Genomic DNA, 284,364 nt, shown 5'->3' with positions numbered 1-284,364 from the left:
AAGGGAATAAGTAGAGGGATGCATTTTTGATAAAGTTTGATCCGAGGACAGAGGTCTACGAGGACAGAGGTCCACGAGAACAGAGGTCCACGAGGGCAGAGGTCCACGAGGGCAGAGGTCCACGAGGGCAGAGGTCCACGAGGGCAGAGGTCCACGAGGACAGAGGTCCACGAGGACAGAGGTCCACGAGGGCAGAGGTCCACGAGGGCAGAGGTCCACGAGGGCAGAGGTCCACGAGGGCAGAGGTCCACGAGGGCAGAGGTCCACGAGGGCAGAGGTCCACGAGGGCAGAGGTCCACGAGGGCAGATGTCCACGAGGACAGAGGTCCACGAGGGCAGAGGTCCACGAGGGCAGAGGTCCACGAGGGCAGAGGTCCACGAGGGCAGAGGTCCACGAGGGCAGAGGTCCACGAGGGCAGATGTCCACGAGGACAGAGGTCCACGAGGGCAGAGGTCCACGCACTGTGGACTTGGAACACCATGGAGGAAGACAAATTTCTACCTCCATGGGTAACACTAAAGTGCGTGCGGTCTGCTCGATGTTTTCCCTCCAATTAGTTACAAAGCTCTTCAATGCACAATACTCCAGCGCCCTCATCAGTCGTTGTATTAGGTAACCATAGTTGTAGTATACTGCCTGATTTCTTTTTAAGGATTACCTTTTTAAATTGATTTTAAAAGAAACAAGATTCCCGATTAAAAGCGCTACGACAGTGGCAATTTTGATGTACAGAAAGACAAAAAAAAAACAATTGCGGTCGGGGGGCGTGGCAAAGACACATGCTGTACTCTAAAATATAACAATTAACCAATAACAAAACGCCTTCAAAAAAAGCTCGACGATTTTTATTCTCTAGTTGTTTGCGCTTGAACACTTCCTCAATCTTCACCAAATTTTATTCGCACTTGAATGTGAAATTAAAGCCATTATACCCTTTCGGTACAGAAAAAAAAAAGTTCACAGGTTTACAAATAATTTTCAGGGTTTACAGAAGGTAATGGTGAAAGACTTCTCTTGAAATATTGTTCCATGAAATGCTTTACTTTTTGAGAAAACATTAAAACAATATAATACGGATATATTTAAAACACATGTCATGACACGGCGAAATGCGCGGAAACAAGAATGGGTTTTCCCTTTATTTTCTCCCGACTCCGATGACCAATTGAACCTAAATTCTCACAGGTTTGTTATTTTATATATTAGTTGTGATACACGAAGTGTGGGACTTGGACAATACTGTTTACCGAAAGTGTATAATGGCTTTAAGGAGGGAGCCAAGAAATGGCTACTTCTGGGAGGAAGTGGATGCACAGAGTTTCTTCAACGGGCCATAGTTATATAGTAATGCCTTTATCTTTATAATAATTATAATATTTTTGGTCGAAACACAATTTTTTGAGATGCCCTTAGGAAAGGTGCATCTAACACCTCTGTTTTTAATGTATGAAAAGACTGCCCAAGAACATGAATACAAACTTTAAAAACTTAAGAAAATAGTGACAAACACCCCAAAATAACTTATTCTTAGAACTGTTTTTTTTTTCTTATCCTCAATAAATTTATTTACTAATGAAAATGGTTATATGGTTATATCTGATTATACTCCTCATGCTTTTAAGCTTTTATGGTGATTAACATTAATATAAATATAATTTATACAATAGGGCGCATTCCTCAGATAAAAATAAATATAGATATTTAGGCTCTGTAATTGGCCCCCAATCCTTTTCTTTGTACACTCATCCAGTTGCAAATATAATCAAGTGCTACAAAAATGTTATGTTTCACTTTTATGCAGATGACACGCAATTGTACATTTCGTTTGACCCTCGTAATCAATGTGAAGTTAATGATGCCCTGTCTTCCCTTTCCAACTATATTCTGAGCATAAAGAAGTGGATGGCAAATAACATGCTTCAGTTAAATGAAACTAAAACAGAGTTCTTCATTGCTGCGAGTCCCTGTTTCACCGACTTACTATCTTCTGTGACACTTAAGGTTGGCTCTGAAGTAATTCTTCCGGCTTCAACAACAAAGAACCTCGGTGTTGTATTCGACCAATCAATGCGCATGTCAAACCAGGTTTCTTCTATATCCAGTGCTGTCAATGTTCACCTTCGCAATTTGTCTCGCATAAGATCTTTCCTCACTCAATCTGCCTGCCAGGACGCAGTAAGAGCAATTGTCACATCAAGGATCGACTACGCCAACTCTCTGCTTGCGTGTCTCTCCTCCAAAGACACTAAACGGCTTCAACGTCTACAAAACCGGGCTGCAAAGCTCATTTTCCAGGCCAAGAAATATGACCACGTCTCCACTTATCCGTGAACTTCATTGGCTCTGTATTTCAAAACGCATCCAGTTCAAACTTCTCACAATTGTTTTTAAATGTATCACCTACACAGATGCTCCGCTGTATCTCAAAGAACTCATTAATCCGTATGTTCCAACTAGAGAAGGACTGCGATCTGCCACAGATAACAGAGTTCTGATCATCCCCCATTCTCGCACTTCATCTGGTGACCGGGGTTTCTCTGCTGCAGGGCCTACTTTGTGGAACCGACTACCCTACAATATACGCCATTCATCTTCATTAGCATGCCTTCAGAAAAGCTCTCAAAACCTATTTATATGACTCTTAATTTTGTTGTATGTTTATCTTGTTTTTTTCTTTTTTTCTTTCTTTCTGTGTAAAGCAGTGTGATACATTTTTTGTAAGAGCGCTTCATAAATGCCTTTGTAGTATAGTATAGTATAGTATAGATATTACAGTTTGCGGATTGAAAACACTGAATAAATAAATAATTCAATATACTTTAAGCAGATAAATAAATAAATTACTAAATATTGACTTGTAGTAGGTTGCATAACGAGTTTTGAAGCTTTTTGAGACATGGGCCCATTTCACGAAGCTTTAAGCAGACAAAATACTGCTAGGCAAAATTCTTTGCTAAGCAAAATAACGAGTGGGGCATCAGCTGCAACAATGTAAACATTTGTGTTGTTGACTGGTATAAACACTTTCTGATAACCAATATTGTTATGTGCTTAGCAAGTTTTTATGCTTATAGGCTTTATGAATTTGGGCCATGGTCTTAAATTGAGCGTCAGCAGCTAGTGCCCCAAGCCAAGTCTAAAGCCAAAATGCTTTAAAAATTAATAAATATAAAGCCGTTTAGTTAAGATGGAGTACATTAGCTTTGAATCCTTTAAGTTGAGTATTGGAGTCCGACCTGAACACCACAGTAATCATGTTACTTTTGGATCGGTAGTTGAACCTCTTTTTGGTCCCGCAGTTTACAGATTTACTTTGTAGGTTGGCCGAGTCAGTAATCTGTTTGAGAAAGAAATGAAGTAATATTATGATGTCAGGCAATTATTCAGAGAAAGATAGATAATAGACTAGTGTACAAAGGCATTATTAATAATAATAATAATAATAATAATAATAATAATAATAATAATAATAATAATAATAAATAGTTCTTATATAGCTCATTTTTACAATAACATATCCATGCGCTTTACATTAATGCCCTGTTCATTTGGCTAATAACATTCCTTTAATCTTTCTCAGCTCCCTCGGGAGTATACAGCCCGGAGCTGCCGTCGCGCTCCAAAGGTTTTTTCACATATCCTTTCAACCTCTGCCCTCGCAGGTAACCCCTGGGTGAAGAAAAGCAATTACAGTAAAGCATCTTGCTCAAGGACATGAGTGTCATGACTGGAATTTGAACCCACACCCGAAAGGTAAAACCACGAGGACTTTAATTCCATGTTCCAAACCACTCAGCCATGACAACCTTTTGAAAGATGACTTTGAAGATGCCAGAAGTGTTTTACTAAACTTTACATTCCATCTGAAGAATAAAGCAATAATGATCATAAAGTGTCATGACCGGGACTCGAACTCATACTCTGCTGATCAAAAACACCTTGTCTCAAGTCAAATATGCTTGAACGCTCGACCGTGACAAAGCACAATATAATAAATATATAAATTATAGTTGAATTTCTTACCGAAACAGAATCAGTCAAGCACGAGGGCTCTGCACCATCCAAGACAAACTTTTTAAACTTGAGTTTAATCGTCTTTCCTGGCGCAGCAACGATGGTGGTTGTACACATCTGATTTGCTCCGTACGGATTGGGCCAATTCGGACTCGTGATTGAACCTTTGGCTTTCGTCATCACCCGGTCACAAGCTGTTTTGAAAAAAATATCAAAATGTGTCACTAGAAAAACATTTTCTGTCCCACCCACAAACATCTTGAACTAGAAACTGCTGTTTTTGACAACCCAATCTGCTTGATATTTCTCTTGAATTTGTTTCAAAAGTCTGTGTTCTTTTAGAAGGAAGAGTACCTTTGGTAAATTCTCCAAATATTAATGACCCTAAAAACTTACTTGTATAAAGCACTGCAGCTGTTGATAATGTACACCATTTGTAAAAAACAATTATCTTCAAAGGAATGTAAACTTAGGGAGGGATTCAACAATATTTCAATTTTGAGAAATGTTTCTGAATGAAACGTTTCTCAGATTGTGTATCTCAATTGTGGATGATTCTTCCTGCGCGGACATAACTGCTCCAGTCCAGAGGTGGATTTTACAAAGAGTTGATACAAGTCTTATATCAAGTTAGGACGGGTTACTAGAAGTCCTAACTGAGGACTAGTCTTAAGTTTTTAAAAACTCCTAAAGAGTCCTCGGATCTTTGAGAAATCCACATCAGGTTTTTGTCAATATCTTTAAAATGCTACCACCTTTTGAAATGTACATGTCTACATTCATATAGGATTCAAGCAGCTCCAAAAACCCAAGGTTTACTTTGCCTTCAAAGATAAAGATAAGATTTACTCACGATTAGGCTGAGTGGTAGCATCTGTCAAGCTGTATGTGAGATGGTAACCACCAAATAAACTAGAATCCATAAGATTATGCTCAATACTGAGAATGTTAGTTGGTATCGTAAACAGACGATTGGCGATCCGTCCGCAAAGTCTCTGCTCGCTCCTTCCAAACTTTAAAATAAAACTCTCTGTTAAAAAAAAAAAATAACCAAAGATTTAATGATGTCTCCTAGAATAGTTAAATAAAAAATGAGTGTGTCTCAATAAATAGGAAAATTAAAAACTTTTACAAGGCGCTTTTAAAAATGGATTTGTTAATTTGAAATAGGTCTGTATGTCTTGTAATAACAATTTGAGACACCCTTTAGATAAAGCGCTATATACAATTTAGGAAGTAGCTATAAACTTGTGAGTTCAACCATATGTAAATCTCTTTTGAGAGTAGTGTTGGCTCATTTGGGAAGGCTAACTGGAAAACTGTATACTGGTTGTATACTCCGATCCCCCTATAGGGGAAAGATTAAAAAGGAAAGCTATTGGCCCAGTGACTGGGGCACTAATGTAAAGCACATTGAAACGATTATTGTGAAATGCACATGAGTTATCATTATTATTAACTGTTAGGGGGAGTTGGCACATTATAAATACTTTACCTTTGTTGCAGTCAACAGAAAGTTGTATGATTTTCAGTTCAATCATTTTCCCTGGGGCTACTGCAATGATCTGGGTACAGGTTGATTTAGAAGTCGTTCTACCGAGTGTGTCGATAATACCCGAGGATTTCACAGACAGTCCATTGCAGTCTTGATCTGTTAAAAAATGAATGTTTTAAGAAATATCATAAATATATTCAAAACAAAATTGTTGTCCTATACTAAGACACATTTTCCTTTGGACTTGAGAACAGAGCATACAGTTTTGATCACACATTGGTATTGGGTAAATGGCAACTTTGGAACAAGTTGAAGGTGGAATAATATTTGAAGATAATTTTTTTAAAGGTTAAAGTTGAATCTTGATTATGCCAATTTAATGCTGAATTGCAATAGTTCTGTCTGACATTTCATAATTCAACTTTCAGACAATAAGCAAAAGCAGTTCCAGCATGTAAGTCTTAAGACCATTCCCTACCCCCTTTGAGGGAAGGTCACAGGTTTTCAAGGATACATTTTGTTGTGTCTGTTTTTTTTTTTTTTTTTTTTTTTTTTTCTGGTTTTACTGCGCCTTGAACACCCAGCAGGGTGGATACATGCGCATTACAAGTCTTATTATTATTATTAATTATTAGGTCTTGGTCTTGGTCTTAGTCTCAGTCTCAGTCTGAACAAATCAATGTCTTAAAGGGCTCAGTTTTGGCCTAAAAACCTTTTTAGGCAATATTATCTTAAATAATTGTTTTTGTAGAGTTGTTTCTACTTTTTCACTGGCTGGTCAAGATTTTGTAAACTGCCTTGTAGAATTTTTTGTATTGTCTTTTTAAACCGTTTTCTTCAGAAACCCTCTGTATTGTAATGTTGTATTTTGGAAATTGTTTTTTACCTTTGTATCTAGCGCTTTGAGGCCTTATTTGGCAATTTGGCGCTTTATAAATTAATATCTTTTTATTATTATTATTATTATATTATGTCTTGGTCTTGGTTTAAGATTTCAAGGCCACAACTTACTCTTGGTCTGGGACTGGCTGCAGATTTAAAAATTTTGTTTGGAAAGATAACCCCCAAAAAGTTTTGAACTTAATTTAGGATTTCCTTTCAAAACCTGATGAGTATTTGACAAAAAATTGTTGAAATGAACTGAACTTTTGACAGCTTTGTTTGCATAGGAAAGCACACAATCCAGAGCCATGCAATCTTTTGTGGATTCTTTTGTTTTGTTTTAGAACTGGCTTGACACAGTTAGCTGCAGGATTTGTTTAGCGGGGATCAGGGCGGAACAGAAGAGTCAGGGAAGGGTCAAGGGGAATTGGGGGGGGGGGGTTGGAAGTAAGGGGAGGGAAAAGTACTAATAAATCATCGCTCAGGACAAAAGTCTTTAGTGCACTGGATTATGGATTTCATAAAATTGATTTTGTATATATTTTGGAGCTTCTGGTATATGGAGTTTATTGATCAAGAAAGGTCTCCAAAGTAGTTGTTGGCAACAAAAATCATTAAGTTTCTGAAAATAACTTGTGTATTTTTATCCATTTATTCAAACTTATAGAAATGTTTCACTTAACAACCTCTTGATTATAACGACAATGAAATTGCAATTAACAACCTTCTGTTATCACCACGCCGACGAAATAGTATCATAATCTTAACATAAGTAAATTCGTTTGCTCTAAAAAATATAAAAAATTAACATGGCGGGTTTGTGTTCAAAGAAGTGCCTGCATCATTTCCCTGTGGTGCTTTTTCTTTTAAGTAAATTTACCTCCCTAAAAAATTTCTATAATTGCTTCAATTTATTTCCAAGAATACAAAGGTACTAGAGATGTCGAAAAAAATATTTTAAAATATCTTCGACAACAATTTATTGAAACTGTTTTGACAGCGTTACATGTTCATCTGCAGTCTTTGGTCTTTTTCTAGAGCTATTATTTGCAATGCATGGACCTGTTTAAATCTTAAGCCAAAATGTCGCTTTTGTTCTTTGCTATTTTTCAGAATTTTATTGTGATACTAAAAGACATTTAAAGTTAAATCAACAATTATTGAAAGCCAACTCTCTGGAACCAGTTACCACTGACCAAAAGATCCTCACCAACAGTAGATACAATTTCAAACCTATTTATTCTAGTGTATGCACATTGCTAATGTATACACAAGTTGCTATTATGATTATTATTTGACCATAAGTGGCATTATTTAAAAAGAATAATTAGTTATCAGCTCATCCAGATTAACGTTCCAGTCAATATATTTTATCATTTAACTAGAAAATAAATAAATAAATTAAGTATTACTCAGTTTAGTGCAATGATAGCTCAAAACCAGCTTTTCAATAATTTAAGTTCGATAATTTGAAAGCCCACAGAATTTAAGATTTTGGAATCCTGTGCTCGGTGACAGCAGACTTACCAGGAACATTGTCAGTGTTTGCATAGTTCAGATCAAGCGCACATTTCCCAGAGCACTTGGATAACCTGTTAAGTCTGCTGCCACCCAAAGATCACAAAAGTCTCCCATTTGTTGTGAGGATTTTGAAGTCCTCAAATGATCAAGAATGTAGAAACAAGAGTGACAATGATGATAATCTTATTTAAGTAGAGAAGGCTGGCTGCTGCTCTGTCCTCAGGTGGAAGAGTCGCCCCAGCCAGTCCATCATTGCCCTCAGGTTTATGGAATGGGGTTGTAAACTGAGGAGGCATACCTATTGAGGGGCAATCCTGCACAGTGCAAGACTCCTGTATCAATGGTTTGTTGGAATCTTCACACATCCCGGGGGCCTCGATGCCGTCCCGTATACAGCTTGCCATCCTGACACGAGTTCCTTGCCCACAAGTTTCAGAACACTGCAATGAGAAGAAGTTCAAGTTTGAAGATGTTTGTGAAGAAGAAGGAAAATATTGCTGAGATATTATTGGTTCTTGAAGGCACTGGACACGTTTGGCAAATGTCAAAGACCAGTATTCCCACCTGGTGAATCCCAACGTATGCAGAAAATAACAAACCTGTGAACATTTTGGCTCAATTGGTCATAGAAGTCGCAATAGAATAATGAGAACAAAAAACACCCTTGTTGCACAACTTTGATGCATAATAAAACACTTCAGCTGAAGCTGAAGTAAGTTTTTATGCTAACAATTGTTTTGAGAAATTACCAATAGTGTCCGGTACCTTAAAAGGGGTGTTTGAATGAGAGTGCTCAAAATAATCAGTGACATACACACTCTACATAAAGTTGTTTTTTTTTTTTTGACAAAAATGCTTCAAAATTCCACTGGTTTACTTACCGGGAACCATTGACTCGTCTCCCATTGCGCTGGTATCTCAGCGAGGCAAGCATCTACATTGCATGGTTGGCGTGTACTAGGCTTGGGCTGAGGGCAGAGGCTTTTCTCTGCAGTCACCGTTCTCCTATCAGCAGTCATGAGACGACAGGTCACTGATCTAGTCTGCCTACCGCCTCCACAGGTCCTTGAGCATTCACTGAAAGATGAAGTCGTCCATCTGTGTGTCGAGAAAACAAAATAAGGTTGCACTACAAACGTAAAGTCAATCTAAATATACTTATTGAATTGGAGAGATAAAATGATTTGTTTTTTGCCCTACACAGATGTACGAGAAGCCCTGTAATGGCCAACTCAGTCTGACAAATAAACAAAAACAGTTTTTAATTATTACTTTACAAAAATTAAGTAAGAAACTACAAGGGAAATCTGAATAAAGTTTTGAATAACTTTGGATTAAACAAAGAACAACTAACTAGAGTGTGATGTGAACCTGCAACCTCCGGATTAATGTACTGGCACTCAACCAACTGAACAATTTAATCCTAAGGTTCCTCCTGCAGCCAATTTCAAAAAACGCTAGGATTAATCCTATCTAACTTAGGATGGTTTCAATGCGTCCTGTGCTTTTGGATACAGAACTTCCTAAGTCCTAAGATTAATCTTAAGTTATGAAGAGTTTGGTGAAATCGAAAGCTGGTCCCCCTATTTTATCAATATCTTTGTTCAGGTGCAAACTTGAGTCAAATCTTGTTTGTTCAGAACAAAAATCTTGGAACCTTTATTCAGGAAAATCAGAATAACTCACTGGTACAATTCCTGAGCTCCACTCGGTTGGTAATACTGGTAGCGTATATCCGGTCTGACATTCACTCCAGCAGCGTAGTTTACATTAGGGTCTAGTACTAGATAAGCATCTACAACGATCTCTCCATCTGTTGGTCCAGTAATGGTCATCTCTTCTACTCCGTTTCTCCTAGTGTAGATAACGACAGCGTTTCCTGCACTGTATCGTCCACTGGATGGAGCGTATCTACCATTGCCTTCTACGACATACTCATTACTGTACTTCAAAGCTGGAGGGAGAAAAAGTTTCCCCATACCAGTTTTAATTTTATTTTATCTTGTGTTAACTTTAAAAAGAAATTGTGTATGTGTGTGCATTTTTTACGAGAAATGTTATTACAATTAAGACAGAAATATAGTTCAAACAATTTTGTCTAACAGAGAAAATAATTGTGAAAAAGTATTTAAAAGTGCTTGGTTCAAAATAAAAACTTCTAGGAAAAACCTGGCAGCAAAGGGTTGGAATTGAAAGTGCATAAAACTGCAGTAATCATGTATTAAAGGGTGAGTTGGGTCCTCACCAAATAAAATAAAATCAAAATGATTTTAAGTAAAAAATTCTGTACCCAAGTAGGAGTATCGGTTGTTGAGGTTGGATAGCTGTACTCTGGTTGAACCAGAAGGCAAAGTCAAAACACGATTGAAACCTGCCAATGAAAAGATATCAAATCATTAAAATAATATCAAAATGTTATTATAATTCGTTATTCAAATTGTTTTCGCATTATTAGTACCAATATTTATTTGCTTATGGGTCTGTTTCTTGTAAAGCGCTGTGGTACCCTGTGCGAGTGCACTATAAATGCCTACAGGTTCAGCCATTTAAATCCAATAATAACGTTTTTTTTTTAAACTACCAAAGGGGTCACTGTTTTATACAGTAAACCACTGTGATTCATAAACCTGCTGTGTATACAGAACCATATAATTGAACCTACGACTTCCAGGTTAATGTCCCAGCACTCTACCAACTGAGCTATCTATTTACAGGTTTAAAAAGCTCTCATAAATTAATGCTAAGATGGCTTCATCATTAGGTATATTAAAAGATCAGGCAAGTCTTGAGTGCCTATATTCTACATTTCTGTAACCACTTTGGTCCATTTATGATGCTGTAACATGAGATGGAAACAAACTCATGCACTTTAATGGGTCCCAATATTCGCATACACGATAGACTTGCACATTCTACTACTAAATCTAATCTCAGAACATTAAGTAAAGATTTAGTTCTCACCTATACTATCACCACCTGTGTAGCTATTGGAGACCAGGGTGCATTTGGACCCATCACCGTTGCACCAGCCGCAGTTGTCAAACACTGCGTCTGAGCCTTCTCGCCCGTCACACCCAAAAGTCTACACGGACAGAAAGAAATCCAGTTAAGTATATGATCAATATTGAGTTTGTGGAGTCGTTGAAATGGCAGCGCTGTCCACGGGGCTCCATTGCGCCTCCAAAAAAGAGAGAAATAATCCACAAGCACCCTGGTGGAATTTGAAATGTTGCTTACAAATTTTCTGCTAAGCAAAAAGAAGCTGGATACCAGTTCAATATTGTACATTTGACATTTGGCTTTTAACCTTGTTCTGTTAGCTTGCATATTTTTTGCTCAGCTACTTTTTGTGCTGATATATGGGAATGTGATAAATTTCTCGATTTGTGCAATTCATAATCATAGACGTTTAACCAATGAGAGAGATCATTTGTTGTCAGCATGGCGTTTGTATCCATGTGGGAGTTTGCAGAGTTTCCTTGACAGGCTGATCATCTTTAGCAAATGTTTTTTTGTTTTTGTTTTTTTAAAGCTGGCCTTCGCTCTAGCAGCAAGATCAAACTCTGTGATTCTATTTACCCTGCATGTTCCTCCAAGGCACAGCTCAAGTTTATCAGCATCAGCTTCCTCACCATGCCAGCATCGTGTTCCATCAATAAACTGAAATGGCTCCCTACCGTTGATTATTCTGTCTTCGCTCAGGCATTTATGCTCACATAGCTCATCCCCTAGAAAGAAAATGTTATAAACATCCCATTGAAATGAAAATTGTTATACTTGGGTTTGGCCATGTCCAAATTAACTGCTTAAAGCTATGGTTTGTGTAGAGTAGCATCATCATTCATTGAAGTAGAGTTAGGAATTCTGGAAAAGGTATGTTTAGTTTTGCACATGATGTTTCATTTCCGAGTTCAATTGGGAGTCTGTCCAAAATGATTGGCCCGATTCTCCAACAATCATCACAGGCATTTGATCAAATTCGATACAAACAATATCCACACAAAATAAACAACAATAATAGTAAAAGTTGCTTTAGCTGAATTACCTGTCAGACCGTTGGTGTATCCTGTTAGCCAGTTGTAGAGGACTCCATTTAACGGCGTGTCACTCGTTGCTTTACACTGTTCATCTCTGAATTCATCTTGGGATGTTTCACAAGGCTGTATGCAAAATAAAATGAATAATAAATGGGAAAATAGCTCTAGTAAATTTGTCTTTGTTTAACCCAAAAATCAAAGTCAAGAAACTTCCATTTGATGAGCCCCAAAATCAAACATCACTGCTTATTTAGATTGCCACAATAAAAATAGGCCGAAGCCACACAGTGTCCAAATAAAAAGCCCTGACAATAAACCTGAATAGCTTCAATTTGAACACTCACTGGTAGTAAAGTTCATACCATTGCCAATTCTCCAGAAACATTTTGTATGACAATTTGTCAAAATTCATAACAAAGATTGCCACAAGGATCACAACTTCCTTTTCACCCTTTTTTAATTAAAATTTGCTTTAAATAAAATATTGATCAAGTAATAAACTTGTATTTTTCGTGGCCTACAGCTCGGGCCTTTATCACGGCAATGACCATGCCGGTTTTAAACGGTAGGTTAAGATCTCGTTGATACCCTTTTATTCCCTTATTTAATCAAATTGTCTTTGTTCAACCCAAAATTAGTTAAAATAAAAGACAGAGAGTTTTAGGGGCCTACCTGGTTTTCACAAACTTCAAAATCTTCACTGTTTCCTTCACAGCTCCTTCCACCATTTGAGGGTCTGTTGAAGGGAGACAAGACAAAAGAAAATAACATTTTGAGCAAGCGATTTGACATCAGAAACTTTAGAAAATTTAGAAACATGTTCCTGTATGCAGTTTGTATTATAATGCACAATGAATGATCACTTCAATGACAACTTTCATTTTAGTTCCAGTTTATTTTATCAATGTCAACGAGGTCAAAACAAAAAACTATCTGAGTAGGCCTACAATAGCCGAATGAGAAGTGATTTTGTCGTCAAAAATCACCTCTGAAATAAAATCTTTGTTCAGAAATATCCTACCAAACCAGATCCATAGATCCACTGATTCTGTTTTTGGTCTTACCTTGGGTTATTGCAGTAGCGAATCTTACGTAGCCTTACGCCCCCACCGCATGTACGTGAGCATGGTTTGAATATAGCTTGCCAGTCTGACCACTGACCATCCACTGCTCCTTGTAAGGCCACTCTCTGGACACACTTACCATCAATACACCACTGCAATATAAGAATCAATAACCCAAATCTTAGTTTCATATGAAATTTGAGTCTCATCTCAATTTGAAGATTACAGAGCGCTGATTTGTACAAAATGGAGCACTCAGGCTGAAATGTGTTGTGCACTGTACAAACAAAATCCCAATAACAAAGAACATTCTTAACTTTAAATAAGTGCCAATCACTGCCCCCCCCCCCCCAAAGTAAATGACTCTCTGGAAAGCTCCCTGCACCATTTTATTCCTCTTTCCCTAAAACAATAGACTTACCTTATCAGTCCCACATTCTGTTCCTTCCATTACTGGAGTTCCTGAGGACCTCCATGCTCTGCCTGAATCTGCACATGCCAGCACTGAGCAAACAACCTAATCGAGGAAAAATATTACTTTACTTTTTGGAAGAGTGAATTTATTTCCCATCCTCTAGAACTCAGTACTGCCATCTACAGCCAACCAGTTAAATTTGCAACAAATTTTGAGGAGGGGGGAGGGTGTTCACGTTCAAGTGAAATTGACAAAATGCAGTGAACTCTTTAGAGACCATTCATTTCTGAATAATCATCACCATATGTACATACATTCTAATTCTGATGGTTTTTTTAACACTGTATTCCAGTAAAAAGTGTCTGAAAAAATACTATAAAGTAGAAATTTGATTTGGTGAAAGTTTATTTTGATGACATACCTTTCCGTTTACTGGGTATATGAACCCTTCAACATCAATGGTGAACCTACATTGGTCAGCATAGCTGTAGATGGTACCTGGAAGCTCATTGGTGGATATAGGACTACCTGCTGGTTCATCGTTCAAACAACTACTCACTGGGTTTCTGGTCAATAAAAGGGGAAACACTTTCAGTAATAAAATGGGCAGAATTTTCAGCAGTGTACCTTTTCATTGCCATTAGTTTTAGGAGTGATTACAAAATGTTAACCTCCTCTTTGCATGTAGGTACTACGTACAGTTTCAAGGTTAAAAACAAGTGTAAAATGTCACAAGTTCGCTAAGGATTGTTTGCGCTTAGTTTGATATTACACTTACCTTAAGAATTTCTGTATGTTGGTTTGGCTGCACATTGACCAAGAGAAAGCATTCTCCCCTGATGACCTTATAGCTGACATGATGTTAATGCTATCTGGACATCCATATGAACTGTCGTGATTCAAGTTCAGTCTAACAATAAACAATATTTTCAGTCAAAATTAAACAAAAGTGGATGAAAACGCATCTGCTACTTAATAATCTTTGTGAAAATTGGGATGGACTTTTAAAAGTGAGGACAAAGTTTATTTTAACAAAATTACATTTTCTAGTCAGCTCATTCCTTTCAAAATAAGAATGACAAATTCATGAAAACAGTTTACTAAAATAAATGCCATCAACCAAATTGGTTTACATGCTACCATTGTGCCAATTTTAATACTCACGTGTGGCCAGTCTCATGTGCAATGGTCAAAGCTGATCCCAACCCATCATCCTGATTGATTGAACACTGGCGAGTATGGTGGCAGGTGCCTCCAACTGGTGCCCTGCCCAGAAGTGAATTGGAACCATCCGTTGGGTTGATCAGATCATATCTAAACATTGAAACAAAGGTGTAAAATGTAAAAGTAAGGTGTTGAACTTTCTAAGTTTGATTCCTGTGATGTGAGGCATCTTGATAAAAAAAAACTTTCAATAGCTTTATTTTCCAAAAACAAAATTAATCACTCTGAGATAAGACTACAGAGCTACCAATACTTGCATCTTGCAATCAGGAAGATTTGGTATAACAATCAGAAAGATGTTTAGATTTACATTCAACATAACAGGGACAAAGTTTCCATAATCAGGGAGATTTTCATAGTTGTTCCTTAGAACATGAAAAGATTGGTTTATTCTTAGGGAACTTTCTGCAGAATCCCAGGGAGATTATGATAAGAAAAAGATAAGTGTGTAACATTATGCCAAGGTACTCAAGTATCATACCTTGTTATGAGCATAGCATTATCCCAATGATCAGGGTCAGCATCATCGACTGTGTTCCTTCTTGCTTGCCATTGACAGAAGTCATCCAAGAGATCATGGCCATTGTTGGTGACAGTGAAAGTGTAGTCCGTCGGAAACTGATCAGATGCCTATGGTAAAATAAAGTAGGAAATATAATCAATACCAGGGTTTGAATTCAGAAGAAAAATCGACTTCAAGGTATGTAGCTCAAAATGTTTACTGGACCAGAATATAAAATATAAACAAACGCTTGACTCCTGAAAGACATGCGAAAGAAGATGGATAAATCTCTGATTTGTCTTTTGGGGTATTATTTACAAACGGGTGTCCTTACATATACCAACAAAAGAATCAAAATTTACATCAATTTAAAGTAACACTTGTTTCTTCGAAAAACAATGACATTGGATTTATTTTAACATCCTGTGATTTTTCCCTGCAGTATCTATGTGAAAACACCCCTGGTGTCAAATTTGTTACCCCAGTTCAATTGCAGTGTATACAGCTTAAATATAATAAAAAGTGTTTAAACTTGCTTACCGTGCCTACTTCATCGCTCTCCAGAACATAAAACTTAACCAGATGAAGATGAATATTGGCATCGAGGCTTGGATCAACAAATCGACGAGCAACCTGTGGGTAAAATCATTCAGGTATGACATCAACTGAAATGAGGAAATATCACTTAATGTTTGACTTAAATAATAAACTTATTCATTTATCTGTACAGAGATTTGATTTCATCATGGGGAAGAAATTATAGATTATGGTTTCATCAAGCAAATTCAGCATTGATGTTAAAAATAAAAACAACCTCATGAAGTCATTGAAAACCATTCAACCCCAAACTATTTCACACAGATGTATCAACTACAACTTAAGAAAGATAGTAAAAGTGCCAAGCTCATTAACACACCTCAGCACCCGCCCCGCGCCCCTCCCTGCCCTCTCATTTGGGGAACCCCCGAACCAGGCCTCAAGTGACGTCATTGATGCATGCCGAGCGAAGGGTCAATGACTGATTCTCAAGAGAACACTTGCCTAACAAATTAAATTGTCACATTTCGAAGAATATGTCCAAATATTGTTTAAATATCAAATAATTGTGTTGTCCGGAAACTCACAATATTCAAAATGCTAGTGACGTAGGTGTCCAGATCATCGTTTCCGTGATATTTGCGCATTTCGTTGTCCACGGTGACCATCAGTTCCATGAATTTCTGGCCAGATTGTAGAGAAGGTGGCAATATCTTGCCGTCGAGGGCAGCAATCATTTCTTCATCTACGGTCAAACCTGTCTCGGGGTCTCTCTCCGCTGTTTTCATTGGACAATAAATTAAAATACAAATTACATGTACATGTAAACAAGTTTTAAACGACGGTAAAAAAAAAGCTTGTTGACAAAAAAAAAGCGATGTCCCGCCTAAACCTCCAAGGCCCAAAGCATGACAAAAGCGCACACAGTTCAATTTAACTCAATTAAATTCAATTAATCTATTATAATTGATTGTGATGTCCATAAAATTGACGGAGTAGACACTATAAGGCAGACCCACGGCAGAAACAATGGTTTCAAAAAGGGACTGTTTTCACTAGGTGGAACGAAGACTAAAATCTAATCCCAGTTTGATTCTAACTTACGTGGCGGAGGGCTACAGAACCTGGCTGCCGCATCACTACCGTCATCCACAGACCGTCTGTACACGATGTGAGGGTCAACCGCATCTCTTCTTCTTCGTCTATATTGTTCCGCGTGGTCATTGCGTAGTGGCTTCACAAAAAGGTCGTGCTGGTCATAACTGAACATTCCAGTCTGTTTCCGAAAGGGGAACACAAAATCATGAATGAATGTATGTGTCATTAAATAAACCACCAAGTCCAGTGTCACATTTGTTTTTAAGGAAGTTCTCGTTTAAAACAACATTTATGCTCGTTCGCTTGTTTGAAAGCCATTGGACACGTTCGGTACAGAAAAAAGGTCACAGATTTACAAATAACTTACAGGGTTTACAGAAGGTAATGGTGACAGACTTCTCTTGAAATATTATACCATGAAATGCTTTACTTTTTGAGAAAACATTAAAACAATATCAATTCTCGATATCGAGAATTACGGATTTATTTTAAACACAATGTCATGACACGGGAAACGTGCGGAAACAAGGGTGGGTTGTCCGTTATTTTCTCCCGACTCCGATGACCGATTGAGCCTAAATTTTCACACAGGTTTGTTATTTTATATAGAAGTTGTTATAAACAAACTGCTCAACAACTTAAAAGAGCTAAAGTATGAGAGCTTGCTTTACAATTAGCCTACAACAACATTTTCAAAACGATGTTGTTTCCAACTGGAATATACAAAAATCAGACAAAATTTCATCATTGAAACATACTGATTCTCCAGAAGCAACAAACTTGGTCCAATTTCATAGAAAGCACGAAAAGTAAGAAAAACTAAAAACATGCTCAATAAATCTGTGACTGGTATCTGCTAAGCATACTATTGTAAAGCATTCTGCTAATAGATCTATGAAATTTGGCACAGCAGAGTCCAAAAGTGAACTACTTACCAAACCATTGCATTTACTGAGTGCAATGGATGAGCTGTTGTGAGACACCATTTTCCCGAAGTAGTGGCAGTCACCTCGTACAACCTTGCTGTCCACAACGGACCCGTTACGTCCAAGGGTTTCCATCCGCAATCCGTCCCGGACGAGCCAGTCGTTCTTGTGGAGGCGAAGGTGGAATTTTTCCCGGAAGGCTGTGAAGTGAATGTCGTGATGATTGTTGTGGGATGCCGAACGAAGTGGGAGCTTGCCCAGGGTGGACTCTGGCTGGTCCCATATGTCAATAATGTCGTAGTTGTGTCCTTTAGAAAAATAACCAATTTACAATTAGTTTGGGTTCCTTCCTGTTTGTTTTGGGTATTGTTTTCGGAAAGCATTAAACCTTTAAAGAATCGGTAAAGTTATGCAGCATGCATAATGTGTGTATTAAACTGCTCACAAAAAGTAAGGAAACTTTTTTCAATCAAGAATATTTTTATTATGTATTATTCGCTTTGTATTAAGTTATATATCAATGCAAAGCTGAAGTGTTCCTCTTTAAAATGATACCACATTTGCAAAGATGGCATGTTGCTGGACTTGGCCACATGAGTAAGAAAGAGACAGAGTCACAAATCAAATGTGCCAAAATTAGCAATTTTGTGTTGCTGTATGAACAAACAATAACTGACACTGTAATTCAAGCAAGCAAGGCAACTTTACTGATCTTAATCCACTTTATTTGAGACAAGAAGTTCAAGTAACGAGTCTTGCAAATACCAAAACAAGGTGTTTTTCATGAGACGGTGTAGTGTTTGTGGTGTTCTCACTGGTGCAAATCTTTGTGTAAACCATTCATGGTTCTAAAGCTTGACCGGTTTGATTATTGATCATTACCTATTGACTGTTTAGTACAGATAATGGTAATTTTGGCACATTTGATTTGTGACTTTGCCTCATTGTCATTCATGTAGCCAATTTCATCAACATGTCATCATTGCAAATGTGGTATCATTTTAAAGAGGAACACCTCAGCTTTGCATTGATATATAACTTAATACAAACAGAGTAAAAATGATAATAATATTCTTGATTGAAAAAAATTTCCTAACTTTTTGTGAGCAGTTTATTTCCTTTAAACCGACCACTTAAAGAATCGGTAAAGTTATGCAGCTTGCAATTTGTATAAGAATTTGCGGTTTTGTAGCTAAGGATAATTTGTAAAAGCAGTTTAACGATGCCCTTATGATTCAATTCAACCTAATTCAGGCTAACATGTAACACTTAATAAAAATGCTTTGTGTTTTTGTATTTTTTCCATTTTATCAAATTTGTTCATTTTCGTCAATATTAGCGCCTTGTGCAAATAAGATACACAATTTTACATGAGTTTACTTTAAGAGTCTCTAACGGTGGTTTTATAGCTATCAACGTTATTATTGTCTATAAAGTAACTCGAGGATTGTGCTCAGATTAAGATTAAAGTATTTTGTTAACCTTTTCTTGCTCCAGAAACCACTCCTCCAAAATAGCTTCTTATTTCATTATGAGTCAGATCATTCTCGTCCTGAATCAAGACGAATGGGGAGGAAGAAAAATCAACGGTCAAATTCACAATCAGTGTCTTAAAATTAAAGTTCGTAGAATATGGTACACGAAAACTCCTTTTTTTCGTTGGGAAAAAGTTTCAGCGATTCCTTGAAGGGGAATGTTTTCTCTGAATGTGGAGGACCCCGGTCTATATATAGAAGTCTGCTATTGAGACCTTTTATTTTCCCTTTTTTGTTTTGCTGTCTCCAATAAGGTACCGAAAGTGAGAGCTTGTGGTTAAAACAAAAATTCACAATCACACCACAGATGATGGAGAACCACTATACATATGCGAGATAGTTCATTGATCCTCAAATACCATCTGATGACTCGATAGGCACAGATTAGGGACACACCTGGAATTATGGACAAGTCGTTAAATCGGCCCCACGCGCTGAGATAGTGCTCTCGCGAGATCACTGCTCTCGCGCGAACTGATGGCTCCCCGATTTCGACTCCTCCTAGGACACACCTGGCATTTATTGCCAAACCATGAAATCACACTGATTTCTCTGAAAAGTTCATTTCAAAACCACTTGTGTTTGTAAATATAGGACAAGTACCATTAACATATCTGTGCGATACACGATGGGTGACCATGACCCGTGACCTGTTTCAATTTTATTGTTTGTTGCAATGAATAGGCCTGCCATTTATAGGCAATTTGCCGCCCATTTTGTTTAACTTTTTGATTTTCTTTTGTTGAAACTGTGTGGATTGTTATAGCGGAATCGTTTCAGAACAATGCACATGTATCTGACAAATTAATTTTAGGCTCACGGCTGTTCTTTTTTGCGTGTATGACAAGAGTTTTCGAATGCACACATTACGCGATAGGCGTGTCCTTCTAATATGGGTACCCGCCAAGCGTGACACCATACTTTAGAAAATTAACGGAGCAAAAACTATTGCTTTTCGTCCCGGATAATTCAAACTAAATGCATACCATTAATTAATTTGAGCCAACGACTTGTATCGAGATTAGCTGGGACTAATGACTTAATCAATGTATCGGGAATAGCTAGGACTAATGACTTAATCAATGTATCGAGATTAGCTGGGACTCATAAACTAACCCCAAAAGGGGGTAGCTGGGACTCATAAACTAACCCCAAAAGGGGGTAGCTGGGACTCATAAACTAACCCCAAAAGGGCGTAGCTGGGACTCATAAACTAACCCCAAAAGGGCGTAGCTGGGACTCATAAACTAACCCCAAAAGGGCGTAGCTGTGACCCATAAACTAACCCCAAAAGGGCGTAGCTGGGACTCATAAACTAACCCCAAAAGGGGGTAGCTGGGACTCATAAACTAACCCCAAAAGGGGGTAGCTGGGACTCATAAACTAACCCCAAAAGGGCGTAGCTGGGACTCATAAACTAACCCCAAAAGGGCGTAGCTGGGACTCATAAACTAACCCCAAAAGGGGGTAGCTGGGACTCATAAACTAACCCCAAAAGGGCGTAGCTGGGACTCATAAACTAACCCCAAAAGGGGGTAGCTGGGACTCATAAACTAACCCCAAAAGGGGGTAGCTGGGACTCATAAACTAACCCCAAAAGGGCGTAGCTGGGACTCATAAACTAACCCCAAAAGGGCGTAGCTGGGACTCATAAACTAACCCCAAAAGGGGGTAGCTGGGACTCATAAACTAACCCCAAAAGGGCGTAGCTGGGACTCATAAACTAACCCCAAAAGGGGGTAGCTGGGACTCATAAACTAACCCCAAAAGGGCGTAGCTGGGACTCATAAACTAACCCCAAAAGGGGGTAGCTGGGACTCATAAACTAACCCCAAAAGGGGGTAGCTGGGACTCATAAACTAACCCCAAAAGGGCGTAGCTGGGACTCATAAACTAACCCCAAAAGGGGGTAGCTGGGACTCATAAACTAACCCCAAAAGGGGGTAGCTGGGACTCATAAACTAACCCCAAAAGGGGGTAGCTGGGACTCATAAACTAACCCCAAAAGGGCGGGGAGCCAGAAAAAGGCAAGTTGCACCCTGTATACCCAGCACGTTGAAGAGATTGTTGACCTATTACAACGGTATTTATCTACGTTTGGCAGCAGTTAAAACTAAATAATAGCAAAACATCAAATGTGATTTTTCTCTCAAAGGATCGAAAATCTTTGTGGTAGAATCTTTCAGATTTAGTAACAATCAATTCAGAATATATTTTAAAAAGCATTGCTTTAGAACACTTATCAATCCATGATATAGCGCCAAATCAACGAAAACGTACGAAAGGCGCTAAAGACTGTTACATAATATTAATTATTACAATACACTTTATTAAAAAGCGATGCTTACCAATTCATCAATTAAAAAGCGATGCTTACCAATTAAAGAATGCGAATTGCTAACCAACAAACTTTTGACATAAATAGGTATTTGCATCCTATGAACTTATTTAACAGAAATTGTAAAACTTTTTTAAGTGGTCTCGGCCTGAAATGTACGTAAACGTTGTGTAATGCGATGACAACAACAAACTTACCGAAATATACAACGAGCTTGCTTTTCCCGCCAAAACAGCAACCGTTACCAGCAAAAAGGTCGCCACCCAGTTTAAAATCATTTTGAAAAATAACATAAAACCATGTGAATATCTAGAGTAAGTATTTATGTAGTCTCTGCGGGTGATGGGTGATGTTGATCGCATGCAAAGCAGATGTTTGTAATAGTCTCGCCTGAAAAGTTGAGCCTTTAAATACTATGCGGAACCCACGGGTTGTAAATACAATGTAAAAACCGGTGCCTGTTTAGTGACGTCATTGTTTGTACTATTTTGCGGCTAGATTTCTAACTAAGTGACTCGTCCTAAACCAGGACGTGGTGTAGGGGTGTACACAGTCATTAATTACGTCAGACTTGAAAGTATAAATCGTTGCCTTATAAAGTACTGTGCTCGAAAACAACCGCCGGTGATAGGCGGTTAAAGGGTAGAAACTAAACATGAATGGATTCTGACATGAATTTACTACCATCAGCTATCCAAAATGTTTTGCATGTTACATTTAATTAGTGTCAGTGCATTGGCCGTTTTCTGTTAAAATTAGCTTATTTATTAGAAAAAAAATGTACTTTCGTTCTCTAACAACATTTATTTTTGCAGATATCGGTCACTACCTTTGTTCACACCAATGAGAGTGTATGATCTCGAACCGGTTTTGTAAACTCTATCTTTTTAACAGTTTGTTTTGCCAGATACCGACACAGTTTTCATTATTCCATATTCAGCGTACTGCCACCTAAAGTCTGGCCTTTCTTCAAAAGAAATACATTCATTTTTATTGCATTACATTTAGTTTCATTTCTCTTTTGATTGTATTAATTATGATATCAGTAAACTATGTTGGAAGTGTTCCAAACAATCCAAATCGCCTCTGACCACAACTATACTCAGTATGTCTTAATCCAAAACATAGCCGTGTTTGGTGATTTCCGGTAATCCAGCAGTTCACATTACCAGTTAGTCACCATGCAACTAATTCCGGCTGATATATAACTATCACAATTAACAGATCCCCGGTTCAGCGGTGCTCCCGTGATACCAGAAACCCAACACCATACAAATCGTTTTGCCATAAATCAATCAAAACTATCACCTGTTGACGTCACCTCACAGCTATCACAATAATGGGGTAATAAACTGTCACTATAAACCTGTTGGAATTAAGTGTTTTGTGTGGATTGGTTCGTATGCACTTCTTGCGTTAAATTTAAGAAACGGGCAACGTTCTCGACTTACCGAAACTTGTACAGGCAAATTGGTGCTCGTGTGAGCCCCACTGGTTTTGATTCTGAAATCAACCAGCGCGTATGTATAGGCTTTTTATGTTGGGTAATCACTCTTAAAATTGAATGGAAATAAAACTTGGTTGGAAGGCCCTTATCAAATTAAGTTACCCCGAAAATTTGAATCTGAGAAGCGTAACTGACAGTAACGTCTCTCAGCTGTATTCCCATTGTTGGAGATTATTCTTCTTGCGTGGACATAGTCGCTTTTGAATTGATTTTGTTCACTATAGTGTATAGGATTAAAACAATCAAACGGTTCATATAGAAAAGCAAATTGCAGCTTGGGAGTTTTTCACGATCCGAGGAGGTGGCTTGGCATAGGTTGGAAAGGTGGGAGAGGGTTAGGTGCTCGTCTTCAGTGCAACCAGTTAGTCTTAGGCCAGAAACGTCAGTGATCACTGCGTCTTGGGCCAAGACTACCAACCAGTCTGCTTCAATGGACTCACTTCCCATCATTCAGTCCATTCCGGGAAGAGTGCAACCAGTTAGTCTTGGGCCAAGACTACCAACCAGTCTGCTTCAATGGACTCACTTCCCATCATTCAGTCCATTCCGGGAAGAGTGCAACCAGTTAGTCTTGGGCCAAGACTACCAACCAGTCTGCTTCAATGGACTCACTTCCCATCATTCAGTCCATTCCAGGAAGAGTGCAACCAGTTAGTCTTGGGCCAAGACTACCAACCAGTCTGCTTCAATGGACTCACTTCCCATCATTCAGTCCATTCCAGGAAGAGTGCAACCAACACTAGTCAATAGGAAGTTATGAGCCCTGTCATTGGTGAGCTTGTAATTAGCAGAATGTTTTTCCATGGTTTCAGGTTACTAACCGGCAAATTGAAATACAACACTTTGCAATTCGGATTGGTTTATTTTCAATTACATATTATTAGAAAACAAAATTTTGGGCAGGCCAAAAAAACAATAGCATAGTTTTGGTTCTGGAAAAAGTGGTGTAGCGACTTCGGTGAGGAGGGTACTGGCCTAGCACTTCACATCTCAGTAGAACATTGGAAGAAGATGTAAGATCTGAATCATGGGTCACTCTGAGTAATACATTAAGCTGTAGGCCCCCCGGCCCCCCCCCCCCTCCCATCATAGCAGTCGATGGACAAACATGGTAGGCCTAAGTGTTCTCAATCAATTTAAACAACTTTTCAAACGAGCCCTTATGAATAGGTAAATCTTCGTTTTTGTTGATTTCACAGAAGAGTGGAAGTAGGCCCACACAGTCACCCATTCCCGGTAGAGGCTGGATGAAAGGACATTGTCTCCGTTTCCGCTATCCGGACTCATACGCACTCTGTGGATAACACATCCTCTACACCGGATACTGTCATCACTCGCCATGGAAGGAAGACCACACCATCATACATCCATGGTCCTCCGCTAGCTGTTGTGCACACAGAAGGCAGAACAGATTCTCTGTGGATATTTCTGATAATTTCCCATCATCATTGCCGATTTGATGTTGTGCTGACACCAGTCCCAAGTTCTGTTGTCACAATGAGTCCAAGCTCAGCCGCAAGTAGTAGAGACCAAGAAACTTGAGTAAAACATTTTTGGGGGGTGTGGCACAAAATAGGTATGCATCATTTTGTTATGCGGGGCACTGCTGGTCAAGTTTCCGTTTTTCTTTTCCCCCATTTGAGCGCCATTGTTTGCCATTCACTACTTTTTATAAGATAATCCGAAGTAGGTGTATACAAAAAAACAAAAAACTAAAAAAATACATTGTCTGCGTAATATAACTATCATATCAAAAGTCGAGGATTTCAATTGGGCCCAGCAGGCTAATTGGACCGGGTGCTAGAAAACCTGTGACGATTGTTCTTGTTTGCAAATAGTAGGGCCTATTAGCTGTTGTAAACTGATTTTAAAATGAATTATGATATTAATGCAACAAGTAACAGAAGGTGTTGCCATTTAGCTTTTGAGAAATCTCTGCTAGGGTCGAAAAGTTAGGCCAAAGCGCCCAGACATAGCTGAACTACACAGCGCCCTCTCTTGACACCAGAAAAACACCAGAAGGATGCTCCCATTCCATCCCCAGTCAAAACAACAGCAGCACGTTACATTTTCTTCCTGCTGCAAGCTGCTAATGCCAGGTGGTCGTCTGCCTCCATTGTTGCAGGGTATGCCTCCATTGTTGCAGGCTTGAAGTGAACAACATGGGTGACGATATGCAAAGGGTAAGGTTTGACATCGTAAACAAACATATGTCAGTTGGTTACTTGTTTTTACTGTTGCCGTACTCCGTGGTATCTGGAGCTGAATTGAGCTCCCATTTTTTTTTACAAACACTTTGTTCTCTATTATGACTATGGTTTGGTTTAAATTACTTCAATTTAAAGAGGTTGTAAGAAAATCTGGGCACGGCAGCTCTTAACAATACGTATGTTATAGATGTTAGTACGTATGTTTTTCTATAATAATAGTCTACACTCTAGTCTCTAGTGCACATACAACACAATTTACAATGGCTTAATCCATTGTTCACAGAGCAAATGTTAGAGAGGTGAACATTATTATTAATGTCATTAATTGGGTACACACCTGACACACACAGGCGACGAGGGGAGGGGGAGGGGGCGTAGCCCATTTATACTGTCTGGGGTTGATTTCACAAAGAATTAAGACTTGTCTTATCTTGACTTGGGACGAGCATGGGACGAGTTACTCAACTAGGACTAGTCCTAACTCTTTATGAAATCCAGACCTGGCCATAAGGTCATGAAGGTTGAACTTAGTGCCAATCGCCCCCCGCAAGGGGCAAATGGCGGGGGGGGGGGGGGGGGGGGGGGCTGCGAAGTATAATTATTTGGTTTGGCACTCAACTATGGGGCTATATCCAATGGATGGGAGACTTTTGAGATGCTGGTGGCAGCAGACATAACGAACCTCTTTCGAGACACTGGTGGGAGCAGACATAACGAACCTCTTTCGAGACGCTGGTGGCAGCAGACATAACGAACCTCTTTCGAGACACTGGTGGCAGCAGACATAACAAACCTCTTTTGAGACACTGGTGGGAGCAGACATGACGAACCTCTTTCGAGACGCTGGTGGCAGCAGACATAACGAACCTCTTTCGAGACACTGGTGGGAGCAGACATAACGAACCTGTTTCGAGACGCTGGTGGCAGCAGACATAACTAACCTCTTTCGAGACACTGGTGGCAGCAGACATAACGAACCTCTTTTGAGACACTGGTGGGAGCAGACATTACGAACCTCTTTCGAGACGCTGGTGGCAGCAGACATAACGAACCTCTTTCGAGACACTGGTGGGAGCAGACATAACGAACCTCTTTCGAGACACTGGTGGGAGCAGACATAACGAACCTGTTTCGAGACGCTGGTGGCAGCAGACATAACGAACCTCTTTTGAGACACTGGTGGCAGCAGACATAACAAACCTCTTTTGAGACACTGGTGGGAGCAGACATTACGAACCTCTTTCGAGACGCTGGTGGCAGCAGACATAACGAACCTCTTTCGAGACACTGGTGGGAGCAGACATAACGAACCTGTTTCGAGACGCTGGTGGCAGCAGACATAGCGAACCTCTTTCGAGACACTGGTGGCAGCAGACATAACAAACCTCTTTTGAGACACTGGTGGGAGCAGACATTACGAACCTCTTTCGAGACACTGGTGGCAGCAGACATAACAAACCTCTTTTGAGACACTGGTGGGAGCAGACATTACGAACCTCTTTCGAGACGCTGGTGGCAGCAGACATAACGAACCTCTTTCGAGACACTGGTGGGAGCAGACATAACGAACCTCTTTCGAGAGGGAAAAACCTGCCCCTGCTCCCCCAACGCACACACACACTGGAAGGCAATAACGCCCCCAAAAAAAAAAAAAAAAAAAAAAACAAGATTCTCAGGAGTATTGTCAAGTGCGCAACTATGGGATGGCAGTAGGGTTAGAATTCACTCAGTTTTGTTGGGGAATTTTTTCTTTGGAAATGGTTCTGTGCAGGAGTGACATTTCATTTTGGAGAGGGAAAGGCAACTTTAATTTTACAAAGACTTTTGTTGGTGATTCTGAAAATCTATGGGGAAGTTTTGAAGGGGCTCTGGTGCCCAGACCAGTTCAATGTGGCCCTTTTGCAATTCCAGGTCTGTCTGTAGTGTTGGCCCTGTATTCAACTTGAAGCCTAATTCTTGGTTTTTTTATTTTCTTTCTCTCAGATTTTTTACATACCTGAAGAAAAGTTGCTGGATAAACATTCCAATATTCCTCAAGCACAAGCAGAGACACAAGTGAGTCTAGGTAGGGGAAAGCCAGGTCAAATTGACAGGTGGGAATTTACCCAGAGAATGAGAATTTACCCATTCCCAAGGGATATTGAATTTATCCCTGGGGCTGTCAATGTTTTCTTTGGCAGAGTAGGAAATTTACTTTAAATGTAAAGTCCAAAGACATGTCATCAGTGAAGACCGGTTCTGGTTTCACATATTGTGTATGTTAAACAAATTTCCCTAGCATCTCAATTGGTGAGTAGCATTTCAGAAACTTGCTTAATAGCTTATGTACAGGGCTTGAGTTTTACACTGGAACAGTGGCCTGGAACAATGGCCTGAGGCCAGTGGTTTCAGTGGCAGGCCAGTAAACTCATGGCGGACAAGTCTGGTGGTCTTGTTTTTCCAATTCAATAGCTTTGTCTCAAAAGAAAGAATGATGTCAAAAGAACCATCTGCCTTTCTACTTTTAGGACCTAGAAGTTGCCATCAAAGACTTTAAAACTCTGGCCTTTTCCGGCTTTGGCTACAGCTATGGCTGTTTCTGAGGGTGTTGCTAAGGATGTGTATACTGAGGCAGTGATCCAGCCAGAGCTGTAGCCGTAGCCGCCAATTCAGATACAGCCTTTCCTCAATACTTGCTCCTCTGACTTATGACAACAGTTATTGCTTGTAAGTTTATTTAACACGCTTTTCCTGTTTGGTTCAACTGTTGTAGATTGCATCAATATGCAAAGCTATAAGACATGAGTCTAATAACTCGGTAACTGTGCAACATGACAACAGTTATTGCTTGTAAGTTTATTTAACACGCTTTTCCTGTTTGGTTCAACTGTTGTAGATTGCATCAATATGCAAAGCTATAAGACATGAGTCTAATAACTCGGTAACTGTGCAACATGACATGCAGGCCAATAGGACTGTACGATTCACCATTCAGGGCCAGATGGATCGCATACAGGTTGCAATGGGTATTCTGGAAAGACGACTTACAAAGGTTTGTGTGCTTTGTGTTTTCTTAAAATGTTTGATTGACTATGTTGGTGAGTTAAAGACTAAAAGGGGAGGGGAGGAGGATTATCTGCTCAGATGTTCTTGAAAGGAAACGGTAAAGTTTCCTTAAGAAAAGGGCTGCTAAAGTGGGGGAATTAGCAAAACATTGTATGTCTGAATCCAAGGTTTAGGAGAATTTTATTTGAAAATACACAAGACTTTCACGATCTGTTTTAAATGCCAACCCTGACACTCTCTCTTTGGATATGTATCTGTAAACTTTTAATTTTTATTATGGTCGTCTATTGTTGCTTTGCCACTCTTGTATGTATTGTTTTCACAGGGAAGACAAATGTCATGTTTTTTTTCAATTTTTAATCTAATAGGAACGTCGACAAGATCAGTTGACTCTACCCCAGAATGTTGTCGCCCTAACCATTGACAACCTGCGTGCCCATAACCAAGCCACAACAAAACAAAGACAGTTTGCTTGCGGGCCTTGCCAGAACATCTGGTGGCGGAAAGTCTTTGTCTACAAACCAGTGTCAAGGTTGGTTTGGATTATTATTATTATTATTATTATGCATTTAGGTACGCTATTCATAGTAAAACCATATCACAGCGTTTACAATAGAAAGAGCAATATATTAAACATTATACAAACAAAACAACATTAGAAAATCAATTAGGAAAGAGGTATGTTTTGAGAATCTTCTTAAACACATTCACTGATATAGCAGATTTAATAAAGGAGGGAAGTTCATTCCACTCTTTAGCTGCTGTAACAGTGAATGTACGATCTCCCGCCTTACTACCAGTCATGGGAAAAGTAAAGCATTGGAGCGAAGATTTGTATGCAAAGGTCGATACAACTCAAGACATTCATTAAGGTCTATTTACTGTTAAATGTTCAGTGTGTGGTTGGATTAAGGTTTATTACTAATAAATGTTCAGTGTGTGGTTGGAGCTGTAGTAAAGTATATTTTGAGGATGTGTGAGTACTGTGTTTGATTAAGGTTTATTACTAATAAATGTTCAGTGTGTGGTTGGAGCTGTAGTAAAGTATATTTTGAGGATGTGTGAGTACTGTGTTTGATTTACCAGTACAAGACACTAGAAGAACAAGGACATGTTCATGAGTATGACAATCAGTTTCGGCAAGTACAAACATATCCATTTGTAGCAAAAAGAGGAGCAAAGAATTAAGGTAAGGTATCCAGAAAAAGCGGGAAAAGTCAACAAAAGTTACCAATTTATAAACAATTGTGTGGCTAAGAACCAATAAGTTGAATCTATCTTAATTTGTGTATTGTAGGTGCAATCGCTGCCACGTTCGCTACGACCCTGTGCCGCTTGAACAGATGTATGGCTGGGGGAGGTTTTCATGTCCGCAGTGCAAAAATGTCTTCTGGGGACGAGCCCAATACGGAGTCGCTTCTGTTTGCTACGGATGCCAGACTATGGTAAGTAAAGAGTGATATTTTAAAATCATGGTGGTGGGAGGAGGGGGGGGGGTTGAGGGAGGGACTGCTATGTTGTTGCAGATGACAAGAGTCCAAACTTAGCACATTCAAACATAACTATAGAAAAGGTCACGGGGCAGTATTGTAACTGTTCCCCTCATTTTGTCTTACTGATTATTCTCCGATTGCTTTCTTTAGGTCCTGCCTGATGCTGATTCTATAGGGATGAGTCGACCCGGCAATCGTAGGTTCACCGGGAACATCCATGCCTGCGCTGCCTGTAACAACGGCGCCATACGTCCATGCCCTGCCTACAACCGCGTGTTGTATCCAAGCACGCCCCATGTAAGCACAGGTTCCACTGCATCTACGTTCCTGACTCAGCAGAGTCATGACTACAGGGATCCAATGAATTAGGAATGGCTAGCTGTCACCATCGTCAAAATGTCAGCTGAGGTCAGTCTTGATGGTCAGTCTTGATGGTCAGTCTTGATGGTCAGTCTTGATGGTCAGTCTTTGGTATTTTGAACTGTTTGATTGTATTAATTCTATACAAATGTAGATGCATACAATAGAATTTACCTGTGAAAATTTCATTTCGTAAAATTGTACTTTTGGGGGGATAGGGCCATAACTCTGTAACTAGAAGAATAGTTCCTAATAGGAATACACAATCTATAAAAACTAGAAGAATAGTTCCTAATAGGAATACACAATCTATAAAAACTAGAAGAATAGTTCCTAATAGGAATACACAATCTATAAAAACTAGAAGAATAGTTCCTAATAGGAATACACAATCTATAAAAACTAGAAGAATAGTTCCTAATAGGAATACACAATCTATAAAGCCTGTTGTGGTAAACCATGTACAAACAACTTTGCATCTTACATGTGTTGTGTGCATTGTCCATGGCAGAAGGGTCCATGCTCCCTTTACAAGCCATGCTTGCAGTATTTTTAGAGTTGTGCATTTACATTTGTTTAGTTTGCTTGTTATTTCTTATGTTAGGGATGGAGTTTAAAGACACTGGACACTATTGGTAATTGTTAAAGACCAGTCTTCTCACTTGGTGTATCTCAACATAAGCATAAAATAGCAAACCTGTGAAAACTTGAGCTCAATTGTTCAACACAGTTGCCAGATAATAATGAAAGAAAAACACCCTTGTCTCACAAAGTTGTTTGCTTTCAGGTGCTTGATTTCAAGACCTCAAAATCTAATTCAAGGAAAATTACATATTTCTTGAAAACTACATTACTTCAGAGGGAGCTGTTTCTCACAATGTTTTATACTATCAACAGCTCCCTATTACTCTTGACCAAGTGAGGTTTTATGCTAATAATTATTTTGAGTAATTACCAATAGTGTGCACTGCCTTTAAATGCTGACCTAATGTTTTTTTAACCTTGAGCCTCATAAAATAGTCGGGCCGTACAATATTATGTGTGTTATCACACACTGAATTCTTTTGTGGTGTTTGTTGAAGTCCTGATGCAAACACTGAAATTATGCAGTTGATGTGGTTGGTTATCAATGGTTATGTTAAAGGGGTATTATTGTTTTGTCACAGCGACATTTGTGCCACAATCTTGCGGCCAAATCAGATTTATTTGATCACTATTTTTGAGATCCTCTAGGCTACATTTTGGGTTTATGATGAAGTGCGTTTTTATCTGTTTAAAGATGCTATGTCAGAATTTTGGCCCCAAACATTAAAAAATAGATTTTTTTGAGTGAATGGTATTTCAAAGAGTATCACCCGCTCTAACGAAACAAAGTTTAACTTTTACTTTTAATGGTCAGGAACCATGACGTTTGTTATAAAACACATAAGAATTGGTCACATGATATATTGTCGGGATCCCGACAAAAACTAATTTTGAGCACTTTATTTCACTGCTACTAATAATTGGCGGAGCTTGTAACTTTCTCGGCCAAAAATCTGACATAGCATCTTTAATATATCAGAGCCTTCGCTTTTTTGCAGCTGACATGTCATTGTAGTTTTGCTTAAACTAAAAATAAAGAAAAAACAAGTATAAAAAGAGAGAGAGAGAGAAAAACATTGTTTATTTTGCTTGACACAATCTTTTATGGCAGAATGCCTTTCTAGTTTTGTTTCACTCATCCAGAGACTTACTATTCATTTTAGTTTTTAGTTAATTTTAAAGTTCACATGTTGTTTATAAAGGCAAAGTATACCTTTGTTTTATGAAACCCTTTGATTATTTTAATCCTATATAAATGCAAACTTAAACATTAAAACTTCCTTTTCAAAAGGTCAAATTGTTTAGATATCGCCAAAAATCCAGAGCAAATGTCCACGCAGCAAGAAAAATCCCTTATAGGAACACACAGTTCTCAGATTCAATTTTTTGGGGAATAAAAACTGATAGCTTTTTACAATACATTGTTATATGGAAGTGAAATGTTTTTCAAAATGCTTTATTTTTGTGAAAGCTACGTAGGCCTCTAACCATAAGTATTGCCATTAATTGTAAGAGTGATTATCAAACATATAGGCCTAACTTGCCCTTTACGTTCTCATTTTCAACTCATTTATTTCAAGCCTTTAGTGGAATTTCAAACAAACCATTTTTACTTATTAAGAAAATTTAATCATGTAATCCTTATATTTGCTGAAATATTTATTTTGCGTAGATTTTAGATCCTTTTATATTTCTGAAATATGAATGTGGAAATTGTTTGATTTTCTATTATATCAACATTACTCCAAGCTCTAAGTTATTCAACAGCTCATTTTTTAATGTAAATAGTATATGTAGATGTCTTCATACAATTTAAATGATATATAAATTAAAAGTAATTAAAGTCATTAAATGTCTTTATTTAAAATTATAGAAGAATAAACCTGTCTTTCAGAACTTTGCTTTGATCCCAGGAATGAGAAATCTATGGCATTTATCTGAATTCAGACTTTTTGTGTCTGTATGAAAATCTGATGTTATTTCTCCAATAATTATGAAGTAATTGTTTGATCTACTTCTCTAGTTCTGAGGATACTGTTCCTAAAAAGCTCCTAGGAATCTATAAATCCAGGGGTTGACAAAAAGGTGGAAATGCCATCAATTCATGGTAACATATGAAATGTTGATGGTAGTTTGGGACCGTTTTGTCAGCAATGACTCACCCCTGGAGCTTAAACATAGAATGAGAAAGGGCCAAGATCATGGCCCAGTTTCATGGCTCTGCTTACCGCCCAAATTTGTGCTTGTGATCACCATTCTTCGCTAACTGGGCAAACACAGAATTTCTGCGTCAGCTGTGTAAGCGAAGAATGCCTTGTAGCGTGAAGTACACTCTCACAAGTGAAAATTTGGCGTCAGCGCGAAATTCCTCGTTCCGTAAGCGCCAATTATTTTATTTACGGTAAGCAGAGCAATGAAAGTTGGCCTAGAGCAACTTGGGATGCAGGTTTAGGCTATCTATTGGTGTTATTCCAGACCTTAAAAGATACATTCTATAAACTGTCTAACAGTTGAACAAATTGCAAGTTTAAAATTAACCCTTTAAACATTAAACAACAAAAAATGATTTATTTTATGTAGGAAATTTTATTTGGTAATGTATTCTTGTACCTTTTTGTGTGTCTAAATCATGTAAGTAATGAAGGTGATTATTTGACAGTCTGTTAATTTTTAATTTGAAATGTTCTATCATTATTTTGATTTGACCATTGTTCTCTTTGCGGTAATACCATTCATGCAGCTCAAGTAAAATTTAAAATAACCATCGATGTGATGTATTTAAGTGGATGTTTAGGTGTTGGATTTTTGTATACATTTTGAAAGCAGTAAAATCATGACATTTTCATTTAGTTTTGTTTTTTATATGGGCCAAGTAATGCGCAAATATCCACCCATCTGGGTGTACTGTTAAAGGCGTAGAACATGTACTTCACTGTATGCTATCTTGATTTGTGAATGATAGGAAAGTGCGCAGCCACAATCATGGCTACACTTTTTGTTACAAAGACACAAAATGTACACCAGATAAATATTGAGTAACTCTTTGCAGATCTTGTTTTCTACAAAATGAAGCAATTTATATTCATCATTGACACAGCAATTATTAATTGATATATTAGTAATAGCGTCGAGATAACTGCTCAATGGTTTTCTAAATGTTCTTCATAAAATGGATATGAATAATGCTTACCCATGATTGTGGCTGTGCACATAAGTATTTGATGTCTTTGCTCAATACATCATGTCTGCAAATTGTTGCTTAATCTTAGTGATATAAATATTACATTATTAGGTTTTACCTATACTTTGATTTCGGGGTGCAAAAATATTTTATCTTAATTTCACAAAGAGCTTGGTTTGATTTTAAGATCTTAAGATTTGTATACTGCTTTTTTAAGGCTGTGTCAGAATGTCCAGTTGGGACTGCATCTTGAACACCATGGTAACATGTATTAAAGCTTAGGCAGCAGCCCTTGGAAACAACTGCAAAGTCAGATTGCCAAGACGGTCCCCATTTTTAATTACAGCTTTACTGAAAAAGAAATGTAAAAACAACAGGAAGCTTTGCCGAGTTGGTGGAAAAAACAAACAAAAGGTTAAAACTTATCATTGTTCGTAGTGAATCTTCAAAATAGGAACACGTTGCCTTGGATCGGACGAGTTGGTCTATAAAATGCATGTTATGAAATGCATGGTTAGAAAGATGTTTTAAAAGTAGAATATAACGATCCACACAAATATCACTAAAAACTGCACAATTTTCCTTTTACGTCACGAACTAACACGGTCGGCCATTTATGGGAGTTGACTCCCATAAATGGCCGACAATGTTAGTCGACGAGGTACAAAGAAAACCACGCAATTTCAAGGCATACTTCTGTAGATCATTGTATTCTACTTTTACAACATCTTTCTACCCATATGCATTTTATAACTAACGGTTTGAGAACACATTTTAAAGACCAACTTGACCGATCCAAGGCAACGTGTTCCTTTGAATAAACTTACACAGATTGCAACCAGGCCCCAATTTCATAGAGCTGCCCAACAGCAAAAAGTAGTCAGTCTCCTGACGATGACTAGAGCAAGTTAGTCGAAACGTTGAGACCAATTTCAGAACTGACTCCGCGGCAGTACAGTTAATTACGATCCAATAAGCTAAAGTAGTAGTCCAGTCTAATTTCTATACCATCCGCCCTGGTAATAGTTAAAAAGCAGGACAGTTCTTTTCAGAACTGAGAAGTCTCCCGAACCTCCGATTATCTACTCCACGGCAGTAGAATAAAGCAAGACAGTTCCCTAAGAACAACTCTACCTGGCAAGTAGATACACACATGGTGTTACCGCAAACCAAATATACAACAAAAATTAAGGTTAACAGAATAAAGTTACTAGCCAAAATACCATGCCACATGTGCAATATGTGACTGGTATCCTGCTAATTTTTGCTTAGCAGAAAATGTTGAGCATTGTTTTCTGCTAAGCAGCTTTATGAAATTGGATCCAGTTGCATCATCTTACATTCCGTAGGTCTATTTGCCAATGTAGCTTAAAATATATATTATTTTCTTAACATATTTATTTCGTAAAAAATGATAGTGTCCTTCAGTGTTTTAGCTGTTAAATGCTTATCAAAAATGCTTAGCGCTGTTAATGTAAGGAGCCTTGCATAATGATGATTTTCAGATGAATAAATGACAAACATTTGAACGGTCTTTTGCTGGTGATTTTCTTTCTCAGTTTTTGGTGTCCATGTTAATACTTGTTCAAACCAACACACACACAAACCAACACACACACAAACCAACACACACACACACAAACGCAAACCAACACACACCCACACAAACACCAATACATGTGTACACTGCAGATTGAGGACATACTTTTCATACTATCCAATGGAGGACATTGCCAAAAGTCGAATGGTACCTATCGATGTGAGGACATAACACATGAATCCTTTTTCTTGCGGCTCACTAATGTGAATGTGTATACTGGCCTTCTAGGAAATGTTTTTGGGGGTGGTACACGATTTTCTTGTTCTTTGGGGGAGGGGGGGGGGGGCAAGCCAAAGGTCTAGACTAATCATTTGGCTGTGCCTACAGAGTCACTCTAGGTTATGACTGTACTTTGGTGGTGCATGAGACCTTAAATTTGTTTAAGTGTCATCGTGTTTCTACAAAAGTCCTTAATGTTTTTCCAAGTTCTGGTCTGCAATGCCACAGGACAGGACGATTCAATGTCACGTTTTCCTGGAATCTTCTTCAGCAAAATGAATCTCTGCAAGCCCTCAGCTACGTCTTTCTTTTCCTGGGCAGTCCAGGGGCGTCGCTTGAATTGTCGACGCTTGACTTGTCGAGCTTTTGGAGCTGGATCCGTTTGGGTTGGTGGCCTTCCTACAACACAAAGGAAAGAAGAGGTAAATTAGTAAACATAATCAAATGGGGCGTATACATACCCTAAATCAGTTCATTTTACCAATGTGCCGGTACCTGCCGGAAATGCCTGACAAGAAGCAGCCATCTTGTTTCATCCTACCGTACAAAATGAATTGCCGAGATGGGCTAATCTAGACTAATCACTTGGCTGTGCCTACAGAGTGACTCTAGGTTATGACTGTACTTTGATGGTGCATGACACCTTAAATTTGTTGACAGCAAACGGAGTCTGGCATCTTATCGCATTTTGGTCTGGGGGGGGGGGGGGGTAAATAGGGAATAGGACCAGCATATGCAAGAGACCTACAAGAGATACATGTATAGGTAGTCACAAATATTAGAAACTTACTGGCATCAACACTGTCCTCCAAAGCTGGGTCACACGAGTCACCTGAATCACTGCTGTCCTCATCGCTGGTGAAGCCTTCTGCAATAAAAAGAAATTAAACTTCTACAGTTAGCTTTGATTGCTTTCTGGCACACAAATAACAATGTGGGCCAATCCGTTGGGTTGGGTGTGTGGGGTTTGGGGTGTACAGTGAATGAGGTTCAAAGGGGGGGAGGGGGGGGTTAGGTGATGACGGCCACGTACAGGCCGAGTTATCAGGCCCCAAAAACAAAGAGCAATTGTTACATTTATGTATGCTTGCTTTTTGGCGTACACACCTAAACATGTTGGCCAATCCATTGGGGGGGGGGGGTGGAAGGGGGGAGGTTGTACAGTGAATGAATGTTATTTGGGGGGGGGGTACCACAGTTTGAATTAAATTGGAAAGACAAGTTAAAAACGGGTTTGTTTACCTCCAGTAACATGCAACTCCTCCAAAGATTTGCCATGTTGCGAAACTAAGTTGCCTCCAAGCTGAGGAAAAGTCTAGACTGTTTGGTAACCCTCTGGACAGTGTCTGGCAACTGGTAGTACTCACGATGGACCCGCAAATCATGACCCATGAAGTCTGCAAGTGTTTCAAGCTGATGTTCATTCAAGGCCAGAATTTGTGAAACAGTCGCTACATGTTTACGAAGCTTTGTAGACCGCATGCTACCAGCATTCTCAAGGCCCGCCTCATTTGCATATGCTCGTAGACAGTCGCTTCCTCGTATATGACCTGAGCCTCCGTAACAACTTCGTGCGAATAAGAATATATTGTCTTGTGCCACTCCAGCTGCATTTCTATTTGCGACCAGAGCCTTCAACCACGCCATCACATCAGTACCAAGAAGCACAGGAACAGTTCTGCCCCTCTTACCAACTATTTCAATGACTTGGAACATTTTACAGAGGTGCCGTTCAAGATCAGTCATCACGCAATCACCATTCACAATGGCTGCACTACTGCGCTTGTGAAAATCTTCCAGTTTCATTTTGGATACTTCCCCCTGTCGTCTGCGGTTGAAGATAATGAGATGGCACAGTGTGACTTCATTCAATTTCTTCCAAGCTGGTGTAATTTCATGGCCCTTAGCAGAGTGTAGGAGCTGCACTTCCCTGTTGCCAGTTTCATGAAGGAACGATGAGATTTTCACCACATCTGCATTTGTGGGGAGATCAGCACGTTTGTTGCGCTTTCCTTGGTACAGTGTTCTGTGGGCATGGGTTGACACAAGTTCTGGCCACTTAATTTCACATAACTGCCTAAACTGTTCGGCCTGTTCCTCTTTTTGCCTAAGATTAAACTCTAAAGCACTTGCTTGCAGTATGAGTGCACATCTCTTGATGGAATGTCCAATCTTGAGTGCTAGAGATGGAACGTGATACATCTGTTTTCCTTCACTGAAGCCGGCGACATCATGAACAGCCTTGACGATATCATTCAGATGGCGGGGATGCACGAATACTTCCAGTGATGCATTTGGTTGGTGGGTGTTTTTTCTCAGTTGTATAACAAGACGACCAAATTCTCGTAGTTTGTTCCGAATGTAGCCATGTTGTGTAACATCGTGGCCAAGTCTGAGGTATTCACGTTTGGCAACTTCCAGAATCAAAGAATCATTCTTGACAATCCGACCAACATTGTCTCTCCTCATAGAACTAAGAACCTTGTTCAACTGGAAAGATACACCAGCAGGGGGTGGTTTTAACAAATCACTATTGTTAGCTACTCGCCCCCTAACACGACCTATCCTACTGCTACCATCAGTCTGTGCAGGGAGTGCAGGCTTAAGTGGGCACTGATGACGCCAAAGATCAAGACGCACGTAATAGCCATAACAATGTATGCATGGTCCATATGCGTGTGGAGATGCTTCATGATTTGGTCTGTATACTATAATAAGGACACCCTTTCCCTCTCTAAGGACTTGGCAATTGTGTCTGTGATTACCAATATTGCGGATGAATAACAGAAGTTTCTTGCGGGCAGTAAAGTCCGTCTCCGATGCTATCTCTACAACTTCCCTCTCCTCTTTGTGACGCGACTCAAGATGACGGGGTAACTTGGCCTGAGGCTCATCACAGTAAAAGCAATAGTGTTTTTTGTCCCATTTCCTTTGTCCACCGACATTATCGGTCTGCATGACTGTTACGGCACACTTCTCACTAGAATCATTTGTTTCACATCCTACAGCTTCATTGCTTTGGTGAAGCTCAGCAGTTTCTAAAATAGCTTGTGGGTCATCGTCATTCCAGGAACTGGTGTTGGGGTTGACAGAACTTGAAGGATCAGACTGAAAAACAGCTTGTGGGTCATCGTCATCCCAGGAACTGGTGTTGGGGTTGACAGACCTTGAAGGATCAGACTGAAAAATAGCTTGTGGGTCATCGTCATCCCTGCAATTGGTGTTGGGGTTTACAGACCTTGAAGTATCACACTGAAAATCTGATGTTTGATGGGCCAGCTAGCAAGGAAAAGATAAATGACATAATTAACACCACTGAGAAATGAAAAGAGTTTGAAACCGTTTGTTATGAAATGCATATGGTTAGAACGATGTTTTACAAGTAGAATATAATGATCCACACAAGTATCACTACAAATTGCACGGTTTTCATTTCACGTCGCGAACGAACACGGTCGGCCATTTATGGGAGTCCAAGTTTTGACTCCCATAAATGGTCGACCGTGTTTGTCGCTGAGGTAAAACGAAAACCACGCAATTTCATGGCCTATTTGTGTTGATCATTGTATTCTACTTCTACAACATCTTTCTAACCATATCGATTTTATAACAAACGGTTACGGGACTCTGTTACATTTAGAGAGGACATTTTATTGCCTCAACACGTCGTAAACCTTGGAAAAACGTCTCAATTGTACAGAACATAATATACTATGAAGAAACATAGCATGTTATTAAATTCATATCGATGCAATTAATACATGACATCATCATTTACTCACCTGGTGCTCAAATAAGGAGCGTGTGATGCCATCCTCATTGTAACGCACACAGTACTTGATAAGTGACTTCCCTGAAAAATGAAAGGCAAAGGGTTTATTAATTTCATTTGGGGGGGGGGGGAGGGTGGGGGAAACATACAACTTTGTGCCATCTTTAAAACGTGCTCTTCACGTGATGTGGATCACAATAAGGGTGTGGAACTGTAATTTCGTGTGTCCACAGTACAAAAGTAATGATACTTGTTTAAATACCTTTGGTTATGGAGGTGATTACAGCTGGATACCATGACGAGTCTGGAGGCCACAGTGCCATTACGCTGTCCCCTTCTTCATACTAGAAAGAAGACATACAAATTATGTAACATATCGATCGGTTTAGTGGAACATGTCATAAGGGTCGCACTAAATACCGACAACTCACGACCCCTCACGACGTAAAAAGGTCAACTCGTACCCAAAATGTTGTACCCGAGTCAACTCGTACCCGAGTCAACTCGTACCCGAGTCAACTCGTACCCGAGTCAACTCGTACCCGAGTCAACTCGTACCCGAGTCAACTCGTACCCGAGTCAACTCGTACCCGAGTCAACTCGTACCCGAGTCAACTCGTACCCGAGTCAACTCGTACCCGAGTCAACTCGTACCCGAGTCAACTCGTACCCGAGTCAACTCGTACCCGAGTCAACTCGTACCCGAGTCAACTCGTACCGTATAACGTACAATGTATGCCGAAACGGAGAATTCCCGTGCGGCGTGATTTTATATAAGCGATAGTAAACCGTGTTCTACTTTAGTACTTGCTTCATAACATAATGTCGTTTTTAATAATGTTAGATGTTCCTCTCGTTTCTGCTGAAAATCATTCAGATCCACTTTTTTAAGCAAACAAACATGTTTGATGTTCATCTCTTTTCTTAAAGACATAGCTATAGACATAGGCCTAAAAATATACGTTTCGTGTCATGAGATGTGTTTAAAACAAATCCATTATTTAACTTGTGGAATTCCAACTGGGGTACGTATTATTAGGGGGTTAATTCTGAATCACATGCATAAACTTAAATTGGTAATGTCCTAAATCATTTAACTATGTGTTTGTTGACAAGTGTAAGGAATCGTTAACTGGTCAAACGACTGTATATAGTGATGTAGTCAGTACAGTAAGGATTACATGGAAATTTATTTACACTCAGATCACTCACCATTTCTTGTCTTCTCTCGAGAGCTGCCATGGGTCGAATGCTTGTCTCTAGGGTCCTGGTGGATGCAATGCACTCAATGTTTATGATGCGTCCCCATGACACCTGCAACCAGCCACGCTACCCGACTCAAATCGAATAAGCTAACCGTCATGCATAAATGAGTTCAGGATTAGAAATGGCCGCCTCTACTACCTACAAGAAGGAAACTTCATATCAACAGAGGGCGATGTAACCATCCAAGAGTGCTTATCGGCAACAGAATGGTGTTAACTCACACATACTCCTCTCGTAAATGACGTAAACCGAGGATTAGTCCCAAAAGCTTAGATATCTCAGTGGCGTCCAAACTGGCTATAATGCTGCATTTATCACAATTTTTCAAAGCGAGGACGTCCTCGCTGTGCTAAAAGTCCTCGATGTGCGAGTGTGTATTCACACAGAAGACCTCGCTTCCCGGCGATGACAAGTAAACACACACACAAACCAACACACACAAACCTGACTCAACAAATTAATTAATCTTTTATTATTTTTATCATTTATTTGGCTTTTTGTTTTTTATAAAAAAGATGAAGAAATACATTATTATTAAATATACAGACAATGCATTCTGTATTTGTAATGTGAAGATGTTATATAAAAGCCACAAACTCTTCTTTAAAAATTAAAGTCATTACACAGGGTTTTTGTTGGCCGTTAGTTGGTAACATTTAAAGTAAAATTGTGTTTCGCAAGTTTAAAGTCACAAACAAATACGTCAACACAAAACCTAGGCCAGCATGTTGGCCAAGGCCAAACTCGCACCTCTTTGATCACCACACTAAATCTGATGCGCATCCAAAGTGAACAAATACATTTATCGTTGCTGTATCTGTATCCGTACTCTTGTGAAACCTCTCTGTTGATAACATAATCAGTGGGATACATTACAGACGACTTCAAGACACTGGACACTACTGGTAATTGTCAAAGACCAGTCTTCTCACTTGGTGTATCTCAACATATGCATAAAATAACAAACCTGTGAACATTTGAGCTCAATTGGTCATCACAATTGCGAGATAACTATGAAAGAAAAAACACCCTTGTCACACGAAGTTGTGTGCTTTCAGATGCTTGATTTCGAGACCTCATATTCTAAATCTGAGGTCTCGAAATCAAATTCGTGGAAAATTACTTCTTTCTCGAAAACTACATCACTTCAGAGGGAGCCGTTTCTCACAATGTTTTATACTACCAACCTCTCCCCATTACTCGTAATCAAGAAAGGTTTTATGCTAATAATTATTGTGAGTAATTACCAATAGTGTCCACTGCTTTTAAAGACAAAGTAAACCTTTGGTTTTTGGAACCGTTCAATGTAGATTGATACAACAATTCATTTCAAAAGGTGGTAGTGTTTGTTGAAATAGCGCTCAAAATCTGGAATGGTTATGACCACGCAGCAGGAATAATCTGTTATTGGAATGCGCCTTGAACACCCAGCAGGGTGGATATGTGCGTATTACAAGTCTTATTATTATTATTATTACACAACCCAGATTGAACATGTTTCAAATCCCTGTCTGTAAAACCACATTCCTTTCAAAGGGAATTGTTTCTTTAAAAAAACAGCTGCATTGCTTCTTACTAAGTAAGTCCTTATAGTTTTTAATTTTTGGAGTAATTGCCAAAGGTATACCCTCCCGTTGAATAGAAGCCCACCCTCTCCATAATATTTCTGTTAGTTTTTAGATTTCCTGGTTGTAGAATGTTGGGGGCCACAGAAACAGAACCTGAAAAAGGCTTAAGCCTTGTTCATACTTCATGCGAATGCGAAGCGAATTTGACATGAATTTGACATCACCACCCTCTTTTCGCAGCGATATTCGCAAGTGAGTAGAGCAGAGTTGAACTGCTGCGAATTATTCGTTGCGAATTTGTGACGTCAATATTCGCTTCGCATTCGCAGGAAGTATGAACCAGGCTTTAGTCCAATATTTTCATATATAGATGGATTGCACACAGCGTCATTGACCACCGTCTTTGATGAAACGTGCACGAGTAAAAGGCTATCATTAGCTGAGAGTTGTGTGCAACGCAGGCACGTTCCCATTGTTTGTCATAAAATATGGTGGCTGATGACGCTATGTGTAATCCATCTATTCACATACCCATTTTTAGATGGTGTGGAATATTTCAGGTTTCCCGTTTCCACAGCTAAGACTCAATCTAATATTTCAAAGTCTTGGTCGAAGGTCACGACGACTTAAAAAAAAAGAAATTTGGTTGATGGAACTATAAATAGGGCAGAGCCAAAGATTCAGAGAATATCGTTGGTCTTTATGTTTGAGTGGAACATCAGTACCAAGTATCAAAAATAGTTTATCACTATACCATATCTATGCCTTTCCACGATACATCACACAAAATATTTCAAACAGACCTCAGTCTAAGAATTTCCAAATTATAAGTAGACATTTACTGACAGAGCATTTTGAACTAGATTGGTCTACAGAAGATTTTCATTTGAAAAAAAACCACCCCAGAAAATAAGATTTTTTTTGGTGCATCATCTATGAATGGTTCAAGAAACAAAACTGCATACTTCATAGTTTGCTATAGATTTTTAGATTCTTAGTTGAAAATACAGAATAAGGAAGTTTTTGTTGTATCAAGAGTATAAAAGGCAATTTTCTTACTTTGTGCGCATACAATGTTAAGTAGATGCCAAAGAATCGGTGTTGGTGGATACAGAATAAGAACGTTCAAGTTTAGTTTACCAACTGCTATTGCATTAAAAGTTTGCATCAGACATGAAGAAAACAGCAAAGAAAACAAAAGGTTTTTACAGATTACTTTAGGTGGTAAAAAGGCAAGTGGGAAAAAATGCAGTACCTAATGCTGTTAAATAAATAAATGTGTTTTGGAAAATGACAAGTGTTGGACGTCTTTCAAGAAGAGAGGGAGCTCATGGTCATAGGTGGCATTCAACATTCTACACAACGAGAGGGGGGGGGGGGGGCATACATTTTAGCCGACCTGGATAGGAAGCAAAGGAATGGAAACAGAGCCAGAAAATACCACTCTATAAACTGTACTTCCAACACAGTGACTGCCATGTGACAGGGGCGGGGGGGGGGGGGGGGGGGTGTAGAGAGCACTGCAACAGCTGGCTCGGAGGGACTAGGCAAGTACATGAATGTGGATAAGAACTTTGATTAAGATAATTTGTTTGATACAGATATCTCTTTTCTGTACAGTAATTTGTGTGGTAATATCTGCGACGATGTTTAGCAAAACTAACGTCACCAATCCAGTTTTTTTTTCATACTCGGGATTTTGTCACGGCTACCGGCTACTGACTACCCCTCATGGGACTCTCCTTCACACATGTCAATCTTATTTAAAATATCCAATCAGAAAGCAGTGAACACCATGTGAGGGTTTGTCCTTTTCTCAAACAAAAGGGCAGAAGAAGAAGAATTTGTTATGTTTAGAGATTGTATAGCAGTGGTGTCAACATCTTAAAAAACATAAATCAACTATTTCTCAACTGTTAAAAACTCCCGTTGTAACAATCGCAGGAAAACCTGAAGGAATCAGAGATGAAATTTTGCGAACCGACCAGAAACATGTTTCAACTTCAGTCATAATTCAATTGTTTTTGTGAATTTAGTTTGTCAACAACAGACAGGTCTGCGTTGACGTCATCATGCCGCCATCAACTGCTCTCACACAAACAATAAGAGTGGGGGGGGGGGTGTCAAAGAAAAGGGTGCAGAAATAATAACTTCCTAAAAAAAAAACTATTTTAACTGACTGTACAAACCAAGTGTTTTAAGCACTGTATGTATACACCATTCACCCTACACATAACTCGTCTTATCAACGAGGCACTTATGGATTGGAAATTGTAAACAAAAAATCATTTTCAGAACGAAAACAAAAGAAATTCACGTTGTTAATAAATCAATATACAGATTAATGTCTGTGCTAGAAATTTGTATATATAATAATATATTATAACCCTTCTGATAAATTCGATGTGACAGTTCCATGCATTTCTATATAAAGGAACCCACAGTATTTGTCTAAATCACAATGTTGGAAAAACTGCATTATGTTTATGTACAGACAGCATTCTCAATGCGAACCTGAAACATCACATCGTCACATTGTCACATCGTCACATCGTCACATCGTCTAACCGACAATCAACAGCTGAGGTATCGCTATTTATACAACATTTATACAAAAACAAAACTGTACAATTTGATTCACCTCAATTCCGTAATAGGAACTATCAATGTACATGGAATTCCATCAAGTTTTATTGTTTTTTATTCACAACAAAATTGATTCTTTTCTTTTCCCTAAAAAAAAATATCAAGCAATCAAATTTAGGATAACTTTTCAAAATAGCCCTGCGATTGGTTGAATGTTGTTTATGTGACAGATAGCAAGGCCCTGTTTCATAGAGCTGCTTAAGCACAAAAAGTTGCTCAGCAAAAAATATTTATAATGTACTTACTAGAATAAGGTTACCAGGCAAAAAACCATGTCACTTGTACAATTTGTGACTGGTATCCACTCATTTCTGCTTAGCAGATAATTGTAAATCAAAATTTCCTACTGAAGCAGCTCTATGAAATTCAGCCCAGGTGTTAAAACTTATCCGTTTCAAACTAATGTTGATGGTGTAAATCTATTGTTGTAAAGTGTATATTTTTTAGCCCGCCACTGGTTCTTCCAAGCCAAAGGAAACTGTGAAAATGTGACTCATGAATAATAGAGATGATTGCACCGTGGCTGATGGGAGTTGTCATCTTGCAACTTTAGTGCAGTATCTATGATGTCATTACTGAGTAATGCTGATCTCCTGATGTGGAGTAGAACTTTCTGACACTGACACTGGTAACCAACATCTGTTATTATTGTTGGTGGACACCAGTGATCTTGTTGTTAGCCACTGTTGCTTTTACACTGCAGTACAGACTGGTAACCGGTGACAAGAGACTGGTTGCAAGTCTTGATGTAATCCACTAAAGCAACGATTTAGCTAGTAAACTGTGCTCAGCTGGTAAACCACACATTTAACTGGTAAAACGTGTTTAGCTGGTAAACTGTGTGTAGCTGGAAAACCGTGTTCAGCTGGTAGACGGTGTTCAGCTGGTAAACTGTGTTTAGATGGTAAACTGTGTTTAGCCGGTAAACTGTGCGTAGCTGGAAAACCTTGTCCAGCTGGTAAACTGTGTTTAGCTGGTAAACTGTGTTTAGCTGGTAAACTGTGTAGAGATGGTAAACTGTGTGTAGCTAGTAAGAGTCAACACGACAGGTAGATGCAATCACTCACAATGCTGTAAAGCTAAACTGCATCGACGACACTCGCAGAAAATCCTTTGTAAAAATAAACTATATCCAAAGTTTTGAGTTTCCCATCTCCTCACAGTACTTTTTCAAGTATAAATCAAAGGCTGAATTGCTGGAGGTCAAAGTCACGGAATGTATTAAACGTCCGCGGACAATCTCAACAACAAATAAAGTAGATGTGTGGAGGTAAGTTCGGCAAGTTCCAGGAAGCACAACACCAGGGCTCTTAAAACAAATCTGAGTCAACTGATTCCACACATCTACTTCCAAGACATGTTGCTTGCTCTCCTTGACTGACTCCAAGGGTGGGGGTAGGGGGGTTGAAGGATCTCTTGTTTACATTTTAGTCGACCGAGAAATTGTTCACAAAATCGTGCCTGAGCAACTCGTGAGCCCAGGGCCTCTCCTGGGCATCTCTGATTAACGTGAGTCTCAGGAACTCGCGAGAGATGTCTGAGACTGTGCTGGGGAGCTGAGGAATTGTGGGTTGCGTTGCGATTTTAAAGATGGCGGCCATGGCTTCATAGTCTGCCCAGGGTGGCTTCGTCGTCAGCATCTCTACGACTGTGCAGCCGACACTCCTACAAGAATAAACACATTTCAGTCATAGTAACTTGGAAATTTGAATTTCAAAGTAAAACAAGTTTAAACTAAAATGTTACAAAGCTCTCCAAACAATGATAAGACTATTTAAAGGGCCCAAGAGTTGACAGTCTGGCACGCATTTGAACATTGGGACCCATAAAAGTAGACCAGCCGTCGATTTCACCAAACTCTTCCTAACTTAGGATTAATCTTAGGACTTAATAAAGTTCCGTATCCAAAGACGTAGGACGCATTGAACACATCCTAAGTTAGGACGGGTCTCTCGTCCTAACTCCAGATAGGATTAATCCTAGCGTTTCGTTAAATCGGCTGCTGTACTTCTTTCAACCACAAAATTTGATTACAAAGCTGTCCAATGGTGATTAGAAAATGTAAACATCCCAAAATTCTACAGCTATCAACTCACCATACATCAGCCTTCCTGCCATATCCGACTCCGTTTATGACTTCCGGACTCATCCAGTACGGTGTACCCGTTACTGATTTGATTCCAGTCACGAAACTCGCTATCGTTTGTAACCGCCGGGATGCACCAAAATCAGCCAGCTTCACGTTCCCTGAACCTGCCCTCAAGATATTCGCACCTGGTGTGAGAGAGAGTCAAATGTTTAACACAAAACCAGTCCATGCGTGGTGAGAGTGAGTTATTTATTAAATTGGTTTCTTAAATTTATGCATACCTGCAGTAAACTATTATTAATCGATTTATTTCATAATAAATAGTAATATTAATAATAAAATAGTATTTAAATAGCACCTTATGCTAGGCGTCAAATCGCTTCACACAAAATAAAAATACATTTGCGTAAAAAGCAACACGTACATGTAATACAGAAGTACAGTTACAAACAACATAGAATAAAGATGATTATTCAAACTTAACAAATATGCGAAAAATATAAAATATTCATACAAGTAAAAACATGAAAGAATGTAAAATATGGCAACCAATAGGTTGAATTGCACTGTACAGTAACACATTAATAAGGGCTATTTAAAATGGAGTCAAGATAGATATTTGACAGACAAAACTTGACCAAGGAGACCCAAAACAAGTTATGCATAAACATTACACTCTACGCTATCAATATTCATTAAGATAAACAAGTTATGCATAAACATTACACTGTACGCTATCAATATTCATTAAGATAAACAAAACAAAAACATGGCAGTCCAAACATTTCCAAAACGATGCACACTTGAAGTTATGTAATCATCATCAGAAAAACAAATATAAATGTGGGAAAAAAAGACAATTAATTGGAGCGACAATGGTATGAGACTTTCAGATGCTCGATGACAATGGCTAGATCAATTGTTTACCAACAAAATGTAATGGTACTCATGAAGATGCAGTTATGTAAACAAGTGAACCAGTACAATAAATTGCATTGTAAAAGCATGACAGACAAATAAGAAAGAATCACTTAAACTTAACATGGAAATGTACTGATTGAAAAGCTCATTTCAAATAAGTTTAATATTGGGAGAATTAAAGCAATAATGAGGAAGGTTATCTTAAGCACAAATACAAGTTCCCTGAAAATGACAATCAAACAAGAAAATGATATTGGAAAATTAAACAGTTGCAAATATTGTGATAATTGTAAAGAAATGCTGACCTGTACTAGAGTAGGGCAGATTTCAAATTTGTCACCATAATTCAAAACAGGGGTCAATCAGGTACAATATATCAACCATACAATATTGCTTATCACTGAAATATCTAGCTAAGCAGAAAAAGGTCACCAGCCAAAATACAATGCAAATCAAAATAGTTGTGAATGGTGCCCTGTAATTTGTCCTGCTTTGTAAATTCGTTAAGCAACATTTCTGCTTGACGAAGTTGTACTCTCAACATAATAATTGACCTGGTTTAAGGTGAGTTTCTTATTTAAAATGAGCGTCTTCCACACTCAAGGACCGAGTAGCTTACCTTTAATATCTCTATGTACAATATGGCTTATGTGAAGATACGCAACACCTTCAAGGATTTGACGAGTGTATTTTCTCACAACATTCTCTGTGAGCGCACCATAACTCCTCAGCTCATCTTTTACAGAGCCCTACGATTTAACAGACAAAAAGAAATAATTATACTTGACTTTTTAAAAACACTTTTTGTAACATCATCAACTTTATATGTACTTTTAGCTCCCATATTTGTGTATATGAAATGAGTAAGGACAACAGAACGAAGCCTGACATGAGCAAACCTAAAAATGGTTATATACATATATATACTTTTTTTTTTTGGGGGGGGGGGGTTTGATAAAGATGATAGGGTTCAGTGTAATGAAGCCAAACACTATTCTTTCTTAACACTGCACAATCACCAAATGCACAAGACTGTCCATTCTTCACAGCTTACAGTTAAATTTCTACTTAAAGGGTTAAAACCGCTAAGCCAACTTAGCATATAAATGGCATTCACAAAAGACTCTACTCAGCAAATAACGATTGTCCTGATTTGCCTAATCTGGACATTGACAATAATATAAGTAACGGATGACTTGTTTATTTCTAAGTTGGCGAGGGTGGTTGGGCTTTGTTTATGTGAATACGGCAATCCTCTTTAAACATAGTATTTGAAGAAACGCTTCTTACATTATTTCTTCATACACAGTAACAAATTGAAGGCCATTTCAAGGCCAGAGAAGTACAATACACATATGAAAGCCTACACTTGTAATGTTGTCATGTTTTCTAAAACAGAATTATTGGCCAATGTAATTTAAAATGCTGTCCAATCCTGTCAAGGTGTGACGCACTATGGGTGCAGATCTTGATGCTTAAAGGGGCACAGCAATTTTTCTACGAGGAAATTTTTGTATTGGTACTTTGCAAAGGGGACCACAACAAAAGCACAGGGCACCACAGCAAATGTCGTGGGTTATTTCGAGGGCTGTGGGTGATTCACATTAGAGAGTGCCCTCTATAGTTTCCTTCGGAGAGCTAAGGTAATCAGAATTATTCCAAGAGGGAAGTTACTATAAACGAGGAGACGGTGTACATTACTCACCCCAGGCATGAGCTCCATGAATATCGATAAGACCTGCTTATCCTCAGAGCAACCAAAGTACTGCACTATTCTATCGTGGTGAAGATTCCTCAGCAATTCTATCTCAGATTTCAGGGCTTTTACTTCCTGTAGATGGAAGAAACAAATTGAGGAAGAGAGAGAGAGAGAGAGAAGACATTACTTACTAAGACCAGTCCATTCCTTTCCACACTTGTATACAAATTGAGGTAATAATAATAATAAGAGACATTACTATCACATAGTGCAGGAGCCTCTATGAGCATCACAAAAACATAAAACAGTGACTTGAAATACATGAACGGTTTTCTTACAAAAATGTAGATTCAAACAGATGAGTCTTTTAAAAGTCCCTTGAAAATCTGAAGGGAGTCAGCTTGGCAAATATGAACAGGTACATGTAGGTTGTTCAAAAAAACGAACGTGCAAAGGAAATTGAAGGCTCTTTTTACCATGGAAAATGTGGAAAAAAGTAGTTTGCATCAGTAGGGATTTTCCAGCAGAACGATGAGAGTGAGGTACAAGTCACTGCTTCTCGCAATGTATGTATTCTCGCAATGTATGTAACTTCCTATCTAGTACCAGCAGTTCATACTAGTCACTCAGCATCAGGTTTATAATCAGAGAAAAGCTTGCCCCTGATCAAGGGGGACATTTACAATAAACTCACCTTTCTTGCTTCGTTATTTGAATTATCTGTCGGGACCTGTTTGACAGCCAACTCCCTCCCTGTGTCTGCATCATAGCAAAGGTAAACGACCCCAAATGCCCCTTGACCTAGAATCTTGCCTTTCCGCCAGTTGACTGGCGCTCTGGGAGCTGTGAATGAAAAGAAGGTCAAAGGTCAATCATACATCAACAACAATGACTTCAAAAACAAACAATCTCGCTGCTTTGAAGAAGTTAAAGCTAAAGCATTATGTGGAGACTTCCTTGCAATGATTCTTATTGATTTAAAACAAACGTTCAACCCAATCCTTTTTGGACTTTTACTGGCTAAAAACAAAATCAACACAAAAGGCAGCAGGCCTTGAAATAACCCTAGGCAACCACAGCAATTGCCATGGTGCCCAATGCTTTTGTGGTGCCCTATGCAAGATTGCTGTACAAATACGATGCCCTTTACTAGAGGGCAATTGCTGTTGCCCTTCAGACCTGAGACAGGCATATCAAAGTTTACTTCACCAAGGTGTCAATGTGAATCAAACTGACAAATATTGTCCACAACAATTTTGACAACAATACGTTGTGATGCAATTTTTGGCTCCCCTTTAATACATGCACAAACAACAAAGCGAACAACCTTAAGAGAGCTAGAAATAAAATCACAAACTATTGACCCCTTTCATCGCGTCACATGCGGCGACTGATGCCACGCTCACCATGTTGGTGGTCAATAGGCTTACGTGTAAACCCAGCGTCGACTAAAAATGCGCACTTCACTGAATAACACACGTTGACATTTACCACCAAAATGGCGCATCCAAGATTATTCTGATGATGACGTCAGGTGAAATGGGTCAATAGTTAGATGAGCAGAAAGATAACAAATGATATACAAGCAAGTGATATTTAAAGCTTTGCATGGCGCGCATCACAAGACAAAACAATTTATTTTTTAAGGAACTGACGGGACCAGACACCAAAGCCAGGGTTAGATTATTTTGCCCCAAACCAGAATTCCACATACACATCATTGTCTCACATTTAGCACCCTCCTTGATGCTCATCTCCTGCAGCGATTTGATGGAGTGCTCCAGCTCACTGTCCCTCCTCCTCCGACTGTCGATGGTATCGTAGTCTGCGCCGATCCCACTGCTGCTACTACTCTTGCTTAGGGAATGCTCACTGCCGTGCGGGCTGTAGTCATCCCGGTTCATCATGGAAGGACTAAGCTGGGGTCTCCGTGACCGACTTGGGAATGTCTTACGTCCTGTTAGACAGGAGAGGAGAAAAGATAATTGATGTTTTAGTGCAACACACACACACACACACACACAGAATACTTTAGTCCAGCGCTATGAATTGCAGGGCTTGACATTCAACTTACGACAGGGCTGAAACTGTATACACATTTTATAACAGTTTCCTCTTTGTTTGATTGGTCTGGCGATAAAGCCTTGTCAATTGTCAGGATGTTACGTCTAAGAGGTTTAGAGATTCTCGTCATTTAAAAAAGGAATCTGAAAATGTTGACCTAATCTCTCAACGCTATGATAACAATTTCACTTTTTCAAGAAAATCTGAAAGTGCAGAGGGATCAATAAAACATCCTGAAGTGAGGGAAATTCCCAACAGATCACAGGCCTGTGACTATTATGTGGTTGTCAAAGTTTGGAGCAGAACTTACCATCATCGTACTCATTCTGTGTGTTCTTCATGCTATACCGCGTTGGGAAGGTTCCTCCTTTTCCTGACCTCTCTGAATATTGTGAATCTACACGGCAAGAAAGAAATCACAATTTAACATTATATAATGATCCCCTGGGTGCTACTTCCCAGGTTGCAGTTGATCGTATACTTGGGTGTAATACAGTTGATCGTATACTTGGGTGTGATACAGTTGATCGTATACTTGGTTGTGATACAGTTGATCGTATACTTGGTTGTGATCCTTGGCTACAAGGCAGTTAGTAGTTAAATGTCTTCTGATTGGCACCCCAAACAAAGATATTGACGAAATAGGGAGACCATCAATATAGGGCTAGATAGCTCAGTTGGTAGAGAGCACCGGCACATTAATCTGGAGGTACATGTAGTTGGTTTAAATTCCATCATAGTCAATTTGTTCTTTGGTCAACCCCAAATTGTTTAAAATTTACCCAGTCAGTTTCCCTTGCGGTTGATTATTTGATTACCAAATGAATTCAACTTTCCATAGAACTTTGTTTTACTAACTTGCATCATTATAGGGCAGTTTTCAATAATGTGTCAATGCGCTTTGCATTAATACTCTGGTCAGTCATTCAACAAATAACATTCATGTAAACACAAACTGGAACACTGTCTGCAACTATTTCAGCAGCTCTACTAATTCTGTATAATACCTTTCAATTTCATCCAACACTTTTGCATAGCAAAATATTTTGACTAATTCTGTATAATACCTTTCAGCGAACAATTTCATCCAGCACTTTTGCAAAGCAAAATATTTTGACTGCACAATTTTTCTCCACATTAATTGATAATATTGAGTAGCAAATGATGGTTGGAGTAGCAACTGATACACTTTGCATAGCATTTTACTCTGCTATACAATGTACAAGGGGAAGGTGTTCACTGCCTTTAAACCAAACATGGAGCCAATGACCATAAGTCAACTTACTTGTAAACTCCTCATAACTATTTGTACTCTGAGCTCTGAACATTCTTCCACTATTACTGTAGGAAAGAGAGAGGAGAGGAGGGAAGATAAAAACAAGTCTAGATTTAGGAGAAGCTTCCTGACCCCCTCCTAAAAACATCAAACCACCCTTCCCAACAGAGCTACAGTTAATTAACATCTAGAATTAATCAAATGAAAGTGTTAATTAGTCAATCCTGTTTATCCAAGATGAAAGCTGGTTACCAGCCAACCCTTCACTGATACCAAACCAATGTGTGAAAAAAAGGCACAGGTCACCAATCACCAAAAATTCTTTTTTAAAACTGATCACCCAAATCGTCTGACATCATTAAGAACAATAATCTTGTTTGCACCGGGGGTCATTGTCCCTGTATATTACACAGTGAGGTAGCAGTTTTTAGGCAACGCTGCGTTGATGCTTTGTATGTGCAATTTGAATCCCGAAACGGCAAGTATGGACACAGTAGCTGGATGTAACATTAGTGCAAGGAGTCAATTAAAAAATCCTTTAATAGTAGATCATAAAATACTGATGTAGCATGTTTAAAAGTAGGTTCATAGATTGGTAAATAATCCAAAGAATTATGAGCATAAAAACCCTACTTGCTGAGAAGCACTGCAGCTGTTTTTGGTATAAACTATCTTGAGAAAAAAGTTTGGATACTTTTTCAGGCCAAAACATTTCAAACTGAGAAACAATTCATGCATCAATTGTTTCTCAAATTTCTGAGAGTTACTGTTCAATTGCGAATGTTGCCGCTAGAGACGCGGATGTACCCGATGTCACCTCCACTATCGTGGTTGGATTCCATATTCAAGTAAAAATACAGTATAAAGTAGACATTGTATTCAGCAGTAACTTTGACATGTGACTTTTACTGTTTGATAACTTTGAATATAAATCAGCTTTACGTTGACAAAAAACAATCTATGACCAAATCTTTAACACACCTGTAAGGCACATTTATTGCTGTGAAGGATTTTGAACCACCAGTAATTTGACCCCAGAGGTCAATGTGTGCGTGTGAATTTCAACGATTCTAACGCTATTTCCACATAAAGTGTTACAGGAAATGAGCCAATGAAAACAAGAACCATGCAGAGCCAATCTGACAGGTCAAGTCCATAACAGTTTAATAGCAATAATGAGCTTGCAAAAACAAAATTCCAAGTGTGTAAAACAAAAAATATTGAAATATGTACTTTATGCATCATTTTAGGTTTAAAAAAAAACAGTAAAAAATCATCAAAAATACAAACTAAGCGCTGAAAAAAAAAATCAATCCTTATGTCCTTAGGTCCATAATTTACAAACAAATGTGCTTTCTTAAAATACAAAAATTTCATCAAAATCAGCACAATTCCTACATGATTTTTATTTGAATAACTGGGTTACATGTCAAACTCACCTTCCTAACGATTGGCTGCCACCATAAAACGCCTTATCTAGCGACTGATGGCTACCGTTGGGACTGTTGATGATCACATGATCTTGTTGCTATGGAAATGAGAAATGGGATGAAGAAATTAGGCCCAGCGCTTAGAGGATAAACGGTGGAGACATTGTAATTCCTGCTCGGAACTGTTGTTAATTTCCAAATTGGACAGATTAGACATAAACATGGGGTTTAATAATATCCAAGTGCATTCAGAAGGTATCCGAGGAAGAGAGGCAATTATTGGGCACATTCTGGGTGAGGAATCAACTTGTAAAGGGGGGAAGAGCTTCAGTACTGTTACTTTGTAGCTGTGAAGAAATACTGTATCACTGTTTTATTGAGCTTCTATTCTCTGTTAAGGACATTGACACCTTTTCACACTACCTACCTTTGATCCATGTAATTGACTACCCATGTAAAAAACTCTTCTACGGATTAAACCTGACCATCAGATTCACACTGCAATATCTAACACACTACCTACCTTTGATCCATGTAATTGACTACCCATGTAAATACTCTTCTACGGATTAAACCTGACCATGAGATTCACACTGCAATATCTAACCAGAACCCACTGAGAAGTTAACCCAGTATCATACTAACACCAAGATTGGTGGGCTTTCCATAGTCCTGGGCAGGGTTAATTTTTACCAGCATTAAGCCTGTTTTGGATTCGTTAACTTTTTCCTGCACACAGAGATTTTCCGGATTAAATTTTTACATTTTCTCAAAAACACACGCACATGCACTGTTTGTTGTTTGGGCTGTCTAAGGAGATTGTTAAGAAGCTCTGTTATGTTCTGAAAGAGGAAGCCCAAACATAATATACTAATCTATAAACCACTGTTGCCCTCCCTTTAAATTGATTAGGTTTTGACTTCTTATCTCGCTATGACCGCAAGGTTGTGTTTCAGGACTTCACGCTTTCAGAGAAATAAAAAAGTTTGACATCTGCAAGGCTGTCAGGAAAGCCTGCCTGCCAACTTTCCAGCCATCTAAATATGACTTACGCCCCTTAATTGCACTTGGAAGTGATTTCTACCCCCTTCCCTACCCCTTCACAAGTTGGTTTGGAGATTTCTTATCGATGACAAATGATCAATCTGATGTGGATTTAGAGAAGACACCTCTTAATCTTAACAATTGGAAACATCTTTATGGAGACGGGTCAGGTTACGTTTTGACTTCCCTCATTTGCACTTTTTGCTGGCCCATATCTGATGCAGCATCTTTCCTGTTTTGCCAGCGCCACTTAAATTAGTTTATCGGAAAGTAACAGTGGTGGGATTATAAACCCGTCCAGTCACTGATTAATGAGCCCAGATTAAACTTAGGAATTAGATGAATTGCTCAGGATTGGTTTGCCTGACCAATTATTCAGTAAAAAGGATTGTTAAGGAACACATCGTGTGTCTCACTGTCATATCATTAACATTCTACACATTTCTCACAGTCCGGTACCAAGAAACATGATTGCGATTACAGTGGAAAAGATTAACATTGCACGCTGTGCCTGTCTATTCTGAGCTGGGGGGGGGGGGGGGAGAGAGACATGATACGACTTTGAACTCAAAGTAACTCTTACTTCTTCCCATAATGAGGCTGACAGGGAATTAGGCTGGCCCCTTTTGAAGAACCCATTGTGTTCTTGTACGCACAGGATGTCTAAACCATTTTAGGATAAACGTCCAACAACTAAGTGCTGGTTGAAGCCCGGAGTGGATCATAACAAAAACTTTAACAGTAAATTTGCACACGTGTACAAACATCTTCTCAGAGCCCAACACTTCTAAAAAAAAAAAAAAATGTTCTTACATGGTTGTACCAGCAAGTTACTATTAGTTATTTGTTTATAACATCTTACACCTATCAAGTTTACACCAGTAAACTTGCACGTACAAATTTCTTCTCAGAAACAACACTTCTCCCAAAAGAGTTTGTTGTACCAGCAAGTTACTATTATTTGTTCATATCTTACACGTACCTCTGACTCTGGTTCTGGGATAAACCTGCCCTCCCCATACGTTGAATTTCTCATGATATTTTGCATGGACTCAGTGGGTATATAGCCAGGGGGTGGGGAAGGGGTGTCACGTGTCGGCATCTCAACCGGTGTTGAATGTCGCTTAGATTGGCTCGGTAGCTTCGGCTGAGACTGTGATTGTGGAATGGATTGTGACCGTAGTGTTGCAGGCTTGTGTGTAGAGTCGCTGCGAATCTGTTGGTACGAAACATAAAAGCGTGAATAAAAAGCGTGACAACACATCAAACGTCACTTTAACACTTGTCTGGACATGGATACCATACAATCACAAAGGGATTTTTCCTTCACATACATTGTTATTATACAAAGTCGGCATCCCATTAAAGTGATCCTTCTGCTGTTGCTTCCCAAGGTGTATGGTAAACGTGAATATCACTGGCTAGTTACAGGTTGAATTGCTTCTGACTGGTACTACCAAACGAATATAGGGAGACCTCCATCATTAAGGCTAGGTAGCTCAGCTAGTAGAGTACCAGCCATTAATCTAGGGGTTGCAGGTTCAAATCCTGCTCTAGTCAATTTGTTTATATTCAACCCAAAGTTATTTTAGAAATTAGAAGTACAAAGAAAGGCATTGTTTACTTACAGCCGTATCATAGAGATCACCACCACCTGAAATGCTATCGTGGTACGCTATCGTCCCAGCGGATTTAGAATGACCCAGGCCAGGGGCTGATGACCCTGTTCCCGTTGTCGAGGATGGCGTTGACGCTGTTGCTGTGCTAGTATCCGATTGTAACGGCGTTAGATAGACGCGGAGGCTCTTGGCGTTGGGGTTGTGGTCCATTAACGCCACGGCCTGGTTAAGGTTAGTCTGGCTCTTGATTGGTACAACAATCTGGTGTCATTGGAAGAAGGGAGGGAACCAGACAACAATTGTTATTGAAATCATAACATTAAACTTTACAGTAGTAGTGAATGATTATTATTAATTTAATACCACTGTGCAACATTAGTTAGCGTTTGTGTGAAGTTTATTCCTGAAACCTTTTGAGAAAAACTCAAGAAATAATTCTTTAAAATAACAACATTTTATGTTTGTGTTTCTCCCAATTAATGTTAACCATACAATAATAAACTTGCAATGTATATATATTTTATGTTTGTGTTTCTCCCAATTAATGTTAACCATACAATAATAAACTTGCAATGCATATATCAGCAGAAAAAGATTTCACTATCATTGCATCTGAATGCCACATAAAAATATCAGTTGTCACTCATTACTTGCAAACTAAATATTTATAAGCATTCAATGTGCACATATCAGTCCAAAAACCCAAAACAACTTTTGAATGAAAAAGTGTTTGCCCCAGGGACTCACATTTGAGTTGACATCGTTGGTTGTGTAGTGCATGTCTACTGGCAATCCATAGGCTGTTCTGGCTTTAGTCAGTAGGTCATTATAGTTGAGGGGTCGGGGAACTTGCAATATCCTACAGAGGGAGGGATGTGGAAGAGAGGTAAGAAAAACAAAGACAGGAGAAGTTATTCATTGTAGGGGGAGAGGGGGAGAGGGGGAGACGTTAAGGCAGGTGTAATGTCTCCAAAAACATCCTTGTTGTTGCTGGGCTCTCTCCTTAAAAGTACCCGGTTGAATGGTTTGATAATTGGTCACCTAGACGCCTGTCAAATGGCTTCCACTTTGGGCCAATCGTAGTGACAGATTGACTACACTGACGCCACATGCAGAATAGTTACACTATCTTAAGGAATTACTCTCAACATTCTAACAGATGTTGTATTAACTTAATAAATGAAGTTTCTATGAAACACAGCCAAATACTCACGTAATTTTCGTTTACGTTTCGACTAGTTTCACTAGTCATCCTCAGAATGACAAATGATGTATTGTAGCAGTTTGGTACTGTTTCTAGTTTCTAAGGCTAATTACCAACCCTAACAAACTAAAACAACAACAAACACACAAACTGGGCCCAATATCATGGCTCTGCTTTCTGTGTATTCTGTGCTTCTAGATTACAGGCCAAGTCTATGCTAACTGTGTAAGCGAATAATGGCTAGCAATGTAGAGTACAGACGCACACGCACAAGCAAATTTTGCTGGATATGCTGATGTAAGTGCAGAATTCCCTGCATCAATAAGCGCTGATTCTTTGCTTACAGCAAGCAAAGCAATGAAATAAGAACGTGTTATCAAAACAAAACGAGGTTTAAAAAGAACAACAATTTCCAAACTGACAAGTAGAGTACATGACCAACTTCATTCTGTTTATGTAACCTAAAAGATAACATACATGCACACTATTACAATGTCATCCAAAATAAATAAAAAGTACATCCACACTGGCTACTTATAAAAGAAGCTGACAATTTGTATTCTGAATAGGAGACATTATCGTTGAACTTCTGGAGTTAACCGTCAATTGAAGCTTGGAAAACAACACGTAGAGTAGTTGCTAGAAGTTTTAACCACTTGATGAGAATCTTGTCCATAATCAATACAGATTTATTTTAGATTATATTAGCAAAGTTATTGAGCATATAATGGAAATGTTACTACATACCTCCTCTCCCCTTGGTACTCAAACTTGACTCGAACCTCATTCTGTGAAAGGAAAGGAAAATATAACCAGTTAAGATATAGAGCCATCAATCATGTGACAAAGACCACAGACTGATGTTTAAAAACGCGCTCACACCGAGAAACAGCTGTAGGGAAAGTTTCCTATAACGAGGGACAGGGGAAAGTGGAAAAACATGTCCAGGTGGGCGCCAAAAGTTCATCATGGAACAAACTTGTCGCTGAAGGATTGGGCACTTACAACATTTAGAAATTCCACTGCAACGATTGATCAACTGGAATGGAGAACAATACTGGAAGATCCCCAAATTACGATCCGAGGAAGGGGGACAAAAATAAAATAAAAACCAACAAAGTCGCAGTGTGGGTAAACAGACGAAAGTAAAACACGGATTCACACAACCCACACAGCTTAACCAATTTTCTATTAGTGCTGACGAACTTCAGTGACAGAGGTTTACCGTGTGGTTGTGGCGAGTTCCTGAGTTGAGAAACGCTAGAGCAGCACACTGGGGGAAGGAAGAGCTTAATTGCTCAGGGTCTCTAGCGAGTTTTTCCAAACGTCCTGATAGCAGGATCCTGTGTGAACTGAGACGCTTCCTCCAATTTAGCTTACCGACAAGTACGTGGAAACTCTGCTCCGAAGGCTCGGGGGGACCGAGTCAAAGGCAAAACAGAACTTCTGGATTTAGAAATAGTCTTTTTGAGAACTTTATTTTTTAAAAGGATTGTGTTCAACTCATTGGATTGGTCATACTGAAAATGCAGTTTGCTCTTTAAAAATATAACTGCAAAATAACTGAATCGAGGAAGTTTCCAAAACAAAAAAGACTCAAAAAAAATAAATTTGAACATCAATTTCATAAAGTCCCATGAAACTTGAATGCCAACAGGGTATGTTACTTTGCAAAATCGGAAGCGTCTTCAACTAGTTGGAATATTACCCACTTTACATACCTGTATCATTATGTTGTTTAGCAAACTTTCAATAAAAATAAATACATCCCATGATTGGTTTCTTTGTTTGTAACAAATTCAAAACTTTTTTATAAAGATTTTGTTAACATTATAACAAACTGTCGATCTGTTTTTGCTTTGTATTTATTGCTTCCCAGTTTTCTAAGCTTGGTTAGCAAAAACATGGACTTACTGTGATGTTGCAATAGAAAGGTCTATATGTTCTAACAGTACCGGACCGGTGACAGACAGTTTACTTTATTGATCGAGAGAAAGGCATACTTGACGCCCTTCAGGCACACTTCATGCCCTTCAGAGCAGCTAGAAATTTTATGGAGAGCTTTGAACAATACCCAAAGCCAAAGTGCTAAGCTTACTACGGAAGCAGCTAAGGGTGATCCCATTTGGACCTTTGGGGGGGGGGGGGGCTCCACAAACGATGGGGAGACAAACAAAGCAGAAGGGTGAATGAACATCACTGGTATTTATTTTCACAGGTTGTCTCTGTTCAGAATCGGAAGCTTGAAAAGATGCTGAACAATATTGGTTATAAGTATTTGCAAGGTTAATCCATAACATGTTCAGTGACCAGCCCTCAGGACTAGTCAGCTTTCATTTTACTAGCCAGCAGGACCACTTCAGGCAGGATTTGGTAAAAAGGTGTCCAAGTTTACTGGAAACTTAAAAACCGGGCGTCCAAATTGTTCACTTAACAATACATGCAAATGTATTGGAAGTGAACAAAAACAGGGAGTCAAAACATTCCATAAGACACACAGACCATGGAGGTAGAATTCTACCTCCATGCACAGACACATAGTCCTTTCTACCTCCATGCACAGACACATAGTCCTTTCTACCTCCATGCACAGACACATAGTCCTTTCTACCTCCATGCACAGACACACAGTCCTTTCTACCTCCATGCACAGACACATAGTCCTTTCTACCTCCATGTACAGACACATAGTCCTGTGGTGTGGTGTTGTAAAGTGCGTTTGACTAGCGGACCAGTGTTAACATGGTTAAGCATGTTTAAGGGAGATTATCAATTTGACTCTTCATGGTACAGAGAAAAAAGAGCAAGTAACCCAGTAGCCAGACCCCCTCTATTATAAAGTCTCAAAGCAACAATGGCAGATGAAACCTCAAACATGCCATCAAATTTCAACTCTGCTCCTACAGGAAATCTCAACAAAGCAATCAATTTAACAGAATAAAAGCATTAGAAAGCTGATGGAGAAGGGGTTTTACTCAAAGTGATTTGGGTTCTATGACAGTTGCAAGATAATTGACTCTTGGAAAGTAGCTTGGAAAATTTATTGAGTATAAACGCTGACCTACATGGTAGGCTTTTATAAACTTGTTGAGCTAGTTAGTGTAAACAGCTTTACTGGGGTTTTCTGAGAGACCACAACACAGAAATCAGTTTAAAGAAAGGAAAACAATTCAGTTTAAATCCATGCCTGGATCAAGGCCATCCTCACTTCACATCCAACACAAACAAAAATAATAATCCTACAAAATAAATAAAATGTCATTCCTTTAAGGTGATGCCTTTCATGCTACTACTCCTAAAACTTGTTGCGATTCCTGGCAACACAGCAGTAAAGGTTGAATAAAAAAAAGGTGTTGACAAAATAGGGAAATGGCAAACATTACGGCTAGACCACCGGCGCGTTACTCCGAAAGACACAGGTTCAAATCCCCCCACAGAAAAAAACCCCCACAAACTCAAAAGAAAGGGAGGATGTGGAGAAGTGCTTGATTTTCAGTGTTGACAAATGTGTCTACCTGTTGGAACTAAGGATTTAAACAAAAGTGATCTATTCGTGTGACAGAACGATGCATACGGTACTCCTTCCACTTTCATTTACAAAACCAAAGGGCATGCTGCTGAAAAAAAAAAGTCAAAACAAGTCCTCAATTTACGGGGTCAGCAAACATGATGTGTGTGCCTACAGTGCAACCTGGCAGTATGCGTGCGAGCAGGCTGCTATAATCACCAATAAAAATGTATACCACCTGATACAGTTAGGCACCTTTGTGATGCTATGATTCACAAGATATACATTATACAATTGTACCTAATGTACAACCCTAGCTACCTGTAGCCAGCCTCAAGCCACCCCCCCCCCCCCCCCCCCAGGGCAATGTGCTTGACATAATTGGCTTTCTGAAACTACTTCCATGGGCTGAACATAGAGTTAAGGGGACCACTTATACTAGGATTTAGCCTAACTACGATTGCAAAAAGAAACTTTACAAATCCCTAACACGTTGTACTACAACAGAGACTACAGCAAAGTGCGGACAACAAACCAGTAACAACAACAACAACAACACAACATCAGACCATAAATTCACCAGTTGCTAACAACTATCAAGGATAGCCCCTCAATCTACAAAGATAACAGGGTTCCTAGGTTTTGAGAAGTTGGCTCAATAAACCGTCTATCCAGTCCAGTTGCCTGTCTGTTTGCATAGCTGTACTGTACATCCCGACCAACAATGAGCGGCATCTTCTAAGCAGTGTGTTTAAGACAAACATTCCCTATAGCCTATGGACCCTCCTGTAGGCTAGTCCACTGCAGGAATACAAAGCCCTCTGAAATAATGACTTAGGAATTCCAATTGTAAGGCGCTTATTTCTAACTGCATGCCACTGACTGACAAAAAGCTGTATTACTTTACAACCAGCCAGCAACCTTATTTTAAAACTTTTCTGACAAAGAAATGATAACATTATTTTGTGGCTATGGCAACATTTTAAAGCATGTTTTTGTGAATAAAATCAGATGATATAAAGAATTACCAGATAAACACTCAAGTGTCCTCAGGAGAAGCCACATCTGTTCAGTATGCTTACTCATCATTCTGTACTGTGAACAACCATCTCTCTCCCCACTACACCACCATTCCTAGGAATTACTTAACGTTAAAACATGACTTTGCAATTTGAAGGAAACAAAAAATGGTCACAAGACAGTTCCTTTGGTGTATATTTAGCCCCTGATATATTTAACTGATCTACGTAGGATGTCTTTTCATAGCAGTCCAGTTTGCTAAGAATGTTACTTTCTATACTTCTATTACTAAACAATAATAGTGTCAAACGTTGCGAATAGTAAGGCAGATGATGGGATAGTGTCTTTGATGATACAAGCATGGAATTTGGAGCAAAGACATTTGCCCCAAAATGAAAAGGAGAAAAAAAACGAAAACAAAAATCCTCAGGGAGGCAGGCCTGGAATGACATCTTTAAAAGGGCAAGGCCATTGTCACTTTGTAAAGGGCACTTCCATTGGAAAATCTTAAAGTCAGAGGGAACTTCTTGAAGGAGCACCAAGACCAAGACCAGGGCCGCTGTGTAATTCCAGGCCTGGGGAGGCAACACAGGTCATTGCCTTGGTGCCCTTGAAATGCTCCTGGGGAGGCAACACAGGTCATTGCCTTGGTGCCCTTGAAATGCTCCTGGGGAGGCAACACAGGTCATTGCCTTGGTGCCTTTCAAGTGCTCCAGTAGAAAATTACAAATTCCTCATAGGGTGCCCTTTACCAAAGAGAAAATGCCCAAGTGGTGTCCTTGCCCTTTTAAAAATGAAGCATACAGGCCTGATTCATATGTCCATGTGATCCATGTATCCCTAACAAAAATAGTGCATGTATGGTTAAAAACCATCTGTCATGCTGCACGTATAATAATCCACGTACTATCACTATGTAGTAAAACATTAAGTTGGATAATTGCATTTGACTTGATTAGCATTGAGTGGCTTGAGATGTCTTCAAGACATTGTAGTCAAAGACCTCAAGGTTTAAGATGGAAGTACATGCCGATAATCTCTTGATTTGATTTGATTTTAGATCATGTAATTAGATTGGGATACAAGTAACAGCCTGACTGACCCAATCCTTGGAGAAACGTGTACACCTCATTTTCAATGTTGATTTTATACTTTTTTTCAAAGCAAATAACCTTTCCAGACGTTGTCATGGTTGTAGAGTTTGGCCAAACAAATCATCATAATAAATACATTTGTTTAACTTGTTGATTGTTTTTGTAATTTATTATGTTTTTACAACGTAAAATCACACTATTTTTGTACACATAGAAAGTGTTATCTAACTTGAGATTCTGAGTCCTGGGATCATAGACTATCAATCGGGCCAGTCTGATGATAGAACTTAAATGGTTTCATCTGTCTGTGCTATAAATGGAATGAATAATTAAGAAAGGTGTTTTCAGTCGACTGGCTGCAGAACCAGCAGGCCATCAGAGGGTTTAATTCAGATTGCAAGGTTACAAATAATGTTTGAATACATGTATAGTTTCCATTGCCTATTGTTAATAAGAGCTACCCCAGTCCACTCAGTATCTGACTTGGAAACCCTTATGTCACTCCGGATAATAATGTGAAGTCAAGAAGAACAAGATAACCCATAAAAAAAAATGAAGCACCATTGGACACCTTTATAAGCTCAATAGCAGTGTATGCCGCAACAAAAACAGTGCCGCCTCATTCCAGAGGTATCAATTGGGGTGACATAGAGGCAGATATATCCATGGTTCGACTGATAACAGTGAGAGCTTGAGTGGCAACAGGTAATACAAAGCAGAACACAGCTTGATTTGGCCTCGATGTATAAGACAGGGAAACAAATTCCAGGAAGGGATGTCCAAGGAATCCAACACCTTTAAAGAAGAGAGTGTTTTCCTTTGTAAACAATTACTTAGTAGAAAAGAAATATGAAACCAATTTCACAAAGGTTTCCAAAACAGAAAATATCACTTAAACAAGTTTAGTAGCTGGGTCTCATTTAGCAGGGGAGCCAGCAAAGACAAACGTCCAGACAACAGCAGCTCTTTTCAGAACAAATGCTCCTCTCACATTATCTAAGTAGAATAAAGCATTCACCCGTGGTCTCGTCCTCAAATTGTATCCCACTTGAATCACTGGTACTGCTCCAACCACTAGTGTCTACCCATCGCATCTTTTGTCGACCCACGGAACGATGGCATCCCAAAAAGAGATTCCTACATGGTTGTACCCCCAAGTGTACTAGTAATATAGTTACTTCCTTATGCTTTTTTACTCTTTGGGCAAAATAAAATTCAATTTAAAGAGAGCTAGGTAGTATGTTAGTACTTACGGTCTGTGTGCTGCTGGTCTTGACTGGTTTATGTCTGGTACTGGACTCCTTCAAGGCTTGAACAAGCTCACTCGTGATTTCTTGAATCACTTCTTCTTTACCCTTGTCCGCTAAAAAAAGGGATAAAGGAGAGAAAAGGGAATATTTAGATGCCGAGATTGAATATAAATATTTACACATTTCATGACTCAGTCAGGTTTGTCACTAGAGCTAAAACGCACAAATTTCAACAACCAAGATAAACAACAAGAAGTAAAAATTCTAAAGACCTTTTTTCCAATTTAGCGTCCTTTCACCAACTTAAAAAAATTTGGTCTAGAATGCTCCTGTGTTGAACAACCCTCGTATGAACCCTGGCATAAGTATGTACAGGTAACTTTTGTCCATAACTCAACGAATACTACCTTTTAGTACAAATGTATATATACATTGTAATCAAACATACATGTGTAGTTTGCAAATCAATGATCATGAAAGTCTTGTGCGTTTTTGAACTCATTTGATTTGACAATTTGGTGGAATTAATAAATGTGTGTAGTTCCTGGGCATGTTTGAAAAACAGTCTCCCAGAAAGAATTCCCCATGATAACTACATACGTAGACGACAATACTTATTCAAGTCATTGTGACATCAGATCTTGGCTAAGGGGATTCAAACCCACAACCTTTTTACCATTGGACCACAGTAACTATACTTGTTCTATACTTGGTCTGTCAGTCTGTTAAATTTTACAAACAAATCGCAGAAAGTTGGCCTTACCAACTTGAAGTTATTGGCAGCCTATATGAGTTCACAAAAGTGGATACATTGTCGAGGAATAAGTTTCACTAGCCATGTGTGTTTGCATCCAACCTTCTTTACTGATGCTGTTGTTGTGATATTGCCATACAACTTATTTTCGGTATCATTAGCCATCTTTAATTAGAGCACATTCTCATTCTAGGGGAACACCATTCCACCTAGGGCCAAGTTCCTGCAAGGACTATCATTGATCATAATTGACTAAATTTGCCCGCACTCTGTTTAGTCAACGATAGTTGGTCTACGCTAGTCGACTTTTTGGAACCAACCTACGGGGCACGGTTACCAACAGCCATGTTCATAGCACAGTGCAGAGTGGGCCAGTTATAACAAAATGATAGCATGCGTTAAGTTACCGGTCGCCCTGAGATGACATAACAAGAGTTGTTCACACTTCAGCCTCTGTACACATACCCTGCGTATGTCACTGAACAACCACTCATTAACTACTGATCCTTGCGCGAACTTGACCCTGGTATCCAAAGGTTACCTAAAAAGTGCATCACTAGAAAGGACTGCTGCCCTTACTAAACCCCATGTATCAAGAAACCCAACAATGCTGAACTGTTTGGAATCAGCTATTTTGAACAGTCCAAATCCAGACTAAAGAAATTCTGTCCACCTCCTAGAAGGGGAAAGTTTACTAGTCTTGAAACGTATTTGAGTTTAACACACCAACATAATAAAGGGATTCATTCCTGGTTTGGACTGTCACTCCATTAGTCTCTTTGCCCATGTATTATCATTCCTGGTTTGGACTGTCACTCCATTAGTCTCTTTGTCCATGTATTATCATTTCCCCGGGTTAAGTACCAGACTAATCTCCATCTTGCTTGATAAGTGTATTGCTATGTTACCATTGTTACCCACAACCAACCACTTGAAGGGTTGGTGGTGACTCTGTAAACAGTCAACATTTTTCACCAAGGACCGCAACTTTCTTAAGGAGCCCTGCAGTCAAGCCTCTCATCATGCTGGACCAAATCTGCTTAAAACCTCTTCACAATTATGCTTACCAGAAACGGGTTACCGGCCAAAATAACATGTGATGTGTATAACTTCCCTGCTGGTTTCTTGCTTTTTTTGTGTTCAGCAGGAATTTGTTGAGCAATGTTTTCTGCTTTTGTAAGCAGCTCTATGAAATAGTGCCCTGGTTCTCAAAGCACAATTTTATAGTGCAGCTTACGCCAAAACATTTGCTTAAAATTTTCCTGTCAATCAAAAATACTAGTCACAGAAAATACGTGTTACATTTTTAGCTGGTAACTGTATTCTGGTATGCACACATATTAAGTGCTTAATTCCTGTTTGTGCTTATCGGCTCTACAAAATTGCCCCTTGTAAAGTTGTTTGGTAGAATTTTATTTCAGCTTCTTGCGTGTCAGTAACACACTATTGTCGCATGAGCTTTTCCGTTTTCCGTAACTGCAACAAGGTCTAGTAATAAACTTACATAAGGAAAACATTTGTTTTTTACCCTTAAACTGTATAGTTGGAACCAGTACCATTTGAATAGTCCTGTAAAAATTCCACAGGCATATTACTCAAGTCTGATTCTAACCCAGGACCTTTCCCATTCTAGAGCAGATGTCCATAAGGTTGCATCTTTGCATTAGCGTGAGATAAGACCTTGCTACATGAGATTACAGTCACATTTCCGGGTTGTTCTAAAACCCCCTCGACCCACGACCCGACCCCTCGACGTCCGCCCCGTGTTCGAAGAATGTCCCAATTCCGAATTCATAAAATGGCGCTTTACGGCCGAGAATTAAGTCCCCGATTTAGAATTCACAGTGTGTGATCCGCAACGCAACTTCCTTCCACGACTAGACTTGATTTCAAGTCTGAGACTGCGGTTACATTTATCTGCATCAGCCACACAGAATTGGGAGTATTTACTCTCCGCTTCCGCACGTCACGTACACACCGATTGGGGACCCCAAACACGTCCGTGTGGCCATTTGGTCGGTCGCGTCTACAACCTTGAGCTCTGCTTAGAGCAACTAGTAGCCATGGAGGAATAGTACACAGGACGGGAGCGATCGGTCGGAAATGGGTCTGCGTGGGCCGTAATCGTATTCGGGCGGTACACGCAGGTTTCCAGTTGGGATAATAATCTCGGATCGGCGAAGAGATACACGTGGAAATACCGCGGTTTTTTATTTGTACATCACTATTGCCACAGGCCCGATCTCAGCAGCCAATCACGCGAAGTTTGCTTCGTGCATACTACGTGTATCGTACGCTGTGTTGTTGTGATGTGCGAGGCACGGTAGTCGACGTCAGCATACAAAATTGGGTGCGTGATTGGCTGAGGTTGTGAACTGTGGGAATTTCGGTGTACAGAAAAAAAGATTGCACAAAAGTCGAGGTCGTGGGTCGTGGGGGTCGAGGGGGTTTAAGAACAACCCCACATTTCCCCCCAAACTGAGTTATGACCTAGTTGTACTGAGCAAAGACCTGTGTGATCCACATTGACTGGTAGAAGACGGGCATCAACAGCCAGAACAAGTGGCAAACTATCCACATTGACTGGTAGAAGACGGGCATCAACAGCCAGAACAAGTGGCAAACTATCCACATTGACTGGTAGAAGACGGGCATCAACAGCCAGAACAAGTGGCAAACTATCCACATTGACTGGTAGAAGACGGGCATCAACAGCCAGAACAAGCAGCAAACTACCCACATTGACTGGTAGAAGACGGGCATCAACAGCCAGAACAAGTGGCAAACTATCCACATTGACTGGTAGAAGATGGGCATCAACAGCCAGAACAAGTAGCAAACTACATGCAGCCACCACTGCTCATGTTGTGTGGGTGACAACACCTTATTTTTGTTTTTGCAAATTATCTGAAACTGAATTCTCTAGAAAATACAATATTGCATCCGGCTTTCAAACTTGTTGCCTCAGTAACCCAATGTTGACAACAACATAAATGTAGGCAACATTAAAAGACACAAATACCACACATACCGAACACCCCCAGAAGAGTGGGTTTTCTGAGATTTTGTTTCCAAGTTTTGCCGGCTGGCACAGGCACCCACCAGAGATGTCAAAGGTCACCACCCAGTTAAGACTTCAAAACTGAAACTCTTAAATCAAAAGCTCCGTGTTGAAAAGCATTTTAGATCTTTCTGTTTAAAAACATGAACTATTGGTTGCATTCCTGTGAGTTTCTACTCCAATTTCATGTCCCAGCTACATGTAGGGATGTACTGATTGGAAAGGCAAAATAAGCAAGACAGTATTTTTCAAATCGTAGTACATGTAGTCTCCTGAATTCAAAAATCTACTCCTTGGCAGTACAATGCACAACAAATCTACGCAGCAAAGAAACACATGGTGTGACTGCAAACTGATCTACATTGATATCTCACAATGCCATGGTGTGACTGCAAACTGATTTACATTGATATCTCACAATGCCATGGTGTGACTGCAAACTGATCTACATTGATATCTCACAATGCCATGGTGTGACTGCAAACTGATCTACATTGATATCTCACAATGCCAAGCCTCAAAACACATCAAAGTTTTAAAAACTCATTCTACAAATAATATTTGAAATGAAAGCAAGGACACTTGGTCTGGACATGGCCTACTGATGTGCCAATTATGTCTGTCATTATGGCTTCAATAAACTAACTTTACAGTTGGTTAAAGTGAAACTTGCTATACCCTGTTTTGTTTTAATTTGTTCACGTATAAGTCATAAATTCCATTTAATCTTTAGGAAATGAAACATTTTCCTTAGCTTCCTTGAATGAAGTTGAAAAGCAAAAGTTCTTTGCCACCTTTCTTGCTGTAAATGAACAGCTGTTTTGTTTTTATGTGTTTTTGTGTTTTGAATGATTCTTCCATCAGGATATTTTTAAAGAGAAAGTTTAATGGACACAAAAGCAAGGAACAAGGACATGGAGACCCCTTGAAATTTGAAAGGAGCCGCGCCCAGTTTCATAGAGCTGCTGAAGCACAAAAAGTTTAAGCAATGTTGCTTACAAGAATAAGGTCACAAGCCAAAATACCATGCAACGTGTATAATCTGCAACTGTAAAGCCAAGTTCTGTGATGTGAGTTTTCAAGTTAAAATTTGTATTGGCTTCATCCTACTGCAAAACGAAATTGGATTGCTACTGAATAAAGAAAATAAATTAAGACCATTGGAGTTGTCTAGTCTTGAGTTTACTGGTCTGACACTCAAATCACTGGCCTCTGGCCAGTGGTCCAGTGTAAAACTCCAAGCCTTGGCTCCTTCTGAAAGGTATCAGGCCAACATAGACAGAAACTATTGCTGAAGTGTCTTTAACTACGTCAGGCTACTTGCACCAATTTAACGTGAACGTGTTTATCTGAAGGCTAACATCAACCTCACACACACAAATAAAAATCCCAGATTAATTTTTCATTCTTCAATACAGCATTTCAACAATCAGTTATTTATTTGTTGTTACACTTTTTAACCTTGCTAGTAACAGTGGAGTTGGTTTACGAGGTATATATACATGGACATTCTATTGTTCGGCCCTTCAGTGGAAAACACTCTACAGGCTTTTGGAGACATTCCAGTCCTACTGTTGCCCCAAGGTAAATTAGCGAAAAAATATCTTTTGATAAATCCAGGGGAAAATCTGAACAATAGGTAATCATGCTTTTTATAAAAAGGGGTTATGTGAAATAAATATTCTGCACTATGCTCAATTCATTCCACTAATCCTTTACACACAATAGCAAGGCCATTTCCATTTCGCAATTGGCCCTTTTCCATTGCACAATCTTGGAGTCTATGGGAAACTTTTGATGTGGCACCAAGACCAAGATCAGGGGCAACATACACCATGGCTTGAGTTTAATTCCAGGCCTGCAGTATATACAACTAAGACAACTAATTCTTTCCAGGCTGCTCGTCCAATTAAGAATAGTTTTTTTCCTCTTTTATTTCTTCTCTTTCTCTTATACAAGCCCCCTCTCCAGCACTCTTAATGTTTTGCTATTAACTATTTTTTTCAAACCCGACATGAGTGTAAAAACCAATATATTGGCTGGGTGCTGGTGTAAATAGAAAACTAATTGCATATAACCTTAGAAAATGTAACATGCCAAAAGTACAGATTTTAAAAGGTGGGTGCACCAAGACGCCTATAGGTGGGAGCACTTGTTCCAGGCCTGAAAAACATATTGAAAACAACAACCCATGCAGGTTTCAGCTTTAAAAATGTATTCTACTGTAATGTAAGCATGAGGTGGGATGGGAAGGGGGGGGGGGGTTGGAACTAACAAATCAATATTTGATATCTTATCTTCCATTCCACATGAACTATGATGAAGAACCACTTACAAATTCCTTCTACATCAATCGGATCGCCTTCCCAGTCCGTCTCCGATGATAAAATTCCAGTCTTTCCTTTCAGAGCAAAATCCGGACGCAAATCCATTGATAAAATTCCTTGATCATGAGAGAGCAGCATGCCAATAGTTCTATGACACCACGCCTTCTGAGGTTAGTATCCTTACTGCGTGTCCGACCATGAAGGAGTGGTGTGACCACGAGACTAAAGCTTCATCTTTAACGTCTGAAGGCCACTCCTTCTGAGATTCTGGATGATGGGGTTTTGCAGTAGCAGTAGCTGAGAGGGTCAAGCGGTGTAGCACAAGGGGTTAACAAGAAGAACCATCTACCGTAAGTCAGATTCTACCTCCATGGTCGATGTATCCAAGGCATTAACCCTCAAAAGATGCCCACTCCTTACTTTCTAGCTGACACTCTTCTTGGAAATATAGTTTCCCTGAGCCTAAATACACGTGCCCAACTCATGCTTCATTCTATCCCTTGATGTAAATAAGGAGTCGCTAATTCCACCTCAGCTGATCAACAGCATTATCCGACTACTACACATCTAATTAGAGTCTGCATAGACTAGGAGGCGATCCAGAGAGTGAAGTATACCCACCAGCAATCTCAGAGCTTTACTACCTTACCACTGGTTCCTTACCTAGCGAGGTAAAATAGTGCAGACCAGAGACACTGGTTCCTTACCTAGCGAGGTAGAATAGTGCAGACCAGAGACACTTGTTAAAGACTATTCCATTATATAGTGGGGGGTCTTTTGATCAAGTTGTGTACAAAAGGCTTATTGTTGCTCAGCTCATCTGTGGCTGGCCTACCTACAAAGATATTGTATTGAGCCACAGACTCCCTTGATACTGTGCAAGATTGTGGTTAGACCAAAATAAACTGAGGGAAATATTAAGTATCAAAGTCACAGAGGTTTTTTTTTCACAAATGGGGGACAGGATTGCAGCAGTAACAATAATTATGTGGGAAGATGCAATATAAAAATGAATAAAAATAAAAAAGCGGGCTCAGACTGAATTTTTTTTACTGGTTTACAATTTTGTTTAATCACCTTAAAAATTTCCACTATATATTGGAGGAAAAAAGTAATCTATTTTCTCTTGTTTATTTGATTGAAATACAATAGTGATCAAATTTGTTCAGCCTTCCAAACGAACTCTGCTAGGGTCAAAACGTCAGGACATTAACTATTTTCTGCACTCATTCTGTGCTTGTGTGAGCAGTTTGCAACAGCTAATTATATTTTCTCATAAAAGTAATTTTAAGTATAAGTCTGCATGTCCACTTACATGTTTCAGGTACTTCACAGAAATTAACATCATAGCGATCACAAGTGGTCCCCTTCAGTGTAGTTCTTATCTGATGATGATTCTGTACAAGCGGCTATGGCTGTATGGGTTTACATGCAATGAAGCACCAAGGCTGCCCTCGGCAACACTCACAGCCACAGCCGAAAGCCGAAAGCCGCAGCTGATTTGCTCAGCGGCATGCTAAGTGTGGTCTAAAGTGCAGTATCACTCTGTACCTGTGGCTGTGACTGTGTGTGGGAGTAGATAGCTGAACGTTTCAACTTCCGCTATTGTGGGATACTGCAGTCTATCAAGTACATGTACATGAATGCGGTAGGGTCGACTTTTAAACAACAGGGGGTGAAGTTCACGATAATCTCCACTAGATTACATGTCTTGTATTTCGGATATTTTACTGGACCACAAATAGTTTTAGACTTGAAAAGCTTCAGTAGGACTAAGAATCAGAATCAGAAATAACAATATAAAATAATATGTTTGAAAAAACACGAGAGTGCTGGAGGTGTTTGGTTGAGAGAGAGAGAGATTACTTGGGCAAGGGCTTAGATAACTTGACTATTGCCAAGTGGTCCAGTGGCTTAGATAACTTGACTATTGCCCAGTGGTCCAGTGGCTTAGATAACTTGACTATTGCCCAGTGGTCTAGTGGCTTAGATAACTTGACTATTGCCCAGTGGTCCAGTGGCTTAGATAACTTGACTATTGCCCAGTGGTTTAGATAACTTGACTATTGCCCAGTGGTCCAGTGGCTTAGATAACTTGACTATTGCCCAGTGGTCCAGTGGCTTAGATAACTTGACTATTGCCCAGTGGTCCAGTGGCTTAGATAACTTGACTCTTGTCCAGAAGTCCAATGGGTATTTTAAGCCCAGTTAAGTGGACCCCCTATCTCACAATCTTTGTTACCAGACATTTTCTGCTTTTATGCTGAATCGTTCATCGTTCTATTGTGTGTTTTTGTACTTTGCAATTCCTGCATGAAACACTTTTCTCCCTCTGCTGGACTCATCAGTGATGAGGTGGTTCTAATCCCCTAACATGAGATTAGTGGAAAGGATAATCTCTTCACCAGGGAACTATTATTGGAAAAGGTCACAAAGATAAGCCATAAATCATTCAAAAGCTTTTTTTTTATGAACTGGAAAACTATAATGTATACGGGTATCCAACAAATCTCTTGTATTTTCAGCATTCACAAAAGGACATCACAGAGATTTTAATATCTCAAACTGGCCTTGAGGAGAGTCTTGGAGATTCACATATTTTGTCAAACTTTTGTTTTTGTTTTTATCATCGAGGGCATTTTAGACAAACTTAGCTTGTGAAAGTTAAGCTCAAATAGTTTGGGGGGGGGGGGGTTGATACAAAAACTAATTTTAAAAATGAACTAATTTTTGAAAGTCTTTACAGCATAACTAAAGGCAAAAATATTTCACAGACGCTTCCGACCACCTGTGGCCCTGGTTACACCTTAAAATTATGTCCAAATCTGTGCACATTTATATTTTCAATCTTACCAATGTTGAGCACAGCTTTTAAGAATGTTTCCCTACCACCAGTTGTTTCACAGATCCAACCATTCACGATTTTGATGCTTTAAAATACTTACATCTGAAGTTTTTCTGAAATTGCAGTTGTGGTTGGTTTACATTCTATGTTGATGTCACTTTGAATACATGCAAACTTCAAATACATGCAAACTTCAAATACATGCAAACTTCAAGAACTTACCCTTTAACAGTAATTGGTTGTTTATTCGATGGTAAAACATTTCAACTGTCAACAGATAGTCGTATGCTGAATCTCTCTAGACTGGTTGGACAACAACCACAGCCAGCTCTTCAAGTCACAAATGGCATATGAAACAGGGTCACTACCAATTAACCTCTCGTCTTCACCAAATTACCTCCACAAATGGGATCTTCATTCACAAATAAACACAATCCAACCTTTCCATCACGCTAATCAATGCACTAATTACTCCCAAGAGATGAAAACAGTGACCTCAGTCAAGTTGAAACTTTGCTCCTATCTCATGCAGCAGAGGCACTCATTGTAGGAAGGATGATTTATGGAATAAGACATTAGGAAATGAGTAAAGACTCAGTGCCTTTCAAAAAGAAAGTCTTGTTGGATGGACAATCCTCCAGGCATTTTCCTTTACTTCCTATCCCCCCTTACAGGATAAACTTGACATCACCAGTAACTAGTCACAAGTTTGAGAGTTGAGGTTAAAAAATCTGCTCTTAAATTTTGTAAAAGTATGTTGTCCACCGGCTAAATGCCACGTTAAACAGCTGAAGGATCAGCCAACCGTCTAAATGGTCTGGTTGGCTAATTCATTACTTTTCAAATGACAATACTGTCGAAAGAGAACTTTGAAGTGATGATGAACAAGATGGGAGACATTTGAACTCTTCCTACTGGCTAGTCTTTGACAATCAATAAAGAGATGCCCAGGTAGGTTCAAAAGCATGACAGTTCTCTAAAGAAGTGAGAAATCTCCAGAAAAAGGGGGAAAAATACTCTCCGTCCGCAGTAGTAGAATACAGTGCCAGCAAAACAGTTCTCGCAAGAACAAACTCTACCTGGCAAGTAGATACATACATGGTGTTACTGCAAACCAAATTGATACCTCACCATGCAATGCCTCAAATCCAATAATAATAATATACTGGTACAGTACACAGGATATATCTAATGCTTAGGTTACCATGGAACATTGACTAGTCATAAACAAATGGTGCCTGGATGTGCATGAGTACCAACATTTTTTGTGTCTGTGGCCGTTTCATGGGCAAACTCAATAGGTCAAAGAGTACCAATTAATAATATTTTTGGTGTCATGTTTGTGGATGGACTATTAGCAGATGACATGAAACAGCCACGGATGGTTTGTGGAACCGTTTCTTGTTAGTGTTAGCGTAAGTGCCATGGACAAACTTCATGAAGTATGAAACTAGGCTTGTGCATAGAGCACGTAGTTATACCTCCCTACGTTGGACAAATTGAATAGGGGTCGATACTTTCCAGAAGCATGATCAAACATCACATTACAGAGACAGTGATATATGAAAAGTCACTTCAAAGTTCAAGTGCAACTGCATCAGACCTGGGATTGCACAGAGGTCATGGAAGCAAATGTCTCTCTTGACCTGGTTTGACCTTTGTGCCCATTCAAAACTTCCCCCATCTAGTCTATAGTATTTTTCATTTGAAGTAATCTTTGCAAAATGAAAATGCCATTGGCCGCTCAAGACACATTAGGAAAATCTAGTTTACATGTTAGGTCCTAACTCTTTTTACTTAGTCAATTAACCGTTCATCCAATACAATAGTGTCTTAGCCCTCTCAGGTTCCCAGTTATACACCTGGGTTAAGAGGAGTAATTATGGTCAAAAGTATCTTACTTAATGACACAAGTGTCATGACGGAGACTCAGACCTACATTCCAATGACTGCCTGCCCACAAAATGCCCTGTTTTCCCAAACACTACAAGAGATTTCTATTCTAACCAATGTTAGTTGCTACCGTAAAGTAAGTTGTCAAAAGGTTGCTCACCCTAAAGGAGATTGCAACTTATAAAGTTCAGTTCCATTACTTTCAATGAATGCCATTCCCCAAGGCAGACTCCCCCAGGAGTTTTGAAATCAGTTCCTCATCTGTGAAAACTACTTGAACATTATGTGTTGATTCATCACTCAATAAAAAACACCCCTGGAAGGACCTTTTTGATTGATTTTGTTTTCTTCTCGTTTTTTAGTATTTTTCGAAACAATGCTGTACTGTGGGTGGGGTCACTTTCACATCCATCAGAATACTAACAAATTAGGGTAACTTCAATTACACTTTTGAAAATGAGAATGAGCAAACATAACGATCCTCCCGACATTTGTTTTTTAATTTCCTTCACAAAATATACCAGTTGCTACTCAAAAATCAACGTCTGCTATGCACTTATTGGAGTTCAGTGTGCACCAAACAAGCTCAGTTGAACAACTTTGCTAGGACAACTTTTGTTCTTAGGCCCCCAGGTGTTCCATGACCATACATATCTTCCCCCCTCCAAAAAAAACAAAATTGTCCCGAATCACTCTTGTCCTGTTATTGGAGAGTGATTTCTCTGCATCTGTTTCTTGCCTGCCGGCGGGCACAGTTTATCGAGACTGGTCAGGATCCAGTAACATCCACCGGTGGCATCCAGAGATAGTCTGGACCATGCCAGGTGAATGGGTCAGTGCCAACCAAAATACACCTCAGACATTCATACTCTGATAGGTAAATTGTTATTTCTTAAAGGCAGTGGACACTATTGGTAATTACTCAAAATAATTATTGGCATAAAACCTTTCTTGGTGACGAGTAATGGGGAGAGGTTGATGGTATAAAACATTGTGAGAAACGGCTCCCTCTGAAGTGCCATAGTTTTCGAGAAAGAAGTATTTTCCATGAATTTGATTTCGAGACCTCAGATTTAGAACACAACTTCGTGTGACAAGGTTTATTTTTCTTTCATTAGTATCTCGCAACTTCGATGACCAATTGAGCTCAAATGTTCACAGGTTTGTTATTTTATGCATATGTTGAGATACACCAACTGTGAAGGCTAGTCTTTGACAATTGCCAATAGTGTCCACTTCCTTTAAGAATTGGGTTATTGCTTGGTTTTTGTCAATGTCAGGCCTTGCACTTCGCTCTAGAAGGGGCACAGCGATATTCCTCTGGTAAGCCTCTGGTAGAGGGCACATTCTATGAGGAAATGAACCAGTAAATTTGTAATGGAACTTTGGAAAGAGCACCACAGCAAATACCCAGGGCACCACGGCAATTGCTGTGGGTACCATGGGTTAACTCAAGGCCTGCAACAAGATGCCGATTATACATGCAAAATTTTAAACAAAAATACAACAAAAGTCACATGAAAGTTTCAGTTGTTTAAGATTTGTTTAAGATTTCCATCAATATTTCTTGTTAAATCCATCAATCTCCTGGATTGATGGATTTAACTTTAAACAAACAATGTTGCATGGTGCTAAAAAATACCATTACCATCTTTTGACTTGATGTTTGAAAATAGCTGAATCCCCTCACAGGCATGCAACTGTAACTTCTCCAAAAAAAAGAGGAAATTACAAGTTTCATGATTTTGTATAGTATTTTTTTGATTTTGAATGGTAAAACTGAGATTTTTAAAAAGAGGAAATCAGCTGATTCAAGGAAAAGTTTCATCCCCTTGCTTTTAAGGTGATCCCTGGATGCAGCCACCCAGGTTGTAACATAAACTTGATTGTGATCCCTGGCTATCAGGCTTCTGACTGGTACCCCTAAACAATATTGACAAAATATGGAGACTGCCAACATAGGTCTAGATAGCTCAGTTGGTAGAGCCCTAAGCACATTAAACCAGATGTTGTTGGTTCAAATCCCGCTCTAGTCAATTTTTCTTTGTTCAACCCCGAATCAAAGTATGATAAGATCAGAACAAAAGCCCACTCGGTTTGTTTATGTGTATGAGAAATGACCCTTTCATTTTACGTAACTTGACTCACATTTGTGCAAAATTTTTCTTGGTAAATGCTTGGGACGACAACAGATCGATTGGGTGTCCGCACGCTGCCACCATTGTTTGTTATTGTACTAGGCATTGAAGCATACCAGGGTCTGTTATCAGCCGTTTGTTACTGGCCAAGGTTCAGGCCTTTTTCATGGTAAGACATTCCATAATCTTGAAAAGTGAACAAACAATTCTGGTGCATTTAAGACAACATTTGTGGCTCTACTTTCCTTCCTAATCTGCGAATGCTAAGCGAATTTGACGTGAATTTGATGCCTCAACTCCATTTTCACAGTGAATGTTTAGCAAAAGTAGAGCACATCGCAACCCTTGCGAATAATTTGTTGTGAATATGTGACATCAACATTCATATCTATCACATTCGCATTCGCAGGAAGTATGAACCAGGCTTCATTTATGAGTTCCAGAAATTCTTTGTCACCAAGATTTCAGACATCCGCTCATCATTTTCATCAGTCCCTTACAACGTGCCACAGACATTGCCACAACTTCAACCAGAGTGTAGACTATCTGTGTTTGAGCCTGGGACTGTTGCTGAGATTCAAAGGGTTATTATGAAATCTCCTTCAAAATCCTGTGAGCTGGATCCAGTGTCAACGTCCATGATAAAGCAAAACATCGATATTTTTGTACCCTACATCACTAAGCTTGTAAATGAATCCCTCAGTTCCGGTTGTTTCCCTGATAGCCTCAAAGTTTCCTACATCAGGTCGCTCATCAAGAAACCAAACCTGGACAAGGAGATATTCAAAAACTACAGACCGGTTGCAAACTTAAAATATCTTGGAAAAGTCATCGAACGAGTAGTTTCATCACGTATTTCTGATCACATTCATACTTTCAACCTGTCCGACGTGTTCCAGTCAGCATACAAGCCTTCCCGACTTCAACGGCTCCAAAATACTGCTGCCCGCATTGTGACACTGTCTAGAAAATCCTGTTCTATCACCCCCATTCTGAAACAACTACACTGGCTCCCTATCTCTCAACGAATCATCTTCAAGCTGATGCTCATTGTCCACAAAGCTCTAAATGGCAAGGCTCCCCACTATATTTCTGAACTGCTTCAAGTTTACACTCCATCAAGGAATCTTCGATCAAGTTCCATGCTTCTCCTCATTGAACCCAAGTCTCGACACTCATGGGGTGACAGGTCTTTTTCTTCAGCCGCGCCACGCATCTGGAACTCTCTACCACTTAATCTTCGATCTTGTGTTTGTACCGCAAAATTCAAGTCTCTTCTCAAAACTTATCTTATGTCACAGGTTTTCAATGACTAATTTTGTTGTGTCTGTTTTTTCTTTGTGTTTTGTTTTTGTTTTTGTTTTGGTTTTACTGCGCCTTGAACACCCAGCAGGGTGGATATGTGCGCATTACAAGTCTTATTATTATTATTATTATTATTTCCATGGGACCGAGGCTGCACTAGTCCGTGTGAGCAACGATATTCTCTCTGCAATGGACAATGGTAACCTTACAGCACTAGTCCTGCTAGACTTGAGTGCTGCTTTTGACACTGTTGATCACAACATCCTTCTCTCTCGGCTCCAGAATCACCTTGGCATAGAGGACACAGCCCTAGCATGGTGCAAATCGTATCTCTACAATAGAACTCAGCATGTATGTATTGGCACCGCGATATCCGACCCTATTGTTTTGAACTACTCTGTGCCACAGGCCTCGGTACTCGGCCCGCAGTGGTTTATGCTATACACTTTACCGATTCGTGACATCATCCTGAAATTTAATCTGAATTACCATGTGTACGCAGACGACACTCAGCTATACATCACGTTTAAATCTTCTCAAAAAAACACCAATGCATCTATTGCAAGACTTGAGAAATGCATCCAAGAGATTCGACGTTGGACACAACAAAACTTCCTGAAGTTAAATGATGATAAGACAGAGTTCCTTCTATTTGGGTCATGTCAAAAGTTAACTAAGGTTTCAGTGCCATACATCTCCATCGGTGATGCTCGGATAGCTCCCTCGCTGAAAGCTCGGAACTTAGGGGTTATTTTTGATTCATCAATGACACTTCAGCCACACATCAACAACATTGTTCGTTTATCATCATATCACATCAGGAATATAGGTAAGATTCGCAAGTACTTGGACAAAAGCGCCACTGAAAAGGTCATTCACGCATTTGTTACTTCTCGTCTTGACAACGACAATGCTCTTCTCTACAGTCTTCCTAACAACCAGATTTCTAGACTTCAACGGCTCCAAAATACTGCTGCCCGCATTGTGACACTGTCTAGAAAATCCTGTTCTATCACCCCCATTCTGAAACAACTACACTGGCTCCCTATCTCTCAACGAATCATCTTCAAGCTGATGCTCATTGTCCACAAAGCTCTTAATGGCAAGGCTCCCCACTATATTTCTGAACTGCTTCAAGTTTACACTCCATCAAGGAATCTTCGATCAAGTTCTATGCTTCTCCTCATTGAACCCAAGTCTCGACACTCATGGGGTGACAGGTCTTTTTCTTCAGCCGCGCCACGCATCTGGAACTCTCTACCACTTAATCTTCGATCTTGTCTTTGTACTGCAAAATTCAAGTCTCTTCTCAAAACTTATCTTATGTCACAGGTTTTCAATGACTAATTTTGTTGTGTCTGTTTTTCTTTGTGTTGTGTTTTGTTTTTGTTTTGTTTTTTGGTTTTACTGCGCCTTGAACACCCAGCAGGGTGGATATGTGCGCATTACAAGTCTTATTATTATTATTATTATTATTTAGGGTTTTATTGTGACAGGATATTCTCAAGAAAGTATTACTTCGGAAGCTCTGACATGTTCCGAAAAATAATAATACGCAGCATGCAAGTTTGGTAAAAGATCTTTCAATACTGATGTGAAATGGTATGAGTTGTTGCATCAAGTGTTTCACAAGTAGGTCACTTAAACCACCCCTGTCTAAACATTAATTCTTGAAAAACACCCAGCAGCAGATTAAAAAGCCAGATTAAAAAAATTAATTTGTTGACAAGAAATTGTTGCTTTCACACTTGCAACCAATAAATCATCCAGAAAAAAGTTTTTGCAAGGTCACGCGACCATGTCAAGTGTCACAGTTTGGGGTACTTTCAAAGGGGGTCTCGGTGGTGGTGTTTTTTTTCGTGGCACTTCTGACACCTCCAAATAATTAATTTCCGAAACTATTTTTCCAAAAAGGAAATTAGATTCTCGACTCGTCAACAGATGCTAATTGCATCTCAATAGTTTATCCATCCGAGTGATTCATGTGAAAAAAAAGGAGAAGGAAGAACAAAATGTAGACCATTGTTGATAAAATTCACTGATTGATGATCGTAAGTGGTGAAAGATTTCCCTCGAGGATAATAGGTAATTGGCGGGCCATGTACCAGTTAATTCAAACTGTACGGAAAGGCAAGACGTTAACAAATTGGGACCAGTGCTCTTGTGAGTGGAGTCTAATTTCAGGATGGATAAGTAGAGACACGTAAGTGACAGAGTAGGTTTACTCATTGAGGGGGGGGGGGGGGGGGCGAACGAGTCAAAAGAACTGCGGGGGGGGGGGGGGGTGTTAGGGTGAACAAGTCAAAGGAAATGGTTTCTTCTTTTTCAAAGAAGCAAGAGATATGCTCACCAATCTGGGAGTCAATTTGCACATTGTGGTGTAAGTCAAAATGCCGCGTCACCTTTAATTGCGCACTACAATGGTTCACACACGGGCGGGGAGATTGCCCCCACCCCCCCCCCCAAAAAGAAATGCTGCAACCAATGAGATTATTTTGATTATGGCATCAGGTGAATTGCTTCAACACATTGTACGTCTCTTTCAATATTTAATAATAGTGGCATCTTATACAGCGCTCAGTGACGTTCATGGCGCTTTAGACGACACATGTCAACAATAGTAATGTAATGTACACATGTGTACAGCAAAAACAATGTACATGTATAAATGTAGAGCATATTTCCAGGTTTTGTTTGCACAAGTCAATTCATTCATCCTTTCCAATTACCAAACTTAAACTCTCCCAATCTGTTTATTTCAGCATTAAAAAAGAAGAGAACCGTTTCTTTGAATTCAGCATTACAAAGTCACACCTCCTTAATCTTAAAAAGTGTAAACCAGTGTCATTCAATCACAGCCACTGTCATTCAATCGCAGCCACTGTCATCACTGCTAACTCCACCCAACCCATCCAGAGCTCTCCAACCAAAAAGAAACAAAGGGGGTCCCGAAAAAAACAATTTTCTTGCGTGTTACACGTCCCCCTTCTGCTTCCTGAAGGTGGCCAACAAAACAGCCTAAGGATGACAGTAGCAAGGATGCCCCTCGTTAACAAGGTGGATATGACAGCAGCAGGGCTTGGGGGGCAAGACACCGGGGGTAAACGGAACAGGACACATGTAAATTTTGGGATGTTTTTCCCAAACTGTGAATGTTGGTTAGGGGTGCTCTAGGTAAAAGTGAGGCACCTGTTTTAGCCTGAGATGATGTAAGAATCCAGAGATGAGAAGAGCACGAATTCATCTTGTTTGCTTTTGGTTATGAAATTGTTGTCATACATGTATGTACACAGTTGGGTAGGCCTTATTTGTTGACTAACAACACTGGCATACAACCCATGAGAATACACTGAACACCTTAACTCAACCTAACTCCTTATAAAACCAATCAGAATCGAAACCTGGCAAATCTTACACAACGTTCAGTCACGCACCACGCAAGGACTGCCACACAAAAGCAAACAAAATCTGCCCTTGGGTTTTGATGAATTTGCGCTCATCATGACCCAGCGGTCCATGAGCTAAGCGAAAAAGATAGAAGAAGCCGTTTAAGATCCTTTGACTTTAAGGATATACCTACAGAACATCTTGGATTATCCAATACAATAATCGGGAGAATAATCCACATATATGCTACTGGGAAAGATTAGGGGTTGATTGAGTCAGTGATGAGACTTACCCATGGTTGGCCTTGTGAGGGCGCCGTCTTCTTCTCATTCAAACGTCTCTCGTGTGGAGGCTTTCACTCAGACTGTGGTATCTTCTTTAAGACAGTTTAGAATCTTGTCACATATATACTGCAATGATTAAAAAGAAAGACACAAAGAGGTTTTTTTTTAGTAGTGAGTTTTACACATCTCCAAATACTATCCTTTCTCATAATAATAAACAACAAGTTCCTATTTAGCGCATTTCACCATAACTATCTGAATGCACTTTACATTAGTGCCCTGGTCATTGGGCCAATAACATTGCTTTAATCTTTCTTAGCTCACAACCTGGGCAACCGTAGCACTCCAAAGGCTTTTTCATACACAATATCTACCTCTACCCTCAAAGGTACCCATTTATACCCTTGGGTGAAGAGAAGCAATTACAGTATCTTGCTCAAGGACACAAGTGTTAAGACTGGGACTTGAACCCACACACCAATGACTTGAACTCGATGCTCTTGACAACCTACATCCTCACGCAAAAGATATTCCTGAAAATCATTTGAATCCATTAGGCACGCTAGGAATATGAATAATGGCGCAGACACCGAGTTGTTGCATGTGTTTGTGAAGCTAGCATAGCCAATCAATCTTACTACAAAACTATAAATGTATGTTTACATTGCAGTGATAAGAAGCAATTATACTTCCATGTCTATGTGCTGGAACATCAGGATGAAGATTGAGATTCAAACCTAATCCAAAGGCAGATCTGATACTACAAAGTCAGTGGAGGCAATTGCCTCGCCCCTGCCCCTGCGCTGCATAAGGGAATTGCCTCGCCCCTGCGTTGCATGAGGGAATTGCCTCACCCCTGCCCCTGCGTTCGTAAGGGAATTGCCTCACCCCTGCCCCTGCCCCTAAGTTGCAGAGGCAATTGCCTCGCCCCTGCCCCTGCGCTGCATAAGGGAATTGCCTCGCCCCTGCCCCTGCGCTGCATAAGGGAATTGCCTCGCCCCTGCCCCTGCGTTGCATTAAGGGAATTGCCTCGCCCCTGCCCTTGCGCTGCATAAGGGAATTGCCTCGCCCCTGCCCCTGCGTTGCACATGGGAATTGCCTCGCCCCTGCCCCTGCGTTGCATAAGGGAATTGCCTCGCCCCTGCCCCTGCGTTGCATAAGGGAATTGCCTTGCCCCTGCCCCTTGCGTTGCAGAGGCAATTGCCTCGCCCCTGCCCCTGCGTTGCATAAGGAAATTGCCTCGCCCCTGCCACTGCGTTGCATAGGGGAATTGCCTCGCCCCTGTCCCTGTGTTGCATAAGGGAATTGCCTCACCCCTGCCCCTGCATTGCAGAGGCAACTGCCTCGCCCCTGCCCCTGCGTTGCATAAGGGAATTGCCTCACCCGTGCCCCTGCGTTGCATAAGGGAATTGCCTTGCCCCTGCCCCTGCATTGCACATGGGAATTGCCTCGCCCCTGCCCCTGCGTTGCAGAGGCAATTGCCTCGCCCCTGCCCCTGCGCTGCATAAGGGAATTGCCTCGCCCCTGCCCCTGCGCTGCATTGGTGCCCTTTGAGATGTTCCAGCAGAAGTTTATTTGTCTATCATATAAGTGCCATTTAACAGGGGAAATGGCATTCCCCTTTCAAGAACAAAGTTTTAGGCCTGCAAATGACTTTGAATTTGAGTCTATAAAACTGGTTTATTTTCACTCTTTTTGGTGGTACAGTTCTTGCTTAGGTTAACACTGTAGTCTAACCTACATGTACTAATTTTACAAAATAGTGAAATTAGTCTAATCTAAAACATGCATACAGGTTATCTATTCAATAGACGTGTACTTGGTAAAGCAATATTATAGACTTGTACTATAGATTAGTGATATGTGGAGGAAGAGATTGCCCTGGGTCTAAAGAATAATACAACATAGCGTAAACCACAAATAAAGTTTGTTCTACCTCCATGATCTTACTGCCATTTTGTACAACAAAATTAATTTCCACAATTTGTTGATCTATTAATTGTGACCAGCCCCCATCAGTGCTGTGCAATCAATTAAAAAATTTCCAAAAAACCTCCAAAAATATTTTCCCATTTCCCTCCAAAAAATATTTATATAGAATAAATTTCTTATCAGTCGGATACAACGTGAAGCCGTATGATGTGATGTTCAACCGGCAACTCTCTTCTCCCCAAGGAAAAACAGAAAAAACTGAGTTGAACAGCGTGTCCCGTCAGTCACTCGCCACTTCCGTGATCCTAAATTATCTTCAATCACAAATTGACCTCAATGACGGAGGTCACTGACCTCTACATGATCTAGAAATTAGTCTATGAATAGACACACAGGCAATGGCGTTATTGCCAAGGGAATATATTCCAACGAAGGCAACAAAACGTCAATGACACTGTAGCTATGTGACAAGTATTGACTATGACGTGGAAATAAATACCTATAAGTGGAAGGATCCCCCAATACTAAACAAAATAACTTATATTTGAAAAACCTGATCAATCAACTCTTGCTCTTATTATTGACACAAGTCCAACACTAAAAGGGTTCATAAGGCTTCCTGTATCTCTGTGGTCTAACTGAATCTTAAGCGTAAATCAGTACTTGTGAACTGCAAAAGCCAAGCAAATTTGTTTGGTCCCTGTTGAGAAAAAGTGCATAATGATTGTTTACGTCACGTAATTTCACCTCGTATTCCCTCACCTCGCATTCCCTTTCATTCCCGGGCTTCAGTCTAAAGCACCCTATTTCTTGACTAAGTTAAGTACAATGAGAGACTTTGGAAAACGAGAGGGCAGCAGACATAACAAATACTATTTCATTGTTTATGCAGTTCTGAACATGCGCACATTTCTCAAAACATGGTTCACATGGAGTGTGCTGCCACCTACTGTCCCCAAAAGTCTCCCATAGTGTAGCCTGAACATTTGATGTCACGCTTCGAGGCTCGTGAATAATGCCAGATACCTGCTTCGAGACCGGCCTGTGTATTCACTTTTGACCTACCCTAATTTCACATAGAGATACGCAGTCAAATTCTATTGCGGACGTGACAGCAGTGACTGTTTGGGCATCTATATCACTGTGCACAATTATCCAATATCATTATATCCAATGGAATCATTGGATCTAGCGGCAGGGACCTGTCTTTCAGGGCGGATAAAGAGAGGGGCCCAGTCTACCCATAGTATATAGCAAAGTTTACAAACCATCCGTACATGCACAAACTTGTAAAGACGTTCTGTTGAAAGTTTCCTTAGAATACATTAGTCAAGAAGTTCACTTCCGGTAATAATGACTATATGCAGGCATATTGAGTTGAAACCAACGGTTCTTTTCAGAACCACCCCAACTCATTAGAGATACATGTAGTCATTACTTGGTGTTACCGCAAACCTTTCTTTATCGTATTTCCACCATGCAAAGTTTCAAATCCTACTTATATGTTTTTGACCTAATGATAACTTTCATACCAAAACAATTTGTTTTAAAGGGAACACTATCTTTAAACAAATGAAAAATCAGAGGAAGGATTGTCCTATTGTTGTTTTTTCAGGATAACTCCCTAAAAATTGTGAAATAATTATACTAACATAATTTCCCCTTTCCTTTCACCTGACTTTGACCCCCCCCCAAAAAAAAAAACCCCCAAAACATCGCTAATTACATTAAATTAAAGACAAAGTAAAGGGTTAGCAACAATATTACAACCTTTCATTAAAAACCTGAGGATGGAAATGAATGGATTCCACGAAGAGTAATGATGCAATTTCCCTCTATAAGGAGCCAAAAGTTCAATAAGATAGTTTAATAGAAGAAGCTTGTAATAACCCCAAAAACGTCACCAAAGTTGGGTCTTAATTGTTTAATTTAAACACTTTTTCCTTTTTAATAAAATGGAAAAGCAAAACTTTAAATAAACTATTTCCACAAGAAATTAAACACGGTTTTAATGTTTTGCAGCTGTTTTGACGACCTTTCTTTGAACTTGTTTTTCAGGCGATAGTCGCTGAGAGAGACATTTGATCTCATCCCAGCTTTTGTAAAAAACATGTGAATCTTAGCACGGAATGGAAAATAACATTCTGGAGAAAACGAAAGAGGGACGTCAATGAGGGGGTAAGTGTGACTGAGGGGAAGGACTCTCTCTGTCAGCGTGCCCAAGACATGCGATATTTGCTGACGTTACGCTGGAAAACGCTTATTAGCCTAACATCCCATGTCTTGATCCATGGCAAGTATGTCACGATCAGACAGCCTCCTTCCTCCTAACTTCCTCCTAACTTCCTCCTATCTGGGGCAGCATTGCCAGATGAAAATGCGATAAAAAGAAATCATTTAACGGTTCCCTCCATCCCCCCTTTCCCCGTGGGATGGGATATTGACTTAATTGAGTTTCACGGATCAGAGAAGAAGGTAACAAATTCATTACTGTAATCACCCCTGTAATTTCGGAATGGACTAGTCCACCTTTTTAAAAGTTCCAACAAAAGTTGTAACATTTTGCTAAATATCTCCTAGATGGTTTCTCTCACATATAAATCTTTTCCTGGCTGATCATACTTCTCCAAAACAATATACCTTTCCACCCAAACCTCGTTAGGATTTTACCATAAGATCTCCGAGGGGTGGTTTTTTTCTATGTCAGTGATGCGTTAGTTGTGTGGGTATAAGGTTGAGTGGAGGCTAAATTTTTGCATAAACACAGATGCTATGAGTTGGTTGATTTTGATGGTTAGTGAAGCTTAAACGGAGTGAAGATCCTGCATATGAGTTGGTTGGGATGGCAGACCCTGCCACTTTAAGTGATTCAGGTAAATCAGAGACTCCATGCCAGGGTCAGAGATCGTCTTAAAGTAAGGACGCTTAACGACTGGTCATTGACCTCAACTAAAAATTATAAAATATTAATTTAGAATGACAAGATCGACTTCTAAAATTAACTTCAAACTTTGTTTTTGTAGAGTCAGCATTTCCCTCAGTGGTTCGCTTGCCAGGCGCCAGTTGAAACACTTAAGGACCAGTCAAAATTTACTCCAAGTGGTCTAGATGGCTAGTTCAGCGGTGAAAATCATCCATATTTAATGAATAACAAAAATTGAACAGACTAGTAAAGAAATCTAACTAAATAGTGAAATGGCACACTAACTGGTCCTGTTAGCTATTCACTCAAATGCCACAAGAAACACAAAAATACAACCACTCCCGAATAAACTTTAAAAAACACACATTTATCTGTGCTGCACATTAACCAATTGATCTAAATGTTCAAATCTATTCATTTAACATTTTTCCTGCCAAAATCATTTAAACAACATACATAATGTACGCTATTTGAGTGAGATCTTATGCCGGGCATGCCCTAACCAATTGCAGACTTGTCACAAGATTACCACATATTGTCAAATCATTGTCTGCAAAGTTACGCAACAACATACCATCTCAAGCCTTCTTCACATCATTTGCAAGTCAAATACAGCGAAAACACCACTCGACTCGTAACAACGGCTTTTCAGAACTAAATAGATCCAGTAAACATGACTCTCCAAAAAACCCACCTGTAAACACTCAGCATAAACAACATCCTGAAAGCTAAGATTTTGATTTAGGAGATAGGTACGTTTGTATGCATCCATATTGCATCAATTTTTGCTGCTGGTCGTCCTGTGACACATTTGTTTCAACGAGTGAATAGAGTGTGCAGAATGTGACAATATGCATTTGTTTCAAACATGTGAATAGAGTGTGCAGAATGTGACAATATGCATTTGATAATACTATACATGTAAAAAACTAGAGATTTTTTAAATTTTTTTTTATTGTAGGTTTTTTCTTTTTTTTTGGGGGGGGGGGGGGGTGTAAGGACATGTGCACAAGCAGTTGCAATGCATTGTGTCTGGTTGCCCATTTCTGTTTGTGTATAATTTAATATTTTTTTACAGAAAACTAAAAAAACAAGTGTTTATCAGCAAAACCCCGAAGGGAACACTATCCAACACTTTTACTGGCAGTCTGTTTCTGCCATTACGCACTACTACACATATTATGACAAAATAGGTCTGAATGTTATCAAAACATCTTGAGAAAGTCAACTGCAACAAAGAAAGCAAAAATAAAACCTCTGAAAAAGCACGCAACATTGGATCATATTACGGTAAATTGAAAGGAAGGAAGTTAAATCATGTTCATTTTGATTGAGTACCACATGGGGATAAAATGACCACATCACTCTAATGGTTTCTATACTACTCACAATAATGGATGCTATAATATTCACTGTACAATAAGGTACCAGATTATTTCTCCATCAAGCCTCAGTTTGGTTACATTGATTTGAATGAGAAGAAAATCAAGATGGCCGCATCATGATGTTGGTCTATTACGGGGAGTAGGCCTGGGCGACTAGTGAAATTTACTACTTGACTAGTCGCACCTCAAATAGTCGTGACTACGACACTAGTCGTCACTAATTTTTAATTATCAAGATGCTTAGGTGCAATATAGTAAGAGTCAAGCTAAAAGAATTGAAGCCGATTGTGTCACTGATGTCACAGTCTGATTGCGTTATGTAAGTAAAGTATGTTGTTGTTGTGAATAGTCGTGAGCGACACAACTGGTTCAACAAACAGGTAGTTGCAACTATTTTTAAAGTAGTTGCGACCATTTTTGAGCAGACATTACTATTTTGTAGTAGTTGTGGCGGCATGATTAATTGAGTAGTTGAAAAACGGTAGTCGGGACTTGAATGATAAAATAAAAGTCACTAGTCGCACTAGTGGCCCAGGCCTAATGGGAAGTCAGAGAGAGGCAATAACACGTCAGTTTTTATGTTTTGTTTTTCAAAACTAAATCTGTCACAATTCAAACAAATTTCTTTATTGCTTGTTCTATTTTAGGATTACCTTAATCACTATTGACAACTGAGTGGCTGAGTCCATACCACACCCAATGCAACCATAATTTGTTAAAAGTTTGTCCACTTAAAAGGTAGGGCTTAACTTTGGTTATGAAACAAGAAAAGATTGTGCAGTTTCTTTCAGAATGCTTATTTGAAAAAGGCTTCAGGAATGAAACCTTTCTCAGGCATCTCAAAGCACACAAATCTATGCAACAGAATTTGTTTTCTTTGATAATTTTTTTTTCAACTTCAATGAACAATTTAGTCCAAATGTTCACAGTTTTGTTATTTTATGCTTGTTAGGATACTCCAAGTGGGAATCCTGGTCTTTGACAATTACCCAAAGTATACCCCGCCTTCAAAGACAGCTCTATAAAATAGGGTCATGATCCAAAGCAATATAAATTGAGACTTAGGAAGTTTCTTCACTTTTGAGTTACAATATTTCATCTTCAAGCAATATAAATTGAGACTTAGGAAGTTTCTTCACTTTTGAGTTACAATATTTCATCTTCAAGCAATATAAATTGAGACTTAGGAAGTTTCTTCACTTTTGAGTTACAATATTTCATCTTCAAGCAATATAAATTGAGACTTAGGAAGTTTCTTCACTTTTGCGTTACAATATTTCATCTTCAAGCAATATAAATTGAGACTTAGGAAGTTTCTTCACTTTTGAGTTACAATATTTCATCTTCAAGCAATAAAAATTGAGACTTGGGAAGTTTCTTCACTTTTGAGTTACAATATTTCATCTTCAAGCAATATAAATTGAGACTTAGGAAGTTTCTTCACTTTTGAGTTACAATATTTCATCTTCAAGCAATATAAATTGAGACTTAGGAAGTTTCTTCACTTTTGAGTTACAATATTTCATCTTCAAGCAATATAAATTGAGACTTAGGAAGTTTCTTCATTTTTGAGTTACAATATTTCAACTTCAAGCAATATAAATTGAGACTTAGGAAGTTTCTTCACTTTTGCGTTACAATATTTCATCTTCAAGCATAAACTTTAATACTGCACTTTTTAAATTGTTTAAAAACTCCTGGTAGGATTGTGATTGATAATTCGATTGATAGTTCAAATAAATGATCTGCAACAGCTGTAAGATATTGCCTTGCATTTTTTAGAATGGACCCGAAATGCAGAGACTTTTGAAAGTGATTTGTCATCTATAATGTAGGTTGGGAGCACTTTTCTAAATAGTTGACAACATTTTTTTTAATGATACTTAACTAATTGATTCCTGTTTTAGGTGTGTGCAAATGTATTTGCAAACCTTAAACTTTGAACTTGTTGGTGCAAGATAGTCTTCCTTAGACTAATTGCATCTATATGAGAAAAATGTACATTTTCATTGGAGTACTTTCAGGAGCATCAAGGCAAGAGTAGCCTTGACCCAGGTCAGACTACTTCAAAGCCTGGAATTTCATTTTTGAGAGGTCAAGGCCAATTTCATTTTGCAAAGGTTACTTCCATTGGAAAATCTTTGAAGTCTATGTTTTAATAGGCACCAAGGCCAAGACCAGTGGCAACAGAGGTCATGACCCCTGTGACCTCTTAAATTCTAGGCCTACATATTTACAAACAAGTATAGTCTGAATCCAACATGTTACAGCAGTCAAACAGTTGCCCAGACAATACACAATTACGAAAATACCCAAGTGGCATCAACACCCACTGAATAGCTGGAATTTCTCATCAGTAAATTGCTTCAAAACATAGAGCAAGGGAAATGCAACACTTTCTTTCACGGAAAAGGAAGTGTCAACCGAAAGTACATACCCTTGAACAAAAAAAAAGTAACAGAAGAACAATAACAAAATACATACACATAATTATATTTATTTATTTTAATTGAACTGATACAGAGTCTAACTTTGTGTTACAACCCAGATTGCATTATACAATTGTTGCAGGCTGTGACGGGGCCCGTGGCGTTTTGTACACCCGAGGAGGAAAATTGCACCCGAGGCGAAGCCGAGGGTGCCATTTTCCTTTGAGGATGTACAAAACCCATGGAACCCGTCACAGCGTGCAACAATTGTTTTGTTACATTATTCCTCTTCTTGAAGTTCTGTTGTCATCCTTAAGCATTATTACATAGTTTAAAACAATTTTTCACGGTTCCCTCGGTACATCGGTGAACGTCACTCAGCCATGGTACATGTACATGCGTATTTGTTGCACGGTATGTAATTGGTTGTCGACCAATCAAACTTCACAGTTTGTTACTGAGGTATAACAAAAATCAATGCACAGTTACAATTAAAGCCATTTCCCTGATCAGGAACCAGACTGCCAACTGTAAATCAACACTATGCGGTATAGACACAGACCCGCTCCTGGCCTCTACTCGTACCTGTTGTTACACTTGAGGATTTCCCATAGACGGTCTGGGAAAACTTAACAAACAGAGGTGAAGCTTAACAATGTCAATTAACGCTACAAAAGATAATTCATATGTTGTAAAATGCCCAACATAAAAGTATAAGCTGTTTCCAGCCTCGCTACCATGGGCAGCGCGCAGTATCGATACCTCTCGTCACTAACTCCTGGTGGAGAAGAAGCACTGAAAATCAACGCTGATTGGCTCACCAAACAGTACCGCTTTGCACACACGCTTGTTTTAAAAACATTCGAGCGCTTAGCGGCACTTGCAAACACAAGATTTTTTTTGTAACAGGGAAAAGGGTTCCATAGTGAGGGAGATTTCCAAATTTGTTCATCGGAACATTGAAAGTTTATTTTCAGGGAAATTCCTGGAGAATCAGGGAAAGTTGGCAGCCCAACGTGCCAATATAGCCGTAGCCACCAATTTGTACACAGATTGACTGTCAAAATGATGACTCATTCAGGAACAACATCCAGAACAAATTCTTGTTTAAAACTAAGATTGTACATGTACATGACTGTTCAAATCCAACTGGCCTAGATCCCCTATACAGAAACAGGAACAACGGAACCTAGATTCCTAAACTCTGATGACCCCTGCAGAAATTATAAACAAAAACTGTTTCGCAAAACACGTCAACCTTTTGGCAGCGCACACCACATACTTGTTGATGAACCCATTACAGTAGGATATAAAAAAAAGGTTATGAGAATTTCTAAGTTGCATGTTTAGATAACAATACAGCAACCCCTAGACATCATACGTAAAATAAACAAATGAGTATAAATAGCCAGAGTTTTTCAGGTTCTTTTCCAAGGTTGCCTGGCGGCTTTTGTGATTCAGAACCGTGGTGTTTGGACAACACTGGTGGTAGATGTATACAGCGGGGGTTTTCCACTGTGATACTAGCATGCCAGAGTTCCCAGGCATGGATGAACAGCCAGCAAATCAACAAGTGAATAGATGACGTTTGGATCCATTGAAAGGTCATTTCTCTATGGTTGGGTGAAGTGAATTTAGACTACAGCTAAATTACAGAGTAGGATTCGGAAGTTTGCGGTTTCATAAATATGTGCTTTCAAAATACCATTAGTCATAATTAATACATGACAAAGTAAATACATTGAAATTTACACTGTACATGATGTCTGTACATAGTTTGTAACGATATTACATTATGAATACTTCAAATTTTTCAAACGGAAGGTTTTGAACAGTTTTACAGTCCTTTCTGAGTTCAAAACTATACAAAATAGAAAAACTAAGATCCCAAATACTCGCAAAAAAATGGGGGAAAAAGAAACAGTTACACCAGATAATTTCTACTTGATGTTACACACTGTCGGCCATCTGTAGGCTAATTGTTGATTTTAAAAAGACTTTGCATAATACAGCTTGATGTACATGGGAGTTCTATCATGATTGGTTGTTGAACAACTTGCGTTGCATAGAACATATCCAAAGCTTGATGCAGCTCAAAGCCAAAATCCAAGTTGCATGTACAGCCTGGTTCACAATTCAAGCAAATTGCAAAAGTGAAGCTTATTGTTGTAAGTCACAATTGGGAAACAGTGCATACGGATTGCTGCATCACCAAACGTTCGCTTCGCAATCGCTTTTGCATGAAGTATGAACCGAGTTCAAGGATGCATCTCAAAATATTAATCACAATCATCCACACAAAGAAAATCATGCTGCAAACCTACAGGTTGCCTGCCTCTTTTTGTATATAAAAAAAAAAATTGCTTTTAAAAGTTTATCCCCAAAGTATAACAACGAAAGAACCTTGGATGAAAATGCATAGTGCATGTTTGTTGTAGCAGATCATGGGACGATCCAAGTATAATAGCACACAGTCGATAATAATATACCTTTATATAAAAAACTTACTGAACCACAACTCTCATTTGACAAACTTATCAATTCTATGGCAAAATGAATCCGGGGTTAGGATGTACTTATGTATGAACAGCCAATAAGCTCCAAGGTTTTCCCAAGTGCAAAGTTCTTTTCATGCGCACCCATGTGATTTTGAAAACTCTATATGTGTGAAAAGTCCACCACTTGAATTCTCATACATAGCCTACATTGAATGGCAATGATACTTGAGCATGTTTTTCATGTATTGTAGCAGTAATAACAATAATACCTAGTTCTTATACGGCGCTTTATCTACAGCTCTTTATCTACAACACTTTATCTACGCCCGTCGGGCATTTCCAAGTGCTCTATTATTTTGATGACAGTTAAGCCAATGTACAGCATGGGTAACAAGGTTATGCGCCATTTTCTATACCACTAGGGGCAAACGTGTACTTTATACGTTGGGATAGACTGCACGCCCGCTCTCAGATCCATCTTCTATATCTTTTCATGGGTTACAAGGTTATGCGCCATAATCTATACCACTAGGGGCATACGTGTACTTTGTACGTTGGGATAGACTGCACGCCCGCTCTCAGATCCATCTTCTATATCTTTTCATGGGTTAGACGGTTATGCGCCATAATCTATACCACTAGGGGCATACGTGTACTTTGTATGTGGGGATAGACTGCACGCCCGCTCTCTCAGATCCATCTTCTATATCTTTTCATGGGTTACAAGGTTAAACGCCATAATCTATACCACTAGGGGCATACGTGTACTTTGTACGTTGGGATAGACTGCACGCCCGCTCTCAGATCCATCTTCTATATCTTTTCATGGGTTAGACGGTTATGCGCCATAATCTATACCACTAGGGGCATACATGTACTTTGTACGTTGGGATAGACTGCATGCCCGCCCTCAGATCCATCTTCTATATCTTTTCATGGGTTAGACGGTTATGCGCCATAATCTATACCACTAGGGGCATACGTGTACTTTGTACGTTGGGATAGACTGCATGCCCGCCCTCAGATCCATCTTCTATATCTTTTCATGGGTTAGACGGTTATGCGCCATAATCTATACCACTAGGGGCATACGTGTACTTTGTACGTTGGGATAGACTGCATGCCCGCCCTCAGATCCATCTTCTATATCTTTTCATGGGTTAGACGGTTATGCGCCATAATCTATACCACTAGGGGCATACGTGTACTTTGTACGTTGGGATAGACTGCATGCCCGCCCTCAGATCCATCTTCTATATCTTTTCATGGGTTAGACGGTTATGCGCCATAATCTATACCACTAGGGGCATACGTGTACTTTGTACGTTGGGATAGACTGCACGCCCGCTCTCAGATCCATCTTCTATATCTTTTCATGGGTTAGACGGTTATGCGCCATAATCTATACCACTAGGGGCATACGTGTACTTTGTACGTTGGGATAGACTGCACGCCCGCTCTCAGATCCATCTTCTATATCTTTTCATGGGTAACAAGGTTATGCGCCATAATCTATACCACTAGGGGCATACGTGTACTTTGTATGTGGGGATAGACTGCACGCCCGCTCTCAGATCCATCTTCTATATCTTTTCATGGGTTAGACGGTTATGCGCCATAATCTATACCACTAGGGGCATACGTGTACTTTGTACGTTGGGATAGACTGCACGCCCGCTCTCAGATCCATCTTCTATATCTTTTTCTGTAAAGTTCATTCATGGCTGATTTTCATTAAACTTTCAACATTAATCCTTGGATCGAAATGTGCATGATGTAAACAAATGATTTCAGAAAAAAATATAAAAAAATAAGCAAAAAAAATGCCACTTAAAGACAGTGGACACTTTTGGTAATTGTCAAAGACTAGTCTTCACACTGGGTGTATCTCAACATATGCACAAAATAACAAACCTGTGAAAATTTGAGCTCAATCGGTCGTCGAAGTTGCGAGATAATAATGAAATAAAAAACACCCTTGTCACACGAAGTTGTGTGCGTTCAGATGCTTGATTTCGAGACCTCAAATTCTAAACTTCGTGGAAAATTACTTCTTTCTCGAAAACTATGTCACTTCAGAGGGAGCCGTTTTTCACAATGTTTTATACCATCAACCTCTCTCCATTACTCATCACCAATAAGGGTTTTATGATGATAACTATTTTGAGTAATTACCAATAGTGTCCACTGCCTTTAAAGGAATAATTCTTTAAAAAGGGAAGAAAAGGGAAGTGACGAGTTCTTAAACGACCGTTTAAAACCAGCCTTCGGCTCGGGCCTTTATCGCACGGCAGCGACCATGCATTTTTAAACGGACGTTTAAGAACGAGCACTATCTTCCCATTCATAAATGCCCTATTGTTAAAAACATTAAAAAATACAATTGTAGACACTTTGACACTTGAAAATTCGAGGTTTAAAGTATTTTTTTTTTTAAACTTTGTGAAGAATCTGTTTGATGGGCGTGGGTTGCGTGTATGCGAGCGCTTAGAAATAGATTACGAGCTGTTGCTAATAGCTATGACTTGCGATCCGCGTGATAATCTTGCGCGCGCAGAAGCCAGCCAGTTATAAACAGCTCCAGCTGGTCATTATCAACCGTAAAAAAAACAACACGTGCACGCTCTCCACCAATAGGAGCAGAGAAACTGTCTGGGGTAATTCTTTAATGTTATTTTTTAGCAAATTCATTTTGTAAAAAAAAAAAAATTGTCTCACTTTCAGGTGATTTTTTTAGCAATTTTATTTTGTGAAAAGACCTATGTCTCATAGACCAAATGCTTTTAAAAATAGTAAAAAACGTGTTTATTTTGACACAATTAATAAAATGACAAACTTGTTTACATTCTCAGGTTACCGTGGGGACGCTATTTATATAAAGGTGTTCAACAAATTGGAAGGAAAATAGGATTAGCTGAACAAGTTGTAAACAACTTACCAACCAAATGGACCGATGGTATTATTGCTAAAAATAGTTAATGCCCAATGTTTCAACCCTAGCAGAAAGAAAGACTCTGCCATCCGGCCCATTAACTATTTTTTTTTTTTATTTATTTATTTTTTTTTTCCAATTTTGGCCAATGGCCATAAAGAATCCTGAGGAGGCACTGAATCCATACTTGGTCTAACGAGTGAAGAAGTATATTCAAAATGATGACCTTGTACCATCGGTGCGAGTCATTGTCTCCAAAAAGTCTGATTCAAGAAACTACATTTTAGGATGTATTTTGAAATGGTGACATTTCCACCTTTTGGTCCCCCCTCGAGCATAGATTTCAAGGATAAAAAAATCTTTAAAAAGCATCCTTTGAAGTTGTCTTGATTAAAGAGCAAGATTTAACTACGTCTGAACAAAATAACGATCTACTTCTTTCACCAGGCAGATAAAAGTCTAAAATTTCTCGGCCTGGATGTACATGTTTGCGACCTACAACGTACTGTATTGTATTCGTTCTGGTTTTTACAGTTCTACTGTATGGTCACCTACAGAAACTCAAAATTTCAATATGGCCGCCATAATGCACTTGAAATTGTCATGTGAACTTCACTCTCACTTTTTTTAATTAGTTCATTATGTAAATTTAATCATTGGTTAATGATTCATTTACAAAGGCATGGCTCACAATAGCCCATCAAACATTGTCGACAGTAGTCAAGACTGTAACAAAATGCCATTTCTCAACTTGCCCTGTGGGTTAACAAAAACTTTGCAACCTACTTTTTTTAGATGCTAAAATCACACAAAAAATTAATGTGTCCATTTATTTTGGAATGAGTCTGTTAATATAACTTAATTTGATCGTACTGGTAGTGATTTCTAACAATAATACGCCAGAAAGATCTTCATGATAATACATGAATCAAATCTGGGGCACTAAAATTGACTGATGTCAAGTAAAATGTACAGCCAACTAGCCCGGTGGTTATTAATATTTTACCAAAAAGCTTCTTAAGTGCAAGGCATGCAAAGTATGGACCACCCTTTTCAGATTTATTTTATTTTATTATAACCCAAAGACAATATTTAGGCAAAGTCACATAACTTGGTGGTGATAAGAATCACTAATAACCAGTTTTTAACACTGAAACAGGAAAGTAGCAGGAGTCAATAAAAGTGTTTATTCCATGACCCAACCGTTTTCTTTTTATAATACACTTCTTTTTATAATACACTTCTGTACTTGCACTTTTTCTTTTTCAGCACCATTGTGAGCCTGAAATTTCCATACTGTACCACACTGCAAAGGTGGGCAAGGGTGCGTGGATGATTTGGGGCAAACAAAACAATCCCTGTTTTTTTTCACTTCTCTTTACTAGAAATTGTGTATAGGAAGCTCCTTGATAGGGGACCCCAATGGGTAACTTCTTGACTGCCCCCACATGAAATGGCACATGTCTAAAAAGGGTAGACATGCACTCAAGGCATAGGCCTGAAATTTCATATTTGAGAAGGGCAAGGCTGTTTTCATTTGACAAAGGGCACTTTCAGTGGAGAATATTGGAAACCTTTGAAAAGGCACCAAGCCAATCTGAGAAACGAACTAACAGTAACGCTTCTCAGATGCAAATTTGGGGGCATAAAAGCTGATCTCTTTATTAATATTTCTAACCATATTACTTTGCACTAAAATGTTTCTCAGTCGAAGCCTGCTGCAGGCTTCTAACAAAAATATTTTTTTTTCCATTTATGTTTAGAGTGACTACTAAACATATAACTTCCCTTTAAAGTCTGAGACACTAAGCTGTATCTTATTGTTAAAGAGTCTCAACTAAACCATCACATCATTCTGTCTCTACAACTGTAAATTATTTTCCCACGCCACATCAAAGTCCCGCAGGGTAAGGTCATTGGACCTCACCTGTTGACACACATTCATTGTCATGTACATGAGTTAGAATTGCTCCAATTTTGAAGTTTACAAAAAAATGTTGACAACATTGTGTAAGCTGTGGTATGCGTACAATGTATAGTTGAATCAAGAACATCTCACAAACAAACACTCCTGGCTTTCGAGTAAGTTTTTGATAAAGATTTGGTTAACGAGAACAATGCAGGGGATCATACAAGTTGCCTTCACTCTAATCTTGGGTGATCTTTCTGGCAAAAGGTCGGGAGAGAGGTCATAGAATTTGGAGCACCCTGCAGAGACAGTAATTCCAAGTTCTTTCTGGGAGACAGAACAGCTGAGAAATAAGCGCTTTGGAGTATAGTTATAAATGCTACTTTTGTGTTAAAAGAAAATCCCTAAGTGTTTCTGGAGTTTGTTTTTTTTAATAACTTTATTTGTAGGACCCTACATTTCTGACAGAAAACAGACGGGCATTTTTTTTTTTTTTTTTTGGGTGCCTCATAAATTAGATACTTGCACATGAATGTGACTTTTTCATCATGACTTGCAATAAAAATGCAATTCATACGTCCCTCTTGTGATTGGAAAGTGCAAGTCAAATTACATCATTAGGTCATGTTGAAGCAATCACCTCATTTATAAGATGTGCTCAAACTTATTGAATTTTGTTTTTGTTTTTTAAATGCCTATATTTTTGTTGACAGGTGTTAAGTAAACATGTTTTTCATTAAGGCGTGAAATATAAACTATTTAATTAACAAATTACAATCAAATTTATCTGTTGTCTTAACCAGTATCAGAAGATATAACATCTTTTCACAGCTGGAACATTTGGCACCTGAACTTATAAGAGGCTCCACATAATAATTCATTTCTCAAGAGACAAAAATCTCTTAAGAGATCTACCTGGGCAACTAATCATTTAGGTAACTGAAAGTTCCGTTTTGTCTGTCCTTGGTCAGTTAGAAAGCCATAAATTTTAATTGATGACCATTTTCCAACAAGATTTATCTCCACCAAGTCCTTTCACTGACTGCTGACCTTGACAATCCAGAGAAAAAAAAATGAATGAAAAATTTGTTGTAAAAAATAAAAATAAAAATAAATCGACTTTACAGGTCCCGGAAATTAGACAAATTGGCCCCCAATCTGTGGCTGGAAATTTGAATTAAGGAGCCGAGGGGTCTCCGCGTGTGCAATTGGGGAAGACATGGGGGAAATGTCTAGGAGTCTGTAAGGCGATTGCGTGGCATGAATGAAACTCACAGGAGGACTGTACACATCCCATGGGAATGCGTATTCAATCATTGGGAAGTTACGTGTACATGCGCTGCCAAGGCGGTTTTACATCCCCCCCCTCCCACACACACACACACACCGACTCTACAACATTTAGGATGAGCGGACGCGTTGCATTCATCACAGCCCGCTCAAAAGTGCAGCTAGCACTGCTTTCAAATTCAGCCTCCGTGTTTGCCAGGAATTGTGGCATTTCACTCTAAATGATGATTTAATTTGACCACCACTCAGGAAGCAATTATCGGTTAGTAAAGGCTTCAATGCAAAATGTTGCTGTTAGGAAATATCAAGTAACACTAACACCAACTATTAACTAGAAAGCAGAAGCACTGCTTTAAAAACGGTCCCAACCAGTGTAAATTTTTAAATTCACTGGTAAGGTGGTATACAAAACTTAGGTCACTACAAAATCAGAGCCGACGAGTCAAAATTTCTCAACTATTATGTTTAATGAAAGATACAGGGATTTTTCTCATTGAAACCTAGCGTCACATGTTTGCATAAAGGGCGAGTCAATCAATTCCACACTAGCTTGCACAGGCTAAGAATCCACAGGTCCACCATACTGAACTTTTTTTTTGACAGCCTGAAGAAAGCAACAAGCAGGCTCAATAAATTCTCTAGGGCCAGCCAGGGGGAAATCTCTGCAGCAGTGCTGGTTCACCGCTCACTGAACTCAATTTCAGGCATGACCAGGGAATATTTTGCTTCCATTGTTATCAATATTATTCAACAGTTTATTGGTAAATTTTCGGTAAGTTTCGTTCAACAGTAAGTAATTGCAATACTTCACACAAGTATAGGTACTTCAGAGCACCTAACTCTTGACGCTTTCAGGTGAAAGACTACAGGGCCACCTTTCAACAAAATCTCTCAGCATGTGGTGAACTTAACAACCTTCTAACTTCATCCTTACTCACTTCTCTCTTCTTTCTCTTCTCTCAGTTTCATGATCATTAAATCAGTAAAACCCCAAAAATATGCTCAGATGAGTTTAAGAGTACTTTGCGATTCCGAAAGCACAACTGGTTACGATTAAAAGCTATTACTTCAAAGCGCTAGAGGAACAGAATACATTTCCAGAAACCAGCGCTGGAACTTCCCATTACAATGTAATGGTACGTCAAGATCTTTCTTATCACTTGTACTTGGTTTATGCAATCAGTTAAGGCTTAAATGGTTCATTCCCAGATCGTCCAGTAATGGAAGGCCATCCTTTGACAGTGAGAGTTTGAGCTTCTTAACTAATCTGCTTACAGTTTGGATTTAGACTGTGTGTCTTGCAAACCATACACTCTCCAAGTTTTTGTTAAGTTCTTTATAAATGGCCAGGTATAGGAGTACACATCCTGTGCACAAGAGGGTATCGGTGGTTTTTCATCATGACGTATATGTGGGTTGGTTGGCTGGGGAACCAACCAAGGAATATAACATTAGGTTTTGAGAGCGAACAGGATTATCATTGGCTGTGTATTGAAACACTTGCTGCTAAGTTGACAGAATTAAAAGTCACTGCTGACGAAACACATTCTGAAACTTGGATTCAGATCTTAGGAGGTATATATTGAACCGATGGTATGCCATCTTTTGATAACCCCTGGAGATAAGCATTTTAATTAAGGAATCAATGTGTGGTGAGAGGTTTTCCACTAGTGGTTTATTTATTTATCTATCTATTTATTTATTTATTTATTATTTTTTTCTCTTGATGTGGAGTTATACTACTCCGTTTATTCAACAACAATTATCAGCAACAACATACATCAATACAACAAGCTCCGATACATACTGCTATTATATAACAGATTAAATGAGCTACGGGTTGTAATACATATAAATTAAATTGATAACATACAAAAACAAGAGACATAAATATTTATATTATACATTTTAGCGTGATCTAATTTATTTATTTCTTTATTTATTTCTTTATTTATTTCTTTATTTATTTATTTTTTTATTTTATTTATTTTTTTTTTTTTTTATTTATTTATTTATTTATTTATTTATTTATTTTTTAGTAAGGGGCCTATTTGTTTATTTATTATTATTTTGTTGGCATTTACTTCTTTTCATATATTTTTCTACTGTTAGGGGAACCTTTTTAACCACTGTGTGTCTCTTGCCAATTTTGTTAATGTTTCTTTTTTGTAATTTTTTTGCTGGTTTCGTTTCGTTTTTTCCTGATCGGAGGTGGGGGGGGGTATATTTTGCATTTTTACTCATTCTGCGTCATTGCTTTTTTTCTGCTGTTGTCTAATGATCTTAATGTCTTTACAGATTTTTACTTTTTAATTCCAGGCATAGGCCTATGTCCCTGGTTTTTGTTTTGTTTTGATTATGTTTGTATTTTGTATCTGTGTTTTTATGCCTAATAAATAATAAAAATAATAAAATAAAAATAAAAATAAAATAATAATAATAATAATAATAATAATAATAATAATAATAATAATAATAATAATAATAATAATAATAATAATAATAATAATAATAATAATAATAATAATAATAATAATAATAATAATAATAATAATAATAATAATAATAATAATAATAATAATAATAATAATAATAATAATAATAATAATAATAATAATAATAATAATAATAATAATAATAATAATAATAATAATAATAATAATAATAATAATAATAATAATAATAATAATAATAATAATAAAAATAATAAAAATAACGGAACACTGTACGCGTCGCGCGTATCCCGTGATGTGGCACAACTGTCCCAGCCATTGCTCTCGACCAATAGAAATGAAGAAACTGTCTTATACATGTAAGCACAGGTGCAAGCTTGCGTGTCACGCCCATGCTTCAACACATTTTACTGGTCATAAATAAAGGTTTATACACACCCACCTGACATGCTCTCCACCAATAGGAATAGCGAAACTGTCTGCGGTATTTGTGAATAGTGATTACTACCAGTGTACAGTGACTTTAAAGCATGGCGGAAACATGCAGTAGGACCTTTGAAGTACTTACAGTAATGCTATACTCGGGTAATCAGTTTTCTTTTGCGCCCAAGAGTTAAGAGTTGCAAAAAAAGACGTGCAACAATAATACACGGTCATGCTGAACATCACTGGTTTCTTCCATCTGTAGTCTCTGGTTGAATCCCGGACCGGAGTCAGAGCATCTGTTGTTGTGTTTCAGTCCCAACCATCATACAATTGTTGTAATAATACCTGGTTGAAAGGATTTTTCCTTCTTTTTTTTCAGTTTGTAGCAAATTATTTGTTCCTGGGTACTGTAGCAGCAAATTTCTAATCAAAACTGTTGTTATTTTGAGCCAAAAAAAAAACCACCACATGTATACATGTATTTACGAACATACCTGTATTGGTGCTCTGCAAATCTAATAAAATATTTCCACAACAAGATAAAACCAACTTTACGAGTACCCAGCAAATTCCAGCAAGTTCAGAGTCACACTCAAGTTCCCTGAATGCATTGTCCTGGGGTCCTAGCTGGAATTCTGCCGAAGTTCAACGATCATGATAATGCGTGGGTGGTTCAAGCGCAGTAAAAAAAAGCATGGACTGTATGTACATGTGCATGGCAACTGTTGTTAGGCCACATTGGCATTACTTACATTGTTTCTTTATGATAAAACAGGAGAGCCTGGTTCTGACGTATCGGTCGATGTCATGAGTGGTCACGTCTGCAAAAATGAACAACATATAACAATGTAGTAGTACCACCACAGAAACTAACCAGCATTGATATTATTGAAATGTGCACACAAACACAGACCACATCCGTCGTTACACAATGTACAACACTATAAGTAGAATCATTTACACATACACGGTACGGTTCATACTGGTAAATTAACAAGATTAAAAACACTGTTGGCATTTAAAGAGGCCATACATGTAAGCTAGATTTGTCAACATAATACTGATTTAAAGGCAAAATTATACAAAAGTTCAGCTGAAACTTTCATATGGGAATATGAATATGGGAATATGAATGTTTCGGCTTACATAATTTCTAATATTAAACAGCAAAAAATTGTCAACGTCTTTTCAAGAACGTTGAAGCCATCCAAGTTAAGCGAGGTGACAGTGGGTACCAACTGCATCTCTAGACGCAACATTCACAAACGGACACCACCCCTCAGAAATATTATAAACGATAAGTACATTAATCGTTCTCAGATCGAGACGTCTTGGGGTGAACAAATAGGCAAACCAGATTACTTGGAAGGAAATCCTTCTCCAAATGTATACTATCAACCTGCATTTTCTCACAGAGTAAGTTTTTATGGTCATGAATTTTTGGAGTAGTTACCAATGTATGACCCTACCTTTAAATGAAACCATTTACTGGTTTTGATTTGTGTGAAGCATTACCATGGGGAAAAATAGTCATAAACATGTACGCAGAAAATTGGGAATGGGGAAAATATTCTTTGGTTGTTTAGTTAAAACATGTTAACTATAAGTTCAATCAAAGTGTATCCTGTTAAATGCATTCCTCAAAAACCACTCACATAACAATCATCCCCCCCCCCCACCCCAAAAGAAAAAAGTTCTCCATCGCAATTAAAAATCCCAACAAAAATCCAATCAAAAACAGAATCATGGTGATGAAAATTTGCTGAGAACCTCAGTGGCAAAGTCTTGCCTGCTGGATCACATACACAAAAAGGGAAAATATGCAAACGTGCCAATGGCTGAGTGGATTTCAATGAAGGGAAAAATTTGCAAATTACCAAAGTAAACACTGTGAATATATTTACTTTCATTTAGTGTACTTCTTTGTAGTGCATGCATGACATGACATGGAATGTTTATAGGTTCTATGTGAATGTGGTGTAGTTGCAACCGAAGATCCCACCGCGCTCACCGGTCTGTATAGAGAAAACTGCTCTGTTTAAATCCTACAAGCAACTCAACTTTCAATTCAATTTGTAATACTTAAATTTGTTTGCCAATAGCAGGGAAAAAAAAATGTAATTGGCATGTCGTGGCCGAGCGGTCCAGTTCACCAGACCTAAGCTCTGCTGTTGTCAGCAGCAGAGTGTACAGTAGGTTCGAATCCCGGTCATAACACTTGTGCCTTTAACCATGAGCAGGGCACTTGTAAAACCACAATTGCTTTGTAGAAATGGGCATTGCGCTCTACCAACCAGGCTCATACTAGTGGATGATACCCAAATGCCTACATCCTTTTGGACTGTGAAGGGGATTAGTACCCTTTTTTAGCACCGAGAGTAGTCGGCAACATGCCCCTGGTAACAGTTGATTTGGGGGTTAAGTGTAGCAATCACAGTGAAGTGTCGATCCAGCCTTGTGACTTTACAATGTAGGTGAATTCTCATAAAATTAAAACTTAAAAAATAAAAAATCATAAAGTATAAATATGACAGCCAGGTCATGGTTGTGTGGTTTTACGATGTAGATGCACTTAGAGTGTGGCACTTATTTATCAAATTCTATGAAGCTTTGTGATGGTTTCCTGCCTGCTAATAACATATGGATTGTAGACTTTGAAATTTTTGCTATCGCGTAGTAAATGCAGCCATGCCAGGGCATTGCAAGCACACCACATATTTGATGTGCTTTTTGTGTAATTTCTCTTCCAGTCCAAAACAGTTGATTTCACAAAGGTTTTCTGACGTCAAATCATGTTTTAAAATCACATTTTCGGTGAGTATCGCCAGCGCGAGTATCGCCAGCGCGAGTATCGCCAGCGCGAGTATCGCCAGCGCGAGTATCGCCAGCGCGAGTATCGCCAGCGCGAGTATCGCCAGCGCGAGTATCGCCAGCGCGAGTATCGCCAGCGCGAGTATCGCCAGCGCGAGTATCGCCAGCGCGAGTATCGCCAGCGCGCCAGCATTCTCCTTCAACAGTTGTCCTCTGGCCAAATACAAGTTAAAACACCAGTCAAAATTCTCTCCAAGTGGTCCGGCTGGCTAGCTCAATGTTGAAATGCTTCCTTTATTTAATATGAATTATGGACAAGTGCCTGAAAAGCTTTCTGGTCCTACTGGCTAGTCACTGAAAAATGAAAAGGGGAACCCTAACAAATAACACAGTATATGCACATATATGCACATACAGTAATGTATAGTGTATACCCGCATTCACTCCAGTCATTATAAATTAAGTGCCAACGTACCTAATTAAAAAAACAAAGTGGCATTCTGTAAAATATGAGTCATTCAATACAGATCCAGTCCAGTTATTAACAATCAGAACAATATTTATTTGGGGGAAACAATAAACGGCACACCGTTAACTGCAGGTTGCAATAAATATGACAAGAGCCCGTTGGCCGTTCACTTCAATTCATTTAATGATCATATTTATTTATGCGTACGATCAGTCGGCAGCCACTTTCATTAACATTCCAACGGGGTGACTCATCTTCCATTTACTCAAATTGCTCAAGATTTCCACTCGGAGATTTCCCCCGATGATTTCATATGAGATTACGCACAATCGCGTCTCGTGGATGTTTCTTGTTGGCATGGCAACCAAGATAAACACAGGCACACCCTTGAAGGGCCCCCGCTGAGTGGATGTCTTAAGTTCTGCTGTAACGTTGTTCTTAAGATGAGGTGACATTATATTTTTAACTACTCCGAGGCAGGTGGTCTCTTTGCTGATTGGACATTCTTGCTTCTACATAGTGTGGTCTAATCAAGCAGCAAACTTGTGTATTCACATTACTGCACAATGAAAACATTAGCATACAACAGTCCCAGTTGTGGTACAATCAGTGCAAACAATTTTGCTGGGCACAGAACTGTAGCAACTTGGCAGCCTGCGCCTGCTACAGTTCTGTGCAAAGAAGCAGGTTCATTGAGTAACAACCAAAATGAAATTCCATGTTGGTTGGTACTCACTGTAGGCCATTGTTTGTGACCGGTCCCTGCTAAAATTTGCGTTTAGCAGCGATTTGCGTTTAGCAGCGAAAGAACAAACTTGGACTAAACAAATTAGGCACTAGGTTATTACTAGATATTACCAAGAGATGTGCAGTATCACTATATTGATATTCTTACACTGTGCAATTTACATTGTACCCATTGTACAACAGGCTGTCTCTAAACCTATCTTCGGCCAACTGGACCTAAGGCATGATGAGTTCCATAATCAGATTCTGAGGAGCACCCTACATGTAGCTAAGATTGGACAAGCCACTGAAACATTGCCGCCTTGCTTGTAATACACTCAAGATACTGTCATGCCAACATGACAGAGCAGGCATGACAGAGCATCAACTTTTATTTGTTTTTATAAGCGAAGCAGCTTTAGAATGGTTTATTTATTCGTAGAATGGCATCATTATGAGCATTTTATAATAGATGACTTGAAAGCTTTGATGGTGGCTAGTCGACATGGTAACTGTGATTAGGTAGAGTTGGCTTTAAAACAGTCATCGTGTCCATACATTGCCATGTTCATAACACAATAAGGAACAATAACCATGTAGAGTTGGCTTTAAACCATTCATCGTGTCCACATTGCCATGTTCATAACACAATAAGGAACAATAACCATGCCCTTCACTTAAAAGGGAAGTTCAATGCACAACATGGATTACATCTAGGGTGTGAATTACAGTTTTAATGTTTCATATGCATGTACATGCTTTTGCCATCCATTTATTTCCTTGCTAAAATTTCCAATGCTAGCAAGTACAATCATACATGAACCAAAGCCAGCATGTCATATTTTGTTATTGAATCATCTGTCTTAACTCTAACATCTGAGAATCATTGCTGCATGAAATATTTCTCAGGTTATGCTTCCTCCGTGGACATACATGTATCCACTTCAGATTTTCATTGATTTCTCAAAAATGCTTTTGAAATTTAATTTTCACGGGTCAGTTATAATGTACAAAGAATATAATATCTACATTATATGGTAGCATTAAAACAATCGTACGGTCCAAGAAACCAAAGGTAAGCTTTGCCTTTAATAAAAATGAGCTATTTGGACTATACTAATTGCATGACAGAATCTATAAAAAGTATTATGCACACTTCAAACACACATTCACAGCAATCTATACTTTGTACACTGTAATGCAGGCTAGTGTACAGGTGGCTTCATGTCACTGTGAACTTTGGACAATAAATACACATGGCTAGTACGTAGTACCATAGAACATGGAGGTAGGACATGCATAGAGTAAGGACAGAGTACTTAGTAGTCTCACCTACAATGCATAATAATTATGAGATCAGAATCTCCAACTACAAGTACAGTAAACACGTCAGATCTCCTAAAACAAAACAGCTCAAATCCATGTTATCAATACTTTACAATATTTTGCTTCCTTTTTCTGTTCATCCACATTTTCAGTTAATTTGAAAGTTTTTTTTTTATACATTTCCCCAAAACCTGTTGTGATACATGTATTTATTGTCAAGTTTATTTTCTGGGATTTAGTCAAAGTATTTTTGCCTAATTGTATTGTGTGTATTTATAACCCTTTTCACACTTCTTACCTTTGACCCATGTAATTGGCAACCCATGTAAAAAGTCTTTGGCCCGGATTATTTATAACTAACCCGGATTATAACTAACCCAGAGGTTCTGTTCACACTACAATGTCTATCCAAGCGATAAGTTTTAAAACCCAGTTTCACACTAACAGTATACACCAAGATTGGTGGGTTAACCCTAGTCGTGGGCAGGGTTAAATTCTAGTTTTGGGTTGTCAATCCGGAGAGTGTTTAGCCCTGCAAAGTGTAGTGGGAACGCTCTACTTAATCCAGAGAATCTCTGAGTTAAATTTTTCCTGAACACAGAGATTCTCCGGATTAAAGTGTCGTGGGAAAAAGGTTTATTTAGATTATAGTTTGCAAACTGTTTTCTGTTTAGGTGTACTTGTGATTCTGAGAAAATAAAATACCCTTCTCATGTTGTGAATTGTGACACAAAAAATAGAGTGTGGGCATCGGTTCGTGTGTGGGACACAATGACTATGACGTATCCGGCAACACATGATCTCGAGTCTCTACCTCGGATTAGAAACTAACAAAAGACTTTTGACCTCTTCAGAAATGCAGTCTAGGTCATACCCTTACACAAATAACTTAGGTGGGATTCCAAATTCCTTAAAAAGCAAAGATCAATTGCACTTTCATCATCACAATTAAAGGGAGGACATACATACATGTACCTTTGGTGATTACTTCAAAAAATATTGACCATAAAAACTTACTTGGTAAAGAGCACTGGAGAGCTGTTGAACTTATAAAATGTGGTTAGAAATGTCCCCTTTGAAGTAATAATGAATTTTAGAATTAGGGGCCAGTTTTTTCACCATGACTGTTTTCTCAACACAAACCAACAATCATTCAGATAAAACTTTCTCATGTGACTTTTACTGCACTTTATAGTTTTGCCTATCAATCAGCATTTGCCATAAACAATAATAATAATAATAATAATAATAATAATAATAATAATAATAATAATAATAATAATAATAATAATAATAATAATAATAATAATAATAATAATAATAATAATAATAATAATAATAATAATAATAATAATAATAATAATAATAATAATAATAATAATAATAATAATAACAACAACAACAACAACAACAACAACAACAACAACAACAACAACAACAACAACAACAACAACAACAACAATAATAATAATAATAATAATAATAATAATAATAATAATAATAATAATAATAATAATAATAATAATAATAATAATAATAATACTAATAATAATAATAATAATAATAATAATAATAATAATAATAATAATAATAATAATAATAATAATAATAATAATAATAATAATAATAATAATAATAATAATAATAATAATAATAATAATAATAATAATTGGCACCATTCCCAAAGCACTGGGGAAACATCTAGATGAAATAGGGACAAATGTGAGGGTAGATCTGTTACAGAAGGCAGCGCTTTTGGGAACAGCGAGGATCCTGAGAAAGACCCTTGAGATCTAAGGCTACGGGACGTAGCCCGACTCGAGGAGTTACCAGCACAAAGGAAAATGAGATCTTTCTTTTGCATGCTGTGATAAAATGAAATAATAATGATAATAATAATAATAATAATGACTAAGAAACTATACTGTTTCGCAACCTTTTTTGAATAGGAGTCAATCACATGACATGTTGGGCACTACAATTATAATTGTCTGCACTTCATGCATGTCTAAACATGCAAGATTCCCACAAACAAAACAGGCATAGAATTGGGTTGCACTTCAATTCAGTTTCCTGCGGTGCGTTGTTATGAAGGAATGTTTTTTTGGCTATTAAGTCTTTGAATGAATACTCCTTGGTTAGTGACCCAAGCTAAATCAGTTTGACCTTGGTCAGTGGTTGTTAAATGTGTTCAGAAGAGAATGCGTGGGCGATTACATTAAATGCAGTCAAAAACATCTATGGGTCTCAGTCAAAAACATCTATGGGTCTCAGTCAAAAACATCTATGGGTATGTTCAGACCTGGGGTTAAACTAGTCCTTAATCCGAGCACCGCGGGTGTCCAAAAGATAACCATGACCTAGTCCAAAATTGGCTTGCATTCACACAGTGAGTTCATTCTGGTCAAGCGGACTAAACTAGCCCACCAAACTACATTCCAAACTACACATGTGTGGATCACAAACACACTATTTAGGTGTTTTTTCCAAGCACTGCATGGCTCAAATTTGGGGTAAAATTCCACAAGTCCGCAAAGCTTGTTCGTAGATCAAAATTTTTACCAGACCAGACTCTAAGTGACTGAGAAAGAATATTTCATAAAGCCAAACATGTAAACTGGTTGTATTTGAACAGCACTAAGAAAAGAGAAGACTTACTTATTTTGTCTTTTGGGCAAGTAAATAAATGAATGGTGTAAGTTTCAAACTTCTTTCTGTTACTCGATCTTCAATGACACTCATACAAAAATGTTTTTAACTGTTTGTGAAAATGAAAGTTAAAAAAAAAGTGTATTATTTTCTGTATACTTTGAGTCCTTGACATTAGTAATGTTTTGCATGTATTTTGTAACACCAATTCAGTCTGATATTGTGTACCTTTTTTCTCTCCTCAATTTGTGACAATACTGTATGTACATTCTCAATTTAAGTGCATTACTGAACAAGGTCATTACTACACAGCACGTTTATGTACAGTAGGTTCCATTCAATCAATGTGTTGTTGTTAATGTAAGACATCATTATGACTATTGCACAAATTACACGTACAGTATACATCCAACAGAAATAATGTGTAGGCCTATTTACTGTTAGCATGTACACAATGTGTACATCTGGAATTTGATAGGCCTATAATATAATTTCATCGCCATGAACATTTATAAGGTTAATCTGAATTTGAGCAAAAATGAATTTAAGAATTGTTTTCAAATTTGATTTTGAAACTAAAGTGCTTGGCCATCTACATAAATGTATCAGAGTTTACACTTTTCTTGTAATCAAACAAATGAATCATACAAACAACAGGTGTAAGTACATCTTACCACATGTTCAAACCTTAGCATGGAAGGAAAACCCTGCATTTGGGACAAACACAGAATGATAAGGGGGCTCTGGTTTAAGACCATTTAATTTAAACCAGGGAGTTGGTTCTAGGGTACAAATCAAACAGGTGTTTGTTTCTATCTGCAGTGTTTGAGCTCAGATACCAGAATTAAAATGAGAAAAATCTTGACACTGTATACGCATTGAACTGTTATAGTTTAGAATAACAAGCACTAAGAGACTTATCTCTGTTTTTTATGAGTGTGAAGTAAAATATATTATTATTACCAGTTCAAATCATAAAACTGAAAGGTATTATGTCAGATGCAAAATAAATATTTGAACATGATCTGTTTTTGTTAGCGTGAAAGTTCATCTGTGTTGGTAGTTAAATACAATTTGGTTTTAACTCTTGATCACAACACTGATTTTTTTTTTGACCAACACTTCGGTCTTCATCAGCAGGATGATACGGTCGAAAATTTCAGGTATGAAATTATTTTCAGTGTAGTAATCAAGAGTTAAAGCCATTGGACACTTTCGGTAAACAGTATTGTCCAAGGCCCCACACTTCGTGTATCACAACTTATATAAAATAACAAACCGGTGAAAATTTAGGCTCAATCGGTCATCGGAGTCGGGAGAAAATAACGGGAAAACCCACCCTTGTTTCCGCACGTTTCGCCGTGTCATGACATGTGTTTAAAATAAATCCGTAATTCTCGACAACAAGAATTGATAATTGTTTTAATGTTTTCTCGCAAAGTAAATCATTTCATGGAATAATATTTCAAGAGAAGTCTTTCACCATTACCTTCTGTAAACCCTGTAAGTTATTTGTAAATCTGTGAACTTTTTTTTTCTTTCTTCTGTGCCGAAAGTGTATAATGGCTTTAAAACCAAATTGTATGGTTGTTTTTGTTTGACATATGACACAATTAGGTATCATTATTCAACTGGAAAATAGAAGATCACATCAGCCATTCCGTGGTATTTGCGCTTCATAGTAAAAAATTTAAAATGGTAATCGTTGAAGTTTTTACATTTATTTTGAAACAAGAACACCTAGTGCTTCTTCTTCTAAAAAGACTTTATAAAAATATTCTTTATTGTTTTTGCGACAGCCTTGGGAGTAAAGGGTAAAAAGTGTACACAAAAGTCTGAACAATCCTTGCAATTCAGGTTTTGAAAAAAAAATCATGAAACAATAGATGTTCAGATTTAATCATTATGTATAAACAACAAAGAGTCATTAGTAAGGACAGCCAAAATTAAATATGCCTTTTTGAACTATTAACTTTTGAAAAATTCGGAGTTAATTTTTACCCTCGTTTTACTGTCACGCGAGTCACAAAAAAAATGATTATAGTATTTTTTCTATTATAGACCCTCAACATTTTTTTTTTTCTCTCTCATAATAGTGGTCTTTTCAAAGGGTCTTTCAAGAATTAATTAGTTTTTTTTACCTAGGCCTTCTACCTAAAAAAAAAAAAACACCCTCAGTTTTGTCACGCGAGTCACGGCTAATGCACTTAATGCACATGGTTAGCAAAAGCTACCAAAGTATCGTGGGGATGATGTCTATGGAATGTTACCAAAGCACCCCCAGCCCACTGGAACATACTACTATGCCCCTGAATTTATAAATTTTTGTTAGAACAATGAATTATAACAGTGTACAATTGTAACCTGGCACACTGTCAGCAGATCATGTTGAACTACATACACTGCATACTGCACTGTACAATACGCTCACATCTGCATAATTTACCTGCATTATTTAAATAATACAAGGAATGATAAACTTAAAACAAGAACAAACAAAAATATTTGATGAAACTGGGTATTTTAAGACAGTATTCTTAAGTTAGATTTGGAGGGGGGCATCAATAAAGAAATTACTTATCAGATTTACATGTACTCAGCCTAACACAGTCTAATGCCATTAGAACTTGACACCAAAATTTGTGGTTTCTTAACCACTCTGCCAAGCGTAGTGAGAAAAAAGTCCTTTCCCCAATCACAAAACAATATAATAATTTCTAGTAAGGGTTCTCTCTATGGGTTTGAGTGGTTCTGAAAAGAACCGGTGGTTTAACAACTCAACGTTTCGACCAGACAGTGTTGTTAAACCACCAATTCTGTTCAGAACCACCCCAACATTACCATGTTTAAAGCCTGTTCAAAGCCTGTTCAGATTATTTTTCCTTTAAATGTTGCTTCAGGTGTTTCTTCCTTTTATGAAAAGATTCAATTTCAAGTTCTGAGTGTTCTGAATAAAATAAAATGTTCTTGTTATGCAGTATCCTGTTTAGTTATTGTATATTTTCTCACTTGTCACGCGAGTCACAAACTTCTGTCACGCGAGTCACGTTGCATTTAACAAATTTTCAATTTTTTAAAAACTTTTTATTTTGTACTTTTTATAGTATAATATAGTGCTTCTCTTGTACTTAAAAAAAAAGTGATCTGGAACTAAAACGTTCCTCTGAGTTCTCACGACTGGGCAATGGCATACAGGGATGCAACACCTTTCATTTTTTGGCAGTCACGCGAGTCACATTTTTGGAACTCCTATAAAAACATGATACCTACACAATTTGTTTTCCTTTTTTATTTTTTGTTGTAGGGCTCTTCACTAAGTTTATATAAATTGAGTTACATGAGAGCCATGTGTTATATTTTGGAGTATAGATCTTTCAAAAGTTGAAAAACCAGTGAGATTGTCATGCGAGTCACAATGGAATGGCTGACAGGACTTGTCAAATTTTGAGTTTACTGGCCCGACAAACTTACTGGCCTCAGGCCTGGGGTCCAGTGTCAAATGGGAGCCCTGCATGTACAACACAATAATGTGATATCATATTGCCATTCAAGTCTGGCAACTTATAACAATGAAACTAAGTTCATTGAAATTTAATAAGCTTCAATTCTCATTACAGAAACCCATTAGTCATGGATTAAAAAACATCCACTTAAATATATGTTAATTATTATTTTTTATAAAAAACTAATATCAAAAATATTATTACTTACTTGGTCAACAAAAATCCTGAAATAAGGGGAAAAAACCTTGCTAATGTGTTGCTGTGCAGGGCGACAGTAAGCATCAGTCACATTAAAAGATGCAAGCGTAAAATGCATTCCAGTAATTTGGGACAACAACTGGTTCGGGACATAATGTATGAAGATGACCTGAAATGGATTGGTTTTATGTCAGACATTGTAATGTATCCTAAACTGAAGATTTAATCATTTGTGGATAAATAGTGCCAACCATCCTAGCAACATTCACAACAGGAAAAGGGTCTTCATTGTACCACTCGTACTGACTGACTCTATAGCGCTGCACATTCTCAATCAACCATGCCCCAAGTCCAGCTACTAAGTTTCCGGCAGATCTCGGTTTCCCTGCCCCAGAACAGGAAACAGGCTCATTCCATGGAGTGTGGAGGCCATTTGACCAAACATGTACATTTGTTAGGGAAGTATTATTGGATGGCACTGACTTAACGAATGAATGGTAGACACACATTCAAATTAAAAAGGGTTGTTTTGTTGTTTTAAAAATAGTTCATTTCTGTATTGTTTGTGATGTTTTGTTTTTATAAAGAACTATGTCTTTTCATTCAAAAAACATATTCAAAAGAAATTTTTACCCGAACAAATTAATGGATATTGCTGTTCAAAATTAGAAGTGAGACGTCAGGATCTCAACAAAAAATGATTTTTAATTTTTAATAACTACGCACTGAGCTACTTCTCATTGACAGAATTTGTCATGCAATTTACCTTTTAAAAGAAACAACTTCCTCAAATCTCTGTTTAAAATTTAAAATACATTTTGATTCAAATTGGCCAAAAATGAATGCTAATAATATTTGCTGCAGTGTGTCCTACATTAGGTCGCACCACATGCCGAGTTTTGTACACATGTTACTGTGATGTAAGGCGTAATGGGAACTGCACAAATAGACCTGACACCATCACTTTCTCAATGGTAGTCTGGATGAGATTGAAACCTGCTCTTCACTGACTGAATGATTAGTTAGGTCACAGGCCACACACACACTGTCATCCCAAATCAACCTTTCCATGCTGAATTTACAAACCACCAAGTAAGGTTCCCCCAGTCACAGTCACGATGACAATCACTCATATCATTAATTACAAAGATAAAGAGTCAGAGTCTGGGGACCAGACTGTTTTTTTAAATGTCTGCTTTAGTTTTATCACACAGATTGGTCCTGGAGGCGTATAACTGTTTTTCCTTTCTGTCAAGATAAATTATTGCCACATTTAGTTTCAGAAGTTCTGTACTAAGAATAAATGTAAATCAAGTTTCACCAAAAAAAGAAAATCAGCAGTGAATGTTTTATCATATTATTTTTTTTTCGTAAATGACATATCAAGTTAAATTTTTTAATTTGATAATAAATACAACACATACCACAAAAATCATGCCATGTCACAAAGCTTTTTTTAACAAAACCATAAGGCTCTTTTGTTAATTCCTAATGATATAGCATACATCTCAGATTACAATCTTAGTTTTGTAACAATTGGCACTTTTCCAATCGGATATTTTTTGTAGTACAAAGCCGTCACCAGGAGACTGAAAAGGAGACTGAAAAGGAAGAACATTCGATTTATTACTTAACTGTACAGAACAAGTGACTTCAAATGAGGCAAATCAGCTTATTATACTTTGTCTAATCCGAATCTCATAGACCCACGTAAAAACCTATTGCGCAAGAGCTAACTCATGCTGAATGAGGTGCATGCTGGTCTAGCAAGCGATCAAACTTGATCGCTAGCTAGACCAGCATGCATGCCATTTCATGCCTACTGCGCACGTACCGAGTATTTGCGATGATAAGGTCCATGCCTGCATCAGAATGATAAGATTCAGAGTTCTGGTTGGGAGAAGATGAGGCAAACAAACAGGTGGCTCTGTTCAGTAAAGATACTGGGTCTGGTGTTGTATTTTCCAGGCACCTCTCTGAGTGAAAACACTTAATTTTAAAAAGAGAATTACGGGGGGCCTGACTAGCATCTACTAGGGATGCATGAAAGTTTTAATGCATATTTTCTGATAAAAAACAAGGGATGCCTCAAACTGTACGTGAACTTTATCACTTAACCTCGCAAGCCTGAGGAAACCTGTACTATAATGATGCCTGCTATCCGAACCAGAGCTTGAGTCCTGTGCCCTAAACCACTCGGTTACGGCACGCCCCCCCCCCCCTTGCCTCTGTATACATTTTACATTAATATTAAATGCACATTTTATCAGCCTTCTTTAGATTTAACAAAGAGCAGAATTCTTCATTGCTTGCTTGCTTAACATTTACACTATAGGTTGATTCTATGTTAATTTAGCAAATATGTTCCCATGGATAATCAATTTTTTTTACTATGGCAATGGCTCTGACTCTTTACAAGTTATTAAACTGAAACTTGTAAAAGAGATGCTGCGTCACCCTTGAATCAACTACAGCTATTATTGATAGATTATTATACAAGCTTTATAAAAGGTCTGGAATTTCATTTTAGATAGAGCAAAGCCATTTTCCTTTTGCAAAGGGCACTTCCGTTGGAAAGTATTTTTAGACCAGGGGCAACAGACGCCATGACCTCTATGACCATGGACTGAATCCAAGGGCTGCAGTTGGCAGTGTACACGTACTATAGACAAACCAATTAAAATTGTTATCTTCCAGTACACGCTAATCTACCAATCAGATGCTTGAACTAGGGGGGGCTGTATGCTTCGTTTTTGAAAGGGCAAGGGCACCAAGGCATTTTCTTCTTGGTAAAGGGCACCCTATAATGAAATTGCAAATTTTTACAGGAGCATTTCAAGGGCACCAAGGCAATCGCCTTCGTTGCCTCTGTGAAGTATCAGGTCTGAAACAGCTACAACTACAACCTAGTTTTTATATTGCCCACTATGTATTGTGAGTGTCAATGCATCACGCTCCGCATACGACAGTGCAAAAATTACATTCTAAACTTTGTACGCGTGAATGCTGTATGTCGCGAAATACCTTTATGCGTTGCATATGTGAGACTGGAAGATAAATTTGTTTTAACACGCACGCTCGTGGAATACAGGCGTGTCTGCGTCCTATATCGTACTCGGCCTTCGGCCTCGTTGGATATGGAATGCAGAAACGCTATATTGTTCAGTATTCCACTCCCCCTTGTGTAATAACCTATAATATATTTTGGCCTACCAGTGTCTTATTATAAATAATGCTTATCACCATGCAGTTGCAGATATCGCATGATTTATTGATAATATTTTATTTCCATAGCAATCACTTTACAACACTGCTTTATACTAGTACTACAGATTTAAATATTTTGTGTAAAGTTTACTCAAGTCATGTTCAGCTCACCCAAATCGTTTTTAGGTTTAGCAAACATAGGCCTAGCGTGCTACGTTTACACAGTTAACTAAACATTTTACCATTGCAATGTCTTGCTTTGTTGGATAGAGGATAACAATACAATTTAGGCCAGGCTTGGAGCTTACTCAAACAAAATTTATAAAGAAGTGGGTTTTTTTAAATCATGTTTTGTATTTCGTACATTGTTCTTTCATTTCTGTTTCTGTTCCAACTTAATAATTAATTTAAATAATGTCCATACTTTATTTACAAAAATCGGTAGGCCCTATAGTATTGTAACTGTTTTTTGGCTTATTTGTTGACATAGAATCATGATAATGATGGCTATAACATATTGAAATATGGAGTTAATTTGCAATTCAAAGAAATGAAGAAATGATTAAAATTTAATGGTTTTGTTTTAACTTTAGTTTTATCAACATATTTTTTACTTTTTTAAATATAAAACAAAAATAATTTCACATGATCATGATGCATTTTATGTAAAAACGTATTCCAGAAGTATACGACATTAACAACTAGGGAAAATAAACAGTTCCTCCAGTTGTGTTGTGGAACTGTCATAAAACTTACCTGAGGTCAAAATAATGGTTATTGTTCTTCACAAAAGTACATCCATTCTCGTCAGAACGACATCATTTTGTACACACAACCGTCACACACACACAGTGACGGGGATGCCATGGAGGTGTCTGCCGTATAGTATTAGTATACTACCAGTCGTCAAACTCTTGTCGTTCTCGATCAATCCACTTGACAACGAGCCCTCATTTTCTTGACATTCACGTCAAATTCTCGTGATGACTCTTCACAGTCAGACTTCCAAACGGTACCTTAGGTCCCTAGCAACGAGGATGACTTGATAAGCGCAGGAAATAATGATGGAAAAAGGTGGATTATTCGCAATGTCAGTGGATATAATTTCACTGTAACTACCACTGGCTGTTCGCTGCCGGTGTGTACCTGTCCATATTGCCTCATTAGCTACTAAGTCTGGTTTCCGTTGTACTTAGGTCCCTTATCATTTGATCTGACGGATAGCACCAGACGAGTTTTGTAGTCCAATCAATCAGCCCATGTTCGATGACGTTTCCGATACGCGATGATGTAATCGATTGGGACACTTCGCGGGTTTCTACAATAGGGCAGTAAGTTTTTTTTTACAAGTCATCGTCTTTATGTTTTCCGTAGCAACAAGTCTGTTTCCTTCTATTTAAAGAACAATGTAAGGACACTACGAGTAAAACCCATTTTAATCACCACTGGTCATCCTCTAAGCTGTTTGTGTTCACCCCACCCCGCCCCGCATATTTTTGTATAGGCCCATCAATTTCTACCCATTTTCAAGTTATATTCCCCCACATTTTGGGTTAAAATTATTGTGACTAAGTGGAAATACAATTCCCCACTTATTTTTTACTCCGACGATACTAAAAACATCTTAACATACGTTGCTTCCCAGGCATCGGTGTTCTAAAAATGTAATTTAGGTTTTCTGGGTATCCTAAAAAGTAAACTGTAAACCAGTGCCCCCCCACACGCAATACTGTGCCCCAGTGGAAAACCGTTGCCCTGAGTGGTTAGCGGGCCTTGAGTTTACAGGGTTGTAAACTTCTTGGGTTCGAATTCTACCCAAGCTAACCGCTGATTTCACACACAATGACTAAAATAAGTACCAAATCACCATGTTCTTGAGTTTGTGCAACTCATAACCCTGGCTGGATGTTAAACCGATGTTTGAGTCTAGTCTACAGATTGGCAGTTGACATGAGCGAGTTTACCGAGATCAAAGATGTTTTTCTTGGAAAGTTTTCTGGAAGGCAGGTAGGCCGGGGTCTCAGTATTGAATTAACAGATTCTAACTGTTCAAGAATGGGTTTGGTGCCGATTGGTTCTAGCTCGGTTTGGGGCATTGTGTATCTCCTCATTGTGTGCTTTGAGTCTCAGGAATTCTTAAAAGGATTTCAAGGGGGAGGGGGATACTTCTGTACAGGAAGAAAACAAGTTTTGTGGGAGGGGGCACAGTATCGGTTACGTGATAACCATACTCCTCATTGGCCCTATATGCTTTAAACAAGGTTATCAACCAAAATACCAACATCACATGTGCTACCAAGTTTTTTAGCTAAGCAGGTTTTTATGCAAGCAGCATTAATTTATTAACAGCTATTATGAAAGGGCGGCACTGGTCAGCCAGTGCCAAAGAAAGGTTCTTTCATTGTAATAGTAAGGCTGTCAGATGCTCTGATCGTCTTCAGGAAAATTACTTCTTTGAAGAGAAATCTTCTCATGATTGTTGCATGCACTGTGTGTTTATTGAGAATTTGATGATTTGAAAATGAGTTTATTTCATAAGAAACCAGAGTGTGTCACTGTGTCACTGTCAAGGTCATACTTTCAGGTAAGGTGCGGGGGTGCACCACGCCCCCGGCCCGGCACGATGTTTGGTCCCGCACTAGTTCACAATTCGCAGAATGAGAGTGGACCATGACCAAACAGAATTTTTATAAAGGAATGTTAATATTCAATGAAAGGGATGAAAGTATTCTCCCAGCTAGAAGGGCAAGTTATGTTGCACGACCTTGAAAACAAGTTCACAGCCCTTTTTGCTTTACTGCAAAAAGTATTCGCGGTTTCTGACTTCATCGAAATTTAAAGATTGTAATGATTGTTGCCGGAAGGCTTGATGTTGATCATGGCCATGGTTCGATGTTACTGTATAATATTATGCGGCTTAGTAAAACTAACACTAGTCAAAGAAAAGGCAAAGTCGAAAGAGGGCGCTGTTTAAATTGACGCGCCTGTAACTAGATGATCAAGCAAGACGAGGAAGCAAAATGCGGGCGCTCCACACATCCGCCAATAACTGGCTCATCACCGAGCAATCTGTAATTTCTTAAGAGAGAAGCATTTTTTCAACAAGTGGAAGAGTCAGTCTGCTAATGACTAGGCCTACTGCTTACAGCAAATATGATTCGTTTTCCATTTAAATTAAGATTTCACAAAATGTGGATGTGACCAGAGAATGAGGAATGGCTATCGTTTGTGTTTCTTGTGGTGGAAAAATTTATATTACAAAAACTTACAGTTCAATCTACCTTCTAGGAGGAAGAAATACATTAAGAGGGACAAGTCAACAACACTCCCTGTTCCTTCATTATTTGCTAGAAGCCCAAAAGGTATAATGTCATATTTGTTTTGCGTGTTACAGTAGCTTTGCATAAAGTGGCCGGGCCTGCTTTAGATTTATGTACTGACCGAACCAATACGCTTACAGATAGCCTGTAATCGCTCATTTAAGTTAAATCTAATAAAATCGCATAACTTTGCTCAGGGTTAATTTTCTCAATCATTTGATAAGTCTTAAAACCATCGGTGGAATTGGGCTAAAGATTATAGGGGCGACTGATTAATGAAAACTGAACACAATCTTCACAAAGGTTGGTGATTTATTGTCATGTATTCTGATACAAAAAAAACCATGCAAAATGAGGTAATTGAAACACTGCTCAATTATTTCTTGAAGCTTGTGGTAAGGCATACATTTGGAGGTAAAAGCTGTGAATATACTTGGTTAGAAGAAAAAGAGCTTTATTTAAATATTAAACTATCTTGGATGCACTTCTTTTGCTTTATTTCCCCCACAGAGTTGTGTATTCACAGTAATATTTAGCACTAATTCAGAACATCAATTTTAGGAAAACTACAGTTTTGAATACTGGAGAATATAAATTTTTAACTGAAGACTTGTTTAATTAAATAGAACAAATATACCCCAAAATTAGTTCAAATTGTCCTTGAAATGTTTAAATTTTAATTGATTTAATGTTTCAAAAAGTTCCCCATAAAAGTAAGCACAAACATGCACAAATTTGGTCACTCTCCATTACTCCTTTTGTTTTATTTCCCCACAGAGTTGTGTATTTATCACAGTAATATTTAGCACTAATTCAGAACATCAATTTTAAGAAATATTTATACAGTTTTGAATACTGGAGATTATCAATTTTTAACTGAAGACTTAATTAATTAAATACAAAAATATACCCCAAATGAGTTCAAATTGTCCTTGAAATGTTTAAATTTTAATTGATTTAATGTTCAAAAAAGTAACTCATTAAAACGAGCACAACATGCACAAATTTGGTCACTAAAATTGCAGGGAACACTTTGGCCGCACCAATTAAAATCTGTGAGAAAAACTGTAATGTATACCTGAAAAAGGATACCAGCGAATTATGAAGTAAAGTAATGTTTGTGACTGGTTTCCTGCTTATAATAGCATACTTTTGTTGAGTTATGTTTTCGACATAAACAGTTTCATAATTTGGGCATAATGTCCAGTGGGGTCCTTCGGTACTTTGCAATTTACATTTTTTTTACTCACTTTGTTCCCTGATTATCAGAAATATCTTCATGTAGATCATTTTAAATTGTTTCATATGTGTGGCAAATACAAAAAATGAAATGAAAATTGAAAAAATTGATTTATTTGGAAAAGTTTTATTTGTAAAGATGAATGCAACATTTATGAGGATTTTTTGTTGAGCTATTATTTATCTTATGCGTTTAAAAAATATAATCTTTAATTTTTTTCCCCTGAGATTCTGATTTTCAATCAAATTGACACATTTTATCTAGACCTTCACTTTGAATTAAATTGTTTTGAGATACTCAAATTTCAGTAGAAACTGAAACACTGCTCTAAAGATTAACTTGCTCAAATTGAATTTCATGTATCTCCAGAATTGAAAAAAAAACAAAACACACCAACAACTTGCATTTTGAATTTGATTGCCACTATATCTTATATTTTGCAGTTTCGTTGACTTGATCATCCTATGAAATGGCACATTATATATACTCTCTTTTGGAAACACTGTTTACTCCCCAAAACAATAACAGTTTTTTGCTCACTTCCAAAATGTTTGACAAGCACTCTATCATTCTAGTTGAAACTGTTAAGAGCCACCATCTCTTATTACAAAACCCTCACATCCTCAATGTACACATTCTACTTTTTGAGTTAAAAAATGCCATATGTACAATTTCAAAAAAGAAAAAGAAAAAAAAAGAGCAACTAAACAAATGTTAAATTTGCATTGGAGATATTCCAAAATGTAATATTAACACAATGTAGTTAGTTAAACCCATACAACAATGTGTGTAAAGCAGTGCATACTCAGTATTTTCCTCCAGAAAATAAATTCACAGGCACTAACACTCGGCTGGGGTTTGAACCCATGACCATTGTCATTCCAGAGCACAGCCTAATTTCATGGCTCTGCTTATCATAAGCAAAGAATCAGAAGCAGGGAACTCTTCGCCTATTTCAAGCTGTTTCAAAGGTTAGCAGGGAATATCTGCTTGTGTTTGTCCATAGTCCACATTTCTAGACATATTTTGCTTACACAGCTAGCGCTTATACTGTAAGCAAAGAATGGTTACTGCAAGCCCAGAATTCGGTGGTAACAGAGCCATGAAACTGGGCCCAGATAATTGACCACTAGGACTGTCTGGATTGCTTTGTATACAGTGCTTTACACACATCAGTGTATGGGTAAAACAAAGAAAAATTTAACAGTTGATTGATAAGACATTCAGTTCTTATGTGCCATTATGGCCTGATATGTAGTTCCTCCATTCCCGGAATCTTCATGAACCAAATCCTCCATGGTAACATCTTGAAACCCCGCGCTTCTTAAGACATCCATGTACTGCTCTGGATTCCAGTTTGTACCTTTCAGAAAACCCTTTTCAGCCGCTGCAGCTACAGACGCAACATTCATCGTAGTGACCATGAATCCACCAGGTTTAAGAACCCTGTATAGTTCACCAGCGACAGTCGCTGGTTCCGGCCAGAAGTAGAAGCAGTTACAGTGGAAGATACGATCCATCAGGGTATCTGAGTAGGGGAGGCTTGCAGCATCTCCAAATACAACTTGTAATCGTCCACTTGCTATCTCAGACTGGAGACTTTTCGTTACATCAGCCAACATTTCCTTAGAGTAGTCAATACCATAAACTTTACCTGGAATTTGATCATACAAAGACAAAAAACAAAACAACAGTAAGTTTGTAACAATATCGATGGTTTACAGAACAACCAGGACGCATGCGCGTCACTTTATTGGTGACCGAGGTCATATTAGTACATGACTCAAATACCATAACCAAGGTTAAAGGGGAATTATACCATAACAAAGTTAAAGGGGAATTATACCTTTGGTTTGTTGAAGTGTTCAATTGTTTTAATCCTATGCATGTGCTTTGAATAGAAGAAGTTAACGTACCATCTTTGATTATTTCGCAGGCTGCTTTGAGACCAATTCCTGGACCGAATCCAACCTCTAAGATGTGGTGATGGGACTCCAGATGGCAACGTCGCACTGCATTGTGCTCTAAATAAGCATTTTTGTTCTTGATAAGCCTCTGCAATAAAAAAGAAAAAAGGAAACAATTCACTATATTTGTAATTAATTTTAGATTAAACATCAAATATACTGGAGAAGGATTTGAACTTGCAACCTCAAGGTTAATGTGCCCATACTCAACCAACTGATCTTTGTTTAGGTGCCATAGAAGCTATTTAACCTGTAACTACCATATAATGGGAGAACAAGTTCAGACCAAATAATTTCAAAGGATGCTTTCATATTGTAACCATCTTCAAAACAAATATTAGCTTTCAGGTAAAAAATTCACAATTTTCATTCAGGGTCATTGCCAGACCCTACCTTTACAAACATACCTTGACTACTGCTCCTGTGAGACTTCCAGATGGTTTCCGAAGATTCCTTCCAACTGAATTTGAGAGTCCCATTCTCAAATACAAGGTTTCCTCAACAGGAATTCTGTAGTAAATTGGATCTACAAAGGCTGCAATGTACAGAAAATTACTTGGTAAGAGACATTCTATTCTTTGATACAAAGATACAAACTTCACAGTATGATGTAAATTTTGTAAAGTGTGTGGGAAGGAGGCTTATAAAGAAAAGATTCAACATTATTATCACTAGCAGTTGCCTCCATTGTAGTATCCCTTTGGTGGTGGTAGTTATTGTATAGATCATAACCCTCAGCCACACAGAGCAGAGGCTCCAATAGCATTTGTAGCCCAACTGTAGTTTGCGGATACTTTGATGATCAAAGCAGTCGACTCAGTTACTGGGTGCTGTACTCTTTTTTTGAAATTTTGAATTGGAACAGTCATACTCTAGCACGATTGATCAATTCAACATTTCATGTGTTCTTTTTCAAAATGTTGGCTTGACCTAACTAAGCCCACCTTGTTGAGCTGTTAATGGCTCTCTTTTAACATCGGTCTTACTCTTAGTGATGAGACCAATGTTAAAAGAGAACCATTATTAACAGCTGATGGCTCTCTTTTAACATCGGTCTTAGTGATGAGACCAATGTGAATGTTAAAAGAGAGCCATTAATAGCTCAACAAGGTGGGCTAGCTTGACACCTACACTTGTTCAAGTTCAAGTAAAATTTCAATAATTGCGATATTTCAACTTTCCACGGTCGTGGAGACGATAGCGGTAGGAGCCTCATAGTTCTAGGGGACTAGGAGTAGTAGGCTATGATGACCAACAAAACATCTACAAAATATTATTGATACAAAATATCAAAAGAAAGACAAAAGAGAAAAACCCCAACCAAAGTCGCAAAGTCAGAAAGACCAACTAATTTTCCCATCCAGGTAATCTTCCGGTCGTCGCCACCAATTTATCCGCCGTTAATTAACTCCAGAACCACTGAATTTTTTTCTTACCTTAGAAGAAGGGTTAACGCATATATACATCCAGAAAAAAAAGAGAGAAAAAAAAAAAAGTGCCGGAAGTTGGTGGCGACGACGTAAAATTTTTCCAAGAACTATAATGTCTGAACAACAAGTTCAAAGTTCACCGACTTTAAAAAACAACATAAACCACACAAAATACAGGAACACATTTATTTCTGTACTCACCCTGTTGCTGTCACGTCTGCATGTGGCCCCCACAGTCAAAACAATCAAATTAGGTCAAAGTTCACTCCTACGGATACCAGTTATTTTATGCACACATTGGATAATAGTGGTTAACGCTGGTGTCCTTCAATGCTTCCTCCAACGCAATATAATTTTATAAGATGACATCAACGTTCAGTATGGTTGTAATGTATGTGGGTGTGTAAATAAAAACGTGATGGTCGAACACGAAGATGTTTTTTAATCCTATTCAACGATTGAGCTGAAAAACACAATTTCTTCGAACCAAGTGAAGTCCTGCAGAGCTTGCCATTTTTCAGAAGAGTTTGGGTGAGTATACCAAAAGAAGTAAATGCCACCATGGGTACGACATGGTACGACGAGATACATTTATCATGACTTGTTTCGTAGTTCAACCTCCAACTTACTCAGTCAATCATTAGCGTTAGTTGGTTGGTTCACTAACGCTAATGATTGACTGGTTGGTTCATGGTTGGTTGGGTTGGAATAAAACCACATTCTCGTGATTAATCCAATGGCAATGCAAATGGCAATATGATTTTATAATTATGACTCATTTAGTAACCCTATGGGTGACTGAGATAGAATTTAGGGCCATTGGTTGACCTAAGCATCATGACCTAAGTAATACAGGAATGTGCACACATTAATTTAAATCAAACAGTGTCAGTGAGGCTAATTAACAATTTAACCTATTTACAGTTACACTTTTAAACTTTTAGTTTTACATTTTATTGATTGCTTTTGAATTTAAAGTTGGCCCACACCTCCGCCATCCACTTTGCTCTTGCAGACTCCCGCTGCTGGAAGTATAGGATTTGTGTAAATTTTGCCATCATCTTTCAGTTGCTGATCCAGGGGGCACAACTCCTCCTGGCTCCGCATCAACCGAATGAAAGAATTTGAAATTAACATAATAAATAATTGGGCCACACTTAGTAATTAAATTGGTAGTGTAGTCAGTATGGAGGTCCTTAGAGACCCAGTTATGGGGCACTGTACTCCTTTTTTCTTCGGCCCCTAAAAAGGATGCGGGCGGGGACAATCATCTGGTATTATTTTTTATTTAGCCTTATGTATTTAATAATAACCAGGTACGAAGCAATCCTTTTTTTATTGTTGTTTTTGTTTGACTAATCATAGCCATAGAGAATGGACTAACTTTCAGCCCCATTCTAAATTTGGGGCTAATTCACATGACCTCCCCTGAACTCTACAATTAATTTGGTCCTACATTATTTGTATAATACTCCAACAACTTCCAGTTGAATGGTTGAGTGAGAGGTATTTGTCATATTTTTCTTCACATTCATTATTTGTCTTTTTGTTGTTGTAAACATTCTTTGATTTAGGCAGACATTGAAGGAATACACCAAATAGTATTGTCATTGAAATGAGCATCACAAGTGGACTGAGTCATTCTAAAAGGTTATTTCTGGGTGTTTTGGTCCTGCTCACCGTCGATGCCATTTGGGTTGCTTCCTCTGAGCTTACACGGGTAAGGAGAAAACAAAATGATAAGGAAAGGGCCTCAATTGCAATATGGTAAACAAACTGGCAGCGTTCTCCCTGGCCAATAATGTCAGTGTAAGGGTAGCAATATGGTAAACAAACTGGCAGCATTCTCCCTGGCCAATAATGTCGGTGTAAGGGTAGCAATATGGTAAACAAACTGGCAGCGTTCTCCCTGGCCAATAATGTCAGTGTAAGGGTAGCAATATGGTAAACAAACTGGCAGCGTTCTCCCTGGCCAATAATGTCGGTGTAAGGGTAGCAATATGGTAAACAAACTGGCAGCATTCTCCCTGGCCAATAATGTCAGTGTAAGGGTAGCAATATGGTAAACAAACTGGCAGCATTCTCCCTGGCCAATAATGTCGGTGTAAGGGTAGCAATATGGTAAACAAACTGGCAGCATTCTCCCTGGCCAATAATGTCAGTGTAAGGGTAGCAATATGGTAAACAAACTGGCAGCATTCTCCCTGGCCAATAATGTCAGTGTAAGGGTAACAATTAAAAGTGATATTCTTTATTTTCATTGCAAATTTAACATCTTGACATCATGTTACATAGTAATTTGTATTTTTTTCTGCATTTGATGTATTTATTGTATGCGCTGTAGAGTATTATTGCAATATAAATGTACGCTAATATTTCACCTTTCCAAGTTTATCTTTCATTAAAAAAGGGGAAGGGATTTCAGTTTAAAAGCCCTGAACTAATGATACCTCTTATCTCTTTTTGATCGTAATCGTTTTTAAATGCTGAAGATTTGTTTACATTAGAGTTGCACTTCATAAATATCAACAAACCTAAACTTCAAATATTTGTATGAAAGTTTATCTGCAGAATTCATTTCCTAAAATGAACATTCAGAATCAGCAGTGCCTGAGGTCAAATGTAAGATTCGCTTATTGACATTGAGGTAGATTCATAACAAAGAGACTGCATTTTACTATTAAAGCCTGCCCCTGGATTGTAAGAGATTGTTTGACTTTGTGTGGTGAAGCATTGAGATCAAAGGTTAGAGATTATACGAGAAATTAACCACAAACTTGGTAAAAAGTAGTGAACTTTTAGAGGTTACCTTTGCTCTAAAATTGGCCTTTGTTGTTAACATAATCAGGGTCTGGAGTTTGTAGGGAAAAATTCACAAGATAAAAGGGCTTGTAGCTCCAAGTTGTTACTGGACCAGAATGTTTTCACAAGACAGATTCAAAATGAGAAAAGACATGAAAAGATCGGAATCAAAATGACAACCCAGTTGAACATATAAGCTGTTTTTGTTGTTTTGGATTTTTTAGAAGAGATTGTCATTTGTTTTTTGGGTGAGAAGACTTTGATAACTATTCAAATAATTTATTTAAACTGGTTTTGCTTTAGCTATTGTGAAATAAACTTCAATTAAACAGTGGCTCAATGTTGGCACTTGAGTACACATTGTAAAAGGTCTTTAGCTTGTGATTCTAACTGGTTTAAAATATATTCCGATGTTTACTTTTCCTGTAGTATATTTTCAAAGATGAGGGTTATGACAAACCTTTCTTCAGTACCTACTTAAAGACGTCAATGTTCATGCTGTATCTGCTGGGATTTATATTTTGGAGGCCATGGAGAAAGATGTGCTCAGAATGCATTGGAAAACCAAGTGCACATGTGAGTACTGGGAAGAAGTTTGAACCCTCTATCTGTGCCCTGTAGGCAGTTTGGCTAGCGTGTGGCCTCAATCCTCCTATAACCTTTTTTCGATGTTGATCCCCACCAAATTGTTTAGAGTGTTCTATCCTTTGAAAAGCACTAGTTGTTTTAGGACTACTGGCTTAAGTTCTTCTTAATCCTTCACCAAACTTTAGTTTGGTCAAATTTTACAAAGGTCAAGTTATGGTCATTTGCTCTGTTGAACCAATGCAAATGCATTATAAATAGAATAGTGCTGATATAATCAGCTGTGCCAATATTCATTCGGCTTGAGACAATGCTAGATTTTAAGGAGCAGTCTATTAATAGACTTTATGGAACAGTGTGCCAGCTCCGGTAGAGGTCATTAGTGGCCTATCGACCCGTCCTGTGAGAGTAGGTCAGACTGGTGTTTGTTTATTTTCTTTGTCAGGGATTTACATAATTCCCAAGAAATTGTGTGGAATTAAAAAAAAGAAAACATGTAGTGGAAAATCAAGCTGTTTTATATTTGTTTTATGTTGACAGCCAACGGACATCCAAAGTAACCCTGAAAACATTCAAGGAGACAAAGAAAGATTACTGGTGAGTAGAATTTGTGGATGAACACAACACACAGGACCTATGACTTTATGTCCCATCAGAAAGACGAAGCAATAGCGGTTTTAAGTGTCTTGCTTGAGGGACACAAGTGTCAAGACCAGGACTCGTCCCTTAGTAATAAGAAACCCCAGAGCTTGAGTCCAGTGCACTTGACCACTCGACCACATGCTGAAGAATGCAAACTTCTTTAGTTTATATAAAATATCTGGTTCAAAAAGAAAGAAACGATGACTTGCAATGGAGATATCATATTTTTATTCTTCAGGGTGACCCACTCTATGTTCCGGTAAAGTTTTGCGACAGCGATAAAGAAAGTACAGACAGTAGACACAGCAGCATCAGTGAGCCATGTGAATCTCGTAAGTCATTATTCCATACTTCATTATCTCGCAATCAGTTAGGGATGGAAAACCCAATCCACATAGTGCCCCCAGCGAGATTCAAATAGAGGTCCTAAAGGTTGAAGGCATTCCATTCTTTAAACTCTCTCAACTCCGTCTGGAGCCTAAAAGTCATTCAATACAACAGGTTGTGTTTGGTAGAACAACACAGGTGTAGTCAACAAGTTTAGATTTTATTTATTCTGTTACATATCCAACTTCACAATCAGCACCAATAACGTGATGGATAAGAAACGAGAAGATATTTTAGATGTCGGAGAAAAACCTCAATCGGGGAAAACCCAAACAATGAGATCAAAAACCTAATCCTCATGCCAATGCTCGGGTCTGTGGTGGGATTCAAGTCGGGGTCCACAGAGATGAATGGTAGGGACTGAGCCAACCTGATCCTCCCAATATATTACATTGGTACAGTGCAGGCTGGTAGAGGTTATACATGTATAAGTCAAAATAATGTAGGAAAAGCAAATTAAACAATCCTGCAATGTCAGACACTTTTAAAAACCGTTTTTGTCAGTACATTCAGCACTGGTACTTGTGTTTTTTTTCTTTCAGCTGTGAAAATTGGTCGAGTACGATTCAGTAATCTAATGGAAGTACGACAAATGTCTGGTAAGGAGAAATCTGTTTTGACTGTTTAAGATCAAAGATAGATCAATTGAAAACTGCAGATTGAAACTGGTTGAGTTTGGTTCCTATTCATGCATTTCTCTTTGACAGTATCAGTCCCAAGGGAAAACAATTCCCTAAGTTTGATTCTCGTTAAACACATTTACAATTGAAGAATCATGATTTAAATATGACTTCTCCCATTACAAGATCATCACAATTGTAGTTTTGCTTTCCATTGACAGAGTCCCAGGGTAAGGAGGCCATGCTGTCCAGAATGCCTTACCACGTCGCTCAGAGAAACAACCTCGTTACTCCACCCCCTGTAGGAGAGAAGCTACCTCTATCCCAGGTGGCCAAGATCAGTTTGTCCTTTTGTATTGTGGTAAGTCTCTTACAAAGTATTCAGTTTGTTATCTTCCTATATTGACAAATTGTCCAATGTCCACTTAAGCAATAAAACCTTGTTTGTAAGGAATCAATGCTACAATGTATGACAATGATGAGCAATGATAACAACAAATAGGAGACCTACGGCTTTTCATCCCATCCGAAGGAAGAAGCAGTAATGGTTGTGTATCATGCTTAAGGGCTGGGACTCGAACCCTCACTCTGCTGATCAGAAACACCAGCGTTTAAGATTGCTACACTTGAGTGCTCAGCCATGACACGCCACATAAAGAATCATGACTGTGTGTTTCTACTTTGTTATCTTATGTGTCTCTTTTGTTTTAATCTCTAGTGGTTTTTGGCAAACTTCTCATATCAAGAGGCTTTGGATGACACTCAGATGGCTGTGGTTAATACGTTGTCTTCAACATCAGGTATTATTAGTTGGTTTCCCCCTTTTAAAATTGCTACTCTATTATGAAAACTTGTGAACTAAACAGTTGAATTAAAAGGTTTTAAAAGAGAAAATAAACTGTTGCAAACAACTTACCAACCAAAAGGACCTATGGTATAAATGCAAACAATAGTGGCCTGACATTTTGACCCTAGCAGAGTCTTTCTTGAAACAATAATACTTCAAAGTGTTCTTGTTTCAAAATCAGTTACTGTGTGGATAAGTTTTAGAGATATTTGTATGTTTCTGTTGGAAGAATTATTCTCGAATTATAAAATATTGAAATGAAATCCATAATAAAAGAAATCATCAGCATAATAATCATTACTTGATGACTGGGACAATCTTGAAAAACTCCAAGTCGACTTATACCTTTTTGACAATCAAACGGTGTGAAAAGTAGCGTAGAAGCCAAGCAAATGAAGTATATTCCGTGAATGATCCTCATGTATAAATCCACTAGAATTTTACTGTTAGCTGCAGGATATACTTGAAAATCCATTGCGTTTTCTTTTATGTTGCATGGTTAAGAAGTACGGTTGTTTTTTCCTCCTGCATGTCAGTTTGCCTGAGGCAGTATGACATGTGGGAGGCAAAAGCACATATTCTCCAGGTTTACCACACTTTGATCTCTCTCTCTACTTTCTCTCTATATCCCAGGTGTTTTTACGATGATTCTTGCTGCATTATATCCTAGTTCTTCAGGAGACAAGTTTACACTTACTAAGTTTGTCAGCGTTCTTATCAGGTACTCTCTTTTCAAATACTCCAACTGTCTTGAATAATTAATTAGTCATTTAGGACCCTTTGTGTAATGACAATAGTTACATGTGATTGCATGCCTGGAATGTCATCTTTGAGACCATACGGACTGTGAAGGGGTTAAATCTGTTTCAGCCCTAGGAGTAGGTGGCAACTTTCCCCTGGTGGCTGTTTATTCTGGTGGACAGCCCAAATCAGTCAAGTGTTGCCCTCACCTTGAAGCGGCCGTCCGACCTTGTGATATAGGTGTTCTCTCACTATTCTGTTTTTTATTGATATTGATGATAATTGTTGTTATTTTTGTCCCCAGTGTTAGTGGTATTGCTATGGTGAGTTTCTCTAAAACCAATCAGGACCAAGAGACATTAAAGGTGGGGTCACTTTGGGCGTTAGCTGGAGCCTTACTCTATGCCATCTATTTGGTTATGCTCAAACGCAGAGTGGACAATGAGGACTCGCTGGATCTTCCAATGTTTTTTGGTAAGTGCAAAATTTGATAAGAACCATGGTGTTGGGTACTGGTTTTGATCTGTTTACATTCCACCTAAAGTTTCACAGGCCAATTTACTAGAATGCTACTAAACAAAAACATTGAAATAGTACATTTTAAGATGCATGTAAACACTAACAATTCCTGAAATTTAGAAGAAGAGAAAGTTATGGTCCTGCCATAACAAATGATCACATTACATCTGTAGGACAAAGCAATAGTGGTTCAGTGTATTGCTTAAGGAAGGACAAAAGTGTCAAGGCCATGGGTCAACTTTCCAACTTAGGACTAGTTCCAGGACTCTTTAGTTATTGAAAACTTAAGGACCCTAACTCGAAATAAGACTAGTCTAAACTCTTTGTGAAATACCAACTTGACTCGAACCCACACTCTGCTGATCAGAAAGACCAGAGCTTGATCCCAATGCACTTGACTGCTCGGCCACGACACGACACAGAGAAGAAACTTTGTGATTGATTAATTGTGTTTTTAATTGCAGGTTTTGTGGGTCTGTTTAACTTTGTCCTGATCTGGCCTGGATTGATTATTCTACACGTTGCAAACTGGGAAACATTAGAAATGCCATCAGTTAAAGTCTGGTTGTATTTAGCACTCAATGGAATCGTTGGAACTGTCATCTCAGAGTTTCTCTGGCTTTGGTGAGTAATTATAAGGATTTGTGAGGTGCAAGTTAGTAAAATGATGTTTATGGACATTCAGGGAACATGACAAGATTATTTAAATATCTTTGTGTCAGTGCAACAACATCTCTTAAAATAGCATTTACGTTACATGTGAGTTTGAAAGTATCATTACGATGTGTCTCACTAAAAATAGCCAGAAAGTACACACAAAACCAAAAGGCGTCGAGATACAACGTTTCGCACAATCGAGATACAACAAAATTTGTCATTGGTTTCTGTTTTATATCAAGTAATTTTCTGTGGATGCAAAAGAAAACTACTACACTCGTAGGTGTTGCTCAAACTACTCGATCTGCTTTGCAAGATTACAATTCAGAGAACACACATAAACAAGCTTTTGTTAGGGCAACATTTTTCCTTGAATTATGAATAAATTTCTCTGAATGCTTGTTTTTCTCACAGGGGTTGTTTCTTAACGTCATCCCTCATCGCAACGCTCGCTCTTAGCCTCACCCTTCCTATCTCAATATTCCTGGACATGTACCTCAGTGGAGTAAGTACAGCTTTCCATTCCACAAACAAACCAATAGTCCTCATTTTCCTGAAGACGTGTATTGGGTACTGCTCCAAACTGGGTTTTATTCCAGAGCCAACACTCCTCCTCCTCCAAAAAGAGATGGTTGTACACGCAAGTTTAGAAGTTACAGTCACTTCTTAAATAGTCCTCAATTGATTAATCAAGCAGTATTGATGTATGGTTATTTTTAAAGCCATTTGTCCCTGCCAATTGGTTTTACTCTAATCTGTTGCTGTGGATATTGTTGCTACAGTTCTCATTTACTTTAAAGTCTTTGAGTATGCAATGTGAAGGTTTTAACAATGTAGGCTTGTAATGTCAAAGCAGCCACTGACAAAACAGTCTTCTTGGAATTTATTTTTCTTGATAGAATGTAAGATTTTGTTATAAAAATGAAAAATACTGTCCCCCGCGGTAGATCAAACTCAAAGCTTTTGAATGGATATAAACATGTTTTTACATTTATTGCAGGTGTCCTTTTCACTTCTGTTTTTCGTCGGAGCTGTTCCTATTTTTGTATCTTTCTTTGCCGTCTCGATACTGAATCAGTATAATGACTGGGATCCCCTTTGGGTTGGAATAAGACGCCTTTACAGTCTCCTTAAACCCTACATCTGCTGTTGGTGTAATCGTAGACGGAAACTTCTCATGAGGTGAGAACACTAATAGGAGGCAAGCAGTTTTGGAGTTCGGAATCGATAGTTGATTTGTTGGTTTTCTATTCCTAGGCGCTTAGTGAAGTGAAAGGAAAACAAAATTTTAGGGGATCAGTTTAGCTGAGTGATTTCTTGCTCTGTCTTGACCTCAGTTGACCCTGATTCGAATCCCATCTTAGACCGGAGTCGTGCATGTGGATTGGGTTTTCAGTCCCTACCTGAGTTTCCTGCTAGTATACTCTGTCAATGTCGTGCATGTGGATTGGGTTTTCAGTCCCTACCTGATTTTCCTGCTAGTATACTCTGTCGATGCCGTGCATGTGGATTGGGTTTTCAGTCCCTACCTGAGTTTCCTGCTAGTATACTCTGTCGATGCCGTGCATGTGGATTGGGTTTTCAGTCCCTACCTGATTTTCCTGCTAGTATACTCTGGCGATTGTCAAGAGACAGAGTATACTGTCCGAAATATTGAATCCTCAGATTCTTGTCAGAACAGCCAAACATTCAAAAGGGATCTATATGTTGTCACTGCAACCTGTTTTTGTAACAGAAGCAGTCAAGTGGAAAGAAATGAAAAGAGAGAGAGTTCAGACAGGAGGAAGTTCAACATGGTTTCATTGTGAACCTTAATAGTTTGTATTCAGTTTAATTTTGTGTTGTTTTTATTTGACAGACTGGCGGAAGACAAGGAGCAGTCAGTCAGTCTCATTCCAGATGGAGTCAAAGCGGAAGAGACGGAGCACATCAGCGATTCAGAGAACCATTATTAGAACGGCTATTTTAGTTAACCTTGACTCCTAGAATGTGTATGAGAGAAAAGTGTACAAGGATGAGAATGAATTTACCACCAGATTATCTTTTTCATGGATGAAGTTGAGTTTTGAATTGTGTAAATATTAATGATTAGAATGAAATGAAAATATGTAATATATGATCTGTGTAGTTTAACTCTAATATGAGCTTACGCTTGACAGCAAGAGGGTAGGGTGTTTAAGTTTTTCAGAGATAAACAATATAATACTGAACAATTATTTTGTAGCAAAAAAAAATCATATAGCAAATTTAAAAGTCACCAATCTTACTATCGGTTTTCCAGTTAATTTCATCAAAACCCGTTCAATTTAACACCTGGCTCATTCCATGTGCCCATGGCATCAGCATTCATCAGTTTAAAGTAATTTAATTACAAATTTACCCAGTCAGTTTCCCTTGTGGTTTATATTGATATCTGAAACAAAAAGTCGCATCCCCTTAAGGTGATCCCCTAGCTGCCGCTTCCCAGGTTGTATCGTAATTTGGGTGTGATCCCTGGCTACACGGCAGTTAACGGTTGTATGGCTTCTGACTGGCACCCCCGAACAAAGATATTGACAAAATAGGGACACCGCCAATATAGGGCTAGATAGCTCAGTTGGTAGAGCGCCGGCACGTTAATCCGGAGGTCGTTGGTTCAAATCCCACTCTAGTCAATTCTTTGTTCAACCCCAAAAAGTAATTTAATTAAATTACAATAGTTTAACATTCACTTGTCAAATAACATCATTTAAATGACATCAAGGTGCAACAGTCATTCAATTGTTCATAAGCCAACAACAAGAGGCTCGTTAACCATTCAATTTTATTAGTTGTAAATAGGTAGTAAATATTTAACTGAAGACTAGTGAAAATGTCCTTGAATATCTAAATAAATGAAAAGGAATAACTGAACAAACCTGAATGAGAACATAATCACAGGAGCATGGAAACAGAATGAATGCAAGAAACCTTTATCACGGGTCAAAGGACAGGCGCTCAAAACAAAGCTTGCCGAATAAACGAAGGTCTAGCTAGATGTCGAGAGACTGTCTGCATGTATTGTTATGTTGTGGAAAACCCACAGTATGAATGAATCAGGGAAACATGCATGAATTTGAATGCTCGGTAAATGAAACTGTATTAAATTGTTTGCTGAAATTGACGGGGAAAACCTAACAATTTCTTAAAGTTCCAATGAATCAAATTGCCTAATTGATTATCAACTATCATGCAAGAGGTTCTTGACTATTGCAATCAAGGTTGTGGGTTTGAATCCTACCAAGCTAACTGCTCAATTTCACATAACTACAAGAAGTATTGCTGTCACAATTTCTTGATTTTTGCATTTCATAATTATATACGTTGAACCAGTTTCTATACGAGATTGGCTGTTGCCAGCTTGGTGTTTATATCCCCTTGTGGGAGTTTGCCGAGTTCATTTGACGGGAAGATCATCTTAACAAATGATGCCCTCTTGTGGTTATGTATAAGGTCTATGGAGTGGACTTGAATTTGCCTTTTTTGTATACTTGATGTTTGTAGCTTTTTCTACGTTGCTTCTTTTGTCTTCTACTCATTTCCATAGTGGTGTCAATTTTAGACTTTACAATACTGCTGCTTCTTTTTTTGTATCTAGTAATTTGGTTAGTGTGTGGATTTGTCCGTTGAGCTGTAGTTTATTCAAACCGATACAAAGGGACAGAAAAAAGCGAACCAAAGGCAGGAACATTTCTCTTTTTGTTCCCCTACCTTAATCATTTGTCTTAAACCATTTCAAAGTCGGATTTTGAAATGATGTTATTGGTTGTTTGAAACTAATAATAGTTTGGAAGTTCAATTTCTCTTAAACTGGTTTGAGTATCATTTACTCTGTGTGATGAGATGCTGACTTAACCTTGCCAAATTTGAAAGCAATGCAACAAACAGCATTTTATGTAAATACCACATAATTACATGTGCAAATAAATAATCTTGAAGTATTAAAATTTGTAAATATTATATCAAGGGAGCTTGCAATTTCCTTTGATTCCATTATTATGGTATTAAATATAATATTGCATTTTGTTTAATGAAAGGCTTGTGGATTAACTTAATATGTTTCACAACCAACAGTGTAGAATAATGTACATTACAATGTAAGAATTTGTGTAAATTAAACTACAAAATGAAAGTGACACATGTTGTTGTGGTTATTTGTTGATTTCCTTGTTTTAGTGGGGAAAAATTTATGATATTTCTGGTCACTGTGAAAACAACACAATGCCTTAAAAGTGAATTTAATCACTGAAGCAATAGTGATCGCTGAGGAAAAAGAAGAGTGCTTGCTACGTGAACCGGAAACACTGGGGTTTAACCTCTTCTCTTCTATGATAACTGTCTGGCCGCTTTTATGTGCACCATCAATCCTCTAGTACAGGACCTACAGCTTATAGTGACCCATTGTATATGACAAAGCAAAAATGGAAAAGTATCTTCAAGAATGTGCCATGTCAGGGACTTGTTGAACCAAACTCTGCTGATCAGAAACACCTATGCCTGAGTTCGGTGCTCTTAATCGCTAGCTCAGCAACTACTGCCACCATTGGTTGAAGGGTTATATGTCTTGAAATTGAGGAAAATGAAGATGATGTTTTGAAGAACAATGAGGAGCGAAACTTTAGAGTGATGTTGAGAAATGTTATTTCCAAAGTTAAGGATATTTTTAGGGTTGTTAATCTAAATAGAACCAAAGTTGAAAAGCTATGAAATTACAGTACAACACCATCTACCTATAGTTTTCAGGAAAATAAATCAGTTGGCCAATTCCCCCCCCCCCAGAATTTTGCCAGGAATAAGATTTACTGAGGCCTACGAAATTGGATAGGCATACAACTTGATAATAATGAGAACAATAGGAGTATGTTTATTAATTGCTTGTTGTTAAAATTTAAAAAGCCAGACAGATTCAACATTGTCTTCACGATTTCATAATCTTTTTCTATGATGATAATGAGACATGAGATCAAACCATAGCAACTGAAATTGTTTGATAAAGCGCCCTCTATTGAAACAATGTGTTAAATTTTGTGTTGTCGTCGTTTATTGTATACGTGCCCGATTCTCTGGACGGACTTTTAACTGCAAAATCCGTAAGTGTCAACAATTTCGTATTACTTTTGCAATTACAAAGTACTTGATCATGACATCTAGTTTGTAAATAATCAATTGGGCTATTTTGTTTAAATGATTAACTTGCAGTTACGATTAGATCTCTGAGCTCGGTGTGATTATTTTATGATGAATCATGCGAATGAACATGATGAAGGCAAGCACATCAAGTTGCATTTTTTACAGGAAGTCCAATGGTTTTTTTGAGGCAGTTAGGGAATGACAGTGTGGTAAAATGTATCTAATCTTGATCTTGTCTTGATCTTGATTAAATAATTGATAAGCTCCAACTGGAGCAACACACAAATAATACACAAAAAGTAAAAATGCACGAAGTGATTCTCGAGCTGCTATTTGCAATTGAAACCAACCAAAGTAGAGAGTTTGGTACACAGACATTGAGTTGACAGGAAGAACAGTAAATGAAAGACAAATAAGTAGGCTAAAATTAAGTCCTAGAGCCATTTTATAACAATTTTTAATCAAGTCAAAAACTCCTTGTCATTTTAATGCCAATGAGTGTTTTATTTTTTGTTTGATATTTCCAGGATCGACAAGTCAAATTGATTAAACAGATCAAGCATCATGAGTAGCGATACATCATCAATATCTGAGCATCAGGGTCGGGTGACTGAAGCTCAGCTCCGCAGTCGTAATTTCCAACTTCGTGTCTCTACCCCGGACACCGATATCACTGAGCATCCCCAACAGCCTGACATCACCCTCTTCTGCGAAAAATGTGGATCATTTATTCTTCTTCGCCTGCTACAGGAGCATCGCAAGTACCATAGCGCCCTCCATGTCTTAGATTACAAGGATGCAAAAGGTCCAGACAGTGTGGCCTCGTTGCTGAAGTGCAGACAAGCCGTCCTGGGTAAGATGAAGAGCAGAGCTAAGGATGGTAAACCACTGTCTATGTCCCTCATGCAGAAGATCAACGATGCCTACGAACTTCTTAAGTCATACATGGAGGAGACTTATGAAGATCTAATCCAGACACGAGAGATGGTTTTCCCAGAGTGTCGAGGGTTAGCTTTGAACTGCAGCGCCAAGTGTGCCAGGGCCGTTGGTATATGTTCCCATGACAACCAGCGATGGAAAAACAAAATGGAGGACACTAGAGTGTTTCAGGACTTCTTCGGTAATGACAAGGATAAGTGTTTCTTTGCCATATATGATGGCCACAATGGGCGCTTTGCGGGCGATGTAGCTGCAAATGACTTTCATCACTTCCTTCTCAACGAGATGACGAAATTTGATCCGGCGACTTCCTGTACATGCACCCTGAACCTCGCTGAACATAATGATCTCCTTGGCTATAATCTAGATCGGCCGCGACCCGTCATTCGCAAGAATAGCATTCGACATATTCTCCATGAGGAAAGTCAAAACATTATACAACAGATCATGCATACCTGTCAAGAGAACATGACAAAGCTAGATCTTAAAACAACCCAGCAACAATTGAAGAAAGAGACCAAGTCAAAAGTTATAAACAAACGCGAGAATGATCCGTTTGCTGAGAAGATGGAGATCGCTTTGAAGAACTCTTACCAGCTTGTAGATTATATTCTGTCATACGGGATTGATGAGCAGTCGCGTGTGCGTTGGAGCGGATGCTCTGCAGTGACTTGCGTCATCCAGAGGACCGGAGAGATGGAGGAGGATGGGAAAGATGAGGATTATGAGAAAGATGAGGAGGAGGAGGAGGAGGGGGGTGATGGGGAGGAGCAGCCAAGGGAGCTTGGGGTGCTGTATGTTGCTAATGCAGGTATGAAATCATTGCAGAGGAATTTCACATCATTTCTTGGGTGCGATTTTGCAGTTGTAACCAATATCTGTTTCGGTTGAACTGGCCATTGGTTGCCATTGACCAAAACATTCAATTAGTTAATTTTCACAGATTTACGTTTTAAAACAAACTTTCCCATGTAACATCATGTAAAACTGTTTCTACCTCAACTGACTGATGGACGTGATAATTTCGGAATCCCTACAATAATTCATTTACTGTGCAATAGGCTACCTGAAATGAAATTTGTGACTACCTCAAATCTATCAGGGATGTGATTTCTCAGTTTTTAAATGGAAATCGGAAAACCCCCACCCAAACAATTATTTTTTTGTTTAATTATATTTTATAACTAAGATCAAATCCTTAAGGAAGTAAAGATATAACCATATGGAACAGCCCAGATTGCTGAGTAGGGGTTTCAAAACTAGAGAGTAATGCATTAGCAGGCTTCTTACATGCAAGCTTTCACGCTTTGCACTCATACTCATAGTTCAGGTGTTTTTTCATCAGCCTATCACATCCCTGAATCTATGAAACTAGCTGTTTAAAAATATAAGAATACGTGTTTGGTTCTGCTTATGATTTTCAGATTCGGTAAAAAAGTTTTTATTTCAGTCTTATAATTTGAATTTTCCTTTTCATGCATGCAGGAAACACCCATGCTGTTCTCTGCCAGAACGGCAAAGCTATCAGACTAACAAGGAATCACACCCCACAATCTTGTCATGAACGAGCGCGGGTTTTAAGAGCCGGTAGCTCAGTCAAAGAGGGTGCTCACGGTGGCCGTGTCAACGGAGTGCTTGATACAACAAGAGGACTGGGTAACCATGGTGATCCGCTGCTCAAATCTGCCGTCCTGGCCGAGCCGCACACGCTCAGTATCACTCTCGACAGCCAATCAGAGTTCCTCATACTGGCATCCAATGGATTGTGGGAGGTTCTGTCTGAGAAGGAGGCCATCTCATTGGTCAAGCAGTTGATGCCAGGTCAACAGGTTCATCAAATGCAACGACTGGTGAGTGACTCCTCTCTAAGGGACCTCTATGGAGTAGCAGAGTTGAATCTAGTGCCCTCTGTTGGCACTGATAATCAAGATCAGGAAGCACTCTCGGAAGGTGGTAGAGAAACTAATAATGAGAATGGTGTTCACTCCCATCCAACTGAAGGCAAATCACCCTCTAGAAACCAGGAAGACGGCCATAGACAAATCAAGTCTGCAAATGGATTGATTGATTCAGACTTGAAGCCAAGTCTCCCATTGCCAACTCAACAAACATCAGCGAGTGCGCCACCATTCATTGACGGCAGTGTAACTGAAGGTGATGCTCACGATGGTACCCCAAATACTCTCCCTTCTCCAAGATTCACCAGCATCAATCACCCAAGAGAGGATGATGGCTCAAGTGACCAGACAGAGTTTGAGAGTATGATATCAGCGTTGATGGAGAATGATGACGGGAATGATGCGGATATTGAGACCTTGACGGAACTCCACACAATCTACGCTCAGTCCAGGCTTCAGGAGGTCGAACAAGGCAACCCAACAAAGCTAGAGATGTATAGGAATCTTGCTCAACAGATGAGCGAGAGACTTGTACAGAGTGCTCTATTGGCTGGCTCTAGGGATAATGTCACTGTGTTGATCGTTCTTCTACCTGGCTGTAAATTATAACTGTTAACAGAGCTGTTTGACTTGCCAAGAAGTCATACTGTGATGTATATAAGAAGAATTTTGAATGACAGACACTGGAAGTGAACGTTAGTTTGAACTATGAAGTGATAAATGATTTGAACCAACTATTTGGTCAGGTACCAAGAAGACTATTTGACAAATGATATAAAGGGACCAACTGACCAGTCAAAGGAAATAAAGTTGCTAGAAAGGGAAATAAATTCATTTCAGAAAGTATTTTAAGGTTACCAGTATGACGAGTAATGACTTCATACAATCGTTTCAGAGTTACAAGATCGCTGTGATCTACTGTAATAACATCTGAACAACAGTAAATTCCTCAGGAATGTTGTTCTACGAGGACAGCAAAACAAACGAAACACAAAGTGAGATTCAAGACTTCAGAAAGTATTCTTTATAAGCAGAGCCTCTTTGTTTATTACAGCGTTCTTTATCAATGAGGGTTCTGGGACTGGCCAGTGGCCAAACATCTCTTTATAACTGAATGCCGACATTTTTAAAGCCCTATTCTCTGGTGAAGCTCCACTTTCAAAGTGCTGCGTATGAACAGAAAGTAGCTAAGCAAAACAAAATTACGCTTACCAGAATAAGGACAACATCCAAAATATGTCACGCACCATTTGGAAGCCTGCTCATTTCTGCTGGGTAGAAAATTGTAGTTTTCTGCTTACTATTGCAGCCCTATGAAGTTGGCTCCTGGCATGCCTGGGGCCAACTTCACAAACCACCAACATTCCACTCAAGATTCCTCTCAAGAAAAGTTGTCAGTAATGAGACAGTAGTGTGTCAGTTGTGCGATTGGCAGTGTGACATCACACTTTGCTTAGTCATTCAGATTGATAAAGGTCTTAAGATCAATCTTCTTTTTAGTGCTGTGTAAAATGGGCCTTGGTCTTTGAAAAGAAACTTGAATTTAATGGTTAAAAGGAGAGAGTTTTAGGTCTTTAACTAAATACTGATTTCAGGCCAAAGACAACCAATACAAACAATACCACACCGAAGATTTAATAATTAATCAGTTTTTAATACAATACAGTTATCATTTTTATTTTAAGTTCAAAGCTACAATATTATTCCAACATTATGCAGTGTTTTTTTTATTTTCATACTTAATATCTAGCGATTACTTGAATATAATAAACCTGTACATATTACCATTCACTTAGGATACTGTCCATATTATGGTAATACCTAAATCAGCCCAAATATTTCTCATTTCTTCTTCTTTTTTAAACCAAGAGATTACTCAAATTGATTTCTCATCTTTGTGCTTAAACTTGATGCGCAACGGTCAGCCATCTTGGTCAAGTACCCAGTTTCCACATAAGTGTAAAGGGGATACTTCAGTCAACAAGCACCATACAATTTTGGGGTTACTTCCTCATTATGACTGACAATGTTTTCTGTATTGGACAGTTATGGGCAAGTTCGAGTGGCGACCATTTGTCACCGGTAGTCAATGTTCCACGGTAACCTATGCATTCAATACATCATGGGTACCTGGCAAAATCCTCCAATGGACGACTTTGGCCCCTTGCTCGAACTTGACCCAAGATGGTACTAGTATGCAAGAAGGTCTGTACAGATCTAGTTATCTACCAACCATTGCATTTATACAGACAAACACCTTATACAATAAACGGATGGGAAAATGTAAAATCATACTTTTGTTATAGTTTGGTAGATTGATTTTGTGACTATTTAATTCATTATTAGGGTCAAATGGTATAAACACGAATTTGTATTTTACTTATATACATGTTGGTGAACATTTCACATAAAACATGATAAAGTATTTAACATTGTTAATGTGTTAACAGAGTTCTAAAGCTTTCGGAATTCAATGTGGGGCATGCGAAATTAATCATGCGCCCAATCACAAACTTAAATAAAGTGTTAACTTTTAAGTGTTGGTCGTTTTGTCAGATGTTAATCTAAGCAGTTGGGATTTTGAAATATCAATTAAAATACATTATAAAATGTCCACAAACCGTAACTTGACTACATGCATTATAATAAAAAATCCAACCCAGATTTGTGAAGACATTTAAAACAAACAAAAAAGGCAAACATCAAATTAAGACGAGGCGGTTCTTTGATAAAAGTGTGCTCTCAATGACCTTCGGTCAAACTTATGGTTTATTCCAATTAATAAACAAACGCCAGCATAAGTAAATGCTCTGATATTTCTTGTTTTCAAACATGAAGTTCGCATCCAAGAAATGGGCAAGCATTAAATGCCAAGTGTGGACCGTGAGAACAAGAGGTCCACATTAGGTAATAAAAACAATGTGGACTTACGCACGTGCACAGTGTTTTCTCAAGTGTTGATGAATATATTTTTAGAACAAAATGTTCGCAGAGTTTATATAGCATAGAGCTGGGTGTGTAGAAGGCATGCACATTATATTTTAACCCTCCTACTGATTAACCATTCACATGAATGTTTTAAAAAGATAAACGCACTAAACCAGCCAGCAGTAGGATACAGTGAATGCACCTACATGTACACGTTATACAGATATACTTCTGTCATTTTTTCCCTTCAATTTTACAGTCTGCGCAGTTGGTCGACACAAAGAAAAATTGACTGGAGTGGGATTTGAACCAGTGAGCTCTGGATTAACGGACCGGCACTATACTAACTGAGCTATCCAGCCCTATTTGTTGGTGATCTCCCATAACTTGTAACCGATAAACATTGATGTGTTTCTAGTGCGAAACATCAAAACCAATAAACTGCTGGTTGTTTTTTTCTCTTTAGGTTAATCTATAACTTGATGGTACTGCCAACTATTCAGCATACAAAAAGATACAGAAAAAAAGGTGCAAACTTGCCAGTGGTTAATACAGACAGCGGTGTTACAATGCAAAGCCTAACTTCCTGGCTTAAATGTGGTGGGAATAACGAGCTAGGGCTTGTGCCCATGTAGCTGGTCCATACATGGTCAGTAGAAAAGTTTGATTTATTGTACTTGTTCAAAACGATGCCTTGAGAAACGGTAGACGTGCGTATTTGTAATTGCAATGAAAGAGGAAATGGCCAACCACACTTTGTACATTGTTTATTTCTGGCACTAATTTTAAAACAAAAAGAGGAAATCAAATCCCCCCCCCCTTTCTTAATGATCACAATCAGCTGTTTCACTTGTCATGGCCACATTATCGTACAATTTATTGCATATAAAACAAACCAAAAATAACAAGAAAACTACCCATCAAATGAATCAACCTTTGTTAAATTATCTACATTAGCGAAAGTTTGCGTTTTGGAAACTTTAATTGGATGACCAATACTTCAGGAAAAAAAATCACTAAATTTGAGCATAGAATGACATTGATAATTAGACGGCTACACCTGAAAGGCTTAAAGGAATTAACACTATTTTGTTTATTTATTTTGCACAGGATTACAATGGTAGAGAATACAAATATTAGTCAGAGCTTGTAATATAAAAAACACATTCTCACATGATTAGCTTCTAGTAGATACATCAAAGTAATGTTCCAGTGAATGCTACTTTGTAGGTGCATTAAAAAAAGGGGCTAGAGCCTGACAACAACCTACAAGCCAATTTGAGTTTTGGTGGACATATTACAATTTTAGTTTGGTTTGGGTAAATCAGTTTGTAACCCAAACAAAATGGTGTTCTTCTAAGGTGTTTGCCATGTCTCAAGAAGGCTTACTGACCCATTGTATCTAGCCCAAGTAGAATGTCACGTCTCCGACGGGCTACAAGGGCTACCCTTGTGCCATCATCACATGCAGCTAGTGGCACACTCGCCATTTTGGGAGTCAATTCATAAACTGGTAAATGCTATGCTCCTAAAATGCGCATTACACTTGAAACACACCGGGACATTGACCAGCAAAATAGCGCAACCAAGATTCTTGTAGTGAAAAAAAAAGAAAAAAAAAAAAGAAAAAAAAAGAAGAAAAAAAAAAAAAACGCACCATAAAACCCAAAAATCTGCCGATAACCAAATCACAGATATATTTTTTAATAATGGCGACATATTGGAAGAATCCACTAGGGATTTGAGGGTATTTTTAGGTCAACAGATTTGTGAAATAATATCATACAAGAAACTGTGTACTATAACAAACGATTTTCAGTTTTCCATCAACCATCTCTGCTTCATTTTTCGGTAAAACCGCCGATATTTCTAGGGATACATATAAAAACCCTATATTAAACTTTCTTGAATCATTTTTAGCGTTGGCGCGTTCACATGGAGCATCAACTGCTCAAACGTTCATCTTTATCAAATTGAATACTATATACGATTCTTATCACCGCCATTTACAATGTGCTGACTGCAACATTTCTTTGCCTTTACAAGAGCCAGCTTTTAGTTTTTTTAAACAAAGATTTCTCATGATTAAAGTAAATTTACATGGCGATTAATTACTAACAGTAGATACACAAATATATTAAACGCAGTTTACCAACAACATACAAAGTATCCATCCATCCTTTTTTTTTTTTTTTCAAATGTTTTGTACAGTTTGAGAATCTTTTTTTTTGAGTTCTCATTTTTTGTATAACAAGAATGATGAGTTTGACATTTGTCAGGGCTAGAGTCGGACAAATCATCTCTTTCAATTTGACGGGAGAAAATAATACAAATGTGTAATCTGAAGAGTATTGGCTTTAAAAAAAATCTCAAATACAAAGTCATGTGGTGTTTTCACAAAAGAAAGAAGAAAAAATCAAGTACTTTGACACACGAAGTTCACTTTGTTTCACAAGACATGTAGATGGCAAACTTGTATGCAGTCAGCCTTGCCACCATGGGCAGCGCGTCATAATGATACCTCTTGTCACTAACCCATGGAAGAAAGGCGCTTAAAATCAACAATGATTGGCTTATCAAACGTGACTGCTCAGCGCTTGTGATTTGGTTTCTGAGTGCTTGTACGGTGTTTGTACTCGTGTGTCAAAATGCATGTATTTCGACACAAGACATTTCAACTGAAGCATGTTTTTATGGTCCTCCTAAACTGCATAGAGCTAGACGTATCACAAGATCCAAAAAGAGAGGAGGCCAGTTGCTTTAAGACATAATGCATGATGCGTCTTTTGAACCTAAACTGCAATACAGTTAGACGCATCGCAGCGTGCTGTACCTACGTCTCTTAACACAGTGGATCAACCACACGGCTAATTACAATAACCAATATATTTGGATACTTAGAATCTACACTTCCAGGGGTTATGGCCGAGCAAGGCTATCTGGGAAAGATTGTGTTTGTACATCACTGGAAATGACGTTGACATGCTGTGCACACATCTTTTAGGCAACCATGACAAAAGCCTGTTCCCCATCCTGCTTTACGCGGGTTTATAATGTCTGTAGTCAGTAATCATGACCAACTCCTAGAGCTAGCAAAGCTAAATGAACATTTTTTTTTTAAAAATAAAATTTCTTAAAAATTAATTGTTGGTACAACACAGGTTCATGAACCCTGAAGAAATTGTCCAGTTTATCTATGATTAAAAACTAATGGAACAAGAAGAATGTAATATTTGTACGTTGTGATATGATGTAAATTATCCCTTTATGAAAGATGCGTATGTTTTTCATGAGCTTCTTTTCTGGGTAGTCTTCAATTGATACGTCACACCATAAACTATTTTGTTGGAAAGCAGTTTGCAACAGTTAATTCTGTTTACTTTTTGTTTTTATTTACTTTAAAAACTGTAGGTTTTTGGCTTGATTTAGTCATTTTATGTAGCAAGTGTTCTGATACCTGTAATCAATTTGATTTGGATTCAAATAAAATTTGTGTCTACACATGAAGTAAAATCAGATTTGCTAAGACATGGTAAGCCCTTGAAGGATTGGGCGGGAGAGAAAAGAATTAGGGAACGAACCCCTCAAGCGCGCTGCTCGAGAACCCGACACAAGGCGTGATATCAACAATAGAACCCCACCAATATGATCACCAAGTCTACCCGTTACGGTTACCACAACGCAACACTCAGACAGTATGTTACCATGACTCTGTATTATATATTCACGCATAGCATCAAATGGGTATCAATTGTTAATCTGGCATGATTACGAATAACAAAATAAACATCACGTCCCCCTTCCCTGACTCTGCCCTCACCATTCCCGTTATCCCGCTGATTTGTGGTGTGTGTGTTTTTAAACTTTTATACAGAGCAATTTTTATAGATTGAAGTTTTCATTTGCAACAACCCCCCGATGATGGTTGTTGGTTTTCTGTAAGATCAACTCCTCCTCTGCCTGCTTGCCGTTGGGATGAGCCAGCTCCGGCACCTTGTTCGCTCTTCGGAAGCTTTTTGGCTGTAACAATGAAAAAAATAGAAACAGAGTTTCAAAATTAGGTGAGGTTTGCGGTAGCACCAGCACCATGAGAATCTTTTAGTTGTGTAGGTTCCGAGTAGAACCGGATGTTGACAACTCAATATTTACACCCGTAAGCTCTGATTGTCTTGATCGAACTCCAACCTTGCAAACTTTCAAATACTACTTAGCATTTCAAAATACAAAAGTTGGTACCTTTCACTGTGTTACTCTTTAGTTCAACTCAATTCAATTCAGTTCAAATTTGGTTTATTATATACCAAAATACATCGCCAAATAAAAATTAACACACTTAGGAAATTTGGTTTACAATATAAAATAACATTAAACATTTATGTACAAGTATACCATGTTAAATACAATATAAAAAATACTACTTGAGTTTAACAGACGAACAGAAATTGGGAAAGCAGCATTTAAAAAAAGAAAATCACCAAAAAATGGTGGACATAAAATTAAAAAGGAAACAAAGGCAATTTAAAAACAATGCATAGACGTTCTGGAGGCAATGGAGATTACTGACAGGAGGTTAGCTGACAGGATCTGATTGCTGACCACGAGGACAATATTCAAAAGACAAACTTTACCTATTGCCAAGAATATGTCGTTTACGTTCATCGCTGTTTTAGCTGACGTTTCCATGAACAACAAACTGTTCTCTTCTGCATATGCATGTGCTTCCTGAAATAACAAGAAATAAATGTACAAACATCAGCTTCAAATCATGCAAGTGCAAACGAATGACGTAGATTCCCTTTTGACCTCTAGGTGAGCTACTACATGATCAGAATCATGAGTACACAATCACCATACAGTCTAAAGCCACACCTTGTCAAGAGGCAAATGAAACTGTAGAATTATGACTTTATGCAATAGCTTCGAGAGTTTGACAATAAGATGTTGAAAGCTAAATACTCCAGTAACATCTATTAAATCACTGCAGTATGTGCTACTAACACATATGATTCCAACTGCCCCTAGCCACCAGGCTAGATCAGTGGTCTAATGGTAAGACATCTGCTCTAGCAATGCAAAGGTTATTCATTTTGCTTTTTACCCATATATTCTTTATTCCCGATGCAAATTTAACATCTATTATATCGTTGCGGTACCCGCTGCCAAAACGATTCGAACTGCCTCTAGCTGCCGGGCAACCTCGGTAGTCTAGTTGGTAAGACACTGCTCTAGAATTGCAAGGGTCGTGGGTTCGAATCCTACCCGAGTAACATGCCTGTGATATTTTTTCACAGGAAAGTACTGAGTATACAGTGCTAACACACATCGGTGTATGGGTACAAACCAAAATTAATATTCTTTATCCCCGATGCAAATTTAACATCTACAATGCAAAGGTCTTGGTTTTGAATCCCATCCGAGTGATCCGAGAGATGAATTCTTAATACACATCAGTAAAAGGGTACAACAAAATGATGTTGTAAATGCTCTATTCTTACCTCGTACTCTACCATCCTCTTGTTAGCCAAGTCTGCTTTGTTACCAGCTAATGCTATGACTATGTTGGGACTTGCTTGTCGCTGTAGCTCTTTTACCCATGTCTTTGCTCGTGCAAATGTGTCCTGATACAAACAAATAATCAGTTCCAAAACAATTAATAATTGTGCTTCCTATTACATAATAAACAACATCTAAGTTCAAACGTTAAACTATATCATTGAAACATCCTCTGTAAACTGTATGAATGACATTATAGTAAAAACAATAATTGATATGCTAAAAAAACAGCTATTAAAGGTACGTTTACAATTAACAATAACATGCATAATAATATGAGAGGTTTTGCGCTGACACCTTAGTACTTAAATCTCTCCGTTGAGTAGGTGTGGTTTTACAGGATACTGGATCCTAGTATGACAGTCCTTCAGAACCATGCATACTCAACAGAGAGCTTTTATAATTAAATTGTGTCAACGCAAAACTTTTTTTTAATGTTTGTCTTTCTATCATAATACAAAACTTCAAGTGTAATTCAATTCCTAATAATTAAATATACAAAGCTTTAGGCCTATTGTTACATTATACTACAATGAATAACAAAACAAAAATGCAGTTTAATAAAGACATCATAGATTATGATCATCATAGATTATGATCATCATAGATTATGATCATCATAGACTACGTTCACTGGGCCTGCTTTGAAAAGAGAGAATAAGAGTAGAAAACAAAAACAAAAATACATTCAATACAAAAAATGATTTCCATCAGTCACAAGCATGTACAATGTACAAAGCAACAAAAAAACCAATAATGATGTAAAAAACAACAACAGTAAATGCAAAACAGCAGCAAATCTTTGGTAAGATGAGGTTAAAGTTTACAAGAAGTCTACAAGAAACAGGGCTGTACAAAAAAGAAGGAAAGACAAAAATAACACTAACAGCACCACACCACGCAAGCCAAATGTAAACAATTGTGACAACTTGCTTGTTGGTCTGGGTTCCCATTATTCTAAGCCTGGAACCTCCCTGATATGTTCAAGCTGAGGAGGCTTGCACACTCAGTACATCACCACAAATACTAAACTTCAGGTTTGGATCCATCTTTCTCCTTTGGTGATTGCTTTTAAATGTTCTAAACACTTGCAAAGGTTAACAGAGATTTGGAAATAATCCCTACATGGCGAACAACTCTTGATAAATCACAAGGCTTCTGTTGGACTTACTTGGTTTGTAATGTCATAGACAACAATGGCTGCTTGCGCTCCTCTGTAGTACATTGGTGCCAGGCTGTGGTATCTCTCCTGACCCGCTGTGTCCCATATTTCAAATTTAACTGTTGTATCATCTAAGCAGACAGTCTGTGTCAGAAACGCGGCTGGAGAGGAAGAAAAAAAATGGAAAATACAATTGAAATAATCATACTAAAAAACTTGTTTTGGGTGATCGAAATTCAAGTTGACCGAGATTCAAATAAAAAAGAGAAAAAGAAGAGTTAAGAAGGACATTCTAAGTGTTTAATCTTCTGAGGAGATTGTAATGGCTTTGTGAAGGCAACTGAATGTGAACAGAATTTTCCATTAACAGTGTCCCATTGGCCATGACAGTTAAAACACTTGAGGACCTGTCAAACTACACTCTAAGTGTAGGGCCACTGATTTTCCGTTTCAGAAAAGTGCAAATTCCGTTTGGCAAAAACATGAATTCCGTTTCAGGCACAAAAAATTCCGTTTCATGTTTTTTTAATTAGATAAAAGGTTGTTTAATACCCAGGGACACACTTATAAAAATCAATTTGAGATAAGTTGCACTGCTGACTTCGTAAAATGTTCATTTGAACTGACAAATTTCAAAAAAATACTTTTTTTATAATTGTGGATTGTTTTGTATACTGCTGTTCGATGAAACAAAAACATGTAGTCAGGGTAAAAAGGTTGCACTGTGACTGCAGTATCAATGCACATGATGTGATAGACTTGATTCCAAGTCTAAAACTGCAGTTGATTCTCTGCATCAGCCACATTGTAGGCTAATGACAGGAGTGTATCACCAAGAGGGCGCTGTTTCAGCATGATCAAAGACTTGGGAACAAGTCTATGGACGTGACCATTCTCCATCCACAAACAAAATGTCAGCCATTTTGTTTTCGCTTTGGCGACAGAATGTTGACAGTTTACGGTTTTATTTTATACATTTCCGAGATAAAAAAACATTGTATGTGTTCTTATAGATCATAGGTAAGCTAGTTTGTGTATTATTGTTGGTAAAAGAGAGGGAGAAAATGCAATTTGGGTGAACAAAAAATGTTTAAAACGTACCGCAAATAATGCCCTTCGCTTAACCATGTTAACAACGTGTGTACATCATGTGTATAAACATTGAGGATGGTGTGAAGTAGAACAGAATGATCCACGGTTACGATCTCGTACTTTTTAATGGTCTGATTTCTGATGCCTTTTTAGTTTAACAAAAAGAATCTTAATAAAGAATGCAATTTCAATAGTTTTGGCGTCAAGAAAAAAAAAAAAAAAAAAAAAAATCAAATTTTCTGAAATCCCGTTTTCCGTTTCAAAGGGCGGATTCCGCGAATTCCGTCCGTTTTCCGCGATCGCGGAAAATCAGTGGCCCTATAAGTGGTCCGGATGGCTGGTTCAATGATGAAAAGCGATCCGTATTTAATATGCAGACTAGGTAATGGACTAGTGAAATGACAAGCTAACTAGTCCTGCTGGCCAGCCACTCAACAAATTAAGGCACAAACCGTGGTAAACATTCACTGTTGTCATTCAATTTAATTGCAATATTTCATTACATTAGATTAGCGCCATTGACCAATGAATATTTTCAATCGATTTGTTTACAACCAACAAATTGTAATTAAATAAAAACATGACGTTTCTTTTCTTGTTCACTTAACCCCAATTCATTTATTATTCAACATCCAGCATATAAATATGTCGAGTAACGAAAATCAATATTTGCAAATAACAATAACACTACAACGGTCTAGTTCCTGCCACTCAAAACACCTTTATGAAATCAGCAGGCCTTTAGGGGGCGAGTACCATGCTCCCTGATCATGGCGTGTCTTTTATAAGCGCTGGGTCAATATTCACTGCCTACAGTCTTTCTATATTGTAGGTTATAAACGCAACACATAAATGCAGGCAAAATAGCATCGATCGGGGACCGTGCAAATAACGCTGAAGTGATCACGATGGACTAGAAGCCTTGGGTGATCCCTCCCTCCATATTGAATGATGGCTTCCTCATGAGAGGGACATCTTTCAATTCCAAGCAGCGTCCAAGATTGTATCTGAGACAGACGCATCTTGATTCTCAAGCTAACATTATCATACTCAGCATATTGCATGCCAACATGTCGTTGAGTGCGCGCATGTGTTTATCTAGCATTGATGCTGCTGTACGACGTGCACTGACTGAGCCATTTTATTATGACATTATATACATCGTAGACCTTGGATACCTGGACAGTGTCTGTATATGTAATTGAAACTGTGGCGCGGATAATGAATTATCCAGCTCACAGTTTGGGCGCTGTTATTAAAACGTGACCCCAAGGAATAATTGGATGTAAATGTGATTTGAAGGGACACTTGGCTCCAAATAGTAAAGGAGGGTTGGGTAGGAGCTTACAATATTGTAGACTGCAGTTGTTGTCCATGATTGTTGCCTAACAATTAAATATGCTTCAAACAAACAATAAACTTTAAATTTTTGGCCATGATTTTGCCTGACAACTAAAGATGCTTCAAACAAACAAAAACTTCTCAGAAAGCCCTGTGGTCTGTTGATTTGAATTCCAGTGCTAGAAGCTACCACAACAAGATCAATACTACTTGGGACTCTCCCCAACTACACGGAAGCGTATCAGCAAAGCCAATCACAAGGAAGCGTATCAGAAGTGCCAATATGTGCACACTTTTTGAAGATTCGCAAGTGGTTTTGTTATTTTAATTTTACAAAACATAACAACCAAACACCCACAAAGTTTGGTCCAGAATGGCTCGAGTTTTGAAAAAACCTGGGGAGAATCCTGATGTTTACGTTTGAAATTGAATACAGAAAAGAATTCTGTCCACATTCGCACTATTAATTATTGTAAATTATTTCAAAACTATAACTTTAGGAGCATGAACATAGCAGCTGATAAAACAGTTGTACATTCATGGCAACTTGTTTCATGCGTGCTGAATTGTTCGTCAACAATATCATATGACCTGTGACCTACTTTCTTTGTAGATGGGGAGAAAGGGGGTCACTGTAAAGTCATTGTACATTAAAGCCCATATAACTAGAAACCTATTCAGGAAGTGTTATTGGACACTGCTAACAATGATTCATGCGATCTGTAATATATATAATATACTCTCAGTGATAAAGTATTTATGTATTGTTTAGGAGTGTAAACATTACTTTTTCCCCTTTTCAATAATGCTTATATTGACAGTTGGTAATTGCGAAACAATTCAACTAATATGCAACGTGTACAATCCATGCACAGAAAACTGTTTCTACCCATGTTAACTCTGATCCACTTAAATCAAATCAATGTACTTCTTTGGGTATTTTTGTGCTGTTTATATAGACCTGATAATTGATGGAGGTAAATAGAGGCAGTTGCTTCCATGCGTGTGGTGATTGGCGCGCGAGGGGTGCCCCTTAATATGTTCTTGTGTAGGGCCACTGATTTTCCGTTTCAGAAAAGTGCAAATGCCGTTTGGCAAAAACATGAATTCCGTTTCAGGCACAAAAAATTCCGTTTCATGTTTTTTTAATTAGATAAAAGGTTGTTTAATACCCAGGGACACACTTATAAAAATCAATTTGAGATAAGTTGCACTGTTGACTTCGTAAAATGTTCATTTGAACTGACAAATTTCAAAAAAATACTTTTTTTTATAATTGTGGATTATTTTGTATACTGCTGTTCTAAAAAGGTTGCACTGTGACTGCAGTATCAATGCACATGATGTGATAGACTTGATTCCAAGTCTAAAACTGCAGTTGATTCTCTGCATCAGCCACATTGTAGGCTAATGACAGGAGTGTATCCACAAGAGGGCGCTGTTTCAGCATGATCAAAGACTTGGGAACAAGTCTATGGACGTGACCATTCTTCATCCACAAACAAAATGTCAGCCATTTTGTTTTCGCTTTGGCGACAGAATGTTGACAGTTTACGGTTTTATTTTAGACCTTTCCGAGATGAAAAAACATTGTATGTGTTCTTATAGATCATAGGTAAGCTAGTTTGTGTATTATTGTTGGTAAAAGAGAGGGAGAAAATGCAATTTGGGTGAACAAAAAATTTTTAAAACGTGCCGCGAATAATGCCCTTCGCTTAACCATGTTAACAACGTGTGTACATCATGTGTGTAAACATTGAGGATGGTGTGAAGTAGAACAGAATGATCCACGGTTACGATCTCGTACTTTTTAATGGTCTGATTTCTGATGCCTTTTTAGTTTAACAAAAAGAATCTTAATAAAGAATGCAATTTCAATAGTTTTGGCGTCAAGAAAAAAAAAAAAAAAAAAAAATTAAATTTTCTGAAATCCCGTTTTCCGTTTCAAAGGGCGGATTCCGCGAATTCCGTCCGTTTTCCGCGATCGCGGAAAATCGGTGGCCCTACTTGTGGAAGTTCAACATTTCCTCATATAGAGGTGCACTTTATTAAGGACAATTTGCCTTGCCCTAACAAGAACAAAGTATCAGACATGCTAATGCTAAGTATACATATTGTGTACATAGTACAACATGACACCCGAGTCTGGCAAATCCAAACCAAATCCAGCCTACATGTTTTGTTTGTATTTGAGCTACCGACGTCAACAATAAAAGTATGATCTAGAATCACACTCAACCAGAAAGTACATTTCCTGGTAAAACGGTTCCCTGTTTGAATAATGCTGGGGGCACTACGTGGATTGGCTTTTCAGTCCACTACCTGACTGCGTGGGTTTTCCCTTGAATAATTCTCTTGGGTTTTCCTCCAACATCTAAAACTAAAACGTCCCTTCCTATCTCCTGTCAATTGGGTTAGTGGCTAGTGCAGTGATTAAGTTCGCTTCTCTGAGAGTCATTGGCTTCACAGCAAGAATTAATGAAATGAAATTAAACAAAAAGGGCTATGTTTAAAGACAAAATACACTTTCTATCAGATACAATAGTTTAGTGGTGTGTATGGGAGGATGGGTCCCCTTGCTGAAGATTGCTTTCTATCCTGTCCGAATTCAGTACAAAAGCAGAATGGCACATTTTTCTCAGCATAGGTTCTGCTCAACCACAAATAACAGTGAGGATTTTTAAACAGCGGTGAAAGGCCAAGGTTCAGTTCACCAACGGTGATGTGTGGTTAACACTGAACTCTGAAACTCACCAGATTTATCAGATTATGGAGGTCATAGCAGTGAGGGTTATTGAAATGGTTAGGGAGTGGAACAAATGCATTGGTTCCATAAAATTAATTGAAACAATGGAACGGGCATCTGGACATTTTAGTGTAATTATGGTTGCATATTTTATCTCTGTCTGACTGTCATAGAAGGAACATGTGCTATTAAAAAAAAAAACAGAACAAAATGGTGATCAAAATGGCTAGCACACAAACTGCTGAATATTCAACAGCAGGGGTCATGAGTCTGTCAACCAGGTCAACCATGCCTGAGACATAACACAATAAACTACACGATTACATGGTCAACATTTAACGTGTTGTTTTTAATTTCTGTTGATGACAGCAACAACAAGCATCACTATAAAAATAAGCCATCAATCTTTACTGGTTGTTGCCTGTGTAGCTGTACTGGTACAATATGTATTCCCATGTGAATGATGAGTCAGGTGTGTTATTTCCAAAAGGTCAATAAATAATTGGTAATTCATTTATCAACCAATATTAGAATGATAAACTTGCTACTACTCGGGCAAGACAAATCTAATTGATGCAATCGTATTAACGGGAGTCGACTGTACATGCTAATTGATCATTGAAAGGATAACATGGCTGCACCTAGAAACAGCAGCTGACAATCAAACTGTAGCACAACACTTAGCCTAGATTTGTTAAGTTGCAGAGGTGGTGGTTGTGCTTTTTACTGCACTCCGCTACCTTTGGTACACTCTCTTGAATGCATAGTAGAGCCATGCAACAAAAAAAACTGGAGACTGAAGTCTACAGAACAAGACTGAAGTCTACAGAACAAGACTGAAGTCTACAGAACAAGACTGAAGTCTACAGAACAAGACTGAAGTCTACAGAACAAGACTGAAGTCTACAGAACAAGACTGAAGTCTACAGAACAAGACTGAAGTCTACAGAACAAGACTCAAGTCTACAGAACAAGACTGAAGTCTACAGAACAAGACTCAAGTCTACAGAACAAGACTGAAGTCTACAGAACAAGACTGAAGTCTACAGAACAAGACTGAAGTCTACAGAACAAGACTGAAGTCTACAGAACAAGACTCAAGTCTACAGAACAAGACTGAAGTCTACAGAACAAGACTCAAGTCTACAGAACAAGACTGAAGTCTACAGTACAGATACATACTTTTGTACACAAGCCATGCCCATTTTTTTTTTGCTGTGCATTTAAAAAAAGTCATTAGATACATTAATATTTCATGGGATAATTTGGCGAATGCTAATGTCATTTTCTGAAACCACATGTACACCTGGGTGTTTTTACTATTTTCTACCCTGACTGTTTTGACAATCTAGAATAATACAATGTTCAATTGATTTTGATGTTTGCATATAATTATGGGACTCAGCCTGTAGGTTTTGAGTCACTGCATGGCAAGGTATTAATATGCTATTTGGTTTGTGCCATCACAATCATGTGATAATATCTACTTTGTTGTGCAGACTGGGTCCAATTTCATGGCTCTGCTTACCAAAGCAAATAATCTGCGCAGGCAGGAGCAGGAATTTCCACGCTTTACATGATACGTACATACCTCAAGTGTATTTCACAGGCTAGCAGGTAATTTTTGCTTGTAAGCATGCGTACTAGTAACTAGGCATTCTTTGCTTACACAGCTATAACGCAAACATTTTACGCTTGCACAGTAAGCAGAGAATGGTAATCACAAACACAGAATTCAGTGGTAAGCAGAGCTGTTATGTAAGAGCTTCTAATATTTGTATTCTGGAGTGGATAGATTTCATAATTCGGGAGAGAAGAGTGAACTTGGTAGTTCTGAAAAGAACTGTCCTGCTGTTTATGTACAACCTAATGTAAGGGTCAACAGTTTTGTGGAGGCCTCAGGATAGTCCACAAATCCCACATACATTTTTGTGATTTAAACTAAAAATACATGTAATACCATGATATTTGGCCCAAGTATGAAAACAAAACTATAATATTTTTTATTGAGTTAAAAGCTGGTCTATTGTATTGTACAGTGGTATTATAGGCTTTATAATAATATTTTAAACAATTCTTCTGAGGGTAACCAAATCAGAAATCAGACAGTAGTGGGTAGGAGGAATATTATGGCTGCTTTGATTATAATCTGCAGGGCGTCTACAAGTGCTTAAATGACAGGTATGCACAGCTTTCTTTGTATTAAGAGGCCCATTTATGTTTAGTTCCAATCTCAGGCCTCAAATTTCCCGATTTTTAGGGCAAGGCCACTTTGGCCTTGAATTTGTCAAATTTTGAAAGGGCACCAAGGCCATGGGGTAGGGCACCAAGGCCAACTTAAAATTTCAAAAAGGGCATCAAGGCCATAAAAAATAAAGATCATGAAACAATTTCTGTTCAGGTCCATGAAGGCTATTTTAATGAACCATTTCATTACTTTTGCTTTCCTTTAACAAAAAAACATCAAGTATTTTTAAATGTATTTAATTTTATTGATTAATGGGAAGTAAAACTATGCATCCATTTTTTGTTGCGATGGCCAGACGTAAACAATGAACTGTCACTTAACTGTGTGCAGCGGAGATTTTGTTGCGACGGCCGGACGTAAACAATGAGCTGTCACTTGACTGTGTGCAGAGCGGAGATTTATTCAACGGACATACATGTACATGTACCATACATGTACATGTACATGATGCGTGATTTACGTAACATGGCCCACGTGCACAAACATGTACGAGTACCAGTGAACAAGCACAATACCAGTGGAATAGGCGGACGCCCAACCTCGAATGGAACCGAAATTGTGATTAGCTGGTACCCATCATGGACAACCTTGCGTGGGTACGCGTGTTGCAAGATGAGTACCAGTGCGATTGTTCTCAAATGGTCGGTGCAAGTACATCCGGCCCGTGTATAAACTTCGAGTACACAATATCTATATGGATGCACGTCTGTCGTTCGTTCTGCATCGTGCACACACACATGCACTGCATGGATATGCTGCCGTCCGTTTAAATTCCGTGTGATGAGCATTCAACCGACCGCGCTCTGTGTGCGTGTATTAATATAGAATGTACATGTAAGTGTTTGATTTTATGTGCACACAGACGGATGGTGGTGTATCAAAACATAAATTTTGATCTCAAAAAGGGCACGGCGGCCATCGGAGAAAAAGGGCACGGCCTTTTTGGCCGCGAAAATGTCCGATTTTCTCGGGGCACCACGGCCAGTAAGCAGGGCACCGGCGGCCATGGCCGTCGTGGCCGCCGGGAAATTTGAGGCCTGCAATCTTCAAAACAAAGGACACTTGATTGATAAAGGGATTAAAAACAACAAACATAAATCACATTGCGACTGACCACCTTCATGTATTCAATACCCTTAATTACCTTGAATTATTCATAACATGTTGTTCTTAATTGTATTTCATTAACAAGAATCAGCCTTGTTGTCATTCCTGCCTTAGTCAGATTGGAGTCAGTTGTTAAAGGGAAGAAAAACAACAGGAATTTAAGGTCTGTAAGATTTTGAAAGGCGTGGCAATACGTACAAGATATATAATACTGATCTACATGTAGTATCTCTTTAAAAACAATTATTTCGGTTTCATACAGACACGTCTTGTAAATAATATTCTTTCACTGCTTTCAAGTTAAAATATGAAATGTCTGCGATGACGCAAACAATGTTTCAGAAATCATGTTGTACAAGGCGATTTAACACATTTTAGCAGACAGTTCAGGGAACGATTTCATTCAGCAGTTAAGCATAGCAAATACTAAATGCTAAATAACAATAATTTGGGGTAGCTATTGACACTTTTTGTTATAGCATTTTACTGTACAAGGAAAAATTGGTCCCTGCAGTTACGACAAGTGTTTTGGAATACAGTTTCCCCCAGTGTGCAGTAATTGCCATGCATGTGGAAATATAAGTTTCCTTAAAAGAATCCTTTAAAAATATATATATATACATTGTTTATATACATTGTTTATATATATAATAACAGAAAATAGAAAATTCTCAGAATTTAAAGGGCCACACCGGCCGAATTTGGCTATTTGGGCTACAAAATAGACTAAGATATTACTTCAACGGTCTTCCAGGAATGAAGAAGAACAGTCCTTAAAAAAAATCATCAAATTTAGCCGTTTTTGAGCATTTTAAGACAAAAACGCACGTCGCGTGATTGTTCTAACCAAAAAGTGGTACAAACAATCACGTGACCTTCCGGGCTAGTTTTACTTCCAGCCGTCTAAAAGTAACTTACTATACCAAATTTAAATCTTTTTTTACCATTATCGTTCCTTCAAGTTACGCTATAATAACAAAAGGTACGCTTTCAATCCTAAGTCAAGTTACGCTTACATTCCATACGCAGCTACGTTTACGTTCCAAAATTACCAGCTACGCTTACATTCCAAGATATGCTTACGTTCCCAAAAATATGGTTACGTTTCAAAAGATATGGTTACGTTCCAAGCTACACAGTTTCTCAGCTACGCTTAATCCAAGATACAATAAGGTTCCAGTTACGCTATAATAAAAAGGTACGCTTTCAATCCCGAGTCAAGCTAGGCTTACGTTTCATACGCATCTATGTTTACGTTCCAAAATACCCAGCTACGTTGCGTACCAAGATATGCTTACGTCCAAAAAAATATGGTAACAAAATATATATGACAAAATTACTAGAGCGAGACTTTAACCTGCGACCTACGGACCTACTGAGTGATCTAGCCCTTATGTTTTGTCAATATCTTAGTCAGACATGATCTTTACCAGACATGTCAGACTGCAGGCAGTTATAACAAGGGATCATAATAGCACTAGACAACATCAAATATGATATATCATTGGTAATATCGCCAATATGACCATTTATGGCAAATATTTTTGAAAAAGAAAGTAACCTCTGGAATAACAACAATGACACGATCTAACGTGGAACAAACAGTTTAATGCAGGGAGGAAACGAGGAATTAAATAAATAAACAAGACACAAGCGTAAATGGAAATAAACCACAAAGACACCACTTAATTAACACGAACACAAAACAGCTTACATATAAAAAATATTGTTCTTGCCACTTCTGACTCAATTTATTCATGGTTTGTACATGGTGTCAACATCAACGGTTGGAAGTTGCCATCTCCTAAAGCGTGCCTTAATTTTGATACGTTTCTTCACTGAAAACCAACATTATTTCGTCCTTCCAAGTCACTCATAATGGCATAAAGAGAATGTGACATAAACACTTGCTGTGATTGCTTGAGGGAATTTCCCCATGCGGTCCTCTCCCACGAACTTGTCAATAGCATGCTAGGTGGCGGCGGGATGAGATTGAGGGATGGGTATTTTTTGAATGGCAGTGCTGATGAAAAGCATGGCATCATAAACATTCCCACTGATTGAGCGCAGGATGCAACACATTTTGAATAACCACCAATGAAGAATATTGACAAGAGACCTGGACACAATTCATGCTTACCGTGGAATTCTGTGCTTATGACAAATAGAATCATGCAATTTACAGGGCTTCATAAGCATGGCATTCTGTGCTAAGCAGGTATAGACTGACCCATTTCAACCCTTAGGCCTACCATTAGACTAACTTTTAATCAACAGTGCTATCATGTGGGTTAGGTACAAGAAGCTGGGGCCAGGGATCTTATTTATTATTACTTATTATTATTATGTCATCTAAACATTTAAGTAATTTGAACCAAAGGTTTCCGTAAAGTGTCTGAAGTGCCAGACAAAACTGTCAAAGTCTACATCAGCGTTCTGCCTTGGTGTCCGCTAGCAAGAGGCAAGTAAAAACACCTGAAGCTCAGTCAAAAATCTCTCAAAGCAGTCTTGCTGGCAAGGTCAGTGTTCAGGTGTTGATCAACATCCCTAGTACATATGAATTACAGACCAGCGAACAAGCTGGGGAACTTGTGAACTTACAAGCTAACTGGTTCAACTGGCTAGACACTGAAAATGGCAGATCCTTAACGTGTAAAACAGCAAAGTCTGTCAATATGGCTTGTCAGGCCGGTGTTTAAATCCGGTTTCATTGGCATTAAATGACAGAGTATTCTACTAGGATGCCAGTCCACAGCAGGTTACTCCCCAGCTCTCGCCGGTACACATTTGTACTTCTGGGTGGAGAGAAGCAATTATGATAAAGTATCTCGCCAAAGGACACAAATGTTGCGACTGACCAAGTCAGAATTGGAACCCACATTCTGTCAATTACAGAGCTCGAGTCCACCACCCTAGACCGGTCGGCCACAACACCCCTTTACATGTAGGTAAAAATTAAAGCCTAGAAAAAGGTACGGGGTTTGAACATTAAGCTATCCACTCACCTCCTATGGTACTCTCTTGGTATTCATGAAACTGACCCTTGACGAATCGTAGGACTAAGCTGGATTTGCCCACTGCCGACTCGCCCAATAACACTAGCTTGAACTGACAAATCTTCCCTTGGACACCATTTGGTCTCTGTGCTCCACCGCCTCTTGCTGCCATTTTTCAACAGTTTTTTATTTGGTGATTTTCTTTCTAGGTTGGAATGTTTCTCAGTTGAGGTTTGAGTTCAAGACAAGTCAATGGGAATTGACTTTCCAATGTATGAAGTCCCACAGGATAAGTAGCTGGTGTGTAAATGTTTCCACTAAGACAAGCTGAATGATGTTAACTTGACATGTGCACCTCCTGAATGAGAAATCATTCACAAGTAAAAGGAGAAAAAGAAATTGGTTAATCTCTTGGTATTAACATTGACCCGGCATTTAAAACTATTCCTTCTAGTGCAAGGGTTGTGTATGGTGACACAGCTGAGCACAGAACTGATGACATGTTTGTACAGCCTAAATGCATTCTCCAGATGGTATTATTACAGGCTGGCAATGGCATAGTTCATCTTTCGTTCAAAACCACTGTGGATGCATTATGACGTCACAACTTCAAAAGACCCAAGCCGTGCCTTCACTGAGGTTAATGAAGACCTATCATTGGCCGAGAGTTGCACACAGGATGTACTTGCGTATGCATTTCCCCCTGTTTGACATCAGCAACGGATAGAAATGCATGGGGTCTAATAAATAGTCAGGACAGATCCTAAAGAGGTTCAGGTATTGTTTTAGATTTACAATGCAGTGACATTGTTTAACACAAATTATAACAGAAGTCCACAATGAACCACATAACACCCTCTGTTTGCAGCATAATTTGCAAGCCTCCTTCAATTGACCCACAACATCATCTGGAGTCTTGTATCTGCCTAAGTCTTGTACTGCTGAAATATCACCTTTTGTAAAGTTCCAATAAATATCTTGAGAAGTTAGTTGACAGCTTTCCCTTTGTGTAATAATAATAACCAATTCTTATATAGCGCATTTCACAATAACGGTATCAGTGCGCTTTACATTAGTGACCTGGTCATAGGGCCAATAACATCCCTTTTTAATGTAACCTATTAATTCAGAAGTTGGCAGGCTATCTTGGAAGGGCGAAATAAAATAACCAGCCAAATGTGACATTGACAAGCACACTTTTTATTTATTCATTATTAATATTACTACTATCCCTCTATAGCATTAGAAAAAAGAATGATAAACATAGCAACAATGTTATGTTGACATGTGGGTGTGTTTCAAGGTAAAATGTTGTTTTGGAGATTATGTGCTCAGCAAAAATTACATGAACTAGATTTTTAGTTAAACTTAAATACTTCAGGAAAAATGTTAGTTGAACTTTGAAATTTACCCTGCAAATAAATGTTTACCAAACTACGTGATCATGTATGCTTTTGTTTTTAAAAAGAAATATACATTGTACCAATTTCTATTCCTAAAAACTAAATTGGAACACGAGTTTGCAAATTTGTAAAGCCCGATTCATACTTCCTGCGAATGCGAATCAAATTTGACGTGAATTTGACGTCACAACTCTGTTTAATTTAAGCAGCAAATTATTTCACAAAAGTTGAGCACAACTCAAATGTAGTTGCGATAACGTAACCCTCCTGCCAACAGTGTCAAATGCTGCGAATATTAGTTGCAAATTTGTGGCGTCAACATTCACTTCGCATTGCAGGAAGTATCATCATCATCAGACTGCACAGCAGGCGCACATTAGTTGCGATAACATAACCCTCCTGCCGACGGCGTAGCCGGAGGGCTACGAATCATCCACAATCTGTGCAGGGCGAAATGGTTAAAAACATACAATTTCGACAGTTAACAGTTAACAGATTTGCTCAATTTTTACCACTTTTGAAAATCGTGACACGAATAACATTGAAAACACCATTGAGAAAATATTTTGAAAAAAAGTACAAAAACTTACCAGATCCCGGAGCAAAACAGACACAAATGTCCCAGGTTGATATGTCGCACGGCCATTTTGTGCTTCCTGATATGTTCAACGCTTTATTTGTTGGTCACCAAGCGCTAAACCACAGGTACCAGCCAATTGATTTGACGACCTGCCGAGCCGCGGCTGAGTTTGACTAAACCATTCTGTAAAAGGGGTGATATATGACAGTGCGGCAGTGCGTGTGCGCTGTCCATTTACTATGCCCGCCGTTCACTCATGTTACGCGCCAGACTGCCGCACTGCAACATCCCCATTGTAACACCCCTTTTACAGAATGGTTGAGTCCTTCTCGGCCGCGGCTCGGCAGGTCGTCAATTCAATTGGCTGGTACCTGTGGTTCAGCGCTTGGTGACCAAAAAATAAAGCGTTGAACATATCGGGAAGTCACAAAATGGCGATGCGATAGGTTCAAATGAGAACCTGGGAAATTTGTGACTGTTGCTCCGGGACCTGATAAGTTTTTGTCCTTTTCTTCCAAAATATTTTCTCAAATGTGTTTTTGAGTGTTATTCATTGGACATTGAGGAACAAATTTGTGTTCCTAGAATTTGTGCCATGATTTTTGAAAGTGGTAAAAATTGAGCAAATCTGTTGACTAAACTATTTCGCCTTTTTCACTCGAATAAGCTTCGTAACCCTCCGGCTACGCCGCGGCAGGAGGGTTTGTAATCGCAACTAGGCGGACACAAGCTTTTCCCATGTCTTGTGCTTTTCTCCAAATCTCAAGCGGGAGAGCAGAAAATCCGGAGAAAGTACAAAATGAACTGGGGTTAATAATGAAAATAAATTCCCAAAATGGAGTGCTTGTTGTTCCATTTTGGGAATTTATTTTCATTATATTAAAGCCCGGTTCAAATGGTTCATACTTATCGAAATATTAGTTTCTCCGGATTCCCAATCCCATTTCATTTGAAATCAGAACATTTCAAATTCAAGACACTATCCATTTTCCATTTTCACTTCACGTCTACTAAGTCTTCAGTTCAGTTGAGAACAATAATTTTTTATTATAATTTCATTTGATGTGTGCATGTCACAATAAATTTGACTATGTGTGTTATTTATTACTCAAAGTTTGTTGAGAAACATGTCAGCGCTCGCTACAATTACACTGCGTAAATTTTGTCCCGTGACATAATCTGCTCCTAATCTGTTTATCATCCCATCCACCATTTTATTGATACGGTTTGTGTACACGTACGTAAATAAATGGGCAGTCCCCTAGTCGACTCGACCCATACACCGTCTATGCAAAAACTGTATACGTTAACTCAATGGTCCATTTGCCACCACGATTTACACATCAAAGGAACGTTTGATTAAAATAAAAGCTACCCCATATAACTTTCCGTTAATCATACATTCTGAATCCTTCAATAAAATAAATCACATTCTCACCAAAGTGGTCAAAAAGTTTAAGAAACTTTTTTGTTTCTGTGAAGCGACGACACATCGACCTACAGGAAGAGACATTGGCCTTTCATTTAAGGGCGTGAAACCCGTTATGATGACATCGTTCATAACAAATCTCGTGACAAGATCTCGTTTGCACTGGAAATATCACGTTAGTTCAGTAAAGGTGTAAAGGTCAAACTTGCTCTGGAAGTCATTTTTTATTAAACATTACTTTTAATCAAATTTTGTAATTTACATATTTTAAATGTATTAAAAATATATTTTACAACATGAAATATAATTTTATAGATTTTAATAATATAAATTATATAAAATAAGTTTGAATAGTAGAAATATAAAAACGACATTTTTACGTCGTTGCTACGTAAATAAGTTCACTGCTTTGATTAGCTACACTAATTCCGTATCCGACGTCACTCGTCTCGTGTAGTAAAGCAACACAAAACAACAACAATCTTTTGAGAAAGTTTACTGGACTTCACAAAACAATCACTGACTTTGCAAAACAGTGCTGTCCGGCGCAAGCAAGTTCCTTCATAATCACATGCGAACAAATATTTAACTAACTTTTATTAGTTAGCCAACGATCGACGTTTAATTTAACTTGTTCAGATTCAGAAACTGAACCAAACTCAACTGCACCAACCACAAGAAAAAGAATGCCCGAGCCAGCAACCGGCATGATGACGGGAGAAACCAGAGTGTCTTCCGCACCAACACCAGGCACTGCCCGGCTGGATTCACAGCCAACTATCGGCAGCAACTCTGGCAGGTTTAGGGAAAGGAATCCAGATATGATTGCGGTGAGTTGCAAAAGTTCTAAATCTATTATTGCAGATTATAAAATAAAATGTCTGGTTTTTACTTTTGTTGCTTATTTTTTAAGTAAAAATTCTCAGATTAATTTAAAATAAGATAAAAGGTGAGAAAATGATGGATGTGTTTTGTTTATAATTTAATAATTGAAACAAGATCAAGAATAATGTTTCTATTTCTTTTATTTTATTAATCATTTATTATACTTGCAGTTTATTAATAAAATAAGTCATAAGACTACAGAAGAAGTTTTTAGAACTTGTTAATTACAGTTGAGTTTATAAATTGTTTAACAATTCTTGCAATTTGTATTGTAATTTAAAGGTAAAGGTAGTTGCAATAATTGTAACCCTCCATCCTCTCGATTTTTCCACTTTTCATATTTTTAATTGTCTTAATTTGTTTCCCTTTTCTTACCAGGCTGGAAAACTTATTACAATGGCTGGAGAAACTACTAGAGATTGTCTCAACATAGAAAGAGTGAGTAGACTTGTCACTCGTGTAAGGTTCATAAACTTGATTTATGACATATGTGTTGTTCATTCTTTTGTTGTAAATTTAAGAAAGGTGAAAATTAACAACTTGAATTCCTCTACCTCAGGTTCAAACTCCAGACCAAGTGAAAAAGTTCCGTAACTTCACCCAGGCTGAACCCCAAGTACGGAGAGTGTTTTATGGGAAAGCTTTGGATCCGGATATTGCTTCAACAGTTACCCACGGAGTCAAAACAAAACCCTCCGTCTTTGTAAGTTTGTAAACCTCTCTTTGGTTGATATTAATACCTAACATATTTACTGTATTCCAGGCTATGCAAAACAAGTTGTAAATGTATTCCTAACAAAAAAAATGTCAAACAACTTAACAAAAAACCGAAAACAAAAACCCAGAACCCCCCCCCCCCCCAGCAACTTTTGAAATTAATATGCAGCCAGGTGAAGTAAACGTGGGTGTGAGAAAGAAGAAACCCATAAATTGATGATTAATTAATAACTTGGTGGTTCTGCAGTGAAACCTAGTGCAAATGTTAAAAAATATAAACACATTTAAATTTTGTATTGGATACTGTGATGTAAAAAACAATCACAAGCAATTCAGAGTACTTTTTTTAATTTTGTGTCAAATGCAAAAATAAAGTAATAATAAATTGCTATATGTATTGATTATTTTCTCAGGCTGGAGAATTGGTCAACACCGACCCAAAGTCATTGTTCACCCAAAGACTAGCAGACAAGAAAGAATCATCACTATATCTAAGCAAACAGAAAGCTCCTCTTGGAAGATCACATGACCAGAGTCCAGGGTTACCCAAGGGTATGGACAAGTACCAGGCTACCTTTGGCATTCAGAATGTATTTGGTGAGGATTGTTATTATTATCAATGTTTCAAATGAACAGATCTGATACTTTGTTCTGTAAGGGCAGGACAGTTTTTATTTAGTAAAGACTCTAGAAAAGAAATGTCAGTTTGCCCTTGAACTTTTTCAAAGGGGACCAAGGTTAAGGGCATGGAAGAAATTGCCTTTAAAGACCCCTTGCATAAACATAAGGGGTATACATTTTTACAATGAACACAGCTTTTTTTTAATAACTGCAAATCATTTGATGGAATACTTTCTTCATTTTAACGACTATAGATGTGACAGCAGGAGAGCTTGTCAGCCCCAATAAACCCTACGGCCAGGTCATGGAGGAGAGTGAAGAAGGTCGCGAGCTTTACAAGACATCACATCATGAGTTTCACGTCGGTGAGGCGGTGGATCGGAATTATGACTGGAGCAGGTACCCAAAGGACAGTCTATTCGGTATTGCAACGCCTCATGAAAATGATGGAAAGCACGTCAAGAACACACTGAAATGGCTTCGAAATGACCAACTGTAAGTTTTTCACTGGAATTCGTTTTTCTTTAATTTGTGGAGCACGAGGTCCAAGATATGAGAAATAAAAATTCCCTTTAAGTCGTTTATATTTCCATATTTATTTTACAATCTATTAATTTTTTACCCTCACACCGATGAAAAAATCACAAGGGTAAAAACTAAAATTAATGTTCTTTATGTGATGCAAAATTCACATCTATTTTTATTTTAAACTCATTTCAACAATTTTTGAAAGCCTGAGATGTATTGCTTTGGTGGGACAGCCCTACGGGTCAATATTAATAATTTGAAATAAAAATTTTCACTTTCAGTGACAAGGGAACCAAAGTGGTTGCAAAGAGAGTAGATGACTTCCGAGAGCGTACCCAGCCACAACTCGGCCTGGTACATGACCCTATCAAGGAGACCATGCGGGTCCCTCCAGACCATACCTATGGGATCTTAATCAAACCTGATGAGTTTGGAGCTGGAGATCTGATGCACGGCAGGAATGAAGGAAGTTATCTCAGGGGTCATGATCGACAGAGGGGACTTGTAGCGGCAATCAGACAACAACTTAAGAAAGCAAACTATCACAACTTCAATGATCTGCAAGCAGCTTTCGATCACTATGATAAGGTAGGTTGGTTCATTGGACGCAAATGCACTGTGCAAGTCTCTTTCTGTATTCGACCATACGGACGCGATAAAATATAAACTGGCTTCTTATGTAGCACTTTACCACACTCTTAGGGTCGTATCAAAGCACTTCGTATGTTTGAAAGGCAAGGTATGTGAGGCTATGTTGAAGTACAAGACCTTTATAGCACCAGTGCCGAGATTGTTTCCTTCACATTGGAGCCAATGTATGTGGGACCAAGTATGAATGCTGCGAGACTTGCACGATCTATTATGAATTTAAAAAAAAGTTATTAGTATTGCATTAGCAAATCAACTCTACAATACAATTTTTCTTTATTTAAAATAATTCAAAGCTGGAAACAAATTATTCTTTACTGTCAATCCCCAAGCTAAATCTCACCTATTGTTATTGAACTATATTTCCTTAAATCTTGTAATTTTCAGAATAGAGACGGTAAAATCGACATTCAGGAATTGAGGTCATGCTGTGGACAATTCAACCTTCCCATTGAACCTGAGCTTCTAGAGCAGCTTATACTCTACTGTGATAACAATAAAGATGGCTACATTGACTACGCTGAGTTTGCAAACTTCTTAAACTGGAAAGACAAGATGCAGCAAGGAGTGGAGGCCCCAGAGGCTAAGGAGCAATCTGAGGAGGATGTAGGGACACTCAAGAAACAAATTGATCAGTCGATTGGTGAGCATCGGACCTCAGCATCGATGATTAATGCTGTCGTTGGAGGAGTTTCAACTAAAGGTAAGATACTGCACAACATCCAGGGCCACATATTGCTCACACCACAACACTTGCATAACAAATCTTCTAAGCCATTTTACTTTAAAAAAAAAAGTTGTACAGAAATATTATTATCTTTATATTCATCCTAAACGGAAAGATAAAAGCTGCAACTTTTATCATTGTAAAATCATCAGTATCCAAGAACAATTTTGTGAGTGGATTTTACCATGAATTTTTTTTCACAATTTTTTTTTTAAATATATTTTTTTTATGCAAGTCGCCAGACACACAAGGCTTGAAGGCCACTACAAGGTGTGGGCTACAATTGTTTTTGGAACGGTCAACCTCAAAATGTTTTTTAATTGTACATCTGCAGATCATAGATTGTATGGAATTGCCACAATTCGGAGTGATTTGGCTGCCCCAAGGATCAAAAGAATAAGTGATACCAAGAACTACGGAGACGAATCTGATGCCTTTGGTTTGATGAACCCATCTATGTACAGCAATAGAGGCGTCTATGAAAAGGATTTCTTTCAAGCAAGACCGCAGAACCAGGTCAAATATTCTTGTCTTTGAGCTTATTTCCCAAACTTTGATGATCGATGGGATGGCAGGGATGCTTCTCCCTGATTCTGTAGTTTCCTGAAATAAACCAATCTGTGCATGTTTTGATGAAAACATTGGAAAATCTCCCTAATTATGCAAACTGTTTTGTTGAATGTTATTCTAAATATCTCCCCGATTGTTTTACACAATCTTCCTGATTGCAAGATGCAAATGTTGGCAGCCCTGGGCCAGGTTTCATTAGTTACAGAAACTGCTCGTAGAGAAAAGCTTTGCAGAAATTTTAAATAACAATCTGGATACATTTTTGAGAACACTGTAGAAGACAGCAAGAGTCATATTCATGCATAGTTGGCCTGCCTGCTTAAAAAAAAATGTGTTATGAGCCTGTTCTGCCAATAATGGTTTTGGCATCATGTTGCACTCCAGAATTCACTTGCTTTCAGATTCACAAAAAGGTTCAGAATCACACACAACACATGGCAATTTGTAGGATTGTACAGAGCTGTAAATCTTCCTACCATCCCACATCTGGTTAGTACTCTCTCCTAACCACTGTGACTAAATTAGAAAAGAAAGTACATTTTTTGTATAACTGATCATTTATTTTACCTTTCGACAGATAAAAGACATCTTTACTTCCGTTGGAGTTCAAATGGACAACGATACCTTCCAGAAATTGTGGAATGTTGCATCGACCAGGTCCGACAATGGTCAAGTCAGCGTGGAGAGTTTCCGCAGCGTTTTAGACGAAGTCCAAGCCAGTCAGTACGTGGAGTCCTCATAGTAAATATATTACAGTTAAACATACAATAATGTGAGTCAATAAGTCACCTATTATCTTTGCAGCTTTTACTTTCAAATAGAGCCCCAAGGAATATTGCAGTATTTTGTTTCCAAAACCCTGCCGGATTAAACCTGTACTTTGAAAGGTGGTTTAGAAACATTTAAAGTGTTTTGTTGCATTGATGATCAAAAAATCTGATATTCACTTGAAACCCTTGGCAATAGAAAGCTGAATCCAACAGCATTATTGGTATGCCTGGCCATAGGTCAAGTTTAGGGAGCGTCTTGAAAGTCAGGCAAGTTCTATGTGCAAATGAATGTTGCCATAAGCATTCTGACACCGACGAGAACATTCCAAACTAGAAAATATGCGCATTAGCTGTCCAGCAGACTGCACTATGCACACTGGCTGGAAAATTTAACCGATCAAATTAGAATAGTTTTACTGTTGAACTTAGTAATAATTTCCTCCATTAAAACCAAGCGAAACAAAGGTATGGATTTTATAGTCTTCAGGGACCTTTTGGTGCACAACTTCCTCAGTAAAGCCTTGCAAGTCATGACAAAGTACAATCTTTGATCAATTCACTACCAATGAATAAAAATGCAACTATGCAAAATATGTGTCAAAATGGAACCGTTTGTGAATTTTGTTTTGAAATTACAAATTAAAGCAATTTTTCATATAAATTCTGTTTCCTGATGTTGTAATTTGGTTCAAATGACATGATTTCAGGTTCATAATTGCAACACAGAAACAAATACGGGATGGTACAAAAACATGCATTAAAAATCTGAACAAAAATGTGTTCAATGTTAGATCATAGTGCACATGGTTAGATCAAAGGTTTCACTTTCAGAGAATATAAACATCAAGGGCCATAAACTGTTTCCATACTTAGCTTTTATTTCATAAACATTCTTCCTGTTTGACAGAGTTAACATTGTATGCAATAATATAATATATAAATAATATGGAATGATCAAATCCTAATCAAAGAAAAATATGCACATTTTCTTTTAATGAGCAAAATAACAAATATAATTTGTATTAATATTATCATCTGCCAGATTTTTATAAAATGTCTGTTCTTGGCAAGTACATTAGTTTTGTTAGCTTCCATATAAGCACACTATACATTTGAGTTACTTTATACAGGACATCTGGGGCCAATTTCATAGCGCTGCTTAACGATCAGCAAATTTTCATGCTAGTAGCAGAAATATTTGCTTAAGCACAGGTTATGAGAAAATTAGGCAACCAGCTTGTTTTTTGACCATGGGTTTCAAGTATTATGTATGCACAAGGGCTCAGTAAAGTAATGAGAAGACATGTTCATGTATTTGGAAACATTAACCAAGACCAGAAAAAATAAGAGAAAATTGATAAACTTGACCTTCACTTTGGACTGTGTATGATATAAATAGAACAAAATAATAATATGCAACCGAATTTATCCCACCAAATATTATTACGAGAGCTAAATTATGTTAGTGCTAGGTTACCATTTTTTATTAATTGTTAATTCATCATTTTACACAAGCAAAATGATTTTCTCCGTCCAAATGCACCACCTCAAGTGTATTTCTGCTACACACTGCAGATTGATGCTCCCTTAATTCATCATTACTTGTGTTCACATTGATGAAAGTTATGCAAACTACATCTATGCCAGCATCTAGCAAGAAAGTTATGCAAACTACATCTATGCCAGCATCTAGCAAGAAAGTTATGCAAACTACATCTATGCCAGCATCTAGCAAGAAAGTTATGCAAACTACATATATGCCAGCATCTAGCAAGAAAGTTATGCAAACTACATATATGCCAGCATCTAGCAAGAAAGTTATGCAAACTACATCTATGCCAGCATCTAGCAAGAAAGTTATGCAAACTACATCTATGCCAGCATCTAGCAAGAAAGTTATGCAAACTACATCTATGCCAGCATCTAGCAAGAAAGTTATGCAAACTACATCTATGCCAGCATCTAGCAAGAAAGTTATGCAAACTACATATATGCCAGCATCTAGCAAGAAAGTTATGCAAACTACATATATGCCAGCATCTAGCAAGAAAGTTATGCAAACTACATTTATGCCAGCATCTAGCAAGAAAGTTATGCAAACTACATCTATGCCAGCATCTAGCAAGAAAGTTATGCAAACTACATATATGCCAGCATCTAGCAAGAAAGTTATGCAAACTACATCTATGCCAGCATCTAGCAAGAAAGTTATGCAAACTACATCTATGCCAGCATCTAGCAAGAAAGTTATGCAAACTACATCTATGCCAGCATCTAGCAAGAAACAAGTTCCTTTCACAAACTTTAATAGGGCTAGCTCTTTAGCAAGCTTATCCATTGTTAATCAAATGTAAATAAATGTTTGTACTTTTCCATTTTAAACTATATGTTTTCTTGTATTATATACCATTTTTATGTACATATTTCAATTGCTAAATGGTGTTTTATGTTAAGTGGAAGGATGTAGTAATAAATAAAATGAAATGAATCATAGAATTTCTTTGTAGAGATACTTTATTCAAGTTGTTTCAATCCCAACAACAGCACTATCGTTCTTCCAAGAAAAATAGACACACTTTAATTCCCTCATTTTACTTACTCAACTGAAACACCATTTATTCCAAATTATTGCTGTGAAAGACTACAATCTGAAATCCTGATTTTTAAACTTAAAATTCTGATCCTAAGTTAGTCCAGCGGTCTGGGACTAAGAGAAAATATTTATCCATTGCTTCACAGAATCGAGTTCGATACAGCTCCGGAGAAACCACTGTTGGCATTTTCCCTGCAAGACAATTAGTTGGGGTTATTTATAAATTGTACCAGTGGCAAACTTAGGATTTATTTTTATTTATTTCTTGTTTATCCTGGGTGATGCATTCAGTAAGAAACTTCACTGATTTCTCATGGATCCCAGCTCACATAAAAACTACAAAAATGGAATAAAAATAAATCTTCAGAGGGTCTTGAAACGAATGTTTTGCCATAATATGTGGGGTGAATAAAATAAAATGTTACAAGTTTGTTAGTAGGTTTTGGGTGTGCCAACCTCCCTTAACCTTAATATCCACAAATAAGTACTAGTATGTTACATAATAAAATCAATCAATGCATACCTTGTCCACCAACAATTCCTGTTGATTTGACCATCATCTCCAGCTTCTTGTCCCACGTAAATGTGCGAATGTAATCTATATAAAATATATAATATAAATGAAAGACTTGCAGTGGAGAAGAAACACAAACCATCAAGTAAATAATTACTTAATAATTAATTATTATGATTATTTAGTGGTTCCTTGTTGTTGGCTAATGATATATAGGGAAGAACATGGATTACTTACCGATGACACCAACTACAAGTTGTTCAGTTTTTGCATCCAGACCCACAAGTAGAGAGTAGTCCATGATAAAGTGCTTTGCAAGAAACATACTGTCGTAATGGACGGCCATTGTTAACGCTGCCTTGCTGTGGCTGCGTATGAATAGTGGTGAATCAACCATATCTAGGAAATCAAAAATGTGGACTGTAACTATAGGGGGTCAGTGTGGTTTAACTGGGAGGTGGTTTTAAAATAGAGGGAAATCCAAAGGCAAATCACTTGCGTGGGATTCAAAGCAAAGAAAACACAAATTATATTGTTTTTTTCCCAATGCAAAAAAAGTAACATCTTTAATATACAGTGCTTGTTAAAATACACATCTGCATCTGAAGAAAAGAAGTTTTTAGGACCTTTAGTTGCAGATGGAATTCAGAGATGATGGTACTTAGTAGAAAAGGGTAGGAGGGAGCGAAACAGGGGAAAATAAGTAACAATGAACAACTAACGTTTCAAGAGGTTTTCATCCATCAGCACTAAGTCTGGTTCCTGTCCCGTCGTCTTAACGTGACGATTTCTAATTGACCCCTTAAGATCAAACACTTGACCCATACGTCGTTGATAGAATAGATTCTCCATTATGAGTAGAACATGTTTCTGAGCCGTGTTAGTGATGGGGTTCTGGTAGCCAACTTTGTAAACGCCAAGAATTTTGGCAAGTGTTGTCGGTCTCTGAAATATGAAGATCGGACGGAGAATATTTTAAACATATAAATGAAAAGTATGAATTTTGTGCAAGGGCTGTTTTTACAAATGACACATCGTATGACTCATGACATCACACTTCAATAGAGTTACAGGCATAAAGAATGCACATCTAAGAATAAAACAAAACAACAAATCATTTCATAATTTACCCAGTCAGTTTCCCTTGTGGTTTATATTGATAAATAAAACAAAATCTCACATTTTAAGACGACTGCATCATACAATAATTAATACATGTATGTTATGGGGAACAAGGGCATGTCTTATAGCAATTACTTGCATTCTTAGTTTACGTCATATGCAATGGGTCTATAGCTAAATGAGCCCAACAATACTACTAATAAGGAATAAGTAGTTACCTGTTCAGTATTCGCCTGCTCAATGTATTTAAAATAATGCGGAGCGAATTCCTTGAAGGATTGGAACTCCAAACGAGATATCTGCTTCAGTACGAACCTATCATCTGGGTACAATGATATAATCACACATTCAAACAAATTATTTTCAAATACTCCTTAATGATTCTGAATAAACTTTGAATGATGTAAAGGTAAATATTGGAAGAAGAAAAAGAATGATAAGTACATAGAATGAACCAATGACAGAACCAATTCTACTCAAAAGAGATTTACACATGGTTCTCCTACAAACGTCACCTGATTGTACTCCCACCATGCGCAGTTTCAAATCCTACTTTTATGTATGGAGGCAATGTTTGATATAAAACCAAATGGGTTGTTAAGTGGGCTCAGTTACCGTAGTCACTCTCAAAACGTCATATTTGGAAGCTCCAATTTGTAAAGCCACTTTGTTACAGCGTGGAGTTATAACAAAGCAAACTCCCAGAGATGACGTCAGCGGCATTGTCCCTTTACGCGCGCCGACAACGGCAGAAGTGTATTTAGTTTTTCAAAACCTTTAGGTTGGGGCCTGATTTTTTAATTGATAATTACGAATATAAGTGTACACATATCAAAATTTCATTAAATAGTAAACAAACACATTATAAACAAGTTAAAATAGCATTTCCGTTAAAAACATTCCGCTCAGGTAGCTGTTTAACAGACATGGGTGCAGGGTAAAACACAAATAATATTCTTTATTTTCAATCCAAATCAACATACATTAAAATCATTGCAAATTAAAATCTCCAACAAATCATATTTGATAATCACCAATTATAGTGTACATAATTTGCTTATACCAAGCCCCTGCTAAAACTCGAGCTGTAGTTCATTTATTCTACTAGCTTCTTGTTCACTTGAGTTAGGGGAAACAACAGATCAATTACACAGATGATCCTACCTTTTGTTCTACTAGCTTCTTGTTCACTTGAGTTAGGGGAAACAACAGATCAATTACACAGATGATCCTACCTTTTGTTTTGAGTTAGGGGAAACAACAGATCAATGACACAGATGATCCTACCTTTTGTTTTGAGTTAGGGGAAACAACAGATCAATTACACAGATGATCCTACCTTTTGTTCTACTAGCTTCTTGTTCACTTGAGTTAGGGGAAACAACAGATCAATGACACAGATGATCCTACCTTTTGTTCTACTAGCTTCTTGTTCACTTGAGTTAGGGGAAACAACAGATCAATTACACAGATGATCCTACCTTTTGTTCTACTAGCTTCTTGTTCACTTGAGTTAGGGGAAACAACAGATCCATTACACAGATGATCCTACCTTTTGTTCTACTAGCTTCTTGTTCACTTGAGTTAGGGGAAACAACAGATCAATGACACAGATGATCCTACCTTTTGTTTTGAGTTAGGGGAAACAACAGATCAATGACACAGATGATCCTACCTTTTGTTTTACTAGCTTCTTGTTCACTTGAGTTAGGGGAAACAACAGATCCATTACACAGATGATCCTACCTTTTGTTCTACTAGCTTCTTGTTCACTTGAGTTAGGGGAAACAACAGATCAATGACACAGATGATCCTACCTTTTGTTTTGAGTTAGGGGAAACAACAGATCAATGACACAGATGATCCTACCTTTTGTTTTACTAGCTTCTTGTTCACTTGAGTTAGGGGAAACAACAGATCCATTACACAGATGATCCTACCTTTTGTTTTGAGTTAGGGGAAACAACAGATCAATGACACAGATGATCCTACCTTTTGTTTTAAGGAACTTTGAGCGTGATTTGCCTCCTTGAGCGAGCCACGAAACAGAACGTGATAACGATCTGATGTAGGTTTCCTCACCAGCTGGGAAAACATACTTGCGAAGTTGAAGAAACTGATCGGCATGATATACCTGGCAGAAGAACTGTGTGTTGGTTGCAGCATCAGTGAATTCTAAATACAGAGAATATGAAGAATATTGACCAGGTCAAAACAAAACGAGGCTTAGTAACTTTTAAGGCTGATGAATGCAGAAAATACTGCTAAGCTTTGCCACGGAAAAATTTAGTAGGGCACCAGTGGCAATAATGAATACATTACGGACTGCCCCCAAATTTAAATCTGAGAAGCGTTATTTCAATTAAGGACTATTCTTCCTGCATGGACATACTTGCTTCAGTTTTTCAGCGATAACTTAAAAATGTGACCACCTTTTGAAATAATTTTCCAAAGTTAGTTTTATTGTATACATCTACATTGATATATGATTAAAACAACTGAATGGTTAAAAAAACAAAACAAAGGTATACTTTGCCTTTAAACTCTTCTACTTACGTAATTCAATGTGCGGTGATGAGAGGTTTCTTTTCTCAGCAAGACTTGATGAGAAGAAATCAAAATCTGTATCGTCTGAAAGAAACAGTCTCAATCATTTTATTCACAGAAAAACAATAGGAATATTGATAATGTGTACAAACACACACTTAAAAAAATCATCACAGACAAAGATTTTCTTAGATTCTTTGAAGTTCTGTACAAAGAGTAAAATGGGATGTACTACAAATACACAAATGCCAACTTTTGCATCTTGCATAAAGAGAAATTATGTACAACAATCAATGATGCAACATGACACAACATAATAAGGACAAAGTTTCCATAATCAGGGAACTTTCTGCAGAATCAGAGAGAGTCGGCAGCTGTGCTAGTAATCTAATAATTAGGGAGGCTAATCATCCATACTCGCAGCCAGGAAACTAAACCAGAAGGATACCGCTACAATGGAGCACAGCCAAAGGGAGAAAAACCACAGAAAGCCCGCAGAAAAAGCATTAAACCCAGGAAAGAACCAATGCACAACTCTATTATATGTGGCTCTAGATGGGAGTCGAACCAAGACCACTGTAGTGGGAGGCGAGCGCTTTACCAACTATCCATCCAACCAATGATGCCACATGTGTAGTAGAGAGCATGCATTTTGAAGTGTATTTCAAAGCATTATTATTGTTGTGTATCCCCTAAAACTTGGAAAATATTGCATCTTCTTTTTATCAAGCATAAGAATAGTTGCTTGAGATTAAACGACTAACACATTCAATACTTGTTTGGCGTCTCCCTCTGGGCTATTTTAAGCAAGATAAAAACATTTAGAAAATTGCAAACTCTCGCTTAACGTAAGTGCTATTTTAACACGATGATACACCACCTTGGCTCATTGGTTAATAATTAGGGAATAACAGTGCGAGTACCCGGTCTTCACTGCGTGGTAATGACAGGGTTGGTGGCTGGCGCTGTTAACGGACCTCGCCTCCGGCTCGGTCCGTTAACAGCGCCAGCCACCAACCAAGGTCATTACCACGCAGTGAAGACCGGGTGCGAACACTGTTATTCCCATTAATAAATACCTTTTTTAGCGAATTATACGGCTACAATTGTCCAAATTTTGTGGCTTTTCTCTCGGCGGTACTTCCAGACATGTTCAGGGGCCATATTTGAGCTTTTGATGGTTCCCATCTCTTTCGTGCGTTAATCACATTGCTGATCTTTGAGACCAGTGACTCTTTGAAATAATGATCTGTTCAGCGCCTTCACTGGGGTCAAAGGAGGCAAATGATTGGACGATAGCTGTTCCTTGTGCATTAAAACGCGTGCATGAGCTCGGCGTCAGTTTATACGCGCGCACATATTACACGCGCGCACTCAAAACTTATACATTTTCAGCGCGTGTACGTGTAAAGTGCGCGAAGTTGCAATGAAACTAACAGGGATATAAATAAGCATGCGATACAGTGCAACGCGCAAGGTTTACACAATGTATGCTGATTTAGTGGCCACTTATTCGCTATTTTCCAAAGCCGGTCTTTATACCACCGTTCACACTCCCACACGTGACCAGGTTTTGACCAATCAGAGACTTGAAACCATCCAAGGTATTTATTAATAAGTAATCTAACTACCTTTACTGTCTACAGCTGAAGACAATGATGTCTCATCACTACCTAAGGTTTGATATTGCACAGCATCAACATGAGAATCATCTTTATGTTGCAGAGTGACAGAACTACTGCTGGAGTTTTCAGGAATCTTACTACGAAGAAATGAAATAACACCCTTGCTGGTCTTTCCTGTAAACCAAACATTGATGTTAAATATAAAAAAGTGTCACAAATGGTATAAAATGCTTGGGTTCCACACAGTCCCAAATCCTTCAAAGTACTCTTCTAGTCAAGTCATGTCTAGGCCACTTTACATGGAGCTTAAACAGTTCCATGGTCAATAATGAGCGAGATATTTTCTTCTTCTATTATTCCCTTTTAGTATTATTATTACTCTAGCTGCTCAAGTGGAGAAACCTTAGTTATGTAATCACAGAAGCATAGCAGTTACTTTGCACAGTTTGTGCAAGGACAAAATGTTGACCAGAGACCGAAATTGCCTGGTATACCCACCCTACCAGGGTTCTCCCCATTCATAGGCTAATAAGCGTGAATTGCGTGCCCATGCATGCACATTTCGGTCAATAGGCAAAAGAAAAAAACACCCTTCTTCATCCACAAGAACAGTCAAGAGAAAACCATAAAGAATGCCTCAGATTGCATAGTAGGACTTTAGCTTTGGCCAAACACCCCAAAACTGGGGTCCAGAATGCCCCACATCTTTGAAAATGTTTGGGTAGAACCCTGCAAACACATGTTTCTTAGCACAAATAACAGCTATTATAACACCCCTTGCAAGTAACAGCTATTATAACACCCCTTACAAGTAACAGCTATTATAACACCCCTTGCAAGTAACAGCTATTATAACACCCCTTGCAAGTAACAGCTATTATAACACCCCTTACAAGTAACAGCTATTATAACACCCCTTGCAAGTAACAGCTATTATAACACCCCTTGCAAGTAACAGCTATTATAACACCCCTTACAAGTAACAGCTATTATAACACCCCTTGCAAGTAACAGCTATTATAACACCCCTTACAAATAACAGCTATTATAACACCCCTTGCAAGTAACAGCTATTATAACACCCCTTACAAGTAACAGCTATTATAACACCCCTTGCAAGTAACAGCTATTATAACACCCCTTGCAAGTAACAGCTATTATAACACCCCTTGCAAGTAACAGCTATTATAACACCCCTTGCAAGTAACAGCTATTATAACACCCCTTGCAAGTAACAGCTATTATAACACCCCTTCCAATAACAGCTATTATAACACCCCTTACAAGTAACAGCTATTATAACACCCCTTGCAAGTAACAGCTATTATAACACCCCTTACAAGTAACAGCTATTATAACACCCCTTACAAGTAACAGCTATTATAACACCCCTTGCAAGTAACAGCTATTATAACACCCCTTGCAAGTAACAGCTATTATAACACCCCTTGCAAGTAACAGCTATTATAACACCCCTTACAAGTAACAGCTATTATAACACCCCTTACAAGTAACAGCTATTATAACACCCCTTGCAAGTAACAGCTATTATAACACCCCTTGCAAGTAACAGCTATTATAACACCCCTTGCAAGTAACAGCTATTATAACACCCCTTACAAGTAACAGCTATTATAACACCCCTTGCAAGTATTCTTAGCACAAGTAACAGCTATTATAACACCCCTTGCAAGTATTCTTAGCACAAGTAACAGCTATTATAACACCCCTTACAAGTATTCTGCCTGCTCATTGGTTTAGAGCGCGTCACATGACATGTCTTAGTTTTGCTAGACGACGGCCGTGTGATAGTGCGTCGGTTTGCCATGCGCTAGTCCGAAGACTAGCACACGGTGTGCAGTACCCAGACGTCCGTTGCGTGTACGAGGATGATAAATTAATAGTCTGTAACCATTTCGGATTGCACGACACTACATGCAGCACAGTAAAAGTGTTTGCAATCTGTATTCGCGTCGTCCGTGGATTGTAGCATTCAGGTCTGTAACTTAATAATAATAGTACAGTATTTAGAAATGTTTGGGGTGTTATAAAACAAATATTGACTGCTTTTACTCGTGCAATGGTTAAAAACTATGACTCCCTCGGCGATCCCCGTAGCGTTCTACTTTCCCTCGGCTTCGCCTCGGGAAAATAGAACGCTCCGGGGATCACCTCGGGAGTCATACTTTTAACCATAGCACTCGAAGCAGTCAAAATTTGTATAATATTAGCCTCTGGCAACAAACGGTCATTGTGCAATTTTATCATTTGCTGTTTTCACTGACTATGCTTTAAATAAGAGTAGAACTCCAGGCCCTGTTTCATCAAGCTGCTATGCCAAGGACGATAATGTAGGAAAATAATTAAAACAAATTGATAGAAACTTCCTCTTGGTGTGAATACGAAGCTCCCTGAATGTACAGATTGTTACATTTAGAGGTTTACAGACTCTCTACATCATTTCAAATAATATATGTTTGAAGATCAGGTCATAATAACCAGGGCCAAGTCTTCTGATCTCTGTGATGGCAAGTTTGCCTCTTTCAAGAAAATTTGAAAGTGCAGGAAGAACAATGAAAATAATGAAATAAGTACAAATCCTCACAATCACATGCCTGTATGCACCAAAGAGTATCAAGTATGCAGGAAAATGGCGCTAAGCAGAAATGAGTTACTAGCCAAAGGATCATACATTTGACTAGTTTTCTGCCAATCTTTGCCTAGATCAAACAAACTTGTTCAGCAATCTTTTCTGTTTAACAGCTTGATGGAAACCTTGGCCCAGCATTTCAAGCAGAAAAACTCTGACAGAAAAATTGAAAGCAGAGAAAGGAAGCATATCATACGTGTGAGTGCAGGTCGTTTTGGATGGTCCTTCCCATCGTTTGCTCCTTGGCTACTCTCAAACGGCATGTGACGTCTTGGGATGGGGCTTGTATTCTTAAGATCATGAAGTACGTCTGCCTGAGCAGCGGCCTCGCTTGGTGGAAGTAGGTCAGGTTGCTGAAGTTCATACAGCTGAGTTTTGTATTGCTCAGAGCTATGTGGAAATTCAAAGTCAATAATTGTATTATATATGCTTTATTTATGGGCCTAGATGGTAAACAAATTGTCAAGAATTTTGTATCGGGTATAGAGAAATGTGTCTTTTATCCTTATACCAATCCGTATAATGCACTGTATACTCAGTACTTTTCCCCCAAGTTCTGTGAAAAAAACTACACAGGCAAATCACTTGGGTGGGATTAACACCAAGACCTTTGCATTGATAGAGCAGATGTCTTACCACTAAAACACCCAGCTAGTGGCTAGAGGCAATTCAAATAAGACATGAGAATGAAAAACAACTTATACTCTTTATCTGTGATCTATTGTGATTGTTGCGCAACCCGCTGCTAAAAATATAGGCTTTGGAGGGTCGTTAAATATAGGCTTTGGAGGGTCGTTAAATGGCAATTACCTCAATGCGTATGCAATAATAGAGCTTGGTTCCTGGTCATATATGATGATTGGAGTTACAGTGCACTGAGGTAAGATATGATGCTCCTCTGGTGGACTGTAAAAGAAGAATAAAGACCAATAAAATGATGGATAAATTGCACTTTTTGTTTTCACTTTTAAACAGTCTAGAGCAAATACAATGCGTGCTGTTATCGTTGGTGATTGAACAATGCACTCCACAGGTCCTATCCAGTCTTAGAGATCAATGTTTTAACCACAGCTTAAGTAAGCAGTCAACATTTGTATACTATACTCACTAGGGTGAATCCACTCTCCCCATATCACTACTAGACATGAGTGTATTGAAGAATGCTTTCATAGCACTATTAGCTTGCTTGCTTTTGTAGGATGAGCTTTGTGTGGATTGAGTCTGGTCAGCCTTGGAGGATGGGAAAAACACATCAGGCTGATCCGCACCTAACAAAATAAATTGAAATCATCGCATAAATCGTCATAAATTTTGTATCAACTTGCTAACTACACATAACATGACTTAAGAATTTTTAATAGATGTTAAAACAAAATGAATATGACTAAGGGAGTTACTAAAAAACACGGAATGGTAGGAATATTGGATTGGGTAAGTATTCCAGTGCATACTTGTAAACCAAACTGTTTGACCGCTGGAAAGTTACATTGGAACATTCAAAATACTAATGCCTGTTTTTACTCATGCAGGATTGCTCCTATATTTCAGCACAATGATATGGGGAACATTCAAGTGTTCCAGTGGATTGAGGGAGTGTGCTCAAACAAATATTCTTTTGCGCGGGGAGAACACTGTGGCAGGCATAATAATTTACTCACTTGGGCTTACACATTAATGAAATCGATCTTAATATACAAAGATGACATACCGTCCGATGATGAGGTTGTAATGGATGACTGTTTACCGTTCTCTTTGCTGCTTGTATCTTCAGTTTTACTCCCTGGGGTCACAGCACCTCCTTTGGTAGGAGACTTAGGCACTTGAGTGACATTGACCTCTCTAGTAGGCGATCCTAGGGTGAGTCTAGCCTCCTTCGTTGGGGAGGGACTAGCAGCTGCTGTAAAATTACCCCAAATTTGAAACGTTTTACAAGGATATCATTAAAAAATTGCTTTTAAATGTATGCTTAAGTAATTCATTTTCATCGCTAACCCCCCCCCAAAAAAAACCAAAAAACCAATGATTGTTTTTGAAGTCTTAGAACCTGATTTCATCATATATGTGGCATCAATTTATTACAACTTGTGTATTACTTGAGATAAAAAAACAATCCAAAATTCAAAAATCAATTAAATGATGCTAAATTATAAAGCGCATTTTCAACAAAAAGAAATTGACAAAATAATTCATTCATTATATGTTTGTAAAGCTTGCAAGAAAAATACTTTGAAAGCAATTTTCAGATATGTCATGCAAAGCCCCCAACAAAATTCATACCGAATGAACAGTCACTGAGAAGATACATAAAACCAAAAGAAATGTTTAAAGGACCTGGTTCCGGATCTGGCATCTCAATGATAGCAAGGTCATGATCAACAGCATCAATGGATGGCTCTGTAACGGGTCTGTAGGCCAGACCAGCATACATGCCTGGTGATATCCCATAGCTAGGTCTGTTATTGATGTAGAGTTGATCGTGATAAGCACGAGGTCTTGGTAAGATGGTGTCTGCGATAAGATGAAAATACCACACAAAGAGAAAGAAGGAGGGTTGTTGTGCTGGTTAGTGTGTGTGTGTGGGGGGAGGGGGGAGGGGGGATGGTATTACTAAAAACCATGAACCGTTAAGACCTTCCTCATGGGTGAGTTTCAAAGGTCGTATCCAATAACTGTCTCAGTCATTGGCCAGTCATTAACCTGTGTTTGTATGGTTGTTGGTCAACTCACTAGTAAAGTAGTATCAAGAGTAAAGGGGTCAAGATAAAGGGGTTATAAAGCCTGGTTCATACTTCTACGCCGAAATTAGAAAACAGTTGGAAAACGATGCATACCTGTAATTGTTTACACTTCATATTTTCAAGAAGCATCTAAAATCACACCTGTTCTAACAATGATTGTTTGGTTGCTTATGATTTCAATTTGCAATTTTGTATGATATCATTTTCATGCTTCTTTTGCTGTATTATCACAAACCGCTGTGATCTTGATGAAATGGAGGTATATAAAACATTATTGTATGGTATTGTTTACATCAAGAAATTCGCTTTGCATGTGCTTTCGCCCGAAGTATGAACTGTGCTTTACAAGGTAAGAGGGTCTCACAATATAACAGGGAGTCTGGGTTCTAGATCTATGTGAACGACACACTGAAAATACATCTCAATCAAGCTGCAACCACATTGTGAAAAATACTGCCTGATTCGAAGGGTACCAGACTATTTATGCATCCATTGTAATGACCATTGTACGTACACCGCTGTAATCAGGCATGCAACTGTAAAAACCTCACCAAAAAAGGGGAAATTACAAAAATTAATTGATTTTGTATAGTTTTTTTGTTAAACTTTGAATGGTAAAATGTCAGGGCATATGCTACAACGACAAATTAGGGTTTGTCTGAAATGATTATGTGACGTTCAATATAGTATGGCTACAGCTCAATACAGTCATGTAGTTTGAGAGGAAGATACAAATATAGGAAATCCATATACAGTGTGAATGACAATAATGTTATTAGAGAAGAATGACACAGTAGGAAATCAGGGCCCTATTTCATTGTGCTTATCGTGGTATTATGAGCTTCAAGCCCCCATAGAATGATGTGCTTAGAGGGCACAGCAAGCACAGAACACTGCGGTAGTCAGAGCCATGAAATTGGACCCAGTTCTTGTTACTCATTGATCAAGAAAAAGTTTTCCATGTGATGAACTTTGGTTACATTTGTTTTCAGTTGGTTTTTCAGCAAATGATTTCTTTTCTACATTCTGTCCAATTCCTGCTCAATTCTCTGTAATTAATACGAAGGATTATGTGATATTTTAGAGAAATGAGTGATATTTTTATAACTTGAAACAATGAAACCTGAACTCAAACAATTGTGATAATGCAAAGAATATGCTCTTTTCATGCAATGGTTTATCATGCATTATCATTGTGCACAATGATACGAGAGGTTTTGTTCCTATGAAAAACTGGCATTTTTTCATGTCATACTGTGATGCGTTTAACCCAATGTGGTCTGGGAACAAGACTGCCACAAAACTAGGACATGTTCAGTTTCATGCTGCAGAATGCTCTATATGATGCCATTGTAAAATGCATTCATGTTTGTTTACACAAAATAAAAAAATAGTAATGTTTTTGATGAACTTTAACTCGTAAGAAATTCTGGCCATTTGATTTCTTGAATGCAAATGAAAAACTTTTAAAACAACTTCAATTTCATAACAACTCAGCGCATCAGACCAACATTATTCGAAAAAGAAAACAACTGATGATGTAAAATAATCTTGTATGGGTTAAGTGAGATTGATTATTAGTTGAATTCTTTCAAGTGCAAATATGGTTTAACAATAAAACTTTTTGTTGATATTCCAGTTGTATTTTTACTCTTACCGAAGCTGTCATCTCGTGATCGGCCACAAGTTGTGGACGAGTTTGAGTCCTCATAACTCTCTTGAGTTTCAATTACATCTGGAGGGAGATTGGTCAATGTTGGAACTACCATTGGGGGTATGACCATTGGTAGACTCGACCCGTATGGAGCGGCTGATTGGTCAGAGGTAGCGGGAGGGTAAGAAGCACGGTTGCCTGGGGTCTTTGAGGGAGGTGTGTGAGTCGGTGATTCCTGCAAATGATTAAAGATAAGAACAGAAATTACCCATTGAAAAGTCAGCATCCTGTTCAAGATTATATTTCTAGTGCAATCAGATTATAAATTTATTGTAAAGCGCTCCGATCTTTGGGGAGGCGCTTATAAATGTTGAATAATAGTAATAATAAACCTACTTAAAAGGAGGTTATATTTCACCATGTCTCATGAGCACTTGTGAGTGGCAACCATGCCAAGCATTAGTTGTCACAGGCATTACACCAAATTCAAAACTCTGGTGAAACTATCTTAGATGCTCCAGTTTACACAGAAGAACATCAACCAAGATAATCACCAAGTATACAACTTTTTGAAGAACTTGCTGCCTTGTGTAAAAGGTGTATCTTTAACTTTAATGTTTTTTTCTCAAATTTTAATAGATTTATAGTGATAATTATTGTATTTTTACTCTTTGTATATATGCATCCACAATTCGGCTTTTGGCCGCCATGTTTGCATTTTTAATAAACCAATAATAATAATTCACTGTGCTTCAGTCAAACATCTAAAATTTTGGTCCAGAACACCACATAGTATGGTTTAGAAGGAGGGAGGGGTGGGGGGGGGGGGGGTGTAATAAGTTACCTCTTCTATCTCTTTGATGGCTGCGGCTGCTGCTGTAGCCATGTTGAGTTCTTGACGGGAAAGTGAAGGGCTACTCTTCCTCTTATTTCGTTCCTTTTCCTGGAGGATAAATTCACTGAACCTAAACAGAAATCAAGAGACAAAAGTCTTATTGATGAATTCTTGCACTGATGTCATGTCACAAAACTCATTCAAATAGTTTTGTTATAATAAAGCAGTCAGCTTTATTTTTGTTAAAAAAAAAAAAAATAAGTAAGCAGAATAGTTTTGTATAATAAAGCAGTCAGCTTTATTTTTGTTAAAAAAAAAAAATAAGTAAGCAGAATCTGAAACAGCAGTTTGAAAAATAGTGAAACTTCAATTTCGATTTTCACCAAACACGCTTAAAGGTCACTTCACGGTAAAGTACAAGGGTGGCGTAGCACAAATTAACAGTGAAAACAAATAACATTATTTTAAACCTTTCACTGAAAGCAACTATTGAGCAACTATTCAATTCAACATGAACAGAACATTTACTTCATACCACTATTCTCAAATAACATCATACATACAAAATATTAATCAAAGTAACAAGCCTAAGCACTGAAGGAAGACAGAGTCCTAACAGTTAATAAATGTATACCTGAATAAAGAGAGCATAAGGCTGTCAGATGCTTGTAGGAGACAGTCTAGACAGACCAACTATATAAGACAATCAGGTTACAGCAAAACAAAGAACACATACCAACTATATAAGACAATCAGGTTACAGCAAAACAAAGAACACAGACCAACTATATAAGACAATCAGGTTACAACAAAACAAAGAACACAGACCAACTATATAAGACAATCAGGTTACAACAAGACAAAGAACACAGACCAACTATATAAGACAATCAGGTTACAACAAAACAAAGAACACATACCAACTATATAAGACAATCAGGTTACAGCAAAACAAAGAACACAGACCAACTATATAAGACAATCAGGTTACAACAAAACAAAGAACACAGACCAACTATATAAGACAATCAGGTTACAGCAAAACAAAGAACACAGACCAACTATATAAGACAATCAGGTTACAACAAAACAAAGAACACAGACCAACTATATAAGACAATCAGGTTACAGCAAAACAAAGAACACAGACCAACTATATAAGACAATCAGGTTACAACAAAACAAAGAACACAGACCAACTATATAAGACAATCAGGTTACAGCAAAACAAAGAACACATACCAACTATATAAGACAATCAGGTTACAACAAAACAAAGAACACAGACCAACTATATAAGACAATCAGGTTACAGCAAAACAAAGAACACAGACCAACTATATAAGACAATCAGGTTACAGCAAAACAAAGAACACAGACCAACTATATAATACAATCAGGTTACAACAAAACTAAGAACACAGACCAACTATATAAGACAATCAGGTTACAGCAAAACAAAGAACACAGACCAACTATATAAAACAATCAGGTTACAGCAAAACAAAGAACACAGACCCACTATATAAGACAATCAGGTTACAGCAAAACAAAGAACACAGACCAACTATATAAGACAATCAGGTTACAGCAAAACAAAGAACACAGACCCACTATATAAGACAATCAGGTTACAGCAAAACAAAGAAGACAGACCAACTATATAAGACAATCAGGTTACAGCAAAACAAAGAACACAGACCAACTATATAAGACAATCAGGTTACAACAAAACAAAGAACACAGACCAACTATATAAGACAATCAGGTTATAGCAAAACAAAGAACACAGACCAACTATATAAGACAATCAGGTTACAGCAAAACAAAGAACACAGACCAACTATATAAGACAATCAGGTTACAACAAAACAAAGAACACAGACCAACTATATAAGACAATCAGGTTACCGCAAAACAAAGAACACAGACCAACTATATAAGACAATCAGGTTACAACAAAACAAAGAACACAGACCAACTATATAAGACAATCAGGTTACAGCAAAACAAAGAACACAGACCAACTATATAAGACAATCAGGTTACAGCAAAACAAAGAACACAGACCAACTATATAAGACAATCAGGTTACAACAAAACAAAGAACACAGACCAACTATATAAGACAATCAGGTTACAACAAAACAAAGAACACAGACCAACTATATAAGACAATCAGGTTACAACAAAACAAAGAACACAGACCAACTATATAAGACAATCAGGTTACAACAAAACAAAGAATGCAGTGGGTCTTGTAAGGATCAATTTAAATTTCAGTCTTGTAATGAAAACAAAAAGTTAGTGTTTATCTTACCGATTGTTCCAGTCCATAGCGATCTTAGACACAAACTGTTTGACATTCACAATACAGTCCTCAATATCCAGTTGCAGATTGGTTATTTCTTTGCTCTGATTGGCTGATGCAGCCGTCTGAGTGCTCAGATTGGATATTTTGGTTTGCAGCTCTCTTGCTTTCTGGCAGAATTTGTTGTTGTCCACCTAAAGGAAAAAACCCAGGCCATTATATGACTCTTTGGTTACCAGTACTTTAAATATTTTAAACAATTTGGGGTTGAACAAAGAAAACTTGACTAGAGCGTGATTGGAACCAACGGTCTCCGGATTAACATGCTGGTGATCTAGCAACGTCTCCCTATCTTTGCTTGGGGGTGATCGTCAGAAACCATACAACCATTAACTGTCGCCAGGGATCACACCAAAGCTTACCAAACAATCAGGAAAGCGTCAGCCAGAGGATCACCTTAAGGGGACGAGTAGGGATTACCCCAGTGTTTCTGGTTCCTTTACGAGCACCCTAGTGTAAAGGGTTTCCTCAGGCTTGCAAGCTACAGTGAAAGAGTAGGGGTTAACCCCAGTGTTTCTGGTTCACATACAAACACCCTTGTTTACAGGTTTCCTCAGGGTTGCAAGCTACAGTGTAAGGGTAGGGGTTAACCCCAGTGTTTCTGGTTCCCATACAAACACCCTTGTTTACAGGTTTCCTCAGGGTTGCAAGCTACAGTGTAAGGGTAGGGGTTAACCCCAGTGTTTCTGGTTCCCATACAAGCACCCTTGTTTACAGGTTTCCTCAGGATTGCAAGCTACAGTGATAGGGTAGGGGTTAACCCCAGTGTTTCTGGTTCACATACAAACACCCTTGTTTACAGGTTTCCTCAGGGTTGCAAGCTACAGTGTAAGGGTAGGGGTTAACCCCAGTGTTTCTGGTTCCCATACAAACACCCTTGTTTACAGGTTTCCTCAGGGTTGCAAGCTACAGTGTAAGGGTAGGGGTTAACCCCAGTGTTTCTGGTTCCCATACAAACACCCTTGTTTACAGGTTTCTTCAGGCTTGCAAGCTACAGTGTAAGGGTAGGGGTTAACCCTAGTGTTTCTGGTTCACATAGCAAGCACCCTTGTTTACAGGTTTCCTCAGGCTTGCAAGCTACAGTGTAAGAGTAGGGGTTAACCCCAGTGTTTCTGGTTCCCATACAAGCACCCTTGTTTACAGGTTTCCTCAGGCTTGCAAGCTACAGTGTAAGGGTAGGGGTTAACCCCAGTGTTTCTGGTTCACATAGCAAGCACCCTTGTTTACAGGTTTCTTCAGGCTTGCAAGCTACCGTAAAGAGTAGGGGTTAACCCCAGTGTTTCTGGTTCCTTTACGAGCACCCTAGTTTAAAGGGTTTCATCAGGCTTGCAAGCTACAGTGTAAGGGTAGGGGTTAACCCCAGTGTTTCTGGTTCACATAGCAAGCACCCTTGTTTACAGGTTTCTTCAGGCTTGCAAGCTACAGTGTAAGGGTAGGGGTTAACCCCAGTGTTTCTGGTTCACATAGCAAGCACCCTTGTTTACAGGTTTCTTCAGGCTTGCAAGCTACAGTGTAAGGGTAGGGGTTAACCCTAGTGTTTCTGGTTCACATAGCAAGCACCCTTGTTTACAGGTTTCTTCAGGCTTGCAAGCTACAGTGTAAGGGTAGGGGTTAACCCCAGTGTTTCTGGTTCACATAGCAAGCACCCTTGTTTACAGGTTTCTTCAGGCTTGCAAGCTACAGTGTAAGGGTAGGGGTTAACCCTAGTGTTTCTGGTTCACATACCAAGCACCCTTGTTTACAGGTTTCCTCAGGCTTGCGAACTATAGTAATTAAGTTTTCTTATGAGGCATTCTTAGTTCCATTACCAGAATATTACAATAATAACTCATATTCTACATGAACCATATACACTCTTACCTGATACTGGGTCATGAATTGAACATTCCTCTTCTCTAAGTACTGTATGGCTCGTACAATAGTGTCATCTACTCCTATTGCATTAATCTTACTTGATACTGGGTCATGAATTGGACATTCCTCTTCTCTAAGTACTGTATGGCCTGTATTATAGTGTCATCTACTCCTATTGCATTAATCTTACTTGATACTGGGTCATGAATTGAACATTCCTCTTCTCTAAGTACTGTATGGCCTGTATTATAGTGTCATCTACTCCTATTGCATTAATCTTACTTGATACTGGGTCATGAATTGAACATTCCTCTTCTCTAAGTACTGTATGGCCTGTATTATAGTGTCATCTACTCCTGTTATTGCATTAATCTTACTTGATACTGGGTCATGAATTGGACATTCCTCTTCTCTAAGTACTGTATGGCTCGTACAATAGTGTCATCTACTCCTGTTATTGCATTAATCTTACTTGATACTGGGTCATGAATTGGACATTCCTCTTCTCTAAGTACTGTATGGCTCGTACAATAGTGTCATCTACTCCTGTTATTGCATTAATCTTACTTGATACTGGGTCATGAATTGGACATTCCTCTTCTCTAAGTACTGTATGGCTCGTACAATAGTGTCATCTACTCCTGTTATTGCATTAATCTTACTTGATACTGGGTCATGAATTGAACATTCCTCTTCTCTAAGTACTGTATGGCTCGTACAATAGTGTCATCTACTCCTGTTATTGCATTAATCTTACTTGATACTGGGTCATGAATTGAACATTCCTCTTCTCTAAGTACTGTATGGCCTGTACAATAGTGTCATCTACTCCTGTTATTGCATTAATCTTACTTGATACTGGGTCATGAATTGGACATTCCTCTTCTCTAAGTACTGTATGGCCTGTATTATAGTGTCATCTACTCCTGTTATTGCATTAATCTTACTTGATACTGGGTCATGAATTGAACATTCCTCTTCTCTAAGTACTGTATGGCTCGTACAATAGTGTCATCTACTCCTGTTGCATTAATCTTACTTGATACTGGGTCATGAATTGAACATTCCTCTTCTCTAAGTACTGTATGGCCTGTATTATAGTGTCATCTACTCCTGTTATTGCATTAATCTTACTTGATACTGGGTCATGAATTGAACATTCCTCTTCTCTAAGTACTGTATGGCTCGTACAATAGTGTCATCTACTCCTATTGCATTAATCTTACTTGATACTGGGTCATGAATTGAACATTCCTCTTCTCTAAGTACTGTATGGCTCGTACAATAGTGTCATCTACTCCTATTGCATTAATCTTACTTGATACTGGGTCATGAATTGAACATTCCTCTTCTCTAAGTACTGTATGGCCTGTATTATAGTGTCATCTACTCCTGTTATTGCATTAATCTTACTTGATACTGGGTCATGAATTGAACATTCCTCTTCTCTAAGTACTGTATGGCCTGTATTATAGTGTCATCTACTCCTGTTATTGCATTAATCTTACTTGATACTGGGTCATGAATTGAACATTCCTCTTCTCTAAGTACTGTATGGCTCGTACAATAGTGTCATCTACTCCTGTTATTGCATTAATCTTACTTGATACTGGGTCATGAATTGAACATTCCTCTTCTCTAAGTACTGTATGGCTCGTACAATAGTGTCATCTACTCCTATTGCATTAATCTTACTTGATACTGGGTCATGAATTGGACATTCCTCTTCTCTAAGTACTGTATGGCTCGTACAATAGTGTCATCTACTCCTATTGCATTAATCTTACTTGATACTGGGTCATGAATTGGACATTCCTCTTCTCTAAGTACTGTATGGCTCGTACAATAGTGTCATCTACTCCTATTGCATTAATCTTACTTGATACTGGGTCATGAATTGAACATTCCTCTTCTCTAAGTACTGTATGGCCTGTATTATAGTGTCATCTACTCCTATTGCATTAATCTTACTTGATACTGGGTCATGAATTGAACATTCCTCTTCTCTAAGTACTGTATGGCTCGTACAATAGTGTCATCTACTCCTGTTATTGCATTAATCTTACTTGATACTGGGTCATGAATTGGACATTCCTCTTCTCTAAGTACTGTATGGCCTGTATTATAGTGTCATCTACTCCTGTTATTGCATTAATCTTACTTGATACTGGGTCATGAATTGAACATTCCTCTTCTCTAAGTACTGTATGGCTCGTACAATAGTGTCATCTACTCCTGTTATTGCATTAATCTTACTTGATACTGGGTCATGAATTGGACATTCCTCTTCTCTAAGTACTGTATGGCCTGTATTATAGTGTCATCTACTCCTGTTATTGCATTAATCTTACTTGATACTGGGTCATGAATTGGACATTCCTCTTCTCTAAGTACTGTATGGCCTGTACAATAGTGTCATCTACTCCTATTGCATTAATCTTACTTGATACTGGGTCATGAATTGAACATTCCTCTTCTCTAAGTACTGTATGGCCTGTATTATAGTGTCATCTACTCCTATTGCATTAATCTTACTTGATGCTGGGTCATGAATTGAACATTCCTCTTCTCTAAGTACTGTATGGCTCGTACAATAGTGTCATCTACTCCTGTTATTGCATTAATCTTACTTGATACTGGGTCATGAATTGGACATTCCTCTTCTCTAAGTACTGTATGGCCTGTATTATAGTGTCATCTACTCCTATTGCATTAATCTTACTTGATACTGGGTCATGAATTGAACATTCCTCTTCTCTAAGTACTGTATGGCCTGTATTATAGTGTCATCTACTCCTGTTATTGCATTAATCTTACTTGATACTGGGTCATGAATTGGACATTCCTCTTCTCTAAGTACTGTATGGCCTGTATTATAGTGTCATCTACTCCTATTGCATTAATCTTACTTGATACTGGGTCATGAATTGAACATTCCTCTTCTCTAAGTACTGTATGGCTCGTACAATAGTGTCATCTACTCCTGTTATTGCATTAATCTTACTTGATACTGGGTCATGAATTGAACATTCCTCTTCTCTAAGTACTGTATGGCTCGTACAATAGTGTCATCTACTCCTATTGCATTAATCTTACTTGATACTGGGTCATGAATTGAACATTCCTCTTCTCTAAGTACTGTATGGCCTGTATTATAGTGTCATCTACTCCTATTGCATTAATCTTACTTGATACTGGGTCATGAATTGAACATTCCTCTTCTCTAAGTACTGTATGGCTCGTACAATAGTGTCATCTACTCCTGTTATTGCATTAATCTTACTTGATACTGGGTCATGAATTGAACATTCCTCTTCTCTAAGTACTGTATGGCCTGTATTATAGTGTCATCTACTCCTATTGCATTAATCTTACTTGATACTGGGTCATGAATTGAACATTCCTCTTCTCTAAGTACTGTATGGCCTGTATTATAGTGTCATCTACTCCTGTTATTGCATTAATCTTACTTGATACTGGGTCATGAATTGAACATTCCTCTTCTCTAAGTACTGTATGGCCTGTATTATAGTGTCATCTACTCCTGTTATTGCATTAATCTTACTTGATACTGGGTCATGAATTGAACATTCCTCTTCTCTAAGTACTGTATGGCTCGTATAATAGTGTCATCTACTCCTGTTATTGCATTAATCTTACATGATACTGGGTCATGAATTGAACATTCCTCTTCTCTAAGTACTGTATGGCTCGTACAATAGTGTCATCTACTCCTATTGCATTAATCTTACTTGATACTGGGTCATGAATTGAACATTCTCTTCTCTAAGTACTGTATGGCCTGTATTATAGTGTCATCTACTCCTATTGCATTAATCTTACTTGATACTGGGTCATGAATTGACATTCCTCTTCTCTAAGTACTGTATGGCCTGTATTATAGTGTCATCTACTCCTTATTGCATTAATCTTACTTGATACTGGGTCATGAATTGAACATTCCTCTTCTCTAAGTACTGTATGGCCTGTATTATAGTGTCATCTACTCCTGTATTGCATTAATCTTACTTGATACTGGGTCATGAATTGAACATTCCTCTTCTCTAAGTACTGTATGGCTCGTACAATAGTGTCATCTACTCCTGTTATTGCATTAATCTTACTTGATACTGGGTCATGAATTGAACATTCCTCTTCTCTAAGTACTGTATGGCTCGTACAATAGTGTCATCTACTCCTATTGCATTAATCTTACTTGATACTGGGTCATGAATTGAACATTCCTCTTCTCTAAGTACTGTATGGCCTGTATTATAGTGTCATCTACTCCTATTGCATTAATCTTACTTGATACTGGGTCATGAATTGAACATTCCTCTTCTCTAAGTACTGTATGGCTCGTACAATAGTGTCATCTACTCCTGTTATTGCATTAATCTTACTTGATACTGGGTCATGAATTGAACATTCCTCTTCTCTAAGTACTGTATGGCCTGTATTATAGTGTCATCTACTCCTATTGCATTAATCTTACTTGATACTGGGTCATGAATTGAACATTCCTCTTCTCTAAGTACTGTATGGCCTGTATTATAGTGTCATCTACTCCTGTATTGCATTAATCTTACTTGATACTGGGTCATGAATTGAACATTCCTCTTCTCTAAGTACTGTATGGCCTGTATTATAGTGTCATCTACTCCTGTTATTGCATTAATCTTACTTGATACTGGGTCATGAATTGAACATTCCTCTTCTCTAAGTACTGTATGGCTCGTACAATAGTGTCATCTACTCCTGTTATTGCATTAATCTTACTTGATACTGGGTCATGAATTGAACATTCCTCTTCTCTAAGTACTGTATGGCTCGTACAATAGTGTCATCTACTCCTATTGCATTAATCTTACTTGATACTGGGTCATGAATTGGACATTCCTCTTCTCTAAGTACTGTATGGCTCGTACAATAGTGTCATCTACTCCTATTGCATTAATCTTACTTGATACTGGGTCATGAATTGGACATTCCTCTTCTCTAAGTACTGTATGGCTCGTACAATAGTGTCATCTACTCCTATTGCATTAATCTTACTTGATACTGGGTCATGAATTGAACATTCCTCTTCTCTAAGTACTGTATGGCCTGTATTATAGTGTCATCTACTCCTATTGCATTAATCTTACTTGATACTGGGTCATGAATTGAACATTCCTCTTCTCTAAGTACTGTATGGCTCGTACAATAGTGTCATCTACTCCTGTTATTGCATTAATCTTACTTGATACTGGGTCATGAATTGGACATTCCTCTTCTCTAAGTACTGTATGGCCTGTATTATAGTGTCATCTACTCCTGTTATTGCATTAATCTTACATGATACTGGGTCATGAATTGAACATTCCTCTTCTCTAAGTACTGTATGGCTCGTACAATAGTGTCATCTACTCCTGTTATTGCATTAATCTTACTTGATACTGGGTCATGAATTGGACATTCCTCTTCTCTAAGTACTGTATGGCCTGTATTATAGTGTCATCTACTCCTGTTATTGCATTAATCTTACTTGATACTGGGTCATGAATTGGACATTCCTCTTCTCTAAGTACTGTATGGCCTGTACAATAGTGTCATCTACTCCTATTGCATTAATCTTACTTGATACTGGGTCATGAATTGAACATTCCTCTTCTCTAAGTACTGTATGGCCTGTATTATAGTGTCATCTACTCCTATTGCATTAATCTTACTTGATACTGGGTCATGAATTGAACATTCCTCTTCTCTAAGTACTGTATGGCTCGTACAATAGTGTCATCTACTCCTGTTATTGCATTAATCTTACTTGATACTGGGTCATGAATTGGACATTCCTCTTCTCTAAGTACTGTATGGCTCGTACAATAGTGTCATCTACTCCTATTGCATTAATCTTACTTGATACTGGGTCATGAATTGGACATTCCTCTTCTCTAAGTACTGTATGGCCTGTATTATAGTGTCATCTACTCCTATTGCATTAATCTTACTTGATACTGGGTCATGAATTGAACATTCCTCTTCTCTAAGTACTGTATGGCTCGTACAATAGTGTCATCTACTCCTGTTATTGCATTAATCTTACTTGATACTGGGTCATGAATTGGACATTCCTCTTCTCTAAGTACTGTATGGCCTGTATTATAGTGTCATCTACTCCTATTGCATTAATCTTACTTGATACTGGGTCATGAATTGAACATTCCTCTTCTCTAAGTACTGTATGGCCTGTATTATAGTGTCATCTACTCCTGTTATTGCATTAATCTTACTTGATACTGGGTCATGAATTGGACATTCCTCTTCTCTAAGTACTGTATGGCCTGTATTATAGTGTCATCTACTCCTATTGCATTAATCTTACTTGATACTGGGTCATGAATTGAACATTCCTCTTCTCTAAGTACTGTATGGCTCGTACAATAGTGTCATCTACTCCTGTTATTGCATTAATCTTACTTGATACTGGGTCATGAATTGAACATTCCTCTTCTCTAAGTACTGTATGGCTCGTACAATAGTGTCATCTACTCCTATTGCATTAATCTTACTTGATACTGGGTCATGAATTGAACATTCCTCTTCTCTAAGTACTGTATGGCCTGTACAATAGTGTCATCTACTCCTGTTATTGCATTAATCTTACTTGATACTGGGTCATGAATTGAACATTCCTCTTCTCTAAGTACTGTATGGCCTGTATTATAGTGTCATCTACTCCTATTGCATTAATCTTACTTGATACTGGGTCATGAATTGAACATTCCTCTTCTCTAAGTACTGTATGGCCTGTATTATAGTGTCATCTACTCCTGTTATTGCATTAATCTTACTTGATACTGGGTCATGAATTGAACATTCCTCTTCTCTAAGTACTGTATGGCTCGTACAATAGTGTCATCTACTCCTATTGCATTAATCTTACTTGATACTGGGTCATGAATTGAACATTCCTCTTCTCTAAGTACTGTATGGCCTGTATAATAGTGTCATCTACTCCTGTTATTGCATTAATCTTGGTGTAGATATCCCTCAGTAGGTGCGAGCCCCTGGTATAACAAATCATATAAAAACAGATGTTATGGTTGCAAAATGGCTGCGAATATTGCAGAAATTAAGTAAAATTTGTCTTAAAATGAATTGTGCCTAAATCTTCTTCCTGAAGATTCTTCCTGAGATATTATTTGTTACATAAATAAATGTCAATCAACTGACTTTTTAAAAATAAAGTATGAAATACTTTTCTCACATCAGACATTTTTAAGCGCCCAATTGTCATATCACATGCACAGAAGATGGGGGTTTGAAACACGGATAGGCGAGTCAAAACCCTCCCCTCTATCGTCCACTGCAGAGAGGCAAACAATTGTTCCTTGTATGCTATAATAAATGACGGGTATAGGGGTTAATCTAATAGCAAAATTGTCAAAGTAATTAAGCTGCTCAGAATATTAATCAGTGCATACAAGGGCATAAACCATAGTTGAAAGACACAGGACACTATTGGTAAATGTCAAAGACCAGTCTTCTCACTTTGTGTATCTCAACATGTACCAAAATAACAAACCTGTGAAAATTTCAGCTCATTTGGTCAGCGAGATAATAACGAAAGAAAAATCACCCTTGTCACCCGAAGTTGTGTGCTTTCTGATGCTTGATTTTGTTACCTCAAATTCTAAATCTGAGGTCTCGAAATCAACTTCGTGGAAAATTACTTTTTTCTCGAAAACTACATTACTTAAGAGGGAGCCGTTTCTCACATTTTTTTTACACTATTAACAGCTCCCCATTACTAGCTACCAAGCTTGGTTTTACGCTAAAAATTATTTTGAGTAATTACCAATAGTGTCCACTACCTTTAAGGTCCAAAAATCATTAAATAGAAAGAACAAAAATTCTCAGGCCAGTCAAGAAGGCAACTTACTTGGAGGAGAGTATATTGAATTCTTCAGAAGATGCTGGGTAGGAACGGAATGCTTGCTGGATATGAAGAGGTAGAGGTGGAAGACAGACTTCTCTCAGCAGTATGGGGCTGTATCTGTATAAAGGAAGATACAATCATTTAGAGAGATGCTGGGTAGGAACGGAATGCCTGCTGGATATCAAGAGGTAGAGGTGGAAGACAGACTTCTCTCAGCAGTATGGGGCTGTATCTATATAAAGGAAAATACAATCATTTAGAGAGATGCTGGGTAGGAACGGAATGCCTGCTGGATATCAAGAGGTAGAGGTGGAAGACAGACTTCTCTCAGCAGTATGGGGCTGTATCTGTATAAAGGAAAATACAATCATTTAGAGAGATGCTGGGTAGGAACGGAATGCCTGCTGGATATCAAGAGGTAGAGGTGGAAGACAGACTTCTCTCAGCAGTATGGGGCTGTATCTGTATAAAGGAAAATACAATCATTTAGAGAGATGCTGGGTAGGAACGGAATGCCTGCTGGATATCAAGAGGTAGAGGTGGAAGACAGACTTCTCTCAGCAGTATGGGGCTGTATCTATATAAAGGAAGATACAATCATTTAGAGAGATGCTGGGTAGGAACGGAATGCCTGCTGGATATGAAGAGGTAGAGGTGGAAGACAGATTTCTCTCAGCAGTATGGGGCTGTATCTATATAAAGGAAGATACAATCATTTAGAGAGATGCTGGGTAGGAACGGAATGCCTGCTGGATATGAAGAGGTAGAGGTGGAAGACAGATTTCTCTCAGCAGTATGGGGCTGTATCTATATAAAGGAAGATACAATCATTTAGAGAGATGCTGGGTAGGAACGGAATGCCTGCTGGATATGAAGAGGTAGAGGTGGAAGACAGATTTCTCTCAGCAGTATGGGGCTGTATCTTTATAAAGGAAGATACAATCCTTTAGGGAGATGCTGGGTAGGAACGGCATGCTTGCTGGATATGAAGAGGTAGAGGTGGAAGACAGATTTCTCTCAGCAGTATGGGGCTGTATCTATATAAAGGAAGATACAATTATTTAGAGAGATGCTGGGTAGGAACGGAATGCTTGCTGGATTTGAAGAGGTAGAGGTGGAAGACAGACTTCTCTCAGCAGTATGGGGCTGTATCTATATAAAGGAAGATACAATCATTTAGAGAGATGCTGGGTAGGAACGGAATGCCTGCTGGATATGAAGAGGTAGAGGTGGAAGACAGATTTCTCTCAGCAGTATGGGGCTGTATCTATATAAAGGAAGATACAATCATTTAGAGAGATGCTGGGTAGGAACGGAATGCCTGCTGGATATGAAGAGGTAGAGGTGGAAGACAGATTTCTCTCAGCAGTATGGGGCTGTATCTATATAAAGGAAGATACAATCATTTAGAGAGATGCTGGGTAGGAACGGAATGCCTGCTGGATATGAAGAGGTAGAGGTGGAAGACAGATTTCTCTCAGCAGTATGGGGCTGTATCTTTATAAAGGAAGATACAATCCTTTAGGGAGATGCTGGGTAGGAACGGCATGCTTGCTGGATATGAAGAGGTAGAGGTGGAAGACAGATTTCTCTCAGCAGTATGGGGCTGTATCTATATAAAGGAAGATACAATTATTTAGAGAGATGCTGGGTAGGAACGGAATGCTTGCTGGATTTGAAGAGGTAGAGGTGGAAGACAGACTTCTCTCAGCAGTATGGGGCTGTATCTATATAAAGGAAAATACAATCATTTAGAGAGATGCTGGGTAGGAACGGAATGCCTGCTGGATATCAAGAGGTAGAGATGGAAGACAGACTTCTCTCAGCAGTATGGGGCTGTATCTGTATAAAGGAAGATACAATCATTTAGAGAGATGCTGGGTAGGAACGGAATGCTTGCTGGATATGAAGAGGTAGAGGTGGAAGACAGATTTCTCTCAGCAGTGTGGGGCTGTATCTATATAAAGGAAGATACAATCATTTAGAGAGATGCTGGGTAGGAACGGAATGCCTGCTGGATATCAAGAGGTAGAGGTGGAAGACAGACTTCTCTCAGCAGTATGGGGCTGTATCTATATAAAGGAAGATACAATCATTTAGAGAGATGCTGGGTAGGAACGGAATGCCTGCTGGATATGAAGAGGTAGAGGTGGAAGACAGATTTCTCTCAGCAGTATGGGGCTGTATCTATATAAAGGAAGATACAATCATTTAGAGAGATGCTGGGTAGGAACGGAATGCCTGCTGGATATGAAGAGGTAGAGGTGGAAGACAGATTTCTCTCAGCAGTATGGGGCTGTATCTTTATAAAGGAAGATACAATCCTTTAGGGAGATGCTGGGTAGGAACGGCATGCTTGCTGGATATGAAGAGGTAGAAGACAGACTTCTCTCAGCAGTATGGGGCTGTATCTATATAAAGGAAGATACAATTATTTAGAGAGATGCTGGGTAGGAACGGAATGCTTGCTGGATTTGAAGAGGTAGAGGTGGAAGACAGACTTCTCTCAGCAGTATGGGGCTGTATCTATATAAAGGAAGATACAATCATTTAGAGAGATGCTGGGTAGGAACGGAATGCTTGCTGGATTTGAAGAGGTAGAGATGGAAGACAGACTTCTCTCAGCAGTATGGGGCTGTATCTGTATAAAGGAAGATACAATCATTTAGAGAGATGCTGGGTAGGAACGGAATGCTTGCTGGATATGAAGAGGTAGAGGTGGAAGACAGATTTCTCTCAGCAGTATGGGGCTGTATCTATATAAAGGAAGATACAATCATTTAGAGAGATGCTGGGTAGGAACGGAATGCCTGCTGGATATCAAGAGGTAGAGGTGGAAGACAGATTTCTCTCAGCAGTATGGGGCTGTATCTATATAAAGGAAGATACAATCATTTAGAGAGATGCTGGGTAGGAACGGAATGCCTGCTGGATATCAAGAGGTAGAGGTGGAAGACAGACTTCTCTCAGCAGTATGGGGCTGTATCTATATAAAGGAAGATACAATTATTTAGAGAGATGCTGGGTAGGAACAGAATGCTTGCTGGATTTGAAGAGGTAGAGGTGGAAGACAGACTTCTCTCAGCAGTATGGGGCTGTATCTATATAAAGGAAGATACAATCATTTAGAGAGATGCTGGGTAGGAACGGAATGCCTGCTGGATATCAAGAGGTAGAGGTGGAAGACAGATTTCTCTCAGCAGTATGGGGCTGTATCTATATAAAGGAAGATACAATCATTTAGAGAGATGCTGGGTAGGAACGGAATGCCTGCTGGATATCAAGAGGTAGAGGTGGAAGACAGATTTCTCTCAGCAGTATGGGGCTGTATCTTTATAAAGGAAGATACAATCATTTAGAGAGATGCTGGGTAGGAACGGAATGCTTGCTGGATTTGAAGAGGTAGAGGTGGAAGACAGACTTCTCTCAGCAGTATGGGGCTGTATCTATATAAAGGAAGATACAATCATTTAGAGAGATGCTGGGTAGGAACAGAATGCTTGCTGGATTTGAAGAGGTAGAGGTGGAAGACAGACTTCTCTCAGCAGTATGGGGCTGTATCTATGTAAAGGAAAATACAATCGTTAAGGGGTGGGTGGATTTGACCGTTATGCTCAAGATCTTGTATATTATTAGTCTGGTAGGTACATATAGGTGATGGGGTTGTACTTATTTAGCGCACAGTCTGAGTATGTCATGAGAAAGATACTTGGCTGTAGGACCATAGCCGATTTGTAATGGTTTTAATTTGAACATATCGGCATGCAATTTGTGAGTTTCATCATAATACGCTAACTTGTGTATAGGGTGAATCTTGGAGGTACAGTTTAAAAAATGAATGGTTGAACAACGGCTTGCAGTGGTAAACATGCTGCTAAATAAAGAAAGGAATCTCTTCTTACTTGAATGAGGCGACTATGTTGTGTTGACCGAAGTACTGATAATGATGTCTATGTAGCGAGTGACCGCACGGTAAGGCACTCAGTCTTCGGCCATACTCCTTACAGTGAAACCGTAGCTCCAAATACTTCCCAAAAGACATATGCCAACTATCCAGAGACATTGGCTGAACTGGGGTTACCTGGTGTCAAATAATAACAACAAAGATAACACATTAAATAGTCTAGATCGTAGGCCAATTATAACAAACAAATTATGTTAAACTGTGAACATTGTATGCAGAATGAACTCGGTGCGTAATTTTGTGCAGTCAATAAAAATTTGGTTCAAAATGGTGGGCCATGTTAGTTCCCAAAGTAAAAGTAAACCAACACAATTTAGAGGGATATTTGTGTGAACCAATTATATTCTAGATTTAAATTATTTTCCAACCATATTAATTTTATAACAAACATTTTTATGGCCCAAAACGCAAGGTTTCGGTGATACTACCGACCATGTCTTGTGTTTTTAAACCAAAATGAATAAATAAATGAATGAATAAAAGAATAAAACCTAATCTAGATGGCTGCTTCTTACCTGTCTACATTTCCGACACCAGCTCCACATGAGGATCTTGTCTGTGAAGCCAGGGATAGCGCTCTCAAGATGGCGTAGCAAGACATGAATAGAAGCGTTGCCGTGTACAAAACGTCTGATGTGGTCTGCCATGGCCGCATCACAAAGCTCATTCGGACATTTGTATTTAGCGCTGTTGGGAAGTCAAGTTTTTCAAGAACATTATTTTTGGGCCTTATATAATAAAAAGGTTTCTCAAACAAAGACAATTTATGGGGAAAAAAATTCTCAAAAACATTTCAAATATTTCATCAGAGTGTGAAAGGACAAAAAGAACATCACAAATAAAGCAAACATCCATTATTTAAAATAGCCAGTAACCAACCAACCACAAGGGAAAGTGACTGGGTAAATTCAAATTCAAGTTTTTTATTGCCATTAATTTTATATGTGATTACCAAATGTTTATCTTCCATTTTAAGGGCATAAATAACAATTTAAATCAGAGTTAAGTAGGAAGAATATCATGTCTGGATAAAAGAGAGAAGATTTACCTGAAGCAGTATCTTTCCAAGAACTCTCCAAGGGTCAGATCATTCCTGCTATAAAACTCCATCGTTACAGTCCAAGGAGTTACGCAGTGATTGGGTACATTACTAGAGAGATGGGAATAGCTACAGAACTGCAGTAACAATCTCTGATGGTTGTAGATATCCAGGCAGTCTTGGCGTCGACGATACGCCTTCTCTTGGTTGCCTTTAGAGACAGTCTTAGCGTCGTCAGATTGAACTATAGCATCGGGAGGATGCAAAGGAGGAACTTGCTGGATTATGCGTCCTCCACGAGCCCGGAAGTTTGCCAAGAGACTCCGCGTTGTTTCGTCTTTTGCGTCTTCCGTGAGTTGTGAGAAGGTGAAAGGATGCGGAGGCTTGATGGTGACAGCGTTGGAGGCACGACTGCAGCGATCCACGTTACCGTAATTCGGCTCTGCCTGTTGAGTTGCTGTGTCTGCTTCGGAGACATCATGGCTGAGTCCAGGAAGCTTTGGAGACCAGTAGAATTCATCTGTAGGGAAAAAACGCCTTAGAGGAGACTCTTTACCAGCCTTACCCTCCAAGTAAGGGATGTTGAACTTCACATGAGGTGAGATTGATAGAAGCTCATCACTCAGTGCTGTATTAAATGAAGATTTAGATTTTGTAGGGACACAAAGAGTCATGTGGGCTATATCATCCAGGCTCCCCATTGAAGCGTTGTCAACTGATGCCAGCTTGTGTCTTCTCAACTCTAAGAATTTGGATTCTAGATCTTTGGTCATTGCCTCGTGGTCAAACTCTGGAACAGATCCACTTTTATGTAGACTTGTAACAGATTCCTGTGTGGCCAATTGATTACCAGCCGCTTCTTGAGGAAAATGACGATCTTTGCTGCTTCCTAAACTACTGAACATGGAATTCTCCTCATCGTCTTCGTCCGTCGGAAGCTTCTTGGGAGATGCTGACTGTTGATCAACTACATCTTCCTCGGCTTCCCGAAGCAATCGTTGCTCAATTAGAAGTGATCTGTCATTCCTTGCAACTTCCAGGCTGTCTTCATGATGATTTTCATGGTCCTGCTCTGGACCAGACGGCGGTGGTGTCTTCGCATTAGTCACTTTGGACTTCAGGAGCTTCTTCATGGAAGACATCGTTGCTCGGAAGCCCATCCTTGCCGCATCCACCTCATCTTTCATCTCTTGCTCCTCAACCTGAGACTGCTCACTGACGATATCAACCTGATCGCCCTCTCCTACCACTATTCCTGAATCCTGTACGGTTGCAAGGCCTTCACTGATGCTATCAGAGACACCTAGGGTGGGGGTCATAGCAGTGTTGGATTCAGGTGAGATGATGGTTATAGGATCAGTGTCCGTTGGTTGAGACGGAGGCTTGGCAAACTCATCCATGAGGAAGGAGATCTCAAGACGGGAGTGATACCTGGCATAGACAACGAACTGAAGAACTTTCTTCACCTTGGATATAAATATAGGTAGAAAAAAACAATTAAGTTTTCAACGGTGTGAAGATATGAAATGCTATACTCATGTTTTGAGAGAGAGAGAGAGGGGAAAAAGAAACGTGTTTCTTTAAAAATTTCAATATTTTTAGGTTGAACAAAAAGAATTTATAAGAGCGGGGGTCGCACCTGCAACCTTTAGATGAACCTGCGGGTGTTCTACCAACTGAGCTATTCATCCATAAGGATCTCCCCGCTTTGTTAATATATTTGTTTAGGGTGCCAGTCAGAAGCCATTCAACATGTAACTGCCGCAATCCAGGGATCACAACCAAGTTAATGATACAACCAGAGAAATGATGGCAGCAGAGGGAGACTACCAACATTAGGGGTCAATAGCTCAGTTACGGCAAACCAAATATATAGGACAAATCCTGGCTTGTAGCAAGGTTATAACATAGGCAGTAAATGAGTTTGAAATGTTAACAATCCAAATGTTACCTTCTTGAGTTGATGGTAGTCACCACCTCTCAGTAGAACCGAGCATCCAAGATGGCTGCGGCAACCTTCAAAGAACATTAATGTCTTGGAGAAACCTTTGGGTGAAACACAAATGGAAGTATAAGACATACATTTTGACCAACCACTATTTGAAGCTTTAGGCTTAGTATAATTATACATTATGAAATACATTATGAGCACATTCATAAATTATGTTTACAAATGACTATTTTGAATATATAAAGGCAAAAATTAAGGGGTAAAATTCGTCCAACACCAACAAAAATACATAAATCATGGCTAAGAGTCATTGACTGATGAAGTTAGGATCCAGATCCTAGAAGATTTGTAGCATATTCACCCTTGATAACTCCTTGAATTATCGATTCCAAGGAGGTTTTGGGAACAGTATCCTTAGTGCTCAAGATGTAGATCAAAAAGCCACTATTATGTTATTTGGATAAAAATAAACCAGGCAGACTTGAAACTGTCTGAACTCAAATTAAAGTCTGAAATTTCTCATCCCCGTTATATGACCCTAATATGAAAAGTCTGGTCTATATTTTGTCTTGCTTTAAGGCACTGGACATTATTGGTTATTACTCAAAATAAGTGTTAGCATAAACTCTAACTTGGTAAGGAGCAATGGAGAGCTGTTGATAGTATAAAACATTGTGAGAAACGACTCCCTCTGAAGTAACAAAGTTTTTGAGAAAGAAGTAATTTTCCACGGATTTGATTTCGAGACCTCGAAATTAGATTTTGAGGTCCCAAAATTAAGTATCTGAAAGCACACAACTTAGTGTGACAAGGGGTTGTTTTTCTTTCATCATTATCTCGCAACTTTAACGACCAATTGAGTTCAATTTTTCACAGGTTTGTTATTTTAAGCATATGTTGAGATACACCAAGTGATAATACTGGTCTTTGACAATCACCAAACGTGTTCATTGCCTTTATTTAAACTTTTGGTCTTCCTACCTTTTGGTAATTCATACTTCTGTAGATGAAACATGTGACAGTAACCCATTGGAGTATTCTGGTTGATATGATCCGTGGATGGAATCAAACTCACTTCAGTGAATCGACTCAATCGCTCCATAACAGACTGTAAATAATAAGGGTAAAAACGATGTCAAAATAAACTAGGCCAAATTTCATGGGCCTACAGGAAAGAGGCGGTTCTGATGACAACCACAGGTAAGATTAATCTTGAGTAACCTTTGTCGAGAAGGTTCGAAACGTCAAGAACAATGACGAGGAGACATACAAAGTATGTTCGAAACGTCAAAAACAATGACAAAATGTCTGCTCAATTTGAGGTCTTGATGTGATCCGTGAATGGAATCAGACTGACTTCAGTGAATCGACTCAAACGCTCCATCACAGACTGTGGGTATTAAGGGTAAAAACGGCGTCAAAATAAACTAGGCCCAATTTCATGGAGTTTTGTCTTAGAGAGGGCAAGGCCATTTTAATTTTGCAAAGGGGAATTCCATTGAGAAATTTTAAGATCTATGTGCCCATAGATCTTAAAATTCCAAGGCTAAGACCAAGGACAACAGAGCTCCATGGCCTTTAGGTAATCTAATCTAATCTTAAAAGTGAACCATAATGACTTAATAATAGGCAAGCTGCAGACCAGCCACATGAGTTGATTTGTGCGCATTACACGCACAAGATTGTATTAATATTTATAACTATGCCTCATCAGAGCTCCATGGTCTTTAGGTAACTCTAATCTTAAAAGTGAACCATAATGACTTAATAATAGGCAAGCTGCAGACCAGCCACATGAGTTGATTTGTGCGCATTACATGCACAAGATTGTATTAATATTTATTATTATGCCTCATTAAAGAAAGGTAAATAATAACAAAGTTACATAATTGACTAAAAATTAACTCACAGGTTTCATGTTGAGTACCAATGTGATGCCGTTGTGTAAGAGAAATGTCCGAGCTAGTTGTGCGACTGTCTTCTCAACAATCAGAATATTTGGCTTCAGGGACGCAATCCTTGATACACAGTTCTTCAAATACTCATGTTCCTGTCAAATATTAATACAAACAAACTCTTTACTACAGAAATTTATTTTTTACACAATTGTGAATGCTGACAAAGTTATACCTAAACAGAGTTTTTTTAAAGCAAAGATTTCAGAGCGCAAGGGGATTTATCTAGTGTTAGAACAAGATGTACACCGTAAGCGCCATTTCAGCAAGCAAATACTTTGGTAGCAGTGTTCATTGTCTGCATTGATCTATTGTTGCATCAAAAGAGCTGCTTGCTGAAATGGAGTCCAGCGCACATTTCACATACGGCCACAATTCTCCATCAGCGCTAATCGATCTTTGGATTTAATTTAATTTTTGTTGGGATTGCTGATTTAGATATTAAAACCTTTGTAATATTAAGGTATTCATCTGATAGTCCCTTAAAAACATTGATTCAGTTCCAGTTCAACCTGGCCAACAGCAAATAAATGATCAGTTTGATTGAAATAAAGAAAGCAAACTAACCTGTAAAACAATGGGATCTATTGATGAGAATTTATTCTCTACTCTTTGATGCTCGATGGCGGACTGCAAAAGGAGGATCCTGGGGTTGCTTATATCTCGCAACATCTGGAGGAAAAAAAAAGCAGAAACAAAGCCTGTTAATTCCACTATTTCAATAACCGATAAATGATTGTCTGATCTCACTTTCTTTTCACTCAAGAAACATGAATAGTGGATAATATGGTACCCTTGCATAACCCAAAATTTAAAAGAAATGTTGTCGCAACAATGGAACATTTCCTTCATTTCCATTAAAAAAACATTGAGAAATAGAATGATAGAACTTAATACTGCAAGGAAAATAATGACAAAATTTTCAACCCTTGCTAGCACAGTCTTAAACTCTTATGATTTGAACAAATCAAGATTTGATTTGATCAAGATTTGGTTCATTTAATATTGTCTTTTACAAATGTTCATCCTTTTCATTTGTGCAATCTTTTAGCTCTCCCTATGATTGTATAATGATTTCAACATTTTAGTGTGCAATTTTAATGTGTAATAATACTAATAATAATTATGGCTTCTTATATAGCGCACATGTCCGTCACCCAGTGACAATCCTGGCGCTGTAACATACAGTATTTCCTGCCAGATGTGGGACTACGCTAGAGTTACCAGGAACACCAGGGCGAACCCCTTCTCTTTTTTCGACAAGTGCACTGGGTTCTTTTACATGCGTTACAAAACACATGGGACCAACGCCTTAATGTCCCATCCGAAGGACGAAGCAATGGTTGTGTGTCTTGCTTAAGGACACAAGTGTCATGGCTGGGGATTGGAACCCACACTCTGCTGATCAGACACACCAGAATTTGTGTTTTGGTTTAGACTGAATCTTGCAGAGTTGTTGGTTTCTGGCACAGTTTTTCTGAATAGTTAACTTGACTATTGATGGATTTTCTTATTGCTCTGTCTTTTACTATTTTACTATTTCTTGTTTTTACACAGGGCCCTTAGGGTACTGATAAGGCAAACTTATCTAAATAAATAAAAACATTAACAAATAAAGAGGTACACAGAATTGAGGAATGATGTTGAACGGGATAATAAATGTAAATACAACAGAGCTGTAATTATAGAATACCTTTTTATCAGCGATGTTCTTGGTACAGATAGTTCCATTCACCAGAAGGCAATCTTTCTGAGAACCACCTGGAACCTTCTTAATGTGGACATAATGACGAATGTCCATATCATCTCCGTTCATTACATCTGGTTTAACCTACACAGAGGATAAATAAATAGTGCAGTGATGATGTTATATACATAGGGGCATAAGGTTGACTTAGTGGTTTCTTTCCCTGCCTTTCATCTTTGTGGACCCTGGTTCGAGTCCCACCTCAGACCAGAGCCTTGTATTGGGTTTTCAGTCCCTGTCTTCAGTAAACAGTTTCCTATCCATCCTGTTGTTGGCTCATTGTGCTGTTGGGTGTGTAATAAAAAAATGAAACATTTTGTTTACAATCCTTACCTGAGCACATATTATGAAACATTTTGTTTACAATCCTTACCTGAGCACATATTATGAAACATTTTGTTTACAATCCTTACCTGAGCACATATTCTCTGAGCAAGTTGTTGGATTGTCCCTGCCCAGGTCAAGTCAAGCCCTTCGGTAGTAAGTTGCTGTTCCACCAGTCTCTCTAGATGACCAGAGCTTGTCGATACCAGGGTTTCTAACGTGTCTTTCTCACCATTCTCCTGACTGACTGATTCCATGTCTAGCCAGCCGTGAGATAGAACTGGACCTCGTGTATGGGTGGAATGGTTGAGCCCAACACTGTATAAAGCTCCTAATAGTACAAATATTCAAGAAACTTTGCTGAAATGCATTTTTAAATTGGAGCTCTAAGCTTAAGGTTGTATCAAGATACCTAACCCATATCCATGTGAGTAAATTCAATGTTGGCTACATCACACTGACCACATTTATAAGAGATGTAGTTTGCTACATGAATTCACGTAGATATGGGCCAATAATAACATTGCATGATTAAATATGTTCTTATCAATATCAACAATAAAATATTGAGTTACATAACTCATTCAAACAACCAGAAAGGGTCAAAAGTCAAATCGCGATTGAGTAACAGTCAAATTGCTCATATGATATAACTTTCTTAAAGGCAGGGTCATACATTGGTTAATACTCCAAAAATTACTGACCACAAACACTTACTTTGTGAGAAGCGCTGCAGTTTGTGATATAATCTAAATTATTTTGAGAATTCCTTCCAAATTAATATGGTTTGGCTAATTTTACACCCACAACATTTCAATCTGAAAACTGATTCATTCATGATTTGTGAATGCTGACTACAGCTGAATGGTACCAACTGTCAACTCAATCGTGGATGGAATTTTGTGTGAACGTACTGTGACAGTTTTTGGCTGTTTTCGTAGTAAGTAGACACTGCATTGAGCTGAACTTCTACATTTGACGTTTATAGTAATGTATGTTTATAATGTGGCCTATAAATCAGTATTATGTTGACCAAAACCAATCTATGGCCCTACCTTTCAACAATACCCTCACTGATGAACTAGAAAGTTGGTTCACTATTTGCAGACAGTTGTCCAATAGTAATTATGCTAAAGTCTATGGTTATTAGAAAGTTGGTTCACTATTTGCAGACAGTTGTCCAATAGTAATTATGCTAAAGTCTATGGTTATTAACAAGTTGGTTCACTATTTGCAGACAGTTGTCCAATAGTAATTATGCTAAAGTCTATGGTTATTAACAAGTTGAAGATCTCTTGAAGGTTGCACAAGGTTCTTTTTCGCACTTCTCTCAAAAACTTTGTGCATACTACTGAACAAGCAAAATCACATAAAAGAAGTTCCTTCTACCTATGAAAACAATGGATCTTTTTTGTAAGAACTTCCCCTTCCTGTTCAAGCAACTATTCAAGACATGTACATGTGTGTTGACATTAAATAATCACAAGTACACTATGGGTACGTTCAGACGCAGGGTTAAACTAGTCCTTAATCCAAAAGTGCTAAACTAACCCTGCGTGGGAACGCAAAATTCTGGTCCGCGAGGGTTATTTTGACCCACTGAGCTGGGCTAAACTAAACCAAAAAAATTGGTGGACTAGCCTAACTTAGCCCAGCTTTTACGACCAACCCCCCGCTGCGAGGCCCAGTAAACCATCGTTGGAACGCAACTGACCTGCTACTTCCGGTCTATTTTAGCCCAAATGACCGCGGCAACAAAGGTGACGTCATTCCACGTGCATGATTTTAGCCCAAATGACCGCGGCAACAAAGGTGACGTCATTCCACGTGCATGGATGGATCGGCAGCGAGTATTGGATGGTGTCTGCATGAATCCATGGAGCTATACTGTAATATCTCCTTGCGTCTCTCCGCTGCCTTCCCTTTATGTTACCATTAAGTGTTGGGGCCCCGGTATTCCCCTTCGCCGAAAATGTTTGAAATGGACGTCGCACGAAAACAAGTTCTCATTTTTAGTAGCACTATTTAGTTTTTAAATTCACTTCTTCTGTGCGCAACGCTACTTTATGATAACGAACGGGTTTTGCTTTGAAGAAAGTGGCATCTAATCACAGCTAAGCTACACACACGGGATCGACAATTAAGACCAAAGTTTGGGTTCGAAAACTAGGTTGTATCTGGTTCCTGCCCTCAACAACTTTACGTAACAGTTATACGAGTACCAGACTAATGTTGAATTGAAAAACAGTTTTTAACGTAACATGAGAATGTGTGTAGGCTACGACTTCTCAATGACTAAGTTGTGATATATTTACAAAAGTTCACACTCGTAAATAATTTGAAGCTTTCAACAACAACGTGTAAATGTTTCGTTCATCGAGGGCAGTGCGGAACCGAAACTTCATCGGGCACAATAGAATTGCGTTTGTGCTGGGGCCAAGCAAGGATATGAAGTGATTTTGCCGTCTTTAAAGATGGAATACATGATGACCATGAGGTTTGTACAGACGATAGCGGATCGAAACCCTGTGGAAAACGCATGGACAATGTAACAAACCGGAGCCAGCAATGGTAAGGTTCGCCGATGCATGACCCAATAATCAACATCGTGGGCTAGTTTAGTCCGCTTGACCAGAATAAACTCACTGTGTGAACGCAAACCAATTTTGGACTAAGTCATGTTTATCTTTTGGACACCCGCGGTGCTCGGATTAAGGACTAGTTTAACCCCAGGTCTGAACATACCCTTATAAATCACTCCACTCATTGTGTCAACGGCACCCCCCCTCCCCCCCGCCCACAAAAAAGGAGTGAAAATAGGGGAAAACACCAATGAGTGACAAAGGACACAATTTTTAAAGCTTTTGGACAGTCTTGAGAACAAGCTTGAGACAAACATAAATACCACCTATTATGTACAAATATTGTTACTCTAGTGTAAGCAACTGGAACAATGCTCCTTTTTGGTACTATTCTCACTAAATGTTAATGAAAACATTAAAACGTATTTGCAACATGTCTTGGTTTTTCATTTCATTTCGAAAGATGGTCGCGTTTTTGAGATGTCGCCGAATATCCAGAGGGAATATTTCAACGCAGGAAGAATAATCCTACACAATCTGAGAAGCATTGTCTCAGATTCAAATTTCAGGCCATTTGAGCTTTTCTCTTTTTACATAACCACATAACTTCGATGTGAAATGTTTTACAAACTGCTTTATAATTTGTGGGGCGCTATATAAATGCTTACGTTATTATTATTATTATTATTATTATTATTTTAATATCGATCGCTGCTGTAGGCTTCTAATCAAAGGTTTTTGTTGCCATTCATTTTAAGAGTGTTTGCAAAACAAATACAGTCCCTTTGACTGATAACGCTGCATAAGGTCTATTATTTGATGGATAAGTTCCTAATTTGAGAAATTTAAGTGTAATTATCTCTGAACTAATATCTCCTCCTCTTATCCTTAAACATTGATGGACGAGATGAAAGCAAAGCAATGAGGAGGAGGAGGAGGAGGGGGTTAAAACTCCTCTTGCAACTTCACTTATCTTTAAAGAGTAGGTATACGTTTGGTAATCACTCTTAAAATTAAGAATTGACTATTAACAAATAAATAGTAAACTTGCGGGTACAACCATGTATTAAATCTATTTTATGTGAGTGTTGGCTCTAAAAAAAGAAGATGTGGTCTTGAGAAACAGTATAGTCGCCTAGTCTTGAGAAACAGTATACCATGTATACTCGACTAGTCTTGAGAAACAGTATACTCCGCTAGTCTTCAAGAGCAAGCAGAGTATACTGTTCAAAGCATCGAGACCACATGACTCTTTTCAGTGACAACACTCCCACAAAAGAGATTTAATAAATAGTTTCATCTGCAAATTTTCTTTTTTATTTTTTTTATTTAATCACTCCAAGAAAAGCTTCAAACACCACTCTTAAAATTAATGGCAATAAAAACTGACTTCGTTACTTTACGCATTTCGAGATTCATTTCACTTTGAAGTAGTATGGTTTATGGAAAAATAGATCACTTAAAGTTTGAATCTGAGAGACTTAACTGACAGTAACGTCTCTCAGATTGTGTAATCCAATACAGATTAATTTTCCTTCAAGGCCATAACCGCTCTAGTTGTTTGGTGATACAGTTTAGTTTTATTGTATAATATCTATATCTATAATATACAGTTTAGTTTTATTGTATAATATCTATATCTATATTATACAGTTTAGTTTTATTGCATAATATCTATATCTATATTATACAGTTTAGTTTTATTGTATAATATCTATATCTATAATATACAGTTTAGTTTTATTGTATAATATCTATATCTATAATATACAGTTTAGTTTTATTGTATAATATCTATATCTATATTATACAGTTTAGTTTTATTGTATAATATCTATATCTATATTATACAGTTTAGTTTTATTGCATAATATCTATATCTATATTATACAGTTTAGTTTTATTGCATAATATCTATATCTATATTATACAGTTTAGTTTTATTGTATAATATCTATATCTATATTATACAGTTTAGTTTTATTGTATAATATCTATATCTATAATATACAGTTTAGTTTTATTGTATAATATCTATATCTATATTATACAGTTTAGTTTTATTGTATAATATCTATATCTATAATATACAGTTTAGTTTTATTGCATAATATCTATATCTATATTATACAGTTTAGTTTTATTGCATAATATCTATATCTATATTATACAGTTTAGTTTTATTGTATAATATCTATATCTATATTATACAGTTTAGTTTTATTGTATAATAGCTTTATTAATACATGGGATTTGAGGTATTTTTTATTATTCCCACCAAAAATAACAATGCTTCAAATCCCATATTTATTTACATAGGATTAAAACAATCAATCGATTCCAAAAAGCAAATGCATACTTTCCCTTTAACTTTCACAAACGACGCTGCAGGGATTGCTTTTAGTGATTTTATTTGGAGGAGTCTTATCAGGGGGGCTCTTCAGGTTTTATCTGTCAGCATCTGACAGATGGCTTGCTCTTAAGATGTAAGGAGCCTACAGTCTGCAAAATATTAACTCCTTGTGATTGATGGACAGAATAGAGACTAAAACCTGGCAGGGTTTTTATCTGATAATGAGACAATCTATAGACCAACGCTGGCCACCACAAGAAAAACCAAGGATTGTCATTTGTGTGTACTTTTTGTAGCTTGTGCATGGTTTGTAGCTTGTGCATGGTTTGTAGCTTGTGCATGGTTTGTAGCTTGTGCGTAGGTAAAATAGAAATACAGTAGTGAGACAAATTTCTTGGAAATTTTGTCTTCACATTATGTCTACCCTATTTCATCAAAAATGCCAACTCAACCGCAAAATTCAAAAAGACAATTAAAACATATCTTTTTCAACATTAATAAATTTATTGCACTGGATGTGACTATATCAATAATTTATTTCCTTTGCTTGTTGACTATTGCAGATGCTGTGATTTAGTTTACTAAGGAGAGAGTGTTTAATAGCGGATTATTATCTACATTTAGTGAAACCAACACCATTTCTTGTCATAATTTGTTTGGCCCCGATCCCCCGATCAATCTTGGCTCCCATTGCATGGTCTGCACTTCAGCTGGGTGGTTTCGATTAATATAAATACTCAGGCTTTGAATTAACCAACAGCACCCACAATTGTCGCGGTGCCCTGTGCTTTTGCTCTGGTGCCCTTTGCAGAGCTCAAAGAAAAATATTTTTGTTCCTAATAGAGTGGTTGCATGCTGTGGCGTGTTTGATCCACTCAGCCCGAATTATCCAATAATTATCTTTGTGTGTAAAACATCCGCAAGTAAATGGGCTTGGGTTGTAAACGACACCAATTACCCAAAGCAAACAAGTCACAGATTGAGAGTGCTGGCAAAACACAAACGTGACTGGTTTAATAATCACAAAGTATATGAGGAAATTGTTATCTTACTTAATGCATGTACTTTATCACACAGACGCAGACGGCTAAATAACCACCTTAATTTATCAGAACTTACTAAGTCTAAAAGACAAGGAGCACATCTGAAGGAGTCAACTAGGGCAAAAGATAAAAGCCACAAAACCTTTAACAAAAGGAGAATAAAGAGGAAAACTTAGTTCTGTAAATCATTGACAGAATCGCTAATCCAGGAAACTTTCAAGTTATTAGTCAATGAAAGTTAATGAGAAATATATACACTCCGATTCAAACAACCCAATCCATTGGTTGATGTCGACCTCATAGTTTCCATGTGTGCAATTATGCTTCATCAATGTTCCTTAGCTTGCTGCCACATCTGGTTCCCTTTCTTTCTAGAACATCATGTAAGGGTTTACACGAACATTCAACAAACAAAGACTCTCAAGAATGGAACGCGGTCTCATTTAAGATTCAACGTGAAGAGGCCGTGAAGGTTGAAGTTTGAATGAACATGCAAAAACCTTGTAGTCTCTGATTAGAGAGGCAGAAATTGGACACGTTTGAATGGACATTAGAAAAACCTCATAGTTTCTGTGTGGAGAGAAAAAGGAAAAGTTTGTTGTTTCTGTGTGGAGAGGCACAGATTGGACAAGTTCGAATGGCGTTGGAAAAAACCCTACGTTTCTGTGTGGATAGGCAGACAAGGATACCTTTTAGTTTCTGAGTGGACATGCAGAGATGGGACAAGTGCGAATGGACATTAAGAAACCTCCTATAAACTCTGTGTCGAGAGGCAAAGATGGGAAACGTTTGAATGGACATTAGGAAAACCTCACAGTTTCTGTTTGGAGAGGCAGACAAGGAAAACCTTGTAGTTTCTGTGTGGAGAGGCAGAGATGGGACACGTTTGAATGGACATTAAGAAACCTCCTATAATTTCTGTGTGGAGAGGCAGAGATGGGACACGTTTGAATGGACATTAGGAAAAACCTAAGAGTTTCTGTGTGGAGAGGCAGACAAGGAAAACCTTGCAGTTTCTGTGTGAACATGGTAAATAGGCAGAGATTACACAAGTTTGAATAGACATTAAGAAAAACTCCTTGAGAGGCAGAGGGCAGGAAAGCTCTTAATTTCAAAATGATGAGGCAGAATGATCTGACTGCATTGTACACATACCATTCACTGTAAATACTGATTTCAGAATGTGTAATGTAAACTGTACTAACGTAAATCTCACCATGGATTATATTGATAACCTCACTGGGTGTTACTTTAGTTTAGATATTGGCGTTCTCATTGAAGTTACAGTGCAAGCGATTCTCTTTGTATTTGGATTGATCGGCAATGTCTTTGTATTGATCGCAATTGCAACAACCCGGAAGCTTCAGACCACTACGAACATGTTCATCTGCAATCTGACCGTACTGGATTTCATATCCTGCGCATTTCTCATGCCAGCCCATATGGTCGGGACGCTTTGTCACGCCTGGCCGCTTGGCGATACCTCCTGCTTCATCATCGGACATCTGACTTGGTATTTGACCTGTCTCTCATTGTTCACTCTTGCTGTCATAGCAACGAGTCGCTACCTTCTCGTTGCTCAGACCGTTAACTCTTTCAGTCATATCTGCAGTAGTAAGAATGTCATCATCTGTCTTCTACTAGTCTGGGGGTCTGGTGTTGTTATCTACTTCCTCCCAGTCACCCTCATGATCAACTCTAATCATCTTACTGTTGCCTTCTCCCCAGAGTTCTTAAGCTGTAATATAATGGTCTTTCCCGACTCGGTTGGTACCATATCAAGTCTTTCCTTGTTTTTGCTACTGCCTTTACTGCTCTTTATCGTGGTAGGATGCATTTGGATTCCGATACAGTTCATCTTGACCTTCTGCACGGTTAGGCGAAGCAAGCGTCGCATCAAGCCCAACGTCAGGGCGTTCAGGTCCCCAAGTCACAGCCCTCTAGTCAGAGTAGGGCTTACGAAAGAAGAAATACGTCTAACGAAAATCCTGCTTCTTATCTACATCATCTTCATCTCAATGTGGCTCCCTCTAGTGTTGAACATTGCACTAACCATGGTCTTCATGGTTCCGTCTAAGGGCGTCCAACGACATACCTATTCAGTGTTCCTGGCTGGATCAGCTTTGAATCCTTACGTTTACACATGGTTTAATCCTAAATTCCGCTCAGCATTCAAACAGCTCTCAGTAAAACTCTGCTCGTTGTGTAAACGCAGAAGAAATCAAGTTATCGTATTGACTTAAACTAAGAACAGTAGGCCAAGCAGAAGAAATCAAGTTATCGTATTGACTTAAACTAAGAACAGTAGGCCAAACAGAAGAAATCAAGTTATCGTATTGACTTAAACTAAGAACAGTAGGCCAAGCAGAAGAAATCAAGTTATCGTATTGACTTAAACTAAGAACAGTAGGCCAAACAAGTTGTAAGTTTTCTTTTCATTTTATGAGGTGAAAAGTAAAGGTAAAAGGAATTTAAATGGTTACATTGATTTAACGTCCTAAAACAAACTTGTTTGTGTAAATGAAGAAAAAATCAAGTTTGATTGACAACAACCTTAGTAAAGTAACTAAACATGCTGCAGGTCTACTTGCTTATTAACATGCTGCAGGTCTACTTGCTTATTAACATGCTGCAGGTCTACTTGCTTATTAACATGCTGCAGGTCTACTTGCTTATTAACATGCCGCAGGTTTACTTGCTTATTAACATGCTGCAGGTCTACTTGCTTATTAACATGCTGCAGGTCTACTTGCTTATTAACATGCTGCAGGTCTACTTGCTTATTAACATGCTGCAGGTCTACTTGCTTATTAACATGCTGCAGGTCTACTTGCTTATTAACATGCTGCAGGTCTACTTGCTTATTAACATGCTGCAGGTCTACTTGCTTATTAACATGCTGCAGGTCTACTTGCTTATTAACATGCTGCAGGTCTACTTGCTTATTAACATGCTGCAGGTCTACTTGCTTATTAACATGCTGCAGGTCTACTTGCTTATTAACATGCTGCAGGTCTACTTGCTAATTAATAGCTCAGTTGGTGTAGTGCTGGAATGTTAATCTAGACGTCATAGGTTAAGTTTCCCTTTGGTTTGTTTACTCAATTAAAAATGATTTTTGGGGTTGAACAAAGAATTGACTAGAGTGGGATTCGAACCAACGACCTCCGGATTAACGTGCCGGCGCTCTACCAACTGAGCTTTCTAGCCCTATATTGGCAGTGTCCCTATTTTGTCAATATCTTTGTGCGAAAATTTTCCCAGTCAGTTTCCCTTGTGGTTTTTATTGATATCAATTAAAAATTCTCAACAATTGGACAGGAAGTTTTGGTAAAATAATAACTCATGCTTCCCTGAACATTAACCTAATTTTATGACTGATATTTTGAAGAAGAGACAAAATGCCTAAAGACTGTAATAGTAACATTTTTGTAATGAGTCAACAAGAGGTAGCTGGGCTGCATCCTAAACACCTTAACATAGGAATAATTAGTTGGGAAGTAATTTTTAAGAGGACACCATTTTCCTAGGGGACACCATAGATACACTTTAACAGGCATTAAACATGTACTCAGTTTGCAAAACTCCTTTGTAATACCGCAATTTATGTTTAAGCCTTTAAGAGATCATAGCCATTTTCACAGGACTCAGGAAAGTACTGAGTATACAGTGCTAACACACATTGTTGATGGGTAAAAACCAAAATTAATATGCCTGTATGTAGTTTTCTTGCATCAATGATGAAATACATAAAGAAAATTGTTTCGCATCACATGAATTTGTTTCACATACACTCTGAAGCGGTAAAAAATACAGTGAATTTACTTTTTTGCTTAAAGTCGCCTGACCGTTTCTTCTTTCGGCATGTTAAGTTAGGTTGCGTTAATTTGAATTGAAGAAAATAAGAGACTGCACTATGACCCATGTTCATGACTTTACTTGAAACACAAGTATGACATTCACAAGTCAAATACTACAACTCTGTTTTGCTTCCTGCACATTAAGATCCTCTTGTAAGCTTGACGAAAGTGAGGATTGAGCCCTGCATACAAGCAAGGATTGATAGAAGAATTAGTCAAGACAAGTAGCAATGATAACCTCTCCAGGGCAACTGGTACCATGTAGTCATGTTTGAAAAAGTGCATTATCAGGAGTGGGAACCAGCACACCATCATAACAACGTAAATAGTCACCATTATTTTGGTCAGGCGGATTTCCTCCGGACGTATTATGCGCTGGCGTAGGTTTGCATCCGAGTGGACACCAAGCTGAGACAATCTCTGGGCATCTTGGATGCGTTTCTTGCTGGCTCGTACGGTGCAGAACGTCAGCCAATACAGTAGGGGATTAGGGATCATTGAAACCACTATAATATAGAACGTCAATCCATTGACATACCAGTAGGTTACAAAGTCTGTGTTGTCCGCGTAGCACATGCGTAAACCAACGTCATATCGGATTTTTGAGAAACCCAGTTCTTGAAGAAAGATCAGCAATATGGAGCTACCCCATAAGGCAATCAAGAAAGCCGTCACAACTCTGCGATTACAAAACCTCTGGTAGGATTGCCATGGATAGGATACCAGGCAGTACCGGTTACCAGCGATTGCCGTTAGCGTCATTAATGATATCCCAATGGAAAGCAAGAAGAGATAGAATATGCAGCGACACCAAAACGGGTTGTACGGCCATCCTTCATAAATCTGCGACACCAGCGTTAGCGGAATGATGAGAATATTGACCGATAGATCGGCCACGCTTAGATTGACGATGAAAGCGTAGGACGTGTTGCGTAACCGGGGTGATATTGCAATAGAGATGATTACAAGAGTGTTACCGATGAGTCCAACAATGGCTAGAAGTAACATATAAATAATCATAACAACTAATGCGGGTAGATCCACCATAAAACTGGACTGAGTAGGGACGACGGTACTTCCCTCAAAGGCCTCAGTCATGTTTTGGGTCAAAATCTCTGCCATGTTTCTTTCCCTTTCACAGCAATCAAGAAGATGTTGGCACTGAATATGTTAGACGGTCAGCCTAGCTGAAGAGATTGACAATGTTTAAATGTAGAGCCCCCTAATAAATGCCGGTACTGTCTTCATTACACCTACACAGTCAACAAAGTTTACCAAAGATCGTGATTCTGAGCTGGCGTCATTTACATAAATGTACACAGAGTAAGACTGGCTGTTAAGTCTTGTATATCCTAAACTGGTAATCAGTACAAATAGACACAAACATTGAGCACCTTGCTTCACACACAAACTGTATCAGCTTAATAAAGCAAGAGCTATGAATAAGTAACTAGATATGATAGCAACGTGTGAAATGACTTGTTTGGTTTATCAACCATGTCAACCTTCTAATGATTGCAACTTCGAGGCTAACAGTTTACAGACACAAACTGACATGATAGCCCTGTCTAAACACAAACAAGTTAAGATTGTATCCTCACCAGGCATGGGAACTGGTTATGTTTTAAAAACCTGACAAATAGAAAATAACCCCAACTGAGCCATAGGCCTGTCGGTAGAAGGCGAGGAACGCTTTTAGTCCAGGGGTCTGGGCTCCCTTTCAGAAAGCTGCTAGCACTTCCCCATTTTTCATTGACTGAAGATGTAGTCTTTTAGGTGAATGCGTTCCTTCTCTTGTCTTAATGTGTAAACAGACTTGTAATGAAGACTAATCTTTTAGATTTATCAGTGTCCCTGTCTTCATTCGTGCCTGTCTTGACATTAAAGGGATAGCTGCAGCCCTGAAAGTACATGGCCTCTGTTCTGAATTGAAATTATTAAGTCGGCCAAGCATCCTAAAGGGCAATTCCATGGTCAGTTGCATTACATTTCTCTGTGTCATTTCTTGATCTTGGTGCTAGTAGTTCTATGTGAGACATTATTTCCACTATGTTTATAGACTGGTTTGTACTTGACACCCAAGGCTTTGAATTGATGATATTAGAAATGTTGTGTGCTTTGTACTCTGGATGTTATAACGTTGTAAAAAGCGGTTAGTCGCATTACACAAAAAGGACATGGAAAAAATACACTAGTCCCAATTCAAAAGTTTCCTCAAACTAAAAAACTTTTGAAAGTTTTATTACATGTAACACACAACTCTTACACATGAGTATCGAACAGGATACTTATAATTGGTCAGCAACTTGAACTTTTAGGTATACATGGCAAAACCATGGTCAGTCGCATTATGGTAAGTCGCATTACAGTGTTCCTGTCCATTTAACCAAGCCAACATGGAGCCCAAGTTGAGTTTTCATTTGGCAACATTGGGTTCATTCCTTGTCAAAAACTAAGAATAAACTGATTTCATATGTTAGCTATAACTTCTAAGTGGAATGAAAGGTGTGTCAAAAAAATTGATTTTGTTTGTGTCATGTCCATGTTTGCTTAGAATTGACCTAAAGGAAACATCTCAACAACTTTCAAAATTTCTGACGTAAATAGGGGAAATCCATCCAGTCAGGTAGGGACTGAAAACCCAAACCAAATGAAATGTGCTGATCCGGGCTCAAACCGGGGTCCACACAGGTAATAGGCAGGAACAGAAAACCCTGAAACAACCTGCTGCAAAAGTACAGCACCATAGTTGTCTATGAGCTACTTTCAAGTGTTAAAACATGGTTTCTTATGGAATATAAGTTCACTTGTTCATAGTACTTGAGAGCATCTTTGAAGATCATCAAGTTCAGTTTTAATTTGTAATAAAAGGTCATTCTTGTAAGTATAAGAAAAAAAACACAAAGACTCAAAACCACTCCTTAACACTGCACATGTATTTGGTTGTAGAAACAACCCTCACGTCCTACATCAGTTGAATTTAAAGGGAATATGATAACAAAAACTGAAATGTAAATGATTGGCATCAGTCTAAATAAAGCTTGATCCAAAATTAAATAAATCACCTGGAGTGACAGTATTCTTTGGATAAGATTACACTTTTGTCCCTCCTCAATCAGCTGACGTAATACAGATAAGTTTGTATCAATATCAACAAGATAATCAATATTGTAAAGTTCACATCTGCCACTCAAACTTGAAACTATGACATATAGGGAGTTAAAAGTCAGTCATCTTGCTTTGTTGCTAGAACCACAGTCAATACAACGAGAACAGAGCTCGCACTCTGGCATTTATTATTTTGGGCCCAATGTCATAGAGCTGCTTAAAGGCAGTGGACACTATTGGTAACTACTGAAAATAATTATTAGCATAAAACCTCACTTGGTAACGAGTAATGGGCAGAGGTTGATGGTATAAAACATTGTGAGAAACGGCTCCCTCTGAAGTGACGTAGTTCTCAAGAAAGAAGTAATTTTTAACGAATTTGATTTCTAGACCTCAGATTTAGAATTTGAGGTCTCGAAATCAAGCATCTGAAAGCACACGACTTCGTGTGACAAGGGTGTTTTTTACTTCATTCATATCTTGCAATTTCGACGACCAATTGAGCTCAATTTTCCACAGGTTTGTTATTTTATGCATATGTTTAGATACACCAGGTGAGAAGACTGGTCTTTGACAATTGTCCACTGTCTTTAAGCAGAAAATGTTGCTCAACAATTTTCTGCTATACAAAAATGAGCAGGAAACCAGTCACAAAGTGTACGTGCCACATATTAGTTTGGCTGGTATTTTTGATTCTGGTTAGAATAATTGTGATGCGCTTAGCTACTGTTTTGTGCATAAGCAATTCTATGATGTTGTTTGATTGATCTGCTTACCGTTTGGGAAGACTTCTCCAATTCCTGGTAGGGCGCCCTCTTGGTCCCAATTTCCAGATGGTTCTCTTTGAAGATTCTCCATAGAAGCTGTAAGGAGAGGAGGGGGAAAAAGAAGACAAGTCTTTATATTTTTACTTCAAATTAACAAAATTTGTAAAAAAGTGTTTACAAAAGGACTGATTTGCGATTCCAAATCGTGTGTATGCCATAAATGACAGTGTCTTAAAAAAAGAAGTTTTTTTTTATGCTACCAAAGTAGAAAGATTATCATGCCTGCATTTAAATGAAAATAACTCAGGGGAGCTTAGAACAGTCTAGATTGTAGGATGGAGGAAAATATGGACTAGACAAAAAGTTCCAAAGAGATGCAGTACGTGGAATAAAGCTGTTGAAGTGGCTCTTTGTTTTACATCTCAACAAAGTTGGTGTATGGGTGAGAACAAGCAGAAAGCCTGGTTTCAAGCTCAAACGACCCGATGGCAACACTAGCGGTACATTTACCATGAACACAATTTGTGTAAAAGATAGAGGCTGGCTCCAGGTCTTAAGTGGGAAAGAGGTTGTAACACGGTTTATAAAAATCATATTTGATACACAAGAAAGAGAACAAAAATACAACCCCTCTCATGTTCACCTCTTTTAAGAAATGTAGGTTATAAATCATGCCAAATTAAGATATCAAAATAATTCACATTAACAGAAATAAATCACACCAAACTAATTTTGCTGAAAATATGCATATGAAAATTTACATCAATTACAATTTTTCTAGTTCAATACCAAAGACAATCATACACTGCTTTGAAAAACAAATTGCTGAATTTTTGAATAAATTTTCAAAAATAAATAAAGAAGATAGGTTTGTAGGATGACTTTCCAACCTTTATTGCTACTGAGAGGGGAACCAGTGAAGAAATCTGTTGAAGGGCGCCGGCCACGGTTCCACTGATCGATCAGATCGCCAGACGTCAGTCGTCTGTGCCTCTTGACGAAATCGGGCTTGTCCTCCGAGTCGCTGGAGGTTAATTTCGCTACATTCACATGCAAAAGAAATATTTACTTGAAAGAAAAGGACGGAAATGTTTCCATGCGAAGTAGATTACGAGGGAGTGTAATCAGGGTGTACTCCGGTAAATAGCGAATGAATCAAGTAGAGGAGGGTCATTCATAATTTATAGGCCCTCAAACATTTCTGTAAATGACAAGGTTAATACTTAGGAATTGTTGAGGCATGTAAGGATGTTCTCTTAATTTGAGGTGATTTCTCTAAGTTAGGTCTAGAAAATTGTTCCTTTTTGCTCACAAGTGTAGGACCCCTCTCTCAAGATTGTTGCTCTCCTGACTGGCAATAAGTACTTGTGTGGCATAGTTTTGTCTTTCTTTGTGGGACCCTAGACTACTTCTCTAAATGGAAGAGAAAATTTAAGTGCACATGTTTTATTTGAAAGGAGCGAGGGACTTCAAACTTTCATAATCTGTTTTTGTATTTTTTGAATATTTATCATAAATGATTGGTTGTACATGACTTTCTTGACAATGCACTCAGATGGACAATCATAAAGCTGCCTGGAAAAATAAAAAATGCAAACAATTGAGCCCAATTTCAAGGATATGCTTCATGCAAACGAGAAATCAGAGTTAAAAAAGTACTAGCAGAAACATTCATGCTTACCTACATATTTTAAAGGATTAAACAAAAATTGTTTGCTTTTGTGTATGCATATTTAATTTTACTTAGCTTTCTTCGCTTACACGGCTAGCACTTTAGCACGGTTATATGGAGCTAATTCTATAAGTGAAATGGTAATCACAAGTACAGAATTCCCCCATAGCAGAACTATGAAATGGGCTCAGTTCTGCTTAGCAGTAATAGGCTACCAGCTTATACTTCTACCAGTTTACTTCTCTCAGTTTTGATTAGGATGAAAATTTTGTTCAGCACATTTTGTTTATATTTTGTTGTTTGCAGTTTTAGGCAGCCGTGGATTACTAAGAAGACAAGAAACCTCGTGGGTGTCGGTATAAAACAAACCTGGGTGTCCTTTTGGAGATAAGACAACCATGTACATGTAGAGTGAAAGACGTTGAAATAGTTTCTACTTCACCTCAAATATAAATATAAGGCTGTGGCCATTTCTATGATTCTGTTTTTGTGCATATGAGAAAACTCCACTTCATAAAAAGTACATTCTGGAGAAATGGATATAAATGAAAACAACCGTGAAATCAGGAAAACTCCTGTGGATGAAATGGGCCTAGAAAACAGTACATGCCATGCTGAAAATGATGGCATTCGGCAATCAAGAAAACAATACATCACTACGTAACTAACCGAGCCCGTCATCGTCTGTCAGGTTTCCTTTGTCTTCTTGATCGATCTCTCTAAACCAAACAGGTTCCATGTTGTCCTCCATAGTGTTTATTTCTCCTTCCTCCGTCAAGCTTACATCTAAATCTTTAGATGACGTTGTTGTGAGTGCAGTCTGTTGTGAAAAAAGTACATCGGTTTAATAAAGGCAGAGTTAAACTTTTTATTTATTTTTTCATTTTTCAAAAAATAATTCTGTCCAATAGAAATTTGAATCTACAAGCAGAACCTCCCCCCCCAATTAAAGCCTTGTCAACTCTATGGTATCACATTATGTCTGAAATGAAGCTGTGTCTGTTCCTACGGTAAGTAATTGTTATTTCAGCATGCAGTAATCACATCCTACAAAACCTCACAAACAGTAACTTTGAGAAGTTCAGACTCTCAAAGTTAAGTATGACAGTTCATAGTAATGTCATGTATACAAATATTGACTGTTTCAAATGCTATGGTTAAAACTTTAAACTAAAACTCGGTTTTTTACTTCCTATGAATGCAACAACAACAACAAGATTCTTACTTTGCCAGCGCGGTATAGTGCATACTTCCTATGAATGCAACAACAACAACAACAACAAGATTCTTACTTTGCCAGTGCGGTATAGTGCATACTTCCTATGAATGCAACAACAACAACAACAAGATTCTTACTTTGCCAGCGCGGTATAGTGCATACTTCCTATGAATGCAACAACGACAACAACAACAAGATTCTTACTTTGCCAGCGCGGTATAGTGCATACTTCCTATGAATGCAACAACAACAACAACAACAAGATTCTTACTTTGCCAGCGCGGTATAGTGCATACTTCCTATGAATGCAACAACGACAACAACAACAACAAGATTCTTACTTTGCCAGCGCGGTATAGTGCATACTTCCTATGAATGCAACAACAACAACAACAACAACAACAAGATTCTTACTTTGCCAGCGCGGTATAGTGCATACTTCCTATGAATGCAACAACAACAACAACAACAAGATTCTTACTTTGCCAGCGCGGTATAGTGCATACTTCCTATGAATGCAACAACGACAACAACAACAAGATTCTTACTTTGCCAGCGCGGTATAGTGCATACTTCCTATGAATGCAACAACAACAACAACAAGATTCTTACTTTGCCAGCGCGGTATAGTGCATACTTCCTATGAATGCAACAACGACAACAACAAGATTCTTACTTTGCCAGCGCGGTATAGTGCATACTTCCTATGAATGCAACAACAACAACAAGATTCTTACTTTGCCAGCGCGGTATAGTGCATACTTCCTATGAATGCAACAACGACAACAACAACAACAAGATTCTTACTTTGCCAGCGCGGTATAGTGCATACTTCCTATGAATGCAACAACGACAACAACAACAAGATTCTTACTTTGCCAGCGCGGTATAGTGCATACTTCCTATGAATGCAACAACAACAACAACAAGATTCTTACTTTGCCAGCGCGGTATAGTGCATACTTCCTATGAATGCAACAACAACAACAAGATTCTTACTTTGCCAGCGCGGTATAGTGCATACTTCCTATGAATGCAACAACGACAACAACAACAACAAGATTCTTATTTTGCCAGCGCGGTATAGTGCATACTTCCTATGAATGCAACAACAACAACAACAACAAGATTCTTACTTTGCCAGCGCGGTATAGTGCATACTTCCTATGAATGCAACAACAACAACAACAACAAGATTCTTACTTTGCCAGCGCGGTATAGTGCATACTTCCTATGAATGCAACAACAACAACAACAACAAGATTCTTACTTTGCCAGCGCGGTATAGTGCATACTTCCTATGAATGCAACAACAACAACAACAACAACAACAAGATTCTTACTTTGCCAGCGCGGTATAGTGCATACTTCCTATGAATGCAACAACAACAACAACAACAAGATTCTTACTTTGCCAGCGCGGTATAGTGCATACTTCCTATGAATGCAACAACAACAACAACAACAAGATTCTTACTTTGCCAGCGCGGTATAGTGCATACTTCCTATGAATACAACAACAACAACAAGATTCTTACTTTGCCAGCGCGGTATAGTGCATACTTCCTATGAATGCAACAACAACAACAACAAGATTCTTACTTTGCCAGCGCGGTATAGTGCATACTTCCTATGAATGCAACAACAACAACAACAACAAGATTCTTACTTTGCCAGCGCGGTATAGTGCATACTTCCTATGAATGCAACAACAACAACAACAACAAGATTCTTACTTTGCCAGCGCGGTATAGTGCATACTTCCTATGAATGCAACAACAACAACAAGATTCTTACTTTGCCAGCGCGGTATAGTGCATACTTCCTATGAATGCAACAACAACAACAACAACAAGATTCTTACTTTGCCAGCGCGGTATAGTGCATACTTCCTATGAATGCAACAACAACAACAACAAGATTCTTACTTTGCCAGCGCGGTATAGTGCATACTTCCTATGAATGCAACAACAACAACAACAACAAGATTCTTACTTTGCCAGCGCGGTATAGTGCATACTTCCTATGAATGCAACAACAACAACAAGATTCTTACTTTGCCAGCGCGGTATAGTGCATACTTCCTATGAATGCAACAACAACAACAAGATTCTTACTTTGCCAGCGCGGTATAGTGCATACTTCCTATGAATGCAACAACAACAACAACAACAAGATTCTTACTTTGCCAGCGCGGTATAGTGCATACTTCCTATGAATGCAACAACAACAACAACAACAAGATTCTTACTTTGCCAGCGCGGTATAGTGCATACTTCCTATGAATGCAACAACGACAACAACAACAAGATTCTTACTTTGCCAGCGCGGTATAGTGCATACTTCCTATGAATGCAACAACAACAACAACAACAACAACAACAAGATTCTTACTTTGCCAGCGCGGTATAGTGCATACTTCCTATGAATGCAACAACAACAACAACAACAACAACAACAAGATTCTTACTTTGCCAGCGCGGTATAGTGCATACTTCCTATGAATGCAACAACAACAACAAATACAAGATTCTTACTTTGCCAGCGCGGTATAGTGCATACTCGTCCCAGAAGGTGTGGTCGTGACTTGTGGCACTCTGCAGCCATTTAGCATCCAGTAAGGCTTGACCAATCGCTACAGCCTGTAGTCTGTTTAAAAAAAAATAATAATAATAAGAGCACCGAACTCAAACTCTGGTGCTTCTGATCAGCAGAGTGTGGGTTCCAATCCCCTGCCGTGACAATTGTGTCCTTAAGCAAGACACTTAACCATTGCTTCGTCCTTCGGAAGGGACGTAAAGTCGTTGGTCCCATGTGTTGTGCAACGCATGTAAAAGAACCCAGTGCACTTATCGAAAAGAGAAGTGGATCGCCCCGGTGTTCCTGGTTGTGGCTGCTGTATGCGTTGTAGCACCTAGTAAACCCTTATAAGGTGCTACATAAATGGGTCTCAGATCTCATCACTGCAATAACCTATCTTTCTGAAAGTTTGACACTACAATTAACACAACTTTGTGGTCCTTGCTCTACAGTTTGATGGTCTTGTAATAAATTCTTTGTTTTCTTTTGTTTTTATTTTCATACAGTCAATTCATTAAAGCCTCAGAAACCACAGGCAAACTTAGTATTCACTGTTCAGCAAATGCAAACTTTTACTTTTTTTTGATAAGCATTTGGGCATCTTAGTCGCCCAGGCCAAGCCAGTATATGGTATATTTTAACCTGTCACCAATTTTGAAAATGTATATTCAGTACGAGATTTAAGCCAAAGACTAAGCGGTTGTTTTGGAATTGAAATAGAACCAACCTGTGTGTTGCTTTGTCTTTCAGTAGCAACCAGTCTACAAGCTCGCTGCTCACTATGCAATCATTGTACGTCCGTAGACGGATAAGGGTGAAAGATGAAGCCAAAGGCTACGCAAACGACTAAGCTATGGTTTTCACGAGGACATAGGACCAACCTGTGTGTTGCTTCGTCTTTCAGTAGCAACCAGTCTACAAGCTCATTGCCTACTATGCAATCATTGTACGTCCGTAGACGGATAAGGGTGAAAGATGAAGCCAAAGGCTACGCAAACGACTAAGCTATATGGTTTTCACAAGGACATAGGACCAACCTGTGTGTTGCTTTGTCTTTCAGTAGCAACCAGTCTACAAGCTCGCTGCTCACTATGCAATCATTGTACGTCCGTAGACGGATAAGGGTGAAAGATGAAGCCAAAGGCTACGCAAACGACTAAGCTATGGTTTTCACGAGGACATAGGACCAACCTGTGTGTTGCTTCGTCTTTCAGTAGCAACCAGTCTACAAGCTCACTGCCTACTATGCAATCATTGTACGTCCGTAGACGGATAAGGGTGAAAGATGAAGCCAAAGGCTACGCAAACGACTAAGCTATATGGTTTTCACAAGGACATAGGACCAACCTGTGTGTTGCTTCGTCTTTCAGTAGCAACCAGTCTACAAGTTCACTGCCTACTATGCAATCATTGTACGTCCGTAGACGGAAACGATGAAAGATGAAGCCAAAGGCTACGCAAACGACTAAGCTATGGTTTTCACAAGGACATAGGACCAACCTGTGTGTTGCTTTGTCTTTCAGTAGCAACCAGTCTACAAGCTCACTGCCTACTATGCAATCATTGTACGTCCGTAGACGGAAACGATGAAAGATGAAGCCAAAGGCTACGCAAACGACTAAGCTATGGTTTTCACGAGGACATAGGACCAACCTGTGTGTTGCTTCGTCTTTCAGTAGCAACCAGTCTACAAGCTCACTGCCTACTATGCAATCATTGTACGTCCGTAGATGGATAAGGGTGAAAGATGAAGCCAAAGGCTACGCAAACGACTAAGCTATGGTTTTCACAAGGACATAGGACCAACCTGTGTGTTGCTTTGTCTTTCAGTAGCAACCAGTCTACAAGTTCACTGCCTACTATGCAATCATTGTACGTCCGTAGACGGAAACGATGAAAGATGAAGCCAAAGGCTACGCAAACGACTAAGCTATGGTTTTCACAAGGACATAGGACCAACCTGTGTGTTGCTTTGTCTTTCAGTAGCAACCAGTCTACAAGCTCACTGCCTACTATGCAATCATTGTACGTCCGTAGACGGAAACGGTGATTCTGAAACATAATGTCGTTGTTTGGATGCTGGATGAGAAGCCACAGTTGCCGTAATTGTGCAGAATCCTGTACAAAATAAACATATAGCACATTAACATATCTAGAAAACAATCTGTCAGAAAGCGTTCAACAAATCTTGTTTCTTCTGTTAATTCCCTTTTGATCCAAGATTTTTCTCACACATCATTTTGTGCAAGCCTTACAAGTCAAGTTTGTACAATGTCTTAGTTTGTTTGTGACTCAGAATAAGGTCATCTAGATCAAAGACAACTGTGGTCTATGTGTGTATTGTTTTTGTGATTTTGTTTGTCAGTAACCAACCCAGTCATTACCTCCTGTGAAGACCAGCTCCCTGCATTATCATTACTCAATTGTTACTATTATATTATTAGCCATGTGGGTGACAGAGAAAGGGACTTAATGGGTTGGTAAAAGAAAAGTAATGAATATCATCAAATGATCGCATCAATGAGAACTAAGCCTTTTACTCTTCTTACAAGATCAAATGATCACATCAATGAGAACAAAGCCTTTTACTCTTCTTACAAGATCAAATGATCGCATCAATGAGAACAAAGCCTTTTACTCTTCTTACAAGATCAAATGATCGCATCAATGAGAACAAACCCTTTTACTCTTCTTACAAGACCAAATGATCGCATCAATGAGAACAAAGCCTTTTACTCTTCTTACAAGATCAAATGATCGCATCAATGAGAACAAAGCCTTTTACTCTTCTTACAAGATCAAATGATCACATCAATCAGAACAAAGCCTTTTACTCTTCTTACAAGATCAAATGATCGCATCAATGAGAACAAAGCCTTTTACTCTTCTTACAAGATCAAATGATCGCATCAATGAGAACAAAGCCTTTTACTCTTCTTACAAGATCAAATGATCGCATCAATGAGAACAAAGCCTTTTACTCTTCTTACAAGATCAAATGATCGCATCAATGAGAACAAAGCCTTTTACTCTTCTTACAAGATCAAATGATCGCATCAATGAGAACAAAGCCTTTTACTCTTCTTACAAGATCAAATGATCGCATCAATCAGAACAAAGCCTTTTACTCTTCTTACAAGATCAAATGATCGCATCAATGAGAACAAAACATTTTACTCTTCTTACAAGATCAAATGATCACATCAATGAGAACAAAGCCTTTTACTCTTCTTACAAGATCAAATAATCGCATCAATGAGAACAAAGCCTTTTACTCTTCTTACAAGATCAAATGATCACATCAATGAGAACAAAGCCTTTTACTCTTCTTACAAGATCAAATGATCGCATCAATGAGAACAAACCCTTTTACTCTTCTTACAAGATCAAATGATCGCATCAATGAGAACAAAGCCTTTTACTCTTCTTACAAGATCAAATGATCGCATCAATGAGAACAAAGCATTTTACTCTTCTTACAAGATCAAATGATCGCATCAATGAGAACAAAGCCTTTTACTCTTCTTACAAGATCAAATGATTGCATCAATGAGAACAAAGCCTTTTACTCTTCTTACAAGATCAAATGATCGCATCAATGAGAACAAAGCCTTTTACTCTTCTTACAAGACCAAATGATCGCATCAATGAGAACAAAGCCTTTTACTCTTCTTACAAGATCAAATGATCGCATCAATGAGAACAAAGCCTTTTACTCTTCTTACAAGATCAAATGATCGCATCAATGAGAACAAAGTCTTTTACTCTTCTTACAAGATCAAATGATCGCATCAATGAGAACAAAGCATTTTACTCTTCTTACAAGATCAAATGATTGCATCAATGAGAACAAAGCCTTTTACTCTTCTTACAAGATCAAATGATCGCATCAATGAGAACAAAGCCTTTTACTCTTCTTACAAGATCAAATGATCGCATCAATGAGAACAAAGCCTTTTACTCTTCTTACAAGATCAAATGATCGCATCAATGAGAACAAAGCCTTTTACTCTTCTTACAGGACCAAATGAACGCATCAATGAGAACAAAGCCTTTTACTCTTCTTACAAGATCAAATGATCGCATCAATGAGAACAAAACTTTTGACTCTTCTTACAAGACTGCAATTCCTAGACAGGCCTTGAACTTCGCTCCTGAAGGGGCACAACAATTTTCCTCTGAGACGGGGCACTTCTATGGGGAAAACGTAAGTTTGTTTTGGAACCTTACAGAGGACACTACAGCAAAAGCACAGCACCCAGCAATTGCTGTGGGTGCTGTGGGTTAATTAGAAGCTGAACTAGAACGTATCCAGCGGCAGGGTGTCAATGGTTACCTTGAGAAGATGTTGTCGTTCTTGTGCCACACTGCTGATAGACTTAGCTAGGTTAGTGGATGTTGGTGTCTGAACGACAAATTCAAACGGGTTGGACCCTCCATCCATACTACTGCCACTGAATGTTCTAGTTAACAAAGCAAACAAAAAGAGAGTAGACAACTTACACATCTAATGTTAAAAAGTTAAAAACATAACATCAGAAATTATTGTGCACCTTGAGCTCTCTTAACAATAGTTACCCTAAACCAATGTATCCAAAAGAATACTTACAAAAAAAAAACGAACTAGAACCCACTAAAAACTTGAACTGCACAAGGATAAAAACTATCAGTAAAGTGCTTACTAAGGGAATAAAAGGGTAACGACGAGTTCTTAAACAGCCGTTTAAAACCGGCAGGGTCGTTGCCGTGCGATAAAGGCGGGCCTTTATCACATGGCAACGACCCTGCAAGGTTTAAACGGCAGTTTAAGAACGAGTCACTACTCTTTTATTCCCGTTCATAAATGCCTTTTCGTTTTAAAGACGTAAAAAAGTGAGAAACTCGGTAAAACCTATCTGTTTTCCGACGTGCTTGAGCTCTGTACGTCCGTGTGTTGCATTGTTGTGACTGAGGCGACAGTTTTTGGATCTGTTCATGCGCGTAGTCTTGGTGTAAGATGTTTCTCGTTTTCCTTTCACACAGCGCGGCCAAATCACCAACAGCGCCCGCATCACCCGTAACGAGAAACGTCTTGCACCAAGACTAGCGCGTAGTATCCGAAAACAACCAATTATAAACAGAGCTCCACCTGGTCATTATCAACTGTTTAAACATCCCCACCTGACGCGCTCTCCACCAATAGGAATAGCCAAACCGTCTGAGTTATTTATGAATACCGCTTAAAGCGTCGGTTAATAATCCACCGCAGGGTGCAACTCGCTCTAGTTCTAGTGCGTTTAAACAGACTGTCATACTAGTACCAGTAATCTAATGGTCTCTGCTGATCGAGAAACAGAATTCAATGTATCAAGCGCCATCATTATCCCCCCCCCCCCAAAAAAAGCAATGGAGAGCAAAACTAGTTTTGTACCTTTGTCGAATCCGACTAGAGTCATCGATCTTCTTTCTTGGTGTCATACTGTCTGGTGTCGGGGATGAAATCTCACTTGCTACTAGACTTAGATCATCATGAAGCATCTTAATATCACCCAAGGAGGTCTGGGCACAGCTCAAGACGATCTTACAACAGTAGGTACACACACGCAGAGTTCCTAATGTAATATCATCATCATAAAATCAAGCTATATTTACATTTCAAAATGTATAGAAAGCTCTCTTTCATTATACAGTATTGAAAACAAATTCTGGTTCAATAATATTGTAACCTACCAGCCCTGCGATCGATGTCTCCAAACTCTTCCTAACTTAGTATTAATCTTAGGACTTAAATGACTTAGAACTAGTTAAGTTCCATATCGTGTTGGGACGCATTAAACCCATCCTAACTCAAGATAGGATTAATCCTAGCGATTCGTAAAATTGGCTGCTGGGGTCTCCCCCTTGAGACTTTCCCATAATTCGAGCCCGGCACGTATCTAAAAGGTTTATCTTACCAATTAAGGCTCCTTGAACGTATATCCGAATTATCATGAACATCTTTAAAATTACCTGTGTATCCCATGAACTTTCCTGGAACCTCCTGATTGCAGCACCGTCGGCAGAAGATCTGGCCACAAACACGGCAGTGGTGACGTCGACGGAGTGTGGTGAACTTCTCACCACATTCATAGCATTCTTTGCACTGACTATCAGGCATCCAGTATTGCTTGAAATCACTATCTCTGTAGTCCTGCGGAACCTAAGGGTTGAGGAGGTAGAAGGTGATAAGAGTGTCAAAGGGTGTCAAAGGGTGTCAAAGGGTGTCAAAGGGTGTCATGGTTTATAACATCAATTTCAAGTTCTGTTGGTTTAGTCATCGGGGTGTGGGTTTGAATCCCGGTCATGAAACTTGTGTCTTTGAGCAAGATGCTTCACTATAATAGCAGCTCGGGGCTGCAATACTCCCCAGGGCTGCATACTCCCCAGGGCTGCATACTCCCCAGGGCTGGATACTCCCCAGGGCTGCATACTCCCCAGGGCTGCATACTCCCCAGGGCTGCATACTCCCCAGGGCTGCATACTCCCCAGGGCTGCATACTCCCCAGGGCTGGATACTCCCCAGGGCTGCATACTCCCCAGGGCTGCATACTCCCCAGGGCTGCATACTCCCCAGGGCTGGATACTCCCCAGGGCTGCATACTCCCCAGGGCTGCATACTCCCAGGGCTGCATACTCCCCAGGGCTGGATACTCCCCAGGGCTGCATACTCCCCAGGGCTGCATACTCCCCAGGGCTGCATACTCCCCAGGGCTGCATACTCCCCAGGGCTGCATACTCCCCAGGGCTGCATACTCCCCAGGGCTGCATACTCCCCAGGGCTGCATACTCCCCAGGGAGATGAGATTCTGGTGGTTTAGTCATCGGGGTGTGGGTTTGAATCCCGGTCATGAAACTTGTGTCTTTGAGCAAGATGCTTCACTATAATAGCAGCTCGGGGCTGCAATACTCCCCAGGGAGATGAGATTATAGCTCGGGGCTGCATACTCCCCAGGGAGATGAGGGGACAGGGCCCAATTTCATGGAGCTGCTTAGCGGCCGATTTTGTGCTTACTGTGCGTTTTCTATTTCATAGCCCTGCTTACCATAAGCACAGGAAAAGGCATGCTAACCTTCTTGTGATTGCTGCACACAAATTAATGACGAAACAAAGCATATCCATGGGAACACGCAAGATGGTCGCCTTATTTTCTTTTCTTGCTAACCTGTGAAATATGCTTGTACCTTGGAAAATTTTTCTGCTACAAAAAGCACGAAAATGTGCTTACAGTTAAGCAGCTCAATGAAACTGGCCCCCTTTATGGTTGTAGCTTGTTTAAGAGTCTAGACACTGGTACCCTTACCTGTCCGGATCTATCGACTACAGTAGTGATATGACGGAGGACAGTCGATAAAGTCCGAGGAGGTCTCTTGCCCGACTCCCACACAGGCCGAGGTTCAGAGTCTTCCTCTCGCTGTGTACCGAGTCGCAGCGGTAAGGTCAGCTTAGAATGCTGCTGCTGCTGTTGATGTAAAGAACGTTCAGGAGGCAGCTTGGATCCTTCCTGAAAAAAAAAAAAAATCTCAATAAATAAACTAAAGGTCTGTAAATCTAAACCTATGGGAGACCAATAAATAAACTAAAGGTCTGTACATCTAAACCTATGGGAGACCAATAAATAAACTAAAGGTCTGTAAATCTAAACCTATGGGGGACCAATAAATAAACTAAAGGTCTGTAAATCTAAACCTATGGGGGACCAATAAATAAACTAAAGGTCTGTAAATCTAAACCTATGGGGGACCAATAAATAAACTAAAGGTCTGTAAATCTAAACCTATGGGAGACCAATAAATAAACTAAAGGTCTGTACATCTAAACCTATGGGAGACTTATGAACGTAGGTGGCAACAGACTTACCTACCAGGTAAATTTCTTTTGTTTCTGTAGGTCTGAGCATGCGCAAATTACTACCTGGACAATGGACTACCTGGTTAGTCTAGTGTCGCCAAATCTAAATCTGATATATACATTGTAGTGCTAGCCAGAGCGGTGTCTGGGTGTCTTTTAGACACCCTGTTTTAAAAATTCCCTGCAAAGTTGGATTTGCCAAATCCTGGCTAACCCCTCGGTTTGCTATTATCGTGTGTGGAAACCCAACATGGCAACAAAGGAATGGTTTCAGTTAAAAAGTGTTGAGTTACCAATTCTTTAGGATTTTTGAATTTTTTTTAAAGAATTCTAACCCCCCTAATTGTGTACGCACTGACCTGTTTGGATGACATGTCAATCCTAAGTCCAGAGGATTTCTGACCAAGATCAGCCAAAGGTCCCAAAGCCGAAGCAATGACCCCACGCTCATCCTTCCTCTCAGTGGTGCTGAGTTTCTCATCTTGCCTAACACTTGCTAATAGATTAGGAAGTGAGGATGACTGCTGGAGGGTTTGGGGTTGAGGTTGTTGTGATGAGGAAACAGCAGCTTCTTTGGAAGGAGATGGAGATCCTCCTTGTTTAAGAAAAGATAAAAGACTCAGTCAGGGATGATGCAGCATGATGAAAACTACTTAAGGTATTATACAGGATGGTAGAGATGATAAAAAAGGTTGTAGCCATGTGTTCATGTGCTGTGTGATCACCACCTGCCCCTGGTGACAGTTGGTTTGAGTCGATAGCCAAAACCAGTTTTAGTTTAGCCCTTACCTTGAAGTAGTTGTCCGTGGGCTTGTGATGTTAGGCAATCCTCTCTAACGCCCTACCCCCCCCCCCACCACAAATAAAATCTCTCACTAAATTGAGAGTTATAACATTTAGCCACAAGATTTATACCTTTCGATCTGCGCAGCCATTCCGGAAGGGAAAATCGTGAGGATGTTTTCTGGTCAGGTGATAGTCTACGAAACCATGTGATCTCATCTTTCTTGCCCTCATTGTCGACTACCATGATTGGCTGAGGGGTCGCTGCAGTATCCCGGAATAAATTGGTGGAAATCTCCTCTGAATTCTTCCGGTAAACTGCTCGAGGATCCATTGGCTTTAGAATTAGAGACCTACATGTAGGGCGCAGAAATTGTGATTTTTAAATTTTGAATCATAAAAAGGAAGCTAATTATTTCATAAGGAAAGAAAACATGGGTGGGGGGGGGGAATGCCATACACCTGAGCACCCCGGTTATCGCAACTTTCATCTATGGCTATTAATATATTAACCCTATGTCCAAAAGTAGTGGGGCTAGTAGAGTAGATTTGTCTTAACCCCATGGGCCATGTCTACATCGGTGGGGCTAGATTTGTCTACTAAGCTCAGAAAATTTGTTTGATAAAAAAATCCATAAAATTAGCCCCAGTTGGAGGAAAAATGTCAGCATCTTGCCACCACTTCAACTCCTAAGGAAAAAAAGATTTATCACTTGGATTCCTATCATTTATTTTATATTAATTTGTTTACTTAATGCTGGAGGGATGTTTGATTGAATTCATTTCCTTTATAAATTTTTACAATTACTCTAGCTAAAACCCTGGGCCAAAACCCTCAATGTTGACCTTAAAAAAAGAGAAAATCAAGCGCACATTTCATCGCGCGGACAGAACTTTCACGCACCAAAATGGCAATGTCGAAGCAAAGTCCCTCAAAGCACGGCGACAGGTGCCCTAACAAAACATTAACAATAACCAGGGCCAAATTTCATAGAGCTGCTTATCATGAAATTTCTTCCTTGATAAAAACAGCCAGCCAAATTTCCATTTGCTGCATGTTGCTTGTTATTGATATTCAGCTGTTGTTTGCTTATCCTGAAAATCACGTGGAAATTTGGTTGGTAATCCGCTTTTTTATCAAGGAAGAAATTTCATGCATAGCAAATTTTTGTGGAATGGCCGGAGAAACACAAAATCACTCCCTCACATTTGCCCACAAGTCTGTAGCACAAGGTTAACATTCTACATTAATTGATGTATGAAATAATCAAAAAGGGTTAGCATTCTCACCTTTTAACATAATTAAAACAGACTGCAAAATGTTGTTTTCCGATCAAAACAACTTCCTACAAAATGTCAACACGTCATAGTCTAGCGAAGACTGACATCTTGTTTATGAATCAGCGCATTAATTTCCACCCCTTTTTAAGGGGTGATAATAATTTGAGGAAAAAAGAGAGAATAAAATAGTTCAAAATTCGGCAACTATTTAAAAACAGACAGCTTTTATTTCAATAAACTGTTTATGTTTATTATATTTAGGGAATTTAGATCATCCTGTACGAAATCCATTCGAATTTTTATTTCAAATAACTTCTTTCATAACCACCTTTTCCTAAAAATCCCCTGTTGCACAATGGACGGGACCAAAATTTGACCCTCGCACTGCAGACGGATGACCCTTCATCCAAATTTCCCGGGAGAGCATGCAATCCAGCATGTGTTGCTGATGATCAACCTCGCACCTTTACCGAGTAAACGTTTTCGTAGCAGAACAACAAAATTAAGAAACCACAAGATGTACAGATCTTCGATGACCCAGGTACAGATTTATATTATTTTCTTCCCCAATGTTAATCACAACTCTATGATTTGACTGACTGTATTTTGGGAGTGGGGATCGGAGGGGAACGGGATCGGTTGTGAATGTAAACAATAAACATCCGTGTGCTGGCTGAGTGGTGTGTCTTCTTCTTAAGAATCCTACTAAGAAGTAGTAGTGGGTCTTCATCTGCACTGCTGCAGCATGATTGCACTGCAGTAACTCACTGTTCATGTAGAAACCTCTCTGCCAAAATGCTGAAGTCAAGTCAAAATGCTTTTAAAAAAAAGATGTGTTAAGAATAAGATTGTCAATGAATTATTCACAGTGAAATTTAATCATTAATTAATATTATGAAAAAACAGCTGAACCTTTCCTTTCTAAATTTAAATCTAATTTCAAATACTTTTATTCATGAGTTATAGTTTAAGTTAAATGTCTTGTCAGATTGGTTCAGTGGTGTTGTCTCTTTTTACCTCTCTCTGGACATGCTGGATGGTTCGATTCCCCCGGACTGCCAGGGCCTTGCATGTACCTTGGGTTTTCTGTCCCTACCTGACTTGGTACTCAAACAAAGTCACAGACTACATGGATTTTCTCTATAAATAGTTAAGTGGTAGTAAGTTATTGGTTAATACTTCGCAAAGGTCAATGATGAGTTTTACAAAGTGAATGAAATGGTTTTGTTTTATGCCCCTATGGATTGGAGAAAGCTTGTTTCACATCAATTCGGGACCCAAGTTGGAATCCTGCCCGGGGGGGGGGGGGGGGGGGGGACACTATGTGGATTGGGTCTTCAGCTCCTATTTGTGACTGTACAAGGTCTCCTCCAACTTGTCAAACTTTTCCTTGTCGTCTCCCCATCAATTGGGTATTGGCTAAGTTTGAAAATTCAATAAAATGAAAATGTTCTTATTGACCCCTAATGTTTTGCTTTTCTATTTCAGTTATCAAGGTGCGTTTTAAGAAGATACTCTTCTGGAAGTACAGTGAAGACAGTAGAAACAGCTGTGGTTGAACGAAGTAAGACAAGTAGTTAGTAATCTTAATTAAAGACTTGAGTCATGCGCTTTGAGTAATTTAATTTAGATATTAGATATTATTGAGGTAGCACCCCCTTTGATGCGTACTAACATGTTATTGTAAGCACTCGGAGTTACATAACTTATTTCAACCATTGTTGCGTAGCTCAGTGGAATGAAATGCCTCTCACTTTCATCGCCACAATGTATAATAATAATTAAAAAAATAATTAATAAGTATTAAAATGATTTTTTTCCTAATTGTGGCTCCCGAGTATTGCTTTTGAAGGAAATAAATTCTGAAATTCATAAACGGTCTAAGTTTTCCAGAACACATTCCCCTCGAACACAGTCCCCCAGAACACAGTCCCCCAGTCCCCAGAACACAGTCCCCCAGTCCCCAGAACACAGTTCCCCAGAACACAGTCCCCCAGTCCCCAGAACACAGTCCCCCAGAACACAGTCCCCCAGTCCCCAGAACACAGTTCCCCCAGTCCCCAGAACACAGTTCCCCAGAACACAGTTCCCCAGAACACAGTCCCCCAGTCCCCAGAACACAGTCCCCCAGAACACAGTCCCCAGTCCCCAGAACACAGTCCCCCAGTCCCCAGAACACAGTCCCCCAGTCCCCAGAACACAGTTCCCCCAGTCCCCAGAACACAGTTCCCCAGAACACAGTCCCCAGAACACAGTCCCCCAGTCCCCAGAACACAGTTCCCCAGACCACATTCCTCTCGAACACAGTCCCCCAGAACACAGCCATGTTCACTGCAAGCACAATATAAACTTGCCTTTAAGTTTTTTTTCAAGTATTTTTGTCTAAATATGCCAACCTTTTCAGCAGTGAAAAGCAAGGTACATTGTTTTATACTTGGCCATTATCTCATTTTATTGTTGCAAATTATGAATATAATGTGCCTGCTTTCTGCATCAAACGCAATTAATTTGTATGACTTTGTTATCATGTCTTTACAGGTTTGAATAAAATCACTCTCCTTGGTCGAGTTGGTCGAGATGCAGAGATGAAAGGAACTGATTCCAATCCTATGGCACTCTTCTCCTTAGCTACTAGTGAGACATTCAGAATTAAGAAAGATGAGGAAGATGGTAAGGCTAGCCCCCTATTGAGCCAAAACACCCGACATCCATTTTAGCATTGGGTCAGGAAACTCATGACCTTACAAGTCTGGGTACTTGTGTTTAAATGTTGACTTTCAGTCTGATTTGCGATGCTTATCGAAGAATAATTATCTATATTAAAAAAGAGATCAATATGCTTTCAAACTCAAATAGTTCAATTGTCAAACTGGGTAGGCATTTTTGTTTTCTCATTTAAATTCCGGTCCAGTTGATATTTTAAGCTACAAGCCTTGCAGTCTTGTTGACACCCCCCCCCCCCTCATTTCATTCATCTAATTAACTTTTGGCCTAGATGTTAAATTTGCAAATGGAATCAAGAATATTAATGTGTGTAAACTGTAAACTCAGTACTTTCCTGTAAACCCCCCGAGTCCAGTAAACAAAATTAACGAAGGCATACCACTTGGGCAGGATTTGAAAACAAAAAATAACATTAACAATAGTTTTTGACATAAATAAAAATGTATTCAAGTTCTCCGTTCAATTGTTCATCTTATATAAGTTATCACACAAGTGCGAGTGAAATACGGAACAATATAGCGCTTCTGGGTCCCATATCCACTAAGGCTGAAGGCTGAGTTGGATATGGGACGAAGACGCGCTATATTTTCCGTATTTCCACGAGCGCGCATGTGATAACGTATTTATCTTCAAGCAAACTTGGCGCGTGACATAGAACACACAATACGCATGGTAGTGATATTAGCCGTGCAATATAGGTTTTTATCACCACTCCATTCTGCCAATCTGATTGGAGGATTAGCGCGTACTTGAAGATAATAGTTAATGTCCTCTTTTTCAGAACTGAGACAAAGGACAAGCTGGCACAGAGTAAATGTTTTCAAGCCAGGTCTAAGGGATGCCGTTTACTCGTACTGTAAGAAAGGGTACGTACAAATGTCTGTAAGAAAGGGTACCTACAAATGTGTGCTTTTTTTGATGATCTTCCCGTCAAGAGAACTTGCCAAACTCCCACAAAGGGATATAAACACCAAGCAGGCAACAGCCAATCTCTCTCTCATACAAACATTGGTTTAAAGTCTATGATTATAAATTGCACAAATCAAGAAAATGTGATTCAGATGGCGTGTCCGATATTACTAACTTCATTAAGGCCTGACGTTTGCCATTGGAAATTGGTAGCATTTGATTTGTTCTGGTTGTGAAGCCATAGACTCTCACAGAAAAGTAGGGGTTAACCCTGGTGTTTCTGGTTCACACAGCAAGCACCCTTGTTTACAGGTTTCCTCAGGCTTGCAAGCTACAGTGTAAGGGTAGGGGTTAACCCCAGTGTTTCTGGTTCCCATACAAGCACCCTTGTTTACAGGTTTCCTCAGGCTTGCAAGCTACAGTGTAAGGGTAGGGGTTAACCCCAGTGTTTCTGGTTCACATAGCAAGCACCCTTGTTTACAGGTTTCCTCAGGCTTGCAAGCTACAGTGTAAGGGTAGGGGTTAACCCCAGTGTTTCTGGTTCACATACCAAGCACCCTTCTTTACAGGTTTCCTCAGGATTGCAAGCTACAGTGTAAGGGTAGGGGTTAACCCCAGTGTTTCTGGTTCCCATACAAGCACCCTTGTTTACAGGTTTCTTCAGGCTTGCAAGCTACAGTGTAAGGGTAGGGGTTAACCCCAGTGTTTCTGGTTCACATAGCAAGCACCCTTGTTTACAGGTTTCCTCAGGCTTGCAAGCTACAGTGTAAGGGTAGGGGTTAACCCCAGTGTTTCTGGTTCACATACCAAGCACCCTTCTTTACAGGTTTCCTCAGGATTGCAAGCTACAGTGTAAGGGTAGGGGTTAACCCCAGTGTTTCTGGTTCACATACCAAGCACCCTTGTTTACAGGTTTCTTCAGGCTTGCAAGCTACAGTGTAAGGGTAGGGGTTAACCCTGGTGTTTCTGGTTCACATAGCAAGCACCCTTCTTTACAGGTTTCCTCAGGCTTGCAAGCTACAGTGTAAGGGTAGGGGTTAACCCCAGTGTTTCTGGTTCACAAAGCAAGCACCCTTGTTTACAGGTTTCCTCAGGCTTGCAAGCTACAGTGTAAGGGTAGGGGTTAACCCCAGTGTTTCTGGTTCACATAGCAAGCACCCTTGTTTACAGGTTTCCTCAGGCTTGCAAGCTACAGTGTAAGAGTAGGGGTTAACCCTGGTGTTTCTGGTTCCCATACAAGCACCCTTGTTTACAGGTTTCCTCAGGCTTGCAAGCTACAGTGTAAGGGTAGGGGTTAACCCCAGTGTTTCTGGTTCCCATACAAGCACCCTTGTTTACAGGTTTCCTCAGGCCTGCAAGCTACAGTGTAAGGGTAGGGGTTAACCCCACTGTTTCTGGTTCACATACCAAGCACCCTAGTTTAAAGGGTTTCCTCAGGCTTGCAAGCTACAGTGTAAGGGTAGGGGTTAACCCCAGTGTTTCTGGTTCACATACCAAGCACCCTTGTTTACAGGTTTCCTCAGGCTTGCAAGCTACAGTGTAAGGGTAGGGGTTAACCCCAGTGTTTCTGGTTCACACAGCAAGCACCCTTGTTTACAGGTTTCCTCAGGCTTGCAAGCTACAGTGTAAGGGTAGGGGTTAACCCCAGTGTTTCTGGTTCCCAAAGCAAGCACCCTTCTTTACAGGTTTCCTCAGGCTTGCGAGTTACAGAAGTTCACTTATAAGGGGTACCCTTAGATTTATTACCAGAAATATATAATAATAATAATAATAATAATAAATAATGTTTATTCTCATGACATAAAATTTGCGTTATTTTCCTGTGTATAGTTCCAGAGTTTTAGTATTTGGGAGGCTCAACTACAGTGAGTACTACAACGACAGTGACCAAAAGATAACCACAACCAACATTGTTGCAGGTAAATAAAAACCATCACAAGTATATTGGTTTTAATTGTTCCTAAATCTACCAGAATCTAGGTCCAACTTAACTGAGCAAACACAATTTAGAACCCCAGTATGTAACAGGAATGAACGCTAGTAGCCTTTAGCCCTGTGATCTTGTGGATTTTCCCTGCCTTTGTTAAGACTAAAGACAAGAACTGCCACAAGTAATATTGTAATTAAGACTCATAATAAAGGCTTCCACAGTTAAACTAAACATTGTGTCACTGTTATGATTTTTATTCCATTATTGGCAAAGGTTCAAATGAAGTGTTACATAACATGCCTTATCAACATTACAATAATCTTGCAGTGCAATAACAATTGAGTTGTAATTGTGTGTACATGCTGTAACTTTAAAAGTTGTTCCTAGGCCCTAAGCTTTATTTCCGTCAATTTTTGTTTTTTCAGACGATGTGATATTTGTTGGCGGTGGATCCAGTGTAACAGAACTGACAAAGGAAGATCTTGTTTCAGAGCCAATAGAACACGTCTGAATTCTTCACACACCTTGTCTGGACTCAATTTCATAGAGCTGCTTAGCGGCCGATTTAGTGCTTACTATGTGATTTCCATTTCATAGCACTGCTAAACACAAAAGGCAGGTGCTTACTGTATTTAAATGGATGATGTTACAATGTAAATCCATGGTAAACACGCAAACTGGTCGCCTAACTTCTTTGCTAACTTAACTTGTGAAACACGCTTAAGCTTATGCAACTTTGTCTTTTAGAGTTGGTGCAAAGATTTGCTTACTGTTAAGCGGCGCTACAGAAATTGGCCCCTTATCTTGTTGGAGTTTTACTACCACAAAAATCAGTCAAGTTTTACCAAATTTTGTTGTGGTTTATCAACATAGTCTGGTGCTAGAAACTTGCCACCTAAGGGTATTAAAGTTTATCGAGTCAATAAAAGCTTCACAAAGCAAGGTTTTAAGGAAAGCTACATTCAATACAGCGAATGAGGTTTCAGGGAACATTACACATTCATAAAAAACTTCCATAGCACAGTTTACATTGTTTACTTTATTATGTTGTAGACCCACTATGGGTCAGGTGACGGGTCAGGTGACGGGTCAGGTGACGGGTCAGGTGACGACAGTAGCCAACTGAGTTTTGTTATATAGTGCTGCACATTGGTGTGTAAGTTGATACCTTGTGCATGTAACTAGCACCTTACGTAAGCATTACCATGCAGTTCAGATCAATTTATTCTTGACTATGTGGTATTTATCCAACCAGTTTACCAGACATATTTTATTTTTTAGCTACTGTGTTCGTAACTTTCCTGATCAAGGGTCGATTTCACAAAGAGCTTAACTTCAAATCCATCTAAATTGCTAAGGAAAGTGTGATGTCACAATACAAATCACTACGGTAAAAACGGCAACTCATCTTAAGATAAATCCAAGTGCTTTGTGAAATCGGGCCTAAGTTATCATGGCATTTTCAAGGGGTTAAAATGGCTTAATTGTTCTAAAACGTTACAACGTTACAGTTGATATTACTTTGGCAATAAGTCTTTATGTTTGGCAAGCAACTAGCATTAGAAGAAATCTTTTACAAGTGTAAACCACATGGAATGTTAAAAGACAAATTGTGTTTTAACAAAACACTTCAGAAGGTTGTGAACAAGAAAATATCAGATTTTACTTTTTTCTTGCACTGTACTTTTTGAGTCAAAATCTTTTAGAAGAGTTATTATTATCACATACTACCATCATGCAAGAATAAAAAGTATAATTGCAATGTATGTTAAATAAAGATAACGTTAGGTTATTTATTGTTGCTGTTTATATGTTTAGGTAAACTGCTGTTCAGGCGTTGTGCACCTCGGTTGTGATGAACATTGCGGGTCAAAATGCGCAAAGAACGTTCTCATAGGAATGGTATACAAACGTCCTTGGACTGAGCAACACCATGCTCTAAACCAAGCACTGTGAAAGTTATTTAAGATCAAGCAAGCACTATTCACTTCATATTTACATGTCCTTATGGCATTTCTGCTCTAAACTTCGCAGCTATTGATAGTATAAAAGTGTAACTGTAACTTTTAGCATTTAGTGATACTGTTTACTGATGCTAAACATTGTAAAGCAACTCCTGACTTCACGAGATATTTCCCAATTCTGATCACCTTTTTACACAGTTTTGACGCATGTATTAAATAAACAGCGTTGTAGTTAATTCATTCATCTCTGTGTTTAAACATCTGGATATAAAATTATTTTAACAAGAAAATAAACTTGACTGTTTACATACAGTCTTATTTTATACAAGTTCATATCAAACATTCTGTACAATTTAACCTTCCTCTAAAGTTGATCAACCATGAGATCTCATGAACGTTTATCGGCCTCAAATTGCAAAGAGGCCATGGAGGCCACAGCCTCCGTTTCCCATGTCTTGCACTTCAAAAGTTTCCCATAGGTTTTTAAGATCTTCCAATGGAAGCGCCCTTTGAAAAATGAAAAGTTCCTTGTCCTCTAACAAATTAAATTCTAGGCCTCAGGCATATTACATGTAGTAGAAATAACACCACAAATCTGTCAAATTGACATTGCTATTTAGCAAAAACATATATTTTTTGATCTTGCAATAAAAAAAAAAATTGCCACAGCAGGATTTCTTGTGATGATGGCTTGCCTTACAAGTTGTAAATGTATTTGTTGTTTCTAATTCAACTTTGTGAAAAAATACCCAAGCCTAGAATTCAGGTATGATATTTTGTCATTGGAAAAAGTAGGGAGAAAAGAAAATTGGAAATCAGATTAAAGTAGGACAAATTCATGGCACTTTGATCGACAAAAATTAATATCTTGGGGAAACCATGGCAAAGAACAGAGCAACAGAGGTTATGGTCTCTGTGTTAATTCACGGGCCCGATTATCAATCTGCTTAAGCAGTAAATATTGTTGAACAAATTTCTGATAAGCAATAAAAACAGGATACCAGTCATAAATTGTTACTGTGACATAGTATTTTAACACTGGGCACCTAAATCTGATAAGCATAATTGTTTTTGCTTAGCTACTTTTTGTGCTCAAGCAACTCTATGAACTTGGGCCCTCTGAACAAACATGGATGTACTTACAATATTATGTGAAACACATAAATGTACATACAATTTTCAAAAAGATAATATACTTTTCAGGAGGGATGTTGTAGAATCATGACCAATCCGACCAGTCATTTCTTTCTTCCATCATAATTTATAGAGTACAATATAATATATTAGCAAAATTTCATATTAACAAATAATACTGGTTAAGTTTTTGTTAAAGGCAGTGGACACTTTTGATAACTGTCAAAGACTAGCCTTCACAGTTGGTGTATCTCAACATATGCATAAAATAACAAACCTGTGAAAATTTGTGCTTAATCGGTCATCGAACTTGCGAGATAATTTTGAGAGAAAAAACACCATTGTCACACGAAGTTGTGTGTGTTTAGATGCGTGATTTCGAGACCTCAAGTTCTAAATCCGAGGTCTCGAAATCAAATTCGTGGAAAATTACTTCTTTCTCGAAAACTATGGCACTTCAGAGGGAGCCGTTTCTCAAAATATTTTATACCATCAACCTCTCCCCATTACTCGTCACCAAGACAGGTTTTATGCTAATAATTATTTTGAGTAATTACCAATAGTGTCCACTGCCTTTAAGACATTTAAAATAATACTGTTAAGCTATTTAGTATTTCTCTTGCAATGTATTAAATTAAAATGTACAAACCTAATTATAATTCTTGTTGTTTTAGTTCTTTTTAACCTTACAAAGGAAAAGAACCATTTCAGTTTAATAAAACAAATCTAAACATGAGGTTAGATTATCAACATAATTTAAAAGCATTAAAAAAGGAAATATTGCATTCGTTGCCCAATTTCAACAAAGTGTGCTACCCCACATCATTGGATGACTTTAGGGGAACTTAACAGATTGCACAGCCTAGCCAATCAGGCTTAGCAAAGACCTGGGTATACAAAAGCATTTAGCATGAACAGGCTTGAAACACAAGTTTTATCTTAACTTTTGTGCTTTTACCCTTTAAAGCCATTGGACACTTTCGGTAAACAGTATTGTCCAAAGGCCCAAACTTCGTGTATCACAACTCATATATAAAATAACAAACCTGTGAAAATTCGGTCATCGGAGTCAGGAGAAAATAACAGGAAAACCCACCCTTGTTTCCGCACGTTTCGCCGTGTCATGACATGTGTTTAAAATAAATCCGTAATTCTCGATATCGAGAATTGAAATTCTTTTTGCTGTTACAAAAGTGTATAATGGCTTTAAGAGCATTCATTCTGTACACTTATCAATATTATCCAGATATTGCTAAACTTGGTCATTATTTGACTCTGCTATTGTCAAAAAAAATGTCAGGAAAAATATTAAGATGTTAACATGGGAAACGTTGAACAATGTCAATTGGGTACATGAGTTTTTCTTTGACCACTTGCTCTGTCCGAGTATAAGTAGGTCATATCTTGTGGCGGTTTGAGGCCTTTCCGTACTAGCTGCACGTGCCGCTATGGCCTCTAAACGGTTAATAAGGAAATTAAAGAGTGATGACGGGGTCTTAAGTGGCTATTTGAAATGAGCAGGGTCAAGGCAGTGCAATACCAGACTGAGCTAAAAGCTCTCAAACAATTTCCTCACTGACGTCTGTTTTGATCCCATTGGGATGTTTTTTGATGGATCCGTTACTACCACCGTTTGCGCATTTCTTTGGTGACGCGTTTGCGCTATTCCTACGGGATCCGTTACTACTTTCAATGCCGCATTTCTTTGGTGACCCGTTGATACTACCATTTGCGCTATTTCTTGGGGATCCCCTATTACTACCGTTTGCGCATTTTTGGGGGGATCCGTTACTACTACCATTTGCGCATTTCTTAAGTGAGCCATTACTTCCTCCATTGGCAGACTTCTTTTGGGATCTGGAACGAGTGTCACCTTCAGTCAAAGACCTCTTAAGTGACCCATTACTTCCTCCATTGGCAGACTTCTTTTGGGATCTGGAACGAGTGTCATCTTCAATCAAAGACCTCTTAGGTGAGCCATTACTTCCTCCATTGGCAGACTTCTTATGGGATCTGGAACGAGTGTCATCTTCAATCAAAGACCTCTTAGGTGATCCCATGCTATACATGGACATTCTCTTTAGCGTGTCGTCCTCGCTACCAACAGAACTCCGACGCATGATAACGTCACCCTCTGAGTGACGTTTGATGGCTGATGCATCACTTCCCAGGCGTGAGTTCATGTCGTATGTGTCTAAGGAGGAGATGCTTGGCAGACGTTTTGGGGCGATACCTTTTTCTTCCAGGATCTCCAGAATGCACTTGTGGATGAAGACGTATTGTTGCTAGAAAAAATAGATATAAATGGTCACCATCAAATCGACTTGGAGTTCTCAAAAGTATTATCTTTCAAAATATTAGTTTTCTCCAATTTGTTTTTTTGGAACTAAGTTAAATATTACAATCATTCCTAATATAATTGTTTCTATGTAATAATGAAACAAGGAACCTTCAAAGTGCCTTGCGATAAAATAGACTGCCAAGACCCAATATGACTCTCTCTTTCTAGAACCTCTTTCACCATGAAGCAGTGGAACCTACCTCTGTTTGCACCATGAAGCAGTGGAACCTACCTCTGTTTGCACCATGAAGCAGTGGAACCTACCTCTGTTTGCACCATGAAGTTACGATGACTCCTCATATCACACACAATGCGTAGAATGTCCACAAAGTTATAATCCTCCATGTGTCTCATCAGACGATCTAAACAAATGAACGTCCCAGTGCGGCCGACGCCAGCGCTGTAAAAATCAAAATCAAAACCATTGTAGCATGAATGTGGCCACACCAACAAATAAAAATAAAGTTGTAATACAGTGTCATGAATACGGAACACTAAATTTGTTTTATATTATTAATAACTTATTATTCATGTAGAGTTTTACATAAAATCTCAAAAGAATGTACAGGAAATCACAACAAAGTATAAACCATCAAATCAGTACACAAATAGTTAATAAAATCCCATTGAGTAATAGCACATAGACAAGAAGTAAAAACCCTAGAAGTAAAAACACTACAACTTTGTAATTAGTATTATTTATCTGGACAATATTTTAACAAGCATACCACAATGTAAGAACCTAACAGATGTCTACTTAAGAACCTTAGATAACTAAACAATTGTAAACCGAAATGCATTGCTAACAAAAAGAAAAATCATTTCAAAATTTACCAGTCAGTTTCCCTTGTGGTTTATATTGATATCTGACAAAAAGTCGCATCCCCTTAAGGTGATCCCCTGGCTGCCACTTCCCAGGTTGTATCGTATTTTGGGTGTGATCCCTGGCTACACGACAGTGAATGATTGTATGGCTTCTGACTGGCACCCCCGAACAAAGATATTGACAAAATAGGGACACCGCCAATATAGGGCTGGGTAGCTCAGTTGGTAGAGCGCCGGCACGCTAATCTGGAGGTCGTTGGTTCGAATCCCACTCTAGTCAATTCTTTGTTCAACCCCCAAAATCAATTCAAAATTTACCAGTCAGTTTCCCTTGTGGTTTATATTGGTAAAGAAACAATAACAGTGTAAGATCATCAAGGCAAGGACAAACATTAGAATCAGATGACAAGATACAAACTTATTCTAAAATGGCAAGGATTAGTAAATTTAAACCTAACCAATGTGAATTGGAAGCTGATTAACAAATACCCATGGCAGCTGACAAGTATTATGACTCATCAGTTCCGACCAGTTCCGACTATAGATGGATTGCAATAGGTGTCTTTGGCTGTCATATTTGATGAATTGTGCACGGGTGAAGAGCTACCATTGGCTGAAAGTCACGGGCAGCGCGTACATGCTGCACTTTTCTCTTGTTATTACATCAAAGATAGTGGTCGATGATGCATATTGCAATTCATCTAAAGCCGGGAAGATTCCAAAGTTGGGAAAGAACTCAGAACACCATTAGCCTTTTGAGATAGGGTGGACACTGTAGTGCAGTGTTTGGTTTGGGTGTATGCAGACAAAGGTACGCAAACCTACTAGAGTCATTGCAATGTGTACATCATATCTCAAAATGGATTTAATAGCTGCCTCTAGCTGCCGGGCAACCTCGGTAGTCTAGTTGGTAAGACACTGCTCTAGAATTGCAAGGGTCGTGGGTTCGAATCCCACCCGAGTAACATGCCTGTGATATTTTTTTCACAGGACTCGGGAAAGTACTGAGTATACAGTGCTAACACACATCGGTGTATGGGTAAAAACCAAAATTAATATTCAAAATGGATTATTGAACCCTGAAGTAGGTAGAGTCATAGACAAGCACCGGACATACATAAATGGATGTACATGTATGGATGTACATGTACACAATCATAATAACCTTGTAACACATAAAGACACACCGATAGAGTGTGCAGAAAATCCTCAGCAAGAGAAGCTGTCCAAACCCAGCTCCTCTCAGTTTCTGCTGGATTATTTATTATCTCCTTCGGAGAATTGTTGGCTCTGATTTTTTTCAGATAACAGGAAATGCTGACACATGTTGGTCCCTGAGGGGCCATAGATTAGTGATATTGCCCTGAGGGGCCATAGATTCGTGATATTGCCCTGGAAAAAGAAGGGGGGGCCGATGGTGTTTAGCCTGGGGGGGGGGGGTGATGGTGTTTAGTCTGTGATGAACAGGCATAAAGTAGTCATTATAGTCCAAGCTAACCTGTCAACCTCGTAATTAGGTGAATAATTTATATTTGTCAAGATTTCTTGATACTGTGTTACACTCAAGTCATTCCTTCAAGGCAATAGTTCTGTGTGCTGTTGCCCTAAATGTGGGTCTTTAGTGTCAAGTTTAACTTTGTGATGCACTCATTTTCCAATAGATATAGGAAAAGAAGTTACACATTTCCAACTTTATATGTTAAAATGGTACTGGTGACCTTGAGCAAGATACTTTACTATAATTGCTTTTCTCCACCAAGGGATAGAGGTTGAGGTTGATATTGTGCACAGTGTATACAAAAAGCCACCTGAGCACCATGCATGGCAGCCTGGGGATGTATACTCCCCAGGGAGCTGAGAAAGATTACAGTGACCTAACTAATGTAAAGCGCATTGATATGGTTATTGTGGAATGCGCTATATAAGAACTTGTTATTATTATTATTAAAGGTTGCAGACATTAGAAACTACAAACCTGCAGTGAACGATGGTCGGTGTTCCGTTGCTAGGAATCTGTTCTCGAACTGTGTGGATGAAATTTTTTAATGTGGAACTGGAGTCTGGTACCCCATGGTCTGGCCATGCAAGGTAGTGGAACTGCCTGACTTGCTTTGTGGTCTCAAACTGTAGGTTTAAAGTTACCAATAAATTATACAAACTAAAAAAGACTTTTCCCAAGAGGAACAATGGATTATTAATAATCTTGACCAAACGGTAAGGCAGTAATAACCAGTTTAATGGTCAAATGAAGTTCACTTCTGAAAAAGAAGAAGTAGGAATTTTTACTAGATATGACCAAGGCAAAGTTTAATTTGGTTTTTGGAATTGTTTGATTGTTTTAATCCTATATAAATGAAGTCGTATACAATAAAACTAACATGATTTACATTTCATGTAAAAAGGTAATCTCTGTTTTTAGATATTGCAAACAATCCAGAGCAAATATATCCACAGAAAGTAATCAATATAGGAATACACAATCTTTATAAGAGATCCCTACATTCCCTTTATAAGAGATCCCTACATTCCCTTTATAAGAGATCCCCACATTCCCTTTATAAGAGATCCCCACATTCCCTTTATAAGAGATCCCCACATTCCCTTTATAAGAGATCCCCACATTCCCTTTATAAGAGATCCCTACATTCCCTTTATAAGAGATCCCCACATTCCCTTTATAAGAGATCCCCACATTCCCTTTATAAGAGATCCCTACATTCCCTTTATAAGAGATCCCTACATTCCCTTTATAAGAGATCCCCACATTCCCTTTATAAGAGATCCCTACATTCCCTTTATAAGAGATCCCTACATTCCCTTTATAAGAGATCCCCACATTCCCTTTATAAGAGATCCCCACATTCCCTTTATAAGAGATCCCCACATTCCCTTTATAAGAGATCCCTACATTCCCTTTATAAGAGATCCCTACATTCCCTTTATAAGAGATCCCTACATTCCCTTTATAAGAGATCCCTACATTCCCTTTATAAGAGATCCCCACATTCCCTTTATAAGAGATCCCGACATTCCCTTTATAAGAGATCCCTACATTCCCTTTATAAGAGATCCCTACATTCCCTTTATAAGAGATCCCCACATTCCCTTTATAAGAGATCCCTACATTCCCTTTATAAGAGATCCCTACATTCCCTTTATAAGAGATCCCTACATTCCCTTTATAAGAGATCCCTACATTCCCTTTATAAGAGATCCCTACATTCCCTTTATAAGAAATCCCTACGGTCTCCTTATGAGAGAGCCCTTTAATCCCTTCTTAAAGGAGAGCTCTACCCACCATTTGAAGAGTAAAGTCCCTGATGCACCAATTCTCCATTTCTTCTTTATGACTCATCAGGATCTTAATGTCTCCATACAGCAAGGGAGTGTTGTCTTCGGGCCAATACTGATCGCATTTCACCTGAAGAAAAAGCAGAAGAAAACAAATGTCATATTATTAATTTTTTTTTATTCATTTCAATTTCCCTGGTTATGCAGCCAAGGACTTACAGAAAAGCGAACATATTCACTGCACTCGTCAAGAAGGAGGTTTGAGTTTAAGATGTGACAGAAAAACCCATGCAAACAGGTAGGGGCGTCTGAACCGACTACCTTGTTATAAAAATGTTTAAGAAACGGAAGGACAGGTTTAAGACAAGGATATATCGCACATTAGTAAGCTTTCAGACTGAAATTAAACAACCATGTTTTGTTTTCCTTTGCCAATCTTGTAAACACTGTTAATAACAATGGATAAAGAGCACTGATACACCTAAACTCATTCACCAGTTGTTCTAAGGGAGTTTACAAAATGCTTGCCCAGGTACTGACTGCTTACTCATGGGCAGTCAATTATCTTTATACAAGCCTCACTCCGTGATCATCAAGGCCATGAGTGCAGTGACCTGACCAAGCCAGGATTTGAACCCACACTAGTGACTAAGCCATTTGAACTTCAGCTCTGTGCACTAGTCGCCCCAACAGGACACTGAACTTTAGTGTCAAGTAGCAGACTGTCAATTTTGATATCCCCGATGCAAAACCAAAATTGGTTAAATCACTACGGTGACCGCTGCTAACACATTGGATATAACAAATAAAACTGCAAAGAGTAAGGTATAATGCAGTATTCTGAGATGGAACTTTGTTTTACCGTAGCTTTTTCGAGGAGTTGTGTGAGAATGACAATAGTAGCCACGTCTTGCTCCCAGACCATCCTCCATGTATCATCTACTGTTCCTGGCAAGGGGCCTTGACAGGCGATGTACTCCCTTGGTGAGTTGTAACCCTGGAAGGGGGGGGGGGGGAATAAAAGGAGTGTTATTAACCAGCATTTTTGAAAATGCGGGCTCGAGCAACTACAACCCCCAAGCATAGAACCTCATCGTCACCAAGACTAATCAACATCATGCACAATAAGAATAATAATAAAGAAATATATGAAGCACAGTATTGCCGCAAAACAGCCTCAAAGCGCTGTGTACTAAAAAAACAAAGCAAGATTAAAAGGCAAAAGACAATAGCAGATACAAAAATACCTATTACTGGAGAATGGACAATAATAAGTGACACACTCTCTTACGCAATGTAAATGGTTAAATACTGAAAACAGATAAAGGCAAAATACAATAGCAGAAAAAATGATTAAAAGTAAACAAATTACATCCAGCATGTCCAGGGAATGTGTTGTCTCTAAGATGATGGGAACAATAGGTTGGCTTGAGAGCATTGTGCGTAAAGCACTTGCCTCTAATCATAGTGACCCTAGTTCAATTCCTGAGTAGGGCCTTATCTGAATAAAGATATGCCTTGGTTCTCTCCTGTGTCTTGAGGTTTTCTTTCTAGGCCCTCTGGTTCCCCTTTTTCATTAAAATATTTTGATTTCAAGTTGTGTTCCATTAATGGAGTCGTGTATGGGTCAATGTAACTGGCTGTCAAAGGTGGCTTTACATTCCTGTAGCTCGGCCCTGTTGTTTGTTCCATTAATGGAGTCATGTATGGGTCAATGTTACTGGCTGTCAAAGGTGGCTTTACATTCCTGTAGCTCAGCCCTGTTGTAGCAGCGTCCTATGCAATTCAGCTTCTCAGCTGTAAGTCAAGATCAATAGTCTAAAAACTATTATTAATCATTACTATTACAAAAAATACTTACAGGTATGTAATTAGCATTGATATAGTCTGAACCCTCAACATCATCCACTGGACTCAACATGACTCGAGTTCGATCAACTGCAAAAGAGAAACGAATATATATTGCATTATGATAATACCTCGGTCAGTACTGGCACGGAAATTAAGAGGTCGGAAGTTTAAGTCTCGGTCTGGTCAAAAATTTTGTTCGATCCACAACCATTTAAAATTTACCCACTCAAATTCCCTTGTTACTTAATGTTTAAAATAAAAAGTTGCATCTCCTCATATCGTCACCTTGGATGTGATCCCTGGCTATACAGCAGTTACAAGTTGAATTGCTACTGACTAGCACCCCAAACAAATTTATAAAGTAGGGAGACGGGCAACATAGGGCTAGATAGCTCAGTTGGTTAGAGAGACTGCCAACATATGGCTAGATAGCTCAGTTGGTAGGGTGCCAACATAGGGCTAGATAGCTCAGTTGGTAGAGTGCCAACATAGGGCTAGATAGCTCAGTTGGTGAGTGCCAACATAGGGCTAGATAGCTCAGTTGGTAGGGTGCCAACATAGGGCTAGATAGCTCAGTTGGTGAGTGCCAACATAGGGCTAGATAGCTCAGTTGGTCAGTGCCAACATAGGGCTAAATAGCTCAGTTGGTAGAGTGCCAACATAGGGCTAGATAGCTCAGTTGGTAGGGTGCCAACATAGGGCTAGATAGCTCAGTTGGTAGAGTGCCAACATAGGGCTAGATAGCTCAGTTGGTTAGAGAGACTGGCAACATAGGGCTAGATAGCTCAGTTGGTAGAGTGCCAACATAGGGCGAGATAGCTCAGTTGGTTAGAGTGCCAACATAGGGCTAGATAGCTCAGTTGGTAGAGTGCCAACATAGGGCTAGATAGCTCAGTTGGTTAGAGAGACTGCCAACATAGGGCTAGATAGCTCAGTTGGTAGAGTGCCAACATAGGGCGAGATAGCTCAGTTGGTAGAGTGCCAACATAGGGCTAGATAGCTCAGTTGGTAGAGTGCCAACATAGGGCTAGATAGCTCAGTTGGTAGAGTGCCAACATAGGGCTAGATAGCTCAGTTGGTTAGTGCCAACATAGGGCGAGATAGCTCAGTTGGTGACTGCCAACATAGGGCTAGACAGCTCAGTTGGTAGAGTGCCAACATAGGGCTAGATAGCTCAGTTGGTTAGTGCCAACATAGGGCGAGATAGCTCAGTTGGTAGAGTGCCAACATAGGGCTAGATAGCTCAGTTGGTAGAGTGCCAACATAGGGCTAGATAGCTCAGTTGGTAGAGTGCCAACATAGGGCTAGATAGCTCAGTTGGTTAGTGCCAACATAGGGCGAGATAGCTCAGTTGGTAGAGTGCCAACATAGGGCTAGATAGCTCAGTTGGTTAGTGCCAACATAGGGCGAGATAGCTCAGTTGGTGACTGCCAACATAGGGCTAGATAGCTCAGTTGGTGAGTGCCAACATAGGGCTAGATAGCTCAGTTGGTAGAGTGCCAACATAGGGCGAGATAGCTCAGTTGGTAGAGTGCCAACATAGGGCTAGATAGCTCAGTTGGTAGAGTGCCAACATAGGGCTAGATAGCTCAGTTGGTCAGTGCCAACATAGGGCTAGATAGCTCAGTTGGTAGAGTGCCAAAATAGGGCTAGATAGCTCAGTTGGTAGAGTGCCAACATAGGGCTAGATAGCTCAGTTGGTTATAGAGATTGGCAACATAGGGCTAGATAGCTCAGTTGGTAGAGTGCCAACATAGGGCTAGATAGCTCAGTTGGTAGAGTGCCAACATAGGGCTAGATAGCTCAGTTGGTTATAGAAACTGCCAACATAGGGCTAGATAGCTCAGTTGGTCAGTGCCAACATAGGGCTAGATAGCTCAGTTGGTGAGTGCCAACATAGGGCTAGATAGCTCAGTTGGTTAGAGAGACTGCCAACATAGGGCTAGATAGCTCAGTTGGTTAGAGAGACTGCCAACATAGGGCTAGATAGCTCAGTTGATAGAGTGCCAACATAGGGCTAGATAGCTCAGTTGATAGAGTGCCAACATAGGGCTAGATAGCTCAGTTGGTGACTGCCAACATAGGGCTAGATAGCTCAGTTGGTAGAGTGCCAACATAGGGCTAGATAGCTCAGTTGGTTAGAGAGACTGCCAACATAGGGCTAGATAGCTCAGTTGGTCAGTGCCAACATAGGGCTAGATAGCTCAGTTGGTGAGTGTCAACATAGGGCTAGATAGCTCAGTTGGTAGAGTGCCAACATAGGGCTAGATAGCTCAGTTGGTCAGTGCCAACATAGGGCTAGATAGCTCAGTTGGTCAGTGCCAACATAGGGCTAGATAGCTCAGTTGGTAGGGTGCCAACATAGGGCTAGATAGTTCAGTTGGTAGAGTGCCAACATAGGGCTAGATAGCTCAGTTGGTTAGAGAGACTGGCAACATAGGGCTAGATAGCTCAGTTGGTGAGTGCCAACATAGGGCTAGATAGCTCAGTTGGTCAGTGCCAACATAGGGCTAGATAGCTCAGTTGGTCAGTGCCAACATAGGGCTAGATAGCTCAGTTGGTAGAGTGCCAACATAGGGCTAGATAGCTCAGTTTGTAGGGTGCCAACATAGGGCTAGATAGTTCAGTTGGTAGAGTGCCAACATAGGGCTAGATAGCTCAGTTGGTTAGAGAGACTGCCAACATAGGGCTAGATAGCTCAGTTGGTCAGTGCCAACATAGGGCTAGATAGCTCAGTTGGTAGAGTGCCAACATAGGGCTAGATAGCTCAGTTGGTTAGAGAGACTGCCAACATAGGGCTAGATAGTTCAGTTGGTCAGTGCCAACATAGGGCTAGATAGCTCAGTTGGTAGAGTGCCAACATAGGGCTAGATAGCTCAGTTGGTCAGTGCCAACATAGGGCTAGATAGCTCAGTTGGTAGGGTGCCAACATAGGGCTAGATAGCTCAGTTGGTCAGTGCCAACATAGGGCTAGATAGCTCAGTTGGTAGAGTGCCAACATAGGGCTAGATAGCTCAGTTGGTTAGAGAGACTGCCAACATAAGGTTAGATAGTTCAGTTGGTCAGTGCCAACATAGGGCTAGATAGCTCAGTTGGTAGGGTGCAAACATAGGGCTAGATAGTTCAGTTGGTAGGGTGCCAACATAGGGCTAGATAGTTCAGTTGGTAGAGTGCCAACATAGGGCTAGATAGCTCAGTTGGTGAGTGCTGGCACGTTAATCCCAAAGTAGCAGGTTCTATAAATTTGTCTTTGTTTAACCAAAAATTACTTAAAATTTACCCATTCAGATTCCCTTGCAGTTTATCATTTGATTATTACAATAGTAGCAATTTCAACTGCAAATTGGTTAGATCTAGTCCCTTTGTTTAAACAGAATCAAAAGAAACTTGACTTACATGGGAGAATGTTAGTGTAGCGATTCTTACTAACATTTGCAGCCAGCACAGCGGCATTACTGGATAGTTTACGACCCACTTTAACCATAACTTCATATTCCTGTGAGAATCCATAATGACAATGGGCATTCATTACTTGGAAGTCATGACAGAAGTCTGTCAATAGGACCGGACGGGAATTCCGCTGCCGGGTTGATGCGCGGGTCATCATCCTGATGGGTAATGGCTCCATGGAGTGAGCTGGCTTGTAGCGTCCGTATGTACCTCTGGAAAAAATAGTCAGAACAGAGATTTATTGGAAGCGCGGTTGATTTAGACGTCTTCCTGCATCATCCAGAAGCACTCTGCAATAATGCTAAGAATAGAAGTTAAGAACCCAGTAGAGCGGTCTTTCAGTTTCCGATCTAATGGATGCAGAACTTCACAGAATTAAGCGGGCTCTTGGCGCTCCGATGATGACAAACAAATTTCTCAGATAATTTTGGCACCCCGAAGAAAGATGTTGACAAAACAGGGAGACCGCTAGATAGCTCAGTTGGTAGAGCGCCAGAGTTTGTTGGTTCGAAACCCACTCTAGTCAATTCTTTGTTCAACCCCAAAAATCAAGTGTAAATTCACCTGTCCAATATGTTTCTATTGACGTTTAAAGATCGCAAGGAAGAGTTTGAATGCAAAATTTTCTGAGATGTTGATAAGAGTCTAAAAGGTTTGAGGACTGTGTCTGCTTCTTGGCACCTACCTGAATTTGCGTATCATGATTATGCTAATGAGGACAAGGACGATAACAAAGAGCAGGACCAGGATGACACTGATGCCTACAACAACTCCAGTGTTATCCTCCGCTGTCAAGAAAACAACAAACATAAATAAAGACACTAAGAACAAGTATCATTTTGGAAACATCGCTTGTTTTCTTGATTTCAACAGATCTAAAGAAATCTTCAAATGTGACTCCTTGGCTCAGTGTGACAAAGAGTTCAGATTGATCTTAACGATAGAGAACATGTCTGACACTAGGATCAAGATCTTTGGAGGGAAGCTAAAATGATGGCATTCCAATATTTAGATAACCCTGGAGTTGTAGATTCAGATCTTTGGAGGGAAGCTAAAATGATGGCATTCCAATATTTAGATAACCCTGGAGTTGTAGATTCAGATCTTTGGAGGAAAGCTAAAATGATGGCATTCCAATATTTAGATAACCCTGGAGTTGTAGATTCAGATCTTTGGAGGAAAGCTAAAATGATGGCATTCCAATATTTAGATAACCCTAGGGTTGTAGATTCAGATCTTTGGAGGAAAGCTAAAATGATGTGATTCCTCCCTGGAGATATAGATTTCAAGGAACTTTAAGCGACAGTTTCCTAAGCACTAAAGAAACACATTGTAGACCTTTTCCCTAAGTTGAGCCCTGTTTAGGAATCCTTATACAAAGGTTTACTTCTACACAAGATTGTAGACCTTTTCCCTAAGTCAAGCCCTGTTTAGGAATCCTTATACAAAGGTTTACATCTACACAAGACAAAGATCAATGTCCACATTCATGGCCCAACTTGAAGTGGAATTCTACACTTGCATGGCCCTGTAAATCACACATTTCTTTGGGATGCCTAGTGGCACAATTCATGGTAAGTAGAGCCATGACATTAGGCCCAGAAGTACTACAGGCAAATTGTGCACAATGCCTCCCTGTTTTAAGTATCATTATGTGGGGAAAAAGGGTTGTTTAACTTACGTAAGAGAACATGTCTGGAGAACGGAGTATCGGAGTAGCCGGTTTTAGTGAACGCTCGGAACTGGTAGCTGAAAATCAAAAGTAACATTCATAGTTTTTGAGATTACTAAAAACACTTTTAAAAAAGTTGTTTAATGTAAATTAAAGGCAAAGTATACAGGCCTTCAATTATTTGAACTGTTTAATTATTCTAAATGTAGAAATATATAATAAAACTAACATTTAAAAAAATGGTCGTATTTTGAGATATTGCCGAAAATCCGGACTCAATATGTCCACGCAGGAAGAATAATCCATAATAGTTACCAACAGTAACACTTCTGGAGCATAAAAACTGACATCTATTTTTAAAAACCACATTTCTTTGTTTTTCAAAGTGCTTTATAATATTGAAAGACTTCAAATGTTTTTATTGCCACATACTTTAAGATTGATTACCAAACGTACCTTCCCTCAAATAACAAGAAATATAGTATCATTTGGTAATAGAACAAGAAATAGACTGAAATATTAGAATATGCAAACATCTTGAGCGTTCTTACACGTATATTCTGTTGTGCTTCAAGGGTCCATTACAATAGACGTCTTTATTCTCTTCAGAGCAGGACTCTTCACCAATGACAATCGTTCTACTAGCGTAGGCTTCTCTCTTACCGGATTCTACACACAAACAATGAAATGTGTTTGTTCAATTAACTTCTGGTTTGGGTTTTTAGGCACTGTTTGATTTCCACACTGGGTTAATGTGAGCTACAAAAGCATGAGCTGTTTACTCCCTAGGGAGCTGAGAAAGATTAATAGAATGTTATTGGCCAAATGACTGGACACTGATGTTAAGCGCATACGCTATTGTTAAATGAGCTATATACAAACTAGTTATTAATATTTTCAATATAATACTCTTTTTTATTTTGTGACTGGTTAAATAATAACAATAATAAAGAACACTTAGTGGAGCGTCGGTATTCGCCTAAAGAAGGCGCTCATGTCCCTTGAGTTGAAGAGAGAAAGACCAATTAGGACTGAGGATTGTGTGAGTATGCTTGTTTGAACAGGTGAGATTTTAAGTTTGTCTTGAATGTTGTGATGGATGGAGATGATTTGACAGTCAGGGGTTGTCATACCAACCTACCAACCTGTACAGTTTCTTGACCGATGGCTACTAGTTATATAAGAACTAGTTATTAATATTTTCATTATTTAGTGGATAATACTATTTTTTTGTGACTGGTTGTCATACAAACCTGCAGTAAGATCAGCATAAGAGTAGTGTTCAGCAATCTGGTAACGTTGTATTGTTTCTTGATCGATGGCTACTGCCCATGTACGAGTCTTTAGCCCTTCAGTCAAATTCCCTTGGGTCGGCAGATCAGCGTGGCTAACAGCTGCACAAAAGACAAGATCAAATAAACCCCATAAATGAAACTGAGATACCAGAATGGTTGTTGACAAATGTTTCATTTATGTTAAAAAAGGGTCTGAATAAAAAACTGACATTGCTGAATAATGAAATTGACAGAATTGGGAGACCACCAGCATTAGGGTTGGATAGCTCAGTTGGCAGAACGCTGCTCTGGTCAAGTTGTCTTGGTTCAACCAAAAATTGATAAATACTGGAGTTACAGGAAAATATTGTTTTTGAAAGATTAAATACATTTCAAATCTGTGTTTTTGTTGAACCCCATCTGGTTCTGCGAAGCCGAACTGAGCAGGAAACCACTCATAAATGGTATGTGACATGGTTCTTTGGCTGGTCACCTTATTCTGGTTAGCATAGTTGTGTTGTGATTAGCTATAAAAAATTACCAAATGAAATATTGTACACAAAGATGGTAATGAAATATAACATCATTGTTTGATTATAGACTGAAAGCTCACTGATTATAAAGTTCACAAGCTAGAACCATATTTTTTGTTTGGATTATTTCCCTCTGATTTCAGCTGATAAAGTAACATATGAGGACAATACATATAATGTGTTTACATGCTGAACAATTTGTATGGGTTTTTACAATTCTCTAATGACTCACACAACGGATTCATCCTGAACGGATTCAGCCCAAGTTTTCACAGATCTGTTGTTAATTCATGCATACGGTAAATCAAACAAAACATGAACACTGTCTGCTTCACTTTGGTAAAAACCTTCAAGATTGAATTTTTCTGGTGTTGGGATGGGTCGAACACAATTAAAAAAACCACAAAAAAACAAATACTGTTCTTCCCCCCTTTTTCTTGTTTGCGATGACACATGTGACTTAAGGCTAGGGCCCTCCCAGCAGAGGAAATGAGTTAAAATTGAATCACCTCCTGCTTCTGCAATCAGAACAGTGTAGTTCACAATATCCCTCTCAGAGTTGTCAAAGTAGGACGTGTCAAAGGTCACAGGGAAGGTGTAAGGAGTGATGTCATTGGTGCTACTCGGTGCTTTAGGAGGGTCATCATCGGCTTTAGGGTCTGGAGAATAAAGGCGTTTAAGGTTTAAGGTGAAACTCATTGAGCTTCAAATAACTTATTACTGCTAGACAGAACGACAAACATTAATCTGTTGCATGTCATGGTGGAGTGGTCAAGAGCACTGGCTCAAGCTCTGGTGTTTCTGATCAGCAGGGTGTTTAATAATAATAATAATAATATAATATTGAGTTTTTATATAGCGCTTTTTCACTCCCTACGGGTGTCTCAAAGCGCTTCAAGATATTACCCCTGGTCACTGGGCCTTTATTCACTCCTTAAACCATCTCAGCTCCCTGGGGAGTATACAGCCTCGTGCAACAAATGCGCTACTCGGCTAAATCAATCACAAGAACCATCTCTGCCCTCACAGGTACCCATTTACCCCTGGGTGGAGAGAAGCAATAATAGTTAAGTGTCTTGCTCAGGGACACAAGTGTCACGACCGGGATTCGAACTCACACTCTGCTGAACAGAATCAGCAGAGCTTGAATTCGGAGCTCTTAACCGCTCGGCCACGACTCTTTGTTTGAGTCCCAGTGATGACACTTGTGTCCTGAAGCAGTTTTAGGCAAAACTTGTTGAGCTTCAAATAACTTATTACTGCTAGACAGAACGACACACATTCATCTGTTGCATGTCATGGTGGAGTGGTCAAGAGCACTGGCTCAAGCTCTGGTGTTTCTGATCAGCAGAGTGTTTGTTTGAGTCCCAGTCATGACACTTGTGTCCTTAAGCAAAACACTAAATAAACACAGCTTCGTCCTTTGAATGGGCCAAAGGTCCCATGTGTTGTGAATGCACGAAAAAGAACCAAGTATAGAAGGGGTTTGCCGAAGTGTTTTTGGATTGATTGGCAGCCTAATGTGCCACAGAACCTTGTTAAAGAGTCAGTCTTTTACTTCAACATTGCGATCTCAAGATGATATGCCCTTTATAAGAATGGTTAATTATTATTAATCTGAAGGTCATAGGTTCAATTCCCGCTCTAGTCAATTATTGAAAGCATTCAGAATGAATTAGCAGAGAACTCACAATGGGAGGTAGTTGATTTGATGACCCATCTCAATCTACTGATGAGAGTATCAGACTTAGCAGTCAATGTGATGTTGTATCTCGTACTAGTCTTCAACTTAATACACCTAAAGTCTGTTATTGAAGAGTTCACCTCAACTTGGTAGGTATCACAGGCAGTCGAGGATCGGATCTGATCTGCCTCGCAGATCCCGATGATGTATCGATCCACAATGCCCCTAGGGGGTGTCCAGGCCATGTGGAGCAGACTGTGGGTAGCTGACTTGAAGGTGATTGGACCAGGGACAGCTGGTGCTGCACATTTAAGAAAGGAAAAAATAACAATTGGCATGAAAATATGACTCATTGTACAAATTGTGGCCAAAGATTTTATCATAATCAGGGCTCCAATTTACTGGCCAACCTTATTCTTGTAAGCTAAAATTTGAAATGCTTTGCTGTTACTTGTGCTTAAGCAGCTCTATGAAAATGTGGCATTTCATACCAATACCAGAAAGCCCAGTACTTACGTATTCGTTGTATGGCTGTGACTGGATGCAAGCTGAGAAGTCCTCCCCTGTCTGCCCTCACCTCAGCCCTATATTCCTGCCCCGGTAGTAGCTCATGATCAAACACTAAATGACAATCTCTTCCTTTACATGGAACATTCTTAACAGCGACTTGATGATTTGTCCCAGAAAGGAAGAGGGTAGCTCTGTAGAAGTCCACGACACAACCTTGGCAATTATTGCTGGTCCAAACTAGCTGTAGCTTGATGTCATCCAGGACATATACAATGAGGCTCGATGGACCCATTGGCACTACGAAATCAAATCAGTAAGATTGTCACATTGTGTCACAAGTGAATCAAAGATTCTCAAGTTATGTGAAAAAAAAGGCAACTTTAGAGCAGTGACTAACCAACTAGACCACCAAGATTACTTGGTAGCCAGAGGCAGTTTGAATCCTATATTTAAGCAGTTGGTACCGCTGGTAAGACACTGCTCTAGAATTACAAAGGTAGGCTATATTATAGGATTAAATTAATCGAACGATTCCAAAAACCAAAGGTATACTTTGTCTTCAAAGCTATTAGTTTGTGAGCTACTCACATGTCAGTACGTTGAACAGATTTGGGTCACTCCTGGACGACTGAGCATTTGTTTCCAATGTGACATTGTACTGAATCCCAGATTTCAACCCTTCAAACCTAGCTGTGTTACTCCCTGAACCAATGACCTGTTCATTATGAAGGCATTGAGAGCAAGTGACTATGACATGTTGGTAGTTTCCCTCTGGTGTGTCCCATTGTATCGTGAAGGTGGAGCTGGTTCGCTCACTAATCCTGATACCTGTGGGTGGCAAAACACCTGAGGAAACCAGAAGAGAATGAGTCCCAATAAATTCCATCTAAAAGGGGGGCTTCAATGTCAAATTTAGTAAAGTGATAGCTTCATTTTCTAATTGATAGAGTTTTCATGAACATGGTGCTGGTCTGGTCGCTTCTCCTGCTGGTAAATCATCCGAGGAGACCAGACCAGAATTAGTCCAAATAAATGACCCTTTAAAAGGAGGCTTCAATCTCTCTCATATAAATATTGGTTTAAAATCTATGATTAAGATTATGATATTGTGATTGAGTAACTAACTTACCAGTGTCTACAGTCATGCTTTGGGGATAGCTTGATTTCCCATTTCTGCTGACAGTGACTACTGAACATCCATAAGTAACACCAGGTAATAGCTCACTCACAAGAAACAAAGTCTCTCTGGTTTGCCATGTCATCGATGGTTTGAATCTGTAGTTCTGCGCTTTGCAGGAGATGGAGAAGTAATTTACCAGAAGGGGTGGGGTGTGTGGAGGGAAGATCCACTCTAGTCTGAAGCTGTTTGCTGTGGTGTTAAATACCCTTACATTTGATGGAGGTTCCGTTTCTGAAATACAAACAATACATTTGAGGTTAAAATGATGTACACATCATTGGCCACAGAGGTTATGGCCTCCGTTGCCCCTGGGTTTGGCCTTGGTGCCCCTTCAAAGGTTTCCCATTAACTTGAAGATTTTCCAATGGAAGTGCCCTGGGCAGAATGTTAATTTCAGGCCTGCTATAGCACACAAGCCTAACCTTATCTATTTTAACTGTTCAAATGACTCTGTGATTTAACCTTCAGTTCATCAAGTTTGTTAGTGAGTTTTAATCAAATTCAAATTTTAAGTTTAAGCAGTATGCCCTTAGCATGCCAAAATTTTAGTTGGAGTTTATCCTTGGTTTTAAAAAGCCCCACGATATTCGATATAATCACGATTAATGAAATTTGACATCACCAGTCTTCAAACTCCAAGTGAAAGTTGTAGAAGAGACAGTCCTAGCATAAGAGAGGTGTTCTAATGACCTATTCTTCTGGTTTTACTCCAAACCTATGGGGTGCAAGATGTCTCAGCTAGGAAATACATCGTGATATTGCGATATATTGATTAAAACCAAATCGATCCGATATCGAAATCGTTTCCAAATAAATATCGCGATATTCGATAATATCGTGATATCGCCCAAGCTTAACTGTGCAAACTGGTTATCTTGATGATTAATGTTCATCCATAGAAAACATCTAATTTTTAATTTGTTACTTTAATTTGATCTGCCCACATTTGCAAGGATCGGCACTTACTTTTAATTCTAATTAAACTGTTCTCATTTTTCCCTCTTTTTTCCCCTTTATGTTAGCTTGTGTATGAGGCGAACCCAGTCTATCTACCTCGCTCTATTTCAACCTACCTGGAAACCACTCTCTGTAAATAGTGGTTGACAGCGGCCCGCTGAATGCTTGTATGTTGAGTTCATACCGTGCCCCTGGATAGATCCCATATAGGGTGATGTGTTGCTTTGTTCCGGCCAGGTCATCGGATCGATAATGTTTAAACCCACCGGGATAACTGTCTGTTTGGTTGTAGGAAAATATGTACTTGTTGATGTTGGTTTGGTTCTCAAAGAACCACTGAACGGTTGCCTTGGTAACATTGCCATCAAGGAGCTGCAACTCTGGATCCGGAAAGTTGAGTTTATGAAAAACTGACGGTAGAATAGAGATTGGCAGAAAATATTCAGAAAAACCAGAGCAGTTTGGGATTAACAAGTTAAAATGTTGTTTAAAAATGCTAGTTTTTTATCTCTTTTCCATGCAGCAACATACAAATGTCCATTGGGCAGGGTAATGAACATCATTGATAAGGAATTAAACCAGACGCTGGAAAAAGAAATACATTTAACTCAATTCGCAATAAGTGAATGGCTGAAAGTGAGTGCGTACTTCACACATGGCCTACATAAGCTTTTTAAAGCCTACATGTATCAGGCGATTTGATACATTTTCTGCTGATTGTTCTGCGAGTAAAAGTAAAAAATCAGATGGGTCTAACTTAGGAAGAACATCAATCATTTCCTTATTGCAATAGAACGAATGTCACAGTACCGAACATCAATCATTTCCTTATTGCAATAGAACGAATGTCACAGTACCGAACATCCTAAAAATTGGACTCAAATGAAAAGATGGAAATATTGAAGTGTGACCAGCAGATTCTATTCTTCACACCGTGTCATGCAGAACCTTGTGGTGTTATTTTGGTCAAAATGTCAAACATAGATTAAAAGGGTGAATTCTAATTTCGATTCTGAATCATGCAGCGTGTGGGGTTGGTTTGTAAGGTAAAAATATAGCAGCAATTGACGCATAATTAACTTGCTTTATCAAACAACAAAACTGCTCTGCAAACAATATTGATAAAAGGCAAACACAACATAAAAGCTTTCAGCCAGGGCATGCATGCATTTTTAACTAAGTAACCCTGATGTTTCCTAATTATGGAGTAATTTTTGGAGGTTAGTTCAGGTCTGTTTTCACAGTGAAGGTAATCAAGAGAAATTCTTTGCTATAAATCTCTCTGCACCCTTTTGTAATGTTTTGTCAAATCAGGGATAGAAGTATTCTCTCTTTGTATAAATCAATCAATACTTTGTAATATCTCAGCAGAATGCATGGATACTGTCCCTGAATTACTTTTTTATACCCATTCATTTTCCCCCAATCTTCAATCGAGAGATTTTTACATATGTCTTTGTCCTGGAATTCACCGAATTTCCATGGTTCCATATTCAGTTGAGAATTATTTTATCAACTTTGGTTCCATAGATCAACAACAACAAAACCCAGTAGAGTTGCAATGGTTCTACTGCAGCATCAGAACCTTTAACGGTAGGGTCATAGATTGGTAAATACTTCAGCATCAGAACCTTAACGGTAGGGTCATAGATTGGTAAATACTTCAGCATCAGAACCTTAACGGTAGGGTCATAGATTGGTAAATACTTCAGCATCAGAACCTTAACGGTAGGGTCATAGATTGGTAAATACTTCAGCATCAGAACCTTAACGGTAGGGTCATAGATTGGTAAATACTTCAAAATAACCATCAAAACTTACTTGGTAAAAAGAACACAGCTGTTGATAGTATGAACATTTTTGAGAAAGGATTCCCTTCAAACTAATTTGGTTTGGATAATTGTTGTCACCCAAAAACATTTGAGTATGAGAAGTATTCTTTGAGTTGGCGTCTGTTCACGAATGCTGTGGGTATCTGTTCACTAAATGTGGATGGATTAGTCCTTGAATCTCCACTGACAGTTCTTTCACTGTTTTCACTGTTTTCTCAGCAAGGTAGACACTGCTTTCAGCCAAAACTTTCCCCCGTTCTTTCACTGTTTTCTCAGCAAGGTAGACATTGTTTTTAGGCAAAACTTTCCCAAGTGACTTTCATTGTATCTTTCTTTATAATTTTGCTTATAAGTCAGCCTTATGTTGCCCAAAAATCAATCTATGACCCTTCCTTCAACAAGTTAAGTTTTCTGTCAGGTTTCTTTACAAAGTTTCCCCCGAGTTCAAGTCACTAAAAACATGAAAAAGGGTGCAGTAGAGCTTTGAGTGGATTTAAATACCTGTTGTGATATTAATAAAATCACTTGCAGATCTGCCAAAATCATCATCTCGTGCAACTACGTTCACGCTATACATCACCGCTGAGGTGAGACCATGTTTAGCCATACAGACAGATGTGCCGTTCAGAAAGTGATCTTTATGCCAAGTCCGGGTTTCGTCTAAGTAGGACTTGGTGACTAGGAAGTAGTAGATAGAACCCTCAGGTCCAACGGGTTCAATGAGGCACAGAGTGATTGAGTCAGGGGTTACTTGGATGCTAGCGAGGTCAATGACCGGGCGTGACAGCACTTTTTTTAGGAAGGGAAGAAACAGAAATCACCAAAATAAAATGCGGCATTTAAAGGGAAGGATACATTTGGTAATCCCTTTTAAAATTAATGGCAATAACAACTTACTTGGTAGAAGTACAGCAGTTATCGATAAAAGCCTTTTGATAATCAGTTAATTTGGTAGTAATGTAGTTATGGAAAAAGATAAAAGCTTTTATAAAAAAAATATTGAATCTGAGAAGCTTTTCTGTCAGAAATGTTTCTCACACTGTCTGTATTCCAATTGCTGATTAATATTCCTGCATGGACAAAATCACTACGGTTGTGATATCTCCAAAACACTACCACATTTATCTGGATTTGTTTTCACAGGTTAATTATGTTGTATATAAAACAATTGAACAGTTCCAAAAACCAAAGGTATACCTTCCCTTTATAAGGAGAGTGGAATGGTGCTTTAAATGAAGAGGTTTTAGGGAAGTCAACACAAATGTATTAATAACACAAATCAATGAGAGAGTTAACTTGCGCATTAGGCTAATTGGCTATACTACAAATCAGAGAGTAAACTTGTGCATTAATAGGCAAGTTTAAACAGGTTATTGTTAAGTCCTGCATGGGTAAAATATTAGAAGCTCTATTCTACAGGCTGCTGTTATGGTTAATGTTAGGTTTTTATAAGTTTGTAACAGTGCATGTTTGTAAGCTGTAACCCATTTCCCCTCCTAAATGGATATTCCTGTAGGCATCATGTCAGAGGCAGTTTTTATGCTGTTTTGTAAAACTGCATTTTTTACTTTCAGTTTAAAACACAACAATGAGGAAATTAGACTTGTCATCTGTAACTTGACCCCCCCCCCCCCGATCTGAGAATTCCTGCTTTGTACTGCCTGGTCGGAAATTTGATATTTTTGCCAATGTTTGGTTTATAATGGGGCGCCAAAACCTATACTAGTGCTGTGCAGGCTAAGGCCGACCCTAGCCCTGAGGCCCTGTTGTGAACATAACAGGTCGATTATTGAGTGAAAATGCAGCCAAGACCCTCGGAGGTACTCCTAGAACTATGATGAGGTACGATGAGGTACCTCATCATAGTATTACTATTAGGAGTACCTCGGAGGTGGTTGGAATGATGATGAACGTGGCTCTCCCAATGTTTTATTTAAAGTTTAAACAATGACAATACTATAATTTAGTTGGTAAAAGGCACTGCTCTAGGATTGCAATGCAAGGGCTGTCGGTTCGAATCCAACCTGAGTATAAATATGCCTGTGATATTTTTTTTCACAAGACTCTGGAAAGTACTGACTATACATTGCTTACATTAGTCATTACAGTTACCAACATCAGTGATTGAGTAAAAAGCGAAATTCTTCTTTATCCCGACGCAAATTTAATTAGCACTATAAAAAATATATAAAAATTAGTCTAGTTAATGTTATATTAGGCAGTTTGGTGACACTGTCTTCCTTGCCCTCTTAGGTCACACACAAAGTGTCACAAAATACTGTCTGGTCATCCAGGCTAGCAATGGTTTGCATTGGCTGCATGGGTTTCTACCGTTGGTACGTGCACCACACATAATTATAGGAAACTTTCGTCTTAGTGGAATTTTTAGGCGAAAATAGAGCCAGTTCAGTTGGTCAAGAATTAATAGTGCGCGGTAGAACTGTTTATAGCAAAACTTAAATGGAGGTTTAATGGTATATCTAATATTATAAGGCAGGGACTTCATAAAAAAATCATCCATTAATTGAGGCCCCACGGTAAATTAGGAAAGACTGACTGTGACAAAAAAAATAATTACACGGTGTAGTTTGCCGACTGACATCAGCAAAGGTAGTTGTTGGGTCGACTCCGTCTGGTGTCCACGGCACATAGGGCCCTGTCCCTTCCGTAGAGACACCATTTTGGTCGGGAAATATGGTAGAAACATCTGTGGACGTTATCAGAGTTCTCAACTCATCTCTTCCGCCTTGAGATGATGAAATTCCAGACGATTTTGTAGAATTTCCATCCACTGATGTTACGGCGGACGCCGTAATCCCAAGTTCTGTCAAAAGTGCTGTAGTGGCTGACGTGACAACAGAGGGCGCTAGATCAGTTGTGACTTCTGGCGAGAAAGTGTCCACCTCCAAAAAGGTTGCGCTAGTGAATGTGTCTTCTGTCCCCCTTTCTAATGAAGTGGGCGCACTATCCGTAGATGGAGATGCAGTTTGATTTACAGCTGAAACAAAACTCGTTCCTGAGGATGCACGAAAAAAAACATTAACAAAAAGATTTCAACTTCATAAAACAGGCCTACAGCACTGTGTCTTTGTGCAGTCACGTGGGATTTGGTGCAAGATAAGTTCATCCACATTGATTGCTTCTATCGAACCAATCATATTTCAATAATAAGTATGATTTGTTATGGAGTCTTATATGAATATTCTTAACAGTAGCATAATTTAGAAGAACATCTACTCCGGACAAGTGGTTCGTGGTGAACTTTGTAAGCTTAAATGCTTTTGATTTGTTATAATTTAAAAATCATGTGTGGGGTGAATCTGCTCGCAATGGTTTTCCTCCCTTTTACAGATTCTGACGAAACAAAACAACTTTATTACAAAAGACGTTAAACAATAACACAATACAAGGGCCTGTCATTACAACAAATTACAACGGTCGTTAATACTTACCTAAAATCAAAGTTAAATAAGCAGCCAACGATATCTGTAGAAATACAACATACAAATAATTACAATAAGTATTAGGGGAAGTATTAATTGGCAAACAAACATTGTAATTTTGTTCAATTATCCTTTGGGAAACTTCCTTGTTAATTAAGTTATTTAAATCATACAAATTTGATTCAGGCATCATACACTACTTGCTTACAGAAAACAAAGTCTGCTTCGGCCATAATTCACAAAGTGTTTATTATTATTTCGTCAGTGGTGCCATCAGGCCCATTACAACAATATTAGGCCTAATCATGATACGGTTACCAGCCAAACTACCATGGATGCCCTTCACTTTTTAGATGCTCTCCTCAATTCTGCTTTTAAATAAATGGGCAGACATTTTGTTTGGTAATTTATTTGTTGCTTAAGCCTTTAACAAGCCCTATATTATACCTGTGCTGCCTACAAATTAGCACCAGAACTCAGGCAACAGCTGATATAGGACTCCCCTCCTTTCTATGAAGCCCTTCATTTAAATTCAGCTCGACAGTTTGCCCCAGTATAGTATACTTCAAAACTAATCGAAATCAGCAATATTAAACACACAACCGGCTGCTTTCAAAACTCCTAAATAGAAAGCGCATAAGTCCTTTAAATACCACGTGTGACTCATGCGACTTAAAGGCTGTTATTTTAAAAAGTTTCACTCACTAAGACGTTTCAGCTGTTGAGAGCCATCGGAGCAAAAATTACAAAAACTACAAAATGACGCAGAGACCTACTTGAAATGATCATCGAATCTATAATGCCATGTCCCCACGAGACCGTCGTTACAGGCAACCAGCTCCAGGCAATCTCTATTAATAACATAATTATTATATGCATTCACATTACAGTTTTGTCATAATGTTCTTCTTGGGGACGACAGTGATAGGGACGGGTTAGTTGCCGCAAGAGGAACTGTGCTACTGAAGTGTTCGAGTGGTTGCCTCAAAAGTTGCATGAAAGATGGCCGAGGCCTCATATGAACAACTACATAAATCGACAAGGAACACGAATTAGTTTTGATTCACAATAATTATTATTATCTAAAAATAGAAAACTTTAAAGTGCTCTACCCGCAGGATCTATCATCCCCAACAACCTTGCAAGATCTAAACAAAATAATAGCACAAACTCAACATGTCCCCTGGTGAGCTTAAACTGAGGGGCTCCAATATGCGATGCATTCGACCGAGTCTTTATAAAAGTGAATGTTTTTCTTTAAGTTTCTCTAACCTTACGTAAACGGTATTATTGTTGTCCAGACTCAAACCATCCAATCACGTCATAAATACTTCAATTAAACTAATGTGTCCATTTTGTACGGGATTTCTTTTAAAGTTCATTATAAATTTTGATGAGAGTAAACTGATCTTTCAACTGACAAAAACATTTAAAGTCACCTCGAAATAGAATTTGTTTTTCTTCAAACATTAGAGTATATGTTTTTGAATAATAAAATAATTGTTTGAGTAATTGTTTATAACGATTGATAATGTTTATAACAAATAGAAAAGTTATTCGAGGGGGTGACTCCGCCTACCCCCTTTGTGACGTCAATCGAGGCAGACTTTGCCTCGATCGAATATCGAACACACGTACGTGCAAGTACATGCAAGTCCTAGAGTCGTAAGTTTGTACGTTTCGAAAAAAAACCCGTTTTTTTCTTGCATTTTTCCGGCAATGTTGACCAGGTGTATTGCTGCTGGATGTAGCACAACAACTAAAGATGGGGTCAGTTTGCAAAGTGGTCCGGTCCGACGTCTTTTCCAGCACTGCATGTGCAGCAAACACTTCGAACCGTCGTGCTTCGAGAATCCGGAGTACACCACACCACACCACACCTTTTGACATGAAAATTCTTTTCTAAAACATGACGCCATCCCAACAACTTTTCCAGCTAGTGGGAAGTCGAAGAAGGTACCGGAAAGACATGACGAACCTACAGGATTATTTTCCTAACGTGAAAAAGACGTATTATTTCAACTTTGGGGTGTTTTTAGCTTGCGCCAAGCGTCACTCTTGTGTTGGCACTGCGCGTGATTCACCATGCTGGGTAATCCGAGTGGACCGTCCGCACTGCAGCCATACAGTGCGTGCAGTCTGCTCCGTGACCGTAGTTCTGTACGTAGGCATCATACCTATCAGGTATCCAGACGTAGTGTACGGGGCCAGACTACACATTTTCTCTTCAAATATCGCGCCTCGATTGACGTCAAGAACAGCGCCCACCCGGGTCGGGCCTACTTTTAATTTGTAAGAAAATGGAAACTAATTTTTTTAAACCTTAGTTAACTGCTTATTCATATTCCACTTATCAAAACACAAAGCTTTATTTTGACAAAATACCACTTCCAGGTGACTTTAATTCGAAATGATTAGATCCATTTGTTTTTATGTCCACTTATGATGTCATAGTTCAAATTTTGCTCTGAAAGTGTACCAACTGAAAATGATACACCTTTAGACTGAGGTTGCAGACTTGTATTTTATTATCCCACGTTCATAAATACTCTGTCCCTTTGAAAATAGGTGCATCACAATATATCCTTATATCCCTTTCCGTCCCTCGCATGACGCATCGCATATTTCAAATCGGATAGGCTTAAGGGCCTCACGAGGAAACTTTTACAGGCAACTTGGAGGCAACCAGAACCACTCCGGTAGCACAGGAATATTTTTCAAACAATGTCTTACGATCCCCAGAAATAACAGGGTAAGAATTCAAATAAGAGTTGATTTTTTTCTTGGTGCCTGGAACTGGTTACCTGTAAATTGCCTCATGTGACATGACATGAAACCTTGCATCCAAAGGGGCCAGCTAGCGACACGGAGCTGTTTAATGCATATAGATCGATAACATTATTGAGCTATAAAGCGTGCGGATGAATATCCAGATGGCTTTTCTGTTTTCTCAAGCCATAAAAAGGAAATAACTAATTCCGGATATTTCAAACTAGGCTATGACATTGAATACAATGTAAATAGAGGGAAAATCGCTGTAAGTTTGATGTTTTTACATATAATTATACAAGAGAACTAAAACATTAAAGTGACATGAATGAAGCACCTCGAGTAGAACCGGATATTTAATTAGGTAAGAAACAGTCAGGGTATGTTTGGCGTAACCCGACTAGCCTAAAATTGACATTTCCTCCAATGATCCTGAGGAAAGATTTAACATTAGCCTATGATCCTAACTTTACCATTACGCATCTTTTTCACTTGATTTTTGTTTACATGCCAGTTTTTTTTATCAATTATTATTATGAACCACGAGGGAAACTGACTGGGTAAATCTTTGAATGATGTTTGTTGGGGTTGAACAAAAAATTGACTAGAGTTGGATTTGTTTGTTTGTCACATCGTGCGGTGTGAGAGATTATAGCACCACCCATTGTGCTGATCCTGCCCTGTGATTGGTCTAGAGCATGACGTCACACAATGACTGTTTTCGAAACCCAGGCCTGACTGCAGCCTCAAGATATCAATGAGAATTAACATGTGGATGATTAGAGCTTCCCTGGAACAGTTTGTAAGTAAATTATCTCGTATGACATGACTTCAAGAGTTTATAAATAGTCACCCTGTGGGTCTTTAGAGAAGCGAACAAACAACTGAAACTGCTTAGAAGAATAAGATATTGTAAACGTTAAATTGTTGAATGTTTACAAGTTTACTACAATTATAAACTTAGAACAGAAACACGCGTTATATGAGACTCTAAGAAGATTACTTCTGACTGACACAACCGAAGGTCCAAATGTTCATAGATTTGTTATTTCATGTATAATGGTTGAAAACTGTCTGCGACTATATATTTTTCAGCTATTTACAAATCCTGCGTAACAGTCCTTGCACTGCAATTTCTTAGTCAACGCAACCCCACGATTTAAGGTACTTGCCAAGTGACAATCATGGCCGACCATTATGGTGGAACATCCCCAGCAGCAAGCCAGACAATGTGTTATTATCAACAGCTGCAGTGCTACTTACGGCATAATTACCAACGGCTACCTTTAACTGTTTGAAATATATCGAACCAATAATATAAAGGCGTTACATAACAAAGGAGATGAATTACCGGATACTCTACTATAACAAGATCTGTAAAGTTGACTTAATCTTGAATTTAATTAACAGTTCCGTATAGTTTAAACTGTTTAATCAAATTATACCTTAATGTTTGAGTGACATGATAGTAGTTTTCATTTGAAGTTGATAAAACAATGGACGTTCGTTCATGTTCAATATTGCCGCAAGAACGTTGTTTTATAACGCTTGATTTTTTTGTTTCCATAATTTCCTCGTAATTACGATAACGAAAAGAAAAACGTGGTGGAACCATATCATATGAGTGTCTTGTAACGAGGCAATTTTTACAGGCAACTTGGAGTCAACCAACTGCACACACAGTGCATAATGCAGGACCACTTACGCAGAGCATTAGGGGAAAGGGGCAGAGCATGTTTCATTTCTAGAACATTGTCTAACAATCAAGAAGATTTGTGAACAATGAAATGTGCATGGTTTTTTTGTATTCATAATATAATTGTCAGGAAATAATTGTTTCATTGAAACCCGTGTGACATGGCCCGAAGGCTAGTAGAACGTCATAAAAACAGTTTTCAACCGTTTATTTTTTATTTAAAGTAGTATTCTTTTTTTTGGTCTATGCTGACCAAAATGTTTGTCAGTTTTATGTATAATTATAAGAACATGTTTGGAAATAATGTTAAGCTATGAGTGGCGCACTTCTTGACCTTTCAACGAGTAGATCATTCAGCTGTTATTGTTGTCCCAGTCTATCTGCGTATGTTTCTTTTAAATTAGTTAAGTTCAATGGCGAAAGAAAATGTGATACAGTATCGCAACCCCCCCCCCCCCCCCCCCCCCAAAAAAAAAAAAAAAAAAACGTTTAGTTAAAAGTCGTATTCTTTGATGCATTTTGACTGAACCGATGTGTACTTTCGTTGCATCTGAATAATATAATTCCATCTTTTTCAAATTGGTGAGTAAACTGCAATTTAAGTAACACCATTGTGCGCAAGTCTTCATTCAATGTCAGGGGTCAGACTTTAAAGTGAAAGTTGTTTCCTAAATGCATTACTTCACAATAAGTACGGAAGTCTGAAAAAAGGCAACAAACTTTTTCACACACGAAGAAATTAAAGCGGGAAGCCCCTTGCGGTATTAGCGAAGCGTTTCCCGTTGGATGGTTGAGGAGATATTCTATTTATATCCTATATAGCACTCGTCCAAAGCCCATAAGCAGAAAAACAGTGCTTAGCAGGACATTTCATGCTTAAATATGTAGGACACAATTAATGTCTAGTAGTTCTTAATAAAATGTATGTTTACATATAAAAATATATACACGACATGAATAACTGGCCGCCAAAAGTACAGTAAATAAATAAACCATAATATAGGTTTTCTCGGTCAATTTCGGAAAATGAGTAGCCAATTTAACCACCAAGCTATTCTATTTCGCGCAAAATCGAATGCTACTCAAAAGGGTCATTCGATTTCGTTTTGGGATTAGTCAAATGTAATGTTGCGTCATTTGAATTAACAAAATAATCATTCAATTTAACAATTCATCAAAGCAGCATTCAAATTCGCAGACGCTTCTTGAGGCGTGTGTGTCACGAAAAAGAATATTGAACAAAGTGCTAAAGGAATTTGACTCGACCCAAAACGAAATTGAATGGCCGAATTCTTAATTTGAAACGCAGTAACAACTGGAGAGGCAAAACAGCTTTAATTCGAACGCATGAAAATGAAATTGACTGCCAATGTGCCGAATTTGGCCGAGAAAACCAATAATATCAACAGCACATTTCATGCGAAATTGCACCTAATTAATTGGCTGGTAACCTTATTCTAGTAAGAAGAAGTTTGTGGTGCTTAGTAGCTCTCTGACAGTGGGCCAAGGGGCACAAAATATATGAACCATAAACATGGAAGTATACTGTGTCCACTAATCAAAGTGATGGCGATTGGAAGGGGGGTGGGGGGCATCACGTGATATAACGGGAAGGAAGTATGCCGGTTCACTTGAATTATCTCATTCTATAAATTCACTGGAAACACAATGACAGAAGTTGCCATCTAACTTGAGAATGATTTCCCTTTATTGTGAGACCGAAGGGAGATCAGAAGGTGATCAAAGAACAAGTGTAAACGCAGATCGAGACAAGGTCCTGCAATTTGGGATGCTCACATCCCCGGTGTGAGGTCATACAATAGAAAACCTGCTGCAATCATTGACTTCGCGCAGTAACCTTTGCAGTCAGCTGAACTGAACTCCCGTTTAACTTATAAGCGAGATCAATGTGAGATCATACTCAAGTGTGAACGCGGCACAAAAATGCTTGATCTCGCTTTCGGGATCTGATCCTCCTTTGACCCTTGTAGGATGATCAAGTGTAAACGCGGTGATACGTCCATAACACAAAACCCCTAATATTCATTAATAACTAAACAAAATGATATGAAATAAATTGTCTCTGTGAAATTGTGTTGTTTCCTGATGGTGACGTAAACATATAAATGCAAGCTCATGGACCGATCAGCTTATAAAGAAAACCAACTTATCCATCGCTTCAATACTCCATACTAAACTTACAATGCACTTAATAATAAGCATGATATAAGCGATCAAATTTCCTGCATGCCTTACAAAAGTTGTCATCAATAATTTCAGTAGACTTACCAGATAAAATGATTGTTCTTGGAAAAACGAGCATGCTCAGAACTACGTAAACAATTGATATAACACAGGTAAATCTGCTGCAACCTAGCGTTTAAAAGTCTCCAAAGTATATCACTGAAAGCCCGAAGGTTGTTTTTGTAAATTTTTGTCGCTGACATTTGACCATAATTCAAGAAACTGATTTCCACTGCAATCGGATATGAACTGCAAATCACACTATACAAACATCCTTAATGTAAAAACAAAGCGTATACCACCACTCCAGTTGTAAGAAAAACAAAATGATATTTTCTTTATTTTACTTCCTCGTGACAATACGCAATTTATACTTGATATAGTGTAGAATGCCGCCATCTCGGAATAATATGAACGTCTTCAGCACAAATATACGTTGAATCAAATTACGCGCACAAAAAACAACTGGTTTTTGTATACATCTGGTGTCAAATATAAAGGGGCAACGCCTTCAAATCTCATAAGACGCTACTGTTTGGAATTACTCCTTAACCTTTCCAAGGAGGATTCATGTACAAAACACCCCTATTGTTTTGTAATAAGTGAGTAGGCCTTGTGATTAACAAAGGAAAATAAATGCGTCTCTTGAAATACAAGCGGAACGTACGGTCGGCCATTTCTGAAGGCAAACATTTGGTTCAACAAATCAAAGCGGCTGTGTCTGTCATCAAGTTACAAAAATACAAAGCGGCTGTGTCTGTCATCAAGTTACAAAAATACAAATTTTCAAGGGATACTAGGCAGCCCATGTATTTTGCTTTTAATATAATAATATGTCCAACCATAGGCCAATTCATAAAAAATATAAAAACGCTTTTATATCATTAAAAAATCACGTTCCGAAGACAAAGTGCCCCTTTAATGTTTATGAACATAGTTGGGTTCATTACTGTAGAGTAAATGGGGCGGGGGGGGGTAGTTCATCTCATGTTAGCTTACAGAAATTGTATCTAGATCGGTAACGCAACATTTGATCTTATGGTCTTTTTTTAAAGGATTGACCTTAAAGAGGAGCTTCAAGGTCAAATTAAGTTTTGTGATCCGCTCGTCTTCCATCAATAGATTGCATCCGTAAAACGGAGAACAACTTTTGTAAGGGAATTGTTTCTTAAAATGTTATACATTATTAACAGCTGAAGTGCTTCTTACCAATGAAGTTGTTTTGGTAATTAACCCTTTTAGAGTAATTACAAAAGGTGATCACTTCCTTTTGAGACGGTGTTTTACAGCAAGGAAGGTACGGATACCTTTACTGTCTTGTTATTCTCCCTACACAGGCCCCCAAGCACCCCCAATGACGTCAGCATGACACATATACCACAGAGTCCATTTGCTTACCCCTTATACCTAGCCATAGCAAGTTCATGGCTCTTTAGTCTGTACAATGCTTACCAACAAATATAAATACCAAATCTCAGTCAGTATCACGAGGTATCCCCAATACCCAGGGTTGATCGTGAGGTTGTTTGAGCGGTACACACTGACATTTTAAACCATGTGTATGCCGCTGCCGCTAGAAACTATAGGGTTCCGTTCTGGCCCCCTTTCAAGGGGTCTACTTGGCAACCGGTGACCCCAAAAAGAGACTGTGAAGAAAATGCAGCTTCCTGAATACTGGATCAAACAACAGAGACTGGTGACATTTTGCTGTTTATTCATAACCATTCATTGCATACAGACGAAGTTCAAAGAAACAACCGGAGAGGGGTCAAACTTACCCCCGTTTTGTAGGCTTCTTCAACAAATTAATAAATACTCGCTCATGCAAACCCCAGCAATTGAGAAATTGAAACTAAAATTGAAGTGGTTTATTACAATATAAAAACAAGATATATATCTAGCTAAGGCAATACACCTGTCTTTCATCCCAATGGCAAACCAATTCACATGTTGCTTAACGAGTTTTGCTAAGCACAAGTTAGCAGCACGGGAAACCCGAGTAACAAAATGGTAGCCTACATATGTATCGTATATTTTGGCCCTTATGAAACAATAGGACAATGTAAGGGACTATATACAGGATGTTAGATAGTTTGCATGCTATTTATCAACCATTTTGCTGACCTTTCTGAGGGCAAAAAATAATCGGAAATAACGTAGGAAGAATATCATGGTTTCTATAGTATGATACGCAACCGCCATGCTAAACTTGCATGTATTTCAGTCCCATCAGGTCGGATCAATGACTGTACACATTATAATAGTATGGGCTCTTCAGCGGATGTAGTGCGGACGCCAGCATAATACCATTGTCTTTTAATTTATAAAAAAAGTCACAATTAAAGAGGAGTGTGAAGAAAGAATACAGTTCAATGATTTAAGTAACTCTCACTTTGATGTAACATAAACGCTCTATCATGCAGTTAGGTTTGTCACAACATGGTCCTTAATAGGTGTCGATTCTTTGGTTACCGTGTATGTAGGTTAAGCCGTGCGCACCCTTTAAGTTCAGTATCATTTGGAGTTAACATTCCCGCATTGATACAAATGTGATTAGTCCAACAGCTAACATTTGATGCTACTATAACGGTTGCCATAAATACACATTTTCACTCACTCAAGCAGTAAACTATTTACCCAAATAAGATAAGAGAAAGTATTACGTTTTCGGTCATAACGAGCCATTGTGACGTACGGGAATATAGGCACGAGACTCAACATGTCTTTAAAGCCGAGCATGCAAAGTGATCGAAATACTGTATTAACATAATGATCAAGAACACCCACTCAACAGTTCTTGCCTGGATAAAAAACCATTGCAGAGAAACAGCTCTGCGAAGTGAAATGACTTACCCTTAATACTGTAGCAATCGCCATGATTCTTCTCGTCATGTTAATATTACGTTGCCGCTTGGGGCAGCTTCAAACAGCGCTTGCTTCGGGGAATGGCTTAGGCGAGAAACTGTCTACCATATTGCGCGACAATTATGTACTTCCCTTTTATATTAGGCAGCTGTGTCTGCCTGCAACACATTGGGAATACATTATTATATGTACACACTATAACCCTATGGTCGTCACAAATGGTTAGACTCGCCAACAGTCTGTTTAACCACTAGTGCTGATCGGAAACGACGTAATGCATCTAGTATCCAAGAGAAACGCTACGCTTGGTGACCGGTGATGTTTGCAAGTCTAAGTTGCTAGTAAGTGAGAGAAGCAATTTTCATCAGTGCTGAATCTTAGGCCGAGCAGTGTCAGTGTTATTGTGTGAGTTCGGTTCGATGATGAGTGAGAGGTAGGGTCAAGGAATACGCTTGAACCCTTCGCTTTCGCTTTTGGGACTTCTAATTAACGGTAAAAGGGTCTTTCCCGCCGGCAACTGTTATTCTTATCTGAGCCCAAATTTTAGTTATGGTATTACTTAGTATTTATTTTTGAATTAAAAAGCAATTTAGGGAGGTGTGTTAGTTTTATTTTGTTTTTTGACAGAGTTCATGGTTTAGGCAGCAATTAAAAA

General features: G+C 38.6%; 11 protein-coding genes, 1 non-coding gene and 1 pseudogene across 20 annotated transcripts; 6 read left to right on the top strand and 7 right to left on the bottom strand.

Moving 5' to 3' along the window:
- Positions 1–2,784: 2,784 nt before the first annotated feature.
- Positions 2,785–21,952, bottom strand: LOC117291338 (A disintegrin and metalloproteinase with thrombospondin motifs 16-like). Its single transcript, XM_033772981.1, has 24 exons — positions 21,787–21,952; positions 19,199–19,268; positions 17,726–18,024; positions 16,797–16,968; positions 16,280–16,470; positions 15,696–15,788; positions 15,135–15,283; positions 14,594–14,743; positions 14,208–14,339; positions 13,851–13,995; positions 13,436–13,531; positions 13,015–13,166; positions 12,623–12,686; positions 11,959–12,073; positions 11,493–11,641; positions 10,875–10,995; positions 10,204–10,284; positions 9,600–9,867; positions 8,795–9,011; positions 8,212–8,353; positions 5,511–5,666; positions 4,869–5,045; positions 4,025–4,209; positions 2,785–3,338 (listed from the first exon to the last, which is right to left on the bottom strand). The coding sequence occupies exons 1-24, from the start codon at positions 21,949–21,951 to the stop codon at positions 3,180–3,182; spliced, it is 3,648 nt and encodes a 1,215-aa protein (XP_033628872.1). The 5' UTR covers position 21,952; the 3' UTR covers positions 2,785–3,179.
- A 3,171-nt stretch (positions 21,953–25,123) lies between these two features.
- Positions 25,124–30,890, top strand: LOC117291336 (shiftless antiviral inhibitor of ribosomal frameshifting protein homolog). The gene is made up of 7 exons (XM_033772980.1): positions 25,124–25,279; positions 27,290–27,361; positions 28,059–28,116; positions 28,240–28,337; positions 28,720–28,883; positions 29,649–29,796; positions 29,995–30,890. The coding sequence occupies exons 1-7, from the start codon at positions 25,259–25,261 to the stop codon at positions 30,211–30,213; spliced, it is 780 nt and encodes a 259-aa protein (XP_033628871.1). The 5' UTR covers positions 25,124–25,258; the 3' UTR covers positions 30,214–30,890.
- Positions 30,891–35,844: 4,954 nt separating this feature from the next.
- LOC117291095 lies at positions 35,845–37,873 on the bottom strand (annotated as a pseudogene).
- Positions 37,874–45,466: 7,593 nt separating this feature from the next.
- Positions 45,467–119,464, bottom strand: LOC117291169 (mitogen-activated protein kinase kinase kinase 2-like). Of its 3 annotated transcripts, XM_033772738.1 has the most exons (17): positions 119,076–119,464; positions 104,183–104,251; positions 83,262–83,379; positions 65,263–65,372; positions 59,135–59,175; positions 57,931–58,042; positions 57,193–57,444; positions 56,547–56,780; positions 54,530–54,618; positions 53,100–53,155; positions 52,125–52,211; positions 51,465–51,707; positions 50,445–50,593; positions 49,757–49,882; positions 48,671–48,800; positions 47,138–47,315; positions 45,467–46,706 (listed from the first exon to the last, which is right to left on the bottom strand). In XM_033772738.1, the coding sequence occupies exons 3-17, from the start codon at positions 83,263–83,265 to the stop codon at positions 46,469–46,471; spliced, it is 2,049 nt and encodes a 682-aa protein (XP_033628629.1). In that variant the 5' UTR covers positions 83,266–83,379; positions 104,183–104,251; positions 119,076–119,464; the 3' UTR covers positions 45,467–46,468. The 3 variants fall into 3 exon arrangements, with proteins under 3 accessions (XP_033628629.1, XP_033628627.1, XP_033628628.1); XM_033772736.1 differs by lacking the exons at positions 83,262–83,379; positions 104,183–104,251; positions 119,076–119,464 and adding an exon at positions 71,410–72,007; XM_033772737.1 differs by lacking the exons at positions 83,262–83,379; positions 104,183–104,251; positions 119,076–119,464 and adding an exon at positions 71,410–72,007 and having other exon boundaries at positions 51,480–51,707.
- A 2,490-nt stretch (positions 119,465–121,954) lies between these two features.
- Positions 121,955–126,506, bottom strand: LOC117291432 (demethylmenaquinone methyltransferase-like). 3 transcript variants are annotated; one of them, XM_033773108.1, is made up of 4 exons: positions 126,478–126,506; positions 125,254–125,381; positions 124,796–124,934; positions 121,955–124,533 (listed from the first exon to the last, which is right to left on the bottom strand). In XM_033773108.1, the coding sequence occupies exons 2-4, from the start codon at positions 125,323–125,325 to the stop codon at positions 124,103–124,105; spliced, it is 642 nt and encodes a 213-aa protein (XP_033628999.1). In that variant the 5' UTR covers positions 125,326–125,381; positions 126,478–126,506; the 3' UTR covers positions 121,955–124,102. The 3 variants fall into 3 exon arrangements, with proteins under 3 accessions (XP_033628999.1, XP_033628998.1, XP_033629000.1); XM_033773107.1 differs by lacking the exon at positions 126,478–126,506 and adding an exon at positions 126,283–126,463; XM_033773109.1 differs by lacking the exon at positions 126,478–126,506 and adding an exon at positions 126,168–126,188.
- A 132-nt stretch (positions 126,507–126,638) lies between these two features.
- Positions 126,639–136,518, top strand: LOC117291431 (solute carrier family 35 member F5-like). Of its 3 annotated transcripts, none has more exons than XM_033773105.1 (14): positions 126,639–126,807; positions 127,855–127,996; positions 129,508–129,654; positions 130,204–130,260; positions 130,544–130,637; positions 131,235–131,291; positions 131,534–131,673; positions 132,031–132,112; positions 132,793–132,880; positions 133,205–133,374; positions 133,884–134,043; positions 134,491–134,581; positions 135,077–135,258; positions 135,935–136,518. In XM_033773105.1, the coding sequence occupies exons 2-14, from the start codon at positions 127,892–127,894 to the stop codon at positions 136,029–136,031; spliced, it is 1,470 nt and encodes a 489-aa protein (XP_033628996.1). In that variant the 5' UTR covers positions 126,639–126,807; positions 127,855–127,891; the 3' UTR covers positions 136,032–136,518. The 3 variants fall into 3 exon arrangements, with proteins under 3 accessions (XP_033628996.1, XP_033628995.1, XP_033628997.1); XM_033773104.1 differs by having other exon boundaries at positions 127,851–127,996; XM_033773106.1 differs by lacking the exon at positions 127,855–127,996 and having other exon boundaries at positions 126,640–126,807.
- A 2,616-nt stretch (positions 136,519–139,134) lies between these two features.
- Positions 139,135–146,623, top strand: LOC117291136 (protein phosphatase 2C-like domain-containing protein 1). The gene is made up of 3 exons (XM_033772680.1): positions 139,135–139,184; positions 139,752–140,974; positions 141,649–146,623. Exons 2-3 carry the CDS (start codon positions 139,789–139,791, stop codon positions 142,668–142,670), a joined length of 2,208 nt encoding a protein of 735 aa, XP_033628571.1. The 5' UTR covers positions 139,135–139,184; positions 139,752–139,788; the 3' UTR covers positions 142,671–146,623.
- On the bottom strand, positions 143,695–166,765 carry LOC117291137 (ras-related protein Rab-5B-like). The gene is made up of 6 exons (XM_033772681.1): positions 166,656–166,765; positions 163,244–163,592; positions 151,714–151,865; positions 150,485–150,607; positions 149,618–149,711; positions 143,695–149,009 (listed from the first exon to the last, which is right to left on the bottom strand). Exons 2-6 carry the CDS (start codon positions 163,404–163,406, stop codon positions 148,888–148,890), a joined length of 654 nt encoding a protein of 217 aa, XP_033628572.1. The 5' UTR covers positions 163,407–163,592; positions 166,656–166,765; the 3' UTR covers positions 143,695–148,887.
- A 330-nt stretch (positions 166,766–167,095) lies between these two features.
- Positions 167,096–172,867, top strand: LOC117291919 (EF-hand domain-containing family member B-like). The gene is made up of 9 exons (XM_033773925.1): positions 167,096–167,476; positions 167,910–167,969; positions 168,091–168,234; positions 168,662–168,845; positions 169,124–169,364; positions 169,679–169,985; positions 170,433–170,748; positions 171,107–171,288; positions 171,920–172,867. Exons 1-9 carry the CDS (start codon positions 167,333–167,335, stop codon positions 172,082–172,084), a joined length of 1,743 nt encoding a protein of 580 aa, XP_033629816.1. The 5' UTR covers positions 167,096–167,332; the 3' UTR covers positions 172,085–172,867.
- Positions 172,868–172,969: 102 nt separating this feature from the next.
- On the bottom strand, positions 172,970–240,730 carry LOC117291920 (1-phosphatidylinositol 3-phosphate 5-kinase-like). Its single transcript, XM_033773926.1, has 39 exons — positions 240,641–240,730; positions 239,483–239,703; positions 238,927–239,162; positions 238,020–238,220; positions 236,689–236,878; positions 236,111–236,291; positions 235,037–235,163; positions 232,661–232,818; positions 230,658–230,769; positions 227,571–227,721; positions 226,120–226,269; positions 225,239–225,325; positions 211,606–211,847; positions 211,139–211,276; positions 210,013–210,117; positions 209,400–209,540; positions 208,472–208,598; positions 207,491–207,585; positions 205,549–207,005; positions 205,016–205,187; positions 204,439–204,617; positions 200,540–200,653; positions 199,541–199,664; positions 190,711–190,895; positions 188,400–188,520; positions 187,559–187,790; positions 185,495–185,671; positions 184,872–185,060; positions 184,272–184,431; positions 183,974–184,069; positions 183,360–183,553; positions 180,520–180,687; positions 178,898–178,972; positions 178,334–178,516; positions 176,560–176,663; positions 175,942–176,164; positions 175,457–175,618; positions 175,229–175,303; positions 172,970–174,897 (listed from the first exon to the last, which is right to left on the bottom strand). The coding sequence occupies exons 2-39, from the start codon at positions 239,682–239,684 to the stop codon at positions 174,782–174,784; spliced, it is 7,149 nt and encodes a 2,382-aa protein (XP_033629817.1). The 5' UTR covers positions 239,685–239,703; positions 240,641–240,730; the 3' UTR covers positions 172,970–174,781.
- Positions 240,731–241,036: 306 nt separating this feature from the next.
- LOC117291666 (single-stranded DNA-binding protein, mitochondrial-like) lies at positions 241,037–249,528 on the top strand. Of its 2 annotated transcripts, XR_004519187.1 has the most exons (7): positions 241,037–241,172; positions 242,120–242,195; positions 243,170–243,301; positions 244,137–244,221; positions 246,095–246,183; positions 246,620–247,263; positions 247,300–249,528. XR_004519187.1 is itself a non-coding variant. In XM_033773508.1 (6 exons), the coding sequence occupies exons 1-6, from the start codon at positions 241,080–241,082 to the stop codon at positions 246,703–246,705; spliced, it is 561 nt and encodes a 186-aa protein (XP_033629399.1). In that variant the 5' UTR covers positions 241,037–241,079; the 3' UTR covers positions 246,706–249,528. The 2 variants fall into 2 exon arrangements, 1 of the variants encoding a protein (XP_033629399.1); XM_033773508.1 differs by having other exon boundaries at positions 246,620–249,528.
- Positions 249,529–250,430: 902 nt separating this feature from the next.
- On the bottom strand, positions 250,431–283,856 carry LOC117291531 (tyrosine-protein phosphatase 10D-like). 2 transcript variants are annotated; one of them, XM_033773309.1, is made up of 21 exons: positions 283,698–283,856; positions 274,145–274,178; positions 273,271–273,708; positions 271,194–271,481; positions 268,977–269,270; positions 267,853–268,134; positions 267,312–267,569; positions 266,730–267,020; positions 266,221–266,514; positions 265,039–265,188; positions 263,976–264,116; positions 263,274–263,391; positions 262,732–262,799; positions 261,736–261,838; positions 260,997–261,262; positions 257,611–257,687; positions 256,612–256,746; positions 255,757–255,879; positions 254,434–254,582; positions 251,898–252,033; positions 250,431–251,577 (listed from the first exon to the last, which is right to left on the bottom strand). In XM_033773309.1, exons 1-21 carry the CDS (start codon positions 283,734–283,736, stop codon positions 250,852–250,854), a joined length of 4,410 nt encoding a protein of 1,469 aa, XP_033629200.1. In that variant the 5' UTR covers positions 283,737–283,856; the 3' UTR covers positions 250,431–250,851. The 2 variants fall into 2 exon arrangements, with proteins under 2 accessions (XP_033629200.1, XP_033629201.1); XM_033773310.1 differs by lacking the exon at positions 271,194–271,481.
- Positions 252,666–252,738, top strand: Trnas-gcu. Its single transcript has one exon. It is a non-coding gene; the product is annotated as a tRNA-Ser (tRNA).
- Positions 283,857–284,364: the final 508 nt, after the last annotated feature.

Source organism: Asterias rubens, chromosome 6, assembly GCF_902459465.1.
Source record: "Asterias rubens chromosome 6, eAstRub1.3, whole genome shotgun sequence".
Lineage (NCBI taxonomy): Eukaryota > Metazoa > Echinodermata > Asteroidea > Forcipulatida > Asteriidae > Asterias > Asterias rubens.
This window is presented reverse-complemented; position numbering and strand designations above follow the sequence as displayed.

Excerpts from the sequence above, each read along its gene's own strand:
- LOC117291919 (XM_033773925.1), top strand. The coding sequence starts at position 167,333 with ATGCCCGAGCCAGCAACCGGCATGATGACGGGAGAAACCAGAGTGTCT. Across the intron at positions 167,477-167,909 it reads GGAATCCAGATATGATTGCG|GCTGGAAAACTTATTACAAT; the intron begins GTGAGTTGCAAA and ends TTTTCTTACCAG. Across the intron at positions 167,970-168,090 it reads ATTGTCTCAACATAGAAAGA|GTTCAAACTCCAGACCAAGT; the intron begins GTGAGTAGACTT and ends CCTCTACCTCAG.
- LOC117291336 (XM_033772980.1), top strand. The coding sequence starts at position 25,259 with ATGGGTGACGATATGCAAAGG. Across the intron at positions 28,884-29,648 it reads GTCTACAAACCAGTGTCAAG|GTGCAATCGCTGCCACGTTC; the intron begins GTTGGTTTGGAT and ends TGTGTATTGTAG. Across the intron at positions 29,797-29,994 it reads GCTACGGATGCCAGACTATG|GTCCTGCCTGATGCTGATTC; the intron begins GTAAGTAAAGAG and ends TGCTTTCTTTAG.
- LOC117291432 (XM_033773108.1), bottom strand. The coding sequence starts at position 125,325 with ATGGGACTCTCAAATTCAGTTGGAAGGAATCTTCGGAAACCATCTGGA. Across the intron at positions 124,935-125,253 it reads TCACAGGAGCAGTAGTCAAG|AGGCTTATCAAGAACAAAAA; the intron begins GTATGTTTGTAA and ends TTTTTATTGCAG. Across the intron at positions 124,534-124,795 it reads CTGCGAAATAATCAAAGATG|GTAAAGTTTATGGTATTGAC; the intron begins GTACGTTAACTT and ends ATCAAATTCCAG.
- LOC117291431 (XM_033773105.1), top strand. The coding sequence starts at position 127,892 with ATGAGCATCACAAGTGGACTGAGTCATTCTAAAAGGTTATTTCTGGGT. Across the intron at positions 127,997-129,507 it reads CTTCCTCTGAGCTTACACGG|TATATTTTCAAAGATGAGGG; the intron begins GTAAGGAGAAAA and ends CTTTTCCTGTAG. Across the intron at positions 130,638-131,234 it reads CAGTGAGCCATGTGAATCTC|CTGTGAAAATTGGTCGAGTA; the intron begins GTAAGTCATTAT and ends TTTTTCTTTCAG.
- LOC117291136 (XM_033772680.1), top strand. The coding sequence starts at position 139,789 with ATGAGTAGCGATACATCATCAATATCTGAGCATCAGGGTCGGGTGACT. Across the intron at positions 140,975-141,648 it reads GCTGTATGTTGCTAATGCAG|GAAACACCCATGCTGTTCTC; the intron begins GTATGAAATCAT and ends TCATGCATGCAG.
- LOC117291338 (XM_033772981.1), bottom strand. The coding sequence starts at position 21,951 with ATGCGATCAACATCACCCATCACCCGCAGAGACTACATAAATACTTAC. Across the intron at positions 16,471-16,796 it reads GTTCTGTAGCCCTCCGCCAC|CGGAGAGAGACCCCGAGACA; the intron begins GTAAGTTAGAAT and ends CAATGAAAACAG. Across the intron at positions 8,354-8,794 it reads AGACGAGTCAATGGTTCCCG|TGTTCTGAAACTTGTGGGCA; the intron begins GTAAGTAAACCA and ends TTCTCATTGCAG.
- LOC117291531 (XM_033773309.1), bottom strand. The coding sequence starts at position 283,736 with ATGACGAGAAGAATCATGGCGATTGCTACAGTATTAAGG. Across the intron at positions 267,570-267,852 it reads AAGCATGACTGTAGACACTG|GTGTTTTGCCACCCACAGGT; the intron begins GTAAGTTAGTTA and ends TGGTTTCCTCAG. Across the intron at positions 255,880-256,611 it reads AACTCCTCGAAAAAGCTACG|GTGAAATGCGATCAGTATTG; the intron begins GTAAAACAAAGT and ends CTTTTTCTTCAG.
- LOC117291169 (XM_033772736.1), bottom strand. The coding sequence starts at position 71,539 with ATGCTGCTCTCTCATGATCAAGGAATTTTATCAATGGATTTGCGTCCG. Across the intron at positions 57,445-57,930 it reads CCAACGATGTCAACTCAAAT|ATTGTTGTACCAATCAAGAG; the intron begins GTGAGTCCCTGG and ends CAATGACACCAG. Across the intron at positions 52,212-53,099 it reads TAGTTATGAGGAGTTTACAA|ATTCACAATATTCAGAGAGG; the intron begins GTAAGTTGACTT and ends CTTGCCGTGTAG.
- LOC117291666 (XM_033773508.1), top strand. The coding sequence starts at position 241,080 with ATGATCAACCTCGCACCTTTACCGAGTAAACGTTTTCGTAGCAGAACA. Across the intron at positions 242,196-243,169 it reads AACAGCTGTGGTTGAACGAA|GTTTGAATAAAATCACTCTC; the intron begins GTAAGACAAGTA and ends ATGTCTTTACAG. Across the intron at positions 244,222-246,094 it reads TACTCGTACTGTAAGAAAGG|TTCCAGAGTTTTAGTATTTG; the intron begins GTACGTACAAAT and ends TCCTGTGTATAG.
- LOC117291137 (XM_033772681.1), bottom strand. The coding sequence starts at position 163,406 with ATGGCAGCAAGAGGCGGTGGAGCACAGAGACCAAATGGTGTCCAAGGG. Across the intron at positions 150,608-151,713 it reads TCTATGACATTACAAACCAA|GACACATTTGCACGAGCAAA; the intron begins GTAAGTCCAACA and ends TGTTTGTATCAG. Across the intron at positions 149,010-149,617 it reads CGACATATTCTTGGCAATAG|CCAAAAAGCTTCCGAAGAGC; the intron begins GTAAAGTTTGTC and ends TCATTGTTACAG.
- LOC117291920 (XM_033773926.1), bottom strand. The coding sequence starts at position 239,684 with ATGGATCCTCGAGCAGTTTACCGGAAGAATTCAGAGGAGATTTCCACC. Across the intron at positions 209,541-210,012 it reads TAGATCCCATTGTTTTACAG|GAACATGAGTATTTGAAGAA; the intron begins GTTAGTTTGCTT and ends AATATTTGACAG. Across the intron at positions 190,896-199,540 it reads AATTCATGACCCAGTATCAA|GTGGACAACAACAAATTCTG; the intron begins GTAAGATTAATG and ends TTTTTCCTTTAG.